The sequence below is a fragment of the Labeo rohita genome, chromosome 24 (assembly GCF_022985175.1).
Source record: "Labeo rohita strain BAU-BD-2019 chromosome 24, IGBB_LRoh.1.0, whole genome shotgun sequence".
NCBI lineage: Eukaryota > Metazoa > Chordata > Actinopteri > Cypriniformes > Cyprinidae > Labeo > Labeo rohita.
Genome location: NC_066892.1, coordinates 17,063,249 through 17,351,606, shown reverse-complemented (window position 1 = coordinate 17,351,606; position 288,358 = coordinate 17,063,249). Strand labels below are relative to the sequence as shown.

The 288,358-nt window shown below is 35.1% G+C and overlaps 3 protein-coding genes across 5 annotated transcripts; all 3 read left to right on the top strand.

Moving 5' to 3' along the window:
- Positions 1-110,500: 110,500 nt before the first annotated feature.
- On the top strand, positions 110,501-260,043 carry neto1l (neuropilin (NRP) and tolloid (TLL)-like 1, like). Of its 2 annotated transcripts, none has more exons than XR_007825640.1 (12): positions 110,501-111,413; positions 112,076-112,129; positions 112,216-112,350; positions 115,318-115,566; positions 210,530-210,571; positions 210,670-210,797; positions 221,593-221,821; positions 240,056-240,169; positions 243,295-243,871; positions 249,568-249,642; positions 252,101-253,428; positions 259,298-260,043. XR_007825640.1 is itself a non-coding variant. In XM_051098228.1 (12 exons), exons 1-10 carry the CDS (start codon positions 111,386-111,388, stop codon positions 249,626-249,628), a joined length of 1,617 nt encoding a protein of 538 aa, XP_050954185.1. In that variant the 5' UTR covers positions 110,501-111,385; the 3' UTR covers positions 249,629-249,642; positions 253,396-253,428; positions 259,298-260,043. The 2 variants fall into 2 exon arrangements, 1 of the variants encoding a protein (XP_050954185.1); XM_051098228.1 differs by having other exon boundaries at positions 253,396-253,428.
- A 3,160-nt stretch (positions 260,044-263,203) lies between these two features.
- Positions 263,204-266,703, top strand: timm21 (translocase of inner mitochondrial membrane 21). Its single transcript, XM_051098237.1, has 6 exons — positions 263,204-263,649; positions 264,087-264,149; positions 265,771-265,868; positions 265,965-266,038; positions 266,113-266,218; positions 266,292-266,703. The coding sequence occupies exons 1-6, from the start codon at positions 263,361-263,363 to the stop codon at positions 266,382-266,384; spliced, it is 723 nt and encodes a 240-aa protein (XP_050954194.1). The 5' UTR covers positions 263,204-263,360; the 3' UTR covers positions 266,385-266,703.
- A 1,633-nt stretch (positions 266,704-268,336) lies between these two features.
- Positions 268,337-282,739, top strand: si:dkey-118j18.2 (uncharacterized). Of its 2 annotated transcripts, none has more exons than XM_051098240.1 (5): positions 268,337-268,673; positions 269,069-269,142; positions 269,276-269,435; positions 274,242-274,371; positions 280,551-282,739. In XM_051098240.1, the coding sequence occupies exons 2-5, from the start codon at positions 269,123-269,125 to the stop codon at positions 280,751-280,753; spliced, it is 513 nt and encodes a 170-aa protein (XP_050954197.1). In that variant the 5' UTR covers positions 268,337-268,673; positions 269,069-269,122; the 3' UTR covers positions 280,754-282,739. The 2 variants fall into 2 exon arrangements, with proteins under 2 accessions (XP_050954197.1, XP_050954198.1); XM_051098241.1 differs by having other exon boundaries at positions 269,034-269,142.
- The last annotated feature ends 5,619 nt before the right edge of the window (positions 282,740-288,358 follow it).

Genomic DNA, 288,358 nt, shown 5'->3' with positions numbered 1-288,358 from the left:
CAACAATTTACAGAACAATTGTTTTATGTTTCTTTTTCCTGTTTTTTTTGGGTGCAGCGGTTTGCGCCTACGGCGAGCGCTCATTGATCTGAGCGAGCGCGGGGACACACAGCAGATCCTGGATTCAGCTACTCTGTGGAGATTGCGGCCTTGTTATGTGTGAGCTGGTGTTGCCGTAGATCTTGTTTTCCCTCGGCTGCCAATGAGGAGTTTAATGGAAGTGTTGGTGAGCACGTCAGATTTATTGATGCTGTGGTCAGCTGGAAACGCTCCCGTTGTGTCTTTATTCACCTCAGACCCCCGTTAGCAGTCGTTCATTATTCACCGGCGTTCGCTGATGGCTAGCTTTGTGGTTTGGTGGCCTACTATGAACGCAGTATTCCCTCTGCTCACATTGGGCTGTTTACTAGTGGTATGAGTGAGCTTTATGGCTCACAGCTGATTTGTGTGCATTAGCTGAGCCGGTGCGTTCCGGAAAATGTCCCGGCACTACTGTTTTATGGGTCCGAGTTTTTGAGAGACGTCAGCGTCGCATAGTGAATAAACAAATCGTGTTTGTGTAATGCTTCTTGTTTTAGTACAGCTGATGCGGAGAGATTTGATGGTTGTATAAGCAGTATTTATGGTGGAAGCGTATGTGAACGGTCTGCTCGGTCTGTCCGCTCTGTTTATTCCGAGTGTGATGGTCATTATGTGCGCTGAACAAATTGAGGGGAGAATGGCTTTAGTGAGGGCCATTTATTTGCCTGGTTCTTATAGTACAGTATGTAGAAGCCTTAACAGATCTGTGACCAAACAACAAGCGATGGCTGTTGTCATGACGATGGTCCTTGATACCACATCGTGTGGTTAGATCATTTACGATGGAGGATTCTCTTCAACAATGCTGGAAGAAGCAGAGAAGAATCCATAGAAACTAGAGTTAATACTCAGCAGAGTAGTAGCAGTATTTATGAGAATATATTATGTTTTTAATATTAATTATAAGTGGTGTTAGTAAGTAGTATTAATTAGAAATATTAATTAATTGGTAGTATTAATTAGTAGTATTATTTGGAATAATAATGATGATATTATTATTATTATTATTATTATTATTATTATTATTATTATTATTTATTTTTAAATAATTAATCATGTTAATAATTTTTAATTTTTAATTATTATTAACAATAATAAACATTTTATTTATTAAAATGAAAAATAAAATAAACAATTGAAAAAATAAAATACAATTATAATAATTATAAATTATGATGATTCTTATTATTTTAATAATTAATATGTAAAATTAATTGTTATTAAATTATCATTATTCACCACAATAAAGAATATGTTATTGTTTCTTAGAATAAGAATACATAATGAAAATAAATAAGATTATAATAATTATTTATTTTAAACATGCAATAATTGACAGGTTTCAACAACAATTTATGAAAAAAAAAATCAAATTATTAATAATATTAATAATAATGAATCATTTATTATTATAAATGATTCATTGATCTAATTGATCTATTATTATTATTATTATTATTATTATTATTATTTAAAAATTAATAATTTCAATTAATATTAATGAAATATTATGAAAATATATGAATATTAATAAAATAAAAAAATGTATGAAATTATTATTACCAATAATAAAAGTGTTATTTATTAAAATGAAAAATAAATCAAATAAAAACATAAAAAATATAATTTTAATAAATTATGATGATTCTTATTATTTTAATAATTAATATTTTTATCAATAATTATCATTATTAACAACAATAAAGAATATGTTATTGTTTCTTAGAATAAGAATAAATAATGAAAATAAATAAGATTATAATAATTATGGATTATTTTAAACACGCAATAATTAACAGGTTTCAACAACATTTTATGAAAAAATTAAAATGATTAATAATATTAATAATAATAATGAATCATTTATTGTTGTTGTTGTTGTTGTTGTTGTTGTTATTATTTAATAATTAATCATTTTAATTCATAATTTATGAAATTATTATTAACAATAATAAAAAGTTATTTATTAAAATGAAACAATTAAAAAATGAATATTGAATGAATATATAAAAAATTGTAAATTATGATGATTCTTATTATTATTTAAAAAATTATATTTAAAATGATGAAATGTTATTAAATTATCATTATTAACAACAATAAAGAATATGTTATTGTTTGTTAGAATAAGAATAAATAAAGAATAAAAATAAATAAGATTATAATAAATATGTATTATTTTAAACACAATAATTGACAGTTTTCAGCAACAATTTATGAAAAAAAATTAAAATGATTAATAATAATAATAATAATAATAATAATAATAATAATAATGAATCATTTATTATTATTATTATTATTATTATTATTATTATTATTATTATTATTATTAATTATTAGTTCATACATTTCATATTTTTTTTAACAATAATAAAGAATCTGTTATTATTTATTAAAATGAGAATAATGTGAAAATAAAATTAGCGTGATTATAAATGGCAATAGATTGATGATGATTAAATTATTATTAACAATAATAAAGAATCTGTTATTATCTTTTAAAATAGGAATAAATAATGAGAGTACATAAAATTATAATTGTGAATTTTTTTAAACATGCAATTGACAGTTTTTAGTTTATTATTATTATTATTATTATTATTTAATTAGCCATTTAAATGAATAATTATTCTTTATAATTATTATTATTATTAACAATAATAAAGTATCTTATTTATTAAAATGAGAATAAAAATTAATGTAAAATAATTAGAATGAATTAACAATTATAGATGATGATTAATAATTTACTAATCATTTTACATAATAATTATTATTCAATTATTGTTATTTATTATTATTATTATTATTAACAATAATAAAGAACCTTATCATTTAATAATTTTAATTAATATTAATTAGTGAATTATTATCATTAACAGTAATAAAGAATTTGTTATTTTTTTAGAATAAGAATGAAAAATGAGAATGAATAAATATAATAATTATGAATTATTTTAGGCATGCAATAATTGGCAGTTTTCAATAATAATAATAAGAAGAAGAATATTTATTAGTAGCAGTAGTAGTAGTAGTAGTAGTATTCATATATTATTATTATTATTATCATTATTATTAAGATAACCTAGAAACTCTAGTTAGTACCAAAAAGATTCAGCAACAAAAATGAAATGACGTTCCAAATTCAAACCTGAATTTGGAGTAGTAGAGTTGCAAGCACATGCACTAACCAATGTGCTGTGGCACCATTTAATTATTTACATTAATGTCTTACATTTTAATATAGCATAATAGTAATAATAATAATAATAATAATTTTATTCTTGTTATTTGGGATAAAGGTTATTACTTATTTACAGTCATTTATAATATGTTTTGTCTGTATGTATTGATAATTAATAAGAATATATAAATAGTGATTAATAATTATCTGAAATTACAGCTACTACATCTCTTACTATCACTGATAAGAAATTGATCTTTTATATGTTATTAGTAGTAGTAGTAGTAGTAGTAATCATAATAGTAATAGTATATTTATTTTCTGATAAATTTTACAATATTCCAAAAAAAAAAAAAAAAATAGAAAGGCGTGTGTTTTGAGCATGCTGTCAACAAACCTAATTTATCATTCTTAGCTCATGCAGAGCAGCGCTCATCTCTCGCTAATGGTTTTCCTACCATTACAGATTGTAATAATCGTGAACATTCGTTTTGATTTATGTTATTTTTTCCCCATGAAAAGCATGAAAATGCAGCATTGGCTGATACGCCTCGATTAGGTTGGGAGATGCAGGAAGTTGTCCATTTACTGAGACCATTCTACTGTTCTCTCCAACAGTAGATGTAATTGGGTCTCTGGTAAGGGAGTGTGGTCCTAGATAAATATAAAAGATCAATTTTAGCGCATGCAGAATATAGGAATGTTTTGGTACTTGTGGGCTGTTATTTTTTATAATGCTCAGTGGTGTTGGAGCAGCCCGTGCATAATGAGGAGACACCTCGGCTATGATGGTGATTGATTCTATCACACTCGGAGACCCTCGGCCCTGTCTCCACGCTGGATGATCAGTGAGCTTTTATATTAGCATGATGAATGACTTGCAGTTATGCACCTTGAGAGGTAATGTTCTTTTAACCTCGCTCAAGAGTTGTGCTGAACAGATAACAGCCACCATATACCATGATTTAACGACTGTCACTACCAATGTGGGTAACATTTTAATAAGGAAAGAAGGTCACAACAAAATCCAGTCTGTCTATTGGCTGTGTGAAATCTTCATCTTCATATATATATATTTGTATTTTTTACCACTGTTTATTTAATATTAATACATACAAATAAATACATAGTATTCAAACATATACTAATCCAGATTATAATCCATAAATATTAATTATTCTTTAATAATTATTATTTTTATTTAAATAAAAAAATCATTTTAATTAATTATCATTTTTATCTTTTTATATGTTTTGTCATTACTTTTTATGTATTTATTAAATATGTTAATAATAAGTATTGTTATTGTTGTTGCTGTTGTATACTTTTTATTTTAAAAAATACATATGTAGTATATTTTTATATTACTGTACTTTGTTTATTTTTTGCCATATTTTGCCACTATTTCTTTAATATTAAATAAATAAATACATAGTATTTAAACACATAGTAATCCAGTTTATTATCCAATAATCCAGAAATTGTAATTATTCTTTAATAATTATTTTTAGTTAAATAAAAAAAAATTATAATTTTTTATATTTGATTTTTATTTTTTATTTTTTGTATTTTTTAATATATTTTTGTAATTACTTTCTATGTATTTATTAAATATAATAATACTTGTTGTTGTGTAAAAATATTTTAGACATATTTTGCCACTATTAATTTAATATAAAATAAATAAACACATATTATTTAAACACACAGTAATCCATACTAATCCAGTTTGTATTTATTTTATATATATATTTTTTTTATAAATTATACTTTAATCTTTTGTACATATTTTTGTTATTACTTACTATGTATTTATTAAAAATAATAACTAGTAATTATTATTATTGTTGTTGTTGTATGATACTTTTAATATATATATATATATATATATATATATATATATATACACACACACACACACACACACAATTCTGACATTATAACATTTCTGACATTATAATATGTGTGTGTGTGTGTGTGTGTGTGTGTGTAAAAAACACTAGTCAGTAATAATCCAGAAATAATTATTTTTTATAATTTTTATATTATTATATTTTTATATAGTATATTTAATAATAATATATAATACTAGTATTCTTTATATTATTATTATTATTATTATTATTATTATTATTATTATTATTATTATTATTATTATTATCATTATTATTATTATTATTGTTGTTGTTGTTTAATGCTATTTATTATTTTTTTAAATATATGCGTTTCAAAAACACTAGTAATATAGACAATGTCAGTAATCCGGAAATAATATTTTTAAAATATTTTTTCTATTATTATATTTATATATAATATAATAAATATTCTCTGTATATTATTGTTATTATTATTGTTGTTGTTATTGCTGTTGTCATTATTGTTGTTTGATACTATTTTTTTTTTTTTTTTAATACATCTTTACAAAATAGTAATATAGACAATAATGTCAGTTGCTTTGGACTTCAGAAAGCTGTGGAGTGCAAACTGTTTGTAAAGTCTATATTTGCTTTACATTGGAATGATTTTTGGTGCCATTTATAACAAAAACTAAGACCTCCCAAGCTAAAAGCCATTTACTGGAACAAACACAAAGAGATTTAGCTGAACAATTTAGGAAATGTAATTTGGTAGGCTTACATTATGCTACTAAAATGCAGTCAGGGGTTCAACTCGTACTTTATGTCAAGAAGGGTCCGGAGCCAGAGCCACCTTTCATTGGCAATCTCAGGCCATTTTTGGCTTTTGGTGACTTCTACGTAATAAAAACTTTAATCATGTAATGTTATGTATTTGATCCCACCTTTACAGGGTATTAGGTGACACTGAACCATAGGCACCTAGAATATAGAAACAATGACCCAGCATATCTGTAGCCTGCGGGAGACGAATCCTCCATGGCCTTGACTGTGAGTCTCCAGGACACGTCATCAGTTTTGTAAGCCACCTTGTGTGGCTAAATACAAACCATATCTCATTAGCCAATGTTACCTGAGACATGCAGGACAACATTCATCAATGCCACGATGCTTTCTGCTTTACTCTGCATTTTGGAAGTTCCTGTAAACCATCTCACCTCTCACCAGTGTCATGAACAATCGAACTCTACATGGAAGTCGTAGATTTTTTTTGTCATTCTTTCAAAGGGATAGTTTACCCAAAAAAATAAAATTCTGTCATTATTTACTCACCCTAAGTTGTGTATGAGTTTCTTTCTTCTGTTGAGCACAAAAGAAGATATTTTGAAGAATGCTAGTAACCAAACAGTTGACGGTAGCCATTGACTTCAATAATATGGAAAATAACACTATGGAAGTCAACGGCTACCGTCAGCTGTTTGGTTATCCACATTCTTCAAAATATCTTCTTTTAAGTTTAACAGAAGAAACTCCTACAGGTTTCTTTCAAGCAAAAGGTATGGAAGCCTGTTTTCACCACTGAGTAAAAAATTTAAAACGTTTATTGCGACTTTTTAATCTCACAATTCATTTTTTTGTTCTCAGAATTGCATGATATAAACACGCAATTCTGACTTTTTTCTCAGAATTGTGAGATATAAACTCACAACTAAGAAATAAAGTCAGAATTACAAGATAAGATCACAATTCTGACTTTTTTCTCGCAACTCTGACTTTTCTTATAATTGCGTGATATAAACTCGCAATTGTGAGTTATAAAGTCAGAATTGTGAGATAAAAACTAACAATTGAGAGAAATAAAGTCAGAATTACCAGATAAAAACTTGCAATTTGTTTTTTTTTTTTCTCGCAACTCTGACTTTTCCCCAAATTGTCACATAAACCTGCAATTGACAGAAATAAAGTCAGAATTACAAGATATAAACTCACAATGCTGACTTTTTTCTTACAGTTGAGAGAAGTAAAGTCCGAATTACAATTCTGACTTTTTTCTCACAATTCTGACATTATGGCTCGCAATTGCGTGATATAAACTCACAATTGTGAGTTATAAAGTCAGAAATGCAATATAAAAACATGCAATTTCTGTATTTTCTCAGAAATGCTTAATATAAAGTCACAATTGCAAGTTATAAAGTCAGAATTGCGAGATAAAAACTAACAATTGAGAGAAATAAAGTCAGAATTACAAGATAAAAACTCGCAACTCTGACATTTCTCAAAATTGCGAGATATAAACTCACAATTCTGACTTTTTTCTTGCAAATGTGAGTTTATATTTTGCAATTCTGAGAAAAGTCAGAATTACAGGATAAAAACTTGTAATTGTGAGTTATAAAGTCCAATTTTGAGGGGAAATTTGACTTTACATCTCACAATTCTGAGTTTATTCTCTGAATTGTGTGACATGAACTCACATTTGTGAGTTATAAAGTCAGAATTGCAAGATAAAAAGTAACAGCTGAGAGAAATAAAGTCAGAATTACAAGATAAAAACTCACAATTCTGACTTTTTTCTTGCAAATGTAAGTTTATATCTTAAAAATTTGCAATTGTGACTTTTTTCTCGCAACTCTGACTTTTCCCAGAATTGCGTGACATAAACCCACAGTTGAGAGAAGTAAAGTCAGAATTACAAGATAAAAACTAGCAATTCTGACTTTTTTTCTCACAATTCTGACTTTAACTCACAATAAAGTCAGAGCAAAGTTATAAAGTCAGAACTGTGAGATAAAAACTAACAACTGAGAGAAATAAAGTCAGAATTACAAGATAAAAACGCACAATTCTCACAAAATCCACAATTGCAAGTTATAAAGGTCAGAATTGAGAGCAGAATTGCAAATGTGAGTTTATATCTTGCATTTCTAAGAGAAGTCAGAATTACAAGATAAAAACTCGTAATTGTGAGTTATAAAGTCCAATTTTGATGGGAAATTTGAGTTTACATCTTGCAATTCTGACTTTTTTCTCTGAACTGCATAATATAAATTTGCATTTGTGAGTTATAAAGTCAGAATTACGAGATAAAAACAAGGAGTTCTGTATTTTTTCTCGCAATTCTGACTTTTCTCAAAATTCCGTGATATTCTGACTTTTCTTAGAATTTCATGATATAAACTCCCAGTTGTGAGTTATAAAGTCAGAACTGCGAGATAAAAACTAACAATTGAGAGAAATAAAGTCAGAATTAAAAGATAAAAACTTGCAATTCTGCCTTTTTTTGCAACTCTGATATTTCTCAAAATTGCATGATATAAACATACAATTGCGAGTTATAAAGTCAGAATTGTGAGATACAAACTCATAATGCTGACTTTTTTCTTGCAAATGTGAGTTTATATCTCCCAATTCTAAGAAAAGTCTGACTGAGAGTCAACTGAGAGAAATAAAGTCTGAATTATAAGATAAGAACTCGTAATTGTGAGTTATAAAGTCCAATTTTGAAGGGAAATTTGAGTTTATATTTCGCAATTCTGACTTTTTTCTCTGAATTGCGAGATATGAACTCGCAATTGCGAGTTATAAAGTCAGAATTGCGAGACAAAAACTTGCAATTGAGAGAAATAAAGTCAGAATTACAAGATGATAACTCACAATTCTGACTTTTTCCGTCACAACTCTGACTTTTCTCAGAATTGTGTGATAAACTCACAATTGTGAGTTATAAAGTCAGAATTGTTCTCGCAATTCTGACTTTTTTTTTTTTTGTAGTAATTCAGACTTTTTTTTTCTCAAAATTGTTAGATATAAACTTTTGTGAGTTAGTTCAATTTTGAGGGGAAAAAGACATGTTCTCAGAATTGCAAGTTTATATCTCACAGTTCTGACTTAATAACTCGCAACTGCACAATAAAAACGATACTAAAACTAACAAAAATATTAATGAAACTAATAAAAACGAAACTAAATTTAATTGCAAATTTAAAAATGCAAAACTATAATAACCTTGGTGTAAATTATGACAGAATTTTCACATTTGGGGTAACACTTTGATAGACTACCAGTTAAGGTATTTCCGCCACTAAAATCACTCTCATTTGTCATTCATTTTTAATGAGCTTGGTGATTTGAGGTGACATGAATGAATGTAGCAGTAAAATGAGATATAAATCTATTTTTGTTGAATTGTTGTTCATTTGGGCGCTTATTTAATTAGTATCACTTGTTTGGGTGCTTGTAATGAGAATACACAGGTGCCCTATACGCACATCCTAGAGAACGTTACAGCTCTCCTCAGAGACGCAGCTACAAACAACAGCCTTCTAACAAAACTCCTGAGGATAACAGGCCAGATGTTTCTTTAAGCCACGGATAACACAGAGTGTGTAAAACAAACAATATCTTACCATACAGTCATATTTACATATTTAGGTCCTGAATACAACAACCTGCAACTAGATGATGTTTTGTCTCCAGAATTAATTAAGGGTTATAGCAAATCATTAAATTTCCTTGACAGCACCGCAAACTGTGAAGGTGTGAAATCTTCACATTGAAGGCATGGATAAAAGACAAAAATGTGTTGTGTGCATGATAAAGAGAGAGAGAACATGAGTATGACTAAAATATTCAAGACAGCCTTCCAGCCAATGCAAATGAGTTCAAAACAGTTTCATGGCCAGGCCTTTAGAAGCACATGAAAGATGCTGGAGGAAAAGAGTGAGGAACAAATTACAGTCATAGTGATCCTGGTTCAAAACACTATTTAAATGTACTAAACATAATGTTCTGACTTGAGTAAGGGAGGGTCTTCATTTCAAAATAAATCACCCTTCTCCATTTGAAAACATTAAAATGTTGGTTTTTAGGTAGTGCACATGATGCACAAAACATTTTTTGTGAATTGTTGGCCTTCTGGAAAGTATGTTCATTTACTGTATATGTACTCCATACTTGGTAGGGGCTCCTTTTGCTTTAATTACTGCCTCAATTTGGTGTGGCATGGAGGTGATCAGTCTGTGGCACTGCTGATGTGGTATGGAAGCCCAGGTTTGTTTGACAGTGGCCTTCAGCTCATCTGCATTTTTGGTCTCTTGTATCTCATTTTCCTCTTGACAATATCCCATACATTCTCTATGGAGTTCAGGTCTGGTGAGTTTGCTGGCCAGTCAAGCACATCAACACCATGGTCATTTAACCAACTTTTGGTGCTTTTGGCAGTGTGGGCAGGTGCCAAATCCTGTTGGAAAATTAAATCAGCATCTTTAAAAAGCAGGTCAGCAGAAGGAAGCATGAAGTGCTCTAAAATTGCTTGGTAAACGGGTGCAGTGACTTTGGTTTTCAAAAACACAGTGGACAAACACCAGCAGATGACATTGCACCCCAAATCATCACTCATTATGGAAACTTAACACTGGACTTGGGCTATGAGCTTCTCCACCCTTCCTCAGCAGTGGCTTAACAAGAAGAATACGACAGCTGTAGCCAAATTCCTTGACACGTCTGTGTGTGGTGGCTGTTGATGCCTTGACCCCAGCCTCAGTCCATTTTTTGTGAAGTTCACCCAAATTCTTGAATCGATTTTGCTTGACAAGCCTCTCAAGGCTGCGGGTTCTCTCAGTTGGTTGTGCATCTTTTTCCTTCCACATAACTTTCTGTTAACATGCTTGGATACAGCACTCTGTGGACAGCCAGCTTCTTTGGCAATGAATGTTTGTGACTTACCCTCTTTGTGAAGGGTGTCCATGATTGTCTTCTGGACAACTGTCAGATCATAAATCTTCCCCATGATTGTGTAGCCTAGTGAACCAAACTGAGAGACCATTTTGAAGGCTCAGGAAACCTTTGCAGGTGTTTTGAGTTGATTAGCTGATTGGCATGTCACCATATTCTAATTTGTTGAGATGTGAATTGGTGGGTTTTTGTTCAATGTGAGCCAAAATCATCACAATTAAAAGAACCAAAGACTTAAACTACATCAGTCTGTGTGCATTAAATTTAATACATGAGTTTCACAATTTTAGTTGAATTACTGAAATAAATTAACTTTTCCACGACATTCTAATTTATTGAGATGCACCTGTATATACACTGCCCTCCAAAAGTTTGGAAACGCCCTAGAAAAGTGGGGTTTTGGACAATATTGGCATGAATCCTTTTTAATTTGTGACAATTTTGCACTGATAAGGGACAACACAAACTACGAGAACATATTTTGTTATATAAACAGTTTATACATTGAAAAAACTTAAATTTTCGATTCATCTAAATATCTACCATTAGCAGCTATTACAGCTCTGCATAATCTGTGCCTAAATTCATTGTATTGTAAACTTAATTGGCAATCAGTTGTTGAAGCTATTAAGGTGTGCTGACCCAAAAATATTTTAAAAACCTGGGCCAAGTTTAAACCAGTAACCAGGCATCACAGCTGGCAAAGGGGCATGTTCTGTTTTTTCTTTTTCAGTGTACAGTTTGTTAATTTTGTGCAACGCATACGGTTGAAGTAAACATCATTCAGCTGAACTGTACACGTCTTGTTTCATTCATACAACAAACGCATGCACACTGCTGTGGGCTATGACTAATTTTATGGGCAATGCAGATAAAAAAAATCATTTAAATACAGAAATGTATCATAATTTATAAAAACAAAGCTTTGTATTATGAAAAGGTTACTTTCTAAGAAAAACAACAGTGAGGAATCGATTCTTGGAATCGAATCCCATCGATTCCAGAACCAGGAATTGGAATCAGACTCAATTCCAAAAATTTTGGCCCTACTTATGTATTTGGACAACATAGCTATGCCAGTTCCTTATTATGTGAAACTCGACAGGGACTTGTACTCATACATGCTAATTCTACTTTAATTGATTAGGAGGGGAAAGATACACAGTTTGGTTGTATTTTCAGGCTCCCTCCATAAACAACCACTAACAACCAAAATGTCACTACCAAATGTTTCTTTCTGAAGTGTTTTGTGCCAACCACATTGAGGGTAGAACCAAAGTGGGCTCATAGATGTGTCAGGGAGATGGGCGTCATCAGCGCTCTGTGACAAGAGCACTGTAGCGAAACAATCAGCAGTCGTGTCACCACAGCTCACACTGTGGAACCTGCTTCTCAAATGCTCCCAATGTGCTGTCAGCTCCCTCACCAACAATACTTCAATACAGTCTCCGCAAGCTGTTCTCAAATACACACGGGCAATGCTAGACCTCGTCATCGCTCTGGACTACTGACAGAAATACTTCGTATTTCACAAAGTCACAGCACAATAGGCAAATTTTAACCACAGCTTATACATCACTATTGTGTTTTGTTTGGCTTACATGAATAACATTTTCTGATTAATGTCTGTATTCTGCTTCATTCTGAATACTTCACATGCTCCCCAGCTATTGGAATATTATGTCCCATTAAACCATTCAAAAATCTTACCAACCCTCTTACTTATCAGTGTTTACCAGTGTTTTGAAGATGTGTTTAATTCTAAAATCTCAGTGAACCTCAATGAAAGTCATTGTGATTTATTTAATTTGAACAATGGGAGACAATTCTCTTGTCAGCCTCTGCTTTTATGTTACCATGGTTTGACAACATTCGTATGTCTCCAGGGCTGCGTAGCGTGCAGACGGCACATCTGTCTGGTTTGGTTTTGACAAGGATCGTCTCCCCGTCAGATTAGCGTGGTATCTTTTCATGACATCAAAGCTATGGACTTGTTTTTTACACTGCCTTTCATTCTTATGACAGGGAAATGTAACTTTAAAAGGAAAATAACAATGCAGGTTGATTCTTCTGCCTTGCATTATGTTAGTAGTGCGTATATTTGTATTGGACGAGTCGATGCAGTTCTGCGCCACACGCAGAGGTAGTGAGTGCTCCAGCTCATTAGGGAATTGGGATCATACAGCTGCTACTTCGGAAAGTGTTTGCAAAAAGGCCCCAAAGGAGCCCATTCAGCTTATTCCTGTATAATTACCTCAGATAGCTAACGGAAATCGATGGCGTGTCTGTCGCGTCAGCTTGATATGCTTTGCTTTGTAATGAAAGTTCACATACCTGTCCAAGGCCGAGCAGGAGGGTTGCTGGTCGGACCTTTTGACAGGCCAAGTCAAAGCTTTTGCCAGTAACCAGTAATGAAGGGAAAGGCCCAGCTAGACAAAGACGCTTTCCTGCTTAATTAGCCAAAATGTGACATGTGGTTTGTCGCACTCTTACTTCGGAGTTTTATTTAGCCATAAAGCATGCTGGGCTTTTATGAGAGAAGGGGATTTTAGTGGCGTCAGACGGAGTAGATGTTAGTGGCTGTAGGGCAAATTAGCTGTTAAACTCTTACGAAACTCAAACCAGGATACAAGATTTAATGGAGGGAGCAGATGAGTTAAGTGTATGGAGGCAGTTGTAAAGCATTTTATGTGAATCGTTTTGTTTGTTTAAAACGTACTTCGTTCTTAAGCTGAATATATTCTTTGGTCAATTTAAGATGATATTTTCTCTTAATAATGTTTTATTGTGTGCTTTAAACTTGTGTTAACAGATTTTAAATGTAAGTGTTGGGTTCGATCCTACTCTTGTACAAATGTATAAGATTATACAAAAGGTTTAAGATTTTATACTTTTTATTATGTACATGAAAGGTCCAGAGTGAGCATATTTAGACAGGTTGTGAACCCTGATTTGTTTTCAGACAGTTATATAAGTTTAAAAAAAATTCAGTACAAATGTAACTGCCACTCATCAACTGCAGCTGTCACAGCTGATAACATTTCTGTTTTAACAGTTCATTAGCATTTACTTCAAAATAAAGGCTGTTGCTTGAATGGTGGAAGAAAGACGTTTTGTTTTTTGCTTTGCTTTGTTTTGTTTTGTTTTATTTTGTGAATGCTGTTACCTATCAATGCCAGTTTACACAAATGTATGGTGGCTGAGAGAGTTCAACGCACTGCAACTTAAGAAAACACATGCAAACAGAAAAAGCACCAGCAAATGTGCTGCAAATACTTACAACACAACCAAATACAGAAACGTGCTACAAATACGCAAAAAGTGACCAAATACAGAAAAGTGTTGCCAGTAGCACATACCACAATGGAACCCTCACAAAAATTAACCATTGTATTACTACAAATAAAACGGTATTTGCAGCGAATTTCTGTATTTGATTGTGTCGTGAGTATTTGCAGCATGTTTCTGAATTTGGTTGTGAGTATTTGCAGAGAGTTTCTGTATTTGGTTGTGTTGAGTATTTAAAGGAAGTTTCTATATTTGGTTGTGTTTTGAGTATTTGCATCAGGTTTCTGTATTTGGTTGTGAGTATTTGCAGAGTGTTTCTGTATTTGGTTGTGTTGTGAATATTTTAAGCATGTTTCTGAATTTGGTTGTGAGTATTTGCAGAGAGTTTCTGTATTTGGTTGTGTTGAGTATTTGAAGGAAGTTTCTATATTTGGTTGTGTTTTGAGTATTTGCATCAGGTTTCTGTATTTGGTTGTGAGTATTTGCAGTGAATTTCTGTATTTGGTTGTGTTGTGAATATTTTAAGCATGTTTCTGTATTTGGTTGTGAGTATTTGCAGAGTGTTTCTGTATTTGGTTGTGTTGTCAGTATTTGTGTTTTTGGTTTTGCAGCATGTTTCTATATTTGTGTTGTGAGTTCGTTTTCATTTGTTTCTTTGGTCTTTAAGCCATTACCAATTACCATAAACATCTCTGGGCCTGGTTGGATTCCATTTCCTGCTTGTCGTTTCTGTATTCGGTTGTGTTGTGAGTTTTTGCAGCATGTTTCTGTGTTTGGTTGTGTTGTGATTTATTTGCAGCTTGTTTCTGTATTTGGTTGGGTTGTGAGCATTTGTAGCTTGTTTCTGTTTTTGCAGCGTGCTTCTGTATTTGGTTGTTGTAAGTATTTGTAACGTGTTTCTGTGTTTCGTTGTGTTGTGACTATTTGCAGCTAGTTTCTGTATTTGGTTGTGTTGTGAGTTTTTGTAGTTTGTTTCTGTATTTGGTTGTGCTGAGTATTTGCAGTGCATTTCTGTATTTGGAAGTGTTAGGAGTATTTGTAGTTTGTTTCTGTATTTGGTTGTGACTCACAGTATTTACAGTGCATTTCTCCATCATAATACCTGTTACCTTTTGTTTCTGCTGTGTTGTCATGTTATATGCCTGAGTCACTTGTCATTTTAGTTGACATTGTGATGCTTGTATTGTATACAGAAACTGACTTTATGATATTTACCATTTACTGTCCTTGGGTCATTTGTTTCTTTGGTCTTTAAGCTGAATTGCTTCAGCAGATGGCTGTGAATTAACATGAACATCTCTGGGGCTGTTTGGATTCCATTTTCTGTTTGTTTGGAGTCTGTTGTGCACAGCATTTCTGTATTTGGTTGTGCTGTGAGTATTTGCAGTGTGTTACTGTTTTTGTGGCATGTTTTTGTATTTGGCTGTGTTGTGAGTATTTGTAGCTTGTTTCTGTATTTAGTTGTTGTATTTGCAGTGTGTTTCTGTTTTTGTATTTGCTTGTGAGTATTTGTATCTCATTTCTGTATTTGGTTGTGTGGTGAGTATGTATGTGGTTTTGTTGAATATTTGCTAATTGTTTCTGTACTTGGTTGTGTTGTGAGTATTTGCAGCGTGTTTCTGTATTTGGCTATGTTGTGAGTATGTATTTGGTTGTGTGGTGAGTATGTATGTGGTTGTGTTCTGAGTATTTGCTGCTCATTTCTGTAATTGGTTGTGTTGTGACTATTTGTAGCTTGTTTCTGTATTTGGCTATGTTGTGAGTATTTGCAGCGTGTTTCTGTATTTGGCTATGTTGTGAGTATGTATTTGGTTGTGTTGGGAGTATTTGCTGCTCATTTCTGTACTTTGTTGTGTTGTAAGTATTTGTAGCTCATTTCTGTATTTGGTTGTGTTGTGAGTATTCACTGCTTGTTTTTGTATCTGGTTGTGTTGTGAGTTTTTGCAGCGCTTTATTGTATTTGGTCGTGTTGTGGGTATTTGCACCACGTGTGTTGTCAAACAGATGACATTTTCTTAATTTGCTTGTGTTTTTTTTCTATTTGCATGCTTTTTTTTTTTCATTTGCAGTGCGTTTGTACTCTCTCAGCCACCGCACAAAAGGCATCCTGACATGCTAACGATGCTAACTGGCTGATGGCAACACTCCCAAAAACACAAGCATTGGTAAAACATCTGCTGTTTGCTTTTTATGTTGTTTGCAAGTAATTTTAATTTGATGGACTGTAAAAGAGAAAAAATGATTTTTGCCCCTGGAATGACACATCTGTCTTAGCTGGATCATGTTAACCAGCTAAACCTTGACCTTTTGGTTGGAACAACTACCAATTTTCCAGTCACTACCAATGCCAATGTTTAAGTCAGTTACAAAAAAAAAAAAAAAAATTCATACATTGGTCTAATTTAAATCCTAAAAAGAATAATGATTACCTCTTGACTAACTGCTAGCTGGTCAGACTAGTCCTTAAAGGGCACAGCAGATAATAAATTCACTTTTTACATGGTGTTTGAAGTCTTAGGTCTTAGAAGTGTACCCTACAATGATAAAAATCCACTGACCCCTGTTTTAATCCCCTTAAGAAAACAAAACAGTCTTAGTTATCAAACATTTTTTTTTTTTTTTTTTTTTGTGAGCAGAATAATGTTAAACTGTTCAGGCCCCGTCCACAACCACTGTCGGACTTTTTTTTTTTTTTAACATATTTCCATACTCAGCCAGTTGTTTGCTATCCGCCATTTTCTCCACGTTCGAACAGCTGTAGCAACAACGTCTTGTAAGTAGTGCAGGTGTTTTGTAGTTGGATGTCACCGAATGCACAAAAAAATGAAACGGAGGGGCGGGTGAGCAGCAGCTCATTAACATTTAAAGAGACATGCACTGAAACAGGTGGCTGTAAACAGAGCTGTTTCTGACAAGGTAAAAAGGTGTTGTTTTACATTACCATTAAGGAATTTTAACCAAAGTATGTTGCGGACATTTCATGAAGACCCTAAAGAACCATACCTAGTTGTGGAAAATGGGCATCCGATGTCTCTTAAGACACAAGCGGTGTCTCATTTTAGAGTCTGAGTCCTTTGGAGGTCGCATTTGTTGGCTGCATACGTCATTGAGGCGGAAAAAACGATGTTGTTAATTTACCAGAGATCAAGAATTAAACGCTGAACTCTTTCTGAGGAGTAAACTGACTAAGGCCACTTTGCTGCCAAATCAAAACTGACAGCTCCTAATGAAGACAGAGAGCATTATTCATAGTTTCAATTTCACAGTCAGCAACATTCAGTGACCAGGGCAGAGCAGCATGTAAGTGGCAGCTCACACCGCTATTAGAATAGGTAAGGTCAAATCTTTCAATGTGTAATTAATTTCACCAGCTGTTACTCCACGGGAGAATCATAAAAGTACATGGGCCTGTGGACTGTGGTTTTAAGGAAAAGCAGTTTTAGTAAGGAATTATTGTTTGCTGTGTGTTAGAACACATTTGTTAAGATTGCATAAATATATAATAGCTTGTATACGCAAATGCAAACTCTCAAAGTCTCTGCTATTGTTTTGTCTCTGGTTTTGTTCTTCATTTAAGGGGGCTTTAGTAATTATATCCTGTGAACTCAATGCAGTTATAATCGTTCAGCTGAACAATCTGTCTTATTTTGCTGTCTTATAATGCATGTTTTTTCCTGAATTCAAGAAGAAATATCTGACCTGCACCTCAGAGGTAAAGCAGTATTCTATCTATCTATCAGTCTTTCATGTTGTTTGATAAAATCAGAGCTGTTGCACACACGGTTTGTCCTCATTTAGAGGTCTGTAAATGGTTTCCTCCTTCCCATAGTCAGTTCTGATTGCTCCCAACCCATTTGAAAATCTCTCTATGTCTGCAATCAAGTCCCATTTATCATGTACATTTCCAGTGCTTTTACTTGCTCCATCATAATACCTGTTACCATTCATTTCAGCCATGTTGTCATGTTTTATGCCTGAGTCACTGGCCATTTTAGCTGACATTGTGATGCTTGTATTGTCTCTGCCATGCTGATGAGGGCCTTATGGCATTTGCTTGCATATGATATGCCAGTGGCTTTATGATAATGAACATTTGCTGTCCTTGGGTCATTTGTTTCTTTGGTCTTTAAGCTGAATTGCTTCAGCAGATGGCTGTGAATTACCATAAACATCTCTGGGCCTGTTTGAATTCCATTTCCTGCTTGTTTGGAGTCTGTGTTGTGCTGAGAACACTCGCCTATATGAATTTTCACTGCTGTTTTATTGCACGCATCATAAACCATCTCAATGTTATGTTTAAGCCAAGGTGAAAGTATTGTTTGAGTAGAAATTAAGTAGTTGTCGTTTTTTTGCCATTTTCAGCCATTTTTTGCAAAAATTGCACTGAGATTCAGGACTGGCATTTTAGTTAAGTTGTACAGACCTACCTATAAAATATATATTTATGATGACTTTATGATAGATATATATCATATCATAATATGATAGATATATATTAATCTTGCACTTTATAGATTTAGGATTGTCCTTTTTGTTCCACTAAATTTCCAGTCTCTTAGGTCATCCTCTACTTTCATCTGTGGAGTGGATTTGCTTTGGGTCTGTCAGTCTACAGCTCCAACCTGGTAGGAGGATCCCGGGTCTCTGCCTCCAACCTCCGAGACCCGGGCTCCACCGTGGCCCATCAGTTCACCAGCTCTGCCAGGCTCTCTCATCCCTCCAGCTCCACGTGGTCGGTCGCCAACCTGCCCTCGACTTGGTACTAAATGCCTCGTTCCTCTGTCTCTCTGACTGTGTCGGGCTTCTCCCTCCCTCCAGCTCTACCTTGGTCCTCTGTTGCTCCGGCTAAACTGTGGTCTTCTGGATCCCCGCCTGCACCTCGTTTGCCTGAGCCAGGGGTGGCGAACATCTGCCCTGGAGAGCCGCAGCCCCTGCATAGTTTTGCTTCAACCCTAATCAAACGCACCTGAACAAGCTAATCAAGGTCTGAAGGGTTACTAGAAAGCAACAGGCAGGTGCGTTTTAATTAGGGTTGGAGCTGAACTCTGCAGGGCTGCGGCTTTCGAGAACCGGAGTTCGCCTTGCCCTCCTGATCCTCTGCATTGCCCTGGCTGTATGGCTGTCCATCTCCACCCTGGGCTCCCTTATCACCGGATCTGCCTCCGTCAGTCGGCCCCCTGGAGTTGTCAGTTCTTCGTCCACCATGGCTTCTCCCTCTATCAGCTTCACCGCAGGCCGTTCCCTTGGCTGGGCTCTAGAGCATCTCCTCTCTCCTCCTGCTCTGGACTCCCCCCTGGTTCCTCCCTTTGTCTGCTCCTCCCTGGCTCCTTCCTTCATCAGCTCTGCCCTAGCTCCTCCCTCCATCTGCTCCTCCCTAGTAGTCTCCTCCACATGCACCTCAACTGGATGTTGTTTGTTGTCCTCCTCCCCGCCGTCCAACCACCTGCTAAACTTCCTCCTGCAGCTCTCCACTAGGAATGCCATCACCTTCACCATCACTTTGCCATCTCATCGTCCTCTCTTAATGTCGCGAGGTTGCGCCTTACGGGAGAGGGTGTTCTGTCGCAGTTTCTGTTAGTTTGGGCTTTTATTTTGCACCTTTTCCTTTGTTTGTTGTCATGGTTATTGGTTTGATTTCGTCATTGTGTTCAGGTGTGTCTTGTTAGTTATCCTAGTTTGGTCTGTGTATTTAGTTCCTGTCTGTTCTGTTTGAGTTTTGTTGGGTATCGTCAATTTTGCATGTGTCACCAGCCTTCTCGTGTGGACTTACCTTTCTGTGGATTTATTAAAAACTGTTTATCTTCGTCTTTTTGTGTATTCATCGACAAAGTTACGTGACAGAATATTTGGGGGGAACCGCTCCCCCAAAGAGCATTTAGATGAATTTACTGGTCTCGCACATCGCACGACTGCTTGAGCATGTTCTTGCACACTGGACTAAACACCACTACACGTGCGCAGGTGTATGGGGAGGGCCCTTGAGGGAGTTTCATGATGAAGTAGGTAGAGTGGGCTCTGGTTTCATGCGGTTCATCCATGACTGTTGGGCCAGTGGACAACGATACCAGCCCCACTCCAGAAGTGGTGGTGTCTGCCTCTGAACTGTCTGTCTGTCCTGTCATAACCATGGAGGTTGTGCCTGATTTTTCCATCTGCCCTGGATAACCTGTCTGTCATGTCCATGGAGGTCTGCAATTAACTGTTTTTCTGCCCTGAATTGTCTGTCACCCCGTCACGACCATAGAGGTCATTCCTCCGTCCGCTGCACTCCTGGTGTTGGGAGTTGCTATTTGGTGTGTGTGGGCAGCATACACCATGCCTGAAACCCCCGACTGTCATGAACCCCCACACGGCCTGCCTCATCTTCACCATGGCCCATCAGTCCACCAGCTCTGCCAGGCTCCCTCGTCCCTCTGCCTCCATCTTGGTCGGTTGTTGACCTGTTCTTGCATTGGGACTACACTCCTCTGGCTTTGCCTCGTCCCTCTGTCCCTTTGGCTCTGTTGGACTCCTTCCTCCCTCCAGTTCAACCTTGGTCCTCTGTTTCTCCGGCTTCACCATGGCCTTCCAGATCCCTGTCTGCGCCTCAGTCACCTGAGCCTCCTGCTCCACCTTGGCCCTCCGAATCCCCTGCATCGCCCTGGCTCTACGGCTCTCAATCTCCACCCTGTACTCCCTTACCATTGGCTCCGCCTCCGTCAGTCAGCCCCCTGGAGTCGTCAGCCTTTCCTCCACCATGGCTCCTCCCTCCACTGGCACCATCGTGGGCCATCTTCCTGGCTGGGCTCTGGAGCATCTTCCGTCTCCTCCTGCTCTGGGCTGTTCCTGAATGAATCAGCTATTTGAATGAATCGGTTGATTCTCAATGACTCACTCATTAACAGTCACTGCTGCCACCTACTGGCGGTATTAATTTCACATTTCGACTGTTTTGCTACTCAAGCTGTGTATGAACATTTTATATATATATTAATTTGCTTCTTTTCCATTTCAATAAACACTCATTTTACTTGTACTTTTACTTTCAATACATAAGTATGTTTAAGATTTAAAAAATACTTTTTGTACTTAAGTACAATAAATATCACATACTTTAAGACTTTTACTTAAGTAATATTCTAAACGGTGACTTCAGCTTCTACCAAAGTAATTTTCTGGTAAGATATCTGTACTTTTAGTATGTCTTTCAGGTACTTTATACACCACTTATTACATAAGTATTATGTTTTTTTTCTATTGTATTTAAACACAATATTGTATAAAATTTATATGATTTAAGTTAAATAGTAAAAAATACTGATATCTCAGAAATTTCAACAGAAGATTATTCATTTGATATTTCTGTGCCACCTTAAAACATTGGTTCCATTTTGTCAAATTGTTTTGATTGTCTCATTTAAAGATTTGTTTCAGACTTTTAACTTTCATGTTGGTCCACTTTTAGAATGCAGACCACATGTTAGTACCCACAAGATGAATGATTCTGGTTGTTTACACAATTGGTCAAAACAGCAGACAGGTAAACAAACATATCTGTTGTGCAGTCAAGAAGAAAGATGTGTTCGCTCATTGTGAGTTGAGTGTTCAAAGGCATATCCATCAGATCCTGAATCACAAGGATGTTACCACTCGCAGCCATCTGTAAGTAATGCAGCAGTGCATTTGATCTATGATAATGACTTCATGCTTGATTATGTTTTCTTATCAAGGATTCAACACAACCTTAGAGGTCAAAACTTTCGAGTCGGCTGAATCTAACACACCTCAAAGACAGAATTTCCCTGGCTAAACACAAATATTCTCTGAGAAGTACAGCTGTAGTTCAGCAGAGCGGTGTGTGGTGCAAATATTATTTGTTTACAGAGTTTATAGGATATTAATATTTTACTACAGCTATGGACGGGAATACACAAGTATGACTTTATTGATGTCTTGTTTTATGTTTGCCATAATGCAGCCACCCTGTGCAGTGCCTTTGCAAGTGAGAAAGTTCAAATTGATGTTCTTACTAACTTTAAATATGTTTCTAAATGTATTTATTATTAACTGGGCAAATAAACACAGGGTGCAAGGGTGAGGTGAGTAATGCAATATTTGAACCATTAGACTCAATTTCTCTTAAAGCAGGTCTGAGGGGAGAACAGTTATGTTGTGATTAATTTATTGCATGAGCAAAATAAGTGAGTGTGAAATAACAGGAGGATTACCAGATAGATTTATGTAGTAACAGTCTTAAATAAGAAACTAGAAGGAAAGGCAACTTTTCTTGTGCATGGAGAAGCTACCTTTCTGTTTTTACTTTAGAACTGGGAGGTAAACATATGGTGTCATCAAACCATCTCGTGAGGTTTATGTTTCTTGGTTTGGTAGAAGGATAACATCATATTGTTTATTGCCTTTTCGTGAACTGATGGTGAAGTGTAGCTAATAAAATCAGTGAATCCTGCAGTGTTTTCATGTGTGAGGGAATTACTGTTGAACAGTATCATTTCCACAAGCTCAGAATCCCACAGCAGAAAATTGCTTCAGTCAGGTGGCATATAGCCTACTGTAGCATCCAAAATGACTGTTTCTGCTAGATAGACAAACACAGTAACCTTGACTGGAGAGTGTATGTTAGCAGCACATTCATCCTCAGGTTATGAGCTCAAACGACCACCTACTAGCTGCCGCTGAAGTTAAAAGCACTATGGAAGTCATTTCCAAAATCGTCTTCCTTTGATCAAGTCTTAAAGTAACGCTCTAAGTAACAACTTCTTTTGAAAATAGGCTCATTTTCCAACTCCCCTAGAATTAAACAGGGTCTGGCGGTAGCACTTTTAGCATAGCTTAGCATAGGTCATTGAATCCGATTAGACCGTTAGTATCTCGCTCAAAAATGACCAAAGAGTTTCAATATTTTTCCTGTTTAAAACTTGACTCTTCTGTAGTTACATTGTGTACAAAGACGGATGAAAATATGAAAAGTTGCATTTTTCTAGGTCAATATGGCTAGGAACTATACTCTCATTTCGGTGTAATAATCAAGGAACTTTGCTGCCATACCATGGGTGCAGCAGGCACAATGATATTAGGGACTTTAAGCAACAGCTTCTAATGGAACGGCTACGATGACCGGAAGTAGGATGTAACCCTGCCGTAGCCGAGAACATAAAAATCATTAAGCAACTAGGTGGTGATGCCAACAGCAGACATATCTTTGTACAAATGAAGACATCGTTAAAATTGGCTTAAGTTTAAAACATATCAACACAGATTAAATGAAAGACTAATGGTAGAATCGTATACTGATGGAATTACAGTGGTACGTACTATAAAATGTAACATTTATCTACCTAATCTGTGACATTGTAAAGACTACAGCAAACCAGCTGTTCTCCCGTAGTAGACGGCTACAGTAGAACGTCAAGAAGTGGCAGTTAAAGTCATTAACGCGCAATATGACGTCGGAATACCGTTGCCGTTCCATCCATGGCTGCTGCTTAAAGTCCCTATTACGCCGCCGTCAACTGCTGCAACTCTGCATCTACACAAACTTAGTGCTGGTCACTTTCAGGCGCTACGTAATATAATTGAGCCTGCTGCAGCTATGGTACGGCAGAAAAGTTCCTTGATTATTGCGCCGGAATGAGAGTATAGTTCCTAGCCATATCAGCCTAGAAAATCGCAACTTTTCATTTTCCATCAGTCTTAGTACATGATGTAACTACAGAAGAGTCAAGTTTTAAATAGGAAAAATATAGTCATTATATATGGTCATTTTTGAGCAAGATGCTATCGGTCTAATCAGATTTAATAGCCCCTTTCACACAGCAATCCCAGTAATTTGCCGCAAAATTGCCAGTATGACTTTACCGGTAAATACAGAAATATGCTGTGTTCAATGAGAAAGAAGGCTGGGTCTCGAGTGCAACACTTGAAACAGCTGCGAGACGAGACACAAGGGTCAAAAGATGTCCATCAAGCACATATTTACATAGAAAAACTAATTTAAACAAGCAGCAAAGCTCCATAAGAACGTTATGATTGGCCAATTTGGACCAAAGCAGTGTTTATTCGTCAGCGCGTTTTACATGCTCATACCGGTAATCTTAATTCCGCATTCACACACAGCAGTATTCCGGCAATTTACTGGTAATGTTACAACTACCCTTACTGGTACATTGCTGGAACGAATTGATCTTGTAACTGTAATTTACCGGTAACTGACCAGTAAAGACTGTATGTGTGAAAGGGGCTAATGATCTATGCTAAGCTATGCTAAAAGTCCTACCGCCAGATCCGGAGATCGGCTGAATGGATTCGAAAATGGTAAAACTTAACTCTTTAACTCTAGGGAGTTGGACAATGAGCCTATTTAAAAAAAAGTGGAGTGTACCTTTAAAGGAAGTTTGTGTACATGTAGACATGTGGACATATTTTGAGTGTGATATAAGCTGAATATTCATATGTACAAAATGTCAATCAGTCAAAAACGGACATGGGTGACATTTTGCTGTCAAACCAAGGGCAAACTATGATGGTTATGTCTATATGAAAAGCCATTGAGAATTTAGGATGTAATAAATCATCCATATAGTGAAAGGCTTGCCCTTTTATTGCACTGCTGTAGAAACACAGGACTTGCTCTGAATGCACTGTATGTAAACGGTGTGATTCTCCTTGTGACCACTTAGATCAATTACCATAATCAGTCAACATCCTTCATATGGCCTTAAAGGGATAGTTCATCCAAAAATGAAAATTCTGTCATTAATTACTCACCCTCATGTCGTTCCAAACCCGTAAGACCTTCATTCATCTTCGGAGCACAATTAAGATATTTTTGATGAAATCCAAAAGCTGTTGGATGGTTTTCTGACCCATAGACAACAACACGACTGACACATTCAAGGCCCAGGACTTTGTTAAAATAGTCTGTGTGACATCAGTGGTACAACCGTAATGTTACAAAGCTACGAGAATACTTTTTGTGAACAAAGACAATAAAACCAACGACTTTATTCAACAATTTCTTCTCTTCCATGTCAGTCTTCGACGCGCGTTCGCAAAAGTATCACGATGCATTTGTGTGGCGCTGCTGATGCAGGAACCAGTGGTCTGACTTAGAACCTGGATGCACTGCACCTTTACAAGCAGAGGAATGCACACACATGCATCATGGTACTCTCGTGAACTCCAGCCAACCACTTGATGAGTAAATTCAGTATTATGACATGGCGTGATCAACTTGCCAAACTTTCGGTAATGAGCCTTTTAGTTCGGCTGAGTTTCTTAATCACTGTAATCTCTCGGGAATCTCATTGTGCCAGTCATTAAATGACTCAGCGTTTCTCTCCCTGACAGATCATTAGCCACTTCATTTGTTTGTCCCTGTCAGAGGCCTGACACAGCATCCAGCCACACAAGACTTCATTGAAACCACTTTGTTTGGAACATATATACCAACTCTGTTCACTGTAGTTTGATTTTTTTATTACCACATTAAATAAAACACCATTGATTCGGCCAACCTGTCCAGATGTCATGTGCTCAAAATGATTGTTTGTTTACATTTGGAAGTTTTATTAGTTTCTTCGGCCAGTGTGTTTTATAGAGAGCAGCTTTTATAGACACAAATTTTGACTCTCTTTTTTTTTTTTTTTTTTTTTTTGGAGGCCTCTTCATCACACGCTCTAAGCTGCCACACAGACTTCTGCAATTCATTTTAATATTCAATCCATTAAAGTTCTTTTATTAGGCCACCTAAAAATAGAAACAAACAAAGATGGTCCAGTGAAGCGTTAGACCTCTCGGATAATTTGGCCTATTCTGAGCGCAGTGTGAATTAAATGAGGTGTCTGAGCTTTTCATTCTGTTTGCCACATTGATTCAATTAAGACGTGGAGGGATAATGAAGAAGTCACTTCAGGGTTGGCTGGTTCTGCCCTTTCGTTTTTTAATATGGAAGTTTTATATTTTGACTCATGTCTCTTTTCATAAGCAGTGGGGCGGCACAGGAAGGATTCAGTATATTAGACATTTGTTTTGGTTTTATGGTGGAGCTGATGTTTGTGATGATTCAGCAACACAATTTCATCTCTTTTGTTTTCCATATATGATTTCCACTCTGATGCACACTAAGGCAGAATGTTACTGTAAATTTGTTTGTGTGTTGTTTTGTGTTGATGGTTACTCAGACACAAGGGTCAAACAAAGGTAGTCATTTTCGTTTACAGGCAGAAGAGCATCTGAACGTTCTGATGTTCATTATCCTTCTCATTTTATGGTTCTGTGACTTGGCTAAATAGACTTAACGATGGGGCTTCTGCTATTCGGAAATGAAAGGTTGAGGGAGCTAATTAGCTCCCATTTACGACAGCTGATGCAGATGTTCAGCTTTCCTCATGTAAGGCTTTTGTGACTGTTCTTCATGGGGTCAGTAGAAAACACTACTTCAAATATACATCAGTAAATTGGCTAATTTTCTTAATCAAGGACTTAAGAGAAAAATTAGAGTAGTTTTACAAAAATGTCAATGTCATGTAGTGTATAAATACGGTAGCATTTAATGTTTTTTTTTTTTTTTAATCTTGGTTTAGGGTGATTCATGAATATTGTTCATTGATTCATGTTAATGTATGCTTTAACATTAGCAATACTATGTGAAACTAGGTTTTACTATGTAAAAGTAAGCTGCAAAATTTACTTTTTTAGTTTGTAATACCTCATACATTAATTCATGTTAATACAGTTAACCTTATTGTAAAGTTTTACCATACATACTATATATTTGAATGTTTGTGTCACGCTACGGTGGGAATAAACGCACAAAGATAAAGATTCATGCGAAATAGTCTTTAATAAATCCACACAAGGTAAATCCTTAACAGAAGGCAGGTAGGAAACACACAGGGACGTAGTAGACCAGACAAATGAGAACTGAACAGGCTAGAAATGAAGTAGGGTTGCTAATGAGGGACAGACAAGTGATGATGATAAACTGATAATTGACAAATGAACAAATGAGAACAGGAACAGAACCAAATAAGGGCAAAAAGGAATTAAACACAACAAACAGTTCATGGGTTTGACAGTTCACCTCCCTCCCTGAAGGCACGACCTCGCGCTGCAGGAAGAACAAAAGGGAGGGACGGAGTGGAACTTATGAGGGGGACAAATGGAGAGGAGAAGGGATGGTGATGGGGACAGCAAACGACTGGCATGAAGGCAGGCATACAACCCAGGTGGAGGTTCAGGAGGAAGACAGACTCCGAAGAAGAGGACATCGAACAGGGTCCAGGGAGGAGACAGGAGGAACCAGGGCGGATCAGATGGAGGGAGCAGCCAGGGAGAAGACAGGAGCGACTTGGAGCAGGAGAAGCCAGGCGGGACCCAGGCCGCAGCCATGATGGCGACGCACGGTGGAGCCGACAGAGGGAGGAGCCTTGGTAGAGGATGGGCTGATGACTCCAGGGGGCCGACCGACAGGTAGTGGTGGAGCCCGAGGCAGAGACGGAGAGCCAACAAGCCAGGGTGATGCAGAGGATCCAGAGGGCCAGGGTGAAGCCTCTGAGGTGGAGATCCCGAGGTCTGCGCCGGAGCTGGAGCATCTGAAAACCAAGGTGGAGCTGAAGGGAGGGAGGAGCCCAATGGAGCCGGTAAGACAGAGCAACGAGGCACAGCCGGAGGAGCGGAGTCCTGTGGCAATGGTGGGTTGGCGGCCAACCAAGGCAAAGCCAGAGGGATGAGGGAGCCTGGTGGAGCTGGTGGACCAATGGGCAACTGTGGACACAAGGGAGCTAGGAGCTGAGGTGGAGCCACTTGGTCGAAGGGCCAAGGCGGAGTCCAGGACTCAGAGACTGGAGGCAGAGACCAGGGACCCTCCAGCCACGATGCCGATGGAGACTGGCAAAACTGTGGCGATCCCACTGCACAGATGGTGGGCCAAGGGTGAGCTGAGAGGCTGCCAGGAGGCAGCGGTGGCAGAGCTGAAGTGGTAAGGATGATAGGAGGAGGCAGGAGAGGGTGGGTAATCCAGGAAGGTAGACAGCTCAGGGCAGACAGAGAGTTCGAATGAAGGCGGGAGAAGAACAGGCATGTCTGCATATATATCCATATTAGTAAAGTCCTCAGAGTTCTGCAACAGCTCACCCTCAGCAGCGGAGCAGTGGGTGGGGTTTTCCTCAGCACCCTCATGCTCCACTGTAACATCCACCGCTGCATGCGATGTAGCCAGCTCTCGCACCTGGTTGGGCATGATTGGCTCTGGCTCTGGGGCGATCCTCGGCTCTGTAGCTACTTTCTGTGATGCCTCATGGGTCTTTTATGGAAGGCCAGTAAGGTCAGACACGTGCAAATTTTAACACGTAAACAACACGTCAAGGACATGTTGTTTGCGTGTTGTTTATACATAGAATACGTGTTGTTTACATGTTGTTTGTGCGTCAGATACACATTGATTTTTCATGCATAAACAATGCGTAAACAACACATGCAAACAATGTGTCCTCAACGAGCTGTTTATGTGTTAACCCTCAAGCATCCTTCGAGACAAATTTGGTTCAAGTTTTTTTATTTATTTATTTATTTTTAATAGTTTCCTTATTCTTAATGGAGTTCAAGACATTTCCTACGGAAATGAACATGTCGCATGAACTCGATTCAATAGTTAAGTGGTTAAACAAACAAACAAACAAACAAAAAAAAAAAAACTCTTTCATTTGTCCAATAGGAAATGAATGGGAAATACTAAAATTCAGAGCATTTTTTTTTTTTTTCATTTGTCCAATAAAAATCAATAAATCCAACACAATGCAGATCATATATATACATAAATGAAGGGGTGAGCCTATACAACGTTCTCGATGTGGCAAACACTCACACACACAAACCCATTTTCAAAGCGTTGAGTGAGACTATAACACAGCAGGTTTTTTATTTTGAATTTTGTCAAATTAAAAAAGTCACTAGCACATACAAAACCAAAGAACTGAATGAGCCGATGACTGAGCTGACTCACACACACAAAAATAAGCACACACATACACACTTCAAAGTCAGATCAATATCCTATTGCAAGATTTGTTAATGATTCCAAAAAAAGAATGTCTGGAACATACTACTTTTTTTACGTTTATTTTTTAGTATAATTTATGTTTACCTGTTTAGCACCATTTGGTTCCATTTTACTTTTTTAAGTTATTGAAATTTGATGTTTTTTTGTTAGAAACAGTGGTCTGTAGATTTCAGCCTATATGCAGCCTTAGAGTACTATAGCCATATAGTGGCTATTGATATGTTTGATATTTTTTTTTTTTACCATTATATGTCACCAAAGTCACTAAAACTTTAGGTTTTGGCTGTTCAAACTTACTAGAATGATTTTATTTTATTTATTTTATTTTATTTATTTATTTTTTTACTGAAGTATAAGAAATATTAAATATAACATAAAAATATGGTACTTTAAGAGGTAAATAAATCAATAAAAAAAAACCCCACCAAAAATCAAAAAATTAATAAATTGATTGTTTTTATTTTATCGAAGACAGTGATATGACATTTATTTTTTTTAAAACCTAGGATCACACCTGAGATGATGATTATGTTGATTATGATTTCACTTTTTTAACTTTAGTTAGTGTGTAATGTTGCTGTTAGAACATAAACATCATCTGCAAAGTTACAACGCTCTAAGTTCAATGCAAAGTAAGATATTTTCTTTTAATGAAATCGCTGTTTAAAGACTACAAATAAGGCTGATAGGGACTACAATGAGCTTCTTCGCAGGTTTGTGACATCACTAACCCCGAAGTTTACAAAAACCCTGCCTCTGGGAACATGCAACTACCCATAATGGTATGGGTGCGTGACATTTCCGGACAACATGCACTAGGCTGTGCACTAACCAATCTGAGTTCAGTTGTGTATTTCTGGGGGAGGGGCTTCATAGAACCAGGAACAGAACATTTTGACGAGAACAGCGTTGTAGAATAAAGGTAAAATATCTATAACTTTTTTTTTTTGTAACAAAGCATTGAAGGCATGTCACACTTCACCCCTTCGAAAAAAGCTGATCAACCACCCCTTTAAAATTTGGATGTTTTTGACCGTCATGGCTTTCCATACTATTTCTGCAACCTTGTGGCTGGATGACAATCATATGACAATGTCATGCAATATGATATTCAATCTCACATTAGTTTAAACATTGAATAGTGTTGTTTGCGTGTAGATTACACATCAATTATGCATTTATTTTTCATGCGTAAACAACACGTATTCTACCTACATGTAAACAACATCCTCTACGTGTTGTTTACTTGTTCAAATGTGCACAATTTTGACCTTATGGCTTTCCATACTATTTCTGTGATGTCGCGGCTGAATGACAATATGATAATGGATGATCTCAGGTAGGCCTACTGATTATGTGCCTTATTCAATGTTAAAAGTGTCTAATGTGAGTTTGAATTTCATATTTCATGACATTTATAGCCATACTGAAAGCAACAACAGATAGTTTACCTCAGACCTTGAAAATAAATTAAAGCAAACGTAAGTTAAAACTGCATGTGCAGTGTGAACCAGCAACTGTTTTCCATGACGGAGATGGTATTAGTCATTCAGTATGTAGTTTTAATAATGTTAAAAAGGTTTAATATTTATGAATTGGATTATAAACTTGTCCATTTTATTGATTCTGTCGTGTTGCGTCTGGTGTGGACAGCCAAATTGCTTGTTGATGGAATCTTATCTCATCGTGTCTGGACATGGTGTATTGCTTACTAAGGCTGCATTTATTAATCAAAAATACTGTAAAATTGTGAAATATAATTACAGTTTTAAAAAACTATTTTCTATTTTGATATATTTTAAAATGTAATTTATTCCTGTGATGACAAAGCTGAATTTTCAGCAGCATTCTACAGAAGAATCCTTGTAATATAAAGATTTAATGCTTAAAAAAACATTATTATTTTTATTATTAATGCTTAATTTTTTTTTTTTTTTTTTTGTGGAGTTTGGAGTAGACATCTTCTGTAACATTATAAAAGTCTTTACTGATCATTTTAATTAGTCTTGCTGAATAAAAGTATACATTTATTTTTAAAAAATCTTCCCCAAACTTTAAAAAAGGACCCCAAACTTTTAAACTGTATGTACAGTGTAAACTTTATTATCCTACATACATGAATATACTTTATTTTATTTTATTTTGTTGGTTTAGCATAAATATAAAAAATATGATATAGCAAAATATATTCTAGCAAAAACATATTGATCATAAATATTTTATTAGATGTTTAATGCATCATTGACCTTCTCTTTTCCTTTCACTGACAGGAAATGATGGCTCAACAGAACTAGGAAAATCCATGAGCCAGTCCTCAGTCAGCCTAGCACCGAGGCGCATACACACCAACAATCAGCCTGTGGCGTTGAAAACATCCATCCATTCACGGGCGGTTCATCAGCACGTGTTCCAGAATGGCAGAGGAAGTGGCATGTCCGGGCAGCTTTTGTAATGTGAATCTGAGTCTGGCTGCGAGTTTCTGAGAGCACTGACACAGGCGGATACGAAGCTTTTGAGGTCAGATATATTCTATTAACCTGGCCGTACCACCTAACGACAGCTCTTATTTACCTGTCAGATCCTTTTTGTGTGGAGGAAACAAACGTATTGTCATGTTCAGTGCTGCTGACAGGGCCGCTATGCATTATTCATCTGCTCATGGTAATAAAGCCCTGTTCCTCTCGCTCTTACCCTCCCTTTCCTTATTTCGGCTTCTAATCAGACTCAGAAATAAGACCTGTTGAATAGAAATGAACTCTAATGCCTCTTTCTGCATGGCTGTTAAGGGATATAAATTACAACCACTCTGTCAATCCGGTCGCCAACTCACCAACCAACACTCATTTAAATCCCTCCAGACAAAAATTTCTTTCCTGGACATACTGAATGTTATTTAAAGGATTAGTTCACCCAAAAGTAAAAATTATGACAGCATTTACCCCCCTTATGAAAGCTTTATGACACGGAATAAAAAAAAAAAAAAAGGTAATTGTGACATACTTGACAATTCTGACTTTTTTCTTGCAGTTCAGAGATGTAAACTTAGAATCGTGATATAAGTTTCCAAGAAAGGTCCTGATTGTGAGAAATAAACTTACAATTCTAAGAACAAAAGTTGCAGTTTTGTGGTGGAAACAAGTTTTTACCACACAATTCTTTAAAGTTTCATGTGAAAGTTTGGGAACCCATTGCAGAATCTGTGAAAATGTGAATGATTTTAACAAAATAAGAGAGATCATACAAAATGCATGTTATTTTTTATTTAGTATTGTCCTGAGTAAGATATTTTACATAAAAGATGTTTACAAATAGTCCACAAGCCAAAAAAATGGCTGAAATTATTAAAATAACCCCTGCAAATGTTTGGGAAATTCTTAATACTGTGTGTGGTTACCTGGATGATCTACGACTGTTTTTTTGTTTTTGTTTGTTTTGTTTTGTGATGGTTTTTCATGAGTTCCTTTTAGTTCTGAGCAGTTAAACTGAGCACTGTTCTTCAGAAAAATCCTCTAGGTCCTGCAGATTCTTCAGTTTTCCAGCATCTTTTGCATATATGAACCCTTTCCAGCAGTGACTGCATGATTTTGAGATCCGTCTTTTCACACTGAGGACAACTGAGGGACTCAAACACAACTATTAAACAAGATTTAAACGTTCACTGATGCTCCAGAAGGGAAGACGATGCATTAAGAGCCGGGGGGTGAAAACTTTTGGAATTTGAAGATCAAGGTAATTGTACTTAATTTGTCCTTAGAGAAATATGTACATATCTTCTGTTGCATCCGAAGGGCAGTGCTAAATGGAAAAAAAATGTTATTTTAACAAAATAAGAAAAATTCTTTATCTTCATCCTGTTTGAAAGTTTTCACCCCCTCGGCTCTTTATGCATCTCTTTATGCATTGAGACTCACGAACATCCATCACAAAACAAAAAAGCAGTCGTAGATCATCCAGGTAACGACACACAGAATTAAATACCAAGGGTTCCTAAACTTTTGCAGGGGGTTATTTTAATAATTTCAGCTATTTTTTGTCTTGTGGACTATATGTAAACATTTTTATGTAAAATATTTTGCGTTATTTGTATGATCTTTCTTATTTTGTTAAAATTATTGACATTTTCACAGATTCTGCAAGGGGTTCCCAAACATTCGCATAAAACTATTACAATTTTGAGAAAAAAAGTCTTATTGCGAGCTTATAACTCACAATTTTCTTCTTAGAATTGTGACTTTTAATCTCACAATTCTTACTTTTTTCTCAGAATTGTGAGATATAAACTCAGAATCATGATATAAATTTCCAATTCTGAAAAGTCCAAATTGTGAAAAATAACCTCACAATTCTAAGAATAAAAGTTGCAGTTCCATAGCAGAAACAGCTGTTTTCTCTTCAGAATTGTTAGTTTATATCTCAATTCTGACATTTTTCCTCAATTCTTTGCCTCGCAATTCTGAGACAAAAGTCTTATTACAAGCTTATAACTTAAAATTTGCATCTTAGAATTCACAATTCTGACCTTTTTTTCTCAGAACTGTGAAATATATTAGAAACATTAAATTCTGAGAAGAAAAGTCCAAATTGTGAGAAATACACTAAAAGAAAAGTTGCAGTTCTGCTCAGAATTTTGAGTTTATATTTCACAGTTCTTACTTTTTCCCTCAGAATTCTGAGTTTATAATACAAATCTTTATATCTCACAATTCTGAGGGGGAAAACAAAAGTCTTTTTGTGAGCTTATAATTCGCAATTTTCACAATTCTGACCTTTTTTTGTCAGAACTGCAAGAGATAACTCAAAATCATGACATAAACTTTCAGTTCTGAGAAGAAAAAGTCAGAACTGTGAGAAATAAACTAATGATTCTAAGAAGAAAAGTTGCAGTTTTGTAGCAGAAACAAGCTTTTCTTCTCAAAATTGAGTTTATATCTCACAATTTTGACTCTTTTCTTAGAATTTTGTACGTTTTCTGTATTTTATTCCACACAGTTCTTTATATCTCACAATTCTGAGAAAAAAGGTCTTATTGCGAGCTTATAACTCACTTCATAGAATTTTGACTTCAAAATTCAAGTCAAAATTCTATGAAGTGAGTTATAAGCTCGCAATAAGACCTTTTTTCTCAGAATTGTGAGTTATAAACTCAGAATTGCAAGATACAAACTCCCATTTCTGGGAAGAAAAGTGTAATCTCAAGATTATAAACGATTAAAGGTAAAAAGTCTGAATTGTAAGATAAAATATTGCAATTACCTTTTTCATTTTGTTATTCCATTGCTTTCCACAAGCTTCCCTACATCCTCATGTTGTTCCAAATCTGTCTGGCTTTCATTCTTCTGCTGAAAACAAAAAAAGATATTTTGAAGAATGTTTGTAGCCAAACAGTTTTGGTTACCATTGACTACTATATGTAAAAGAAAACACTGAGACATCTTACATTTTACAACATGAGGATAAGTAAATGATGACAGAATCATTTTGGCTGAACTATTCCAAAAAGCATAGAGATTGTCCCAACTTCCTGCTTCAGAATAGTGGGAAAAACTACCCATTAAGTCATTTTCTTGCGACTTTATCAGAATCAAAGTGGATCTCTCACACAAGTGGCTCTTGCCCTTTAAAGACCTCCTCCTTCCCTCTCTGAGTCTGGCAGAGCTGGTCAATATTTCTGTGAAGAAAGGTCTCTCAAGATGGGCAAAATCAATAACCTCTTTCACACCACATTCATCCTCTTGTTTGCATTTGCCTCATCAGCAATAGCGAAACTGATCATCGCCCCCCACCTGTATCTGCTCGTAAGCTCTTAACTCGTAGTTGTTAAGATGTTGGTTTGTGAGCTGTGCCTTTTTGGGTGCTAAGTAGGCCATTATTAATTGTATTGCTGTTTTATTGTTCTGTCCATATCATATACTGCTACTTTAAAGTGACCTCAAATGCAACCGTAGATAAATTAATCTAAACCCTCACTATCGCTGTTGAAACCAGTGTTGTTCCCCAAACCTTCTGGTCTTCAGATTACATAGTCAGTTTGAACTGTTGAATACTCCCCTCAGGGAGCATTTATTCATTCCCTGCCAATGTGTTCAATCACTGTGCCTGCTGTCATCTGTTCTATTCAATTATCTTCTTCTCCAATGCCATGTGTTTACATGACAATGTCTTTATACCTGCTGCTTTTGCTGAGATCTTTGACCAGCGCAAACATTCAGAGGCCATGAAGCTGTCCTCACTAATGCAAATAAATTAATTAATTATTAATAAATTAGAAAAAGAGCACATGGGAACATATGAGCACACCAGAGATTCAAGGTTGGTAGATGTTAATAGATGCCGTAACTAGTGTGCACCATTCTGCTGACAAAAGGCATTTTTTATGCACTGAAGTAAAATCATCATGACTTTTATTTATTTATGCAAGCAAGATGTAAAACAACAAATATTTCATTATATTATAGTGGATATTTTACCGGTTCGGAGGGTCCAAAAAAAAGTCAGTATCTGGTGTGACCACCATTTTCCTCACGCAGTGCAACACATCTTCTTCGCATAGAGTTGATCAGGTTGTTGATTGTGGCCTGTGGAATGTTAGTCCACTCCTCTTCTTTACCTTTGTGAAGTTGCTGGATATTGGCAGGAACTGGAACATTCTGTCGTATACGCCGATCCAGAGCATCCTGGCCATGCAAGAACTGGGATGTTTTCAGCTTTCAGGAATTGTGTACAGATCCTTGCAACATGGGGCCGTGCATTATCAAGCTGCAACACGAGGTGATGGTCGTGGATAAATGGCACAACAATGGGCCTCAGGATCTCGTCACGGTACCGCTGTGCATTCAAAATCCCATCAATAAAATGCACCTGTGTTCGTTGTCCATAACATATGCCTGCCCATACCATAACCTCACCGCCACCATGGGCCACTCAATCCACAACGTTGACATCAGCAAACCGCTCACCCACACACTGCCATACATGCTGTCTGCCATCTGCCCTGTACAGTGAAAACCATGATTCATCAGTGAAGAGAACACCTCTCCAAAGTGCCAGACGCCATCGAACGTGAGCATTTGCCCACTCAAGTCAGTTATGATGACGCATTGCAGTCAGGTCGAGACCCCGATGAGGACGACGAGCATGCAGATGAGTTTCCGTGAGACAGTTTCTGACAGTTTGTGCAGAAATTCTTTGGTTATGCAAACCAATTGTTGCAGCAGCTGTCCGGGTGGCTGGTCTCAGACTATCTTGGAGGTGAAAATGCTGGATGTCGAGGTCCTGGGCTGGTGTCGAGGTCCAGTGGTCTGTGGTTGTGAGGCTGGTTGGGTGTACTGCCAAATTCTCTGAAATGCCTTTGGAGACGGCTTATGGTAGAGAAATGAACATTCAATTCACAGGCATCAGCTCTGGTGGACATTCCTGCAGTCAGCATGCCAATTGCACGCTCCCTCACATTGTGCTGTGTGATAAAACTGCACATTTTACAGTGGCCTTTTATTTACAACAAATATTTCCTTATATTATAAGGAATCATTTATCAGTGCCTATTCATTCATTCATTTAACAAGATATAAAACCTTTTTTTCATTATAATGGATATTTTACCACTGCCTGTTCATTCATTTATTCAAGATATATCTTGTATATATATTTATCTCACTCACTCAAGATATACAACAAATAATTCCTTAAAGGGAACCATTTATCACTGCCTATTCATTCATTCATCATTTATTCAACACGATATGAAACAACTGTTTCATTATATTATAATAGATATTTTACCACTGCCCGTTCATTCATTCAACAAGAGATTAAACTTTTTTCATTATATTATAGTGTATAATTTACATTAAACAAGATATAAAACAATTTTGTCTTTATATTATAATGGATATTTTACCACTGCCTGCTCATTCATTCATTCAACAAGATTTACAACAAATATTTCCTTATATTACAGGGAATTATTTATCACTCCCTATTCATTCATTCAACAAGATATAAAACTTTTTTTTATTATATTATACTGGATATTCATTCCTTCATTCATTCAATCAATCATTTATCACTGCCTATTCATTCATTTATTTATTCAACAATATATAAAACATTTTTTTATTAGATTATAATATATATATATTTGACCACTGCCTATCCATTCATTAATCTGACAAGATATAAAACATTTTTTCATTATATTATAGTGGATATTTTACCACTATCTATTCATTCATTCATTCACTCAATGAAAAGATATACAACAAATAATTCCTTATATTATAGGGATTCATTTATCACTGCTTATTCATTCATTCATTCATTCATTCAACAAGATATACAACAAATAATTCCTTATATTGTAAGGAATCATTTATCACTGCCTATTCATTCATTCATTAATTCAGTCATTCATTTAACAAGATATAAAACAAGTATTTCATTTTATTATAGTGGATATTTTACCACTGCCTATGCATTCATTCATTCATGCAAACAAGATATAAATAACAAATATCAAGAATTTGTCAACTGTACTGATGCTCACATTGTGGTAAACTATATAAAAATTTAGAATGGAAAAATCTTCCAAAAACATAACTTCTTTTCACATATAGAGTATTTCTCTCTGTAAATTATCTTTTCTTTTAAGATAAATGAAAAGAAATGCTGACAATCACTGTACGAAATTAAATAGCTTATAAAATATAACACAGCCCGACGAGAAAACGCATAAAAGGCTCAGGAACATTTGAGATTCTCAAATCAAAACATTTATAAAAGCTGCTACAGTAAAATAAGGCAGAGTAGGGATCACTATAGAAAATTGCCTGAAGCATGCCACTAGCAGAAATGCACTTTGTGCTCAGAATTTTATACAGGTAAACACTTACGATCCTACCTGCAAACTGATAGATCTTAAAGGTGAACTTTGTCATTTTTATGCAACTAGTGTTATCAAGCGGAAGTAAGTAATGACTGCTTTCAAACATATTTCTCTGTCTTCCTTTGGTGAAAACAGATATGCCAAAAAACTGGAGTCTGGAACTCAGTTGATCTTCCTGTTTATCCCAAAGGTGTTCAGTGGGATTCAGTTCTGGACTTTGTGCAGGTCAGTCAAGCTCTTTCTCACCAGACTCAGTAAATCATTACTTTATGGACCTTTCTTTGTTTTTTGGCCATGCAGTGTAGTTGTCTCTGCATATTAAACTGGGATAAGAGAAAGTACTTTAATATTGGAGAAAAATACCATTAACTGCTCTGATTTTTGTTTTGTGGCCAGCATAGGTTATAAAACATAAAAAAAACAAAATAAAAAAAAAATAAAAATAATAAAAATAATCAATAACCAAGGTTATTTAAAAATAGCAGTGGACAGATTCAGCCGCAGTTTGTTTGGTAAACAGGCGGTAAAAACTGTGAGTCTGTGTTTCCATTTTCACATTGTTAATAAGGCAGGCTCACCCCCTGAGGTTCCTCCTGATGGTGAGATCCCTTATTATAATTGCTTTGTTGTAGCTGTGAAATCTGCTCAGAAATCGTATCACCTCTTTCGAATCATTTTAATGCGGCATTCCACCATATCAAACCATGTGTAACACTTTCTTTTCTTTTTTCACCACACTTTTTTTTTTTTCCTGAATATTTTTCCCTCCTGCATGCAAAACGTAATACTGTATTGAAGAAATTCACATGCAGCAAAGGGCAGCTCTTCAAAGGAACATGAAAAAGCGATGTTAAAGCTGAATTTGTCTTCCATGCTACGTGGCTCCTCTGAAGATTGCCCCAGCCCTTCACATGGCAGTTTAATGGAAAGTGTCACCCTGGGTAACCGCCTCCTCAAGACTGCAAAATAAACCAGTGCATGCACCGAAGCATGACTGGAAGTGTCATCGTTTGATAGCGGTGAAGAAAAATTGCATTCATGATGAAATCACAAAACTATCTGATAGTAGAAATAAACATGCTTGAAATGTTGGGTTTTGTTTGGTAGAAACAAGTCGCATCTGAGTCTGATTTAGGGTGATGTATTACAGAACTCTTATCTAGTTTTCTTGGTTGCTTTGCTGTTATTGTTTTTAGAGTTTACAGACCAATTTTTCACAGTAATATCCTTAGATCTCTTTAAATTGAAGTCTCAGTTCTTGTATGACTGTGAAATGCATAGATTTTGATTGATGAGTCTATGTATTGTGCATTCAGTTATTCAGTTCACTTAGTAATAGTCAATAATTCAGTTATTTAATACAAAATCCTCAAGAATCCTAAAGCATATTTAACACAGTCACATCAGTTTTTATGGCAAAACTCAAACAAAAATTGCTCTAGAAAATAACATATTCGTGAAAAAATACAGCTGAGGTCATACGTTTACACACACCTTGCAGAATCTGCAAAAATTGTAATTATTTTACCAAAATAAGAGGGATCATACAAAATGCATGCTATTTTTTATTTAGTACTGACCTGAATAAGATATTTCACACAAAGGATGTTTACATATAGTCCACAAGAGAAAATAAACAGTTGAATTTATAAAAATGACCCTGTTTAAAAGTTTACATACACTTGATTCTTAATACTGTGTTGTCACCTGAATGATCCACAGCTCTTTTTGTTTGTTTTTTTTTTTTTTTTTCCTTTTTTGTTTAGTGATAGCTGTTCATGAGTCCCTTGTTTGTCCTGAACAGTTAAAACTCACTACTGTAAAAAAGAACGTGGGTACAACTTCCGGTGAGGCGGCGGACGTAGTATGCCAATAATATTTTGTGTGCTAATTAGCAAAGAGGCTAAGTGTTTTTAGACCATTGTTTACTTTGTAAAGATGCACAGCTTTATGAGAGATGTCATTACGTTCTTATGGACAACATATGCTTTTCGAATCTGTGTTATTAGCAAGTTTGGATCGCTAAATCTTGAATGACTGTCAACTAGTGAAATGACGTTTGAACCGAGACTTAAGAGCTTGTGTTAAAGGGCATGCCAGAGCAAGCCTCGATTCGAGGCTTGTTAACGTAGAAATCACTTTCGTAGAAGCCTCACTTTCTGTCCAGTCATGTGCAATAAACATTAAAACAGAAATAATAAAGATGTAAACGGCATCTCTCATTTAAACTCGTTCGATCCCGCTCTCTCTTCCAGCTCGTCGGTTCTCCGCATTGGATTGTGGGATATAGTACTTCAGTGAGTGTACATCGGTTGTACACTCGAAATCAGAATGCATTGTGGGTAAAAAGTAGTGAACGAATGTAGGGAATGAAGTCGTTCACTCAGAATTCGGATATCACTACAAAATGTCTGACACCCAATATAGTGCACTATATAGTGGATAGAGAGCGGTTTCGGACACAGCTGTTTACACTTTGCACGGAGATCGCGTCCGGCGCTTGCGTATACTACGTCAGAGCGCGTACACGTCACGCGCCAAATGCAGTAGGACATTGCGGTGAATCAGAGGTAAAAAATTATATAAATACTGTTCAGTTTCTCGCACAAACCGATCGTTTTGTGTCTTAGGACATCAGTGTATCGTCACGAGTCGCAGGGTTTAATTTGGTTTTGTTTGTGTTTGTGGTTTTTTTTTTTTAACTCTCAAAGATTTGGTAGCCATTGACTGCTGTCGGTCTTTATCAGGTGACGTCACACTCACGAGAATCGAATTGCATTTTGGGTATCGCCGCCATTTGTAAGGTATCAAAGCAGAGATGTTCTGTAGTTGCAGAATTGTCCTTTTGATTTGCTTCAAAATGGTACGTTTTTGTTGTATTAAAGTCAGCAATGGTAAATTACACGATAGAAAAGGTTAAAAACTGACCACGAGGAAAGATATTTTAGGTCTCCCACTTGAAAGAAACATTAGACAACATGCAGCGGAAATAACAAAGAAGCGTCGGATTGCCTGCATAGCAGCGGTGACACACAAAATCATCATATTTGCCCTCGACATTTTAATAAAGGTAAGTAAGCGATTTTTTAGTATGTGCTTATTTTCTATTTTCTTTAGTACCTAATGTTATATCCACATGTTGTTTTGGGATATCAGTGCTATTCAGTGGTGTAGTGCAGGTTTACGGCATAATGACAAGTGTGGATAAATGCAAATTTTCCCTAAAAGCATTCAGTAAAGACAGTGATGCGGTCAGGAACGTGGCGCCGGATTCCTTTGAAATATGTTTGATGGTTGAGCCGGCGCCGTCCCACCACAGATGCTGCCTGTTCATACGCGAGAGCATGTCAGCTTAGTGGTATAACAATTATTACTGATAACTAATTTGAATCAGTACATTATAAAGAAAACAATACCTTAAGAATGAGGGACCTTAGCAGGGCACCACTAAACAGACAGCCAGGGAGCAGAAACGCGTCATGTACCATGCAATGTCACGCAATCGTTTTATGCATGGGTGTAGAGATTTTCTAACTAAATACTTAACTAAAATACTAAAATTTTTAATAATGTTATTTTTTATGTATTTCTGTATTTCATATAGGTTGGACTAAACTGTTTTATACAGCTGTTACAGGCACAAAATTATCCCTTATTAGTTTGTGGAGTCCTTTGGACACAGTATAGTAATGATTGACTGCTTTGAAATTTTCAGAGAGAAACCATTCAGTATAAAAGTGTGTGCCAGAATGTGTTCTACCTACAGACTATTAATTATTTGACAGATCATCTAGCATTTATAAGAATCCATGTAGAAATGGTCATCAGAAATGTTTGGCAGAAGCATCAAGTCATCATCACATTATTATTAATATTATTAATTGTATTATTTATTTTCATTTTATTATTATTCAGCTTTTTTTGTAGTACCTGCGCTGTGTCGACTTAGCAGTATGTTGATGTTCATCATGCTTGTCACATCTTCTGTTATGCATTTTTAAGCTGATTTTTAACACAGTGTTGCATTTATAATAAAGTATGTATAATGACATTTTCATAAATGTGTTTTTGATTGACTTGTTATCAGCCAAAAGAAGTACGGAAAATGTTGAACAAACAGGGTAAAGTTTAATGGTATTATTTTATAAGGGAATGTGCAAATCAATGGTAGACAAAAACAGAACACATAAGTGTATTTGTAAGTAAATAATATACATTTTTATACCGTAAACAAGAGCATGTCATATTTCCAACGAGGTTGAACACCGGCAGCACTCAACTTTTTGCGGTCAGGTAACGTTAATATGGATCAGTGTTCATTGTTAATGACAAATTATATACATTACGGTTCCTAAAACTTCTGCTGAGATTATCTCGGTCCCACATCTACTTGGTTTGCTTCTGTTTCTCCAGTATGATGATTTAAACGGTCTTTACTTTACGACTCTGTATACTTTCAGTTCACTGCTCAATGCAACGATACCTTCAAAATGGTGCCTCGGTGACGTCACACATAATAAACGCATGTGACTATCCCTTTAATTTGAGACCCGAAATACATATAAGCCATTTTCACATAAGATGTAAAAAAGGCTTTAGAGTGCAAACTCTCTGAATCTGGTGATCATCCAGCCAGCAATGCAAACCTCAATGCAAGATCATGCGCTATGATGCACATTCTGCACTCTGAAATGCCATTTCACACATAGGTCGTGACACCATCCTGTTTCGGAGTATTCAATCTCCACTCTCTGGTTGTTTTGGAGAGCCGCACATAATGTAAGTCGCTCTTAGACAACACATTCATCACATTCGTTTCTCCCCTGAGGATGCCGTACAAGATTGATACCTCATCTCCTATGGTAAAAGGTTAGGGGAAGGGTCTGTGCTCAGTTATGTAAAATTCAGGCCCGTTCTTACATCAGCCTGTTTCCTGAGCTGTCAATCATATTGGTGACTCAGCTGAAAGGAACGCCAGCATCTGCTGCAGAGCTTATCTGTGCTGCTCAACTGCCTGAGCGCTGTCAGGTTGGCTGGCCACAGAGACATGTGGCCACTCACTCGCTCACTCTTTCAGGCTTTTGCTTTGTATTTTTCCTTTCGCTTTTCCCCTCAGTCTCTCTCTTAACTTGCATAGGCGAGTCTAGACCTTTTTAGGGTGGTTTCAGACCTAGTCTTTCATCTCAGCCCCCCTAAAAATCTTTGATTAACTCAGCAGTTAGCCGCTTAAAATCTGTGATTGTGTTTTCTCTTCATGTTTACTGAGAACAGATCGAAACAGACTGTAGCTATATACAGTTACTGCGTCAGAAGGTCAAGTGAAAGTCCATTATGTATTTCTTTTTTTTTTTTTTCTGTTTTTCAGAGATCAAAGGATTGTCAGTTTGTTCATTCCTTTTGTATTTTATTTTGTAATTATTATTTTTCTTTCATTTCGGAGATCAAATTATTCAGTTTCTTGTCAGTTTCATTATGCATTTTATTTGAAACACTTTACAATAAGGTGTCATTTGTTAACATTAATGTAGTAACTAACATGAATGAACAATGAACAATACATTTATTACACTATTTATATTTTATTTAGTCTTTGTTAATGTTGGTTAATAACAAATACAGTCGTTCAATGTTCATGTCAGTTCACAGTGCATTAACTAATGTTAACAAACACAACTTATGATTTTAATAATGCATTATGAACATTAAGTGTGATTAAAAAATGCTGTAGAAGTATAATTCATGTTAACTGTTAACTAATGAAACCCTATTTTAAAGTGTTACATTTATTTATTTATTTATTTAGTTAGTTTATTTTAGATATCAAATGATTAGTTGTTTGTTTCTTTGTCCATCCCATTATGTATTTTATTTTGTAATAATTATTTTTGTTTCTTCTTTTTTTCATTTCAGAAATTAAATGATTGGCAGTTTTTTTGTTTGTCCATTTGATTATTTATTTATTTATTTATTTATTTATTTGTTGTTTGTTTGTTATTTTTATTTTTTAATTTCAGAGATCAAATAACTGACAGATTTTTGTTTGTCAATTCATTTACATATTTCATTTTATAATTATTATTTTGCTTTACTTTTATTTATTTATGTATTTATTTAATCTTTCATTTCAGAGGTGAAATGACTGGCAGTTTGTTTTTCTATTTCTTTATGCTTTTTATTATACAATTATTTTTATTTAATTTTTCTTATCTTTTTTCCTCAGTGCATTTTGTTTTATTTTATTTCATTATTTATTTATTTTTTTTTTCATTATGTATTTCATTATTTTAGTTTTTCATTTCAGAGATTAAATGATTGGCAGTTTTTTTTTTTTTGTTGTTGTTGTTGTTATTGTTTGTTTGTCCATTTGATTATTTATTTATTTATTTGTTGTTTGTTTGTTTTCATTTTTTAATTTCAGAGATCAAAGAACTGACAGATTTTTGTTTGTCAATTCATTTACGTATTTGATTTTATAATAATTATTTAGCTTTACTTTTATTTATTTATTTATTTATTTATTTAATCTTTCATTTCAGAGATGAAATGACTGGCAGTTTGTTTTTCTATTTCTTTGTTTTTTATTATACAATTATTTTTATTTAATTTTTCTTATCTTTTTTCCTCAGTGCATTTTGTTTTATTTTATTTCATTATTTTTTTTTTTCATTATGTATTTCATTATTTTAGTTTTTCATTTCAGAGATTAAATGATTGGCAGTTTTTTTTTTTTTTTTTTTTTTTTTTTTTTTTGTTATTGTTTGTTTGTCCATTTGATTATTTATTTATTTATTTATTTGTTGTTTGTTTGTTTTCATTTTTTAATTTCAGAGATCAAAGAACTGACAGATTTTTGTTTGTCAATTCATTTACATATTTGATTTTATAATAATTATTTAGCTTTACTTTTATTTATTTATTTATTTATTTAATCTTTCATTTCAGAGATGAAATGGCTGGCAGTTTGTTTTTCTATTTCTTTGTTTTTTATTATACAATTATTTTTATTTAATTTTTCTTATCTTTTTTCCTCAGTGCATTTTGTTTTATTTTATTTCATGATTTTTTTCATTATGTATTTCATTATTTTAGTTTTTCATTTCAGAGATTAAATGATTGGCAAGTCATTCATTCATTTTTTTCATTCATTTATTCATTTTTCTTCAAGTTTAGAGATCAAATGATTGACGGTTTGTCCATTCCTTTATGTATTTAATTTTATACTAATTATTTTTATTTTATATATTTTTTTATTTTCATCTTTCATTTAAGAGGTAAAATGATTGGCTGTTTGTCCATTCCTTTATGTATTTTATTACATAATTATTTTTATTTAAATTTTATCCTTTTTTTCTCTTTCATTTCAGATATTAAACGATTTGCAGTTTTTTATCCATCCCATTATGTATTTTCTTTTTTTCTTTTCATAATTTTTTCATTATAAATTTAATTATTTTTCTTTTGTTCCTCTTTCTTTTCAGATATTAAATGATTGTTTTTTCTTTGTCCATTTGATTATTTATTATTTTGTATGTATTTTAATTTAATCGATCAAAGTGTTGACATTTTTTTGTTTGTCCATTCATTTATGCATTTCATTTTATATCAATTTATAATAATACTCCATAATGTCCATTCCTTTTTGTAGTTTATTATATAATTATTTTTATTTAATATTTAAATCTTTTTTCCCCTCTTTCATTTCAGATATTAAATAATTAGCATTTTGTTTCTTTCTTTCTTCTTTTTAAAAAAAATCCCTTTCATTTCATAGTTTAAATGATTGGCCATTTGTTTGCTCGTCCATTCAGTTTATTATTTATTTATTTATTCATTCATTTATTTTTTAATTTTTCTTTCATTTCAGAGATCAAAAGATTGACAGGTTTTTATTTGTCCATTCCTTCATATATGTTATGCCATGACTGGTAGATTGCTTGTCCATGTGATTATTTATTCATGAATTTTTAACATATCAGTGTCAGTTATCAGCAATCTAATACATAATTTAACCTACATGTTTGCGAATCGCAAATCGTTGATGCAAAATTGTACGGTTAAAATATCTAGTTTAAACAGACTCCTCTTGCAAACAATAAAAGTGTAGTTGAAGTTATGATGATTTCTAAACCTTTAAACCATGCTACTAAATCCTGTCAACCACAAAATGTGAAAGAATCAGTTTGTAATTTTAATATTAAACCATAAGAATTTATTTCATGCTGCAAGAGCAGGTGCTCATTAGCAGAACTGACTCATCACATCCCTAAAATCAGTTGATATACTTTTCAAAAAATGACCACAAATAATAGCCAGCAATACAGTACAGCAAATATATAACTTGGGAAGGTGCTTTATGTTTATAATAAAAGCATTACGAGGGTAAATTCCTGCATTTAGATCAAAGTTTGAGCTTTTTGTTTAACACAGTGCTTCATCTGAAAAATATTTTCATTTTGCCTCATGAAATAAATAAATCTAATAGAATTTCTCATTAAAAAAATGTAAGAATTTTATTTAAATTTGTAACAAATTTTTCAATTTAAATTATATTTTATTATATTATATTATTATGTAGAAGTAACTTGAAAATTAGCTCAATTCCATTAAAAACTGCGGTGCTCCCATGTGTCTTGTCTAGTCTAATTTGCAGAGGACCACAGCGCTTTCATCCTTTTGTTAGGAGCGGTGAGGAGGAGTGTCACAAGGAGGATAAGAAATGATCTGTCCGCCTAACCCGTGGCCGCATGACCAAATGAGCTTTTGAAATATTTAACTGCTGCAAACCTTAAAGGTCCCTCTGCTTTGAAAGAATAATGTGCAATACTGTGGTTTTCCACAAATGGGTCAGCGCAGACTCACATAGTCTATTTAGAGAACGTCCTTGGTGTGCAAACGTAAAATCACAATGTGATTGAAAAAAATTTTTAGATGCTAGAGAGTAAAAACATGCTGATGTCGACAGATACGACCGCGCTCCAATCAATCTCTGTCACGCACCAGCTGTTGTCACTGAGCGCTGGCAATTTCCTATGTAAAGGGGTTCGGGAGATGGATTTGTTTTGGGAAAACAACAGAAATCAATTGCTACATTTTGTTCAGAATTACTAAAATGCTCAAATGAATTTGTGACGTGACAACTTCAGGTCTTACGTCTGCTACTCTTGGGATGTATTTGTAGTCAGTGGATGAACGTTCAGATCAGTATAAAGCCAATGATTTGTTGTTCTAGTGATAATGATTGCAAATGTTCTAACAGACCCTGAAATCATTTATAATTTTAATAAACAAACAAAAAATGCTGCTGAATGTCATTTTAGTTTACATTTTGTTTTGTGATTCCACTGAAATGGCGGAAAAGCAATAGATTGAGAGATCGTCTGTGTGCATGAGAGCAGATTGCGCTGTCACTTTCCACCCCGATGACTGCGACATTCAAAATAACAAATTCCAGTGGCACTCATTATGAAACACACAACCGAAATGAAAACACCTGCCCGGAAATTGGAGATACATGCCTGCTGTGAGCTGTTTCGGAAAGTGAAGAGAATCGACTTTGGTGAAAAGTGGCAAGTTGAGTTAGAAACTCAGTTTTGTGACTCACAGCGGTGTGCTGGTAGACAAACAAAATGATTTGTAGGCAGGCGGATGCACACTACTAGTCAACAGTTTCTGAACTGTAAGATTTTTAATGTTTTTCTGCCAAGCCTGCATTTATTTGAGCCGAAGTACAGCAAAAACAGTAAAATTGTAAAAATATTTTTACAATTTAAAAGAACTGTTTTCTATTTGAATATATTTTACATTTTAATTTATATGCTGAATTTTCTATCTATCTATCTATCTGTCTGTCTGTCTGTCTATCTATCTGTCTGTTTCTATAGATAGATAGATAGATAGATAACTATAGATAGATAGATAGACAGAGAGAGAGACAGACAGACAGATAGATAGATAGATAGATAGATAGATATAGATATACATGTACACATGCACACGCACTTTCACACTGAGAAAATGAGTATATATATACGGTTTTGACAAAATTAGCGATATATATATATATATATATATATATATATATATATATAGATAGATAGATAGATAGATAGATGATAGAGACAGACATAGATATATAGATATACATGTACACATATGCACACACACTTTCACACTTTGAGAAAATGAGTATATATATATATGGTTTTGAATCTTATTATTGACAAAATTATATATAGATAGATAGATAGATAGATAGATAGATGTAGATATAGATAGATAGATAGATAGATAGATAGATAGATAGATAGATAGATAGATAGATGATAGAGGCATATAGACATAGATAGATATAGCTATACCTGTAAACAGGCACACACAACGCACTTTCACACTTTGAGAAAATGAGTGATATATATATATATATATTGAACCATATATATGTATATATAGACAAAATGCGTAAGATATAGATATAGATAGATAGATAGATAGATAGACGATAGAGACATATAGACTTAGATAGATATAGATATACCTGTACACATGCACACGCAACGCACTTTCACACTTTGAGAAAATGAGTGATATATATATATATTGAACCATATATATGTATATATAGACCAAATGCGTAAGATATAGATATAGATAGATAGATAGATAGATAGATAGATGATCGAGACATATAGACATAGATACGCACTTTCACACTTTGAGAAAATGAGTGATATATATATATATATATATATATATATATATATATATATATATAGATAGATAGATAGATAGATAGATAGATATAGATATAGATACAGATAGATAAATAGATATGTGTATTTTTCCTTTTTTTTTTTTTTTTTGGTATATACACCAAAGTGTATATACCAAAAAGAGTCAGCGGTTCTGTGAATTTAGTTTGAACATTTGGACTTGTGTTTAAGGTTTTAAGAAAATAAGTGATGGTTTCAAAAAATGTGTTTTAGCACTTCAGAAAAAAACTGTAGTGTGTCCTTGCTGATTTAAAGTATTCATTTATTTAAAAAAAGAACCTAAACTTTTAAATGATAGTTTACAGAAACCATTTAATGAAATGCAAAAACTATTCACAAAATCTCATTGTCTTTTTGTCTATTAAATGTATTAAAATGCAACTGAATTTTGTCATGAAATACTGCATTTTGTGTTACGCAATTAATTTAGTCCATGAAATTAGTCATTAGGTTACACTAGCCTCCACATACTGTACATCATACGTGCTCTGCATGTGTTTAGGGCCCTTGTGTTTTTTGGCAGTCTCAAGTTTGACTTTGTAGGCCCCTGACAGTGAGCGCTGGGCCATCAGGTTCAAAATTCAACCTGAACTGAGCCTCTATGTATAGTGTACTTTTCTTATATAAAACTTCCCCTGGTGGATTGTTTGGGATAGAAAAGTTTGTTGTCTTTTCAGTTTTGAAAGTGGATTAATTTTTCCCGAGTGTCACACAGATAACCTCGCAGCACCTCGCTTTGTGGGGACTGAGACAAGGAGAGAGAGGTAGATGTGTGATAAGGAGTTTCTGTCATCTATATTCCCCCTGCTCAGCCACCCTTATGACTTATTACAAAAGATACTGACACCCTTCCTGACGTGTTGTATCTATCACGAACCTCCACTCTCACGGCCCGCTATAATTTGGATGCCGGTGATGGCTATATTTAGTCCATTCAATGTCAGTTAAGGACAGCAGCATATCTACAGTGTAAGCATAATGGAAAAGTGGCTGGTGTGCACTGAAGTCCCTTTTGCTTGTCTTACTGTTTAGAAATATACTATTATTTGTGACGCCTGTCTGCTTAGAGAAAGAATGTTTTATTAGATTGCATATGCTTTGCATTTATTTGTAACAAATATCTGTGATTTGGGTGAGACCTCTTGAGCATAAGAATGTATATGATTTCGTTTGGCAATGATTTAGTACTTGAAGGTGTACTTTTTTCGATTGAAAAAGGGGAGATTAATTTACGGATCTTCGAATGAAATTCATATTTTTCTCTTTTAATGCACAGAGCATTTATGACTACAATAACTGAGCTGTTGTGGAGGAATGAAGATGACAAATAGCCAATTTTACATGGCAGAACTCAATTGCATTCTGCTGAAAATGACTCTGAAAGAGCCATTTCACCGGCTCTTAATCTAAGTGATGCATTTGATGGTCGTAAATGAGAAAAAGACGGGAGACACGAGGATGGCGCAAGTTAATGTGTGTTCTTTTGTTGTGATTTCTGTCATTTGACAGCTTAGATATGTGGTTAGAATAGGCAGATTTCAAACATCACATCAAACTGGGAACAAATGGGATTGTAGTTTAGAGAGGTAGTCTGCAAAAAAAAAAAAATTAAATTCTGTGATTTACTCTCCCTCTTGTTCCAAACCTATGATGATGTTTTAGTGCCACGTTAATTTATTTATTTATTTTTAAATCTAAGATTATGAGATTAAAATCATAATATTTACAGGTTAATATCGAAATGCTATGAGAATAAAGTCAAAATGCTATGAGAATAAAGTTGAAATATTTTGAGAATAAAGTCGAAATATTTCTAGAATATAGTCGAAATATTTCGAGAATAAAGTCGAAATATTTTGAGAATAAAGTCAAAATTACAAGAATAGTCGAAATGTTTCTAGAATGAAGTTGAAATGTTTCAAGAATAAAGTTGAAATATTTGAAGAATAAAGTCAAAATTACAAGAATAGTCAAAATATTATGAGAATTAAGTCGAAATGTTCCTAGAATAAAGTTGAAATATTTTGAGAATAAAGTCGAAATTATGAGTATAAAGTCAAATTTTTTCTAGAATAAAGTCAAAATGTTTCTAGAATAAAGTTGAAATATTACGAGAATAAAGTAGATATTATGAAAATATTACGATAATAAATTTGAAATTACAAGAATAAAGTCTATATATAATATAATAAATAATAAATTAATAAAATGTTTCTAAAACAAAGTTAAAATAATTTGAGAATAAAGTCAAAATTACAAGAATAGTCAAAATTTTACAAGAATAAAGTCGAAATTATTCTAGAATAAAGTTAAAATATTTGGAGTATAAAGTCAAAATTATGAGAATAGTCTAAATATTACAAGAATAAAGTTGAAATTACAAAAATAAAGTTGAAATTATTCTAGAATAAAGTTTCAATATTTTGAGAATAAAGTTAAAATTACGAGAATAGTCTAAATATTATGAAAATAAAGTCGAAATTACGAGAGTAAAGTCGAAATTATTCTAGAATAAAGTTGAAATATTTGGAGAATAAAGTCAAAATTACGAGAATAAAATCGAAATTATTCTAGAATAAAGTTGAAATATTTGGAGAATAAAGTCAAAATTACGAGAATAGATGAAATATTACGAGAATACAGTCGAAATTATGAGAATAGTCTAAATATTCAGAGAATAAAGTCAAAATTGTAAAAATAAATTCGAAATGATTCTAGAATAAAGTTGAAATGTTTCAAGAATAAAGACAAAATATTTTGAGAATAAAGTCAAAATTACGAGAATTAATTTATTTCATGCCTTCTGACGTTCCTTCACATTTATATCCTGCTATAAACTTAATAAATAAAACTTCAAATTAAAACACATTTATAATTTGTGTTTCATGATAACATTGACAGAATTTGAAAGCTGAGCTGTGTTATATTAAAAGCAACAAAGCACAAAATTATTGCGATTACTGGGTGGCTGGCGAGCTACAAATAATTGATGGAAGACGTTAAATATTATGTCCAATCATTTACTGTATTATACCATGGCAAAAAACAGCCTGTAAATAGTCACTTAACATTATATACCTCAGAAAAGATAACAATGTACATTTTACTGTTGTTTTTAATTAAGTACATGTGAGCAATAAAAGACTGGATGCCACTGACATTTTTGTTGAGTAGGTGGTGGAATTTTTACAAAGAAAACAGTATAATTTAATGAATTGATTCACATGAATACAGCAATCTGTCACGCCACATTAAAGAGCTTGAAAAACACATTTTTGTAAGACACATAGTTTGTATTTTGTTATAAAACTGGTTTTCGAAAGCTGAGACTTTGTTTTATATTAAAAGTACCAAAAGCACAAAGCTCATTGCTATCGGGGGGCTGGCGCACTACAAATAACGAATGCAAAGGATGCTGTACCTGTGAGTATGGCACATGGTATGATTTCTGCTAATAATCCCACATATATTTGTAATATTATTAAGAGTTAAATAATATGGTGCCCCCCAAAGGAATGTTGATAGGGTGTGTGAGCTAATGTTAAGATAAATAGTTTTTCCTGTTCAGTCTGTTAATAAAATATTATATGCTTGATATTTAGCTGTTTCCGTGAGTCCTTAAAATTGCGGCTGCAACAATATTCAAATAAATTCCAGTGCCCTGGCAACTTCTCCTGATGCTCTCAATCCAGGCCATTTGCATGCACCAAATAGACTATACTCTCAAAATATTATAACTTTAAATTCTCCAATTTAAATTCTTAAAACATTTCTATTTTATTCTCGAAACATTTCAACTTTATTCTTGTAATTTTGACTTTATTCTCAAAATATTCTGACTTTATTCTCATAATATTCCAACTTTATTCTTGTAATACTTTGACTTAAAAGATCTTCCTTACTGTCCTACTCAAGAAAAAAGTCACCTACTGATCTCATGACGAAAACGACAAGACAAGACGCAAAATACTTTCTAATAAGTACGTATCACTGCCGTTTTCAACAAAAATTAAGACTAGAGGTGGTAAAACAGCGAGCACTTGTAATTGCTTTCATACACAGTTGTGATTATAGCTCCAAATTATTCACTTTCCACACATAACAAGTTTGCTCGTTAGCTCAGCTGGCATGGAATTGGACTTAGGATGTGGAATCCTTGGGTACGAATCCTGTGAAAAACATGACTCACAATAAAAGATTTGAGAGATTGAAAAACAAGCTAAAATGGCATGATTGCGATTGTGTTATTACATAACATTTGCTTTTGTTCATACTATTTTTAAGGCTTAGGTGTAGTGCAGATGATACACTATTTTGAAACGTCACAGAGCATTAGAGTTATAGAGACACTCAACGGACATTTCAAGTCAGAACTGCAGTGACACTTCGGTGGAAAAACACTGCACACTCTTTTAGCACCACTGGACATTTCACATCAAATATCTCCCAACACGAATTTCACATCTTGTGAAACACTTCCCACAGGTACGTTTTTGTTGCGAGATCAGGTTGGTAAATAAACTGCTAATTTTAATTTTTGGGAGAACTATTCCTTTAAGGCACATCTTAACATATTGGCTATAGTTATGCAACTGTCCCAGCTTGCAGCTGGACACAAAAGCGCAAGCACTTTAGAGAAAAAATGGTTATGCAAGTAACATAACAGCTTTAGTTGTTAGAGATTTTACCCTTTTATTGGAGCATTACATTAGTTATACAATTCATGGGAGCAGGCAGTCTGTTTTGGCCTTTGCTTCTCAGCAGGTGGTTGGATACAGCGCAGGAGATGCAGAGAACTTAAAGAGTTCTGTCTGTCTTGTCAGCTCTTTCTCCTTATGCTGGCTGCTTTCTGCTGTGTTTCCTTGCTCTTATAAGGTCGAGTTATTTGTAGCAACCTTATTTTTTGTTCGGGCCAGTGTTAAAAATTGCATACTTTCTTTTGCTGCCTTTCACCAAATTTATTATCAACAAAATGTTAAAGGAAAGAGTATTGCATAAAATATATGTATAAATAAATGAATATGTTTCTGTGAGATGTATCAGCAAAATCACACCCGCAGCCGTGCAATATGGCTGCATATATCTCACGGCTATGAGTGTGATATTGCATTTATACAACAGTTCGACAACATGTGTGTGTAAATACATAAACAACAACAAAATGTCTTTAAAAACCCTCTTTTGTGCAGAACTACTTCCGTACTCCACATATTCAAATCTCAGTTTGACAGTTTAACAGTTTAACATCACTTTATAACTAGTAACGAAGAAACATTGAGTTGCACTGTTGAAAGCTTATTGTATTACTGTATTAAATGCTCACTGTATTATGTGAGAGAGATGGACTGAGCAAGTGTGATTAGCTGCATCTGATACAGCATTCATTCTTCAAAGTAAAATATTCATAATAAAACGTTAGTTTGAATGTCCACTGAGGAAAGCGATATCTTTGTCGTACTAGTTTTTGTTTGTTAAGAGTGATTTCTGATGACAGCGCTGCTTAGTGCATTTGTTGGCTTTGTCTTACAACGTGTTGTTGAAAGTAAAAATGACTTGTTTAAAACAGCATTTCAGTCTCTTTCAATATAAAAGTCTTTACTACTTACTCACTCATAAAAACAGTCTCTAGTCGCCATCTAATGGCGGAACAATATACTAAAAGAACCTCAGCCAAAACTATTTGCTCTGGAACAAATAATAGATTGTTAAGATCAAAGACTGCCCATTAGATTTACCCAAAATTAATTATATCTCATGTTTAACCACTATAGAGACAAAAGAACCAGCGGAAAATTCCAGGAGATCTGGCCGAGGTAAGGCTGCTCTCGGCGGGTTCACGAGTGTTGAACGGCGGGTGCCGCTCCAGGGGATGCCCTGGAGTTCACATCTCCAAAAAACGTCAAAGCAAATTTTCAAATAGATGTTATTTTTATTGACAAACTGCATATTTGAAGTCCAAAAAAGTACATTATTGCCTATAAAACCTCTTGAAGCTACATTCCGTTACGTAAAAACAGTATTATTTATAAAATTATAGACTGCCCTCGAAGGGTTTGTGAGCGCTGACGCCCTGGAGCTCACATCTCCGAAAACGTTAAAGCAAATTCTCAAATAGACATTATTGACAAACCGCATATTTGAAGTCCAAACAAGTACATTCTTGTGTAAAAACTCTTAAAACTACATTCTGTGACACAAAAACAATATTATTTATAAAAGTATAGTGGATTTTGGCCAGCTGCAAATTCCAAAAGATCTGGCCAAGGTAAGGCTGCTCTCGGAGGGTTCATGAGTGCTGAGTGGCTGCCGATGTCCTGGAGCTCACATCTCTGAAATCATCGAAGCACATTTTTAAATGGACGTTATCTTTATTAACATACCGCATATTTGAAGTCCAAACAAGTACATTCTTGCCAAAACAACTCTTAAAATAGAACTCCAGAACAACAATTTACAAATAATTTTCTTTAAAGGGCTCTAAACAATCCCTGCCAAGGAAGAAGGGTCTTATCTAGCGAAACGATCGGTTCTTCTTTCTCGGCTGGGATCGTTTAGAGCCCTGTGAAGCTGCATTTAAACTACATTTTGGAAGTTCAAAATCAGGGCACCAATGAAGACCATTACATGAAGAAATGCTTTCCTTAAAAAACATAATTTCTTCACAACTGAAGACAGAAAGACATGAACATCTTGGATGATATGGGGGTGAGTACATTTTTTGTAAATTGTTTTGAAAGTGGAGTTCACCTTTAAAACAACATTCTGTTACAAAAAAAACATATTATTAATAAAATTATCATGAATTTTGGTCAGCAGCAAATTCTGAAAGATCTGGCCAAGGCGAGGCTGCTCTCGGAGGGTTTGTGAGTGCTGAACGGCCGCTGGCGCCCTGGAACTCACATCTTTAAAAACACTGAAGCAAATTTTAAAATAGAGGTTATTTTTATTAACAAACTTCATATTTTATATCAAAACAAATACGTTCTTGCCTAAAAACTCTTAAAACTACATTCCGTGACACAAAAACAGTATTATTTGTGAAATTATAGTGGATTATGGCCAGCGGCAAATTATAAAAGATCTGGTCGAGGTAAGACAGCTCTTGGAGGGTTTGTGAGCGCTGACGCCCTGACGCCCTGGAGCTCGACATCTCTGACAATGTCGAAGAAAATTCTCAAATAGACGTTATTGACAAACTGCATATTTGAAGTCCAAACAAGTACGTTCTTGCCTAAAAACTCTTAAAACTACATTCCGTGACACAAAAACAGTATTATTTGTGAAATTATAGTGGATTTGGGCCAGCTGCAAATTCCAGAAGACCTGGCCGAGGTAAGACAGCTCTTGGAGGGTTTGTGAGCGCTGACACCCTGACGTCCTGGAGCTCGACATCTCCGAAAACGTCAAAGCAAATTCTCAAATAGGATTTGGGCCAGCTGCAAATTCCAAAAGATCTGGCCGTGGTAAGGCTGCTCTCGGATGGTTTGTGAGCACTGAATGGCCACTGATGCCCTGGAGCTCACATCCGAAAACATCAAAGCAAATTTGCAAATAGACGTTATTTTTATTAACAAACTGCATATTTGAAGTCCAGACAAGTACATCCTTGCCTAAAAACCTCTTAAAGTTACATTCCATGACACAAAAACTGTATTATTTATAAAATTATAGTGGAGTTAGGCCAGCTGCAAATTCCAAAAGACCTGGCCGAGGTAAGACAGCTCTTGGAGGGTTTGTGAGCGCTGACTCACTGACGCCCTAACACCCTGGGGCTCGACATCTCCAAAAACGTCAAAGCAAATTCTCAAATAGAGATTACTGGCAAACTGCATATTTGAAGTCCAAACAAGTACATTCTTGCCTAAAAACTCTTAAAGTTACATTCTGTGACACAAAAACAGTATTATTTATAAAATTATAGTGGATTTGGGCCAGCTGCAAATTCCAAAAGATCTGGCTGAGGTAAGGCTGCTCTCGGATGGTTCGTGAGCACTGAATGGCCACTGATGCCCTGGAGCTCACATCCGAAAACATCAAAGCAAATTTCCAATTAGACATTATTTTTATTAACAAACTGCATATGTGAAGTCCAAACAAGTACGTCTTTGCCTAAAAACCACATTCCGTGACACAAAAACAGTATTATTTATAAAATTATAGTGGATTTGGGTGTCCATGAAACTCCCTGTGAGAAATACCGCAAGCGGAGTGATACGAACAAATTATATTATATACAATATATTAAACAATGAAAGAGGTCTTAATGGAGTGGAAGTGTAAAACTACATATTACCTTTCCTTACAAGGCAGTAAATCATTGTAAATGGACACCATAAGTATATTCATAGAAGAATGTATTTAATGTAGCATGTATAATGTCCAATTCACTGTGGCCTCATCTTTCTGTGTGATCGCCCTTGGACCATTATACCTGTGCTTCAGAAACGTTTCCGCCACATTTGCACGGTTGAGTTCAGTAATGTAATAGTAAATTGTGCCTTGTGTTATCTATTGTCCATTACATTATTTGACACTACGAAATATCAAACTAACAAACATAATGCTTGTCAAGGGCTGTTTTCAGTTTTAAAAAAGATGACCTTTACTGTAACCACAAGTCTTTATGTTGTTGAATATCTTGTTGCTTAGAGACAAACTCAACTGACATAGGTTGAGGTTTGTCTTTATACATTAAGCTATTCTGTGTAAAACTTAACAAGCATCAGCACAAAGATAATGCGTCAGTGTCTTGTGAAATAAATTGGTGGAAATATAAAAAGCAGATAATTAGCTTGAAAAGAAAGAATCGTGAGATCACTTATGATTAAAGTATGATATAATTTGATTGTTGTTGTGTCTGTAGTACATTGTCTAGAAAAAAAAAGTAGCACCATTCTTTGAAAAAATCTCAGCAGATGGCTTTCTGGCTGAAGGTCACCCGTAATGAAAGGAAGAAAAATGCACTTTTTATTGTGCTACTGACATCAAGCCGTAAAATGTAAAACAGTCCTTCTCTTGTAACCACCTCATTCATTTACTGACCACATCTCTCTCTGTATTTCAGATGACCATTAAAATGTGCTTATGGAAGGTTAATGGTGCCATCCATAGGAAGGCGGCATCATAAAGTAACATTCGGTCCTATAAAGGTTCATCAAGCTTTCAGCTTCTGCTGAAGCACAGAGCATAACCCTAGATGGCCCTTATTCTTATTGATTATTAATCAGTGTCTCAAAGACAGCCTGGTCTGGCACCCCAGTGTGTGTGATTGGTGAGGATCCAGACGTCTTGACATTTGAAATGCCAGTGGATGAGTTGGAAAGAACATCGAGGCAAAGGAGATGCGTAAAGGCTTTCCTTTCTTTCTGTTCCCTCAAAGGAAACTCCATAACAGCATTTTATTCTGCATTTGCTCATTTTTTTTCTCCCTCATTTTGCCTGTTATTTTCCATTTCCACCTGAAAATGGCAGAGTAGTGGATAAACAAACACAAAAGAAGGAACAGCTTATTACTTTGAGATCCGGAGAAACAAACAACAGTGAAATAATCATAATAAAACGGCGCTCTAGGAGCTGACCCTGTTTTGTGTGCCTGAATGAATCTTTTCGCAGTATGCGAGTGAGTCATGCAATAAAAGCAAAAATCAAAGGAATAAAAATAAATTGACTGACGGACTACCAGACTGACTTTGTTTTTTACATTACAGAGGCATTGAGGAAGAGTGGAGGGAGAATGACGTTTGCTGAAATTATATTGCATTTTGTGTAAGCAAAAATTTGTTGAGTTGAAGATTAGGATGGTTGGATGGTTGTCTGTATTTAAAAGTGTGCTTCACATCAGATCAAGCAGTTCTTGAAAGATTCAATCAAAACAAGTAATTTTTGTTTTAAATAAATTAAAAGTAAATGTGTTTTGGCAAAATTATTTTAAATCATTTAAAGATTTAGTAGGGTGGGTGTGTTTAGTATAAATGGTTTTGTTTTGTGTTTTGTGCCAGATTATTTAAAATCAGTTAAAGATTTACTAGGGCTGGTGCATTTAATATTAACTGTTGTTTTGTTTTGTCCAAATTATTTTAAATCAGTTGATTTACTAGGGATTGTGCATTTGGTATAAATTGTTTTGTTTTGGCCAAATTATTTAAAATCAGTAAAAGATTTACCAGGAATGGTGCGTTTAATATACATTGTTTTGTTTTATTTCGTTTTGTCCAAATTATTTTAAATCAGTTGATTTACTACAGTTGATGCATTTAATATAAATTTTGTTTTGTTTGGTCCAAACTATTTTTAAATCAGTTAAAGTTTACTAGGGATGGTGCATTTAATATACATTTTTTCGTTTTGTTTTGTTTTGTTGTTTTTTGTCCAAAATATTTTAAATCAATTAAAGAGTTGGTGTATTTAATATAAATTAATTCATATATATATATATATATATATATATATATATATATAAATTGTTTTGTTTTGGCCAAATGATTCAAATCAGTTAAATATGTACCAGGGATTATGCATTTAATATACATTGTTTTGTTTTGTTTTGTTATTGTTTTGTTATTTTGTTGTCCAAATTATTTTAAATCATTTTTTTTTTTTTTTTTTTTTTTTTTTTTTTTTTGTTGTTTACTATAGTTTACTATATTTATTTACTAGAGTTGATGCATTTAATATAAATTTTGCTTTGTTTTGTTTGGTTCAAACTATTTTTAAATCAGTTAAAGATTTTCTAGGGTTAGTGCATTTAGTATAAAAAGTTTAGTTTAGTTTAGTTTAGTTTAGTTTAGTTTAGTTTTTGTTTGTTGTGTTTTGTTTTAGCCAAATTATTCAAAATCAGCTAAAGGTTTACTAGGGACAGTGCATTTAATTTAAATTGTCTTGTTTTGGCCAAATTATTTTAAAACTGTTAAACATTTACTAGGGTTGGTGCATTAATATAAATTGTTTTGTTTTGTTGTGGGACAGATTATTTAAAATCAGTTACTATGGTTTACCAGGGTTGGTGCATTTAACATAAAAGTTGATCTGTAGATTAATTTCTTCCTTTTTGCCTTTTTGTCATTTGTAATTTGTGTTTATTTTAATTAGGTCATTTTATTGTACATAATAGAAGTGCATTGTATTAAAGTTTTTGTCATTCATCATTACAACAGTACTGATAAATGTCATAAGTTAAATACATTTAAACATTAAAGATGTATGTTAATTACCAAAAAAAAAAAAAAAAAAAAAAATGACTACATTAGTATTCATGACATTGCTTTGCCGATTTAAATCACTTCATAAGTAACCCGCTGCCACACGTTTCACATAATTTCATGTAATAATTAAAACATACACATCTGAATCTTGAAATATCACTCCTTAGTGCATTTCCATGGAAACACAGCTCCAGCGTAGACCACGAAACATTCAGACTGGATTTGTGACAAGCTTCTCAGAGCGATGCTTTTTTTCAATTAGTGAGGATGTCTGGATTGCTTACCATTATAAGTACTTAAGAAACATAGAGTGCTTTGTGTTGATTAGTGAAAATGAGAAAAAGTACACTGGGAATGAATACTTTTATGGGGTTGGTATTATTTTCTTCAAAGCACAATTAAAGTGGATTGGAGCTTTGAATAGAGCAGCATAATGCAGCCTAATACAGCATATTCACAAAGCACAGTCTAGGTTTCTAAAAAAAACACTTTTCCTCTTCAAATGCTTTAATTTAGTAAAACGCAAAAGGGCTTAAAAAACATGCACAGTGATGTTTCAAATAAATAAATCATATCTGAATATGAGATCAGTGCTACAGCTCCATGAGCAGTATTCTTTTATTATTTGTTCAATTAGGAGTGCGCTTGTACATCGACTTGACTGCACTTAACCGAATGCAAGGGCAGCTTGAAGGATCAGAGTCCGCCTCCAGAGGAAAAAACAGCCCTGAGGTAGTGATTATGGTCACATGTTACTCTTTTTTCATAGGCTGGTGGTGTGAAACAGCATTCACTGCATGTGGTTTCAAATGTTTGCTTGCTTTAACTAGAAATGAACCAATTAAATCTGCACATGAGGAGTTAAAACTAAACCAATTAAAAGAGGAGGGAGATTATAAGCAATGTCAGAGGTTAAACCTTCATGTAATCGGCTTTTTCTTAGTAGAGCCTGCTATTTCCTTCTTTATTGTATTCAGTTGCTTTGTCAAAACATTTGACCTTTCGCAAAGACCCGTCCCACTTTGTCACTGTTGCTAAATCCGACAAGCCATGCCGCTCTCATGCTACACATCATGTTTTCATGCAGTGAAAAACACATCGCGGAGGAAAGAGGAAACTGACAACACACCGACAAGACAGAGCAAGTTACTTTTAGTATAAAACAAAGTCTCAGCTTTCAAATTTTGTCATTTTTTAAAGGAATCCAAACAATAAATACTGTTTTGTGGCTGTCATGACAGATCGCTGTAGTGCCTCAGTTCAAGCTGCACATTAACCGATTGTCTCTTTTTTTTTTCATTACTAGTTATAGCACAAAATAAACATGAATGAACATCTTGTTTCAACCATGGAAAGACGTCAGTACACGCCGTTTTTTAAGTCCTCCGATGTTAATCTACTCTCCTGTCTGGTTTGTTTGTCAGACAAAATGGTAGATTCAGTGTTGTGATTGGTCAGATCACCCGTCAATCAAACCCCGGCAAAGGGTCAATTAGATTTGTTGTTCACACCAGATTTGAATTTCTAATTTGAGCAAATTGCTTGTGTTTTGGCACATGTGCTAAAGAGTAAATGCAATTGTCTACAGTTTGCATAATAAGTAAATCAATACTAATTTTCAGTGAAACTAAAATAGGTTAGACAAATTCTAAACACATTCATAATGGTCTATTAATTTATCAAAACCTGTCCGACAAATGCATTTCACTTTAGATTGACATATTGCTGAAAAAATTTGTGCTGTATCTGTACAAATGTGTAGATTATTTTTCTGTGTATTATAGTCCAAGTAAACTTTTACCTGTACTGTTGAAATCTATATCCATAACAGTATGATACACAATAGCATTACAATTATATTTAAATTTATATACAAAAATTGCCAGCGTTGACTATCATAGTGAACAAACCCTTTTCATTTTGGTGGCACTAGCCAATATTGAAACAATAACTAGGTTTTGAAGCATAAATGAAATGTTTTGTGTGAGTTGTGATGTCTTATAAAAATTGCAATTTAGAGGATTTTAAAAAATGGGCCAAAGCAGTTCAGAAAAACTGTACTTATGGATGTGCCCAAATAGAGGGTTTGCACTTATGCTATGTTCAAGTCGTCCTGGGATGTTCGTACTTGTTCACTACGACTTCAGGTGCATTCAAGTCACTTTGATCGGTACAAGATGCCAATTTACATACAATCTACATACCATTAAATGATTTTTTAAAATCTACAAAATGACAAAGAATGTGTATTGTATTTTTGCTTTTTTTCTGTTCTTATTCAGTTTATGAAGGTGATGTAAACTGAATCATTATATATTCTATGGTAATTATACAATAATATTTTGTATATCTAACATAGAATTTTATTGTACATCACAAAAATAATCATTTTATTAATTTCAACAAATATACCATCAATACAGACACTTCATATCTATAAAGTCATCGGCTGCGTCCGTTGCAGCCAACACTATTTCTCACTGACAGGCCCCCAACTCGTAAACTTTGGGCTTAAAGAAGATTTCGAGTTTCCCACTCGTAATAACAGCTTTGTGGTGGCATTCATGTGCGTTCAACTTGTAAATACGATCTATCCGACATGACTTGAACCCGGATGCGTGGCCATGTTGGCAATACTCAGATGTAAACAACAGCATTGAAAATAATCATTTTTTATTAATAAACCATGGGGAAAATATGGAAGCTGTTAAATCATATAGAGAAGGACTTAGCACAATATTTTGATAAAAGTTAATAGGTGGTAAAGATACATAAACGGACAGTATTAATTAAGATATTAGACTAAAACCATGTCTACACTATTTCACCTACCTGATGGAAAATGATGAGAACAAACACAAATGTTGTCAAGATTGTTGCCTTGGAAATCCTGGTTTAGTTTGGCCAACAACAAACACTTTTGTTCCTCAGTTTTTTGCCCTCTTCTCCTTGATTTGTTATAACTTTTGGAAGTCTATTTCCCGTTTTGACCGATTAGTACAGGCCAAAACATGATAATAATTGACCATTTTCAGCAGCAATGATCAACAAAATTCACGAGTTTTGTTCGGTTCAGTGGCATTGTTTATTTTCAGTGCCACCAATATGGCCGACTGATGATGCGTCATGAAAACATTAGTGAATCCGTATTCGGAAAGGCACGGAAAAAGAATAACACATTCTATGGAGCCATTAAACGCACTTGGTTAGCCATTAAAGTACCTAACATTTCACTCACCACATAAACAGAGTAAGCAGAGATGACTGATAGAACAACAGTGAATGATTTGCAGGTCCTGAGCACCACTGACAAACATCTTGTAAACAGTCTTGTAAAATGTGTAATAAGTAGGGAACAACAGGGCTAAAGTAGGGTTACAGCCCATCCCGCTTTACGTTGTACCCCACAGCATTTTCGGTCCTTGTCCCGCACGTTGTGTATTGAGAAAATGAACAGAATTTTTTTACTTGTCATATTAACATGTTCTTTTGCCTTTTTAAGATAGCTTTTTAATTATTGTTTTTGTGGCATAGTTTCTGTGCAAAGGATCTGCAAACTCATTAAGTGATATAGCACCTCCGCAAAAGGTCAAGCACACACAGAAAAACACATATTCTCCATTCATTTTAACCAATTAAAAAAATCAATGCAGCTTTGAGACACAACTTTCATCTTATTTTAATAGTTTATTTGAGGTGAATATTTTAATAACAAATGTCCAGAGCGCATTATTGTAATGCAAGGGCGCATCCAAATGGAGCACAAATCTCTTTTCTCGCAGGTGGATTCTCTTCACTCTCACAAAAAATGGACATGCTTTCTCTCGCATAAATCAGTATTTACACAGCATAACAGTAGTAAATGTATCTGTCTCTTGTCTCCATAAATGTTAAATACAAACATATATTTTTTCTGCAACCATGTCTTTTGGGAGCAGTGAAAAGCAAATTTTTTTCTTAAGGTGTTCTTTTAGCCCTGTTGTACCCTACTGCTGTTCCAAAGTATAAACAGCATATGTGTGATCACGAATCTCGAAAGTGAAAGTAAAAAGCGAACGTGTTCACTCACGATTTCACCCGCAATTTTGTACAGGTATAATTGCAATAGAAAGCAATGAAATATATTTTTTCCTCCCATCTTGTGTTTATTTCCTTTAATGGTTCCATAGTACATTTCATTTCCTTTCCAAACACGGTTTTCAGATCTGAGCAAATACAGTATGTAAATCAAACTGTATTTGTGCAAACAGTGTGTCAATATTGTTTGGCCTAGTTTACACGGCAGTTTAATTTAGTATAAGTTGGCACTTACATAACGGTGTATCTGAAAGTACAGATGTGAAAAGTCAAGGACTAAGCCTGAAGAAATGCCTGTCAGCAAAACACTGAAAAGAGACTGCCACTACACATTCACTCCCATCCCCCCTCCACCACACGTTTTGAGCCAGTATTTACTTTATAACATTATGTTGTCCTGAGCCATTCATTATTGGATATGCTTTTACTTTAGTACATTATTTATTTTAATATAAATTTATCTACCACAACAGAAACAGAATTAGAAATAGGCATTCTTTCTTTCTTTCTTCCTTTGTTTAACAGAGAAAAATCAAGATCTGAATCATCCACTGTGACAAATATTGTGGAGAACAACAATCTCAGTGTGCAACACACCTGTAACCTTTGCTCATTCTTAAATCAGCATGTGTTCTCCCATCAGCTGAATATCAGGCTCAGACCTCTTGCTCTGTGAGCAGGTGTGGTAGATTGTTTTCCTGAGGCATGCATCCTTTATCCTTGCATCATAATTGCAGAGCACAGGATCATTTTCACCTGGTTGGAAGTCTTTGGTTGGACATTTTGGGTGAGACAGTGTTACTGTCAGAAGGACAGTAAAGAACATCAGGTCAGTCAAAGATGCTTACAAAGCATGTCAAAAAGTCCCAGGGGTGTTTGGGAGGTAGGAAGGGATCTCCATCTAGGACAGTCACTCGATACCTCAGGGGATTTGCAAAGACTAACTGACTGAATATCTGTGGGCAGTACATTTTATACTGCATTTTTTTCAAGGAATGAATCTCAAATGATTGAAACAGTTTCTAGATAGATAGATACAGTCATGGCCAAAAATATCGGCACCCTTGCAATTCTGTCAGAAAATGCTACACTTCTTTCAGAAAATTGTTCCAATTGCAGATGTTTTGGTATTCACATGCTTATTATTTTTGTTTGCATTGCAACAAAAAACAGAGAAGAAAAGTCAAACTTGATCAAATTTCTCACAGAACTCAAAAATAGACTGGACAAAATTATTGGCACCGTGTCAAAATTGTAAGAAATAATTGCTTTTCAAGCATGAGATGCTCCTGTAATTTGTATTTAGACACACCTGTGGCAAGTAACATGTGTGGGCAATATAGTAATCACACTTGAAGAAAAGTTGACTCAACCTTTGTGTTGTGTGTCACACTGAGCAAGGAGAAAAGAAAGAAGTGTAAAAAGTTGTCTGTGAAGTTGAGAGAAAAAAATGTGGAAAAACATGGACAATTTTAAGGCTACAAATTTATCTCCAGAGATCTTAATGTTCCTGAACTGTGCGCAATATTATCAAGAGGTTTACAGCCCATGGCACTGTAGCTAACCTCCGTGGATGGAAGAGCAAAATTAATTAAAAATTACAACAAAGCCACTATCCGTGGCTATCTGAATGAAAAAGGACGCTATGGTAGGAGACCCAGGAGGACACCACTGCTGACACAAAGGCATAAAAAAGCAAGCAAGTTTGCCAAAACTTATGTGACAAAACCACATTCTTTCTGGGAGAAAGTACTGTGGACAGATGAAACAAAAGTAGAGCTTTTTGATAAAGGACATCGTGGCACTGTTTACAGAAAAAGAAATGAGGCCTTCAAAGAAAAGAACACAGTCCCTACAGTCAAACATGGTGGAGGTTCAAAGATGTTTTAGGTTTACTTTGCTGCTTCTGGCACTGGATGCCTTGACTGTGTGAACGGTATCATGATGATTAGTGACCAGTGAATGTTTTGGGTTCTGTGTGGAATTGTATCAGATTTGACTTTTGTTTTCTGTGTTTTTTGTGTGTTTTTCCAATGCAAACAAAAAATAAATAAATAAACATGTGAGTGCCACAACATTTGCAATTGCAACAATTTTTTGAGAGAAGGGTTGCATTTTCTGACAGAATTGCAAGGGTGCTGATATTTTTGGCCATAACTGTAGATCGATAGATAGATAGATAGATAGATAGATGGATGGATGGATGGATGGATGGATAGATAGATATTTATGTTATATATTTTTGGCCATAGATAGATAGATAGATAGATAGATAGCATGAGTATTTCTGGCCTTCTGGTGTCTTTCAAGGGAGTACATTACTAGAGGCTGCATTTAAAAATGCACTTAAAAAAGGAATCAATCTTGTCTGAACTTCATCCCAGAATTTCGGATTTCATATCGTGCTTTATTGGCAATTATGTTCGCCAGAAGGCATAATAACTCAAGGGCATCAATTTGTTTGATCCAGGGATTTCAGGAAGGGTATTACTAGTAAATATAGGACCTCCACCTCATTGATTGCCTTTCAACTACTCTGTTGCTCGGTCCGTGTACAGCCAAATGCTGCCTAATTCAGGTTCGAGCCAAAGACCATTCATCAAGATGAGGTGCTTTCTGAGTGATTATACCTGTTATTTGTCCAATTAATGGAAATGTTAATGGATGACGCATAGATGGAGAAGCCCATATATCAGTGAATACAGTAAGAACACTCTGTTTGTCCTAATAAAGGTGCTAATCAATCAAATTGATTTTATTTAAGGCTACACCATGAGGGCATTATTGTCCATTTTCTTTCTAATATAATGACATGGAATAATGGCTAAATGTATTACCATCACAGTCAAGTCTGTTTAAGAACACTCTTAAAAATAAAGGTTCCAAAAGGGTGTTTTTGCAGTGATGCCATAGAAGAGACATTTTTGGTTCCTTAAAGAACCTTTCGGTGAACAGTTCCTAAGATAACTATTTTGAAGAACATTTGAACTTTTTCAACTTCAAAGAACCTTTTCTGCATTTGAAAGTTTCCATGGATGTTCAAGGTTCTTCACAGAACCACTGATGCCAATAAAGAACCATTATTTTTTTACAGTGAAGTAATGAAAAATTAAGTTTAAAGACTTCTGGCAAACATATTTAGAAGCCCAAACTCCTGATTTTGAAGGGATAGTTCCACCGAAAATAAAAATTCTGTCATTAAATATTTACCCTCATGTCATTCAAAACCCGTAAGTCCTTCGTTCGTCTTTAGAACACAAATTAAGATTTTTTTGATGAAATCTGAGAGCTATTTGACCCTGCATAGACAGCAAGACAACCACCATGTTCAAGGCCCAGAAAGGTAGTAAGGACATTGTTAAAATAATCTTGTTACTGTAGTTTAATGATATACTGCTGCAGTTTATGTACAAACATTTGCTATTTTTAGCTACTAGGAAGAAATTTCTTGACATCTTTACAAGCAGTGCATCTCATTTGTGATCTGAATTTTAAAAAGCCCCTGCTTACCCCAAGTACATAGACCTGGTGACCTCCACCAATAAAATCGCTGTTAGCATGAATAAGGCTTTAGATATATAAAAATAACAGCCTTCTCAAATTTTAAGTATTCAAACAGACATTCTGGGTCAGATGATCTGTTTCATTTCTGTAATATTTGTAGAAGAACATCTCTTCTGGGTCTGTCTAAAAGGTTAATGTAGTTTGGACATTATATTGTATTTTGTTCTTCAAAGAATATTATTCCTCCTTTAAAGTCCCCTTGCAGTCACTAATTTTATTCATTAAACCTCATATTTGATAATCAAAATGTAAACATTTTTGCCTGTGAAAATAATTGTGAATTATGAATGCATCTGCATGCCAAATAACCCTCTTGGACTATATGTTTTGTCTCTACAACCTTGGACATGTTGGACACGTTGGCAATTGCTACACTATCAAACAGCTAATGTTACACAACCCTCCTTCTAAAAAATAAACATTAAGTAGCTAATCATATGAGAAGCGCCACACTGAAAGTTGACAGAATCGATTAGATGTAGGGATGGGCGATATCTTATCGTTGGCGTTATACCGGTAATTTTTTTCCCCACAACAAGAATTAGTCTTCCCGCCATTATAACAAATCTAGTTGATGACATATTTCTGTATGTGACTGTACAGAATGACGTGCTGAAGGCAGACGTGAAACTAGTATATTGATAAATGAGGAGCTCCGATCTGGAACTGGTTTGGTCAAAACTGTGCAGTGCTACAAAAATCTGAGCCTTGAATAACGTTAAATGTACTAGTAGTTTTTCATGTGTATGAGCCTGTTTACAAACCTGTTGTCCAACAAAGATATCATTAATTGACATATTCTCCAAATTAACTACATAACATAATCAAGTGTTTGAAATAACCCTTTGTGATCAGCTGTGGTTTCACATCACATTACGATTAGCATTACATTATAAATATACTTTATTGTCTTCAAGTTTCCTCAGTTATTATTTCTCTATCTGCGTTTTATTTAGCTAACGTTACAGCGACAACTGAGTTAGAGATTTCTGGAGCATAGTCAGTACTATTACTTTTGCTGACATATGTGAAGTTTCTGCGCAAGGGCGCCCTCCATCTTCCGAATCAGAATCAGAAAGAGCTTTTTGCCAAGTGTGTTTACACCAGGGGTGTCAAACTCATTTCCTGGAGTGCCGCAGCCCTGCAGAGTTTTGTTCCAACCTTGCTCCAACACACATACTATGCAGTTTTCAATTAAGCCTGAAGGACTTGATTAGTTGGATTAGGTGTGTTTAATTAGGGTTGCATCTAAACTCTGCAGGGCTGCGGCCCTCCAGGACCGGAGTTTGACACCCCTGGTTTACACACAAGGAATTTGTCTTGGTGTTAGGAGCCTTCCGTACAAAAAGTACAAAAATAATTCACATTCCATTACATTAAGTGTGTGCTCAATAATGCTCACAACATCCTATTTTGGGAAAAATAGGAAAGATAAAACTTTTCTTTAAAGAAACAGGATTCCCTGAATTATTGTCATTGATATAATTATCACAATAACCCAGCAAACACGGAACATTACCCTAACGTTCCCATATGCTTCCCATTTGGTTATTTGTTTTGGGAACCAAATGAGAACGTTCTAGGAACGTTCCCTGTAGGTTCTCTTTTTCGTAACCTATAAAGAACGTTCCCTGCAGGTAATTTTTTGGTTTAATTTTATAACCTAAAAAGAACCTTCCCAGAGCGTTCCCTGCAGGTTATTTTTAGGTTCTCGAGATTCAAGTTTACTTCTTTTTATATAGCACATTTACAAACAGCATGCACGGCTGACCAAAGTGCTGAACAAATGAAGACACAGAACACAAATACCAACCCACAGATACAAACCATAAACTCACAAAGAATTAAAAGCCAAAGAAAATAAATAAGTTTTAAGAGATGATTTAAAAGCGTTTAAAGACTGTGCCAATCTAATATAGGCTGGAACGCTATTCCACAGCCTAGGGCCAGCAACCGCAAAAGCTCTATCCCTTCTATGCTTTAGGCTTGATCTGGGGACAGAGAGAAGTCTTTGATCACCAGACCTTAAATTTCGTGTAGGATTGTATGGATAAAGTTGATCAGACAGATAGCTCGGTGCCAGATTGCTTATAGACTTGAAAACATAGAGAAGAATTTTAAACTCAATTTTAAAATGTACAGGTAACCAATGCAACGATTTCAGAATTGGAGTGACGTGATCAAATTTACGTTGTCCTTTAAGAATATTTGTAACAATTGAAGTTGAGCAATGGAAGATTTAGAAATGCCAAGATAAAGAGAGTTGCAGTAATCCAAGCAAGATGTAATAAGCTAATTAAAAAGATTTAATTTTGGAAAGAAGGCATAACTGAAAAAAGCAGGAACTAATTACCGCATTTATCTGTTTATCAAATTTTAGACTCTGATCCCAGAAAACACCTAGATTCTTAATGCAGGAAGAAGTAAAAGGAGCAAGAAAGTCCCAATCAATACTTCTGCTCCCTGGATTCTCACTAGGGCCAAAGACTATAACCTCGGTTTTTGATTCATTCAGAAATAAGACATTTTGAGAGACCCACATTTTAACTTCATCAAGGCAAGCAAAAAGAGATTCCAGAGCAGCATATTTATTTCTTTTCAGAGGTAGATAAATTTGGGTATCATCTGCATAGCAGTGAAATGATACACCATGCTTTCTGAAAATAGAGCCCAAAGGAAGTAAATACAAAGAAAAAAGAATGGGTGCGAGAATAGAACCCTGCGGCACTCCACAGGAGAGTTTAGCAGGCAATGAGGAGAAATTACTGACAGAGAAACATGTATTTGTTAAATATGATTTGAACCAACTAAGAACAGTTCCCTGGATGCCCACCAGATATTCTAATCGAGATAAAAGAGTTTTATGATTAACTGTATCAAAAGCCGAGGTTCTAACAAAAATTAGGATAACAGAGTCACCAGAATTGGCAACAAAGTATCATTAAGGACCTAATAAGCAGACTCTGTGCTGTGCAGAGGCTTAAACCCAGACTGGAACGTTTCAAAAATATGGTTAGCACTAAGGAAAGACTGTAGCTAATTAAGCACAGTTTTCTCTTTAAAATGCGTGGAGGGAGAACATCATGAGAACAAAAAGAAGGTTTCAAATGGTCGATAATTTCTTTGACAGACTGGAGAGAAACTGGATTAAAAGCACTCCATATGGCTGAAGAGCAACAAAATTCAGGTGAAACATTAGAGAATGGTTGCAGCTGAGATCTCAGAGTGGTATTTGGTGCTTTAATAAAAATAAAATCTGGGTTATTATGGTACTTCTAATTTTAACAAATAAGAAAAATCCAACATATTAAAGGATAATTCAATCTTATTTAAAGCTCCTTATGATTAAATGTGCTCTCAATATCTGTAATGATTAAACAAGAGTAAAACAAGACATGGTTTGAAGTAGTGATTATTGAGGTCCACATCCATCCGTCTTCCATGCCGCTTACTACAGGACACAGGTGCTGACGTACAGCAGCGGTATCGGAGTGAAGAGGTTAGGAGAATGTTCTGGAAACCTTCAGAGAACTTTCAGGGAACCTTCTAGGAACATAAATAGAACGTTCCCTATTGGTTAGCCAGGAAAGTTTTCTTAACGTAAATAGAACATTCTATTTAGGTTAGGGCAGCGTTTCCCAACGTCAGTCCTCGCCACCCCCTTAACCCTCTCTTAACATGTATGGCAAAGGTTTTATTCGACCATGAAGTGCCCTGCGAAGTGGACATCACCAGATATTCCGCAATGATTCCAGTTCGAAACGACTGTATATGTTCCATTCAAAGGGCATTAAAGAGTGTGAGACGTGAATTTAATTTGTATTTATTTACAGAGGTATATGATGTCACATTTCACACTTCTCTAGTAAGTCTCGTCTGTTTGTGAAGATGCTGCAGGCAGCGGCGCAGCGCAAATCCAAGAAGGAACGTTCTGAAGTAAAGTAAACTTCAATAGAGTTCCCCTGCTCAGGGAGTAGGGAGCTATGAACATTGTGTAGGGATCATGGCAATTGGAACACAGTCCATGGACGTAGCTCTCTTCTAACGAGCTGGTTATCTGAATCAGGTGTGTTAAAGGGGTCCTATTATGCTTTTACAAAGTCTTGATTTTGTTTTGTGTTTTAATAAAGGCCTGCCTTCCGAAAAATGAAATGTGTTGTGACTGGTTAGCTGTTCCACTGCGTTGCGATTGGCGAACAGCTTAGATAGTGTTTCAGTACTGCCACACCCCTTGTCAAAGAAACAAGTTCTGTGTACAACTGTTAGCGCAAGCTAGATTAAAGTGATTCTTATGTTTTAAATATGAATATTTTTCTTACAAAAACGCACCAATATGCTACAGGAGGCCTTTATCAACCCCCCAAAGCCATGTGAGGTACTTTTTATTATGGATGGATGCATATTATTGGACTTGTTTTGGACTGATGAGGAGAAACACTCGTCTATGCCGTTCTAAAGCTTGGGAGTGCCAGGATACATTTTAATATAACTCTGATTGCATTTGTCTGAAAGAAGGAAGTCATATACACCTAGGATGCATGGAGGGTGAGTAAATAATACGCTACAGTAGTGCTGGGTCCTATCGTCAGCCTGCGAGATCGTGAATACATGATATTATTTAATTGTTACATACTTAGTTCCATTGCCTGAAACCAGCTTGAGCATAAGGCTAAAAGCAGCCTAACATTATCAAAGAACATCATCACTGATTAGCCTAGCCTATTCTAGTGCATGTTTATGCATTTTAAAAAACACTCGCGTTATAAGTGAAGCTATCCACACTGTATGATGAATAAATCTCTTACCACACACTGCACACGTCTGCGGCACATTACCGCTCCGACGTGGCAACTGGAGTAGATCGCGGCTTCAGCATGTGTTTCGACCCCTTGTACTGCACACGTTTGCGGCGCATTACTGCTCTGAAGTGGCCACTGTAGTCAATGCTTGTGTTTATACCCACCACGCTGCGGCTCGTTGAAGCGGCTCTCCGCGCTGCATCGTTAGGCTAATCCCCCACCTCGTCCCTACAACCCCCCACCCGCCCCCCAATAATTTGAATTTCCGTAGGTGGGATTTCATTTAATGATATTCTAATGGATCATTGTATGCGGAAAACAAACATTGTAGTCCAAAGGTGTGGACTTTGGACTTTTTTTAACTTTTATCTTTTTTTTATGTCCAAAGATACACACCACACACTGACTAAAGAACTGGAGTTGGGAAACGCTGGGTTGGGAACCTAGAGGGAACGTTCTATGTATGTTAAAAAAACTTTCCTGGTTAACCAGTAGGGAATGTTCTTGGGAGCGTTCTGGGAACCAAAAACTAACATTCCCAGAATGTTCTGGGAACCAAAAATTGTTAGCTGGGAAATACCAGAAATTGTCGTGATCAATTTTTCAGACCATATCGCCCATCCCTAGAGATGTTTTTGATGGTAGTAAACAGTTCTTTTGTATGCTGCAGTTTTAAGAGAAAATGCTGAGTAATGTTGTTGACTGATTAATTTACAAGTGGTTCATCTTTAAGCATATTAAAAAGACCAGACAGACATGTAAACAATCTTAAAAACTTGATTTTCACCACAGGGGGCTATGTGATGCTGTGTTTGCTTTAGCATCAGCGTAATTGACATGGAGTCTTATAAGTAACAGATTTAGAACCTGATGTCTTAAAATTCTGCCCTCATAGAGAGCTTACTAGGAACTGAATCAGAGCGATTATATGTGATGCATTTTTATCCCTTTGGCACACACCCTTGTAAACCACTGCTCATTTCCTTTAAAGGTCAGATTGCCTGAGGTATACAAACAGCAGACGGGTTAAGAGGACCTTCTTATTGAGAACTCCGTTTGAGAGCTGCTGAGGTAAGTTTGTCCCTCATTAGATACCAGGTATAAAGGCTATGTATTTAGCTAAGAGCATTTAGGCTCCTGCATAAAGGCCAGTCTGGCAGTGAGTATACTATAGAGCCTCAGGGTTTTGCTGTGTACTATCATAATGAGCAGTTTCAACCCTGGCTCAGATGACTCATCTCAGCAATACTCCATCTGAGTCACGGCCCACGGTTCTGTTCAGCTTTTATTCTGAAGAAACTTCAGTAATAACCCGTTGCCATTTAGACGCACATTTGAAATTAACAATTGGTTCGCTCGAGTGTGAATTTGAATGTGTGAAATTGAACAATTCTTAGAATAATACTAAATGAATACATTTCTATTAGTCCAACAAAACATAATTACATAAGCGATTTTCATTAATTATGGCTATTTATCCTTTGAAATATTAATTAAAGAGAAAAGAAACCATCTATCTATGTTAACAAGGCTTGATATCAGCGCTAGAGGGACAGCTGCAATCTATTTGTCAACTTGGAATGAATACTGATGTTGTCTAATTATCAGTCAAACCAGTGCCCACATACAGTCCGTCTCGCTGAAATCCCTGTGTGGTGTCTGTGTGAAGAAGAGCTTTGCTAACTCTAGGGTGTGATTGCTGTGGGATACATATCGCCTATGCATAAAACATATCTGCTGTCATTTCCAATGAGACTTAAATATAGAGGTCTGGAGATCAACTTGGCATAGTAGGTTTGAATTTAAAATAAAGTGATATAATATTAAAAAATGAAATAAAATAAAGTGAAGCATATTTCATAAGTTAATTGTATTCTGAAGCACAGTATATAAAACTTAAATGAGATATTTAAATCAAAATAGAGAGAGTGTTAATCTGGCACCTGGTGCTAATTTCCATAATTGGGACCCTGGACCACAAAACCAGTCATAAGGGTCAATTTTATGAGTCAGTCATAAGGGTTAATTTTTGTTAGGATAGGACAATATTTATCCGAGATACAACTTTAAAGTTGTCCAAATGAAGTTCTTAGAAATGCATATTACTAATCAAAAAACATTTTATATTTGCGGTAGGATATTTAAAAAATATGTTCATGGAACAGGATCTTTACTTAATATCCTAATGATTTTTGGCATAAAAGAAAAATCGATAATTGTGACCCCATACAGTGTACTGTGGGATATTGCTACAACTATACCCGTGCTACTTTTGACTGGTTTTGTGGTCCAGGGTCACAGGGACAAACCCTCCAATTTTCACTGAGATTGCAAGATGGGGGGCCGCTCTAAGGTGACTGAAACCCGGTGACAGGAGGTTGTCCAGATGAAGGCCAAAGGGATGACCCTTTCAGATACTGCGAGAGAAGTTTTCATTCCAAATCTGTGATTTCTCGAATATTGCAAGTTTACAATGATGCTAATTCATTCTAGTCCCCAAAAATGCTGGTCATTCAAACAAAACAAATGCACAAGAAGACAGGATAATGCAGAGACCTTCAGTGGGGAATCGGTTCAACACTGCAGCTGGAATTGCTAGCCAGTTCAAGGCTGAACAGGGGAAAGGTCTGTCTCGGCATGTTTGAGAGAAGTCGGACTGAAAGCACACTTTGCAGTGACCAAATCTCTCATCAGCAGAATGTCCACAGAAAGAGGTCGTATTACGCGTGTGTAGGTTACATACATGCATCTCAGAGTAGGTCCATTCACAGTAAATCCTGCTACACAAACTGTTATCATTTACACATTTGGAGCATCTCTAACTTCATCTTTGCATATTGCTGTGATTTTGGGTTTATTATAACGTTCATCTGGGAATGCAACAATATACATTTCATCACATTTGATACTTTATTTGAACTAATTATTATTGCCTCATTGCTATTATATATGAATTTTAAGTCATTTTAAAGGTTATTGTTCACTTCAGTCTATTTTTATTACTACAAAAAATTATATTTCTCTGATAGCTCGATTAATTGTCAGAATAATCGACAGATTATTAGATTACCAAAATAATCATTAGTAACAGCCCTATATTAAGTACTAATAAATAATATGTTACTACTGTTTTACTTGTGTTGATGCACTAATCAGCCATATTGGATTCTGAAGTCAGGGTTGTTGTGGTTCCCGAGTCAGCTATCTGATCTGAGGGGGTGTTCCAGTTAAAATTTCCTACTGGGAAATTGAAATTGCCAACTTCAGAGAACAACTGAAATACACCTTTAAATAACTGGAATTTACACTTTGCAGGGAGTTTGATTGACAGGCAGTCTGACCAATCATAACCAATCATAGATTAACTTTTATGGACTTGAACTTAAAGTATGGTGTGTATAGACATCTTTCCACGGTTGAAACAAGACACCATCTGATGTTTATTTTGTGCTATAACTAGTAAAAGGAAATTGATTGATCAGTTCATATGATGCTTGAACCGAGGCACTACAACAATCTGTCACGACATAAAACAGTATTTATTGTTTGAATTTCTTATAAAATTACAACATTTAAAAGCTGAGGTTGTCAGTGTCCTCTTTGCTCCGCAATGTATTTTTCACTGCGTGAAAACATGATGTGTGATGTAAGAGCGACATGGCTTATCGGACACGGTAATGGAGGGGGCGGGTCTTTGTGAAGGGTCAGTTGCTAAACAATTGCTAAACGTTGTCAAAACCATCCACATTCACACAGATCCACGAAACACAATATGCATATGCGTGTCGTCACATTTTTACAAATTCTCATTTTTGGAGTTTACACACAGACATGGTATATTTTTCAACAACTTGCACTTTGAAACATCTTTTTTAAAGGGTTACTCCACCCCAAAATGAAAATTTTGTCATTAGTCACTTACCCCCATGTCGTTCCAAACCCGTGAAAGCTTAGTTTGTCTTCGAAACACAATTTAAGATATTTTGGATGAAAACTGGGAGGATTTTGACTGTCCCACTGACTGCCAGGTAAATACCACTGTCAAGACCCAAAAAAGTAAGAAAGGCATCGTCAGAATAGTCCATCTGCCATCAGTGGTTTAATCTGAATTTTATGAAGCAACGAGAATACTTTTTGCATGCAAAGAAAATAAAAATAACAACTTTATTCAATTCGTCTCATCTGCATCACCGTAGCACCATTTTGGATAGTATCTCCTGTACGCAAACAGCGCACACTGCTCTCTGTCAGCTGCGTCACGCAGATACATTTTCTCCATTTATTTACACTTTGATTCGAATGAAAACAGCGTATCCGCATGACACAGCTGACAGATAACAGCGTACACAGTTTGCGTACAAGGGTTACTATCCAAAATGGACCTATGGTGACACAGAGGAGACGAATTGTTGAATAAAGTCGTTATTTTTGTTTTCTTTGCATATACAAAATGTATTCTCATAGCTTTGTAAAATTATGGTTGAACTACTGATGGCAGATGATCTGTTTTGACGACTTTTCTGGGTCTTGACAGTGGTATTTACCTGGCAGTCAATGGGACAGTTTCAAACCTCACGGTTTTCATCCAAAATATCTTAAATTGTGTTCCAAAGACGAACGAAGCTTTTATGGGTTTGGAACGACATGGGGGTAAGTGATTAATGACAAAATTTTCATTTTGGGGTGGAGTAACCCTTTAAAAGTTAGCATTTTCAGGCCCCCAAAATGCCATTGTTGTGTAAATGGATGGTCAAAATACATAAAATATACATAAAATAATTCTGTTTTTAGTTGAAATATAAATTCCCCCCCTTAGACAAATGAACTTAAACTAATGAGAACAGAACTAATAATAATAATAACCAATAAAAACATGATATGAGAAACATTTGGGACCAGGAAGTCACCTGACATTAAACTGGAAACACATGACTAAAACCAACGTAATAGACATGACTGGATAGGCCTGCACTGAAATTGAAATATGAACAAAAATCTAGACAGATGAAGCATTATCTTATGCATTATCATTTTTGAAAAATCTTTCCATTTACATCTAACATCTTTTACAATATATTATATATGTGAGTACTGGCACCATTTGTCTTCCATTTTAAGCACTGACTGCATTTAAATGAATTATACAGCAAAAGTATGTTTGTGACAAATGTCTTTTTGTTCTTGTCATGAGTTTCAGAGACAGTTCAGCCGTCTGAGTTTATGCTGGGGTGTGCTGTTCTGCTGTGAATTTCAAGAAGGCTAAGATGAGTTCAGGAGTCTCCCCCGATGTCTCTGGCCTCCAATTTCCTTCAGTCTGGTTGTCTGACATGAGGCAGAATCCTTGCTCGGAGAAAGACTGATAACATGGAAAGGCATCTCACAGTTTAAAGCAGCAAATGAAAATGCCATTGCCGCAGCAGATATCTGCCACTCTTCAATGCACACGAGCGATTTACTTCTGCCAAAAACTCTGTCTCCTGTGCATAATCATGCAATTGGAATACTGCACTATATTTATATTTTTACTACGTCATGAGCATCACCAAGCAGAAAATAATTACTTTTTTCAAATAGGTGTTTTTGGTTTTCGAACACTCCCCCGCCTGCTATTGGTCAGTTAAACAGATGGTCCCACCCTCAAACTCACACCATAGTATCTTTGACATAATGTATTTGAATATTAAAACAGAGGCAAACACAGACTTCCTAGGTGTATGTTCACTTAACGCTACTTTCTAGTAATTCTGCTCAAACACCTTGTCATTATTTGTGTGAAATCTTAGATACACACTTGCTGGTTGATAGACTTCGAGAGCACCATTTCAGGGACACTGGTCGCATGCTGTGCTTCTAGACTGTTTGGTCTGTTACATTGTGCTCTTTAATATGCATAGACTTGCTAATTAAGCTCATCTAATTCTAATGATGTGGCCATGAGAGCACTCTGTCAGCTCAGAGGAAAGGTGCACTGTGCAAACCCTCCACTCTACAGCTGTGGCACTAACCAAAGGTCTGGCATAAACTAATTAATCCAGTTTTATTGTAATATCTTTGCTTCATCGAGCATCAAGTATTGATTTATAATCAACAGGAACAATCTGTGTTTATTTCTGTTTAATTATAGCCTAAGCACTTTAAATCATTCATTTCCAATTTATATTCATATCATATATTTTTCAAATATGCTAATGTTGTATTTTAAAAAGTAAATTACTCTGTATTCTTAATGTTGTTGTTGGTCTTAATGCTTTTTTTTTTTTTTTTTTTTTTTTTTTCAAAAATCATTCCAGAATTTCCTTAAAAAATGCTGATTCAGGAAGGAAACAACAAGCTTACTGAAGTTACTGAATCCTTCACTCAACTGATTCTTTCAAAAACTATGATTTATCTATGAACAAAGCAACTGTCTTCAAGTGTGAGTCACAGAATCAAATGATTAATTCCAAAATGTTTCTTCATTCAGTAATGACGCAATTGGAATCATTTACTCAATTGAATTGTTTAAAAACTCATTCACTAATTAATTCAGTAACACCACAAAATCCTTTTAAACGATGGTTGAGTGAAAGATTTGCTGACTTGTTAGTAAAGACACTTGTTTAATTTCTGAATGAATCAGCATTTTTGAAAGAATCAGTTGAGTGAAAGATTCACTGACTTGTTCGTAAGGACACTTATGTCCTTTCTGAATGAATCAGCGTTTTTGAAAGAATCAGTTGAGTGAAGGATTCAGTAACTTCCTCATAAAGACACTTGTTTAATTTCTGAATGAATCAGCGTTTTTGAAAGAATCAGTTGAGTGAAGGATTCAGTGACTTCCTCATAAAGACACTTGTTTCATTTCTGAATGAATCAGCGTTTTTAAAAGAATCAGTTGAGTGAAAGATTCAGTGACTACTTATAAAGACACTTGTTTTATTTCTGAATGAATCAGCGTTTTTTTTGAAAGAATCAGTTGAGTGAAGGATTCAGCAACTTCCTCATAAAGACACTTGTTTAATTTCTGAATGAATCAGCGTTTTTGAAAGAATCATTTGAGTGAAGGATTCAGCAACTTCCTCATAAAGACACTTGTTTTATTTCTGAATGAATCAGCGTTTTTGAAAGAATCAGTTGAGTGAAGGATTCAGCAACTTCCTCATAAAGACACTTGTTTTATTTCTGAATGAATCAGCGTTTTTGAAAGAATCAGTTGAGTGAAGGATTCAGTAACGTCCTCATAAAGACACTTGTTTAATTTCTGAATAAATCAGTTGTCTTTGAAAGAATCAGTAGAGAGAATGATTTAGTGACTTCCTCATAAATACACTTGTTTCCTTCCTAAATTTCTGAATCAGCAAATTTGAAAAAAAAAAACAAACAAAAAAATTGGTTGAGTGAGAGATTCAGTGATTTCCTCATAAAGACACTTGTTTTATTTCTGAATGAATCTGTGTTTTTGAAAGAATCAGTTGAGTGAAAGATTTGATGAGTTGCTCATAAAAACACTTGTTTCATTTCTGAATGAAGCAGTGTTTTTAAAAGAATTAGTCAAGTGAAAGATTCGGTGACTTGCTCATAAAGCCACTTGTTTTATTTCTGAATGAATCAGCATGTTTGAAAGAATCAGTTGAGTGAAGGATTTAGCGACTTCTTCATGAAGACACTTGTTTAATTTCTGGATGAATCAATGTTTTTGAAAGAATTGGGTGAGTGTAAGATATAGTGATTTGCTTATTATGACACTTGTTTAATTTCTGGATGAATCAGTGATTTTGAAAGAATTGGTTGAGTGAAAAATACAGTGACTTGCTTATGATGGCTTGACCTACACTGCCAGTGTCATTTGCTTCACTTCACCGCTATTCACATATACTCTCCCGTGAAGTGTCCATTGGTTGCACTTTTTTTTTTTTTTTTTTTTTTTTTTTTTTTTTTCAGAATTTGAAAATTTGTTTAATTTCAAAATGAATAAGCTGTTTTGAATGAATGATTCCAATTCAGTCTATTGCCTAGACTGACACAATCTTTCCAAAGCCTGCAAACACAGTCAAGTGGAGTAAGTGCTGTTTGACTGTTATATCAACAGAACTCTGCTAATTGGAGGACTGAAACTGACTGTTGGATGTGTGATTGGAAAATTCTATGCACCTGCCAGCATTCAAAAGCCTGCGAGACCACAGCTAATTGAATGGGGCACTGAAATTTAACCCCAAACCTTTAAGGAGCTGCCCGCAAAATACCATTACGATCCTGCCGCCCTTAAATAAAGCACAGCTATTGCATGCTAATGCAGTTATAAGCTTTCTGTAAAATCAAATTGCAAATGGGATGTTTACTAGAGTACTGGTAAAATGCTGAAGAAGGTACATGTGTACATTTTATGGAATTATGTAGAGGAGGTATAACAGGTGCTATATTTCTCTAAATCTGTTCTGATAAAGAAACAAATTCATCTATGTCTTAGATGGCCTAAGGGTGAGAACATTTTAAGCAAATTTTCATTTTTGGGTGAACTATTCCTGTAAAGCTGGCTGATGTTAATGCCCCTCATTACACTTTAGGTCATGAAGCTTTTAACCTGAAACCAGCATAGACAAGACCAAACATGTTCAAGTTCAGAACTGTGAGAGCGAAAGCAGAAACATCCCAGCATCTATAGACCTACTGTAATAGGATGAGTCATTAATTAAGCAGAATCATAAGCCACAAAATTCTTAGTGGCTGCTGCTTTTCTGAGTAACCGCAGAGAGAGAGAGAGAGAGAGAGAGAGAGATGTCTGGCGCAGTAATTGGAGTTCCAGTTCATAGGAGCCGAGGATATATTTTTTTAAAAGTGCAAATGCTAACTCTAATGAAGCTCTTTACAAAGCCCTTTTGATAAAGTGCTGATGATAAGAAGAACTTGGCTGAATAGCGCATTGTACGTTTGAAAATATCTCTGGGTGACATTGCCTGGTTTCTGCCCCAATTTTGTTCCCTCAAGAACTATTCCACCTTGCCCTTGCAGGTAAAACAGATGCAGAAGGGGTTGGTCATCCATCCTGCAGCAGGCAGGCTCCCATCGAGCTGTTCTCCTCTCCAGGTGAACGCTATAATGGAGCTGATAGTGCCTCAGACACAGTCAAGGACTCTGCTGGCCTTGCACTTATCTCAAGTTGCTATTCAGGAGAAGTGCTTGTGTGCACTGATAAGTGCAGAACAAAGGCAAGCGTTGGCCAGGTCAAAAGTGTTCAGGGTATGCAAAAAGTATTAAATAAAAGTGTTGAGGAACGTTGTTTTTAAAGAATCTTTTTTATAATATTTTTACAACAATTTTATGAAAAGTGAGTTTTATGTTACTTTTTACTATCAGCTGATTGAGACTTTCCATCAGTTACACACACACACACATATATATTTATACAAAAGTTCTTTCTGTCCTCGAATCTGATTGGCTGATAAGAGTGTGTGATATTAAAGTCCAACAGAACTCCAACAGCCGTTTTACCATTTGTAATTGTATTACTCCGCTTGTGGTACTACTTACAGCGAGTGTCATGGCGGATGCCCAAATCTTGTATAATTTTGTAAATATTACTGTTTTTGTGTCACGGAATGTAGTTTTGAGAGGTTTTCAGGTGAGAATGTACTTGTTTATAGTTCAAATACGCAGTTTGTTAATAAAGATAACGTCTTTTGGAAAATGTGCGTCTACATTTTTGGACATGTGAGCTCCAGGCCATCAGCCTATGGCCTATTACCTATGGCACTTGGCCTGCAGCCTCATGCCTATAGCCGTATCACAGCCGTGCCGATATACAGCCATATCTCAAGTCTCATGTAATATTTCTCATATATAAGCAATATCACACTCGTAGATGTTAGATATGGTTGTATATCGGCATGGCTGTGTTTAGGTCATAGGCACAGGCCGCAGCGTGCCAATATACAGCCATATCTCACGTCTATGAGTGTGATATTGCGTTTATACAACGGTTCGATGGCACGAGTGTGTAATTACATAGACAAAATAACAAGTGTCTTTAAAAGCCCTTTTTTGTGCAGAACTACTTTCTTCCAACACTGGTTAAAATCTGAAGTTGACAGTTGAACAGCTGAGCCCAAGCCTCCGTTACTAAATTGCAAACGTCACTTTAGAACTAGTAACGAAGGAAGGTTGAGTTGCTTCATTGAAAGCTTATTGAATTACTGTATTAAAAGCTCACTGTATTATGTAGAGTATAATGAGAGAGAGATGGACTGGGCGAGTGTGATTATCTGCATCTGATTCAGCATTCATTCTTCAGATTGGTCTGTATTCACAATAAATTTTAGTTTGAATATCTGCTGAGGAAAGCGTTATCTTTGTCGAAATGTTAATATACTTTCATCTGTTAAGGGTGAATTTGCTGCTTAATGCATTTGTTTGCTGCGTCAAGCTGTTGCTGAAACTAAAAATAACTAGCGTTTATAGCATAGCACTTATAGCGTTTACTTTTCCAAGTAAAAGTCTTTACTGCTCACTCATAAAAACAGTCTCTTGTTGCCGTCTAATGATGTATCGTGTGAGGAAGGGACGAACAAAGACGAAGGTCAAAGATAAAGTCTTTATTATAATCCACAGGTAATTCCAAAACAGGTAACTCCACAGCAGGAGGGTAAAACCACGCATACATTGGCGAGACCGGATAAAAAACACTGAACTCAATGCAACTTATAAAGACAGGTGATAACGATGACCATAATTAAGGCACAGGTGATACAAGGATAACTAATGATGATGAAACCAGGACAGGAAAGAGGAACAACCAAATAAGGGCACAAGAGTGTCACGCTCAGACGAAGCACACAAACAACGACGCAAATAAACGAAAGGTATTTAATAAATCCAACGGGGAACACAGGAGACACAGGAACACAGGGTAGTAACATCAACGTCCGACAAGGCAAGAGGGGAAAACACACACTATATATACACAGACTGATACAACCACAGGTGCAGACAATAAGGGAAATACCAAAACACACAAAGCTGTAGGGGGAATTGACAGGAGAAACCAACTAAACAGTCCAGGGGTGTGACATTACCTCCCCCTTCCGGAAGGCGCGTCCTCGCGCTGACAAACAGGAAAACAAAATGTACAGTCCTAGGAGGGGGCTTCGGCGGAGGACGGACTCCCGGGAGGAGGGCAATAGATGGAGTCCAGGGTGGTGACGGAATAGTCCAAGGAGGTGATGATGGAGGGAGGAGCCAAGAAGGAGACAGGAGAGGGCTGGAGCAGGAGGAGCCAGGTGAGACCCAGACCGCAGCCATGATGGAACCCCACGGTGGAGCCGATGGAGGGAGGAGCCATGGTGGAGGAAGGGCTGACGACACCATGGGGCCGACCGACGGAGGCGGAGCAGGTGGTGGAAGAGCCCGAGGCGGAGACGGAGAGCCGATGATCCTGGGCGACACCGAGGATCCGGAGGGCCCAGGCGGAGCCCAAGGCTCTGGCGACCGAGGCGGAGGCGGAGATCCGGAGGTCCGCGGCGGAGCCGGAGCGACAGAGGACCAAGGCTGTGCCCGCGGGAGGGAGGAGGTCCACAGAGCCGGAGGGACGGAGCGACGAGGCGCAGCCGGAGGAGTGGAGTCCAGAGGTGAAGGTGGGGCGACGACTGACCAGGGCGGAGCCGGAGGGACGATGGAGCCCGGTGGAGCTGGTGGACCGACGGGCGACGGTGGAGACGAGGGAGCTGAGAGACGGGGTGGAGCCGCAGGGTCGGAGGGCCGAGGTGGAGTCCAGGACTCAGAGGCTGGAGGCGAAGATGAGGGATCCTCCAGCCATGACACTGATGGAGACTGGCAGACCTGCGGCGAACCCCCCGCACAGATGGTGGGCTGAGGGTGAGCAGATGGGCTGCCAGGAGACAGCGGTGGTGGGACAGAGGCAGCAGAAACAATAGACAGAGGGAGGGTGGGTGGGAAATCCAGGCAGTCAGGTAATTTAGATGGTGGAAGGAGAATGGGCATATCTTCATATACATCTTCAGAGAAATTATTCAAATTTAGTTCCAGAAAATTTAGTCCCAGATCCAGGCGTTGCTCACCCTCAGCGGTGGTGCAGTGGGCGGTGCTGTCCTCAGCACCCTCACGCCCATCAGGAACGTCCACCGTTGCAGGCTCTGTGGCCGGCTCTCGCACCTGGTCAGAAGCAAATTCCTCCAGCTCCGTGGCGATTGCTCGCTCTGTCGCTCCGATGGGCGATGGCTCTTGGGTCGCGCTGGTAGCGCGGGGTCCGTCTGCGGTGGGCTCGGGCTCGGGCTCGTGCTCCGCGTGTCGGGGTGGTGATAGGCTGGGTTCCGGGTCGTGCTGCGAGACGTCTGCGAGGTGTGGCTGGATGGGGTCGTAATCTTCCTCCGCTTCGTCCAGACAGAGTTCTGAACCCCAAGTACTTAATAAGATGTTAATATATTGCGTTAGGGTCCAGCATGGTTCACCTTTGGGCATGACGAAGCGGAGGTCATCATCCAGTCCACACCAAAATCCTTCCATAAGGCAGACGTCATCGCAGCTAGCAAGATGGCAAATGCTAATAAACTCCTCCACGTAGTCCTCAAGATCCCGGCCATCCTGGAAGATAAAGATGGTTTTCCCTCCCAGAATGGCATCTCCCCTCCTTGGGGAAACGTTGATGGAAGCGAGTTTCATAGTAACTGGTGAAAACACGACGGAAACAAAAAGACTGAAAAAACACGACAAACAAAACGGGGAGGAAAACGCAAAAAAAAACTGTATCGGTCGGACGTTCTGTCACGCTTAGACGAAGCACACGAACAATGACGTAAATAAACGAAAGGTATTTAATAAATCCAACGGGGAACACAGGAGACACTGGAACACAGGGTAGTAACATCAACGTCCGACAAGGCAAGAGGGGAAAACACTTGCTATATATACACAGACTGATACAACCACAGGTGCAGACAATAAGGGAAATACCAAAACACACAAAGCTGTAGGGGGAATTGACAGGAGAAACCAACTAAACAGTCCAGGGGTGTGACAAAGAGGGAGAAACCAACATAAACAGTCCACAGGGGTGTGACATTACTCCCCCCTCCCCTCCTCAAATAAATGCAGCCTTGGTGAGCATAAGAGACTTCTTACAAAATTAAATAAATAAATAAATACAGAAAAAAAAAAGGAGGGGAGGGGGGTAACAGGTTCCTATTTTAATATATTATATATATATATATATATATATATATATATATGTATGTATAATGTGATGGCACTGTATATAGGATCCTTCAGAAATAGACAGTTTATGTATAAATTACATTTTAAAATATATTAATATTAATAATAGTTTTTGTTATAATATTACTATAATTCTGATAAAATAATGCAGCCTTGGTGAGCATAAGAGACTTTATTAAAATTAAATCTTAATTAAATCATAATTTAAAAAAAAATTAATTCACATTTCTTAATTCAAAATGTGTGTGTGTGTGTGTATAACCATTTCCTATTTTAATATATTAAAAAAGTAAAAATCTATGTCAATATATATATATATATATATATATATATATAAAATTACATATATAAATATATGTAGCAGAGACTTTAAAAATGTAATCGTACTTATTTTGAACTTAATTACAAATATATTTATATTATATTTATATTCTTTTTACATGTGTGTGTGTGTGTGTGTGTGTGTAAAACAAATATGACAAATATTTTAAAAAGAAAATTATGATTTTAATGTGCAATAATATTTCACATTATTACTGTATTTTTGATCAAATAAATGCAGCCTTGGTGAGCGTAAGAGACTTCTTCCAAAAATATTAAAAAAAAATCGTATTTATTCCAAACTTTTGTTTGGTAGTGTAAATAATAGAAAATAATATATAAATTATAAAAAGGTCGGGTGGTAGTGTATTTAAAATAAAATAAAATAAAATAAAATAAAATAAAATAAAATAAAATAAAATAAATGTTTATCAGCTAAAAAAAAATACAATTAAATTATATTAAAAATAGAAGTAATGAATGTTTTTATCTGAAATATTAACTCTGACATTATAGTGCATATTTAAATTATATTTATATCAAATGTAAAAATTTGAAAATTAATCAAATTTCATAATGTGTTGTAACATGCTGCACCCAAAGTGAGGTTTAATAGCCTAATGTTTTTTTTCACTAGCTATCTAGTGGTTTGTCAGGTCATTTGTTTGATACTTTCATATTCTGTGAATGCTTTGAATGAGAGTTGAATGTCGTTCAATCAGTGCCAACTTGAATAAGCGCTGCCATTTTGTACTATTTTGAGGTATCAATCTATATAGTGCAGCTAAGAGAAAAAAAAAACAGAAGCCTGCTTCATATCTGTACTGATGGATGCCTCTAAACCAGAGACAAATGAAAGGATGACTTGTGTTTTAATGTGCAAAGATATATGGGAGCTCAGGGAGAGCGAGAGACGGAGACAAAGCAGCAGTCTTCTTGAAGGCAATGTCACCATGGTTAATGCACATTAGTACGCCAACCGACAAAGCCTCTGACATTCATTGATAAGGCACAGATGCCTGAGGGAAACTGATGGAATGTGAATGTGTCTAAAATTGAACCGAGGGTTATGGCGTGTATCTTGGCAGAAAAACTTTTTTCTCATCTTGAGTGAAGGACACAGTCAGCCCACCCATAGTAACGCCTCCTACTAAAATCAAAGAAAAAAAAAGCATTGGCTAAATTACTGTGGCAGGACGAAAGGCAGAAGTGTCATGCCCCAAATGGCACATATTTGAGCCAGAATTTTAAATGCAGTTTCCAAATTTTACCTATCATTTTTTTGCACGATAAAAAAGTCTTACAAACACTGAAGCAGAAATTACTCATTCTAATGACTAAATTTATTCAGTCCAATCATACCTTCAGCAGATTATTCTTAAACAGAAAATTCTGTCATCATTTACTGTCATTTAAAACTCATCTTGTGTTTTTAAGCCTTCTCAGATGGTTTTAGATTTGCAGTACATTTGCTTTTCAAGATATACATATATCAGTTACATTAAATAATTATAGTACTGTAAGTAATTATTTTAGAAATGAACCTAGTGTTGCAACCTAGTGTTGCAAGCTGATATAAATCTATATGTATATTAGGATTCCTTCAAAAATAAATAAAAATAAATAAATAAACAAATACAATACAATGATGTCATGTTCATCGGGGTGTCTTTACATAACTCTACAAGTATATTAGGATTCCCTAAAATAAAGCAAAATAAAATAAAATAAAATAAAATAATAATAAAATTACATCATATTATTTGGTGTCTTTTTGAAAAGACATAACTCTACATGTATGTTAGTATTCCTTCAAAAAATAAATAAATAAATAAATAAATAAATGATTTGACATCATGTTCCCTGGTATCTTTTTGAAAAGACATAACTCTATATGAATATTAGGATTCCCTCAAAAAAAAAAAAAAATTAAATTAAATAAAATAAAATAAATAAATAAAAAATAAAATTAAAAAAAAATTATGTCATATTCTTTGGTAACTTTTTGAAAAGACATAACTCTGCATGTATATTAGGATTCCCTCAAAAAAACAACAACAACAACAAAAAAATTAAAAAATTAAATTAAATTAAATTAAATTTATTATAAAAAATAATATGTCATGTTCTTTGGTGTCTTTTTGAAAAGACATAACTCTACATATATATTAGGATTCCCTCAACAACAACAAAAATAAATTAATAAATAAATAAAATAAAATATTGTCATATTCTTTGGTGACTTTTTGAAAAGACAACTCTACATGTATATTAGTATTCCCTTGAAAAAATAAATAAATAAATAAATAAATAAATAAATGATATGATGTCATGTTCAGCTATTTCATCGTAAATTATGTTTTTCACAGGATTCGTACCCAAGGATTCAGCATTCAGTTCCATGCCGGATGAGCTACCGAGCAAGCTTGTTACGTCCGGAAAGCGAAACATATGGAGCTGTAATCATAACTGTGTATGAAAATGATTACAGTGTTCACTGTTTTACCGCCTCTAGTGTTCATTTCTGTTGGAAACTGCAGTGAAATGTACTTATTGTTACGTATTTTGCGGCTCACGAAAACGTTGATCATGAAATCAGGTTGAATGAATCCTAATGACTCAGATTTTGAAGTGACCATCGCATGTACCCTTCACTAATGGGCTTGTGGAAGGGCCCTTCATGAAGAAATTTCAGATTTCAGTTGTTTCATTTGGAACTCCATTGTATGATAGCTTCCCTCCGAAGTGCCCTTCAAGGCCACATAAACGCCGTTAGGAATTCACTCGTAATTTTTCTACCCAGACAGCACATAGTGGACCTTGCTATAAGCCACCACTATGGTGCCCTCAAGCAAGACACTTAATCCAAGCTGCTCCAGGGAAGTCGCTCCTATAATAAGTTCAAGGCAACAATGTGTAAGTTATAGAAACAATTATGTTTAGAATGACTCTTCCACATGGTGCAAACCAGGGTTAAGTATCTTCAGCGAGGACAGAGGGGTGATAGAGCAGGACTATAGTCTCAGTAAATCTTTCTCCTCACCTACCTCGAAGTCACCCATCCATCCTTTTGTTTAGTCCAGTCAGTTGCCAACATCTCACTTAGTCCGACACTCTGCCGCCCATTACAACACCCTTTCAGTTTCCTATAATTTATCAGAGGATACTAACAAAGTGCTTAAGCGCATAAGTAATACATCAGTGTATAAAGCTTGAGAGAAAACACATTCAATCAGCAACCGATAAGCGGAAAAGCGCATGCAATTGCTATCGGTCTAAGCCACTGATCTGATAAAGTCAAGAGACTGGTGTAAAGAAAAGTCCCATTTTGCATGATGAAAATGCAGGAGAGATGGCGGAGATATACGGGACTGTCTGTTGTGTTGACTGGCATCAGGTGGTTTGTTGACAACTGGGTAATGATCCTCTCAGCCAGGGATTTACCATGGATGCCAGTACACTGCATATAGCACCAGCTGAACTCACTGGGGAATAGAAAGGCATGATTAGCATGCTGTCTTCAGAGTGCTTGGTTTGTAATTAGAATCTTTATCTGTAAACAAACAACCTGTTTATGTCTTTCCCTCCTTGAACCCCATGCTTTCTGTGCTAGAGGAAAAACAAGCTAATATGTCATGTTGAATCCTTGGCGTCATAGTTCACCTTCGGGATATTGATATAAAGAGGGAATCCTACAGTATTCAGATTTATGTGTGAATTGCATGAACACTTATTCCATTAATAACCAAACCAATTTTAAAGCAAAACATAACTATTTTTTGAGATTGCGATGAATTATGTGAACATTTTGTGAAGATTTTTAGTAAAAAGTCAGCATGAACACCCATAAACATACGTTACATTGACTTTCACATATATGTGAGGTCGTGTATTTCTCTGCAGTCCATAATTCAAGTTTGGTGAGCTCTGCCCTGCAAATTTGTATCATGTGAATTCATGTGACCAATAGAAGATTGGCATGGCATCTTAGCTGAATTTAAGCAAAGCAATATTTAAATAAAGTAGATTACATAGTTTTACATTTTGGATGTAGAATATACACATAGAGTTTTTAAAAAGATACAGAAGAACATGATATCATTTTATTGATTGGTTGACTGACTGATTGATTAGTTTACTTTTTTTGAGGGAATCTTAATATACATGTACAGAGTTATGTCTTTTCAAAAAGACAAAGAAGAACATGATGTCATGTTATTTATTTATTTATTTATAGGAAATCTTAATATACATTTAGAGATATGTCTTTTCAAAAAGACAAAAATGAACATGATGTCATTTTACTTATTTATTTTTATATTTATTTTTAGGTAATCCTAATGTACATGTAGAGTTATGTCTTTTCAAAAAGACACGAATAACATTATTGTAATTGTATGTATTTATTTATTTATGAGGGAATCCTAATATACATGTAAAGTTATGTATTTTCAAAAAGACAAAGAAGAACATGGTGTCATTTGTTTTATTTTATTTAATTTTTTTGAGGGAATCCTAATATACATGTAGAGTTATGTCTTTTTAAATAGTCACCAAAGAACATTATTTTATTTTATTTTATTTTATTTATTTTTTGAGGGAATCCTAATATACATGTAGAGTTATGTCTGTTCAAAAGACACAGACGAACATGACATCATTCTATTTATTTATTTATTTACATATTTATTTATTTACTTTTGAAAGAATCCTAATATTCATATAGAGTTATGTCTTTTCAAAAAGATACCAGAGAACATGACATCATATCATTTATTTATTTATTTATTTATTTATTTATTTATTTTTTCAAGGGAATACTAATATACATGTAGAGTTGTCTTTTCAAAAAGTCACCAAAGAATATGACAATATTTTATTTTATTTATTTATTAATTTATTTTTGTTGTTGTTGAGGGAATCCTAATATATCATTTATTTATTTATTTATTTTTTTTTTTTTTTTCAAGGGAATACTAATTATGTCTTTTCAATATTTTATTTTATTTATTTATTAATTTATTTTTGTTGTTGTTGAGGGAATCCTAATATATATGTAGAGTTATGTCTTTTCAAAAAAACACCAAAGAACATGACATATTATTTTTTATAATAAATTTAATTTAATTTAATTTAATTTAATTTAATTTATTTTTTTATTGTTGTTTTTGAGGGAATCCTAATATACATGCAGAGTTACGTCTTTTCAAAAAGTTACCAAAGAATATGACATTTTTTTTTTTTATTTATTTATTTATTTATTTATTTATTTATTTATTATTATTATTATTTTTTTTTTTTTTTTTTTTTTTGAGGGAAACCTAATATTCATATAGAGTTATGTCTTTTCAAAAAGATACCAGGGAACATGATGTCAACGAGTCACCGCAGTTCTGACTTGAAATGTCCTTTGAGTGGCTCTATAACTCTAATGCTCCGTGACGTTCTAAAATAACGTACCATCTGCACTACACCTAAACCTAGCCAATAGTATGAACAAAAGCGAATGTGACGTAAAAACGCAATCGCAAGCATGCCGTTTTATCTTGTTTTTTTCAGTCTTTCTTTTTTCAGCTATTGGCTAGGTTTAGGTGTAGTGCACATGGTACGTTATTTTAAAACGTCACGGAGCATTAGAGTTATAGAGCCACTCAAAGGACATTTCAAGTCAGAACTGCGGTGACTCGTACAAAACCAGCATCACATTAAATGTACCAAATGTACGTTCATTAGTTCTGAAATACAAACACTCTTTTAGCACCACTGAGTGGACATTTCTGTTGGAAAGTGCACTAATATGTACTTCGCGTCTCGTGAAAACGTTCTCACAGGTATGTTTTCATCATTAGACCAGTTTGGAACCATAAAACTAGATTGTTTGAGAGTTCGAGTCAAAGGGATAGTTCACCCAAAAATGAAAATTTGATAACACTTTAGTATAAGGACCAATTCCTATTAACTAATTGCTTTTTAGCATGCTAATTATTAGGCATTTTTATTTACTGAGGCAAAATTAATAGTTAATGGTTTGTTTATAGCGGGAATTGGACCTTAAAGGAGAAATTCACTTCCAGAACAAAAATGTACAGATAATGTACTCACCCCCTTGTCATCCAAGATGTTCATGTCTTTCTTTCTTCAATCGTAAAGAAATTATGTTTTTTGAGGGAAACATTTCAGGATTTTTCTCCGTATAGTAGACTTCAATGGTGCCCGAGAGTTTGAACATCCAAAATGTAGTTTAAATGCATCTTCAAAGGGCTCTAAATGATCCCAGCCAAGGAAGAAGGGTCTTATCTAGCAAAACAATCTGTTATTTTAAAAAAAAAATTACAATTTATGTGGCTAGCTCTGAATGTGGTCTGTGTATTCTAGTTCAAGAGAGTTAGGGTAAGTCGAAAAACTCATCTCATTTTCTCCTTCAACTTCAAAATCATCCTACATTGCTGCAGAAGTACCGACCCAGTGTTTACAAAGTGAAAGTGCAAAAAAACTCAAACGGCCTTTACAAAAAAAGGTAAAACAGCGATGTAGGACGACTTTGAAGTTGGAGGAGAAAATGAGATGGGAGTTTTTTGACCTACCCTAACTGTCTTGAACCGGAACACACAAAGTTCACCCAGAGCTAGACAAAATGAGCATTTGAGGTTTAAAAGTATATAAATTGTAAATATTTTTAGAAAATAATTGATCGATTTACTAGATAAGACCCTTCTTCCTCAGCTGGGATCGTTTAGAGGCCTTTAAATCTGCATTAAACTGCATTTTGGAAGTTCAAACTCATGGGCACCACCAAGTCCACTATATGGAGAGAAATCCTGAAATATTTTCCTCAATTTCTTTACGAAAGAAAGACATGAACATCTTGGATGACAAGGGGGTGAGTAAATTATGTGTAAATTTTTGTTCTGGAAGTGAACTTCTCCTTTAAAATAAAGTGTAACTGAATATTCTGTCAATAATTACTCAAGTTGTTCCAAATCTGTAAGACCTTCATTCATCTTCAGAACACAAATGAAGATATTTTTGATGAAATCTGAGAGCTTTCTGACCCTGCATAGACAGCAGCACAACTGACACGTTCAAGACCTAGAAAGGTAGTAAGGAGATCGAATAGTCCATGTGACATCAGTGAATCAACCTTATTGTATAGTATGCACTCTAGTGGGAAAATTAAGCTATGCATAGAGTTAAATTGTTCTTTCCAGTAGTAAAATTGTGTATTTCTTATGTTTTATATAGCATTTCCTTCTTCCCCGTTCCTTCTTACACAAACTCATACGCACACACTGAGTTTAGCTGGAGGACAGTATAGTGCATGAACCTCCGCCATCTGCTCTGTCAGGTCCTCTGCCAGGGAAGCTTCTTTTAATTTCACTAACCACCTTGACAATCTTTTTCACCACTATAATCAATCATTTGTGACTTTCAACATCTAGGTGCTACAGTTTAAGGTTCTGCAACCTTACTTCACACCTGTGAAAGTGCTTTTGACCTATCAGTGTTTTCCTTAAATGCTTTTATAAGGGAAATCATAGCTTTCTAAGCTTGCTGTTAAAGAGATAGTTCACCCAAAAATGAATGAAAATTCTGTCATGAATTACTCACCCTCATGTAGTTTCAAACCTGTAAAACCTTTGTTTATCTTCAGAACACAAATTAAGATATTTCTGATGAAATGTGAGTCAGAGAAATCTTTTGTGAAAGTGTGTCAAAGACCGACATGGAAGAGAAGAAATTTTTGAATAAAGTTGTTATTTTTGTTTTCTTTGTGCACAAATCTTGTAGATTCATAAAATTAAGGTTGAACCACTGATGTCACATGGACTATTTTAACGATGTTCTTATTACCTTTCTGGGCCTTGAACGTGGTGCTGTCTATGCATGGTCAAAAAGCGCTCAGATTTCATCAAAAATATCTTAATTTGTGTTCTGAAGTTGATTGAAGGTCTTACAGGTTTGCAACAACATGAAGGTGAGTAATTAATGACAGAATTTTCTTTTTTGGGTGAACACTGTAACAAACAGAGCCATGTCAAAACGGTTAGCATTTTTCCATGTCATGCTTCCATTTTAAGGTATTAGGCTTTTTTGGTGAAACACTAGTAGAATGAATTTCTATAAGTCAAACAATTTGCATGTAAACTGTCATATTGTGACAATTTACATACGGACAGATTTATGAATGATTTACACAGAATTTCAGTCTGCTTGTCTTTCATGTATAATGCCCATTATGTTGAATTGTCTCTCAGATATTACCCTGCACGTCAATATTTTCAAAATACATTTAAATCTGAAAGGCTCACAACTAGAATTATTTGAAAACCTGCTTCCTGGCAGTTACTAATGTATATGCTGATGTTTCATTCACAGAAAGACCTTATTTTGAGAGGTGAAAGTGTGTTGAGAGAGAAAAAGCAATATGTTAGCAGTATGTGAATCAGGAAGATCGGCGAAGCCCATTTTGGGATAAATTATTGAGCTGCCACATATTGCCATATTTGCACTGTGCTCATTACAAATGCATGTATCCATATGTCAGGCAGTTCTAATGTAAGTTTTATTAACAGAGCTAGAAAGAGAAAGAGTTCAGTCAATCATTTGTTTTAATTAGCAAAGTACAGTTATTACTTAGATACTGAGCGCTTAGTATTTTAATTGTGCATATATATATATATATATATATATATATATATATAATTTTACATTTATGCACTAGCCAAATGCTTTTATCCAAAACTAACTTCAGCGTCAAACCTCATGAATACTTTATGTCAAGGACTTCCACTTGCAGCTTTAAAGTCTTTAGTTGTCATTAAATTTGTGTCTTGAGCATGTGCTTCAGAATGAATCATGTAAGTTAAACCTTATCCAGTTAAGTGCCATCTGCAGTAGCTTGAGGAAAGCTATAGGAGAGGACGGTCAGGTGCGGAGAGGTTCGGCGCTGGAGGTAGTGGAGTATATTTTCCTCTGAATGTACCTTATAAGCAAGATGGATGGGGCAATGGGGAACACGTGCAATGGCTGTTCAATCTTTTTTCTCTCCTCTTCAAAAAGAGCCAGAAGCTCCAGCTTCCTGTGGTTAAGAGGCGAAGTGGCTCTCCCTTTCCCCTGTGGAGGTGATGGGGCCCGAGGAGCGACACTCGGCAGTCGGCTCTGCCTCCCCCACCATCATGCTAATGAGGTCAAGTGATGAATTGCAGAGCCAAACTACAGGGGCAAAATGTATGAGGACCAGATTGAGAAGAGCACACAAAAAGCCAGCGGCCAGGACAAGCTGGTCTCTTTTGACCCAAAAACCAAGGGTAATTCATTTAAATTGGCATATGGCGCAACAACCTCTTAAATGTTGTAATTAAACTACAGGTGAACCACACTTTAAATGCAATTGGGGTTTTGTGATTGAAATTGTCACTAAAGTTATTGTCATGGATCAGTTTTACCTGGCCATTGTTTTACCATTTTGTATTATTGGTAGCTTATGTTTTGTACTGCTCTACTCAGCAGGGTCAGAAATTAACGAGGGCTTGTGGTAAAAATGCCACCAAAATGATCAAAAATGCCCCATAAATTCAAGACAAAGGGGCAAAAAATGCCCCTGCACAATTAAACAATGTATTACGGCTGTCACGATTAAAATGAAACGTGAAAATGAATGAAAAGTGTCGATATGCGGAATCACACGTGCTGTTTTGTGCAGCGTTGAGCGTCGGATTGGTCATCGCTGAAAACTCGCCAATCAGTGGCACTTACATTAATCAGTGTTGAAAACGCGGATCTGTTAAGTGCGCACGCTCGTGCAGTGCAGATATAAAGTAAGTAAAATATTAATTTCGTAGTTTCAGTTATTATGACGGGAGTTTTGGCATAACTTGCGCTAGACTAGACTAACGTCACAGACCGACATGTTTGTCTGTGAAGCAGGAATGTAACCACCCAAAATGCAGACACAAAACAAAAACGTTTAGCCTATGTTGTTTTTTACATCGTTATTAATAATAATTATAATCCACGATAATAATGTTTGTCATAATATGCAGCCCTATGAGCTCCTGTTTTATAGATAACCTGCAATTTTAAACTGTTTATACTGACATCAGTTTACAATATTAAAGTAATTGGGTATATTTAAGTATTTGACAAAAGACAACATAATACAGTGATTACAAAAATTGCACTCACAAATATAAAAATGCCCTTGAAGTCAATTCCAGGGGGCAAATATTCCATTTACAAATGGAAAAGTTTATTTCTGACCCTGCTACACAGTAGAAAATATTTCACTGGTTCAGCCTTACAATCAACTGTAGCGAAGCTGAAAGTTATAATTACATTATTTTAAAAAGAATGAAAATTACAAGACTTCTTTGCTTAATATTGTCACTCAGCAGACATAGCTGGCTAGGAAAAAGGCAATTTCATATTGTGCAGATCCAAACAAATCTTAATTTTAGAAATAGTTTTGCAAACCAAAAATGGATGATGCGTTCATTAGCAATACCACTTGACGAGTACAGCTGTGCTTTTTGCATTCATTTAGTGTCAATATGGTGTAAAAATGTGGGAAAGCATTGAATAATAAGCGTCCTGTCAAAGTTAGCCCTCTTTTCACTACAATCTGTACCCATTTAGAGTGGAAATTAGAACATCTAAATATGTTGAAAACTGTCATAATCAAAATGTACACACAAACTTGTGTTTCCATGTTGCCAGGGCTGGATTATGGACTAGGCTATGCAACCAGTGACCCAGGGAATCTTTTTTTTACATCACCCGGTGGACTTTTACTGACAAATAAACAGTAGTGTTCATTACTCATTTAACCTACTTATACTACACTCTTAAAAATAAAGGTGCTTCACGATGCCACAGAAGAACCTTTTTGGTCTAAATGGTTCCACAAAGAACATCTGAAGAACCTTTCTGTTTTACAAAAGGTTCTTTGTGGCAAAAGAAGGTTCTTCAGATTATAAAAAGGTAAGAAAGATAAGGTTCTTTAAAGAACCTTTGACTGAATGGTTCTTCTATGGCATTGCTGTGAAGAATCTTTTGAAGCACCTTTATCTTTAAGAGTGTACTGGCATTGTAACATTACAAAGATAGTTTAAAATGATTGAGCTTACCTTTTTAGATTTGCAGAGGCTACTATTTCTAATGTTTTCTTGTGCATGTTATTTAGGGACGGAGGTTTGAGCCTTTGAAGATATGTACCCACGGGCCTCAGTTGTCTGCACCATCTTCTGTAATATGACAGATATCAAAATGGCTAACATCAAGGATATAGATAGAAAATAGGATAAAAACTGTCAGGAAGACATAGTCTTGATTAGATAAGAAAAGGAAAGAATATATGAGGTGAAGCAAGACACCCAGAGGCAATTAAATATGATTCCATTGTGATGTTTATAATCAAAATCGTGTTTTTATTTAGCAAGCTGAAGCTGAGTCATGTTGCATTTTCCTCTATAGACTGTCAGAAAACTCTCAAAATGATTAACACTGACTGACACAGAGAAAATGTGGTTTTCCATAGTTTTAAAAATTTGAGATGTAAAGGGGAAAATCCTGAGGGCATTTCTGAAATATCAACAAAAATGATGCTGGTATCACTGAATATTCCTTTAGTGCCAGTGGGAGTGTACTTACTGACAAGCTTGCACTAAAATTGCCTCTGCACGCCTTAGAATCAAAATGAGTCCAGGTTTGTGAGCTGACCATTACTGTCAGCTAATGAAGAAGGAAATCTCTGCAAATATTTGCTCATGGTCAGGCCGCCATATTCTCTTAAAAGAGATGCATTGTTGAATGACAACCTTTTAGCCTACGGCGTTAAACCTTTATTAAAAGGTTTTCATGGAATAATTTCAATGTATTTTTTTTTAATCACTAATGATTTTTCCTTTTTCTTTTTGGACAGAGGGCCTGAAAAGATCAATGTTGTCTGCAGGCTTGTTCCGTTTTTCATGTGGAACTGGGTTACTTTTATACTTCTGCTGCAGGTTGTTTTTTTAGTCTGCAGGTTGTAGCACAACCAAAGCCTACCTCCCACTCCTGGGACCAAAACCCACGTGGAACCCCCTGCGAGGAGGTTTTGACCCCCAGAATGCAATTTTGGAGCATTTGTGATCCCCGGAACATGACTGGACTAGTTTACCAGTTGGACTGGTTTAGTTCTGCAGACATGGCAACCCTGATGTATATAGACCTACTGCTTTCCTGTTTTGTGGCCTATAAGTCGATATTCAGCATTTTTAAACATTATTTTAACACCAACTACAGAGAAATTTGGACCTAACCATGAAATATTGATTTGAATACAAATTACCTTAAAGGGGTCATCGGATGCAAAATTAACTTTTTCATGTTGTTTGAACATTAATGTGTGTTGGCAGTGTATGTACAAATCTACCCTATAATGATAAAAATCTATGCAGTGTTTTTTAATTAATCTGTAAAAATTATATCCCCTTTTTCAAATTGATTTCACACCGACAGAGGCCGCTCCCACGGCAGTTGATTGACATGAGCGTCTTACCTCAGATCAGTTGTCACAGTCCGACCTCCATTGTTTCGATGCCGGAGCAGGGATTTAAGTTAGACAAGAATATCTCTGATTGAGCGACTGAGGTGTTGTGTTGTGCTGGATGTAATAATGAACATAGTGGTCGTCATTTACTTCCGACATCTGAGCTGCTGAAGATGCAGTGGATTACGTTTGTTTGTGAAGGGAATGTGCCTGGTTTTTCCCTCTTGTGCCCATATATGGTCTTCCTGTTTCTGCCATCATTATGTCATTATTGGTTAACCTTGTATCACCTGTGTTTTAATTAAGTTCATTGTAATCACCTGTCTTTCTAAGTTGGTTTCAGTTCAGTGTTTGTCGTCAGGTTTTGTCAATGTGTACGTGAGTGTTTCTCCCCTCCTGTTGTGGATCTACCTCTTTTGGAATTACCTGTGGATTATAATAAAGACTTTATCTTCGCCCCTTCCTCACACGTTACGTGACAAAGTGAGTATAAGGGTTTTTATAATGAATCTTTGAGACTGCCCTAACTAATAACGTGCTAGTTAACGAGTTTAGCAGCTAAACGCGGCTAAAGTAAACAGGCTCGTCACTCCACAGAGAGAAGAGAGGGGCGGGGCGATCAGAGCTCATTTGCATTTAAAGGAACAATGGGTCATTCCTCAGAATGGGATGAATTTTGCAGAGCTTATTTTGACAAGGTAAAAAGGGTGTTGTTTTACACAACCATTGAGAATTTTTAACCAAAATATATTATAGACTTTTCATTAAGACCCTACAGAATCATATTAACTTGTGGAAAATGGGCATCTGATGACCCCTTTAAAGCTTCCACTTATACAAATAGTCCATTTCATGTTGACCTTATTTGCAATGTGAAAGTTATCCATTTTCATTTCGCAATTACCAGGGTTTTTGCGCTTAAGGCATTTAAGCATATAAGGAAAAAGACATTACATATTATTAAGCAAGACTCTACCTATCTAAATCAATGATTTAAAAAAAACATTTGGCAAATCCAGGTCATTTACCATAGAACATAGACAGTGTTTTTGAGACCTATTTAACTGTTATAGCGCCAACTGTGGTCCAGTCTCCTTAAAACTTTGCATGCTTGTTTAATGTCTCATGTGCTCACCAGGTTTTGTGAAGTTTTGAGTTTTCCTTTAGGCTTTATAGGATTTTGGTCAAATTTGGACATGCCCCTTTTCTAAATGACTCTGTTGTAACCTTTTTTTGTATTATTGACCTAAAGGGTCCAGAGAATTGTACTGCAGTTTTGTTTTTCCAGACTGAGCAAAAAACCTATGACTAGTTCGCCAAAGTAGGTTTTTGACATCTTCTCAATCATTTAATAAATGATTTGATTGACAGCAGTGGTTCTAGAGGCAATGTTGTCCAGAATGAGGAGTTCTATTGTATGATACGAATATTGTGTGTATTTGCGGAAAACCGTGCAACGTACAATTGTTTACACACTTAAAAATTGTGATATCACCCCCCCATGGCTGATTTCTTTCAAATTTCTCTCAGACCTTTGGGGCTGTGAGTCAAACAAGCTAACTTCGCCTGCTAATGGTGACCATGTTTTTTTGAGATACGCAAATGTCGTTATAAACACTTGTGGCATTTTGGACCAAGACCGTGCACACCGATTTTCATGTTGAAAGGACAAACGCATTTATATGCGCAGTTGTAACTATTTATATGTTTTTTCCCCTCTAATAGCGCCACCAAATGGCCAAGCTCCACAAGTTTTTTTCTTCAGATTGAGCTTGTACATAAGTGTTCATAGTTTGGCAGAGATATCTCATTTTGTTCAGGAGTTAAAGGCATTTTACTAAAAATGGCCCTGCCCTTTTCAAGCGTTTTGGTGCGCATTTACGACGGTGAGTCAAAAGTTCAACTTTTTTTGGATAATTATTGATATTCATTCTCCAGAAAATCTTTCTGCACTGGTTTGGTTCCGATCAGGCAAAAAACCAAGGACAAGTTTGCAAAAGTAGTTTATTTTACATCCTCTCAATCATTTAACAAATGATTTAATTGAAAGCAGTGGTTCTAGAAGCAAAGTTGTCCAGAATGAGGAGTTCTGTTGTATGATACGAATATTGTGCGTATATGCGGAAAACCATTCAATGTACAACTGTTTACGCTTCTGAAAAATGCAATGTCGCCCCCCCAGGGGCCGATTTCTTTCAAATTTCTCTCAGACCTTTGGGGCAGTGAGTCGAACAGGTCCACCGAGTTTTGTTCTGATCGGCCTCTGTTAACCTTGTCTAATAGGTGCTCAAATTTTGTCTGCTAATGGTGGCTGTTTATTGGGATATGCAAATATCCTTATAAACACTTGAGGCACTTTGGACCAAGACCGCGCACACTGATTTTCAAGTTGAAAGGACAAATGGTTGCCTTTTTTATATTTTATTTTCCCCCTCTAATAGTGCCACCAAGTGGCCAAGCTCTGCAATTTTTTTTTTCCTGTGAGCTCAGATTCAGCTCTTATATATGTGTTGTGAGTTTGGCGAAGATATCTCATTCCGTTCAGGAGTTATTGACATTTTACTAAAAGTGCCCCTGCTTTGTGACGGTGTTTTGTGACGGTGAGTCGAAATTTCAACTTTTTTTTATAATAATTCTCTAGAGAATCTTTCTGCACTGGTTTCGTTCCGATCGGGCGAAAAACCTAGGACTAGTTCGCAAAAGTAGTTTTTTCAAAAAAATGCAAAAATTTTGCAGGTTTATGATTGAATCTCATGGCGTTTGTCCGCCATGAACCAAGGATTCCAACGACACAAGACACTTGAGCCTGCGACTGACAGTTTAGGAGTTATGAGCAATTTTCGTAATTTTGTTTGTAGTGCCCCTGTCAGGCCGATTGGGGTGAGCCTTGGTCATGTTATAGGCAGTGTGAGTACTACCATACCTTCAAGTTTCAAGTCTCTACGACTTACGATTTGGTCTGCACAATCAGTTTTACGTGGAGATCGCTGATCCGTGACCATTCTAACAATTTCAATAGGGTTTCTGCACTATGATCTGATCTGACACTCTGAAATGCCTTGTTTTCTGCCATTTATATCTCCACTTCCAAATCAGTTTTGTTTTCATCTCTAAACATCTTGGTGTTCTGCTTCTAAGGTTTGTTTACCTTTACTTTTAGGCTGATCGAAGGTCTACGAAGATAAGTGGGTAAGAAAAGACACCTGTTGGCTCATGAAACTAGTTGTTATGTTGTGGTCCTGATATGTTTTACAGAAGGCACTCTTTATTCAGTAACTCCTTTAGCTTATAAATGCTATTCCTCTAGTGGGAAAGTGTGGTAAGGCAGCTTGAGGCACAAGTATTATAGTGAATAATGTGTCACAGTGATAAGTTAAGTGTTACATGGAAGACTGACAGCCTCTCAGCACTCACCTTCCTTTAACCTCAATTCTGTCTTAAAATGCAACCTGAAACTGGCAGGCATCAGCAGAGGTAAGGCAGGTTTTGGTTCATAAGGTTTTTGAGCTAGTGCTTTACAGTATATCTCAAAAACAAAGCTTTTGGGTCTTTAAGACATATGCCATTTTGTTGAATTTAATATAAGTAAATCTAATCTTATTTACAAGAATATAGCCTACATTTATCTATCATTACACCTCACAACTCACAATTATATCTTAAAAAAATATGTTCAGCAAAAAAAAAAAAAGCAAAATGTAAGAGTAAGCAATGATCACAAAAAAAAAATAATAATTGTATAAACCTTTAGAAAGTACAGTTGCAAAAATGGGCCAATTTTTGATGATTCATCCTTGCACTCCCTCATTTTGTCCAATCAGATATTAATTTGCCAGCTGTAGTAAGTCATGTTAGCCATGGCTGTTTTTTTAAATTAAGCTTGTTTTTAGCAGGAAATACATGAACATAGTATAGAAAAAAGTAGTCAAATGAGTGTTTTCTCTCAATATACACTACCAGTCAAAAGTTTTTGAACAGTAAAATGTTTAATGTTTGTACAGAATTCTCTTCTGCTCACCACTATTTGATCCAAAATACAGAAAAAGCAGTAATATTGTGAAATGTTTTTACTGTAATAACTGCTTTCTATTTGAATATATTTTAAAATGTAATTTATTCCTGTGATCAAAGTTAAATTTTCAGCATCATTACTTCAGGCTTCAGTGTCACATGATCCTTTAGAAATCATATTAATATGCTAATATTATTTTAAAGAAAGATTATTATTATTATTATCAGTATTTAGAACTGTTGAGTCTTGGAGTCAGTATTTATTTTTATTTATTTATTTTTTTTTATTTAAAAAAATATAAAAATTAATACTTTTATTTAGCAAGAATGCTTTAAATTGATTAAAAGTGATAATAAAGACATAATGTTACAAAAGATTTCTATGTCAGATAAATGATGTTCTTCTAAACTTTCTATTCATGAAAGAAACCTGAAGGAATTCTACTCAGCTGTTTTCAGCATAATAGTAATATTTTTAGTAGTAGATTTGAGCAGCAAATAAGAATATTAGAATGATTTTTGAAGGATCATGTGATTGGAGTTATGATGCTAAAAATTCAGCTTTGAGATCACAGGTATAAATTACATTTAGAAATATATTTAAATAGAAAACTGTTATTTTAAATAGTAAAAATAGTTCAGAATTGTACTGTGTTTGCTGTACTTTGAATCAAATAAAGAAGAGACTTCTTTTTCAAAAAAAGAAAGAAAGAAAAAAAAAAATCATTAAAGATCTTACTGTTCCAAAACTTTTGACTGGTAGTGTATGCATCAGAAAAGGTTAATTGCATTCAGTGGGAAGCTATACTCATACAATCTTTGTTTCTCATTTGCTTGTGAATGTAGTGTTTATTAATATGTGTATACATGACCGGTATCCCATCTCCCCTGAGCTTTTTAATTAGAAACTCAGAGCAGCAGAACCACAACCTTGCTTATCTCAAAACAAATGATAGAGATTCAAACCTTTCATTAATAAGTTGCTTTTTAGGGAAAGAAGAATGAATTGCTTTCATCGGATGCACATTTTCTCATATATTCTTTGCGCATGAGCTAAAGCAACTGAACTCTGCAGTTGTGGTGTTGCATACAGTAAGCAAGATAAGCCCTTATTTGCATAATTGCCATTTTGTCATTAGCCATCCCTAAAATAACCAATCGGTGAGCTGAATTTTGAATAATTTGGATGTTACAAATATTAAACTGGTTTGCAAAGTCTTGCAGCATCTTTTGAAATATAACAAAAAGATTTATAATAGGATTAGCGTGTATACATTTACATTCAAATCCCTCTGACAGTGCCTTGTTGAAGTGAAACTGTGGACAAAAAGCTTTGCTGGTTGCTGCACGGTGGTGAATGCTAATTCGTGAAATACACAGTTTAAAAGGTTTTTTAAGCTTTGATGAGTAAATCCGTTGATTGGTGTTTTTATGGATGGTAACGATAATATAGTGCTGCATAAACCACTGTGAGTTTATCTTTTTATAAATAAGGTCCAGTGCAAGATATTCACCTTCTCGCAGAGTTTTTCCTGAAGAAATTCCAATTTCGAGAAACACTATCACCACTCGACAAAAACAATCTGGCCTCTCCTGTGCTTTCCTATCAGGTACTATTGGCTGATAGTGATGAAAAGGATCTGTTTGTTTTTTTTTTTCCTTTTGCTATCTGTCTAAAGAAATAAATCAAGTCCTGAGGCCAGTTTTAAATTTTATACTGCTATTGCCGTGAGACGGAGCTGATTGAGTGTTCATAACTGCTGGAATTTTCCAACAAAACTAACCTGCAGGAACTCTATTGTTACTAGACTGATCGCATACCTCAATATGTCTGTGATTGCAATTTATGGTATTGTATTTGCTTAATATTTGTCATTAAAACATGAGATATAAACAAACTGAGTCTCAAAGGAATAGTTCGTTCAAAAATGAAAATGTACTCACCCTCAGGCCATCCAAGTTGTAAATGAGCTTGTTTCTTAATCGGAACAGATTTGGAGAAATTTATCATACATCACTTGCTCACCAATGGCTCCTCTGCAGTGAATGGTACTTGAATGGTAAGTGCTTGAAGTACTCAAATTTGACTTTTTGAAATTTAAGGCCTGGAAACCCCTTTGAAAATAGCAATATTCTTGAAGAGGTGCTTGAAAAGTGCTTGAATTACTGAAAGACAACTTATCTATGAAAAAGTGTTTAATTTTGACAATAAGCACATATCTTTTCATGCAAAATTGATGCAATTCAAAAACTTTTTCGCTTATTTCAGTTAATATCAGAAGAAAATTGAGCTAAGCAAGTAGTAGTACTGACTTTGTCATGTAAACATGGCTGAAGATGCAAAAAGAGGAACAGATGAAGCAAAAAAAAAAAGGGCATAGTGATGGGTGAAACTGACCTTTTTGAAACTCTGAATCAGTTAAACCATTGCGTCGCAAAATTATTCACTATTTCGAATTGCTTCAATCAGATCATGCATCACGAATCATTTGATTGAGATTAGGGCTTTGTGTATCGCAAATCATTTCATTTCAGATCAGAACAGAACTGTGAATCATTTAGAGAATTGAATAATTCAAATCAAGTGATTCGCAATACATGATTTCAAATCTCGATCTAAACTGAGCTTTTTGAAACTTCGAATCAGTTAAACCATTGTATCGCAAAATGATTCACTTTTTTGAAGTGCTCCAATCAGATCACGTTTCACCAATCATTTGATTTAGACTGGAACGGATTCGTGAATCATTTAGCGAATTGAATAATTCAAATCAAGTGATTCGCAATACAATTCGCATTTGAAGTCTCGATCTAAACAGAGCTTTTTGAAGCTCAGAATTAGTTAAACCATTGCGTCGCAAAATTATTCACTATTTCAAAGTGCTCCAATCAGATCATGTATTGCAAATCATTTGATTTAGATTGGGACTTGGTGTATCGTGAATCATTTAATTTAGATTGGAACGAGTTTGTGAATCATTTAGCGAATTGAATAATTCAAATGAAGTGATTCACAATGCACGATTTGAAGTCACGTTCTAAATGGAGCTTTTTGAAACTCCAAATCAGTTAAACCATTGCATCGCAAAATGATTCACTTTTTTGAAGTGCTCCAATCAGATCACGTTTCGCAAATCATTTGATTTAGATTGTGATTTCATGTAGCGCAAATCATTTAATTTAGATCCGAACAGAATTGTGAATCATTTAGCAAATTGAGTAATTCAAATCAAGTGATTCACAATACACCATTTGTCAATTAGATTAGTTAAACTAGTTCAAATTAGTTAAATTAGTTAAACCATTGCGTCACAAAATGATTCACTATTTCGAGTGCTCCAATCAGATCACATTTCGCAAATCATTTGCTTTAGATTGGGATTTTGTGTATCGCAAATAATTTAATTTAGTTAGGTGAATAATCTGTTGGGGTTGGTGAATAATTTAGCAAATTAAATAATTCAAATACACGGTTTGAAGTCTTGATCTAAACAGAGCTTTTTGAAACTCAGAATCAGTTAAACCATTGTGTCGCAAAATGATTAATCATTTTAAAGTGCTCCAATCAGATCATGTATCGCAAATCAATTGATTTAGATTGGGACTTGGTGTACACTGTAAAAAATAAAAAACAATTTGTTAAGTCAGTTTAAAATAATTTGTTACCCTGCTGCCTTAAAATTTTAAGTTCAGTCAACTAAAACAAGTTTAGTCAACTTGAAATGTTAAGTTGTATTAAGTAACAACTTAGATATTTGTGTTTGCTAAACTTAACAGATGGGTAAGTAACCCAGCTGCCTCAAAATTTTAAGGTGATTCAACTCAAATATCTAAGTTGTCACTTAGTATAATTTAACATTTCAAGTTGAATAACCTTTTTTGAGTTGACTGAACTTAAAATTTTAAGGCAGCCAGGTTACAAATTATTCTAAGTTGACTCAACAAATTGCTTTTTTTACAGTGTATCGCAAATCATTTAATTTAGATTGGAACGGGTTTGTGAATCATTTAGCGAATTAAATCATTAAAATCGAGTGTTTCACAATACACGATTTGAAGTGTCGATCTAAATGGAGCTTTTTGAAACTGAATCAGTTAAACCATTGCGTCGCAAAATGATTCAATATTTCAAAGTGTAGATTGGGATTTTATGTATGGCAAATAATTTCATTTAGACTGGAATGGGTTGGTGAATAATTTAGTGAATTGAATAATTCAAATATACGGTTTGAAGTCTCGATCTAAACAGAGCTTTTTGAAACTGAATCAGTTAAACCATTGCATTGCAAAATGATTCACTATTTCAAAGTGCTCCAATCAGATCATGTATCGTGAATCATTTGATTTAGATTGGGATTTTGTGTACCGTGAATGATTTAATTTAGATCAGAATGGGTTAGTGAATCATAAAGCTAATTGAATAATTCAAATCAAGTGATTTGCAATACACGATTTGAAGACTCGATCTAAATCAATTTCAGAATGGGACTTCAGAGCGTGGATCATGAATCATTTGATTTAGATTGAAACTTTGGAGCAAGTTCGCCAGTTGTTCGCTTTGAATCGGAACTTCTGTATGGGTTCGCAAATCATTTGTACTGGATCAGGATTTCAGAGCGATTTCACAAATCTTTTTTTCAGATTTTTTTTTCTTAAACAGTAGAAAACATCAAACTATTGATGCAGTACAGTTATAAAAACCAAAAAGAAAATGAAAGTATACACAAATACAAATCCCTCAAGCAAATTAAGTGTTTTTACTATAGTAAAGGTGTAGTATACTTCTTTTATGTAGTATACTATTATTTTTTTTTTTTTTTTTTTTAGAGTGAGATTTCTGATTGGATCCTTGAAAATCAAAAAAGTAATACTTGAAAAGTCATTGAATTTCATTTTACAGTATCTGTACGAACCCTGAGTTTGGACTGTCATTCTGATGGCACCCATTCACTGCACAGGTAAGCAAGTGATGCTAAATTTCTTCAGATATGTTCCAATAAAGACTCAAACTCATTTACATCTTGGATAGCCTGAAGGTGGGTACATTTTCAGCAAATTTTTGTTTTTGGGTAAGCTGTTCCTTTAATTTCTCTTCAGGAAAATCCCACATTCAGTCGCGAGCCTTTTTCCGAGCTTCAGCATAACATTGCGTGTATCACTCTGAAGATTAATACATTCAGTGTCAGAGTTTGCTTCTCAGAGTTGCTTTTTAATGGAGTGGCTCATCATTAGCTCTGTAAAAGCAGCCGCTACTGAGTAGGGGGACTGTTAGGGCAGGGCAGACTGCTTTTTTACTGTCAACATGAATACGCTTTTAGTCGTTAGACAGGCTGTTTGGGTTGCAGATAGACTTTATAACCATCACATGTGCCTAAATCCAAATCTTGACCATTTTAATAAGAATTTCTGAGTTCTTAAACTGTTTTTGATCACTGAAAAGGGACGATTTCTTGTAATAACTCGATTTGTGACTCTGTGTGTGTATAAAAGCCTTTGATTTTGATTTTGTGCTAAGCTTTCATGTTCTATAAGGATCAGCTGTCTGCAGTGTACTTCACATTAGCATGCTTAAGGGAGACTGATGTTCTGACAGTACATGGTTGATGAGATTATCGCATCAGGGAAAGGAATATTAATGCATAGGCGTATGTACAGTATAAAGATATTTTGCATGCTTGGAACTTTGAAGATGCATTCAATTTAGTGATGAGGAAACTCTGATGCCTATCACTCTGATGGTATGAAATAGAGAGAGTTTGCCAAAATATTGTGATGACTATGCAGCTATTTTAGGCAACAGAAAGGATCTGGCATTAATTGCATATGCTTTCTTTATAATTGGAAGCAGCACGAATAATATGATTAAGACAGATGCCCATCATCTATTAATAAATATGCTTTTCTTTCATGCAAAACGTGTACAGTGTAATGAGTTGGGTTTTCTTTCACACATACACATATACATACATACACACATGCACAAACTTTTGGACATTACTTTATAAGCAAAAAGTAGGAACTGTCTGTAATTTACAGAGAATTACATATGTTTGGGTTATATTTAAGATTTACGTTGTCAGTCATGTACATTGTATATTTTACAGTTACGCATAGTTAAATTACTCCAAAACACTCCAATCACCTATTCCATAATGCTTGTAACGTCACCATTTTTTTTTTTTTTTTTTTTTTTTTGGTAGTTAAAATAAATTTTTATTGTACACTACCAGTCAAAAGTATTTGAACAGTAAGATTTTTAATGTTTTTTTAAAAGAATTCTGCTTACCCAGCCTGCATTTATTTGATCCAAAACACAGCAAAAAATATATATATATATATATATATATATATATATATATTACAGTTTTTGCTGTGTTAAATAGAAAGCAGTTATTTAAAATAATAGTATGTATATATATATATATATATATATATATATATATATATATATACTATTATTTAAAATAACTGCTTTCTATTTGAATATATTTTAAAATGTAATTTATTCATGTGATCAAAACCAAATTTTCAGAATCATTACTCCAGTCTTCTTTATTATTATTATTATCATCAATTTTCAAAACAGCTGAGTACATTTTTTCAGAATTCTTTGATGAAAGATCCAAAGATCAGCATTTTCTGAAATAAAAAACTTTTGTAACAATATAGAAATTAATACTTTTATTTAGCAAGGATGCTTTAAATTGATTAAATATGATGATAAAGACATTTATAATGTTACAAAGGATTTCTATTTGAGATAAATGTTATTCTTCTGAACTTTCTATTCATCAAAGAAACCTGAAAAAATTCTACGCTGCTTTCAACATAATAATAATAAATGTTGTTTGACAGCAAATCAGAATATTACAATGATTTCTGAAGAATCGTGTGACTGAAGTAACAACGCTAAAAATTCAGCTTTAAAATCAATAAATTACATTTTAAAAATATTTAAATAGAAAAGATTTATTTTAAATAGTAAAAATATTTCAGAAATGTACTGTTTTCGCTGTACTTTCGATCAAATAAATTCAGGCTTGGTGAGCAGAAGAGATTTAAGAACGTAAAAAATCATACTGTTCAAAAAATGTTTGACTGGTAGAGTACTTAAATACAATAAAATATATAAATAATAATAAATCAAAGTAAAACTAAATAAAACAAATTCAAAGAATACACCTTTTTACTATTTTCAAAATAGTATTATTATTATTTCAAGCAAGTTATTCTTTATATTTATGCTCAAACTGAACAAATTAATTAATTAATGAATTAATGTTTTCTCTGAAACCGACTAAGTATGTTGTATAGTGATTTTGCTTTTTTAAGTTTGTTTATGCATGTATGTATTTTAAGAATGTATATATGCCTATTTTACTAGTTTAAAAAGACTAAATATGTTCATTTTGGGGGGAAAAAAATGAACAATTGAGTTCCCCATCAGTAAAAATACTCAAAGAGGATGTGGTAATTTTTAAAACATTTTTTGTGTTGACTATTTCAACATGTTTGGTGTCATTATGTGTGCATAAATGTACAAACTGTATAAAAAAATTTGCAGGAATAACATGGTTGAGTTAAAAGTAAGTGGTTTTCAACACATCCTTTTTTTAAGAGTGATAGGCTATAAGTGGTTGCTATATTACTCTTTTCAAAGATCATTTAAGAATAACAATTCATTACTTCACACACACAATATACTCTACGAACCAACTCAATGCACCCATTTATAAGAGCAGCATATTTTATTGCGGAGAAAATAGCGTGAGTGATTCCTCCATATTCAGATCGCGTCAAGTTTATTGATGAATGAAGTTAACATTTTAAAAGCCAGATAAACAGGGTGATTTTTCCTGAAAGACACGAACCCCGTCTAAACCCTCGAATGAATTTATAGTGTCTGCATGCTTCGCTACTTCACTCCAATTGTCCGCAGGCTGCAGATGCTCTTCGCCAATCCAGCACTGCAGGTGCAGTTAATGCTGGAGATGCTGATAGTAGTTCTGGCTAGATATCCATCTCTTTGCTTGTTTCCTTTCCTCACACAGAGCTTTTTTCTGCTTACCCCTTGGTTTTGCTCTAGTGCTGCCGCGTGAGGTGTCGGATTCATTGGATCCCGCAGTCTGACCGGCTTTGCGGTGCGCCTTCAACAGCATCAACATTATTATCTTTAGTGGATATATGACGAACAGTTGCGTTTGCTGCCGCATCATGTTGACATAACTCTACTGAAGAACTGATATTAATGAATGGCCGGAGAGGAGCGATGATATGAATTAACTCTTTGATGTGGAGGGAAGCTGGAAAGGGGTTTTGCACTGCATATACTGGCGAGGAACGCACGGGGATGAGGCTGTAAACACGTTTCTTGTCGCTGTGAGTTTTCTTGCTGAAGTTGGCTTTGCTCAGCAATGGCAAAATGAATCGGAATGGATATTCTGAGAAGTGTTCCTTAGAGATGGATGGAAGATTTTCCAACCTTTCCCCTTTATGAATCTTTTCGCGGTGACTCTGGAAAGGTGGAGCGATCAGGAAAAGCTAATGACGGACCTATTAATCTATCAAAAGCACCAGAGGGCTTTGGAAACGTTTGGATGGAAATGTTTGCACCTTTTTCTGGTTTTATACGGAACTACTAATGCATAGTTGTGGATCTCTGTTGGAATCTCTATTGTAATTGATTCATATAGTGAAATGAATTCAGGGCTGTTGACATATTCGCTGTGATTTTTTTCCCCCCCGCAAATATCCATCTTTTCTTCTGAAAGTATTCCGATCTAAATGGAATTAGTTGAGAAAGCCCTTTGTGAAAGGAATAGACATGGTACATGGGAACAGGTTCCTTCACGGTGAGTCCAGCTGCCAGTTAACTTCACTCTCTTCTCTATGTTTGATTTTACGCATGAGGTCTATTTGCATCCGCTTTCTTTCTGTAGGAACTTTGTGTGTGATTGGAAACTGATTGAAATCATTTCATTTAATTTGATATGCAACTGCATATGCTTCATGATGTTCTGTTTTCTGCTGGAAAATCCAGTTTAAGATGATATCTGGTTTCTAGCTGGTCTAAGATAATCATTAGCTGGAGCAACGTTGGTTATTAGCTGGTCCAAGGTGGTGATTTGGTGCTCCACAAGCTGGTGAACCATCTTGGAGCAGCAACAAACCATCTACCAGCTTGTTAGGCTGGTTTTCTGCAAGCTGGATATTGGCTAGTTCAAGTTGGTAGAACATCTTGGAACAGCAACAAACCAGCTGCTAGATGGGTATATAAAGTAAATTTAATCTGGTTTGTAGCTAGTTTAGATACCATATTCCAAAACAGCTACCAGATTAAGATGAATTTATAAAATCATCCGTTTCCCAAACTTACCGTGCATGCAATGTAAATGAATCAGAAATGCAGTTGCAACATGATTATATGTAGGAATGGCGTCTTTCAGTCCAGCTGTATGTTCATAATGAGTCCACGTGATTCTATGCTGTTTTGATGTTAAATCTTTTGTCGCAGTTGTTGCAGGTCTTCTCATGCTTGGGTTGTCTGGGGCAACAAAAAAGGAAGCAGGTAATGATGTTTTGTCACCGAATACCCACCCACTCTCCATCTCTATGTTTCCTGGCAATCTCTGACATTTGACTGCTCTCTCTCAGTGAAAAACAATTCAGGAGTGCAGCCGGCAGGGCAGTGTGGAACCTGGGTGAAAGAACCAGAGGGAGGCCTCTTCACCTCACCCAATTACCCAAACAAATATCCCCCAGAGCGAGAATGCATCTACATCATTGAAGGTAAAAAAAAGAAGCTTGTACGAATAGTAAATGCAGCACACAAACAAATCTGTCATGTGACATTTGGATGGTGGGGGTTGTTTTGAATTGTTCAGCGGCGCAGTGGCACTGAGTGAAAGATGCAGGAGCAATCAGTTGATTGTTAATCCTATGCAGCGCCATTATGATGCTAATAAACACTAGTGTTTCATTTGCATTCATAACAGAAGGATCTATAGATCAACAATCCCTGAATATCCAAACGTCAGTTTGATTAACGCAATTAGATTTCTGCGAAAATGGAAAAAATGGGATTGTCTTAATGTCTTTCAATCGCATCTGTTGGACTGCTAGCATGCTGTGCTGCTGCTAGCTAATAATTCAATTGAACTAAGACGCTAGTAGTAATTTTCTTGCAATCAGATGGTTTATATGTGATAATCTATTTACTGTCATAATAAGGATTACAAACAGTGCTGGGTAGATTACTTCAAATTAACATAAATCATTTTAAAATAACAATCAAGATATTTTGTTGCATTTTGTGCAAGATAAAAGCCTTCCAAATATATAGTAATACATGGTTAAATAACTCACCGAGTAATCATTCAAATTAAAATAATGCTTGATTCAATTTGTTGATGCAGTGCTGAAATGTTGAGAAAACACTTGTGGGAATATGTATTCAATTTGTCAATAATGAAGGAACTGTAGTCTGATTACGAGTATTTTAAACTGTAATATAATCTAATTACAAGAACCTAATTGACCTATCAGTAAGCCCACCCCCTTAGTTACTGTTGCTTACTTGGAAAAACAAACGAGTTGCCAACTGTTCAGCAATGACAGCTCTCAATGTGAAAGCCCTGTCCCAAGATGTTTTTGATAAATTTGGGACACAGAATGACCACCTCTCATTGGGGAGCATTCAAGTGGGACTTAAATATGCCATTGAGTTATATATACAATTTTTTAAATAAATATGGTGTTTAACAAGAGTAATTTGAAAGTGAGGGTTTACAGATCGCAGTGCAAGTACTGCAGTGTAAGATTAAATTGATTTACATTTAAACAGTTTAATATGGAGAAGCTCTGAAATGTAGACCTTTATTTATGTGTTTTTGACCTGCACTGTACAAGAAGTGAGAACAGTTCGCTATTTAGGTTTATACATCAGCACAACTGTGTTTTTTATTTAGTTCGTTTTTTTGCATTTTTCTGGATAGGACAGTGGAGATATGACAGGAAGCAAGTGGGAGAGAGAGACGGGGTTAGGAAAGGTCCACGAGGCCGGATTCAAACTTGGGACACCCAAAGCGCAACTGCGCCTTATGTCGGTGCACTGCCCACAAGGCTTTCGCCACCAACAGCACGGACTCACTTTAACGTTAGCTAGTTTTAGCCAGAGATACCTTGCTGAAGCACAAGATGACATTTATGTTGAAAACTGCTGAGAACTATAACTTAATAAGTGTATGACAACCAGAAAATGAACGTTGTAATACTAAAATAAATTCTAAATTCCATTAAATCAGTATTACAAGTACCCCAGGCACATCGTTTTACCATTTTTAGCATAAGCACCATCAAACCGATGAGAGCATCTTGCATTGTTTCTCTATGTCCAAGGTCCCTGTGCAACTGATACTCAACTGCCATTGGCTCATCTTCATTTGAGGGGAGGGACTTATCGATAGATCAGTTGTAAACCTAATGTAATCCAGATTACATGTAATCAGTCACTACCCAGCACTGAGTACAAATATTATGAAATCGTATGAACAAATCCCACTGTTAAACCCATGTGGTCTTCAAACTTTGTAGCTAATCCCTTTTAATTGTTACAGAATACATATTTTTTTTTATTCTTCATTACAAAATTTTAGTCAGTGTGTAATAATCATGTGTATGATGCAATACATATCTGAAAACTTATTTCTGTGCTAATAATGGCAGATATACCCAACCCAAACTTGTGGCGAAACATAACTATTTTACAAAGTGGAGTTTTCATATGAATTTCCTGATAATTTACTTACCACCATGTCATACAAGATGTTCATGTCTTTCTTTATTCAGGCGAAAAGAATAGGATTTTTCTCCATATAGTGGATTGCAATGGGGATCAGCGAGTTTAAGGTCCAAATTGCAGCTTCAGTGCAGGTTCAAAGGCTCTACACGATCCCAGCCGAGAAATAAGGGTCTTATTTAGCGAAAAAATTGGTCATTTTCTAAAAATTTGTTTGTGTACTTTGGTTCAGAAAGGTAGGGTTGGGCAAAAAACTCCATCCCATTTTCTCCTCCAACTTCAAAATTGTCTGACATTGTTATTTTACCATTTTTTGTAAAGGGCGTTTGACTTTCTTTGCACGTTTGCTTTGTAAACACTGGGTCGGTACTTCCGTCTATGTCATGCGTGACCTTTTCAACATGACTACTTAATGCATGAGGTAGAGCTAGTTCAAGACGAGAATTTGTGGTTAAAAAGTATACAATTATTTTTTTTTTTTAGAAACTGACCAATCGTTTTGCTAGATAAGATCTTTATTCTTTGGCTGGGGTCGTGTAGACTGCTTTGAAGCTGCACTAAAACTGCAATTTGGACCTTCAACCAGTCAGTCCCCACTATATAAAGAAAAATCCTGAAATGTTTACCTCAAAAACCTTAATTCATTTTAAACTGAAGAAAGAAAGACATGAACATCTTGGATGACATGCGGGTGAGTAAGTTATAAGGAAATTTGTATGCTTGAAGTGAACTTATCCTTTAAGAAGACAAAAAAATTAATCACATTCATCCCTAAACCTAATCAGATCAGAGCAGATTGTACAAAAAGTATAAATAAGATGGTACAAATTCAGACAATTGGTCTCCAGTTCACCTACCAAACAGTAGTTATGAATTGCCACGAGAGTGTGTTGGACATATGACATCATCCATCATAAATTACAGATGTCAGTCTTGATTTTTTTTTTTCTTCTTTGCAGCTCCCCCGAGACAATGCATTGATCTTTTCTTTGATGAAAAGTATTCAATAGAGCCTTCATGGGAATGTAAATTTGACCATATTGAAGTCCGGGACGGGCCCTTTGGCTTTTCTCCAATAATTGGACGCTACTGCGGCCAGCAGAACCCTCCATATATCAGATCGAGCGGCCGTTACCTATGGATAAAATTTGTTGCGGATGGTGAATTGGAAGCGATGGGATTTTCTGCAAGCTACAATTTCACAGCAGGTACATACAGTTTTATGCTCCTTTATGCAGTGTCAGTAACGTTTACGATCGTGACAGATTGATTCATTATTAAGCCAGGGAGTTTTTGGCTTTTCCTGATGGTCTTTTCAGAGTTCTGGATCCGGGTTTCACTCAAGTAACCTCAGTGTATTGTTATCCTGTGCATGTCGACTTGAATTTCTGATGCAATCAGTAACTACTCTTCACAATCCATGATGCTGATTCATATAGCGAATATAGTAGGTCCATATTGGTTCTGACAATCTGCAGTTGAGCTTATTAGTCATATTCTCTCGCAGTAATAAAGAGGCTGTGTGTTGTAATTCATTGAAAACCTTTTAAATTTTTTACCTTAATCAATTCTTAGTACCACAGTGAATGCTGACAATCCTTTCCAGGACCTGATTTAGATGTTAAAGATTGCCAATATGATGCTAAGTGGTAACAACAACATCATTCCTCATATAATTGATTTCAATTATCCGTAAAGGGAATATGTAGCACATCGCACAATGGATGTTTTTATCAGACGTCTCCTTGTGTGTGCTTTCTGATCATCCGCCTTGATTTGAAATTGAATCTGAGTTCAGATATGTTTGCGTAATGGTGTGCAAATTGAGCAGTGATAGATATTGTGTGAAGCAATATTTGAATAAAGCTGCAAGTAAACTTGTAAATGCAGACAAATTTCACAGGGCGCTTGAGCTTTAAGGGCCTCGCAGATGAATTGCACAGCTGTGGCACTGGGTGCAAGAAAAAGTAGCACACAATTGAAGGCAGCACTGATTTAGAGTCGTACAGTATCTGAGAAATGAGTTATGAGCCGAGGCTTTTTTTTTCCCATCCTATTGTGAGTCAGGAGGAAATTCTTTCGCCAAGTTTGGAGAAACTGTTCAGCGTGAATGAATTCAGATTCTCACTTCGCAACTTGCCAGGGAAGAAACACAGCTTCCTCTAGTCTCGATAAGGAATATCACTGGCATATAATTTACATAATTAAGGAGATAAAAGTCCCTGAATTCACTTCCCTTGATGTTCCCCCAAAAAAGTGGAGAGCGCATCTGCTGTGCCGTAGCCAATGGTAACACATGCTAATGCGGAAGGTACAACAGATGAATGAAAAGCAGGGGATGAGGAAGGCTCAAAATTGCATGTATTCATCTTCCTTGGTCTTTTTTTACATTTCATCTCTACGGAAAGGAACATTACTGTGTTTAACTGAAAATTTATGCTGCTTATTATCACAAAACGGCCACTCAATCAAAAATGTTCCTGTCTGCAGTGTGAGAGAGGAGGAATTTAGTCTACGTTCGTCATGCTGGGGCTCTGGGCGGCATAAGTTATGAAGTTTCCTACGTAAGACCTCATTAACACTGTACTTGCTTGCTTCATATCAAACAAATAGATTAGTGGATGTGCAACTGAATTACAGAGCACAGAGCCGTGTGATTGATGTCATAAAATAGGCTCAGGGATCACACAGTCATTAAAGGGCTAGTTCACCCAAAAATGAAAATTCTGTCATTAATTTTCCCCCTCATGCCATTCCGAACCCCAAAGACGTTCATCTTCAGTACACAAATTGAGATATTTTTGATGAAGTCCGAGAGCTTTCTGACCCTGCATCACAAATAGAGAAGAAATTGCTGACTAAAGTTGTTATTTTTGTTTTTGTTTGCACACAAAAGGTATTCTCATAGCTTCATTAAAAATTAAGGTTGAACCACTGATGTCACATGGACTATTTTAATGATGTTCTTACTACCTTTCTGGGACTTAAACATGTCAGTTGCATTGCTGTCTATGCAGGGTCAGAAAGCTCTGTAATTTCATCAAAAATATCTTAATTTGTGTTCTGAAGATGAACGATGGTCATGCAGGTTTGGAACAACATGACGGTGAGTACTTACTGACAGAATTGTCATTTTTGCATGAACTATCTCTTTAAAAACTTGGAAATATCAGTTTAAAAGTGATTTACGCTTACTTTTCTTTTTATGTGCACTTGTGCTCCTAACTTAAAAAATTTAGGAGCACTGTCAAAATTTTAGGAGCACCTTCTAATTAGGGCTGACAAACGATTAATCGTGATTAATCGCATACAAAATAAAAGTTTGAGTTTGCCTAATATATGTGTGTGTAATTATTATGTATATATAAATACATGCACATTTATGTACATATTTAAGAACTATTTACAAGTATATGTATTTATTATAATTTTTCTAGAACTTATATTATATATAAATAAAAGCATTTTGTGCATAAATAACATATTTCTCTTAAATGTATACATTAACTTGTGTGTATTTATATATACATAATAATTACACACAGTACACACACATATATTAGGCAAACTTAAACTTATATTTTTTTTATGTGATTAATCGTGATCGTTTGCCAGCCCTACTTCTAATCAATAATCAAAAAATCGGCTCAAAAATTAGCCTTCCCATTACGAGGTGATATTTGACTCCTTAAAGTGATTTGTAATGGCATTTTTCTTTATTAAAGCTTTATTAAAAGTCATCTTTTGTCAGATTTTTTAAAAATTATATTTTTTTATAATTTCTAATTAAAACAACAGAATAAGAACAAGTAGAATAAGAATAAGTTACCAATCAAATGAAATCAGTGTTGGCACAATTAATTTGTACTACAGAGGTTGCACAAAAGAACACGAAAGTGGCTTGTAGGTGTATTTTCATGTTTAGGTGGCATGTGTGCAAACAAATTCATAAGTTCATGTTGAGATTAATGTTTTAAGTATAAAATTTTGAATCTAGAAATATTAAATTATTTAAATAACTAAAAATATACTTTAAAAACAAAACTAAATTTGCCAGTAGGTGGTGGAAAGTCACTGATTTAATTACTGAATCATTCATTCATTTGATTCTTTCGAACGGCTGATTCATTCAGGAATTTAGCAAGTGACTGTCCTTATGAATGGAAAATTGAATCATTGACTCACTAGATTCGTTTAAAAACGTATGTTCATTGATAAAACACCACTGTTTGAATGGAGATGCGCAGCAGCTCAGTTGTGACTTGTTTCAGACTACTTTTGATGACAAAATTGAGCAAAATCAGGCAGTAGTGTTATAGTTAGACAATGTAAGTCACTTAATATTAACTTATTGTTTATTTAAATCAATATCACATTTACAAACTCCCTTAAAAATCATTCAAAGCTGTCACTCATCTTAGTAATTGCTATCTCACAAAGTTCCATTATAATCAATGAAGCTCTCTACACCGCACAATGATTCTCTTATTTACACTCTTTCTACACTTTGTTTATGAAAGGATTCGTGAGATATGTCTGTGATACATTACTCAACGTAGCAAAAACACAGAAACCTTTGAATGATCGGTTCAGTCGTACATAGTGCTCCTAAATTTTTTTTTTCATAGTTGCACGCAGTAGTTTTCAGTCGCAAAAACTACTGAAATGGTCGCACATAGAACCCTTGTACGGATGAAACAGAAAAAACTAATTACTCTTAAAGTGTTTTTATTTTTCAGTGTGGAAGCTTTAGAGCGAACAGTGAAGTCAAGTCCTGAGTTAATGACTCTTATGAGCTGTTTTTAATGACTCAAAAACACACAGCTTAACCTGTGAAATCCAGTTCTAAAGCAAATGATTTTCTTTCAGCTCTGTGTAGTTTTATTAGAAATGTACATTGTAGCTATTATGTCCAATTCTCAAGCAGTTGAGTTTTATATGAGCCAGTTAGTGGATCAAAAAACATACAGCGTAACTATTGTAGTCTATTTCTCTAGGCAATGAATCTTATGAGCAGATGCCATATAGTGGATCAAAAACATACAGCGTGACTACCGGAGTCCAGTTCTCTAGGGAATGAATCTTATGAGCAGATGTTATATAGTGGATCAAAAACAGACAGTGTTATTGGGGTAGTCTGATTCTTGAGTAAAGGACTCTTATGAGCTGATTCTTTTTTTATTGAATCAAAACTTAAAGCTTGACCAGTGAATTGTGACTCATTTACTGAACAGCCGAACAGCTTGAAGGTGGCCACTAGGGATGCACCATATTGGATTTTTGCAGATATGTCAATATTTTTTTGATTCATTTTGGCTGATAACCGATGTGATACCAGTATATTTCCTTTTGTTTGGAAACAACACCAAATCTCTCCTGTGCGGAAATTATAAGCAAATTATTTGGATTTTTGTTAGCTTTTAACAAGAACTTATTTGTTAGAATTAAATAAACAATAATGAAGTTCTTTTATAATGACAGTACACTGAAGCTTTGAAAATAATTATAAATAAACTATATATCAATTGCAGCATTTTTTTTTTTTTTTTTATTTTTTAATTTGTGTAAGCTTTATCTTCTGACCTTTAAATCAAAACGTACTCATTATTTTCTGACATCAATTACTGCTTTATGTAATCAGAAACAGTCTAAATGCTATTTGTGTATATTACTTTAATTTTATTAGAAGTAGGCCAATGGCGCCCCCTACGGAATTAAAACTTCTTACCAAAAGGACATTTGGATCCAGGGGAGGCGGCTGCTGCTGCCACTGCACATGCTATTACTGTTTACTCTATCATGCACCAAACGCATCATGCACCGATCCAAAACAGTGAATCTAATCATCGTTCAGGCAAAAATTAGCTTTAAGAATGAGCCACACAACTGATGTGATCTAATCGCTAGCACAGCCTGAGTTCATGTGAGTTTTTCCTCTTATCGGCAAGACATATCTGCATATTTTTTCATATTGGGCCGATGCTGATATTTACATTTAAATCCATTATCGGCCAATTCTGATATCGGTCTGATAATATTGTGCATACTGGACTCTAGAGAGTAATGCAATGATGACTTATTTTTGTAAGTCAACCTGAAAGTTAGTTCCATTGGCCTTAGATTATTGCATAAGCTCTGTGGCTACCAAAAATGTATGATTCTTAAACATTTTGTTCATCATGATAATCTTCAGAAATGAATATAAATTCTAAAGCCTAAATACAACTGCCAAAAGTAAAAGGCCAAAGCCTCTGTCAACTCTTTCAGTCTTTATTTAAAAAAAAAAAAGTATATATTTTCCCTGAAAGTATGAGTTAGAATAGTTTGCAAGATTGTAATTATAAATGCAGCAAGGCTGTAAAAATAGACTCTTAGGTAGGTTTTCGTGTTTGGTGTGATGACGTTTAATATCCCTGACAACCTCTACAGCCTCATTTAGCCACTTGTTAACAACCTTTTTCCAGAGATATGAAAGTGTAAAATAGTAATGAGAGGTGTGTTACTAATGTATTTTATGTTGTAGAATAAAACGTGAAAATATCTTGAGGTTGTGTTAAAGGAGTAATTCCAGAACAAAAATTTACAGATAATGTACTTACCCCCTTGTCATTAAAGATGTTTATGTCTTTCTTTCTTCAGTCGTTAAGAAATTGTTTTTTTTTTTGTTTTGTTTTTTTTTTTTGAGGAAAACATTTCAGGAATACTCTCCATATAATGGACTTCTATGGTGCCCCGAGTTTGAACTTTCAAAATGCAGGAAGAAGGGTCTTATGTAGCAAAATGATTGGTAAAAAAAAAACGACAATTAATATGCTTTTTAACCACAAAAGCTTGTCTTGTCTAGCTCTACGTGAACTCTGTGTATTCCGGGTCATGTCAGTTAGGGTATGTCGCAAAACTCCCATTTAATTTTCTCCTCCAACTTCAAAATCAGCACTGTTTTACCCTAAAGGTTGTTTAACCTTTATTCCATGTTCACTTTGTAAACACTGAGTTGGTATTTGTTCAGTGACGTAGGATGATTTTGAAGTTGGAGGAGAAAATGCAATGGGATTTTTTCGACATACTGTTATTGTCATGAACCAGAATACACAGAGTTCATGCAGAGCTAGACAAGACAAGTGTTTGACGTTAAAAATTATATACATTGTAAAAAAAATTTTCGAAAATACTGATTGTTTCACTAGATAAGACCCTTCTTCTTTGGATGGGATCATTTAGAGCCCCGTAAAGCTGCTTTTAAACAGCATTTTGGAAGTTCAAACTCGGGGCACCATAGAAGTCTATTATACGGAGAGAAATCCTGAAATGTAGTTTCTTTACAACTGAAGAAAGAAAGACATGAACATTTTAGATGACAAGGAGTACATTATCTGTAATTTTTTTGTTCTGGAAGTGAACTACTCCTTTAACCATAGACTTTATTTAACCAAAAACCCATTCAAACAAACCATTGACTTTTGAACTATGGAATTAGTGCCAAAATGCCAACTTATTTTCAGGTTTACACATGCAAATACATGTAATACTGGCAGCGCTCTATATGCCAGCAGATTTTTTTTTTTCTCCTTTTGTGGTCTGTAAAAGCCACATTGAGTAATTTATGACTGAATTTTTATTTTTGGGTGAACTACCCCATTAAGACTTCTGAAAAGAATCATTAGTGTTACCAGGCTTTTTTTAAAAGAATCTGAAACCTAAATTGCTCACAATTCCATCCCTCTTTAAATATAATAAAATTGAAAGCATTTAATTGGAATTTGTCTTTGTGATTCTCTAAAATAAGAAAAATTAAATGTTCAGAAGTAGATCTTGCACCTAGGCCACATGCATCCTAACATAGGTAGGATATTTGTGGTTTTAGTGCTTAATGCTTGAGTTTCCCAATTTGGTTCTAAAGTAATTAAAGGTGTTATTCACTCAGGGTTAGTTTCATCTGAAATTGCAGATGCATGGCATAATCCATTGCCGAAGCCAAATTTCTGGATGGCTCAGTGATAGAAAAGTAGAATGATGTGCACACTGTGTGTAATTACTTCCTGATATCGTGTGAAAATAAAAATGGCTGTGCAGTCGCTCTCAGCATTCAGATGCAATTATCATGCAGACGTTGTATGAGTTCATTCCAATAGTCAGATCTTGCTGTCTGTAGACAGACTTCCTCCCACTACCCTACTATATCTAACTGGATTAAGCAGTAAAAGCAGGACACTCAACAATTTAAGCTTCACCGTGAACAGAGACTTTGTGACTATTGTTTGTCCCTTTCCTCCCTGTCCATCTGTCCTTCTCTCCTTCTCACTATCTAGAAAACTCACACGCTCGTTCTCCCGAGTCTCACTTTCTTGTCTCCTGGGCTTGACTGACCTTATTACCCCACCTCCTTTTTTCGAAGAGATAAAGCTGTGTTACCAGACAAGATCTGGCTGGGTTAAATAACAGGGAGAACTGCTCTCCTCATGTGTCTTTCCCCAGGCCACTGGCTGTTTGAAGCCTTTGTCCCAGCTGTAAACAGACGCAGCAGTAATAAGAAAAACAAGATGGACTAAAAAGCATTTCAGGGACCGCTTTCTTGATCCAGTGGCCATTTAATAACCTTGTTTGGGGAAGCCTCATGTGGCCTTTTCCTCTTTTCATTTTCAATGGGTTTGTCGAAAGCAGGGAAAGGAAGGAGGAAGTTGAATGCAGGAGCTGAGAGCGGTCCCTAAGATCCAAATGTTGAAACGCAGTCAGGGCCAATTAAGAAATATGGTTCTGTGCCTTCTGATGTTTCTTTAGCTGTCACGTACTGTAATTAATTGACCATCCAGGTAAAATTATGGATATTAAAGAGACAGCTCACCTAAAAATAAAATGTTTTTTAGAATGAATCACTCTCATGTTATTTAAACTTTTATGACTTGATATGTTTTGAGAATCACAAAATGTAGATTTTGTTTTGGTTTTGTACATACTGTAAAAAGTCATACCAGTGTTGTTATCATTGACTAAGCTATTTTTAACCAAAATAAGGCTGAAACAGCTAAAAAGTAAAATATATTCTAACGAACTTAAATGAAAAGTTTTTTTGGCAACTAACTGAAAATAAGTTCAGAAGTTAAATCACTAAAATTGAAATAAAAATCAATTCAAGCTAATATAAAGATACATAAAAATATTAAAAATGACACACTAAAGCTAAAATAAAATCTGAAAATATAAAAAATAGATTTTTGGGTGGGTTTTCAAATACCAGTCTATGGAAGCCATGGAACAAGAGAATAAATAAAGGTCAATTTGCATATATATTTTAAAATTCTTACATTATTCTCACAATTCTGATAAGACAAATGAACTCGTCATTCTTTTTCTCCTTCAGCTCAGAATCATGAGTTTATATCCCACATTTCCAGCTTTTTTTCCTCAGAATTAAGTAAACTTGCTATTGTTGAGTTAAATGGAGTTATAAAGTCCAAACTAGAAGATATAAACTTACAAGAAAAAAGTCAGAATTGTTAGATGAAATAGGTAAATAGTATGTTAAATGTTATAGGTTTAAATAGTATTTCATGCTGTAACTGTAGGGCTAATACAATATGTCCCCTATGAACTGCATATATGAAATTTATGTAGAACTAAATTTATGCTTTAAAAGTAGAGTAATCAGCAGGTCAGTTTACATGTCTGCGTTATAGCTTCAAATGGCATCTTTGATAACAGTATTCTATAAAAAAGATTTGCTTTCTGATTCTGACATCCAAAGGCACAACAATTTTTTCCATTTCCCACCACTTGTTAACAGTGTTTTTCTGCCTATGTACTGCAGTGTCTACTCCAGATTTGTCTATAGGTTTGTAATGATGTGAAGGTGAGCAAATAATGACAGAATGATTGTTTTGGGGTGAACGATCCCTTTAAACAGGCCATTTTTATAGAGATTTTTTAAGGGTTAAGGAGGAGCAGTTTGGTCTAATATCGCAACAAAGCTTATGGTTTGGAATGGAGTGGCTGCGAAAAGCTGTTTTAGATTAGGGCTTTGTTCAAAATGATTGTTAACACCCTTTTTCCAAGAGATTGGTGGAGATTTGGCCTTCTGTATGTCCACCATTATCAGTGCATAAAACCCTGGATTTGACACAAATTATGATTGCAGATCCTGGTCATCATTATCGTCTCTGCTCTAATAAGACCCGACTGCCCTGCGGCTGGTGTGACTTGATTTTTAACTGCACTGAGGCGTTACATGAGCCCAGAAGTCATAAACAGCTAATTTTAACTTCCAAAAGAGCAACCGTTGACAGATAAAGGGCCAAATACAAGACCATTAATTAACAGGTCTCACTACCATCATGGCACACGCTAGTTGTTTGTGAAAGGAAAATAACAACTGTGCAGTACTGATAAAATATGACATACATTTGTTCCACCATCTACAAAGTGTGATCATTGTCAATTATTAGCTATATATGAAATGAAATGTGTTTTAAATGAGCAATATCACAAGTAGCAGTGCAATATGGTTGTATATATTGCCACGGCTGTGATTCGGTATTTAGAGGTAATTTCGCCGGATTCATGAACACTGAATGGCCGCTGATGCCCTGGAGCTCACATCTCTAAAAACTTTGAAGCAAATTTCCAAATAGATGCTATTTTTATTAGCAAATCACATATATAGTCTAAACAAGTACATTCTCACCTAAAAACTACATTCTGTGGCACAAAAAAGTACTATTTATAAAATTATAGTGAATTTGGGTGTCAGCCATAACACTCGCTGTGAAAAATACAGCAAGCAGAGGGATACAAACGGTGAAATGGTCTGAGTTCTGATATCACTATAATATTGCACTCCTCTCAGCCAATCAGATTCGAGGACCAGAAAGAACTGTTGTATAAATGAGCAATATCACGTAAGTAGTTGTGAGATACGGCTGTATATTGGCACGGCTGTGACTCGGTAATTCGAAGTAAGGTTGCTCTCAGCGGATTTATGGGCGCTAAACGTCTGCTGATGCCCTAAAGCATCTCTGAAAACATTGAAGCAAATTTTCAATTAGACATTATCTTTTTTAGCAAATTGCATATTTGAAGTCTAAACAATTATGTGCGTTCTCACCTAAAAATGCTTAAAAAAAACATTCCATGACACAAAAAATAATATCGTTTATAAAATTAGTGGATTTGGCCATGACTCTCGCTGTGAAAAATACCACAAGTGGAGTTATACAAACGGTGTAATGATTGGAATTCCGATATTACTAGAATATTGCACTCCTCTCAGCCGATCAGATTCGAAGACCAGAAAGAACAGTTGTATAATGCTATATATATAAATGTGCTACATTATACATTTAATGGTACATATATAGGCTATTTAACAATGTATAGTTGTGGGGATTTTGAACAAGGTATAGTGATGGGGTCTGCGACTCTACAGGTTGTTACGCCACTAGGTGGCAACAAGTGTTTTCATAAGTGAATCAGTTAATCAGTCAAAGTTGTTCAACCTAATGATTCATTCAAGAATGAAACAAACATCTGTGTTTATTAGTGAGTCACTGAATTATTTACTCACCCAGTTTGTTCAAACACTGATTCCTGATGAATAAGTTGAATTACTCACTCATCTGATTCATGCAAAAACACAGATTCATTCAGAAAATATTCAGTACTCTTGTGTGTTGCTCTTAGAGGCAACAATGGATTTGCCTTTGTTAGGAATTGTTTTTGTTGACTGACTAAAATTAGACACAGCCCAGTTGAGGCTGCATTGTGCTTGACCAAAATTCTTTGTAAAGACGTAATTAGTGTTGCCAAGACCGCTGTTGTGCCACGGAATTGGGCTACTTTAATACTTTTGCAGCGGGTTGTTTTTCATGTCCCCAATAATGTGTAATTTTTACCCGGTGAGTCCCACCAAAAAATGTGTAAGTTTACCCCCCAGAACGCGATTTTTACTGGGCGACCCCCCTAGAAACGCGATTGGGCTACTTTTGGGCTAGTTTCGAGTAGCAATTGGGTGGGTTTTGTTGTGAAACCCTGGCAACCCTGCACATAATGTTACATAAAATCCAGACTAAATTAAGCCTGATCTGAGCTACTTCAGCCTGTAGGATCATACAGTAGGGCTAAAACGATTAGTTGACAAATATTTTGTTGAGTAGTCGTTTGATCTCATATGACTCAGTGTAAGAGGCTGCAATAATGCAGTTTGACCAGTGAGGCGCTGTAGCGCATGACTGTAATTTAGCCCTCCTGCAATTCAAGAGAAGACACACTCACTTCAGAGCAAATGCAGCCAAACCTGAGTGGCTCAAAAATACAACCAAAACTTACAATGGTGAGAAAGCAATGTGGATGTTTGCACGAGCTCTGCAGTTTGGTACTGCAGTGAAGTCCAGTGATGTCATGCTTATTTATATAGTACTTTATACAATAAAGTGGATTTATGCCGTAAATCAAGCAGATTCACAGCATCAAACATGAAAAATCAGTCAGTCAGTGTTGCTTTCAGTTAGAATTACAACTTTTATAAAGCAGCTCTGCAGTGTGGAGCTAGCTAATGATAAAATCTCTTTATTAGTGGGGAAAAAATTATTTCATTAAAGTGATAATTTAGTTTGCAGAGATCAAAGCTTGATGTAGCTCAGGACTGTTTTGATTATCCTAATACCTCTCTGAGGTATTTTAAGAGAGATTATGTTGTGAATAAAATAATTAATCCAAAAATAAAGTATCTTATCACATACCTTATTTTGTTTCTTATCCATATGACTTACAAAAGGTGATGTTAGGCAGAATAATGTGTCATTTTATTACTTTTTTATGTAGATAATTAAATGATGAATAAGAGAGTTTTCTGTCTGTCATCTCATCGAGTTCCAAATAGATCTGTTTGTATAAATAAATTGTATAATTGTAAATACATAATATGATTTTCAAAAGCTGAAATTGTTAGAATATGTATAATAGTGTTTTCATGATACCAAAATTTTGACTTCGATATGATACCTGACTAAAATATCATGATACCACTACTGAACCGATACTGTGAAAAAACATAGAACAACAGGAAAAGTACTTGAACAATAGATGATCCAAATGGAGATCATAGTTATTTTATCTATTAAAACTTTCATCCCCACTTTAAAAAAAATAAATAAAAATAATAATAATCACATGCCAGTGCCACTACACAGGATTATGGTGAACAACTACTGAGCCTACAGGTATGTAGAAATCTTTGCTATCTTTGCTAAGCCAAATCTTATTTCATGATAAAGTAATTTTTTTTGGTTTTTAACGATCTTATTATGAAAACATCCATTCGTCCTTTTGCCTTTTTAAAAATAGCTTTTATTCATTCTTTTTGCGGCATAGTTTCTGCGCAAAGGATTTGCGGACCACATCAATTGGTTTCTATGGCGTTATTTTAATGACAAATATCTAGAGCAAATTATTGTAATGCGAGGCATATAAAATTCTGTCACTTGCTTGTGCATGCTCAGAAAGACAGATTAGCGCATATGACAACGGATGTAATCAATATAGCATAACAGTAAAAAATGTATCAGTCTCACACATGTCCTGCGTTGTCCCGCAAAATCACATCTACACTGTAAAAAACAATTTGTTGACTCAACTTAAAAAAAATTGTAACCTGGCTGCCTTAAAATTTTAAGTTCAGTCAACTCAAAAAAAGTTTTTTTCAACTTGAAATGTTAAATTATACTAAGTGACAACTTAGATATTTGAGTTGAATCAACTTAAAATTTTAAGGCAGCTGGGTTACTTACCCATCTATTAAGTTTAGCAAACACAAATATCTAAGTTGTTACTTAGTACAACTTAACATTTCAAGTTGAATAAACTTATTTTAGTTGATTGAACTTAACATTTTAAGGCAGCAGGGTAACAAGTTATTTTAAGCTGACTCAACAAATTGTGTTTTTTATTTTTTACAGTGTATGTCCCGCAACAGCCCTATTGCCAGGTGGTCACCCTATGTTGTATACGCAGCCAATGAGCTTGCTGCTTTACATATTATTGGCTATTTAGCATTCACTAGAACATTTTGGCAGCGCGCTTTGAGAGATCCTCTGAAACCCTTCACCTCCCCAGCTCCACCTGTCTAGATCTGCTACAGGTTATTATATTCAGCTGCAGCATCATAGCAGATCTATCCTGCCAAGACCAAATACACTAACATTATCATATCCATTACCATGCTAAAATCTTCAGAGAGTTGTCATGATGGAAATGCATGATAGAGATGCACACCTAAATGCGGCTTCTGTGTCACGTTTACAGAGTAGATTTGGCATAAAATCAGTTACTCAGTATTAACTTCTTGTTTATTAAACTGTTGAGTAAAAGCAATATTGAAGTCATGCTGTTGGTCTGAAACTGAAACAGTTTGTTGACATTACACTGAACCAAAGAAAATGATATTTTTCATGTTATGACCTTTTCTTGTACAAGCGTCTTTCTCTCCGCATTTGAATCTCTCATATGCTTGTATTTACTATGCTGTGCATGTTGTATACTTACTCAAATATTATTAGCATTCACAGCACTCATAACTGCATGCTTCTTGGTCATAACAAATAATATTCAACTCTATTTGCCTGTGTAGAGGATGTAGCAAAACCAGAAATAAGTAATCCCAAGTGCAATAATTCCGATAAGGCTGTGGTGTACTGGAGATATTTAATCTTCTAATTTGTGGACTCGAGATCGTATTGAATTTAAATCATTCTAACGACATCCGAGATTAGAAAAAGGAGCTGGATATATGGCCCCTCTGCGCACAAGAACCCAGCTATATTATTGAGGCGTGATGGATTCAAACCGAAAAATTGAAAATTGAACTTGGGGAATGAACTTTCGGGACATTCAGGTGGCCACATTTCACCACCGCCTACCTGATTTTCTCAGGTCCGATAAAGTCTAGGGATGGAGGAGTCCTCTGTGCAATCGCCATTTCAAGCTCTGGAAGGTTGAACAGATTTACTGAAGTCCTTGACGTGGCAAAATTTCATCTCGAGGCATGGTAATCAGTCATTATTATTTCAAGATGGTTCACGTCCTCCCCTTTATTAATGTTGAGGGTAGGGAATGGTAATTAGCGCTGAAACTAAACAAATGAAGGCAGAGTAAACATTTGTGCATCATTGGTAGTAGCATTTTTTGCTTCAGTTGAGTCAGTTGGACAATGCAAATTAACAGTAATGTTCTACAATTGCAGAACATTCAAAGACGTCAGATACTTTTCCTGCAATGCCTGGAATGTGTGAATCTAACACTTTAACATGGCAGCATTTATTAGCCATTATGATGTCTTGGAAGCTTGGGGTGGAAAATTGCATGCTTTGTGTTTCGCTTCAGATGTTACAACGAGGAAAAATCAGAGAGAGGCGCACGTAATGCTGCTCCGTTCAGAAAATGGATTCTGCTCTGGGTGGTTGAATATAAGGAATAAAAAAAACGTGGGTTTCCACTGTGAAAGAACCTAAAGTCAGCACAGCATAAATTTCATTTGAGGAGTGCAAACACAGTGAGGAATCTGAATGAGAAAAAGCTTGTAGATTAATTCATGTATCTTTGAAAACATCACTCTGAACATATCCTCCATTTCAAAGAATGTTGGTGAACAATAAAAAGCACTTTGGCTGGGCTTTGATGATCTTGGCCTGCTCATGTGTGCATGTGAAAATCTATAAATGTATTCTAAAAGATTTTAAAATACAGTGCATAGATACTGACTTCATAGATAGAGACTTGAATGCAGCGCTTCTAACCAGTAAAAAAAGAATATTATTTCAGTCTCTCTACTTAAAAAAAAAAAAAAAAAAAAAAAATGAAAAGAAAAAAAAATTAAATGTGTTACTTGCCATTTCTTTATAATTATTTGTGAAATTAACTAGCAAGTACTATTTAAAAAAAATTCTGCACCATTTTTTTTTTTTCAGTGTATGATGAGCATGTTTTTACATGTTGAATTAAAATTACTTTTGATGTTTTTTTGGGGGGCATAAAAAAACAGTGTGATACAACTGTTCTGATATAACAAATTATAATAAAATAAAATAAAATAAATGTTACGAGTGACAAGAAAATCTAAAAAGTAGTTTGCCGTTATATTTTATTATTATTAAAAAAATAATAATAATAAAATAAAAAAAAAAAAAAAAATGAATACAAACACTTGAATACATATACTGTATATATACAGATATAGATATAGATATATATATGATAAGACTCACTTGACTGTTTGTTAATTTAACCCTTTTTTATGAAAAGGTTAGTGTGGGTTGCAAATCTCATGTGGTGAGACTCCCAAAAATAATATTTAGAAATTAATAATACAATAAATATTTTAAATATTTTGTATAAAAAAAGTATACTTACTTTACTACAACTGTTCTGATGTAACAAATTAAAATAAAATAAAATAAAATAAAAAAAAATAAAATGAATGATTAAGATGTATAGATTTGCATATATTTATTCTAAATTAAAATTATTTTGATATTTTTGGGGGGCATAAAGTAAAAAAAAATGTCAGGGTGATACAACTGTTCTGATATAACTGATAATTTATTTAAATAAAATAAAATAAAATAAAATAAGTAGTTTGGAATTGTATTTTATTTATTTCTTAGCAACTAAAAATATTAATAAAATGCTTCAACACACGCACACACACACACATAAAAGGGGCACAACGTAAAAAAAAAATTCAGGGTGATACAACTGTTCTGATATAACAAATAGAATAAAATAAAAAATAAATGAATATTTCGGATTTAATAATACAATAAATATTTAAAAATATATATTAAAAACTTTTAGTATGAGGTATAGAATTGCATATATTTAAGGTATAAAGAAAATATGTTATTATTTATTTATTTCTGAATAGGTAGGCCACTTGGCATTTTGGAGGCCTTAAATGTGACATTTCAAGAGTGAGTTTCTAAAAACATATTACATTTTTTTTTCCTTTTTTTTTTGTTATTGTGTGCACTTTTATATGTGACCGACATGCATGTTTATGGATTTTTTTCTTATTTATCTCGGGTGTTTCTCAAAAACCTCATTCTGCCTTGTCATGAAAAAACCAGATATGCCACAGAGTCGAGTGTGTAGATGCCTGGAGCCGATCTAATTTGCTAAAGTAATGCTATCAGACTGAGCCGTTTGGCACAAGCGCATACGGACAAGGTGGAAAAGAACGCCAGGGCTCCAGCTCATGTTGTTTATCTCCTCCAGACTTATTTGGCTGTTTGCATCGTTTCGGTAACGGGGAGCCAGGTGCAGTCTAGACTGGTTAATGGAGCATTGAATTGGTTTTAAAGAGCAGTACTTTTTTGTAATTTGGAAAGCGGTTGTCTTTGTAAATTGCATTATGAATAACATCCATTTTGTCAGGTTTTATGTTTATTGTGGATTTTTAGCATAACATAATATAGGCTGATGCAGAAATAATGTGGTTGTTCTCTGTAGTGGAGCTCAATGGACTGTTACATTACACACTGGCGGCGGTACAGAGGTCATTCCAGAAGCACAGAATGTGCACAGGCTTATCGAACCTTGCCTTTCACTCAAGGGAGATCTACTGTGTTTATCGCAGCCACCAACCAAAACTTGAAGAATTCAATAGTACAACGTTATTTAGCCGCCAACATTTTTATCTCCCTTTCCTGACCTGTTTTTTCTTCTCTCTCTCTCTACTAAAGCCAATTACCCCTCAAAATCAATATGTGGACTAACTGTGCTTGCAGTCAGATGGTGCGAGAGTGAGTGACAGGAAGAGCGAACGAGCAAGAGAGAGAGATCTCACCACTTTGTATTGGCTTCTAAAAACCCCATGAATTTGCTTGACAAGTGCAATTTTCTTTCCAATGTTGACATATTCTACAAAAAGTTAGAATGGGGTATTTTAAAAGGCTTGTCCCTTAAAAATAATAATAGTACTGCCAAAATTAGTGCATTATTAGTGCATCAGTTAACGTAAGGCTGGAGTTAGGGTTGGCCACCCCACTCACAACTGCTGCTTCTGTCTCTTTTTTTCTTGACAAGAGGTGCATTTTTTAGTCGCAGAACGTCTTTACAACTACATTAAATGGGAGACTTTTCTTTAACTTCACTTCAGGGCCAGGTGCTAGTCAAAAGAGCGTGGGAAAGCTACAGGTGATGTGGAGCTTCAGTAGAACTAGAGTGACTACGTTCAGATGAGATGTTGTCGGGGTATATGTTTGTAAAAACAAATTGACCTGTCCTGTCAGCCCTTATACCGTGCTCGTAGCACGCTCGCTTCAATTGCACACACAAATGTGGTGGCACGCTGTAGCCTGTTTTATTTCATATTAAAGCATGAATGAAACTACGAACGTGTTTCAGATCCACGTCACGTTTAGAAGCGGTAGCTCTTAAAGTAATAGCAGCCAAGTAATAAGCTAATGTGATGTCTGTTAATCACTGAACAAAAGAAAAAAGGGGAAATCAATAACTCTTAATAATAACGAAAAATAATATCTTGATATTTTCTGGGATTTTATCCCAGTGGTGGTCAGTTCACACTGATGGATATTAATCTTTTACAGTAAGTTTAAGTAGATTTTTACCTTTTATGGGCATCTTAACATTTAAAAAGACATTTTTTCTAAAAGTGTGCATTATCTTTTGAGTCGTATTCTTACATTTGGGCTGTTATCGATCAAATGAAATCAGTATCAACAAAATTAGTTTTTGCAATGCAAAGGAAACACAAAAGCTGCATCTAAAGTGGCATTATTTACACACTGTTTAATGCAGGTCATGAATGCATTTAACCTGTAGTTACAAATGCAAATGTAATGTTTTGACATTAACATAAAACATTGAATACTGATGTTTGAAATGATTTAAATCATAAAAAGATACTTTAAAGGAGAAGTCCACTTCCAATACAAAGATTTACATATAATGTACTCACCCCCTTGTCATCCAAGATGTTCACGTCTTTCTTTCTTCAGTGTTTGATAACTTTATTAAATTTCTGTATATTTTCTACTTGCTGAAAGGTACAGGTAAATAATAGGTATATATGAAGATTGTTTTAAGTTAACTTAAAGGTTAAATATTATGGGAAAAAAGAAAAATTCCCTAGAGACGTCAGTAATATTGGTATCAGTGATAAAACATGTTTTAACAAATATTAAAAATATACTGTCTTTAAGTTGTTTCTACATTAATTTGAAGATTGAATAATAAATTATTGCAGTAAAAAGTATATTTAAAAACTTTAATGTTAGGTGGGATTAATTTGTTATTTTTTAATCGATCAGCATAATAATAATAATAATAATAATAATAATAATAATAAAGTGTCTTTAAATGTCAAATGTCTTTAAATTTAATCTTGAGACTCCCCAAAACATGGTGATTTATAAATTAATTAATGAAATGTTTTAAATACTTTGAATTTTTTTAAATATATTTTAAACTGTTTAAAAATTATACTAATAATAATGATAAGGAGGTGTTCACTCATATGTATTTAAGGTGTAAGGAAAATGTGTTATTACATTTTGCTTGACATTTTAGAGGCATTAAACATGACATTTCAAGAGTGAATTTCTTCTTTCTTAGATGTATAATTTTTTTTTCCTTATTGTGAGCACGGTTATATGTCACATTACTCACATACATGTCTGGAAATATTTTTTAAACAAAAAGAGGTGTTAACAGCATTTGTCTGGGCAAATATTTTATCAGAAAAGAGAGCTTAAAATGCATATATACACTGCCCTCCAAAAGTTTGGAAACACCCTAGAAAAGTGGAGTTTTGGACAATATTGGTATGAATCCTTTTTAATTTTTGATAACTGTGCACTGATAAGGGACTACACAAACTACGAAAACATATTTTATTACATAAACACTTTATACATAAAAAAAAAAAAATAATAATTTTCGATTCATCAAAATATCCACCATTAGCAGCTATTACAGCTCTGCATAATCTGGGCCTAAATTCATTGTATTCTAAACTTAATTGGCAATCAATTGTTGAAGCTCTTAAGGTGTGCTGACCCAAAAATCTTTTAAAAACCTGGGCCAAGTTTAAACCAGTAACCAGGCATCACAGCTGGCAAAGGGTCTTGTCTGACTTTGACATGTATATATTGCCTTTATTATGTAATCAAAATGAAAATTATTATTGCTGGTCTTCAATGATAATGTCAAGTTACTTTAATGTATTTGCACCAAAAAATGATAAGGATTTACGCTAATATTGTCCAAAACCACACTTTGCCAGGGGTGTTTCCAAACTTTTGGAGGGCAGTGTAATTTTATTAACTTATAGGAGTACAGTAGCATATACTATTAATAATAACGTAACGTAATATTATACAGTGTATATATATAATTTTACACAGTATATGTATAGAATTTTTAAGAATAATCAAAAAAATTCATACAAAACATTTCATGAACACTAAATTCATTTAATGTAACAAACTTAATCTGTCATTTAATTAATTAAAATTTGAAGCAAGGTTGAAGTTTTCCATGTGAGAATATTTGTACCCTCGATTAATTATTGTTTTTTAGAAAATGACAGAATTTAAATTGTTCTCTGTACTGTTCCTTTTAGGTACCAGTTAAATAATTTTGGCAACTTTGGGTTTGGCAAACCCTTGACTACCTTTTCTTTCCTCTTTTAGGCCACATGTCCACAAAAGCATTTTTCCCTGAGGCTAATGTATTTTTTCGATTGTTCTCAATGAAAGCGCAGCGTTTTTTAAAACATGTGACAAGGTGTTTTTTCTCAGTGCTAAGAGCTGAATGTTCAAGTTTGGGGAAAACGCAGCACTCGTCACTGTCACTTTTAGTCAGCCGTCCAATCACAGTGGAAGATGGGCGGGTCAAATTCCACTCCGACCAACCGTCACACTCTGTTTGTACAACATCAACAGATGACAACAAGAAGCCAACCTGATCTCATAACGAAAACGTACCTGTAGGAACTTTTTCACAAGACGCGAAATACATAGCGCCATGTACGTGAAATGTGTGAAATGTTCCCTGAATGGCGCTACAAGAGTGTTCGTTTTTCCCCCGTAACAGATGAACATGTGTATATATATTATGTTTTATGTGACGTTGGTTTTGTACGTGTCATCGCAGTTCTGACTTAAAATATCCATTGAGTGGCGCTACAACTCTAATGCTGTGTGACGTTTTAAAAAAACGTACCATCTGCAAAACACCTAAACCTAGCCGATAGTATGAACAAAAGCGAATGTGATGTAAAAACACAATTGCAAGTGTGCCGTTTTAGCTTGTTTTTTTACCTCTCATCTTTCAGCTCTTTCATCATTAGTCATGTTTTTCACAGGATTCGTACCCACGGATTCCACATCCTAAGTCCAATGCTGTCCCGTCTGAGCTACTGAGCAAGCTTGTTATGTTTGGAAAGTGAAACGTATGGAGCTGTAATCATAACTTTGTACGAAAACAATTAAAAGTGCTCGCTGTTTTACCGTTTCTACTGTTCATTTCTGTTGGAGACTGCAGTGAAAAGCACTTATTGGTACGTATTTCGTGTCTTGCGAAAAAGTTCTTACAGCTACGTTTTCGTCATAAGATCAGGTAGCAAGAAGCACAGCAACAGAAGAAAATCATTTAAAGGTCGGAGCAAGTACTTTATATTGTGTCAACATTTTACGTTCATAAATAATATCAGCCAAATAATAGCAGCCAAAGCATCTCAACTGAAAAAAAACTAAACAAACAAAAAAAGCACTGCACCTCAGAAGTGCTCTCAAACGTCCACAGCTTGGACACACACAACCTTTTCTCCACAGGCTTTTTCTCCCTTTCTTTTTTATAATGTTGTACTTTCAGGCCCAGCAGCTGGAAAGCCCATGCTCAATTTAACCACATACAACATTCATCTCTTTACCCGTCCATTCATAATGACTTGCCTACAGTGTGCTTTATTATTATTCCCTTGCTAATCCTTACACCCATTTAGCCGTAAAGAGGAACTTATACTGCGGGGCTGTGAGTACAGGAGGTTAATGGGATATCCCTGAACATGCTGCAGAAACGCACTAACATGTCACATAAAGGCGAAAGATTTAGGTGAGATTTACTGTGTTGCCCCTGGCCCTGTACGTAGTTCGATGAAAATCTCTATAATTGCTATGTATAAATTTTGTTCTGCCATCATGGCTTTTGCAGTGGCGTGGTGAAAGCAGAATGAAAGACCTTTGATATGGATACTGAGAAGATGAATGCTTGATGTTAGCGGGCAGATCGACAAACTTGATTTTAAAATGGCCAGTCATGGGTTCACTGTTATGCCAAAATTTTACTGTAAAAAGTACAGTAACATTTTAGGTTTTACAGATTTAACTTAAATTTACATTTAAAAAACATATTTAATTAACTGATATAATGTTAATTTTCCAACCAATTGGCTGAAATCTGTTTAGTACCTTCTTAATACACTGGTAACCACCAAAAGCAGGTGCTTATGAGAAAGTCACATGATGAACCAAAGTTCATCTCAAGCAGCTTTTTCACAAGCTAAAAAAATACTAATATATTAAATAATGCAAATGTCATTTACACATGATACTGAAATGATGCAGTAAATGTTTATTTAACAACACATACTAGAACTACAAGGTATTTCAACAAAAAAATCTGTGAATGTTTTACCGTAAAATTACATGAAATGTCCATTACAATTTTTCACTGTATATAGTAAGGGAACTGTAGCATTTTTACAGTCTTTTATTGTTAAAATCACAATCATTTTTTACAGTGTTCATTTATTTTGTAAATAAATCATTTATTGATTAGGGGGCATTTGTGATTTAGTATATTATAGTAAATTAGTCAGTAATTGTATGTAATTAATTCAAGTAAAATTACAATTTGTAAAACACTACCATCTAAAAGTCTGGAATCAGTAAGATTTTTTTTTATTTTATTTTATTTTTTAAGAAATTACTCAGAAATGCAATAAATTAATCTAAAGTGAACCATTTATAACATCATGAAACATTTTTTTTATTAAATAATATATATATATATATATATATATATATATTTTTTTTTTTTATTATTTATTTTTTTTTTTTTTAAATTTCCAAAAAATTAAATTAAATTAAAAAACAAACCTTTTTTCTTTTTTTTTAACACTGATAATAATAAGAAATGTTTCTTGAGCACATTTTTAGAGAATTATGCAACTCTAAAAATTTTGCTTTGCCATCACAGGAATACATTACTTTTAAAATAGAAAACATATTTTAAATAGGGATGCACCGTTGTATTAGCCAATAATTGGTATCAGCCGATAAAAGCAATTATCTGCACAAAACAAAATTCAACAAAGACATCAGTAAACTATTGGAGAAAGTTGATTAATACACATTTGAGTGTTTCTGAGAACGTAAAGTTGATGAATAATGAAAAAAATTGAATTGGCTCTAAACCAGGGGTGTCAAACTCCAGCACTGGAGGGCCGCAGCCCTGCAGAGTTTAGATGCAACCCTATTAAATACACCTGATCGAACTAATCAAGTCCTTCAGGCTTAATTGAAAATTGCATAGTATGTGTGTTGGAGCAAGGTTGGAACAAAACTCTGCAGGGCTGCGGAGTTTGACACCCCTTCTCTAAACACTCATGTTCAGAATTATTCAACCCCCAAAAGTCAAAATGTGCAGAATGTTTTGTTCTTTATAACCTCCAGTAAACACTGCTTGGAAGCACTTAGAAGCTTTTGTCAGTGCTCTACTGAAATGTGGGCCAATTCTTTGCCTGAAAAAGCTGTGAGATCACTGATAATCTTTGGTTTTCTCATTTCCACTGCTTTAATCAAATTCAACCAAATATTTTCAATAAGAATTAAATCTGGAGACTGAACAGGCCACTCGAGAACATTCTATGACTGATCCCTGAACCAAGCGTAAGTAGATTTGGATGTTTACTTTGGGATGATTGTCCTGCAGAAAAGTCCATTAATCAGCTTCAGTCTTTGCACCAAAGGCATCACAATTATTGCTTTAATGGCCTAATACTTTAAAATATTCATGATGCCCTTCATACACTCATGATTTTAACTTGCTGCAATGGTTTGATGATGAAGATGCTGTTCTTCTGCTTATGAGCTCTGCCGTTTTTGCACCGGACATACCGCTGATCCATAGGTCCAAAAAGTCCGGTTTGGTCACATTTTCGGTTTTTTATGTTCTTCTTGGTCAAGAGTGATATTCGGCAAGATGCCTCAACATGAAAGCCATGCTTGTCTTGTGCTCTTCTTATACACCGCATTGAAATGTTTCTCCTCCTTTCATCGGGTCATCTTGAAACTCTTTGGCTGTACGTTGCAGGTTTTTTCAGTTGCTCTGATCAAACATTTTATGATGTTGTGCTTTTTTGTTCAATGTCCTCAAAGGTTTTCTGGTACAACACATATTAAACTAGGGAATAAGGCTACCAGATGTGTCTGTAGGAACTTTTCTTGGAAATGTAGTCTTAGACTTTCTAATATAATAAAACTATTTCTTCTCTATAGCTTTTGTGAGAGCTCTGTTGCCTTCACTATATTTGCTACTAACCTTTAGCACATGCATGGGCTAAATGTATGTGTAACAGCCCAAGCTAATTCTGTTTTTAATAGCGTTTCCAAAGGCTTAATTGTGTTTTAAGACAGTTTTGTTTCCTTACCGTAAATATAAGTGACTTAAAACAGCAATGCTGAATAGGGGTTGAATAATTATGACATCGCAGTGTTATTTAAAAAATCCTATAACTCAAAAACATTACTAACATTATCACTTTTATTATGGCAGTAATAGGAGATGCAATTTTTATAAAATCCTAGATCTTCAGAAAAACTTGTATTTGTGAAGTACTGCGGTCTCAGGGGGTTGAATACTTTTGAATGCAACTGTATATAATCGCTCAATCAACATTTCGACCGAAAGAAAGACGTCAAATAAAACAGCTTGTGAACAAAACGTCACTTAACATTGCATTTTCCTCAGGAAAGTTACCCAGTGTTCACAGTTCATTAGTTAGCTATAAAAAACACAAGAGGGAGCTTAATTACTGTTAATTACTGTTTGAATTAATCTGAGAATTTATGCGCAAAACATTTCAGTGTGATTACTTTATCAGAAAACAAATAGCATTGAATACAATAGTGTTGTTCATTTTAACCTGCAATGTAAATGAGTGGGCATTGGTTGGGAGAATTGTTTTTCCTTAGGAAAGCCAAACTATCGGCATTGACATCTATAATATGACTAATCAGAATAAATTTCATATTGGTGCATCTCTAATTTTAAATTGTGATAATAATATTTAACTATTTCTGTTGATTCTGTTCATTTTGATCAAATAAATGCAGCCTTGGTGAGCATAAGAGACAAAAACAAAAAAATGTCTAAGTCTGAATGCTTTTTTTTTGGTATTTTTGCATTTTTCTTGAAAGGACAGTGGAGATATGACAGGAAGTAAGTGGGACAGAGAGGGGGGACAGGGTCGGGAAAGGTCCACGAGGTGGGACTTGAACTCGGGACTTCTGAAGCGCAACTGCGCCACAAGGCTATCGGTGCCGACAAGTCTGAGTGCATTTTTAATTATTTTTTTTTTATCTGTTATTAGATAGGACAAAAATTAGTGTCATTGATCAACATACTAAACACTAACTATTTATCCAGTTATAGGAGAGCATTGGATGTCTCCATGGGTTTCCATGAAGCTTTAAGTTCACAATATTTTTTTTTTTTGTTTTGTTTTGTTTTGTTTTGTTTTGTTAGAGGCAGTTAAGCTTTTCATAGCACAGTGTCACAGGGTTAAATCTGCCATTCGCGTTTGTATCAAAGCTTTCTCTCTCCAGCCGTCATGAGGCCAAATTCCCCATGAATGTCTGGACTCGTCCGCATCTCATTGATAGTCAAGATGGCACTCGGCCCGGTGAGGTCAGGGCCCCGCTAAATATTATCCCATGCGACCTGCTCTCCCCTCCAGCTATGAGGAACAGTGAGCTTTTAGCATTTTATTGGGCTCTAAGGCTTCCAGCTAAAGGTTGACATCTTTTGACACCCTAAAAGTATCTGCACCGCAAGGTGCGCCAACACGTATCGAGTCCACTGCAGCGCTTTTTGCCACTGCTTACTTTATTAATTGATCTCACGGCACCTTTTGTTCCTGGAGGGGTTTCAGAGTGTGACATTTCCGCCATTTGCGTGGGAGTTTGTGTGTTTGATTAAGGCTGGCAGCATTTGTTTATGCAAGCACAAATTGTTAGTTATGCATCCATTTCCCGATTTCTCCTTGGCCGCTGACCGTTAAACGTGCAAGTCCAGAAAGTCAATTATACCAAGCTTTCCCAGTGGGAATATTAACTTCCTAGAGCGGAACGTCGTGGCTACAGATCATGTGAGCTCATCGTCTCTGGCACACAAACACTAAACAAGCCACTGAACAATATGGCTCCACTGACTTTTTATTTTCTGTTTGCCAGGCTCAATTAATCACACCAGTCGCACGGAAATCCTCCTCTCCTCTTTTATTATGTCCCGTCTCTGCAAACGCAGAGCTGTTCGGAGAGAAAAATGGGGAAAGAGGGGGAAAAAAGAAAAAGTAGCATGGCTCTGTAGAGGAGAGAAGTGTCTGATAACAGTTCCGTGCTAGTGTGCTTCCCTAAGGCCCTGTTCCCTCTGAATATTCATGGGGCTTGGCAAGAAATCCTGCACCATTTGTAAAAAGGACAACTATCAGTTTTCAACTCTGACCGTAAAATGGACCAGTGTGCCTTTGCAGATTCATCTGAAAAATACTCTGTGAACCAGAACAAGAAAATTGGTCTGTGACGCTTCCTTATTTAATAGTTGTCAGAGTTCCACAGTGCATTCTAAGAGCAAACACATTTTGCATGTATTCTTAAAGATTATTTCGATTTTTTTTTTTTGTAATTATCATTAATATTTCGATTTACCTTTTAAGAATTTATACATGGTTTTTATATACCCTATAATTTTTGTTTTTTAAACAGTTTTTTGAAAGAAATCTCACCAATTCTCACCAAGGCTGCACTTATTTGATTAAAATACAGTGAAAAGTGTGAAATACTAGCACATTTAATAACTGTTTTCTATTTTAATCTTTTAAAATGTAATTGCAGCCATTACTCAGGCCTTCAGTGTCACATGATCCTTCAGATTGATTGATTTCCCGAATCATTTGATGTTCATATGTTCAAAAATGTTCAAAAGAACAGCATTAATTTGAAATAGAAGTCTTTTGTAACATTCTAGATGTATTTACAGTTCTTAATCTATTGTATTGTATCTTTGCTGAATAAAAATATTGATTTCTTTAAAAAAAAAACTTACTAACTTCAAAAAATTGAGGCAAAATTCTAATTTTTTAAAAATCAAATGTAAATTCATGTCCCAGTCACATTTTGTTGGTTAAATAAACATTACTTACACTATCAGAAAAAAAGAAAAAGAAGAAAAAAACAGTCTATTATATATTTAAAAAAAAAACAAAACAAAGTACGAATCTCTTTAGGTTAGTGTTTTTAAGCATTTTACATTTATTCCAAAATAATATCTCAAGGCAGTATCAGTTTAAACAATATATTTTTAATTTGTGAACTTATGTTCAGCTATTCTTTTTAATAGTTAACTTTTAACTTTTTTTTTGTTTTAATTTTCAGATCATCAGTCATCAAAGCTTGGAAAATATTGGTCACAGACACAGAGATTTACTTTAAATTTCACCAAGCTGGTTACTCACTAAAATACACTAAAATTACTCCCTTAGATCATGTTTTTATGCCATTTTAAGATTTATTTTGATCTAACAAAGTGGTTATATCTAAGTATGTGAGTTGTTTACTTTTTTTTAAATTAGTCTTCCCATTAATGCCATTATATTGTTTATCCAAACTGATTCGCAAACGTGGGAGACAGGATTTATTGCATGAACCAATCACACTCAAACATAATCAGTCATATCCAATCATATCACAATGGAGGCGTTGCCTCCTCTCATTGGACTTTACCACATTCATTCTCAATTACCCCTCATCAAACTCATGGCATGCTGTAAGGCATGGGTGCTCAACCCTGGTCCTGGAGATCGACCCAACCCTGACTAAACACACCTGAACCAGCTAATTAGGATCTCAAGGAGCACTTATAATTACAGACAGGTATGTTTGATTAGGGTTGGAACTAAACTCTGCAGAAAAGTCAATCTTCAAGAACAGGGTTGGGCACCCCTGCTTTAAGGGGTCTGTTAAAACTCAATGGGCTCAGGGGAGGCGAGAGAAACATGAACTCTTGCTGTAACTTTAACGCTGTTAGTGTTACTTTAGAAAAACAATGATTTATACACTTTTTAATGTTGTATTTTGTAATATTGCCATTGTTTTATTTTTGTACAATACTTTTTTTTTCCTTCCTATATTTTATTCCTATATCCTATATTTTTATACTGTATACAAGCCATTTGTAGATTGTTCTACAATCTCTTCCTGGACTTTCCGATTGTTTATCCAGTGACAGACAGTGAGCATTGTTCAGGAATCCTGTTACAAAATACAAATCATTATTTTTGCATATTTGGTTATTGAGGCTTGTGTTGCTGAAATCACACAGTTACATTTCAGAAACATGTATGGCACTGTCCTTGCCTTTTTGCCTTAAATTAAAATTCCATGCAGTTGAATGTCTAATTTTGAGTTGGGAGAATGTCCAGGAAAAGCATTCTGTTCATTCAGTGGCAATGCTTTAATACAAGACAAGGTGTTTGGAGAATGTAGGTAATCATATTTGATTCTCATATTATTATAATTAGACACAGTTCATAATAAGAATGCCAGAAATCCTTTAGCAAAACTGGAGGCTATTAAAGTCTGTTACCATTTCATGAGTGAAATGTGACATATTTCTGAGTGAAACTCAGAAAGACAAGCCAGTTGTTTATTCTATCAGGAATTGATTGGATCCTGAAAAGTGGCTATGAAATGTCAGATTGGAGCCAGACTGAACATGAGGCTGCTAAAACAATGTCAAAGCTATTTGGCTAATAGCCCGCACAAGTGACATCAGCCAATAAAAGAAAGTTGTTTCAGAGTAAAAGCATGTCATTGCTTTTGATTAAAGACTACAAAACCAAACAATATTCTTCTTTGGATGCACTGATGAATCATTCACAAGACTGAGAACATGCATTAAAGTTGTCATTAATTACTCACTCTCATATTGTTCCAAACCCGTAAGACCTTTGTTATCTTCAGAACACAAATTAATATGTTTTTAATGAAATCTGCGAGCTTTCTGACCCTGCATAGACAGAAATGCAACTATCACGTTCAAGGCCCAGAAAGTTAGTAAGGACATTGTTAAAATAGTCCATGTGACATCAGTGGTTCAACTTTAATTTTATAAATCTACGAGAATACTTTTTATGCGCAAAGCAAACAAAAATAACAACTTTATTCCAAATTGTTACATGGACCAATTTTGTGATGTCCTAACTACCTTTCTTGGCCTTGAATGTGCACTGTAAAAAACAATTTGCTGAGTCAACATAAAATAATTTGTTACCCGGCTGCCTTAAAATTTTAAGTTCAGTCAACTCAAAAAAAGTTTATTCAACTTAAAATGTTAAGTTGTACTAAGTGACAACTTAGATATTTGAGTTGATTCAACCTAAAATTTTAAGGCAGCTGGGTTACTTAACAAGCTTTTAAGCTTAACAAACACAAATATCTAAGTTGTCAATTAGTACAGCGTAACATTTCAAGTTGACTGAACTTAAAATTTTAAGGCAGCAGGGTAACAAATTATTTTAAGCTGACTCAACAAATTGTTTTTTTTTTTTTGTTTTGTTTTGTTTTTTTACAGTGCACAATTTAATTAACCTAGCTGCCTAAAAATTTTAAGTTGTCACTTAGTACAACTTAACATTTTCAATATACTTTTTTTGAGTTGACTGAACTTAAAAATTTAAGGCAGCAGGGTAACAAATTATTTTAAGCTGACTCAACAAATTGTTTTTTCTTTTTTACATTGTGATAGTTGGGTTGCTGTGTATGTGGAAATCTCAGAAATATCTTAATTTGTGTTCTGAAGATGAACGAACGGGTTTGGAGCAACATGAGTGTGAGTGTCATGATCTGGTCGGTGAGCTGCGGACCGCTCACCACCAGATGTCGCTCTTGCGTTTTGTCACGCACGGACTGCCACACTACACCCCGGACTACACTCCCCATCAGCCATTGCACTTCCTCCTGTCCAATCAGAGACTGTATAAATACCCCGGTCTTCCTGTCACTCCTCGCCGAGTATTGTATTGTTACTATCATTCATACTAAGCGTTTCCCCTTGCCATTCTGTGTTTTGTTTTCTTGTTGTTTGAACTCTCGCCTGTCTTTACGGATTACTCTCTGCCTAGCCCTTCTCTGATTTCGTTCGCCGCTGTATTGACCCTTGCCTGGATTTAGGATTACTCTTGTCTCGTCGTCCATACACCTGCCTGCCGTTGTCTGACCCTGCCTGCCTGACCATGTCTATGTCTAATCCCGTTAATAAAAGTATGCAAATGGATCCGCTCGCCTCACGTCTCTCACTCAACGTTACAGAATACTCGGCCACAAAAGGATCCAGCAGCTTTTCACCCAGACATTCATCAGGTATGGACACTAACAGGATTTTATTCGGACTTAAACAAGGACCACGTACACTTGAACAGCACATAATTGAATTTCTAGCCATTGCAAATCATTCTGACCTCCCGGATTGCATTCTCATTGAAATATTTTGTGATGGTTTAAATGAACTGTTAAAAGCGAGACTGAGACGCGAGGGTCCGCGTTCGTCTCTGGCCGTGTTTTTGGACTTTGCTCTTTTGTGTGAGGGCTCGTCGTTTACTGTGGGGGTCGCGGACGGAGAACGCGACGATGTGGTAATGGCGGCCGCTCACCCCGCTCGCGAGATGGCGGCCGCGCCGGAGCGCGACGCTACGGACACGTTTGCCGCTTGGATCGCTCGTGAAATGGCGGCCGTGTCGGAGCGCGCTCGAGCGATGGCGGCGACGGCGGAACCCGTTCACAAAATGGCGGCGAAAACAGAGCTCCGTCACGTCACAGCTGCCATGCCAGAGCCAAGTCACGCTGCAGCTGTGTTTCCTGAATCTAGTCAAGTTTCTAAGCCAAGTCAGGCTGGAGCTGCGTTTCCTGCACCAAGTCAAGTCAGCGCTGCTCTTTCTAAGGCAAGTGAAATTAAAACTGTGTTTCCTGTGTCAAGTCAAGTCAGAGCTGTTGATACTATGTCAAGTCAAGTTACAGTTGTCGCTTCTGTCTCAAGTCAAATTACAGCCATCAATCCTGAGCCAGAGCCACTGCACAAGATGGCTGCCACGCCAGAGCCACTGCACAAGATGGCTGCCACGCCAGAGCCACTGCACAAGATGGCTGCCACGCCAGAGCCACTGCACAAGATGGCTGCCACGCCAGAGCCACTGCACAAGATGGCTGCCACGCCAGAGCCACTGCACAAGATGGCTGCCACGCCAGAGCCACTGCACAAGGTGGCTGCCACGCCAGAGCCACTGCACAAGATGGCTGCCACGCCAGAGCCACTGCACAAGATGGCTGCCACGCCAGAGCCACTGCACAAGATGGCTGCCACGCCAGAGCCACTGCACAAGATGGCTGCCACGCCAGAGCCACTGCACAAGATGGGCGCTACGTCAAAGCCTGCTAACGCCTCGTCAGCCAAGCCACAGCCTGTTCACGTCATGTCTTTTGCACCCGAGTCTGCACCCATCATGGCCGCACTTCCTGAAGCGGTTTCTGAGTCAAGTCACATAACAGCGGCTGTTCCTGAGTCAAGCAAAGTTGCAGCCGTGGTTCTTGAGTCCGGTCACGTCTCTCCTGACATCCCAAGACCACGGCTTATGATGGCCCACGTGCTGGACTCACCCCTAAGGGCCGTATGGGCAGCTAAAGTGGCGCTCCTTCACGTCGCGGCTGCTACCCCAGGGTCAAGTCAAGCTTCCAAGTCCGGTCAAGCAACTGAGTCAGGTCAAAGCACAGCTGCCGTTCTCCTTGAGTCAAGCCAAGATACAGCTGTGCCCCACGAGTCAAGCCATGTTGTTCCTGAGTCAAGCCACGTTACAGCAGATCCCCACAAGCCAAGTGACGTCATCGCTGCTGCTCTTCCCTTAGTGGCAGTGGCCATGTGGTGTGTGTGGGCGGCCCACTGTGCTCCTGAGGACACGCCTGTTCCCAGGTCAGCACCAGAGCTCTCGTCTGATCACAAGCCTGCACCAGAGCTCTCGTCTGATCACAAGCCTGCACCAGAGCTCTCGTCTGATCACAAGCCTGCACCAGAGCTCTCGTCTGATCACAAGCCTGCACCAGAGCTCTCGTCTGATCACAAGCCTGCACCAGAGCTCTCGTCTGATCACAAGCCTGCACCAGAGCTCTCGTCTGATCACAAGCCTGCACCAGAGCTTTCACCTGATCACAAGCCTGCACCAGAGCTCTCACCTGATCACAAGCCTGCTGCAGAGCTCCCATTTGATCACAGGCTTTCTTCAGAGGTTCCGTATGGTCTCAAGTCTGCTTCAGAGGCCTTCCCCGTCGGAGAAGCTGCGCCAATGCCTCCAGAGGTGTCGGCGCCGGCCGTAGAACCTCTTACGGAGGGGGCGTTAACCACCAAACTCTCTGCTTCTCCCTTTTTCCTGTCTGCATCCTCTGTCACTGTTCTCCCCAGGTCCCAGTCAATGACGCAGCCTCCTGTTCCGCCCGGAGGGCTGCTCCGCCTCCTGTTCCGCCCGGAGGGCTGCTCCGCCTCCTGTTCCGCCCCGGAGGGCTGCTCCGCCTCCTGTTCCGCCCCGGAGGGCTGCTCCGCCTCCTGTTCCGCCCGGAGGGCTGCTCCGCCTCCTGCTCCGCCCCGGAGGGCTGCTCCGCCTCGGAGGGCTGCTCCGCCTCCTGTTCCGCCCGGAGGGCTGCTGCGGCTTCTCCCTCTATTCTGTCTGCCTCCTCTGTCCCTGCTCTCCCCAGGTCCCAGAGCGTGATGCAGATTCCTGTTGCGCCCGCAGGGCTGCTGCGCCTCCTACTCCGCCTCCGGCTCCACCCTGGAGGGCTCTAGTGCCACCTGTTCGGCCTCCGGCTCCGCCCTGGAGGGCTCTAGCGTCGCCTGCCCTGCCTCTGGCTCCACCCTGGAGGGCTCTTGCACTGCCTGCTCAGCCTCCGGCTCCGCCCTGGTGGGCTCTAGCGCCGCCTGTTCCGCCTCAGGCTCCGCCCTGGAGGGCTCCACCGGCTCCGCCCTGGAGGGCTCTAGCGTCGTCTGCTCTGCCTTCGGCTCCGCCCTGGAGGGCTCTAGCACCATCTGCTCCGCCCTGGAGGGCTCCACCGGCTCAGTCCTGGAGGGCTCTTGCATTGCCTGCTCCGCCTCCGGCTCCGCCCTGGAGGGCTCCCGCTCTGCCGGTCCTGCCTCAATCACCGGGTCCTCCGCAGGGGCCTGGCCCTCCAACCCTCACCCTGTCTCGCTCCCTCCCCACCACTCCCATGGACTGTTGTCCTGTTGGAGCGTCTGGAAGCCGCTCTTTGGGGGGGCTATGTCATGATCTGGTCGGTGAGCTGCGGACCGCTCACCACCAGATGTCGCTCTTGCGTTTTGTCACGCACGGACTGCCACACTACACCCCGGACTACACTCCCCATCAGCCATTGCACTTCCTCCTGTCCAATCAGAGACTGTATAAATACCCCGGTCTTCCTGTCACTCCTCGCCGAGTATTGTATTGTTACTATCATTCATACTAAGCGTTTCCCCTTGCCATTCTGTGTTTTGTTTTCTTGTTGTTTGAACTCTCGCCTGTCTTTACGGATTACTCTCTGCCTAGCCCTTCTCTGATTTCGTTCGCCGCTGTATTGACCCTTGCCTGGATTTAGGATTACTCTTGTCTCGTCGTCCATACACCTGCCTGCCGTTGTCTGACCCTGCCTGCCTGACCATGTCTATGTCTAATCCCGTTAATAAAAGTATGCAAATGGATCCGCTCGCCTCACGTCTCTCACTCAACGTTACAGTGAGTAATTAATGACTGAATTTTCGTTTTGGATTGAACTACCTCCTTAAGAAGGTAAATAGGTTTAGCTTCATGCTGACTTCAATCACAGCCATGTTTTTTGGAAAACAGACACTTAAATACCAAACTATGCTAGGCTTTAATTTGATGTAGGTTTCACACTGATGGTAGCTTGTATGCTTTATAAAACAGGCCAACGCATTGGGGGCTTTCTTTGGATTCTTGCATTTCAAGGCCTACTTCAAAATTCAGTCAACGTCAATCTGGTTGTTGACTTGCTCTAGGGAGCAGGATTGAATTGTTCACATGAACAGTTTGACTGGGGGCGCAGCCAGAAACACTGAACAAGCTCCTACCCTGTCATCTGAGAAAGAGTGAGAGGACTGTGCAGTGGATTTAAGTTCAGGCTTGGTAAACCCGCAGCTAGCCCTTAGATACACAGCCTCCAGCGTACCGCTGAACTGAGGAATAGACCTGCTGTTCCAACCGAACCTCCCAGCATGCATCAAACGACTGTCGATTCAATATGTATTATTATGAGGCGCACTGTAGGAGTTTGGGTGAGCATGAGGGCTCTGTATGTTATTGAATTTTTTTTGTAGCATTAGGAGAAGCTGATTTGATCTACAATGCAGGACGACTAATATAATGCTAATGAAGTCTTTAAATGAGGTTTCAGTTTTGCGCAGGTAGAAGATCGTTTTGTGTCAGCATAGATTTTCCAGCTGACATCATTATGTTGTATAAGCGATGTCGTTTGGTCTCTCGGTTGATTTTGATTGCTTTGTACATCAATCTTTCTTGAATCCACGCCCCTTTGATTGATTATACTCACTGGAGGAGAGAGTGTGATTGGATCAAGCTCTTCAACCCACACTGTGTAATTCTATAGCGTGACCTCATTAGTATTCCTAGGCATTCGTATGTAAATTGCGGCTTTAGCACACATACACTAAAGTCAGCATATGGATGTGCTTTAAAACATATCGTTATACTACTCATTTTAGTGTTATTTCTATATTGTATACCTCATTTTATAGGTATTTATATAATGTATTACCTCATGATTAATCACCCTCAAGCCATCCTAGGTATATATGACTTTCTTATTTCAGACGAATATGATCAGAGTTATATTAAAAAATGTCTTGGCTCTTCTAAGCTTTATAATTGCAGTGAATGGGTGTTGAGATTTATCAGTCCAAGTAAGTGCATCAATCAATGATAAAAAGTGCTCCACACAGCTCCGGAGGTTAATAAAGGCCTTCTTAAGCAAATTGATGCATTTGTGTAAGAAAATATCCATATTTAAAACTTTAAAAAACGTAATCTCTAGTTTCTGCTAACTGTCGTATGCATATTCACAAGAAAGTGGTGGGTTGTAGGCGAAATGCGGTGACAAATGTGGAAGTGATGAACGCGGAAGCCCAGAGTAGCGAGCAAGACAAAACACCAGTCACAAATTAGAAGTAAAAAACAATGATTTGTAAAAACAAATGTTGGAGAATTTCGATATAAGCCAAGAGGAGACTGGTTTTCCTTTGCTGTAAACAAAACAGTTCTCACAAGAACTTATGCTACATCATTCGCTGAAACACCACTCTCTTTTGAACGTGGGTATGACAGTTAGAACTAGAGATTACGGTTTATAAAGTTTTAAATATGGATAATTTTCTTACACAAATGCATTGATTCACTTCAGAAGGCCTTTCTTAAAGGAGAAGTCCACTTCCAGAACAAAAATTTACAGATAATTTACTCACCCCCTTGTCATCCAAGAAGTTTGTCATTCTTTCTTCAGTCGTAAAGAAATTATGTTTTTTGAGGAAAACATTTCAGGATTTCTCTCCATATGGTGGACTTTTATGGTGCCCATGAGTTTAAACTTCCTAAATGTAGTTTAAATGCAGCTTCAAAAGACTCTAAACGATCCCAGCCAAGGAAAAAGTGTCTTATCTAGCGAAACAATTGGTTATTTTCTAAAAAAAAATTACAATTTATATACTTTTTAACCTCAAATGCTCGTCTTGTCTAGCTCTGCTTGTACTCTGTGTATTCCGGTTCAAGACAGTTAGAGATGGTCGAAAAACTCCTATCTCATTTTCTTCTCTAACTTCAAAATCGTCCTACATAACTGTTTTTGATTTTTTTTAACTTTCTTTGTGAAAGGTGTCTGATTTTTGCACGTCCACTTTGTAAACACTCAGTTGGTACGTCCACAGCAATGTAGGACAATTTTGAAGTTGGAGGAAATGAGATGGGAGTTTTTTCAACCTACCCTAACTTGAACCAGAATACAGAGTTCACGCAGAGCTAGACAAGAGCATTTGAGGTAAAAAATTATATAAACTGTCAATTTGTTTAGAATATAACCAATTGTTTCGGTAAATAGGCCCTGAAGGCTGGGATCGTTTAGAGACCTTTGAAGCTGCATTTTGGAAGTTTAAACTCGTGGGGACCATAGAAATGTTTTTGAAATGTTTTCCTTAAAAAACATAATTTCTTTACGACTGAAGAAAGAAAGACATGAACATCTTGGATGACAAAGGGGTGAGTAAATTATCTGTAAATTTTTTATCTGAAAGTGAACTTCTCCTTTAACCCCTCGGAGCAATGTGGAGTCTACTTTATGATGGATGGATGCATTTTATTGGACTTCAACAGCAATTCACTGCCATTACAAAGCTTGATACAGCCAGGATATTTTTTTTATATAATTCCAATTGTGTTCGTCTGAAAGGAAAGAAAAAAGTCATATACCACTACGATGGTTTGAGGGTAAGTAAATCATAAAGTAATTTTTGGTTTTTGGGTGGGATATTTCTTTAATATGGAGTTTATATGGAGCTTCAACTCTTCTAGGAAGGTTTTCCACAAGATTTTGGAGTGTTTCTGTGAGAATTTTAGCTTGTTCATTCAGTAGAGCATTTTGAGGTTAGGGGCACTGATGCTGAATAAGAAGGCCTGGCTCAAAAGTTTCCATTCCAGTTCATCCCAGGTATTCGCTGGGGTTGAGGTCCGGGCCAGTCAAGTACTTCCACACTTCCACAAACTCATCCAACCATGTTTTTATGGACCTTGCTTTGTGCACTAGGATAGTCATGCTGGAATTAAAAAAAGGGCATTTCCCAAACTGTTCCAATAAAGTTTGAAGCATAGCATTGTCCAAAATGTCTTGGCATGCTGAAGCATTAAGATTTTACTTCACTGGAATAAAGGGGCCTAGACCAGTGGTTCTCAACTCCAGTCCTCGGGGCCCACTGCTCGGCACATTTTGTATGTCTCCCTCATTTAACGCACCTGATTCAGATCATCAGCTTGTTAGGAGAAAGATCCATAACCTGAACTGAGTGTGTCAGATTCAGAAACATACAAAATGTGCCCAGTGGGCCCCGAGGACTGGAGTTGAGAACCACTGGTCTAGACTAATACCTGAAAAACAGCTCCGTACCTCCTCCACCAAATAATACAGTTGGCAACATGCAGTCGGGCAAGTACCATTCTCATGGAATTCACCAAAACCAGACTTCCACATCAGGCTGCCAAACAGTTTTGATTCGTCACTCCACATAACAGGTTTCCACCGCTCCAGAGTCCAATAATTAAGCGGTGAATCCCAAAACTTGCTTTGTGGTTTTGATTTACTACACAGAATGGCTCATGCAAGTCATTTTTTTCGGGAATCAGACTAAGCTGATTGTGCTGTATGATTTTGATTCACTAAAAAAAACTGAATTATAAAGATGAGACTTTTAGTCTCTACCCAGGCTCACTGGAAATACGTTCTTATATATACATATCTGCAAAACTGAAAAAACATGCCTATGTATGAATCAATGCAGATTACATTTTAATTTAGTAGGCTTTCAGCTTGCTTTTTGTTCTGTTATATTTCTGCTGGAATTAAAAAGAGCTGAGCTTCACGCATTTATTGTGTAAAATGACCCCACCTGCTTGGAGGCTAATTGTATTAGGAATATAAACTGTTTTATATGGCTATCATTTATGATGTGGCTGGAAATAGAACCACTAGGTGTCCATTAGTAGTAATTATGATACATTTGCAATCTCTGTATATAAGCAAACACTGCGCTTGACTTATTTACTAAAATAGGATGATTTATGCAAGGCTTTAAAAAAATGCATGATTGAAGATAGCTTGTTACTGATGGCTTTGTTCTTTTCTTAAGCATCTTTGTTATCTCAAGGAGTTAAATGTGATAAACAACAGCTCAGGTGGAAGACTGCATGCCTAACAGATATGCAGAATTCATCTGAATGTCTCCCACGGCTGTGCTGATCAAATTAAAGATTGTAAACCATAAGGAACAGGAATGCCCTTGACAGCCTCACTGCAGCAGGGTTCATTCTGGAAACATAACGGCATACGACTGCAGAACCCATCTGAATCTGTGCATTATTGCCACTGTTCAATATGGATGATGACCTGTATGACCAAGTTCATTGTGGAGTATACAGGGAACGTTCTGACAACTTTCATTAACTTTTTTTTTTTCAAAGGTATTTAAAGGTTACGTCAGAACATTCTTAAAATAATGTTTATAGGATGTTCTAATAACATTACTAATGGTTCAAATATTCTCGTAACATTAAGAGAAAACATTCTTATAACATTCTCGAAATGTTCTTTTGATGTTATTTGTACACAATTGAGGTTCTCGTACTGGTAAAAGAAAACATTCTTAGAACATTTGTTTGATGTTATTTGTACACGACTGAGGTTCTCGTAATGTTGAGACAAAGGCTATAGAATACCCAAGACCTGTCACTCGTATAGTTTTAAATGGGGAAAAATGCAACGCTCATTATGGCCGCGAAGCCCCGCTTTCTTCATGAAAAAGCCAATCGTCGGACTGGCTGATCTAGCCTGAAAAATATGCTTTTTTAACGCTATCGGAGAATAAGGATAATTAATAATTTATGAGGCAGTTCTTGTCAGTTTTCATTAGTGATTTTCAAATATGAAATTTTATTATAAGCTTTGTGAAAAGTTTTGGAGAATTTGATGTTTCCCCATTCAAAGAGATAGGAGCTGCACTTGCCTGCCTGAGAGGCGTTTCAAAGATGGCCGCCGAGTGAATGGTCCCTAAAGGGACTTTGATTGAAAGAGAACATTCTTAGAACAACATTCTCGGAACATTCTTTTAAAGTTATTTGTATTTGATTGAGGTTCTCGTAATTGTAAGAGAAAATGTTCTTAGAACAGTTTCTGAACTTTTTTTTGATGTTATTCGTACTCGATTGAGGTTCCTGTAATGTTAACAGAAAATGGTCTTACACTCTTCAAAATAAAGGTGCTTTAAAAGGTTCTTCAAAGCGATACCATAGAAGCCATAGAAGCCATTTTTGGTTTCACAAAGAACCATTCAGTCAAAAAGTTCTTTAAAGAACAATCTCTTTCTTACCTTTTTATAATCTGAAGAACATTTTTTCACCATATAGAACATTTGTGAAACAGAAAGGTTCTTCAGATGTTAATGGTTCATGGAACCATTTCAACAAAAAAGGTTCTTCTATGGCATTGTGAAGCACCTTTATTTTTAAGAGTGTAGAACAACATTCTCAAAAGGTATTTTTTTTAAATGTTATTTGTACACAATTTTGTAATGTTGAGGGAAAACAGTCTTAGAACAACATTCTTGGAAAGTTCTTTGAATGTTATTTGTACACTCTTGAGTTTCATGTAATGTGGAGAGAAAACATTCTTAGAACAACATTCTCGAAACATTCTTTTTATGTTATTTGTACTCAATTGAGGTTCCTGTAATGTTAAGAGAAATCAGTCTTAGAACAACATTGTTGGAAAGTTCTTTGAATGTTATTTGTACACTATTGAGTTTCTTGTAATGTTGAGAGAAAACGGTCTTAGAACAACATTCTCTAAACATTCTTTTGATGTTATTTGTACATGATTGAGGTTCTCGTAATGGTAAGAGAAAACATTCTTAGAACAGTCTCTGAACATTTTTTTATGTTTATTTGTATTCGATTGAGCTTCCTGTAATGTTAAGAGAAAACAGTCTTAGAACAACATTCTCTGAACATTCTTTTGATGTTATTTGTACACGACTGAGGTTCTTGTAATGTTAAAAGAAAATGGTCCTAGAACAACATTCTCTGAATGTTTTTTTTTTTTCTTAGAATAACATTCTCAGAACATCTCTGTGATGTAATTTGTACTTGATTGTTGTCATGTTAAAAGAAAACTTTCTTACAGCATATGTATTTAAAAAAAAAACATTCTCATAATGTTGACAGAAAACATTTTTAGAAATATAAGGTTCTCATAACATAATGATAATGGTAGTTTGGGATGTTCCTGTAACGTTCACATAACATTAAAAAACTGGACGTTTCGAACATTTACAAAACAAGAAGTAATAACATTGACATAACATGAAATTTGGACGTTTCAAACATAGAGAGAACATTAAAATTGCTAAAAGTGCTACCGCCAGACCCAGAGATTGGCTGAATGCATTCGAAAACGGTAAAACTGTTTAACTCTAGGGGAGTTGAACAATGAGCCTATTTTCAAAAAAAGTGGAGTGCTCCTTTAAGAAGAAATCCAGGTAAATCCAAAGAATTTGCATGCAGTTATACATAACTCATAAATCAAAAAATGAGGTTTGACCTAAAGATTGAACCCAACTAATGACACTGTGCAGAATCATTACCTATTTTCAATCTTTGAGGACAAGGGTCTATTGATTCTCTTGGTTCATGCCTGGCTGAGTTTCTAAGCTGTAATTATTAGCCATTCTTTAGCTTTCTTTATGATTTCATTACAAGCATGAGAAACCCTTTTTGATCTCGTTCACGATATCATTTAATCCTGGCAAATTTTGCTGATTACTTCTTCCTTACTAACGCGTGCCTTTCAGACAAAAAGCCAATATTAGAAAATTAAAAATGATTTAAAAGGGATGTTGTTATCGCACCTTCCCAGAGACGTTTTAATGTAACTCAATTGATGCATCGCAGTTTCCATTAACTTTTGCTCCTGAGGTTGATTATAAATACTCTTTTTAATTTAGATAGAACAGAAGTCTGAATGGGTTGTGCTTTATATGTTGCTGGGTCACTCTCAGGTCATGTGACTTATTAATGAATTCATTCACTCATTCGGTCTTATCCAAGTCAGGTTTCTCCAGTTCAGTTATGGCAGCGTTGTTCTTTCCTCTTTCCTCTGTTTGCCAGTGGCAGTTGCAGAGTCACATAAAGAGGCGGAGGTCATGTTGTATGACTAGTATGACTTGACGCAGTCCCTCTGATCTGAACAGCGCTGGCTTAATTTAGTGTGCAAACAATACCGTGTTTTCCTTTGAGGTAGTATGAGTGGGGGAGTGGAGGCTCACACTAATGGAGCATATCAAAGTCACCCTGAATACTCAAACGGTCTGGGCTAGTTAATGTGCACATCAAAGGCCAGTCAGTTTGCTGTCAGCTGGTCTGGGCGCACATCACAGATATTCGTGGGATAGCCAGAATTGATGTAATTGGACTTCAGCTAGAGTTGGTGAGTATTGTGCTTGAAAGGTTAATGATGTATGCAGAAGGTGTCCGCACTGTCGCTTTTATATGAATGACTAAGAAAGAAGCATACATCAAGCATAGGGTAATGCAGTGGTCAGAAGTAGGCCAATATGAGATAATGTTAATAATAATAATATTTATTATTTATAACACACATTTAATATTGCAAATCAAGATAATATGAATAAATTTATTTTTAAAAAATTATGTCTCACAATTATTATTATTATTCAGTGCTGTGAAACGATTAATCGCATCCAAAAATAACAGTTTTTGTTTAAATAATATGTGTATGTATTGTGTATATTTATTATGTATATAAAAATACACACACATGCATGTACATACACTGACCAAAATTATAAATGCAACACTTTTGATTTTGCCCCTATTTTTCATGATCTGTACTCAAAGATCTAGGACTTTTTCTATGTACACAAAAGGCCTATTTCTCTCAAATATTGTTCACAAATCTGTCTAAATCTGTGTTAGTGAGCGCTTCTCCTTTGCCGAGATAATCCATCCACCTCACAGGTGTGGCATATCAAGATGCTCATTAGACAGCATGATTATTTTTTTAATAAAGATTCTGAAGAGAAAACGATTAGAAACCTAAACAGAATAACAGAATTTACTAGTGGTTCTGACACTAAAAAAAAAGTGCATTTGAAAAAAGGGAGTCAGTGTCTCAATCAATAAACACTTGTTTCACTTTGGGAATCTCCTGAATGAATGATTCAATGATTTTTTGGAAAGTGCAGTTGTCGGCACCTCTTGGCGGAAGAGGACAGTGTTACAGTACATACAATAGTAAAAATAGAAGTCCACTTCCAGAACAACCATTTACAGATAATGTACTCACCCCCTTGTCATCCAAGATGTTCATGTCTTTCTTTCTTGAGGAAAACATTTCAGGATTTTTCTCCATATAATGGACTGCTATGGTGCCCCGAGTTTGAACGTCCAAAATGCAGTTTATATGCGGCTTCAAACGATCCCAAATGCAACCCTTCTTCCTCGGCTGGGATCGTTTACAACCACGTTTGGGATCGTTTGAAGCCGCATTTAAACTGCATTTTGGAAGTTAAAACTCAGGGCACCATAGCAGTACATTATATGGAGAAAAATCCTGAAATGTTTTCCTCAAAAAACATAATTTCTGTATGACTGAAGAAAGAAAGACATGAACATCTTGGATGACAAGGGGGTGAGTACATTGTCTGTAAATTGTTGTTCTAGAAGTGGACTTCTCCTTTAAGATACTTTCGTTTTGATCGCTATTGTAGACAATACATGTTTATACCCAAACTATAAACTTTTATCCCAGTTCTTCTGTTATTTAAATGTCTGTAACACTGAAAAAAATAATCATTATGTGGTTGAAAAGACTGTTTGTGTTGCTCTTTCTGGATTAACAGCAGCATGAATGCAGATTTTAATGTCTTTTAACACCTGTTTTACATCATAAGCATCAGTGGAGCGTGAGCAGCACGAATCGTTGTCATTCAGGAATAAGATCCTGTGGGTGTTTGAAACTTTTAACGATTAATTGTGTAAACTGCAAAATGTTTTGCAAGGTTATCGTCATGTTCTCGTGAGACCAGTCTTTACAAATAAAAATATAAATAAAATTATAAAATGTATTATTATTATTATTATTATTATTATTATTATTACTACTACTACTACTACTACTACTACTGCTTTACAAATAAAATTATAAATTAAATTTTACATTGAATTTATATTATTATTATTATTATTATTATTATTATTATTATTATTATGCAAATAGAAGTATAAATGAAATTATACATTCAATTTGTATAACTACTACTACTACTACTACTACTACTATCTTACAATTAAAATTATAGATGCAATTATAAAGTTTTGTTGTTGTTGTTGTTTTACAAATAAATTATAAATAATGTTATAAATTTATTGTGACATAATTTGCAGTTATAAATGATTATTGTTATTACTACTACTACTACTACTACTATTTATATAGAATTATATTTGTAAGCTAATAATAATGATACCTTCCAACAAAATTATACATTGAATGATTTTTATTTTACAAAAAAATTTGTAATTGAAAGTATAAATTAAATTGTTATTATTTTTATCATCATCATTATGATCTTACAGCTGAAATTATAAATGAAGTATTGTTGTTGTTGTAAAATTATTATTTGAATATAATTTTTTTATATTTATAATATTGATATCTTACAAAATTACACTTTAAAATTTATAATTATTGTTATTATTATTATTATTATATAATTACAGTATGACAACCTGGGCCATTTAATATATTTGTCAGAAAAAATCTGTGAAGATGAATCTCCATATATATCTCAATATAACAAAATCTCCACAGACTTCCACTGAAGCACATGTCTCTTCCAAGCAATCAAGCTTTACACACACACACACACACACAGACCTGTATGTTTGAGTGTATGTTTGTTCTTTCGACACTAACAGACTGAGGTGTTTTACAAAGGTAGAATGCAGTGCTTCACATGTTTCAAGAAATAATGTGTGCACTACAGTGTGACTAACATTTAATACTTAATAGGACGAAAAACAAGTTTCTGTTTATTGCTTAAAGATGAATATTTGTTCAGGGTTCCGTGAAATCACAACATTTATGTAATTAAACGAGGAAAGCTTTTCATTTTCCTTCTAGAAATCTATTTTGTGACCAAATTAAAACAAAGCGTATAATTAGCAGTTGTTTTATCACTGTGCTTATGTATTTAGTGACCTAATTTCACTCTTCTAATGAATATATTATAAAATATCTCATTCTTTTTACTGCAAACCCCTGTGGTGGCAAATAATTTGCAAATTACCATCATAATGCTTGATTTTGCTTGTACTTAACTAAATAAACTCACACATACACACCAAAGTCAAAATTGATTTTGGTGAGAATGTAAAATAATATAGCTAATTTACCTACATTTACATTATATTGTTGTGTACATTGTTGCACACTGCCAGCATATATATCTATGTTCTTTCTCTCTTCCTGTCACTCTCTTTATTAGAGGTACAGGTATTGATCTCAGCAGCAGCTATCTGTCGTTTCTCCGTAGATGTCCTGTTTTTCCACTCATCCTGTCTCTCTACACGGCTTTCCGTGTTGTAGCAGAATCTGTCCATGTCTTTGTTTATCACCTCTCTGTCTCTCTACTTCTCATTTCATTCCCTTCTTTCTGTCTTCATGACATGTCTCACTTCACCCTCGGCTTCTCGGTCTCACTCTCCTTAGCAATTATCACACAGGCAGCCAGTCAGGCGGACCCAGAATGTGAGAGCGGTACCTGGGTCGCACTGGTTAACGCCGAGGTGATACATGAACAAATGTAGCGGAATCGATAACTGCAAAAGGGGCAAAATTGGTGGGAACCGCCGTGCTGGTATTGAGGGAATGTTAAGTGGTGTTTGAAATGAGCTGAGGGATAATTTAAACAGGACACCTTGTTAAAGCCTGAAGTGAAGCTGCCGGGATGGTTTTACTTAATCTTATCAGCGGCTTCAATGGAGGGTAGATAAAACAGAATCCAAAACAGCTGATGGGATTTTAACTAGATGTTTATAGATGTGGACCGATTAAAACCTACTACTTTGGCTACCTGATCTCATGATGAAAATGTACCTGTGGGAACTTTTTTGCAAGATTTTTCAACAGAAATGAGACGGTAAAACATTGAGCGCTTGTAATCGTTTTCGTATATAGTAATGATTATAGCGCCATATGTTTGTTTTTCTGAACATAACAAGCTTGACGGCACCGAATTGGACTTGAGAGAGATGAGAGATGAGAGATCGAAAAATAAGCTAAAATGGCATGCTTGCACTTGTGTTTTGCTTTTGTTCATACTGGCGGGTAGGTTTAGGTATAGTGCAGATGGTACGTTATTTTAAAGGGGTCATCGGATGCCCATTTTCCACAAGTTGATATAATTCTTTAGGGTCTTAATGAAAAATCTATAATATACTTTGGTTAAAAATTCTGAATGGTTGTATAAAACAACACCCTTTTTGCCTTGTTAAAATGAGCTCTGCAAAAATCATCCCATTCTGAGGCATTGTTCCTTTAAATGCAAATGAGTTCTGCTCGCCCCACCCCTCTCTTCTTTCTGTGGAGTGACGAGCCTGTTTACTTTAGCCGCATTTAGTCGCTAACTAGCTAACTAGCACAGTATTAGGAAAGGCAATCGCAAAGATTCATAAAAAAACAAAAATACTCACTTGTGCTGTAAGTGAAACTGGATCACGAATGATTCACGCGAACATAGACGGATTTATGTAGATCGGGAGCCACATTCCTTTCACAAACGCCTCCTTAACGGACATTTCAAGTCAGAACTGTGGTGTACAAAACCAACTTCACACAAAACGTAACAACATTCATCGCTTCCGAAGGAAAAAATTGAACACTCTTCACATCGTATATGTCATAAATGTATTTTGCGCCTTGCGAAAAAGTTTCCACAGGTACATTTTCGTCATGAGATCAGGTTGTACTTTGAATATAATATTCTGGTGGATATTTTTATGGAAATATTTGGATTGTCTACACTAGAGATTGTTGAGAATGGCCGTCACTGTTTTAAAGAGTGGTGTGGATATTTGCTTTCTGATGCCTGACAAACTTGAAATGGGCGAAGTAAAGCATTTTTCTCTATTTCAGTGGAATAAGATAGTTTTTTGACGTTTAATTAATTTTTTACTGACCTGTTGTAATAAACCTGCGATCTAATGTCTTTTCTAGCATCTGTGTTCTGTCTTCTCGAATGTGCTCTAAAAAATTCTGGGTTAAAAACAACCCTATTTGAGTCATTTTGGCAACTCAAGTTGACCTCAACTTTTGTTTAAAATTTTGATACTACTGGGTTGTGGATGGGGGCTTTTTTCCATTTTTCTTTTGACGGTGGAGATGAGACAGGAAGAGAGTGGGAGAGAGAGAGGAGGGGTGGGATCGGGTCCACAAGGCAGGATTCGAACTCGGGACACTCGAGGTGCAATTGCACCATATGTCAGTGCTCTGCTCACAAGGCTATTGGCACCGACAAAATTATGTTTTTTGAGGAAAACATTTCAGGATTTCTCTCTATGTAATGGACTTCCATGGTGCCCCCAAATTTGAACTTCCAAAATGCAGTTTCAAAGGGCTCTAAACAATCCCAGCCAAGGAGTTGTGGATGGGGGCTTTTTTCCATTTTTCTTTTGACAGGACAGTGGAGATGAGACAGGGGAGGGGTGGGATCAGGAAAGGTCCACAAGGCAGGATTTGAACTCGGGACACCCGAGGCACAACTGCACCATATGTTGGTGCTCTGTCCACAAGGCTATTGGCACCAACGAAATTATGTTTTTTCAAGGAAAACATTTCAGGATTTCTCTCTATGTAATGGACTTCCAAAATGCAGTTTAAATGCAGCTTTAAAGGGCTCTAAACAATCCCAGCCGAGGAATAAGGGTCTTATCTAGCAAAATGATCTGTTATTTTCTAAAAAAAAATGTAAAATGTATTTACTTTTTAACCTTAAACGCTCGTCTTATCTAGCTCCGGTCATGGCAGTTAGTGTACGTCTAAAAACTCCTATCTCATTTTCTCCTCTAACTTCAAAATCATCCTACATTGTTGTTTTACCATTTTTTGTAAAGGGTATTTGATCTTATTTGCGTGTTCACTTTGCAAACTCTGGGTTGGTACTTCTGTAGTGATGTAGAATGATTTCGAAGTTGGATGAGATGGGAGAGATGGGAGTTTTTAGATGTACCCTAACTGTCATGACCAGAGCTAGATAAGACGAAAGTTTTAGGTTAAAAAGTATATAAATTGTAAATAACCGATCGTTTCACTAGATAAGATGCTGGGATTGTTTAGAGCCCTTTGAAGCTGCATTTAAACTGCACTTTGGAAGTTTAAATTTGGGAGCACCATAGAAGCCCATTACATGGAGAGAAACCCTGAAATGTTTTTTCCCAAAAAAACATAATTTCTTTACGACTGAAGAAAGAAAGACATTAACATCTTGGATGACAAGGGGGTGAGTACCTGTAAATTTTAGTTCTGGAAGTGAACTAATCCTTAAAATAAACCCCAAATGGGGTTGAAATGAAACTCACTTCATTACATACAGAATGACTACAGTAACAGTAACAACATAGGCTACAGTCATGCTGAAGAGTTGAAAATCTATTAAGAACTCTTAGAAATAGACAAAAATATAGGCAAAGGTAAAATCAATGAGAAGAAGTGCAGACATGAATGCAAATCAACAGCTAGATGGTATTGCTTTTTAAAAGTTACATTGAACATTTTTGAATAAACATGGAATAACTCATGTTTAAGATCAAATTTGACTAGATATTTAAGTTCCTTTCTTCCCTTGATGGAAATACGCACAGTATGTCCAAAGCACCAGGCTTTGAGTGCTGCTATGAAACTCACAGACTGAAATCATGTAATAAACACTGCAATGAACTGCAAGATTTTATCCACTCTATTTAAGACATTTTTTTTTAATCACTTCTCTCAAACATTATTCCAGCTTCTTCAGTTTTAACTCACTGGTCACAGATCAAGAGATTTGGGTGTGAAAGAAAACACTCAGACAAAATACTTCAGGTATAAAAGAACATGCTCTTTGCTACAGCCTATTTTAAAGTTATTTCTCCTCTCCACTTCAGTTAGTTTTCTTATATTTTTCAATCACTGATGCAGTACAAACACAATAAGTGTTACCGGCTCTCGGTGAGTCAGTGGAAGTTGTGTGACATGTTCTTTTGTGGTTTACTGATTATGAGCGATTATCAACCCAAATTCTTTGCCTATCCCGGCTTTTTAACAGTCTCAACCCAGAATTTTTTTAGAGTGTTACTTTTTATTCACTATTGTCATTCTTTAATGGATTAGTTCACTCCAGAATTAAAATTTCCTGACTCACCCCCATGTCATCCTAGATGTTCATGTCTTTCTTTCTTCAGTCGAAAGCAAATTAAGTTATTTTTTGAGGAAACCATTCCAGGATTTTTCTCCATATAGTGGACTTCAATGGAGATCAGTGGGTTGAAGGTCCAAATTGCAGTTTTAGTGCAGCTTCAAAGTGTTCTACACGATCCCAGCCAACGAAGGAGGGTCTTATCTAGCAAAATGCTCTTTCATTTCCCCCCCCCAAAAAAAAAAAAAAAAAAAAATCCATATACTTTTTAACCACAAATGCCACAAATCTGGACTGCACGCATTATGTAATCACATTGAAAATGTCATGCATGATGTAGGCGGAAGTACCAACCCAGTGTTTACAAAGTGAACGTGCAAAGAAATGAAATGTTTGTTCAGCGATTTTTCACGATTTTTCACCCTACCCTACCCTACCTTTTTGAATCGAACTACACAGACGAAGAAATAACTAACCATGCGTGGCCTTTCATGGTAAACATGCATCTCAGAGCTCATCCAAGATCAACGTTTGTGGTTAAAAAGTATTTTTTATATTTTTTTTTTTGGAAAATGACCAATCGTTTTGCTACATAAGACCTTTATTCCTTGGCTGAGATCGTGTAGATCCCCTTGAAGCTGCATTGAAACTGCAGTTTGGACCACCCGTTGATCCCCATTGAAGTCCACTATTTGGAGAAAAATCCTGGAATGTTTTCCTCAAAAACCTTAATTTCTTTTCGACTGATAAAAAGTAAGACATGAACAACTTGGAAGTTATGGGGTTGAGTAAATTATTGGGAAATCTTAATTCAGGAGTGAAGTTCATGTAGTGAATGTAGTGAGCGTTCAAACATCATTACTAATTTGCTAGTTGCTATTTTTCAGCTTAAAGCAGCCATTCTTCCTGAAAGCCTGAAATGAAGTTTTAATTTAATGACCTCATCCCTGCATCTGTCACTGTTGATTCTAGGATTTTGTAGATCAGTGAATAAATCCAAAATCCAGCAAATGAGCTAATGACTAAAATTTCTAGAAGTGTTTGACTAGTGCTAATGCTTTTGCTATTCAAATATGTTTCCAAACATTTCATAACGTAGCGAAAAAGTAAAGTAATATTGAGCGTTTTTATCACAGCAGTGATATATGTAATGAATACCTTAGTATATCTGGTGCCTCCAGTAGCGAATGTATGCAATACTGTATGTGGAATTATTCCGCTTGTTTAGCATTGGAAATAGAGCAGCACTCTCAAACATAAACACTGGGCTCCGAGAGGCGGATCTGGCTGTCAGGATACAGTGACAGGTATTTACAGGATGTGTACTAATAACATCATCATGTCTGTCTGCTGCAGAATAGGGTGTAGCAGTACTTAACTTCAAAAGCTGGGGGACTTTCCTAGGAATTGTTCCAACAGACTGTTTTTCAAACCCAGGAAAGCTGACAGGCTCGGAGAGAATATCCAACGCCGCCTGGCTCTGTGTGTGTGTGTGTGTGTGTGTGTTTGTGTGCGCATGGTTGGCGTAAATTTCATACACACACCTGCTCTGTGCGAGGCCTCTGAGGTTATTAACAAAAATCAGCAGCTCTCAGAAAATGTGCCAGTAATGTATTGAAAGCACACAAATGTTTAGCATTAAATAGTGGATTTCATCCAAAATCTTGTCATTTTCAGGTCTTTCCAAATGTGTATAACACAAAAGCAGTTGAATTCTGAAGAATTATGCTTGGCGCTTATTTCCAAACAATTAAAAAGGATGCAAAAGTGCTACATATGACTCATGCGCTATATATATTCAAAGTCTTCTGAAGCCACATGATAACTTTGAGTGACAAACAGACTTTCTTATGGTCATGAGAGACATATCAATATCTGATTTGTGAATGAATCTTTTGAGTCAGATCTTTTTAATGAATCAGCTGGTTTATAACCAGTAACGATTAACCAGTTGAAATTTGTTAAAGGAGAAGTCCACTTCCAAAACAAAGATTCTCATACAATGTAAAATTTTTTGAGGAAGACATTTCAGCATTTTTCTCCATATAGTGGACTTCTATGGTGCCCCGATTTTTGAACTTCCAAAATGCAGTTTAAATGCGGCTTCAAATGATCCCAAATGCGGTTGTAAACGATCCCAGCCGAGAAAGAAGCATCTTATCTAGCATAACGATCAGTTATTTTAATAAAAATGATACAATTTATATACATTTTAATGTCAAACGCTCATCTTGTCTTGCTCTGCCTGAACTGTTTTTGTTCCGGTTCATGACAGTTAGGGTATGTCGAAAAACTCTCATCTCATGTTCTCCCTCCACTTCAAAATCGTCCTATATCACTGTTTTACCCTTTTTGTTAAGGGTGTTTGATCTTCTTTGTATGTTCACTTTGCAAAGACTGGGTCGGTACTTCTGAAGCAATGTAGGATGATTTTGAAATGATTTTTGAAGTTAAGGAAGAAAATATGATTGGAGTTTTTCGACATACCCTAACTGTCATGAACCGAAAAGGCAGAGTGAGACAAGACGAGCGTTTGAAATTAAAAAGTAATCGTTTCGCTAGATAAGACCCTTCTTTCTTGGCTGGGATCTTTTACAAACGCATTTGGGATCGTTCGAAGCCGCATTTAAACTGCATTTTGGAAGTTCAAACTCGGGGCACCATAGCAGTCCATTATATGGAGAAAAATCCTGAAATGTTTTCCTCAAAAAACATAATTTCTTTACGACTGAAGAAAGAAAGACAAAGGGGTGAGTACAATATGTGTGAATCTTTGTTTTGGAAGTGGACTTTTCCTTTAACTGGTAGAGGTTTTTAGTCGTTGAAGCGCAATCAGAAGCAAAAGATAACTAATTTTGCTAAATGCGACAGCTGTCAGGCACGTTTACGTTTATGCTTTGAATAGTTATTTTTGCCACTTTATAGGCCTTGAACGGTTAAATACACACACTTGTATATGTCTAAATGCCCGTCTTTGCAAGTATCCTTGTAAACACAGTAATTTAGGACTAAGGAAAAGCAAACAGCTGAAAAAGAAAACACACATGGAACAGTATATTGGATCCGGCCAGCTCTTAAAGTGACAGCAGTCTGACATTCCTGCTGTCTGTCATTCATGTTTTCAAACAACAAAAGAGAGAAAATCTGACACTGCCCTTGACTAAATTCTCTAAAAACTTTTGTAATTTTAAGAAATATATATTTAATTAACACAGTTAAAGGGGTCATCGGATGCAAAGTACACTTTTTCATGTTATTTGAACATTAATGTGTGTTGGCAGTGTATGTACAAATCTACCCTATAATGATAAAAATCTATGCAGTGGTTTTTAATTAATCTGTAAAAATAACATCCCCTCTTTTAAATCGAGCCATTTTCAGATGCCTGTCGGTGTGTTTTTTTATGAATCTCTGCAATCACCTTTCCTAATAATGTGCTAGTTAGCAAGTTTCACGGCTAAACGTGCTAAATGCCGCTAAAGTAAACAATCTCTTGGAGCAGCTCCACAGAGAGAAGAGAGGGACGGGGTAAGCAGAGCTCATTTGCATTTAAAGGAACAATCCCTCAGAATGGGATGATTTTTGCAGAGCTCATTTTGACAAGGTAAAAAGGGTGTTGTTTTACACTACGATTGTGAATTTTTAACCAAAGTATATTATAGACTTTTCATTAAGACCCTAAAGAATCATATCAACTTGTGGAAAATGGGCATCTGATGACCCCTTTAGGTATATGCAGTATTCTTATATGTTTGATTACTTTATACAATGTATGTAGCATTTATTTATTTATTTTTTTATTTTTATCCTACTGTTTGTATTTAGTTTCTTATTCTTATTTAATCGCTGACTTTTTACTTGTTTTTAGTGAGCTTGAGGTTTTTGTATTTTTTATTTAGGCTAGTATTTTTTGTAATATTGACGCCGGTGACAAATTATAAAATTTCTATAATAAAGACCTTATTTAAAGCAAAAATAACGATATAGCTACTGGTATCGTATAGTTACTCATATCATATAAAATTACTCATATCATGGTATAATTTTTTGGTCACATCTGGTCACCAATTCTGAGCCGATATTTACCGTTTTCATTATTGACATTGGCAAATATGTTTTTCTGTCTAATAAATTATAACAAATTACAGAATCTCAAAGTTGCTATCTAAACTATAAATCTACAAAGCCTGTAAAAGAACATGGTGATGATAAAAATGAAATGAGATCAGATGGATGTAAAAATTGTATTTCAATACTTTCTCAAAAGTGTTCTTTTTTCCTCTGAGAAAGTTTAGATTTGCTCACAAAACTTTTTTAGGAAAATAAAATGAGGTGGGAGGTAAAAACTATGCTTCAGGGCAAGCGAACACAGCATTTCTTCGGGAGAATGCAAAAAACATATTTTCACGAGGAAGCACAAACGTGTTGCAAGAGAATACTAAGTTTCATGGGGGAACACAATTTATTTATGAGAGAACTCAAAAGTTTTAAACACAAAAGCACTGAAACAGAATCTCAAATTTAATTATTTGTCCATTACTGTGTTCCTAGGGGCTTTGATAAGTCTGTTTGACTTTTAGTAAAATACTGTAACTATAAATGCTACTACTTTACTATATTAATACAATTGTTTGATTTTATGGGCCACCCTGCTTGTTTAGATATTTGCACAAGCAGTGTTCCTCAAAAAAGTCCATAAAACTACATTTTTGACATTTTATTATGCTTCTGTGTAATTTTGGATGCTTGAATCTCATTGCTACCTATGGGAATAAGTCAGTGCAATTTAAAATAAATATTTCTTCGGTTACACTGACAACATGAAGACATGATGCTGTGTAAATTATGACAGAATTTAATTTGTTTTTCTTTTTGTGTTGTCACTGTGTCTCGGCCCAGTTTGAATGGCGTAAGTTTACTGTTTGCTTGCTTTAGTAACATGAATTTATGATGCTGTTTGTCATTTATAACACTGGCAGGTAAACCTGCCAAGTAACACCAGCTGTGTGTTGGTTACAGGGCTCTTTATGGGTTTTTGGCAGAATTGAAAGGACTGAATTACTTGGGGTCTAGGTGGTATAACAGAACCAGCACACAACTATAACTTGAACATTTGGACCGTTTCCATAAGAGATACAGCAATCTTGTTCGCACTTTAAATGTCACACAGCTTTCAGATTATCCTCACTGTGCATATCAGATTTAGCTGAATCAGATTCGCTCAGAATATATAAAATAGGTAGATTTTTCTGTCATGGTGTGCTTGTGGTTTGTGTTGTGATGGAAATGCAGTGTGTGTATGACTCAATGATGTGTCATCCATTCACTGAAGCACGGCTCTTCGGTTTTCAGCGCTTAAGCACTGTAAAATGATTGGACAATGCATGAGTGCATTAGACATAAGCCAGTGTTTGGAAACTCATTAATGTGACCCTTTAGTCATTCAGAGAGAGTCATACACTCCTACATGCGAACTCTTACTATTCACTCTTCATTCAGCACATACAGTGCTGAACACTACAAAATACAGAAAAAACACTAGCAGATACCCTGTCCATCTTCTGTTATATCCCACACAACCACCATCTCCAAACACACACAGACACACACACACACACACACACACACACACACAACAGTCCAAAAAAATCCATATAATTCTTTTTTTTTATACTGTTTTCAGGATTCTTTGATGGAAAGTTTGGAAGAATATAATTTAGCTGAAATAGTTGTTACGTTAACTGCCTTTACTGTCACTTGTTGATCTTGTTGATTAAAAGTATTACTTCTCTTTTTAAAAAAGCCTTACTAACCTCAAAACTCTGAATGGTATATGGGCTATTCTACAGAATTGGTCCAAAGTCAGAGTTGGAAATGTCTTGAAAACGTGTCTTTTTCCAAAAAAAAGTGTATGTATGAAAATATAATAATATTCAAGGTACACACTTCTAGTAATTGTGTGGTTAATTTTCAGATTTTATTTTCAGAAAGTCTTGGAATATTTGTCCTCTCCCCAGATTTGTTACTGTCAAAGCACAGTAATAATAATTTAATTAAAAGAGTTATATTGACCTATTAAGATTTTGCTTACATCCAGATTTTCGGTAAAATATTGATATTTTATTAAACATTTTTCAGAGGTAAATCCATCCATAACAATTAAAATTTGAACAATATTTTAACTGTAAATCCAATTTTTCTTTGTAAAAGGCAAAAAGTTCATCATACTGATTTCAAAGTGAAGGATTCATTAGTTTGAATATACACTGAACCAAAAACTATCATAACATCTTCGTTGATAATACACTATACTTTATTTTTGACAAAACATCCCATGTTTCAGTAGTGACAGCACATTTTCAGTAGTGACAGTAATGCTTTGGTAGCGACCACATCACATTTGGAACACAATTTTAACTCGCATACTAAAACACTACTAAAATATAGTAAAATACAAAGAATGCACTAAAATTCAGTTTATTTCCCCCAAATATGAGGATTACGTGTTCCATTTTATCACTGCTGAAATGATGATAACATGTTTTAGTAATGACTGTTTCAGTAGTGACAATTTTATAGGATAACACCCCAAAAAAAACAAAGATGTCACTACCAAAACTCCACCAAATGTTTTGGTAGTGACCATTTTAGATACTTTTGAACCTAGCTCAAAGATGCTAATCAGCACGTGGTTAGCTAGCACAGTTCTGAACAGTGGTACACATATGAAATAACTCCCAAAAAAGTGTGCTTCATTGCAGAAAAAGGTGTTCGGTGATGTTCTTTAAAGTTACACACAGATTTTTCACATCTACTCCTACACCTTGTAGCTATGAGAGAGGGACACAGGAATATTTCCTGATCATAAATTTATGAGTTTAGTTTAAATCAGTCTCAGTCAATTGACTAAAACATACACTTTTTCAGCAGTGACGTTTTTTTACGTAACGTTTCATAATTCACAAAGAAAATATATTCACTTAACCCTTAAACGCATAACTCGGGTCTTTAGCGACCCAGGATGTAATTTACTACCCTCTCCCTCCTTTATTTTTTTAAAGTTTGACAAACTTTCTTAGTATTCCTCAATCTATTCGGTATGAACAATAAAACAAGAAAAAAAAACTGTAAAATGTAAAAGAATGTCTGTTTTCCGATTAATTTTTTGGAAGAAGTTTATAGGGTCGCTAGAGACCCGAGGCGTGTAATAGTGTAAGTATATTTTTTGTGCTCAAAAAATATGTAAATATCTGATGACTAAATACATACAGTTCACCTTTAGTCCTCAAGATGGTTTGATAGACAATAATGAAGTGACGTTTCACTCGTAATTATCGCAGACATAAAACAAAAGAATATCGTCAAAAAAATTTTGAATAGGTTTGAATGGCTTTACTGCAGAGCAATTACTGTATGAAATAAAATGTAAATGTCACTGTCATGTGATGGTGGATGTGGTAATTAAGCTGCCAGCGATCAAAATAATGATTTTGAAGTCATTGAAAATGATTTTGCGAATATGGTTGAGATCGTGAATATGAGCCACGATGATGGCAATAGTAAAATCTTCTGCTCAAATTTAACCCTTCTAAGTTTCGAAAGGTAACAAAATATGTTTTATTTTAATCTTAAAATATCAAGATAGTTTTTTGCTATTGCTGCAGTTAGAGATCTATCCGAGCTGGATATATAGGTTCGGGTCGCTAAAGACCCGAATATGTAATAATGATTGGCGAAACATGGATTCAATGGAATCCATGGAATCAAAAAGATACTTTTAAAAACAACAATGGAAAAAATACAAAGATATTTCAATATCATTTTTAATAAGTTGAAATTTAGGGGTTAGGGTTTGGGACAGCCACCTCCTAATAACATATATATATATGTATATATATATATATATATATATATATATTTCAATAGATAATAAGAGGATACATGTCTAAGATTTGAATACCTAAAGGAGAAGTCCACTTCCAGAACAACAATTTACAAATAATTTACTCACCTCCTTGTCATCCAAGATGTCTTTCTGTCTTCAGTCGTAAAGAAATTGTGGTTTTTGAGGAAAGCATTTCAGGAGTTTTCTCCGTATAATGGACTTCAATTGTGCCCCCGATTTTGAACTTTCAAAATGTAGTTTAAATGCAGCTCTGATCTGTCATTTTTTTTTAAAAAAAATAAATAAATAAAAATTTGTATACTTTTTAAGCACAAAAGGTCATGTAGCACAGGCTCTCGGATACGCATCCATGGGTCGATCTTGAACGATTTGTTCATTTTTGAACGAGTCGTCTCGGGGAATGATTCCTTCAGTCACGCATGCGCAACATCCTTAGGTTCTGTACTGGAATTAGTTCACCTGTCTTCAGGTTTTTCTAATCGTTTGTTCATCTTATAGGGCTGTCATGTGACGCTGATTTAGCTAAAATTAACGAAATGACTCGAAAAAAGATTAGTTCATTTTGCTGAATAAGACTCAAAGGTCTGAGTCGGTAAAATGATCCGAACTTGCCACCACTACTACGAATCATGTCTAAGTTCATTGTCTGTGTACTCCGGCTGAAAAAGGTAGAGTATGGCGAAAAACTCCATCTTATTTTCTCCTACAACTTTAGAATCATCAGACACGTTGTACCTTTTTGTTTGTAACCAGCGTTTGATTTACTTGCACTTTCTTAGTCTTTGCACGTTCGTAAAGTGTTTGCTTTGTAAACACTGGGTCTGTAGTTCTGCCTACGTTCCGCATGACCTTTTGACATGATTCAACAGTACGTTGTGAACGCGCATGCCAGAACCCGTGCTACACAAGCTTTTGTGCTTAAAAAGTATACAAATTTTTATTTTCCGAAAAAATGACAGATCGTTTCGCTAGATAAGACCCTTCTTTCTCAGCTGGGATCATTTAGAGCCCTCTGAAGCTGCATTTAAACTACGTTTTGGAAGTTCCAAATCGGGGGCACAATTAAAGTCCATTATATGAAGAAATATCCTGAAATGCTTTCCTCAAAAACCATAATTTCTTTACGACTGAAGACAGAAAGACATGAACATCTTGGATGACAAGGGGATGAGTAAATTATTTGTGAATTGTTGTTCTGGAAGTGGAGTTCTCCTTTAAATGCTTTTTAAATGTGTTTTTTGGTTGTGGGACAGCAGTTTGCACCAATTCTGTAGAATGGCCTGTATACAGTAGCCACTTCAGCTTTATGCGCTTTTTCAACACTGCAAGTTACTCATTACAACACCAAAGTAACCAAAGACTACCTTGGCTGTATTTCAGTTATGAGCAGTTCTTATCTTGGCAGGCAACAGTTTCAAAGCAAGTTCTCCAACACTTCAGACAACCAACCCACACCACCATCCCATGACCACATACACACATACCGCCCTCCCAGACGCACTCGAGTGGCACCTCGGTATGAGGGACGGGGCAACATATGCTCCCCTGCTGATAAACAAGGTGCTCCCTAGTTGGCTGCAATCTGAGGCAGATTGGACTCCAGTTAAAAGAGCATGCTGGCATATAAATGAACCAGAGGGGGAGGCCATGGTCTGTGGCATCCTCCCTACTGGCACTCGGTAATGAGGCAGCGGTAGTGACAGGACAAACCCTGCAGAGTTGCTATACCACATACATGGGTGCCCATCGCGAACCCCGTATGGTCATGTCCTGTGCCGCTCACTCCACAGCGGAGGTCAACTCAAAGTCATTATGCACTGGATTTAACTGGTTAAAGACGTCCATAGTTCAACCAAAAATGAAATTTTGATGAAAATTTACCCTCAGGCCATCCAAGATGTAGATATGTTTGTTTCTTCATCAGAACAGATTTGGAGAGATTACGCATTACATCACTTGCTCACCAGTGGGTCCTCTGCAGTGAATGGGTGCCCTCAGAACACTGAAAAGGACCAGTTTAACATTTGAAATATGTACTTTGTGACCTTTTTTGTCATATAAGTTACAAGGTCATATTGATTCCCCTAAGCTATTAGCTTAAAGTGTCAAGTTTTCTCTAATTGAGGAAGCAGTTTATGTTGTAATACATGCATTAATTGTAATGCAACATTTGTTCAGAATGCGTTTATAGTAAATGTTAACGAAGGAAACCCCTTTTAGATAACATAATGTACAGCATTGTAAATTGCACAAAGTTTCTTTATTACAAAATGGGGTTTGATGTTTTAATCAGTGTTAAGAAAATGTAGCTGCACTGCAAAGTGCAAAGTTAATTGCAAAGGAACTTCCCTGATCGCTTTAATCTCTCCAGCCTACATCCATTGTGATCTGGAATTAGGCAAACACCAGAGACAAGAACTCAAGGATTTGTGTTGTAGCTATAGAAAGCAGCCCAAGAAATAGGCGCAATCACATTCCGTAGCTGGAAGGTCTTCTTTAAATGGACTTAATGTAGCATGTGGATCAATACACGCATGCTAAGAGGTGTGTAGCATTGTTCTACAGTATATAAACACTGCTGTATATGGGTATTGTTCAATTAAGAATATTGATATTCCACAGATGATTTTAAAGAGAAAATATGATTATGGATTTAATATTTAAATTTTATGTTATTTCTTTATGTTTCTCTAATTGTGCTAGAATTACACTATTTTAACATATTAATTTCATAAATATATCAAAACATGATTAAAATTGTTAAAATATGCATTGAACCTATGAACATAAATAAGCATATTTTAGATTCACTTGGTATATCTAAAATTTAACAGGGTTTTTGCGGGTCCTTAAAATGTCTTAAAAAGTTCTAAATGTAGTTGTATCAAATTTAAGGGCATAAAAATTCTTAATTATGATTTCAAGAGGTCTTAAATTTCAAATATTTCTGCTGTTCCAAAAGCGCCACCTGCTGGCAGAGATTGAATTTGCCTTTCCAATAAACCTGTCTGCCTGTCTGCGAAAATTAACCCATGTTTTTATGATGCAGACATGCAGAATTGTAAATGTGAACTGGTGGATCGACAGGGAGATAACGCATTATAGAAATCTAAACAGTTAAGACGGTAAAATATATTTATGTTAATTAATTAATATAATGATTGATAATAATTGTTTTAATTAATATAATAATAAATACTTTTGACTTATCCCTTCTCTTAAAAAAAAAGCTGAAATGTACATCATTTGATTAAACTATTTTTTTGTGAAAACCTGAACTTTAAATCATGATTTTACAGTAATTTTACAGGTTAATATATTACCGTAGACATTGCCCTACCCCACTATGATATTCATTTTATTTGTGGAGGTCTTAAAAAAGGTTTTAAAAAGTCTTACGTTTAAGGTTAAAAAAAACTTGCAGATACCCTGTAAGCATATTTTAGATATTTCAGATTCACTTTTTAACTTTAATTCGCAATTGTGAATTTATATCATGCCAAAGTCACGCAAAACTCAGAATTGTGAGTATCTTCCAATTCTGAGAAAAAGAGTAAGAATTGGCGATATATAAACTCGTAGTTGTGAGTAAAAAAAAGTCAGAATAGCAATATCCCACAATTCTGAATTTATAAATATATAAAAACAAATGATGAAAATTGTTCAAATATGCATCAAACTTTTCCCTAAGAACATAAATAAGCATATTTTAGATGCACTTAGTATTCATGTGTACAATTTTATTGATATTTGATTTCTACTTATTTGATGATAATGATGATGATGATGATGATGATGAAAGCATCCATATATGGAAGGCCATTTCCACCACTGAATAAAAAATTAAATAAGGTAATTGCAACTGTTTATCTCGTTATCCTGAGAGATACTGAGAAGAAAAAAACAGTAAAAATTGGGAGATGTAAATATTATGAGTAAATTCCAATTTTATATATTGCAATTCTGACTTCTTAAAAGAAAATTGCAAGTTATGAATAGAGAATTGAGATATAAACTCACAATTCTAAAAAATATTTGTCTTTTTTTCTCCTCGGAAGTGGACTTTATATCTCAACTTTCAATTCAGACATTTTTTTTTTTTCAACTGAGTTTATATCTTGCAGTTCTGACTTTTTTCTCACAATTTTACCTTTTTTTCTCAGAATTGAAAGTTAGAAAGTCAGAATTGCAAGAAAAAAGTCAGAATTGCATGTTTATGTCTCGCAGTTCTGCGAGATATAAACTTGCAGTTTAACTTTTCACAGCTGAGTTTATATCTTACAATTCTGACTTATCTCGCAATTGCAAGTTTATATCTCACAATTCTGAGAAAAAAAGTCAGAATTACGAGAAAAAAAGTCAGAACTGCGAGTTAATATCCCGTAATTCTGACTTTAGAACTTGCAATTGTGAGTTTATATCACGCAATAATGATAAAAAAAGTCAGAATTGCGAGTTTCTGTCATCCATTTCTGAGAAAAAAGTGATAATTGCATGTAAAAAGTCTGAATTGGAAGATATTAACTCGCAGTTGCAATATTTTATTTTATTTTATTTTTAAATTTAGTTTTTAAGTTGGTGTTTAACTGAAATGAATTTAATTGGAAATGGGCCAAAAAAGGTTCCATTACTATCACACAGTTTTGAAGATTCTAAATAAATAACCCCTCATAGATACATTTTTGCTTTTGTAATTCAAATTTAGTTTAGGAGAATAAACCATGTTTTTTTTTTTTTTCATTAGGGCGAAATTTGTTTCATTTAATTTTGACTCATGAAGGCCAATATAAATGATTTTGTGTTTTTGTCAACGTTTTATGATACATACATATATATATATATATATATATATATGATATGTATATGATTAATATGTAAAGGTGTTGTTAGAGGTGTCAGATCACCCTTTAATCTGCCTTCTTAGTCAAATATTTGTCTCTGTATTCCCATAGCGTACACTGTAAAATCATTAACCTATTTTTTGATAGGACGTGACCTATTTTTTTCTTTTCTTTTGTTAAAAATCATGCAACTTCATTATCAAAAATACTACAATTTGTGGATTTTTTGTAAGTCGCATTTAAAATTCACTTGACTCGCATGTGAGGGTGAGTGATAAGGGAAAGGAAGAGAGGGAGAGGAGAACAGAAGAGGGGAGGAAGTGATGTGATTGCAACACACTGCTCCCCAAGGTCGCCTATAATGGATGACTGCCCACTCAAGCCTCTTACTCTGCATTCAATCAGACCACCAATCAATTATGAGCATAGAGCACAAATGCCTGCCTGGCCTTTATCACAATACAGTCAGAGCTGCAGCACGTCTGCTCCAGGGAAGAGAATCAGCAGACGGCTTGAGTTACTGTTGTCTTTGACTCTCTGATGCTTCCTGATTTGGGCTTTTTTAACGAGAGCATCTGCTTCAGGAACAGTTTGAACTTTGGATGGTAGCTGTGTGGCTTTATAGAGAGCTGCTTGATTGCTTTTACATGTGCCAAATGTTTCGGCAAGCCAGACTACATTTTCATTTCTTTTATACCTCTTTACTGTCTGTCTGAAAAAAGGAGAGCAGCTGTGAGTCGGTTAATTTAAAGGTTCGCTTCCAATTTTCCATGTGACTTTAATCTGGAAACATCAACTGGAACTGGAACATGACTTTATGTAGGACTAAAAACCCAGACGGGGACTTTCTTATTTTCACAAGCCACTGGTCTTGACATATGGCGACTGTGCTTCTCCTGTGGGACTCAGGTTCAAGTCCCAGTCTGACTTCTCTTCTTTCCCCAACGATTGCATTCTGCTCTCAACTATACAAGCTAATAAAAAGCTAAATTCAGAGCTTTAAAAGATTTTTGTACCGTTCCAAGTGATTCAGCACCTCTTGCCGGGTTCAGATTATAGGGTTCTTTTCTTGTCTAATAAAAGCTTGTGCTTGACTTTCAGGCTCTGTAGGGTTTAAATGGAAGTCTTTTATAGTACTAAAAGATGGAATTATCTCCTAAGGGGGTGTTGGATTTATGTTATTTGAAGTGTGTTTGTGATTCAGGGATTTTAAATGACTTTAGACTGGGTTGTGCAACACAACTAGTGTGCAAAACAACACAAAGTACAATTAGATTATAAACTCATGTAGAATCACGTTTTCATTTGGTCAAGTGGTTGCATTTCAAGAGAGTGGGAACTAATGTTTTAATGTTTGTGCTTTAGTGGTGGGGATTTTACTGTGACTCTTTCTGCAGGTTACATCACTACATTGGTAGGTGGTGATTGTCTTTATAAGTGAGTGATTGAATAATTTAGTTAACTGATTTGTTAAAACATTGATTCATTCAAGAACAACACCAGTGACTCTTTAGGAAACTATGAATCGTTCACGCAGCCATTCTTAAAACATTACTTTATTCAGGAGCAAAACAGTGACTTTTAATGAGTGAGTCAGTGAATAATTCACCCGGCTAATAAATCAGAAACATTGATTCATTTAGAAATTAATCTTAGGGAATCTTATAAGTGACTCAGTGAAACATTTACACAACCATTCATTTAAAAACACTGATTCATTCCGGAAAAAAAAAAAACTGTAACTCTCAATGAGTGAGTCAGTGAATCATTCACCCAGCTAATAATTCAGAAACATTGATTCATTTAGAAATTAATCTTATTGGATCTTATAAGTGACTCAGTGAATCAATAACGCTACCATTCATTTAAAAACACTGATTCATTCCGGAAAAAAAAAACTGTAACTCTCAATGAGTGAGTCAGTGAATCATTCACCCAGCTAATAATTCAGAAACATTGATTCATTTAGAAATTAATCTTAGTGAATCTTATAAGTGACTCAGTGAAACATTTACACAACCATTCATTTAAAAACACTGATTCATTCCAGAAAAAAAACTGTAACGCTCAATGAGTGAGTCAGTGAATCATTCACCCAGCTAATAATTCAGAAACATTGATTAATTTGGAAATTAATCTTAGTGAATCTTATAAATGACTCAGTGAAACATTTACACAACCATTCATTTAAAAACACTGATTCATTCCGGAAAAAAAAAAAAAACTGTAACTCTCAAGGAGTGAGTCAGTGAATCATTCACCCAGCTAATAATTCAGAAACATTGATTCATTTAGAAATTAATCTTAGTGAATCTTATAAGTGACTCAGTGAAACATTCACGCTACCATTCATTTAAAAACAGTAACTCTCAATTATTAAGTGCATCATCCACACAACTAATTAATTCAGAAACACTGATTTATTTTAAAAAATGAACCCAGTGAATCTTGTGAGTCACTGAAATATTCATGCCACCGTTCATTCAAAAACATGAATTCGTTTAGGAACAAAACCAGTGACTCTTCAGTTAACCATTCACATAACTGTTCGTTCAAAAACATTGATTAACTCAGGAAAAAACAGTAACTCTCAACGAGTGAGTCAGTGAGTCATTCACGCAACCATTTGTTCAAAACATTGATTAATTCAGGAATAAAATCAGTGACTCTTTTTGAGTGAGTCAGTGAATCATTCACTAAACGGTTTGTTCAAAATCATTGATTCATTCAGGAAGAAACAGTAACTTTCAATGAGTGAGTCAGTGAATCATTCACGCAACCATTCATTCAAAAACATTCATTAATTTAGGAACAAAACCAGTGACTCTTTATAAGTGAGTTAGTGAGCGATTCACGTAACTGTTTGTTCAAAAACATTGATTAATTCAGGAATAAAACCAGCGACTCTTTTTGAGTGAATCAGTGAATCATTCACACAACAGTTTGTTCAAAACATTGATTAATTCAGGAATTAAACCAGTGACTCTTTTTGAGTGAATCAGTAAATCATTCAAACAAATGTTTGTTCAAAATCATTGATTCATTCAGGAAAAATAGTAACTTTTAGTGAGTGATTCAGTCAATCATTCACAGACCTAATTAACTAATTACCATTTATTCATTTAGATACTAACCGAGTGGATCTTATGAGTAAGTCAGTGAAACATTCGCACAATCAATCGTTCAAAAATAATGATTCACTGAGGAACAAAACCAGTGATTCTTTATGAGGGAGTCAGTAAAACATTCATGCAACAGTTCGACAATTGCAAATTAATTATTGATTCATTCAGGATCAAAACGGCGACTCTTAACGAGTGAGTGGGTGAGTTAATGAGTGAGTGAGTAAGTGAATCGTTCACGTTACTGTTTATTAAAAAAGATTGATTCATTTTGGAAGACAGTAACTCTCAATGAATGAGTCAATGAATTATTCACACAACTAATTAATTCAGAGGCACTGATTAATTTAGAAACTTATGTTGTTACTTATGCTGATAGGTGGTGACAGGTAATTGTCTTTATGAGTGAGTCATTGATAATTTAATCAACTGATTTGTTCAAAAAATGATTCATTCAGGAACAAAACTAGTGACTCTTTATGAGTGAGTCAGTGAATCATTCACACAACTGTTCATTCAAAAACATTGATTCCTTCAGGAAAAAACAGTAACTCTTATTCAGCAAGTCAGTGACTTTTTTTTCACACAACTAATTGAGCCAGTGAAACATTCACACATCAATTTGTTCAAAAACATTGATTCATTCCAAAATGAAACAATTGACTGTTAATGAGTGAGTCAGTGAATCATTCACTCAACTGTCCATCCAAAAATGTTGATTCATTCAGGAAAAAAACAGTAACTCTCAACTCACAACTAATTAATTCAGAAACATTTATTCATTTAGAAACTAACCCAGTGAATCGTACGAGTGAGTCAGTGAAACATTCACACAGCCATTTGTTTGAAAACAATGATTCATTCAGAATCTAAACCATTGAAGTATTATGTATTATGATTGAGTCAGTAAATCATTGATTCATCAACATTCATTCAGGAACGAAAGCCATGACTTTTTATTAGAGAGCCAGTGAATCAGTCACTTAACTGATTTGTTAAAGATTTTGATTCATTCAGGAACAAAACCAAAGACTCTTTTTGATTCAGTCAATGAATCAGTCACTCCAGAATGAGACACCATCTACTGTGTATTTGAAATAAATATCAGATGATACTGTTTAATTCTGCAGTTAAAATATCTGGCATCAAAACATCTACATTAACTTTTAATTAGCTTAATTATACGAGATTAGTGAATGATTTATATAATATTTGAATCATTTATGTTGCTGATTCACTATAATTAAAATGACATATGAGAAAAAGGACTGATTATTCGACACACTCTAATGGCGATTCGTAACTATTTTACATTTTTGCAAATCTGTGGTGAATTTGTATGAATGGAACTTCATGCTTATTTATGTTTATTAGTGTACAATTTCTTGATAACTTATTTATAACTTATTTATAACTAAATTATTTACATTTTCTAATGAGATCGGTTTGATTGAATTCATTTTACTCTGTGGTAAAGCTTGTGTGATAAAATGTACTGAAAACTACACTTTTTATCACTTTACACCATGTTCCTGGAAGAGCATAAAATGAGCACACACGTTGCATGACACTAACAGCTATTACATCCTGAGGAAATCTATTGAAATTTGTTCCTGTTTCTGATGTGTCAGGCTCTCAAAATGAGCTATTGTTCTGCCTTCTTTAATGATAAGACGCCTCTGAGAATTGTGGCGTGAGTGAGACTGATATCTTGTTGATTTCTCCACCTCACTCTCCTTGGCTTTGTTTGCACTGCACGTAAATCCAATTTGTTTTTCAAAACTTTATTACCGACTGTCATTTTGGAAGTGATGAAATCAGATTTGTTTGTTCAAGCAGCCTTGTCGATATCCGGCATACAGTATCTACAGCGGTTGCCATAGTGATGTGTGAAGCGTCAGCACATCAGTCTGTCGTCATCTCCCCACAGCGCTGAACTCATGAGGCACATCGCAACGCGAGCGTCAGAGGATTACTGTATTTACACTCTCATACTTATGCTGTGGCTAAAAATGCTCGCTCATTCGCTCGTTACGTGCGTAGTAAATGCCACAGATGAGCGTATACAATTGAATTCAGCCACTGCTGTCGACATTATTGCTGTATAAATTATTAAATTCAGTCACTGCTGTTCCATATATAGCAATGATGTTTACAGCAGTGGCTGAATTCAATCATTTATGCCTGGAAATCTGTGGTTACCAAGAACAATAGTGCCAATCTAAAGCACTCAGATGGAAAAGCGTTACACAAAATCTGATTTAATTTATATTTCAAAACATATATGGATGTGATTTGAAATGGGTTTGTGTAAAGTGGTTTCATGCATGGTGTTTTTTTTTTTTTTTTTCCAGACTATATTTAGTCTTTATCTATTTTTTCTCATATTCTACTAAATCATTTCTCATACAGGAAAATGAGAAAAGTTTTTTTTTTTTTTTTTCTCTCTATCCATATAGTTAATATAAATTCAAATTATAATTATTTAATTAATATATATATATATACTGCTCAAAAAAATAAAGGAAACACTAAAATAACATAATGAAATATTCTTATTATATTATATAATAATGAAATATTCTTATTAAATACTTTGTTCTTTACATAGTTGAATGTGCTGACAACAAAATCACACAAAAATTATCAATGAAAATCAAATTTATTAACCCATGGAGGTCTGGATTTGGAGTCACACTCAAAACTGAAGTGGAAAAACACACTACAACTTTGATGTAATGTCCTTAAAACAAGTCAAAATGAGGCTCAGTAGTGTGTGTGGCCTCCATGTGCCTGTATGACCTCCCTACAACGCCTGGGCATGCTCCTGATGAGGTGGCGGATGGTCTCCTGAGGGATCTCCTCCCAGACCTGGACTAAAGCATCCGCCAACTCCTGGACAGTCTGTGGTGCAACGTGGCGTTTGTGGATGGAGCGAGACAAGACGTCCCAGATGTGCTCAATTGGATTCAGGTCTGGGGAACGGGCGGGCCAGTCCATAGCATCAATGCCTTCGTCTTGCAGGAACTGCTGACACACTCCAGCCACGTGAGGTCTAGCATTGTCTTGCATTAGGAGGAACCCAGGGCCAACCGCACCGGCATATGGTCTCACAAGGGGTCTGAGGATCTCATCTCGCTATCTAATGGCAGTCAGGCTACCTCTGGCGAGCACATGGAGGGCTGTGTGGCCCTCCAAAGAAATGCCACCCCACACCATTACTGACCCACTGCCAAACCGGTCATACTGGAGGATGTTGCAGGCAGCAGAACGTTCTCCACGGCGTCTCCAGACTCTGTCACGTGCTCAGTGTGAACCTGCTTTCATCTGTGAAGAGCACAGGGCGCCAGTGGCGAATTTGCCAATCTTGGTGTTCTCTGGCAAATGCCAGACGTCCTGCACGGTGTTGGGCTGTAAGCACAACCCCCACCTGTGGACGTCGGGCCCTCATACCACCCTCATGGAGTCTGTTTCTGACCGTTTGAGCGGACACATGCACATTTGTGGCCTGCTGGAGGTCATTTTGCAGGGCTCTGGCAGTGCTCCTCCTGTTCCTCCTTGCACAAAGCCGGAGGTAGCGGTCCTGCTGCTGGGTTGTTGCCCTCCTACGGCCTCCTCCACATCTTCTGATGTACTGGCCTGTCTCCTGGTAGCGCCTTCATGCTCTGGACACTACGCTGACAGACACAGCAAACCTTCTTGCCACAGCTCGCATTGATGTGCCATTTCTGAATGAGCTGCACTACCTGAGCCACTTGTGTGGGTTGTAGACTCCGTCTCATGGTACCACTAGAGTGAAAGCACCGCCAGCATTCAAAAGTGACCAAAACATCAGCCAGAAAGCATAGGAAATGAGAAGTGGTCTGTGGTCACCACCTGCAGAACCACTCCTTTATTGGGGGTGTCTTGCTAATTGCCTATAATTTCCACCCGTTGTCTATTCCATTTGCACAACAGCATGTGAAATTGATTGTCAATCAGTGTTGCTTCCTAAGTGGGCAGTTTGATTTCACAGAAGTGTGATTGACTTGGAGTTACATTGTGTTGTTTAAGTGTTCCCTTTTTTTTTTTTTTGAGCAGTGTATATATATATAGCTATTTTACCTGTATGTATATATTTAATGTATATATTTAAGAGAAATATGTTATTTATGTACATTTTTTTTTATTTATATATAACATAAACTATATATTTCTTAAATATATACAATATAATATAATGTGTTTGCATTTATATATACATAATAATTATGCACAGTACACACACATAGGCAAACTCAAACTTTTATTTTGTATGTGATTAATCGTGATTAATCATTTGACAGCCCTAATTTAGATAGTATAATAGTAGATAATACTAAAATAACACTTCTGTAACCAAGATAATGAATTTAATTAAGAACCAATGTTTGATTTGTAAACTAATTTAAACATGTTAAAATATATATTTAGACACAGATTTAAGACTCATTAAAATGACAAAAAAAATGTTTTTGTTAATTAAAATAAAGCTTAGATAAAATATAAATAATAGATGAAATGTTGCTTTGGCAAGTAACTAAAATAAAATAAGTTGAATTTAAAGTAAAAAGAAACTTTCAGGTAGAAACAGTAACTCTCAATGAGTGAGTCAGTGAATCACTCACACAACTAATTAATTAAAAAACATTGATTCATTCAGGAGCAGAACAGTGACTCTTAATGAGTGAGTGAGTAAGTGAATCATTCACGCAACCATTCATTCAAAAACACTGATTCAATTAGGAACAAAACCAGTGACTCTTTATGAGTGAGTCAGTGAATCATTCACACAACCATTCGCTCAAAAACATTAATTCATTCAGGAGCAAAACAGTGACTCTTAATGAGTGAGTGAGTGAATCATTCACACAGCTGTTCATTCAAAAACACTGATTAAAAAACAAACCCAGTGAATCTTATGAGTGAGTGAGTGAATCATTCACGCAACTGTTCGTTCAAAAATATTGATTCATTCAGGAGCAAAACAGTGACTCTTAATGAGTGAGTGAGTTAGTAAGTGAGTGAGTGAATCATTCACACAGCTGTTCGTTCAAAAACATTGATTCAAAAACAAACTAACCCAGTGAATCTTCTAAGTGAGTCATGAGAAACATTCATGCAACCATTCATTCAGAAACATTGATTCATTCAGGAACTAAACCAGTGACCCTTTATAAAGGGTGAGTGAGTGAATTATTCACATAACCATTCACTCAAAAACATTGATTCATTCAGGAGCAAAACGGTGACTCTTAATGAGTGAGTGAGTGAATCATCCACGCAACTGTTCGTTCAAAAGCATTGATTCATTCAGGAGCAAAACAGTGACTCTTAATGAGTGAGTGAGTGAATCATTCACGCAACTGTTCGTCCAAAAACATTAATTCATTCAGGAGCAAAACAGTGACTCTTAATGAGTGAGTGAGTGAATCATTCACACAGCTGTTCATTCAAAAACACTGATTAAAAAACAAACCCAGTGAATCTTATGAGTGAGTGAGTGAATCATTCACGCAACTGTTCGTTCAAAAATATTGATTCATTCAGGAGCAAAACAGTGACTCTTAATGAGTGAGTGAGTTAGTAAGTGAGTGAGTGAATCATTCACACAGCTGTTCGTTCAAAAACATTGATTCAAAAACAAACTAACCCAGTGAATCTTCTAAGTGAGTCATGAGAAACATTCATGCAACCATTCATTCAGAAACATTGATTCATTCAGGAACTAAACCAGTGACCCTTTATAAAGGGTGAGTGAGTGAATTATTCACATAACCATTCACTCAAAAACATTGATTCATTCAGGAGCAAAACGGTGACTCTTAATGAGTGAGTGAGTGAATCATCCACGCAACTGTTCGTTCAAAAGCATTGATTCATTCAGGAGCAAAACAGTGACTCTTAATGAGTGAGTGAGTGAATCATTCACGCAACTGTTCGTCCAAAAACATTAATTCATTCAGGAGCAAAACAGTGACTCTTAATGAGTGAGTGAGTGAATCATTCACACAGCTGTTCATTCAAAAACACTGATTAAAAAACAAACCCAGTGAATCTTATGAGTGAGTGAGTGAATCATTCACGCAACTGTTCGTTCAAAAATATTGATTCATTCAGGAGCAAAACAGTGACTCTTAATGAGTGAGTGAGTTAGTAAGTGAGTGAGTGAATCATTCACACAGCTGTTCGTTCAAAAACATTGATTCAAAAACAAACTAACCCAGTGAATCTTCTAAGTGAGTCATGAGAAACATTCATGCAACCATTCATTCAGAAACATTGATTCATTCAGGAACTAAACCAGTGACCCTTTATAAAGGGTGAGTGAGTGAATTATTCACATAACCATTCACTCAAAAACATTGATTCATTCAGGAGCAAAACGGTGACTCTTAATGAGTGAGTGAGTGAATCATCCACGCAACTGTTCGTTCAAAAGCATTGATTCATTCAGGAGCAAAACAGTGACTCTTAATGAGTGAGTGAGTGAATCATTCACGCAACTGTTCGTCCAAAAACATTAATTCATTCAGGAGCAAAACAGTGACTCTTAATGAGTGAGTGAGTGAATCATTCACACAGCTGTTCATTCAAAAACACTGATTAAAAAACAAACCCAGTGAATCTTATGAGTGAGTGAGTGAATCATTCACGCAACTGTTCGTTCAAAAATATTGATTCATTCAGGAGCAAAACAGTGACTCTTAATGAGTGAGTGAGTTAGTAAGTGAGTGAGTGAATCATTCACACAGCTGTTCGTTCAAAAACATTGATTCAAAAACAAACTAACCCAGTGAATCTTCTAAGTGAGTCATGAGAAACATTCATGCAACCATTCATTCAGAAACATTGATTCATTCAGGAACTAAACCAGTGACCCTTTATAAAGGGTGAGTGAGTGAATTATTCACATAACCATTCACTCAAAAACATTGATTCATTCAGGAGCAAAACGGTGACTCTTAATGAGTGAGTGAGTGAATCATCCACGCAACTGTTCGTTCAAAAGCATTGATTCATTCAGGAGCAAAACAGTGACTCTTAATGAGTGAGTGAGTGAATCATTCACGCAACTGTTCGTCCAAAAACATTGATTCATTCAGGAGTAAAACAGTGACTCTTAATGAGTGAGTGAGTGAATCATTCACGCAACTGTTCGTTCAAAAACATTGATTCATTCAGGAGCAAAACAGTGACTCTTAATGAGTGAGTGAGTGAGTGAGTGAATCAAAATAACTGAAGTGAATAAAAATAACTGAAAATAACTAAGCGCACACACACACTCAAAAAAAAAAAAAAAACCTAAAACCTTATTTTAAAATAAAATAAAAACATGAAAATGGAAATAAAACAGCTAATTAAAATGAATTAGTAGTATAATAGTAAATAAATAATACAAAAATAATAACACTTCTCTGACCAAATTAATTTAATCGATAACCAACATTTGATTTGTAAAGATTTAAAACTGTTTGTAGAGGTAAATAGTCATTTGCTCCAGTGGGTGATTTTGATATCAAGTAAATCTGTATTTACTCTGAATGGGCTGATTAAGCTAAATGTACAGATCCGATGATCATACTTAAAACCTAATGGTATAATTTTGCCAAACCATCCATCCTCAAGCTGTTTCACCATCAGACATCTTTGAGTCCAAACACCTTGAAACTGAAACGGCGTCCCTAAATAAAACAGACGAAATGAATAAAACAGTACACAGGGCAGTGTTTTTCATAGTTTATCCAAATTGCGATTGACTCATCCTCTGTGCACTGCCTGGGCTGTGCTGAGCCATGAATCCTGCTCAGTTGAATCTGAGTTTATTGATAAATCTGTCTGCGGTCCACAGTTGGATGGGGGAATGTGTGAAAGCCGCTCTTTTGATCTAAATCAAACTTTGAGAAGCGAAGACCTGCACCAGGCCTGTGCATTGAACTTTTTGATCAACACTGTCTCGAAAAACTGTGAGAACAGAGCTCCCCTTCTCTCTCTAAATAGTGAATTATCTTTTTCATCACGTTCCTGTTCAGAAAGTTACTGCCCAGAGATCATACCCTCTCGTCTCAAAGATATATCGAGTTTTTAGCAGAGCCATGTTAAGTTGAGAATCACGCGAGACTGTGTGATTAAAGAATTAGGGTTTTTCAAACATTTAAAATCATTTACTTGTGTCTTTCCAGACAGTAATGACTTTTCCTTCCTTAGAAAAAAATGAAGAATGTAGATGGTGGTTTTATTTTCCATGCATTTTCAATGGGCCGAAACTCATTTAAAGGAATAGTTCATCCAAAAATTAAAATATGCTGAATGTTTACTCACCCTCAGGCCATCCAAGATGAGTTTGTTTGTTCACTGGAACAGATTTGGACAAATTTAGCATTACATGGCTTGCTCAGCAATGAATCCTCTGCAGTGAAGGGGTGCCATCAGAACGAGAGTTTAAAAACATCAATGTAATTCACAAGTAATGTTTCGTAATCTAGTATTTAGTAATTTAGTAATTTAGTAACTAAAATAAAATAAGTTGAAGTTAAAGTAAGACAGTTACTGAAATAAGAATACAGCTTGATAGAAATATTAAATGAAACAACAAAATTAAAAAATAAAACTACTAAAATTAAAATGAAAACATGAAAATCGAAATAAAACAGCTAATAGTGTAATAGTTTATAAATAATACTAAAATAATAGTTTATTTTTATTTCGGTTTTAGTTTTAGTAATTTCATACTTAAACTCTTACACATTTTATTTCAGTCAGTTGCTAATTTGCTGAAATTTTCAGGGAATTTTCATTTTTAAGTGAACTATTTCTTTAAAGCATCACAAAAGACTAAAAAATAATAATAATGGTGCTTTGGCAAGTAACTAAAATAAGTTAAAATAAGAAAATTACTAAAACTAAACTAAAATAAAACTAAATCGAAATATTAAATAAAACAACTAAAAGTAACAACTACAAAAAACTAAAAAAAAAAAAAAAAAAAAAAAAAACTAAAACTTTTTCAAAAATGTAAATGAAAACATGAATCCAGAAATAAAAAAATAATTGAAATGAATTAACAGTGTAATAAAAGTATAATATAATATATAAATAATACTAGTGCAAATAGAAATATAAATATTAAAAAACAAAATAACTGAAAATGCAAATAAATAAATACATACATATGTAAATAAATAAAACATCTTTTAAAATTAAAATTAAAACATGAAAATAGAAATAAAACAGCTAATTCAAATTAATTAATAATGTAATAGTATATGTAGTGTATAATATTATGGGTAACACTTTACAATAAGTTTCATTAGTTAACATTACTTAACTACATTAGTTAACATGAACTAAGAATGAACAAGATTTCTACACTGTTTACTAATCTTAGTTAATGTGAATTTCAGCACTTACTAATGCATTATAAAAATCACAAGTTGTGTTTGTTAACATTAGTTAATGCACTGTGAACTAACATGAACTAACAATGAACAACTATTTTTATTAACTAACATTAACAAAGATGAATAAATAGTGTAATAAATGTTTTGTTCATAGTTTGTTCATGTTAGTTAATACATTAACTAATGTTAACAAATGACACCTTATTGTAAAGTGTTACCATATTATGTATTATAATTAATAATGTAACAGTATATAGTGTATTTTTTATTTTGGTTTTAGTTTTATTTTAGTTTACTTTCATTTCATTTTAAGTCAACTATTCTTTCAAAAGCATCACAAAATAGTAAAATAAATATTTTGATTTGGCAAGTAACTAAAATAAAATAAGCAGAAGTTGAAGTAAGAAAATTGCTAAAAATAAAAATAAACTAAAATAACCTAAAAAAACCCCCAAAAAACTAAACTTCTAAAATTAAAATTAAAACATTAAAATGGAAATAAAACAGCTAATTCAAATGAATTAATAGTGTAATAATATGAAAATAATACTAAAATAACTAGTGTATTTTTATTTCAGTCAGTTGCCAATTTGCTGAAATTTTCAGGGATTTTTTTTTTTTTTTAAAATAAAATAAAATAGTAATAATAATAATAATAATAATAATCATAATAATAATGGCTTTGGGAAGTAACTACAATAAAATTAAAAAAAAAAACCTGAAACTTCTTCTAAAATTAAAATGAAAACATGAAAATGGAAATAAAGCAGCTAATTCAAATGAATTAATAGTGTAATAATATATAAATAATACTAAAATAACTAGCGTATTTTTATTTTGGTTTTAGTTTTAGTCATTTTCATACTTTTAACTTCAAATCTTACTAAATTTATTTCAGGCAGTTGCCAATTTGCTGAAATTGTCAGGGATTTTTTTAAAATGATTTTTAAGTGTTTAAACTATTACTTTGAAGAAAAAAAAAAAATAATAATAATAATAATAATAATGGCTTTGGCAAGTAACTACAATAAAATAAGTAGAAGTTAAAGTAAGACTAAAAAAACTAAAACCTTCTAAAATTAAAATGAAAACGGAAATAAAGCAGCTAATTTAAATGAATTAATAGTTTTACAGTATATAAATAATACTAAAATAACACTTCTGTGACCAAGACAATGAATTTAATCAAGAACTAACATTTGATTTGTAAACATTAAGTCAGTTTGGTATTGTGAACTAAAGCAAATGATTTATTTAAACAATGTGACTTACTGAAATTATTATTTGATTATTTTTCAAATTGGTTTAGGAACTCTCATGAATGCACCAAAGAGTTTATTTTGTTTGTTTGTCACACAAAGCTATCATATTGCTTCAGAAGACTTGGAATACAGCACCAATAATGGTCCAGTTACTTTTATGGTGTTTTTGCATCCTTTATTGAACTGGAACAATTTGGTCCATATTCATTGCAATTGCAGAGAAAGGCAAAATTCTTCTTCTTGCTCCAAAATGTCTTCTTTCATGTTACAACGTAGAAAGTCAGTCATGTGTTTGGAATGAAATGAGGCCCAAAAACCCATTTTATTTTCATGCGCGTGTTTGTGTTTGGATGTAGGACAGTTTTGCAATGACAATTTATGAGGCGGGTCATGAGGGGTTGTATTAAAGCGCTGTGATATTCCATTATTTAATGATGAGCAGCATGACACCACCTGGTCACGGTCCATTACACCATTTATTGAGCTTCATCAAATTGTTTGAAAAGAAAAACATAAGCTGACATTGTATTCAGAGATGGGTGAGTGTAGCGTGTAATTGTGTTTTGAAGCGACGGATTGAAAACATAAGCCTGCTTCTATAAATAGGTTTTATAGTGAAGCACTTTATTTATTTTGACAGTAGGTTTAGTGAAGCATAATTGGCCTGTTTGTGTTTTAACTGACAGTAGCTAAAATGACGCCTTTGAACGAGTCTTATACTTTGCTTTCGACATTGTCAACCGTTGACGTCAAGAGTGTGTCTCAATGTCGTTTATCTCATTCTGAGATGGTGATATTTTGTGTTTAATTGAGGCAGACCTATTTTTACAGGTTAATGCTTCTAACGAAATAAGCATCTGTGTGTCTGGCACACCGCGCACAAATTAACGACAGCAGTTCATTCATTTGTTGCATGATTTGATCTTATCAGGAAATGTTTGCTGCACATTTACCCACAGCATTCTGCGAACTCAATTCTGACGCATTGACTCGCTAAATTGGGCAAGATTAAATGTTTTGATTAGAGTTGGAGAGTGGACAGGGAGGAAAGAGGAACGATGCACTTAATTGTCTGTTATAAGCAGATTTTGGCCGCTCTAGAAAGACAACGGAAAGCTCACTGCTTTGGTTCGACTAATTCGCTGGAGCTGATTTCAGTAATGCCTCTTTATGGCATTTAAATAAAGGAAGTTTGACTGGGAAAGAGCTCTGTTCACTGTTTTCCCAGTGATTCATAAATATCTTTGAATAGCATAATCTCTCCCTGCTGATTTCAGCAGTGCTGCTTGCCATCATTGTAAATAATCATTAATCAGTACATTTTTTGTCCTGTTTAACAGTAAATAAATGTAAACATTCTTAAAACAAGATAAATGCACTTGCAAAGTAAAACTGCATAATTTGAAAACTGTAAAAAAAAATAAAATAAATGTATATACAGTCATGGTCAAAAATATTGGCACCCTTGCAATTCTGTCAGAAAATGCAGTTGCAAATGTTTTGGTACTCACATGTTTTTTTTTTTTTTTTTTTTTTTTTTGGAACAGGACAAAAAAAAAAGTTAAATCTGACACAGTTCCACACAGAACTCAAAAAATGCACTGGACAAAATTATTGGCACCCTTAACTTGGTAGCACCCCCTTTGGAAAAAATAATTGAAATCAATCGCCTCTAACCATGAATGAGATTCTTACACCTCTCTACTGGAATTTTGGACCACTCTTCTTTTGCAAACTGCTCCAGGTCATTCAGATGCCCTCTCCCGGCTGCTGTTTTGAGATCTCTCCACAGGTGTTCTATGGGATTCAGATCTGGACTCATTGCTGGCCATTTCAGAACTCTCCAGCGCTTTGTTTGTAATCATTTCTGAGTGCTTTTTTGAAGTGTGTTTCGGGTCATTGTTCTCCTGGAAGACCCGTGACCTCTGGTGGAGACTTTTTGACACTGGCCACTACGTTGCGCCTCAAAATTCTTTGTTAATCATCAGATTTCATGATACCATTCACACAGTCAACCATGTCCACCATGTTTGACTGTAGAGACTGTGTTCTTTTTTTAGAAGGCCCCTGTTATTCTTTAATCAGTGCCATGATGTCCTTTACTGAAAAGCTCTACTTTTGTCTCATCTGTCCACAGTACGTTCTCCCAGAAGGGTTGTGGTTTTGTCACATGAGTTTTGGCAAACTCCAGTCTTGCTTTTTTATGCCTTTGTGTCAGCAGCGGTGTCTTCCTGGGTCTTCTACCATAGGGTCACTTTTCATTCAGATGACGATGGATGGTGCAAGCTGACACTACTGTACCCTGTGTCTGTAGATCAGCTTGAATTAATTTGGAAGTTAATCTGGGTGCTTTATCCACCATTTGAACAATCCTTCGTTGTAATTTTTCATTAATTTTTCTCTTTTCTCCACATCCGGGGAGGTTAGCTACAGTGCCATGGGCTGTAAACCTCTTGATGATATTGCGCACAGTGGACACAGGAACATTAAGATCTCTGGAGATGGATTTGTAGTCAGATTGTCCATGTTTTTCCACATTTTTTTCTCTCAAATCCACAGACAACTCTTTACACTTCTTTTTTTCTCCATGCTCAGTGTGACACACAACACAATGGCTGAGTCAATTTTTGTCCATTTTAACTGGCTGCAAGTGTGATTACGATATTGCCCACACCTGTTACGTGCCACAGGTGTGTCTAAATACAAATTACAGGAGCATCACATGCTTGAAAAGCAATTATTTCTTACAAGGTGCCAATGATTTTGTCCAGTCCATTTTTGAGTTCTGTGTGAAATTTTATCAAGTTTGATTTTTCTTCTCAGTTTTTTTGTTGTTGCAGTACATTTTAACATTATTATCGAAACATTCAGACTTTATTCTCATAATTTCAACTTTATTCTTGTAATTTCAACTTTATTCTAGAAATGTTTCAGCTTTATTCTCAAAATATTACAACTTCAATCTTGTTATCTTAGATTTTAACATTTTTTATTGTGGCACTAAAACCTCGTCAGAGTATATAAATAAGTTAGTTTTAACCTTCAATATTATAGTAATATGTATATTTCTTTTTGACCGTTTTGATGATTTCTGAAAACATTTGGCTTCGTGCATCTATGCGTGGATCCGTGGAGCGATGCAAACGCTCGGCAGCACAGCGGAGTTAAGTAAGTCAGGCGGTGTCCTCTCTGAAGACAAACACATACTCTGAGAGAAAGGCTTCTGTTTACCAGAGCCAAACGCGGCAGTCTTCCAGAGCAGCTTAAAACCTCTCGCACAAACACTCAATTAATCAAGTCCGTTTTAAATTCCACACATCAATCCGCAATAGAGAGTCTGACATTAGTTGCGCTGCAAAGGGATTCTAGTACTTTAATATCAACAAACTCTCACTGGAACACATCAGCAGCTCCTGTGAAGATGAATCTTTATACTCCATTTCAACTTCTCAAAAGATTTTGGGATTATTTTTAATATTAGAGGTGTTAAGCCTGTCTAAAGTGTGCTCATTTGCTTGTCGTTGAAGTCGGATGAGCTCTGTATCAATAGAATGCAAATGTCCGCATGCATAACATACATCAGCGGCCTGTTGCCATATTTGAAGTGAGCAAATCGGCGAATATGAAAGCTCTCTATGGAGTACAGTCTCGAAATGCAATCTGATGCTCTAATTACCTCTTTTCAAAACCGCATTTGAGATTCAGCTCTGTCCCAGGCCTCCACTATTACTACAATGAAAGAGCTCTACTGTATAGTACTGATTTATTGCATGAATAGCTCAATGTGAGCAGTGTTTATTGCAGCTATTGGAAAGCATTTATTTAAACAAAACGTCAGCGTGTGTGAACAACTGCCTCGTCAGAGTTTCTTTCCGAGCGGTGAAAGGTGGACGTATCGATTGGGTGTAAGACACAAAATGTGTCCTCAGCTACACTCCAGGAAATAGGAATGCCAAACTGTGGCCCCTCCAGCACTTTCCTGCTAAATTAACAGCTTGATCAATGACAGGGAGGACACCTATTCTCTTCTGATGAGGAGTCACTCTGTCAAAAGCAATAAAGCTGAGATGTTGAATAAAATGAGCCAAAAGCGCTACTACTTCTGCTGCATGCGGTTTTAATGCGGCGAAAGACACTTGTGGATCTTGTAAATGTAGCAGTGTGGGTTTGATGTAATTGAGTGTGTAAATGAGTGAGTGTGTTCTTGCTTATTTGAAAGCAAGATGTCTTTCTTTCTTAAAGAAATTAAGGTTTGTAAGGAAAACATTCCAGGGTCATTCCGTGTCAGCTCAAAGAGATGTCCCCGGCTCAATTTTTTGATTTTGCTAATATTTAGTCTGAAGAGAGATAGACATGTATAGTGAAAGCTAAAATATTAAATCTCATGGATGAATATTTACTGAGTAATCCACTATGGAGGTCCAGCAGGAGGTCAAAACGGCAGTTTTCACCTTAGATTCAGAGTGAAGTTACAGGGGGGGTAAATATGACTTCAGAGAGATGGCAGCATCATTATCTTATTTTTACTCATAGATTAATAGTTCTGTTAGTAAAATCAGCTAACTTTAGCAATCTTTGCTGCATTATGTGCCAATGGTGACCATTCAAAAATGGGGAAACAGCACTTTTCAAATTTTTCTCCAAAATTTGCATGCCTGTAACTCAAAAAATATTAAAGATATCGTAATGCCCTTTTAGATATTGGGTCTTAACAAACTTTTCTTTTGGCATCTTTATTTTTAATGCCCTATGAGATTCAGTTCCAGAGATATTTGAATTTCAATAAGAACAATAAGAATTGTATCATGTTTCCCTCTATCAAACAATTGCATAGAACATAGATGTCTGAATGCTAAAAGTGCACTGTACTTGTCACACTCTACAATCCTAATCCTGTGGTGACTGTTATTTTTTGCATATTTGCATTGTAAACAGTAATGACTAGATAAACACAAAACTACATTTGGTTTTTGACTACTAAAAATGGGTAGGGTACTAAATTTGGAGCTATACTGAAATCTCGATGTCTCTGGGATTAAACCATAGAGGGCTTTAAAAATGAAGATTTCAAAAGAAAAGTTGCTTAAGAAACAGAATCTAAGATAACTTTAATACTACTTGAGTTACAGGCACACAAATTTTGGAAAAGTAATATTTATGAAACTCAAAAAGGAATGTTCTATGCAATTGTTTTTATAGAGGGAAACAAGATACAATTATAATTTCAACATTATTTCTTCTTTGGACATTGTTCTTTAAATAAAATAAGTATCAGCTGTACACAAAGTGACCAACATTTGGTTTCTGACCACTGAAAATGGGTAATATCCAACTATCTGGACATGGAGTCTCATTGAGATCCCCATATCTCTGGGACTGAATGATGTAGGGCCTTGAAAATTAAGATTCATGAAGAACTAGAATCTAAAATCATATTGTGATATCTTTAATACTTCTTGAGATATAGGCATGCAAACTTTGGAAAAAGAATATTTATGGCACTCAGACTGGTGTGTTCAATGCAGTTGTCTTGACAGAAAGAAACAAAACGCATCTCTAGTTTCAACATTATTTGTTCTTCAGACATTTCTATTTAAAAGAGTCAGTGGTTTTTGACCACTGAAAATGTGTACATTTTAATGATTTACTCCTGGAGCCATATTGAAATTCCATTAACTCTGGAACTGAACCATACAGGGGCTTAAAAATGAAGATGCCAAAAAGGCCCAATATCTAAAAGGGCATTAAAATATTTTTAAAACTTCCTGAGTTACAGGCATCCAAACTTTGGGGAAAAACTTGAAAAGTGCTGTTTCCCCATTTTTGAATGGTCACCATTGGCACATAATGCAGCAAAGATTGCTAAAGTTAGCTGATTTTACTAACAGAACTATTAATCTATGAGTAAAAATAAGATAATCATGCTGCCATCTTTCTGAAGTCATATTTACCTCCCGTAACTCTGAATCTAAGGTGAAAATTGACATTTTGACCTCCCTCTACAAAATAGTGGATTACTCACTAAATTTTCATCTATGACATTTAATATTTTGGCTTTCATCATTATACATGTCTATCTTTCTTTAGAAAAAATATTAGCAAAACCAAAAACTTGGGATGGGGAAGTGTGAAGTGTGAGGAAATGTGGTTGATTTGACACAGAATGGATTTTTCTCTATATAGTGGGCTTCAATGGGAGCCAACAGGTTGAAGGTCCAAACTGTAGGTTCAATGCAGGTTCAAAGGGCTCTACACAATCCCAGCCAAGGAATAATGGTCTTATCTAGTGAAAAATACTAATTTAATATACTTTTAAACCACAAATGCTTGCCTTGTGATTATTCATTTAAATTTAAATGTACATAAATTAAATTGTGTGTAAAGTCAGATCAAACAGTGAATCCAAAAAGAGATTCTAAAACTAGAAACTGTAAATGGAAGGTCAAGCCGAGCACATTGCATTGTGGAATATGTTATTCTCTGCTATAGATATTTTGGCAAATGTCATAGGTCATCAGGGTGTTCTGTGCTGAAAAATTCAATACTGTGCACAGTATACATTCTATACGCTACAGGAAGAGAAAAAATAATATGCCAGTATGCTGTTCCGAAAGCCTCTCTATGTGAAAGAAAGAGAGTCTCATGTGTTTATGTGTGGATGCTTGCATTTATGTGGCAGGTTTCAGTATGTGCCATCAGGCAGCACTGATAAGACAGTGGAGCATGAAGCTGGCAGAACAGAGAGGATGTGGTTCCACCTCCAGCTGGGGATTGGCTGATTAATTGGATTCATTCATTAGTTTGATCTACCAATTTAGCACTTTGGAAGATATTAATCAGTTGCTTATTTAAATGTCACCTGGAAGGGAAATGAGGCCGGTGGGAAATGGAGTCTTTTCAGTAGCTATTCCACAATTGGATCATCTGGATTGGCTTATTGAGGCATTCAGGAACACAGAGAGCTCTCAGAACCGCCATTATGAACACCCTGAAATTAAAAGCAATTTATACACTCTTGTACGTATTCTTTTGGGTACGAGATTGTGTTTGAACGTCTGCCAATTATCCCATGTGTCAGTTTGCTTTAAAGACAGCAGGATGCTGCGCTAATGCTTTCAGGAATTCTTTATCTGTGGAAATTGAAGTCAGACACGCAGTAATGGTGTGTTCAGATCTTGTCAGAATCATCATATATTTATGTTGAGTTGAATTGAATGTAGATGAACGCTACCATCAAATCATAATTACAAGTGGGGCTCAGTGAGAAAATGTCAAACACAATAGATGCAGCATATGTATTGACTGAAATTATTTATATAATATATATGATTTCTAATATATAAAAATGAAAATAAAAAAACAAAGATATGATAAATGATTTTATTTATAGTATTTTTCATTAACAGTAAAACTACAAAAAAAAATACTAAATATGATAGTACTGTACAAAATATGGAAGCCTGTATCCGCCACTGAATAAAAAATAAAAAAGGGTAATTTCGACTTTTTATCTCATGATTCTGACTTGTTTTCTAGTAATTGCAAGTTTACATCTACAATTCTGACTTTTTTCTCAGAATTGTGGGATATAAACTTGGGATATAAAAAAAATTTGAGATTTAAACTCGCAGTTCTGACTTTTTTCGAACTTGCAATTGTGACTTTTTTTCTCGCAGTTGTGAGTTTAGATTTCGCAGTTCTGCCTTTTTTTCTCAGAATTGTGGGATATAAACTCGCAATTATGAAAAAAAAATTCAAGATTTAAAATCACAGTTCAAGTTTTTTTGCAGTTGTGAGTTTAAATCTCGCAATTCTGACTTTTTTACTTAGAACTGTAGGATATAAACTCGCAATTATGAAAAAAAACAAAAACAAATTTTGAGATTTAAAATCACAGTTTGACTTTTTTCGCAGTTACGAGTTTACATCTCACAATTCTGACTTTTTTCTCAGAATTGTGGGATATAAACTCGCAATTATAAGAAAAAACAAAAAAAAAATTGAGATTTAAAATCACAGTTCTGACATTTTTCACAGTTGCGAGTTTAAATCTCACAATTCTGACTTTTTTCTCAGAATTGTGGGATATAAACTCGAAATTACGAGAACAAAAAAAGATTTGAGATTTAAACTCGCAGTTGCACATTTCCATCTCGCAATTCTGATTTTTTTTATTTATAGTATTTTTCATTAACAATAAAACTACAATAAAAATACTAAGTATTCGACTTTTTATTTCACGATTCTGACTTGTTTTCTAGTAATTGCGAGTTTACATCTACAATTCTGACTTTTTTCTCAGAACTGTGGGATATAAACTTTCAAAGAAATTTAATCTCACAGTTCTGACTTTTTCGAACTTTTGTGACTTTTGTGAAGCAGTTGTGACTTTTTCTCGCAGTTGCGAGTTTAGATTTCGCAATTCTGCCTTTTTTCACAGAACCGTGGGATATAAACTCGCAATTGTAAGAAAAAACAAAAAAAATTGAGATTTAAAATCACAGATATATAAAAATATACAAATTTCGAGATTTAAAATCACAGTTCGACTTTTTTCGCAGTTGCAAGTTTACATCTCGCAATTCTGATTTTTTTCTCAGAATTGTGGGATATAAACTCGCAATTATAAGAAAAAACAAAAATTTTTAAGATTTTAAAATCACAGTTCTGACTTTTTTCACAGTTGTGAGTTTAAATCTCGCAATTCTGGCTTTTTTTCTAAGAACTGTGGGATATAACCTTGCAATTACGAAAAAAATACAAATTTCGAGATTTAAAATCACAGTTCGACTTTTTTCGCAGTTGCGAGTTTACATCTCTCAATTCAGACTTTTTTCTCAGAATTGTGGAATTGAGAATATAGAAAATTGAGATTTAAACTCGCAGTTCTGACATTTTTCTCGCAATTACGCATTTCCATCTGGCAATTCTGACCTCTTTTTTTTTCAGAACTGTGGGATATAAACTCGCAATTATGAGAAAAAACTCAAAATTTCGAGATTTAAAATCACAGTTCTGACTTTTTTCACAGTTGCGAGTTTACATCTCGCAATTCTGTTTTTTTTCTTAGAATTGTGGGATATAAACTCAGAATTGCAAGTTTTTATCTCACAGTTCTGACTTTTTTCTCAGAATTGTGAGTTTTGAATTTTTATCTCACGATTCTGACTTGTTTTCTAGTAATTGCGAGTTTACATCTCGCAATTCTGACTTTTTTACTGAGAATTCTGGGATATAAACTCGCAATTACGAGAAAAAAGCTAAATTTCGAGACCTAAACTCACAGTTTTGACTTTTTTCTTGCAATTGCGAGTTTACATCTGGCAATTCTGACTTTTTTATCAGAATTGTGGAATATATTGCAAGGAAAAACTCAAAATTTTGAGATTTAAACTCAAAAAACTGAGTTTTTTCTCTCACAATTGTGAGTCTGACTATTGTGGATCATAAAGTCAGAATTGCGAATGTATATCATGCAATTCTGAGTTTTTCTCACAGTTGCTAGTGTATATCTCAAGTCAAAAAAGGGATTCTAAACAAATATGATAGATAATATATATGATTCAATTTACAGCACCTTCATAAATTAAATAAAAGCATAAAAAAGCAAAAACACACCTGTTGCCTATTTTTAATTCATCATTTTGAATAACCAGAGTTTAAAAAATCTTGCTGAATTTTTTGTACATCATCATCTTACTCTGACCATTGTGTCTTGAACGCACTTGATTACATCGCATAAATACAGAATTCCCAGAAAGACTTGAACGTACCATAAGCATTTGACATGTCTTTGACGTTATACCAATTGAGCGTTACATTTATGTATGTGTATTCTTATGAGACTTGCTTCCTCACACAGTTCACGGCTCCCCTGGCAGGCACAATTTCCGAGACTGAAGAAATATAAATCTCCTCTAGGTTGTTATGGGTAAATACTGTAAGCTTCAAAAGATTATAGTCTAAGCCTGGGTTTACAAACCAAGGCTGCGCACAAGCACTGGGGGAATCTGGAAGTATTCTGTGCATGCATACACATATATACACACACACGCAAACACTTCCATTGATGACAGACGAGGCAAGAAATGCTATATAATACTGCTTCCTCTTAGCCAGATTATGCCTTCTTAGGATACTGAGGACGTTGTTTACAGAGGTCATGGTTTCAGTGTGGGAGGATTTACAGCTTCCATATTGTCCTCTCACAGTACATTATAACTGTGAAAAAATATCTGCAGGATTTATGTTGGGTGTGCAAATTCCCTAGTAAATCATGACAAAAGCATGTGTGTGTGTGTTAATGTGGGTTTGGAATTGCGCTTGCATTTATGTTGTATAAAGTGAATTCAGATTGTTGTTTTACATTTACTTTTTTGATAAACAGCCCCTATTATTCCATTATCTGATGCATTTTGGATCACGAATCCTTCTGGGAGCACTTGAATACTTTGAAAATTAGCTCATTTTAGCTCTAATGTTGGTTAGTTATGGTTATTTAAAAAAATATTTTTATAGCAGAGGTCACCAATTAGCAGTCCACACAGTGCAAAATCATTAATCATAAATTAATGCAATTATAGACAGTGAGTTTTATCATCTGAAGCAGCATATACTTTAAAAAATATGTTTCATAATGTTTTTTTTTTTTTCAGAATTCTAATAACAGCAAAACTCAAAATATCAAGATTTAAACTCCCAAGTTTTTGAACTTGCTTTTTCTTGCAATTGTCAGTTTACATCTTGCAATTTTGACTTTTTTCTCAGATTTATGGGATATAAACTCGTAATTACAAAACAAAATCAAAATTTCAAGATTTAAACATTACTGACTTTTTTTCTCGCAATTGCGAGTTTACGTCTTGCAGTTCTGACTTTTTTTCTCAGATTTGTGGGATATAAACACAATTTGAGAAAAAAACTCAATTTTGAGATTTGAACTTGCAGTTCTGATGTTTTTTTCGCAATTGTTAGTTTACGTCTTGCAATTCTGACTTTTTTTCTCAGATTTGTGGGATATAAACTTGCAATTACAAGAAAAAAATCATCTCACATTTAAACTCACAGTTCTGACTTTTTTTACTCGCAGTTCTGACTTTTTTTCATTTATGTTACATAAAGTGAATTCAGATTGTTGTTTTTCATTTACATTTTTGATAAACAGTTCCTATCGTTCCATTATCTGATGCATTTTGGATCACAGATCCTTCTGGGAGCACTTGAGTACTTAGAAAATGATCTCATTTTAGCTCTAATGCTGGTTAGTTATGTTTATTTCAAAAAATATTTCTATAGCAACTCACCAATTAGCAGTCCACAGTCTAGAATAATTGATCATAAATGAATGCATTTATAAACATAGTGAGGTTTATCATCTGAAGCAGCATGTACTTGTTTCATAATGTTTTTATACAGAATCCTAACAGCAGGAAATGGTAAATCTTTTCAATGTTTCTGACAAAGGAGGCAGTTCCTCCTCAAAATATTGGATAAGACAAAAATTCATAGTGAAAAAATAAAATGCCGTTATTACAAAATATAACATTACAAAGTGTATAAATCACTTGTTATTTAAAGAAGCATTGTACAACAGCAACACCAGCAGTTAAAGTGTTACAGTGGGAGTCTGTGTATCTCTCGCCTCCCCTGAGCCCACTGAGTTTTAACAGACCCCCTAAAGCCTGTGGTGGGTTTGTTGATGGGGTAAATAAAAATGAATGGGTTAAAGTCATGTGAGAGGAGGCAATACCTCCTTTGTGATATGACTGGTTATGTTCAGCTGTGATAGGTTCATGCGATAAGTTCTGCCTTTTGTGTTTGTGCACAGATGTTGAAGTGGAAACACCATATTGCAACATAAAAGAATACAATGCTTTGCAAAAGTATTCACACCCCTTCATTTTTTTCACGTTTTATGTTGCTGCCTTATGTCAAACTGCTTTAAATTACTTTTTTTCCACATCAGTCTTCACTCCATACACCGTAATGACAAAGCAAAAACAGAATTGTCCCAAAAAACTAAAATCAGTACATTGCATAAGTATTCATACCCTTAACTCAGTACTTCACCTAAGCACCTTCACAGCCTCAAGTCTTTTTGGGTATAATGCAACAAGCTTTGCACATCAGCATTTGGCAGTTATCTGCCTTTCTTCTCCTCACCTCTTCACCTCTCAAGCTCTGTCAGGTTGGATGGGGGTAGACGGACATTTTCAGGTTTCTCCAGAAATATATGATTGGGTTCAGACCCAGGCTCTGGCTCTCAGAGCTCACAGAGTTGTCTATAAACCAATCTTGCTGTGTACTTTGGCTCATTGTCCTGTTGAAAGGTGAACCTTCTGCCGAGTCTGAGCTTCTGAATGCTTGGAATTAAGGTTCATCAGAAAACTGAATCTTGCAGATAAGGGTATGAATACTTATGCAATGAAATCATTTAAGTGTTTTATTTTTTTTTTTTTTTTTGTTGCTTTGCCATTGTGGTGTATGGACTGTAGATTGATGTGGAAATAAAGTAATTTAAAGCAGTTTAACCTAAGGCAGCAACAAAACAAAATATGAATAAAATGAAGGGGTGTGAATACTTTCGCAAAGCACTGTATATCCTATATCCTTTTTACATATTCATTGTCATTTCATATCTCCTATCTCCCTTTTAGATATAAGTGTCTTTCCTCTGCTCTTCATGCTGATAGATGCCTAAGATAACCTTTAGAACGATCCTGTATTACACGCGAGTGTGACTGACGACTGATCCCATGGGTTCAGCTGGACCTTGTGGGTTAAGTGATGCCACATCTAAATCATAAATCAGTCCAGCAACCAGCTCTCTTGACCTGAAGGTCATTGTTTCATTAACTTCCTGCCACTCTGAATTTTCCATCCATATCTACCCACAAATACAGTAGTCGTTGCTTCGGCGATGCTTCATCTTTTCACACACATACTGTACACACACACATACCTTGGCTTTATTGCTTATGCCTTATTGATTCTTGAAGTGGTAATATTCTAACTGATCTGCAGCATTCATAAATCTTGGCTGTGTTTAGGAGCAGCTACATTCTCTCTCATGTTGATTGACAGCCCGTTGCCCCCGGTTTACTCTCAAATAGGCGTCAGATCTCTGGCAAAGGGGAATTGAACGGACAGAAGCCTGTTCGCAACTCTGTGGCGGCCCATCCGCAGGGGAGAACAGCTTTCTTTCGGTTCACGCTGCTTACGCTGTGGGTGGGTAAACAGTGTCGGTGCTTCTCTTTTCAGGAGATTATCAGATAAAGAATGGGGAGGATGACACACAAGCACAATCAGATAACATCCCTCCACTCAAGCAGCCGTTCGTTTCCTCCCTCGCTAAGAGAAAGGATCCACATCTTCCGTGGAAACCCAAATAGAGGGTGGCAGCTACCTTTGATTAAACTGAGAGCAGGAGAGTAACAGTTGGTTTCTAAAAGACAACAAGGATGCGGTTCATTTCCAGAGTGTTGTTTTAGCTGATCGCTATATTGCTACAGATAAAATGTCTTTCAGAGGATTTGTCTTGGATAGAGCTAAAGACGCTGACTTCATTCACAATGTCAACGTATAAAACTGACTACTGGTGCAACCAGTGGTGTTATTATTGTAACGCGATAGCGCATCTATGTAATGCACAAGCAAGAATCTCTCTACTCACAGACAGAATTCTTTTCTCTCGCACAAAAATGGACTCAAATTGCTTCTGCTCTTGTTCACATATTGCATGTGCATGCTCAAACTTTGTCTATGCATCAGTAAAGACCAGAAAGGCTAAACTTTGAATTCAGGTGAAGAGAAATCCCACAAAATTTATTCAGCCAATTCTCTAGTTATTTATTTTATCGGCGTGTCTATTTACACTAAGTGCAAATAGCCCGCCTCGTTGGTAGGGTTGGGTATCGAAAATCGTTTCTGATTCCAGAATCGAATACTTAAGGTCAGGAATCGGATACTTCTTGTGAAATTAAAATTTAGATTCCGCCTATCGATTCCTATGTGCGGTTCTTTTTTTTTTCATCTGTGAGGACCCAACCTAGCGATCTGCCAGGACCTTGCTCGCTAATCTAAGCGCATAGCGCTCCAAAGTATGGCTACATAGCTCTTAAGTGAATCTTGTTTTTACGTCACCTGTTGATTTTTGTTCATGGTATTCAGCTGCAACTAAATGTTTAGCAAAAAAAGAAACAGAATAAATATGCTTGATATCATCTTTTATTCATATTGGAATCAAAACTGGGAATCAAAAAGAATCTGAATCAATAAGAGAAATCGGAATCAGAATTGATAAAACTCTAACGATACACAACCCTACTCGTTGGCAGAGGCTATTTACACAACTCTGCACACGAACGTGTGGTTGTGCTAGTCAGCATTTCAAAAGACACCAACTAAACAATGGCTCCAGTGGCGTAGATGGTAAAACATGTAGTGGTGACTTTTTGACCTCAATGACAGAAGTTCGAATACATCTTTTGCCGAACTCTTTCTTCTCCCTTTTCACATCACATATGAGATCAGGCATTTATTATCAATAAAGTTAAGGAATTTTATTATTATACTTCATTTGTTTTGATTTCTGCATGAGTCTCTCTCACACACTCACTCAGGTTGCACAAGCCTTATCTGGCAAGACATCAATACATTATCAGTCGCCGTGTGACGTCAAAACAGACCGGTTCAGAATTGGCAGGTCAGCGGTCTGGGCCGATCATGTGGAAAATTGGCTACATTTGTTCTTTTCATTGTTGATTTGGTATAGATATTTAAATGTAAATTTAGCCATCAGTTTTTGAAATTACAGTATTTCCCCTTGCAATTAGATAGAACTTAAAAGTCCAAAATAGCTTCCCCTGCAAATTTAGCCACCGAATGAGCTAATTTTCAATAAAAGGGACTTAGATTTTGCTTTTATGAACAAGTGCCCTGTCTTCTTTTCAGTTATTGCAAAACTGCCTGCAGCCATACTAACAATGACTATTGCTGTGTCCCAATTCAGGGGCTGCATCCTTAAAACAACACAGACTTTTAAGTCAGCAAAGGTCGAACAGAGTGACGTTAAATGAGGTCTAGCCTATGGAGGATTGCTGTTGTCGCCTAGCAACTGTGACAGTTGCCAATGACAAGCGGCAGTCACGTTTTGTACTGCAATTTTTCAAAGTGATATTCAAGTGTCTGAAAACAAAACAGATTCACAAACTGTCTAAATATGTTCACCTTGCTCCACTTATGTATATCAAAGAGTATAAACTATCCAATTGCATTTTAGTAAGATATAAGTATTTACATCACATTTTAGTAAGATATAAGTATTTGAATCATCAATGACACGCAGTGAATCTTAGGATAATCTTGCTCGTGACGGATTTGAGAAACAAAGGACGCATTTGAAAGAGCCTTTTAAATAGGACAGCTTTTGTTGCGTCGCTGTCTTGGAATACACCCTTCGAAGGAAGCAGCCCCAGAATTGGGACACAGCCAGTATCACGAAGTGTCTTTATTGGTATCTTTGTAAAGAACCTTTAATATCTATGGAACCACTAGGAAAAACATGGTTCCTTAAAATCTGTTCACTGAAAGTTTCTTTAAGGAACCAAAATGGTTATTCTATAGCATCCCTGCAAAAACTCCTTTTGCAACCTTTATTTTTAAGAGCATGGCACCTTTTCATTGTACAAAGGTTCTTCGGATCATATTTTCTTAGTGTGAAATATGGGCACAGAGTGAGAATATAGATGGCAGAACCCAGACCCTGTATCCACACCATTCCCTTTTTTGATCAACCATTTTATCTTATTTCTGCCAATGAATCTTTTTTGATATGTCGAATCTCTCGTGTGTTCTCACTCTTTCTTCCACTACCCTAGTTCTGTAATGTAATCTTTCTTATTCCTTCTTTTTCATCCTACATTACTTGAGAGCATCTGCTGGTTCAAGGTCTGATCTGAATTCTCAGTGCAGATGTTGAGCAGCATGTGAAATGTTAAACTAAGACGGGTTGCGCAAAACCTTTACAATAAATTTGCATGCTAACTGGCCATACATTGACCTCTTGACCCCAGTCTAATAAGCAGCATGGACACACAAAGATTAGCCAATTAAAGGTACAGTATGATCATATAATTGCGATTGTTTTGCGTGCTAAATGTCTTGCTCCATATCCTACAGTCTCATACTGCCAGGAACCATGTGTCTGTGTTCCAAAATAGTAGTGAATATGTCATAATAGTGATGGGTGTCCTCTGCGATCACACACACAGTGACCCACATAAGTGCTCACAGGAGGGTGAAATGACAGCGAAATAAATCAGCCGTTTACACCAGATCAATCCACAAATCAATCAGTCTCTCCTGTAAAGGTAACTGAGGTACAATCCAGTCCTCTCTGAACAGGTTCAGACTCATGATTGTATGTATGTATGTGTGTCTTTTCTATGATAAATCATCTTCAACGAGATTTGGTTTAGTAAATGCCACCGTCTCTGTCCATGTGTGAATATCAGAGTGAACGGGGCGGATCACGGAGTGAAATATCACCCATACTAAATATAAGCCGATCTAATCATAGAGGGGTGAGAGTAATTAAACTGGCCACCTATTAGTTCTTTGTAGCACAATGCTGCTCCTGATAGAATATGTTCATTTATGTTAAGATGAAGAGTAGGGCTGTATTGAAGCATGAGGTGTAGAAAGTGTGCTGGCAGACAGCAAACCCAAAGGCCATTCACCGAACGGGGTTATTGCACCAAAAATAGTGAATCAGTTTTGTGAAGAACTGATTGTCAGAAGGAATTGCTCATTCACAGGGCTCTACAGTGCGACCTTTTTAGTCGCATTTGCGACTGATTATTACTGCGTGCGACTTTGAAAAAATATTTAGGAGCACTATGCGCGAGTCACCCGATCAGCATGTTTGTGTTTGTGCTGTGGGGAGCTTCAAAGGTTTCTACGTGTTTTTACAATGTTGAGTAATTTATGACAGACATATCTCACAAATCCTTTCATAAACAAAGTGTAGAGAGAGTGTAAATAAGAGATTCATTGTGCATTTATTATAATGGCACTTTGTGATGTCACAATGAATGAACTTGCGTTTTCGAACGAATCAGTGAGTCAATGATTCAATTTCCCATTCATAAAGACAGTCGTGCTTTATTCCTGAATGAATCAGCCATTCGAACGAATCAAATGAATGATATGATTCATTATTTAAATTAGTGACTTGCTGCCACCTACTGGCAGTTTTAGTTTCATTTTTTAAGTATCTTTTCAGTTATTTAAATATTTCTGTATTCAAAATGTAATATTTAAACCATTAATCTCAACATGAATTTATGAATTTAGAACTTCTTATTCTACTTGTTCTTGATCTGTTGTTTTGATTAGAACTTTTAAAAAGCTTGAAAAACATAATTTGTAAAATAAAAGATGACATACTTTTAATAAATTAGAAAAATGCCATTATAAAGGTAAAAACAAAATTACCCTGTAAATCACTTTAGGAGACAACTATTACCTCATAATGGGAAGGCTAATTTTTGATCAGATTTTTTGATTGTTGATTAGAAGGTGCTCCTGAAATTTTGACTGTGCTCCTAAAAAGAAAAGTAAGCGTAGAGCCCTGGTGTAGTAGTTTTGAATCAGTTATAAACTGTGGTTTTAATTAATTGCATTAGCAGAGAGAATTTTCTTTCATATGCAAGCAAAAATGGACAAACTGAATAAGAGTCTAATTGAAAGTTTATTGAATCAGAATTGTACTGCACTCAGGCGTAGCATATTTGGTTTTGTTTTCATACATAATGTCAGTGAAATAATCAGTACTTATTATTTTTGGAGTCTATAAATGTTTTCCTTTTTCTACAACGCTCATGGAACCAGTTTATTATAATGGTAAAACACTCTTAAATGGCACTTAAAACCAAAATGAGTTATTGGTCGCAATACATGTCAACCAGACATTCTCTTCCTGTAAAAGTGTATGATTTCTGATCAGAATAAGCTGCAGTGAGGACCATATTTTTTAAAATTTGGCTAGATGAGACTGTATTGTTGGGTACAATAATATCTTGCACATTAGGCATTCTGCTCTTAGCCGCTATTGTTGGATTGAGTGTGGTATTTGCAATAAATGTGGACCTCTGGAGACTGTGGGCATTTGAAAATTAAGGAATTCTGAGAGCAATTGGGTGCTGAGGAGATTTCACTGAAAGTACTGTTACATAATGTTTCTCAGCAGGTTTATGTCTAAAATGTTGTTTTAAGTTAATTAAGGACAAGAGTTATGATCAATACAATTTAGAATATTGTAGTTATTTCTGCTGAAGTAGAGGTTTTTGTTCAGAGTGGAGCAGTAATGTTGATTGTTGAAAGCCAACCTGAAAGTTAACATCGCCCTGGTTCCCGTGAATAGGATTTTTCCATTGGCTTTTGGATTATTGCAGAAAAGAAGATCTGTTTAAAGAGAGAGTTCACCCAAAAATTCTGTCATTAATTCCTCACCCTCATGTCGTTCCAAACCCTTAAGACCTTCGTTCATCTTCGGAACATAAATTAAGGCATTTTTGATGAAAACCGAGAGCTTTGTGACCCTGCATAGACAGCAACACAACTACCACATTCAAGGCCCAGAAAGGTAGTAAAGGTATTGTTAAAATAGACTGTAATTTTATGAAGCTATGAGAATACTTTTTGTGCGCAAAGAAAACAAAAATAGCGACTTTATTCAACCATTGCTGTCTATGCAGGGTCAGAAAGCTCTCGAATGTCATCAAAAGTATCTTAATTTGTGTTCTGAAGATGAACGAAGGTCTTATCGGTTTCAAGCGACATGAGAGTAAGTGATTAATAACAGAATTTTAATTTTTAGGTGAGCTAACACTTTAAAGTTCTTACACATTTTGTTCATTATATAAATATTCACAGATAAACATTTTTAGGAATTTTTATGAACTTTGAAGCCCAAAGTTTGCTTAAAGTAAAAAGCTAAACATTGACTAAAAAAAAACTACACAACGATCGCAGAACTTCACCAGTCGCAAAAGATCACCACCGTTAAGCTTTCAACAACTCTTCAGAACTTTACTTAAAAAGAAAAAAGAGTTGAACTTTTTTTGTATTTTTTTGTTGTTGTTGTTGTTTTTGTCGTTGTTGTATTTTTTGTAAAAAAAAAAAAAAAAAAGGATGTGAATTTAAACACAACGAGGCTTTAAAAATATAATATAATAGTATAATAGATGGATTTACATGTTTTGGCATTAAAAGATAAGTCCAATTTCCAGAACAAAAATTGACAGATAATCTCCTCACTCCCTTGTCATCCAAGATGTGCATGTTTTTTTTTTTCTTTAGTCGTAAAGAAATTATATTTTTTGTGGAAAACATTTCAGTGTTTTTCTCCATATAATGGACTGATATGGTGCCCCGAGATTGAACTTCCAAAATGCAGTTTAAATGCGGATTCAAATGATCCCAAATGCGGTTGTAAATGATCCCAGTCGAGGAAGAAGGGTCTTATCTTCATTTAAGCTGCATTTTGGAAGTTCAAAATCGGGGCACCATACTAGTCCATTATATGCAGAAAAATCCTAAAATATGTCCCTCAAAAAACATAATTTATTTATGGCTGAAGAAAGAAAGATATGAACATCTTGGATAACAAGGGGTGAGTACATCATCTGTCAAATTTTGTTCTGGAAGTGGACTTCTCCTTTAATGTCCTCAATAACCTCTGTAGTCCCATTTATTCACCTCTTAACAACCACCTTTTTCCAGAAACATAAAAGCTTAATAACAAAAAAAAAAAAAAAAAAAAAAAAAACATGAGCAGGCTATTACTGACGTATTTATGTTATAGAGTAAAATGTGAAAATATCTTGAGCCGCAGACCTTTTTTCAGGCATTTAACCAAAAACTCTTTTACAAAACCATTTATTTTGGGACAATGGAATTGGAAGTGCTAAAATGCTTACTTGTTTCTGTTTTAAAACTCATTTCCACAGCACTCTTTTACTAAGATTCACACTCCAGCCCAGTAGGTGACGATAATGAATCTAATATTAGTTTGTGAACTAAAAAAATAGAAAAAGAAGCCTGGACTTGGTGCCTCACACAATAATACTGATTTCTCACTAAAAACAACATCAAAAGTGCAAAAAGTTGGTCAGAAACATACAACGCAACTTCTAGATGCATCTTTATTTTTTTTTTACTCAACCATTGTGGAATCATGGAGTAGAACGAATAAGATTGTGGGATATCAAAGGCAGTGAGGGATACACCTTTGCTCCCTTCAAACATTGATCAGATGAAGGCATCTCAGGAGACAGGAAGTGAAGCTGGATTTGGACATGTCTTAATGCCTTCCTACCTTGGAATGCGTCTTATGAAGGCAGCATTTTTCAACTTCGTTGAAAGTATTTCATGGATACTGAATACTGATGAATAATGAGAAGTTTTGTGGTATTATAAATGAAAGTTTGAGATGAGCATGCTCATTAGCTTTGGTGGAACCAATGATTGATGGAGTACAAACAAACACTTTCCTGTTTTCTTCTAAATCTCTCTGTCATCTCTTCTCGACGACTCCGCAGTTTTCTCAATAGGTGGGCTCAAAGCCCATTCATTACAGACAGCTTGGCAAACACATCTACATTTTTCACAGAGCTGTGAAATAAGAAATACTGGAAGCTATTGCTAAATGAGCAGTTTAATGACTATTTATTAAATGCTTCCTTCCTGTTCATTCCATTTTAAAAAGAATGCACTTCAAACTATTCATCATCATTTGTGAAACATCAACTGCGAGATTTCAAACATTTATTGAGGCTATTAAAACAACAAGCTCGCATATCTTCTAGAGCAGTCTCAATGTATGTGTCGATTGTGTGTTGAATGGTTTAGTTGATCTAACACAGCATAATATAAAAGCTTGTTTTTATATCCTATTTAATTTCTGTTTTCCAGATCCTGACTTTAAAGACATAGGAGTCCCCAAACCTCTTCCCTGTGGGTATTATTCCTTCATCTATAAGCGTCTTCCATATGAATACATCTAATGGCTTTCCATTTTTGTAATTTGTCTTCTTATGTCGTCCCCACTACAGTTTGTGAATTTGAGATGGGAGGACCTGAAGGCATCGTTGAATCGCAGCAGATCACCAAAGACGGCAAAGCCTTGCAGACCGAGGCAGTGGACTGCAAGTGGTACATCCGCGCCCCTCCTCGCTCCAAGGTCAGTCCTGTCTCAACTTCCCCCGCTCTAATAACATCCAAGTTGTTTTGCTGTTGTCGTTCTGTTACCCAGCCTGCCACGTTTCTGACATACGACAGCTTGTATCTGCCTCAAGCTGTGCAGTAACCGCCTAACACGCTTCAGCGTTTGGCTTCCTGTTTTGCAGCCGTTTGCATTATGCGGCCATTGAGAAAACATCTCGGGGCGGTTTTGTATGCGGTTAGGTGGAATTCTGTTGAGGATAAAAATGTAGCAGCTTTTGGGTGTTTTCTTTCTTTCGTTCGTTCGTTCTTTTAATGTCAGCATCAAAAACTCTAAACACTTCAGCTGTAACTGATGGATTTGCTCAGAGTTATTAAGTTACCTGTGGAACAGATCAGTAGCCATATGACTAAACACAATAAATTGCCTCCATTTCCTGTTTATCTTCAGATAACGATAGTGTTGACTGGAGAGCAAAAATCTGTATTATGCCGTGGAGCGGTGATAATATTTGTGCTTAATGTGATTTATTGCTTCAGAAATTGATTTTTGTTCTATCTGATGTCCTTCCAGAGGCACAAATCAAAAGCATGTGCCCTTGTCCTTTTCACAGCGATTAGTTTCACACAGCTATTCAAGCATTTTTATCATCTACCAGCACTGCTCAAAGAGACTGAACATTTCAGCGCTGTGACTCATGATTGCGTTTGTGTGAATTTGTACACAGTGCTTATTATGAAGACTTTAACTTTTTCTCCTCTGGTTACTTCACAGAGTGTTGGCTTATACAGCAGACTGTGAGCAGAGATGGTATATATTATATATATTGGAAGAAGTGCTGTCAAATTTAGCATGATTAATTTGTTCAGTTTAACAACGTTAAATGGCCACCCCACTCCCGACTGTTGCTTGTCTCTTTTTTTCTTGACAAGAAGTGCGTTTATTTAGTCGCAGAATGTCTTTATGACCACATCAAATGGGAGGCTTTCAGATGCGCACTTCAACTTCACTTCAGCGCCTAGCGCTAGTCAAACGAGTGTGGGAAAGGTACATGTGACGAGTTGAGGAGCTTCAGTAAAACATAGTGAACTGCTATCAGATGAGATGTTGTCAGGCCATATGTCAGTAAAAACAAATTTACCTGTCCTGTCAGCCATTATACTGTGCTTGTAGTGCACGCTCTTGAATTGCATGCACAAATGAAGTGGCGAGCACTGAAGCCTGTATCATTTTATTTTAAAGCGCAAATGAAACTATGAGCATGCGTGTCAGATCTGCGTCACGTTTAGCAGCGGCAGCTCTTAAAGTAATAGCAGCCAAATTAAGCTAATAACCTAGCTGCTGTTATATCTATTAATCAAAACAAAAGAAAAAAGAGGAAATCAAAAACTTTTGTAGCTTTAAGGATTCAGAGAAGTCCATTTTCAAAACAAAAATTCACATATAATGTACTCACCCCCTTGTCATCATCAAGATGTTCATGTCTTTCTTTCTTCAGTCGTAAAGAAATTATGTTTTTTGAGGAAAACATTTTAGGATTTTTCTCCATATAATGGACTGATATGGTGCCCCGATTTTGAACTTCCAAAATGCAGTTTAAATGCGGCTTTAAACGATCCCAAATGTGGTTGTAAACGATCCCAGCCGATAAAGAAGGGTCTTATCTAGCGATCGGTTATTTTCATAAAAAAATACAATTTATATACTTTTTAATGTCAAACGCTCGTCTTGTCTTACTCTGCCTGGACTGTTTTTTTTCCGGTTCATGACAGTTAGGGTATGTTGAAAAACTCGTTTTTTCTCCCTCAACTTCAAAATCGTCCTATATCACTGTTTTACCTTTTTTGTTAATGGTGTTTGATCTTCTTTGCATGTTCACTTTGCAAAGACCGGGTCGGTACTTCTGCAGCAATGTAGGATGATTTTGAAATGATTTTTGAAGTTGAGGGAGAAAATATGATTTTTCGACATACCCTAACTGTCTTGAATCAGAATACACAGAGTTCAGGGAGAGCAAGACAAGATGAGCATTTGAGATTAAAAAGTACTTAAATTAAAAACTGATCGTTTCGCTAGATAATACCCTTCTTCCTCGGCTGCATTTGGGATCATTTGAAGCCGCATTTAAACCACATTTTGGAAGTTCAAAATCAGGGCACCATATCAGCCCATTATATGGAGAAAAATGTTGTTTTCCTTTAAAAAAAAACAAAACAAAAAAAACCTTTCTTTACGACTGAAGAAAGAAAGACATGAACATCTTGGATGACAAGGGGATGAGTACATTATATGTGAATCTTTGTTTTGGAAGTGGACTTCTCCTTTATTTTAGTATTTAGTGTTTGATAACGTTATTCAATTTCTGAATATTTTCTACTTGCTGAAGGCCACAGGTAAATAATGGGTTAATAATTGATTTAAGTTCACTTTAATTAGAAGTTGTTATTTTTTAAAGTCTAATAAATGTTTAATAAATTTATAGCTCTCAAATATACTGTAATGTTGAATGGCTATAGTCAATGGATAAATATTAGGAATAAAAGAACAATTTACTGACATCAGTAATATTGGTATCAGTGATACTCACCTTCAGTAATGAAAAATAAATATTTAACAAATATTAAAAATATACTGTCTTTATGTTTTTTTTACGCTAATTTGAAGATTGAATGTGAAATTATTGCAGTATTAAAGGGGTCATATGATGTTGATAAAAAGAACATTATTTTGTGTATTCAGGTGTAATGCAATGTGTACGGTTTGAGGTTCAAAAAAACATTATTTTCCACATACTGTACATTATTGTTGCTCCTCTCTGCTCCGCCTTTCTGAAACGTGTAAATTTTTTACGAAGCTCATCGTTCTGAAAATGTGATGTGCTCTTATTAGCCAGTTATTCAGTGCGTTGTGATTGGCTGAATACCTCAGGCGTGTGACAGAAATGTTACGCCCCTTACCATGTTATGATGCCATGTCCCGGCATGACCAGACAAACACATAAAACAAAAATAAAACATTATAAAAGAGACATTTGTTGCATCCAGTGAGGACAGTCTTTTTACACATTATGTTGCATCGCACCATGCCGCGTAAACATAACACCATGTCTGCATTTGTGATCATAGAAACGACAAACCACAAGCACTACTCTAGACTGTTCAAAACTTGCGTTTGAATAGCCAGTAGCAAATTCTTTAAATATGAAACGTACTTACAGGCTGTGAGTCAGAAGCGCCAAACTGTCCTTGCAATTGCCCCACTTTATAGTGTGCACAGCCAGCATTCTAGGCTACTCTCTCAGGTTCAGGAAACAGTCCTCCATAAAACACTTGAATATTTTCATTGTACTGTTCTAGAACAGTGTTCTAAATATTACTTAACCTCTTATTTCCAGTTGTGTACTCATTTGGAAGGCCAAACAAAGTACTTTCGATTTCGCAACGAAACACAACGTCTCCACAACATGGCGGGTACAACAATACTACAGCGAGTAAATTTTATATCTATCTTATATATGCACAGACAGCTTGTAACACTCCAAAAACATAAAATCGCATCATATGACCCCTTTAAAGTATATTTACAAAACTAGCTACTGTTAGGTGGGATTAATCGCGATTGATTTCAGAAAAATGTGTGATTAATTAATTATTTTTATTAATCAATTGACAGTACTATTCAGAAGTAATCGTAACACTCAAGATGGGAGATTCAAAACCATTCAAACATTTGGGGTCAGTAAGATTTTTTTTTTTTTTTTAAGGATTTTTTTATGCAAGGATGCAACAAATCAAAAGTTGCAGTAAATGCATTTATTATGTTTCAAAAGATTTTTGTTTCATGTAAATGCTCTTGTAAATTTCTATTCATCAAAATACTCTGGAGGAAAAAAAAATCATGTTTTCCACAAAAATATTAAGCAGCACAACACTGGTTTTCAAGAAATATTTCTTATTATCAAATCAGCATATTAGAATGATTTCTGAAGGATCGTGTGACACTCAAAACTGAAGTAATATCTGCTGAAAATTCAGCTTTGCATTACAGGAATAAATTACATTAAAATACATTGCAAATAAAAAAGATTGTTTTAAATTTTAATAATATTTTACAATATAAATGTTTTTACAGTCATTTTTGATCAAATAAATGTGACCTTTATGTTATCATAATATTATTTTGGATACGAATAATCATGATTAATCGCTGCCCAGCACTGTTTTTAATATATTAAATGATATATTAATAAATAGTATTAAACCTGAACTAACCTTTGTGACCTCCTTGTCATGCAAAGGTCAAATTATCTTAAAGGGCAATAAGAGATTTGACTTTGATACATCGTATTGGTGATCTCTATTTTTCAAATGTTTATGATATATTAGCCAAACTACTTATTGTATACCTATGAGTGAACCAACTGACCTTAAAAGGACTTTTATCCTGCTATTCTTATCATAATGTGCATATGTGGTCTCCAAATAAGTGTTATATTCTCTGTTTCATTGAAATGATTGTCTGTAGCAGCTCTGAATCAGTGTCATGTTTATCTGGCCCTGAAATCTCACAGGAATGATTGTTTGAAGCGCACAGATGGCGGGGAAAGCGTCGAGCCTGTCTCTAGACAACAGCTACTGTTGCTCAAATGGCTTTCCTCGCCACATCTCTCACAGGCCTTCATATATCTCATCCAATTAGGTCCACAAGCGTATAACCTCCCAGACATGTACATCTCATCTTGCTGTTTCTTATTTGATTTACTGTCTGATAGGCAAAGAAAAGGGGGCGGGGTTTATTACATCATCGTGTTTGCAGCAATTCATCCAAATGAGGATTTCTGACTCTGAGCTGCAACCGCTCCTGATTTTTCTGTCTGCTCTGGTGGGAACATCAGTGGATGCAGGCTACAAATAAGTCAGCGCAGAGGGGGATGTGAACAGCACCTCAAACACATCCACATGCCCTGAAGAGACAGCAGTCCCCAACTGGCCAGAGGTTGACGTCTCGATGTCAGGCAGCCCTGACTAATTTATTCCAGAGGAGCGGTAGAAGGGAAAAAGCCTGAGTTATTGAGATACAATAACTCTGCTGGGTAATTAGAGAGTGTTTGAAGAGTCAAGCTGGATTCTGAAGTCTGAGGGGGCTTGTTTCAAATCGAGAGGTGATGGAGGTTTCTATTCATGGTCATTTTCAATGATTCACATAATGTTTAAGGTCAGGCTAAGTAATCGGGATCCTCTTGTTTGGCTTTCAATGAGACAAGATATAATTATCACATTTTGTACAATGCATTTTTACATTTTCTGAAGAAATGTGAGTGGCGATTTCACAGGCAACACTTATCCTTAATTAAATTAAATTAAATTAATGTGTATACCTTTGTATTATTTATTATATATTTTACAGTAAATGTTTTCCAAAGAATGGTTAGAAATCAAGATTAATTGACTGATTTTTTTTTTTGTTTTGTTTTGTTTTGTTTTGTTTTGTTTTATTGTTATTGTACCTATAGTATTTATCAATAAGAAAAATATTGATATATAATACATTTAAAGGCAACATTTACAATACTCTGTTGAAACTGGTCAGACAACTTTCCCAGTATATATTTGAAAATAATAGTAATGATGATAATGATGATCAAGATTAAATGACTGTATTTTTTGACTATATAGAAAAATATTGATTATAAAATATATTTAGAATTTAATTTAATTTAATTTAATTTAATTTAATTTAATTTAGTATATAAAAATGTGTATACATTTCTATTATATTATTTGTTATATATTTTACAGTAAATGTTTTCTAAAGAATGGTCAAAAATCAAGATTAATTGGCTATATTTTTTGACAATTATTATTTTGCAATAATAAGAAAAAATATTGATATTAAATAGATTTAAAGGCAACACTCACACTACTATGTTAAAACTGATTACACAACTTTAATAATAATAATAATAATAACAAAAATATTTATACACAACATACATATGACTTTACTGTCACTTTTGATCTATTTAATGCATCCTTTAAATTAATTAAATTATTAAATTAAATTGGGTATATATAAAATTTGTATAACTGTTTATTATATAATTTATTTAATTACTATAGTTAAAAATGAATTACTATAAAATGAATTACTATATTTTTGACTATAAAACATCTATAGTATTTAGCAGTAAGAAAAAATATTTTAATCTATTTTAATATAAAATAGATTTAAAAACGACACAATACTGTCGAAACTGGTCAGACAACTTTCCCAGTATGTATAATAATAATAATAATAATAATAATAGTAATAATAATAACAATAACAATATACTTAATTAAAATGTACATTTTAATTTAATTTAATTTAAGTATATATATATATATATATATATATATATAATGTGTGTAACTTTTTATTATATTATTTATTATTTAATATATATTTTACAGTAAATGTTTTCTGAAGAATGTGAAATTATTACAAAAATCAAGATTATTATTTGACTGTATAACATCTAGAATTTAGCAGTAAGAAAAAATATTGATATAAAATATATTTAAAGGCAACATTCACAATGCTATGTTAAAACTGGTCAGACAACCTTCTCAGTATATAATTAAAAAAAAGTTAAAAAAATAAATAAAATAAAATAAAAATAAAATAATAATAATAATAATAATAATAATTATTATTATTATTATTATTATTATTATTATTATTATTATTATATAATTGACTTTATTTTAGTAAGGAAAAAATTATCCTATATAATAAATGTAAAATTTTATACAGCTTTTCAAATGTGTTTGTTTATTTTTTCGAAACTGTGTGTCATTACACTATAGACTACAAAACTACAAATAGACCTATTATTCAGTTAATAGCACAGATGTTATTTGATGGGTTATGTGTCAAATTTTTTAGGTGGAAATTATAAAAAAAAAAAAAATTAAGAGGAATAGCAAGAACCACTAATTAGAGTGCAATGATAAGACTGTGTAATCTAAGGCCAGGCCAAATCTTTTGATTAAATATTTGATTTTGTCACATTATATATTCCTCGACCTTAGGCCTTATAAGGCAGCATTAGCCATTGGCTACTCAGCTGTCAGTGGATGTACTTTTAGGATCAGTTTCTGAATTTTGCTTTTAGCTGCCCTAAGGTAGTTAGATTATTAGCCGAGTCCATCTTAATAACCAGTCAGGTTCCTTAATGCTTTATATATTCAATTCTGTCTAATTACCGTCTTGCACGTTCCTCATATTCCGCCTAGTAAATTGTGCCTAACAAGTTCAAACAAGCTGGCACATACTGTAGCGAGTCTTTCATCTTCATGTGATTCTCAGAGGGAATTGGAAAGCCTCATACTGTATGTTTCATTTGTTTAGAAATGAGTGAGTGGGGTTTTATGTACAGTGTGGGTATATGTGACTCCCCCATGCTGTTTTGCTGATGATGAGAGATTGTACACACCACAGCAGTCCAAAAAGACTACGGTGTCACTGGTTCATTACTTATATTGTAGGTGTGAGCATATTGTGGGGCGGCAAGGACAAACCGACCAATGTTGCTGGAATGACACACCGACCGCTTCCCCATAAAAGTGGAAATGTGCTGGACGAAATGCTATTACAGTGAGAAGATTTACTGAGCTGTAGAGTAACACATGAGCCTTTGCTCACTGGTTGAACTGGGGTGGTTCATTTACTTGTCATAATGAAACGCCAAGTGCTCATTAAATGTAAAATCACCTCACTTTAGACTGCAACCTCCAGCTGCTAGGAGAAGAACATTCTGTGCTAATATTTGGAATATTTGTTTCTGTCAGATCTGTCAAGTAGTGTTACTTGGTTTATCATGCAAGGTCATTCTAGCAGTGTATTTAAATTTTGTCATTTACTCACCCTTTTCTCATACCAAAACTGTTTGAGTGACTTTCTGTGGAACACAAAGTGAAATTTTAAAGAATGATCTCCAATGAATGGAGATTATAGCTTTAAAGCTGTAAGAAAGCAAAGTCATTCTAAAAGTATCATACAGTTGCTTGTTTGCATCTTCTCAACACATACAGTATGATAGCGAATAAGTCTGACTGATTTGTGAATGATTTATTCAAACTGGTTTTGTGAACTCAATCTATAGGTTCATTGAAAAGATGTTTAAAAAAGATTCAATCACAGCTTCCATTTCATGCTGACTTTAGATATCATTAGAATATGACGCAGAAGTCATACAGAAAACACTGTTTTTGTCATTTTGACAGCTTCAGTCCTCATTACGTTTCTTTATATTAAAAAAGTGGCTAGGGTATTCTTCTAAACTTCATCTTTTGTGTTCACCAAAGACCAAATCAGTGAGTCAATAACGGAATCTGATTGATTTGTGAATGATTCATTCAGACTGGTTTTGTGAACTTGGTTGGTTCATTGAAAAGAGCTGAATAAAAAAAAAAACATTTATTTGTTTACAGCTTCCAGTTCATGCTGACTATAAATATTACAATATGATGCAGAAATCATACAGAAAACACTGTTTTTTGTCATTTTGACAGCTTCAGTCCTCATTACGTTTCTTTATATTAAAAAAGTGGCTAGGGTATTCTTCTAAAAATTCATCTTTTGTGCTCACTAAAGACTGAACCAGTGAGTCGATAACAGAATCCAATTGATTTGTGATTGATTCATTCAGACTGGTTCTGAGAACTCCGTCAGTTCGTTGAAAAGGTAAAAAAACAAATGATTTGTTCAGAGCTTCAATTTCATGCTGACTGTAAATATTGGAATATGATGCCGAAATCATATAGAAGACACTGTATTTGTCATTTTGACAGCTTTAGTCCTCATTCTCTTTCCTTATATTAAAAATGTGGCCAGGATATTCTTCTAAAAATTCATCTTTTATGTTCACTGAAGACTGAATTCAGGGAGTCGATAACAGAATCTGATTGATTTGTGAATGATTCATTCAGACTGGTTTTGTGAACTTGGTTGGTTCATTGAAAAGAGCTGAATAAAAAAAAATGATTTGTTTACAGCTTCCAGTTCATGCTGACTATAAATATTACAATATGATGCAGAAATCATGTAGAAAACACTGTATTTGTCATTTTGACAGCTTTAGTCCTCATTCTCTTTCCTTATATTAAAAATGTGGCCAGGATATTCTTCTAAAAATTCATCTTTTATGTTCACTGAAGACTGAATTCAGGGAGTCGATAACAGAATCTGATTGATTTGTGAATGATTCATTCAGACTGGTTTTGTGAACTTGGTTGGTTCATTGAAAAGAGCTAAATAAAAAAATAAAAAATTGTTTACAGCTTCCATTTCATGCTGTCCTTAAATATCATTAGAATATGATGCAGTAATCATATAGAAAACACTGTTTTTGTCATTTTGACGGCTTCAGTTCTTCATTGTTCGTGTTCACTGAAAAACAAATATAATAGAATCCATTAGATTTGTAACTGATTCATTCAGACTGGTTTTGTGAACTCAATCTGCTGATTCATTGGAAAGATCTTAAAAAAATATTTATTCACAGCTTCAATTTCATGCTGGCTTGAAATATTATTGGAATATGATGCAGAAATCATACAGAAAACACTGTTTTTGTCATTTTGACAACTTCAATCCTCATTGCCTTTCCTTATATTAAATAGTGGCCAGGGTATTCTTCCAAAATTCATCTTTCGATGTTCAGAGAGTGAATCAGATAAAAGAATCTGATTTGTTAATGATTTATTCAGACTGGTTCAAACTGATTCGCTTAAAATCTTCAAATAAGCTATTCACAACTTAAAAGATTCTTGATGCTTCTGTCATAAATTTTGATCTGTTCCTCACGTAAAGTTATTATATACCTTAAAGTCACAAAGTAGCAACAAATCAGTTCTTCCATAATGTGACGCATATCCAAGTGAAACATCTTATTAAAAAAGAAAATGTAGGACAGGGGCTACAGGGTTTTGAGGACATAATGATTGGAGAAGTTTGTCATTTGACCAGAAGTAAATATGTATGGATTAATAGTTTACAATGCATTTAGAAAATAGTTAGGGTATATTTCCATTTCATGCAGACTTCAGTTTGTATTGGAATATGGTGCACAAATTATATAGAAGACTTTTATGATACTTTTATTGTGAGTTTTATTGTATTCGACTAAGCTAAAATCTTAAATCACTTTCCTTATATTTAAAAAGTAGCCAGGATATTTTTCAAAAATTCACCTTTCGTCATACAGGTTTGGAAAGACATGAGGGTGAATAAATGATGACAGATTTTTCTAATATTTCAAATGGTGAAAATGGGAGTCCGGATGAGGAGAGGTGTGAAGTAAGCTTGATTAGGGTTAGATTGAGTGAGAAGAGAACAGATGGTTCGTTCTAACACCTCTCTGGTTTTTAGAGAGCCCAAAGGAGCTGGTGTGAGTGGATGTAGTTTATTAGCGTGCTCTGAGAGCTCATCACAGCAACTTTTTGAAACCTCTCAATTCTGTGTACGAGCTGAATTTCAAAAACAACCCTCTGTGTTCTTGTCATTGATCTCTCTGTGCAATTATCATCAATCTGAGGCTTTTCTGACTACAGAGATCTGTTGTTAAAGCAAACACAGTTTACCAGGTAATCTAGATGTCACTGATATGACATCTGGGATGAGGGCATTGAAACCGCTGAAGGAAAAAAAAACTATTTCGACAGAAATGTCCATTTCCTTTGTGGAAATCCAGTTCTCTGGGTGTTAGAAGTAATAGATTTTCAATGGGTGTAACAGTCTGTGTTTCGCTCTTTTCTTCTCTCTCTCTTAGATCTACTTGCGTTTCCTAGACTACGAGATGCAGAACTCCAACGAGTGTAAGCGTAATTTCGTGGCGGTGTATGACGGCAGCAGTTCGGTGGAAGACCTGAGGAATAAATTCTGCAGCACGGTGGCCAATGACGTCATGCTGGTGTCCGCGCTGGGCGTGGTCCGCATGTGGGCCGACGAGGGCAGTCGAAAAAGCCGCTTCCGGATACTCTTCACTACCTTCCAAGAGCGTAAGTCATAGACACAAAAGCAGACACACTCACTGTAATTGACCCATCGCAGAGAGTTTGATTGACAGGCAATCTGACCAATCATAATTTTTTTTTTTTTTGGTGACAAACTCACCAGACAAGAGTGTAGATTAACTTTAGTAGACTTGAACTGGAAATATGGTGTGTACTGACATTAATTCCGAGGTTGAAACAAGATATCTTCTGATGATCATTCACGCTTATTTTGTGCTATAACTAGTAAAAAGGAAGAGGTGATCGGTTCACATGCCGCTTGAACTGAGGCTGATACGCCTGGTAGAATCTGCAAAATGTTAATTATTTTACCAAAATAGGAGAGATCATACAAAATGCATGTTATTTTTTATTAAGTACTGACCTGAATAAGCTATTTCACATAAAAGATGTTTACATATAGTCCACAAGAGAAAATAATAGTTGAATTTATAAAAATGACCCTGTTCAAAAGTTTACATATACTTGATTCTTAATACTGTGTTGTTATCTAAATGATCCACAGCTGTTTGTTTAGTGATAGTTATTCATAAGTTATCCTGAACATTTCAGAAAAATCCTTCAGGTGCTACAAACTTTTCAACAATGACTGTATGATTTTGAGATCCATCTTTTCACACTTAGAACAACTGAGAGACTCATATGCAACTATTACCGAAGGTTCAAAGATTCACTGATGCTCCAGAAGGAAAAATGATGCATTAAGAACCAGGGGTGAAAACTTTTGAACCGAATGAAGATGTGTACATTTCTCTTATTTTGCCCAAATATCTTTTTTTTCCATTTAGTTCTGCCCTTCAGAAGCTACAGAAGATACTTACATGTTTTGCAGAAGACAAAATAAGTTAAATTTACCCTGATCTTCAGATTCAAAAGTTTTCACCCCCAGCTCTTAATGTGTCATGTTTCCTTCTGAAGCATCAGTGAGCGTTTGAACCTTCTGTAACAGTTGCATATAAGTCTCTCAGTTGTCCTCAGTGTGAAAAGATAGATCTCAAAATCATACAGTCATTGTTGGAAAGGGTTCAAATACACAAAAATGCTGAAAAACCAAAGAATTTGTGGGACCTAATGGACTTTTCTGAAGGACAGCAGGCAGTTTAATTGTTCAGGACAAAGAAGGGACTCATGAACAACTATCACTAAACAAAAAAACACAATTGTGGATCATTCAGGTAACAACACAGTATTAAAGGGATAGTTTCACCCAAAAATGAAATTTTTATGTTTATCTGCTTACCCCCAGGGCATCCAAGATGTAGGTGACTTCTTCAGTAGAGCACAAACGAAGATTTTTAACTCAAACTGTTGCAGTCTGTCAGTCATATAATGGTAGTCATGGCTTTGAGAGTCAAAAACACATACACAATCAAACCCAAATTAAACCTTGCGGCTCATGACGATACATTGAGGTGTAAAGACACGAAACAATTGGTCTGTGCAACTGAACAGTATTTATATAATTTCCGCCGCAGTGTCACAACAGCCGGCGCGCGACGCGTCAGTGTGCTCTGGCATAGGCAATTAGGCTCAAAAGTTAGAAGTTGGGAGAAAAGTCAATACTCCCGGATAAGTTTGTGCAAACAAACGTAATCTTTTAGTTTTTAATCTCTCTTCCGCGCATGCGTTTACCATGCTAGAGCATGTTGACGCGTCACACTTGGCCTGTTGTGAACGCGCTCAGGACAGTTGGACATTGCGGTGGATCAGAGGTAAAAAATGATATAAATACTGTTCAGTTTCCTTCACAGACCGATTGTTTTGTGTAACACCTCAATGTATCATCACAAGCTGCAAGGTTTAATTTGGTTTTGTCTGTGCATATTTTTTGACTCTCAAAACCGTGGATGCCATTTTAACTGCCATTATATGACTGACAAACTGCAACGGTTTGAGTTAAAAATCTTCGTTTGTGACCTACTGACGAAACAAAATCACATACATCTTGGATGCCCTGGGGGTAAGCGGATAAACATTAAATTTTCATTTTTGGGTGAACTATCCCTTTCAGAATCAAGTGTATGTAAATTTTTGAATGGGGACATTTATAAATTCAACTATTATTTTATCTTGTGGACTATATGTAAACATCTTTTATGTGAATTATCTTATTCAGGTCAGTACTGAATAAAAATAACCAGCATTTTGTATGATCCCTCTTATTTTGGTCAAATAATTAACATTTTGCAGATTCTGCAAGGTGTATGTAAACTCTATATATCTTTCACTTTTAGTTTTGGGTTGAAATAAGACCTACGCTGTAGAAATTTCTTGACAATTTTCATGAAGCCCACCTCACCTCACAGCAAGGTTGGGTTTACACCCTTGTGTACATGTTTGTATGAAATTTGACAAGCACTGACATCTTACACTTCAGCACTCATACCCTGTTTTATGAACACTCGCGTATAAAACACTCTCTCTCACTCTCATTTTCACCAGCACATTTATACCTGACAGAATGCTAAACCGAGCAGGACTGAAAATGAAAACAGCTCATCCATGTGTCCATTAAAGGTACACGGGCCATCTATTTAGCTGATCACATCCTGCCAGTGATTTGAGCCACAAACACGCTATAAATCTTGCATAACCCTGCTGAATATAAACTGGTTTGTACTGGTTTATGCAGGTTAGGAGGTGGTGGACCCACACAACCATTAACAGAATAGTTCACCCGAAAATGAACATTTTGTCATCATTTACTCCCCCTCATGTTGTTCCAAATTTGTATGACTTTCTTTCTTTTGTAGAAGATATTGTGAAGAAAGTTGATAACCAAACCATTCTGGTTAGATATTTCTTCTAATAAATCATCTTTTGTGTTCCTCAGAAGAAATAAAATCATACAGGTTTGGAATGACATGAGGGGGAGTAAATGATGGCAGTTTTCATTTTTGGGTGAACTATCCCATTCATCTTTTTTCTTTTGAAGTTTTAGTTTTTATCATATTTAGTGAAGCTATTTAGCGAATTGTGTTTTAGTTGACTAAAAGCCTGGGAATTTTAATCTAGTTTAAGTGAGTTCAAACATTTTAGCTGTGTTGCATAATGGTTAAACAGATAATTGCAATTATTTTTCTTAAAACTAGGGCTGTAGCTATCGATTATTTGAGTAATCGAGTATTCTACCGATTATTCCATCAATTAATCAAGTAGTCGGATAAGAAGTCATTTTTCTTTATTAAAGAGAAATACTAAATATACAACAGAAAATAAGATAGGTTTCTTAAAATAAACAACTAATTTGTTTCCTTTGTAGAACATTTTTTATTTTATTTAATTTTTATTGCTAAAATTGTGTAATTAAAATTAATAACCATGAAAACTAAACCCATTTAATGCATTTTATTTTGCCAAATTACATTCAAAATGCAAATATATCAATAATATATATATATATATATATATATATATATATGTATATATATATATATATGAAAATGTAAATGAATAAAAATTCAAAAATGAATTTCACACTACTTTAGAAAAAGGTAAGCATCACAACCTAAAACAAAGGCATAAATCAAGAAATTGAGGCATTTAGATGTAGGCCTATTTACTCACTATTTAATTCAGCTCAGAGGGACGTGAATGCATTTAACTTGCAGATACAAATGCATAAATAATATTTTGTTATTTTAAACAAAACATTGAATACTGATAGTTACATGTATTTTTAAAATGAAGATACTTTAAATGTGAAATCAATACCGCCAATAGGTGACAGCAAGTAACTGTTAAGTAAAGGAATCATTGCGATTGAACTGAATCATTTAACGGATGATTCATTCAAGAACGAAACACCGTCATGTTGCTCAAAGACGCAAAACAGTGCTGTGGCTGTGTTTGGAATGGATATTTGTTGGCGAAATAAAGCAAATAATTTGCCTCCATGATTTTTTGTATTTAAGTTACTCGAGTTACTCAAGGAATCGTTTCAGCCCTGCTTAAAACAACAACAAAAAAGACTTTAAACGAATGTATTGAGGCACAGATGTTATGTAAATCGTGTTTATTTAGCAACCTCAATTGCCAACGGTATACTTAAAGGAGAAGTCCACTTCCAAAACAAAGAATCACATATAATGTACTCACCCCCTTGCCATCCAAGATGTTCATGTCTTACTTTCTTCAGTCGTAAAGAAATTATGTTTTTTTGAGGAAAACATTTCAGGATTTTGATTTTGAACTTCTAAAATGCAGTTTAAATGCGGCTTCAAACAATCCCAAATGCGGTTGTAAACGATCCCAGCTGAGGAAGAAGTGTCTTATCTAGCGAAACGATCGGTTATTTTCATAAAAAAAAAACAGTTTAAATACTTTTTCATCTCAAACGCTCATCTTGTCTCGCTCTGCTTGAACTCTGTGTATTCAAGACAGTTTGGGGTATGTCAAAAAACTACGACCCAGTCTTTGCAAAGTGAACATGCAAAGAAGATCAAACACCCTTAACAAAAAGGGTAAAACAGCGATATAGGACAATTTCGAAGTTGAGGGAGAACATGAGATGGGAGTTTTTCAACATACCCTAACTGTCATGAACTGGAAAAAAACAGTCCAGGCAGAGTAAGACAAGAGCGTTTGACATTAAAAAGTATATAAATTGTATTATTTTTATGAAAATAACCGATCGTTTCGATAAATAAGACCCTTCTTTCTCGGCTGGGATCATTTACAACCACATTTGGGATCGTTTGAAGCCGCATTTAAACTGGATTTTGGAAGTTCAAACTTGGGGCACCATATCAGTCCATTATATGGAGAAAAATGCTGAAATGTTTTCCTCAAAAAAACAATTTCTTTACAACTGAAGAAAGAAAGACATGAACTTCTTGAATGACAAGGGGGTGAGTACATTATATGTAAATCTTTATTTAGGAAGTGGACTTTTCCTTTAAGATCCATTACAGTTCGTCACTGAGATGTTTGATGGCAGATTTAGTAGCAGCAAACAGCACAAACGACAGTGTGAAGGAACACAGACTGGCTATATTGCACTTTAATTTGCTTAGAATATCATATAATATGGAGATTTTCAGATCATCAGTGTTTTTTTTAAGAGAGAGTGTGTGCAAATGGTTGTCAAGTTGTGAAGATAAAGTAAAACACGTGGCAGAAAGTGTGTTGTTTTAAATCGTTATTTCACCCAAAATTGAAATGTTGTCATCATTTACTCCCCCTCATGTTGTTCCAAACTTGTATGACTTTCTTTCCTCTGTAGAAAACAAAAGAAGATATTATGAATAAAGTTATTAACTGAACCATTTTGGTTAGATATTTCTTCTAATAAATTATCTTCTTTCGTGTTTGACGGAAGAAATAAAATCATACAGGTTTAGAAAGACATGAGGGGGAGTAAATAATGGGTGAACTATCCCATTCATCTTTTTTTTTTTTTTTTTTTTGTCAAATTTTGACAAATACAAAAAACTGCATACAAATATTTCATACTTAGTTTGCAAGGACCGTTTGTTGTCTCGTCTTTGTCGTCATAAAAAAAGGTCACCAGTGTTGGGGGTAACACATTTCAAGTAATGCAAGTTACGTAATCAGATTACTTATTGAGAATAAAAGTCCTTGTGCACAGTCAGAAATTCTCGTCCAAAATTTTCAAACATTAAAAAAAAATAAATACAACCTCACGTTGTGTCAATCATGTTTACACACTGCCTCCGAAACTTTCATCCATCAAAAAGAAAATTGGATCGGGTTCAATTTTCTGCCTTTTCGCATCCTTAGCAAGCATTTTGAGAAGTGTTTTGACACTTTGACGAATTTTGACAAATACGAAAAAACGCAAACAAATATTTTGGACTCAGTTTGCATAGACTTTTGGTTGTTTCTTGTCATGGAAAAAAAAAAAAGGTCATCAGTGTTGGGGGTAACGCATTACAAGTAATGCAAGTTATGTAATCAGATTACTTTTTTAAGTATTTTTTTCAAGTACTTTTTTCAGTGTTTTGACACCTTGACGAATTTTGACAAATACGAAAAAATGCATACAAATATTTCAGACTCAGTTTGCATAGACCTTTTGTTGTCTCGTCTCTCGTCAAGTTATGTAATCAGATTACTTTTTTCAAGTAGCTAGTAAAGTAATTCAATACTTTTAAATTTACAAGAAAATATCCAAGTTACTTTTCAAATAAGTAACGGCAGTTACTTTGTTTCCCCATTTATTCACTGACTTCTCTCCTGCCCCGTGTTGAGAGAAATCGAGAATAAAGGTCCTTGCGCACAGACCGAAATTCTCGTCCAAAATTATTTACATATTTAAATACGACCTTACATTGTGTCAATCATGTTTACATGCTGCCTCTGAACTTTTCATCCGTCAGAAAAAAATTTGGATCGGGTTCAATTTCCTGCATTTTCGCATCTGAAGCAAGCATTTCGAAAAGTGTTTTCACACCTTGACGAATTTTGAAGGATATAAAAAACCGCATACAAATATTTCAGACTCAGTTTGCATAGACCTTTTGTTGTCTCGTCTCTCATCAAGTTATGTAATCAGATTACTTTTTTCAAGTAGCTAGTAAAGTAATCCAATACTTTTAAATTTACAAGAAAATATCCAAGTTACTTTTCAAATAATTAACGGCAGTTACTTTGTTTCCCCATTTATTCACTGACTTCTCTCCTGCCCCGTGTTGAGAGAAATCGAGAATAAAGGTCCTTGCGCCCAGACCGAAATTCTCGTCCAAATTTTTGACACATTAAAAAATAAATACGACCTCACGTTGTGTCAATTGTCTTTACACACTGGCTCCAAAACTTTCGTCAGTTAAAAAAAAATCAGATCAGGTTAAATTTTCTGCTTTTTCACATCCTTAGCAAGCATTTTGAGAAGTGTTTTGACACTGACGAATTTTGACAAATACGAAAAATGCAAACAAATATTTCTGACTCAGTTTGCATTGACCTTTTGTTGTCTTGTCTTCATCTCGTCATGGAAAAAAAAGGTCATCAGTGTTGGGGGTAACGCATTACAAGTAATGCAAGTTATGTAATCAGATTACTTTTTTCAAGTAGCTAGTAAAGTAATCCAATACTTTTACATTTGCAAGAAAATATCCGAGTTACTTTTTCATATAAGTAACGCTAGTTACTTAGTTTCCCCATTTATTCACTGACATCTCTCCTGTCCCGTGTTGAGAGAAATCGATAAAAAGGTCCTTGCACACAGTCCAAAATTCTCGTCCAAAATTATTTACATATTTAAATACAACCTTACATTGTGTCAATCATGTTTACATGCTGCCTCTGAAACTTTCATCCGTCAGAAAAAAATTTGGATCGGGTTCAATTTCCTGCATTTTCGCATCTGAAGCAAGCATTTCGAAAAGTGTTTTCACACCTTGACGAATTTTGAAGGATATAAAAAACCTCATACAAATATTTCAGACTCAGTTTGCATAGACCTTTTGTTGTCTCGTCTTCATCTTGTCATGGAAAAAAAAGGTCATCAGTGTTGGGGGTAACGCATTACAAGTAATGCAAGTTATGTAATCAGATTACTTTTTTCAAGTAGCTAGTAAAGTAATCCAATACTTTTAAATTTACAAGAAAATATCCAAGTTACTTTTTCAAATAAGTAACGGCAGTTACTTTGTTTCCCCATTTATTCACTGACTTCTCTCCTGCCCCGTGTTGAGAGAAATCGAGAATAAAGGTCCTTGCGCACAGACCGAAATTCTCGTCCAAATTTTTGACACATTAAAAAATAAATACGACCTCACGTTGTGTCAATTGTCTTTACACACTGCCTCCAAAACTTTTGTCAGTTAAAAAAAAATTCAGATCAGGTTAAATTTTCTGCTTTTTCACATCCTTAGCAAGCATTTTGAGAAGTGTTTTGACACTGACGAATTTTGACAAATCCAAAAAACAGTTTGCATTGACCTTTTGTTGTCTTGTCTTCATCTCGTCATGGACAAAAAAGGTCATCAGTGTTGGGGTAACACATTACAAGTAATGCAATTTATGTAATCAGATTACTTTTTTCAAGTAGCTAGTAAAGTAATCCAATACTTATACATTTGCAAGAAAATATCTGAGTTCTCTCCTGTCTCTGACATCTCTCCTGTCCCGTGTTGAGAGAAATCGAGAATAAAGGTTCTTGCGCACAGTCCAAAATTCTCATCCAAAATTATTTACACATTAAAACATAAATAAATACGACCTCACATTGTGTCAATCATGTTTACATGCTGCCTCTGAAACTTTCATCCGTCAGAAAAAAATTTGGATCGATTTCAATTTCCTGTGTTTTCGAATCTGTAGCAAGCATTTTGATAAGTGTTTCAACACCTTGAAAAATTTTGACGAATACAAAAAAAGCATACAAATATTTCAGACTCAGTTTGCATAGACCTATTGTTGTTTCTTGTCATGGAAAAAAAAGGTCATCAGTGTTGGGGGTAACGCATTACAAGTAATGCAAGTTACATAATCAGATTACTTTTTTCAAGTAACTAGTAAAGTAACACAATAGTTTTAAATTTACAAGAAAATATAGTTACTTTTTCAAATAAGTAACGCCATTTATTCACATTCACTGACATCTCTCCTGTCCTGTGTTGAAAGAAATCGAGAATAAAGGTTCTTGCGTCTGAAATTCTCATCCAAATTTTTCACACATTAAAAAATAAATACAACCTCACGTTAGGTCAATCGTATTTACACACTGCCTCCGAAACTTTCGTCACTCAGAAAAAATTCAGATCAGGTTCAATTTTCTGCTTTTTCGCATCCGTAGCAAGCATGTTTTAACACCTTGACGAATTTTGACGAATACTAAAAACGCATACAAACCTTGAGTCTTCCAGAGACACTTTCTTCAGTCTGAGGCTTTTTTTGTTGCGAAAGGGCCTTTACAGTTGCCAGAAATATAATTTTTGCGTTGTTTGTTATTAAAAAACAAATAAACAACCCCAGCTTAGGTGAAAAAAGTAATGCAAAAGTAACGTAACACATTACTTTCCATAAAAAGTAACCAAGTAACACAATTAGTTACTTTTTTTATTGAGTGAGGCAATATTGTAATGCATTTTTTTCAAAAGTAACTTTCCCCAACACTGATCATCATAGTTTTTGTTAATGAAATGAACACTATTTCTCGAAATTAGACATAATTGTTTAATTAGTACAGGAACATTAGGCTGTAGCATTGTAAAATCGGCTGCAAACCTTCCCCTGTTGAATATAAAGCTCACTTCCCCTATTTCCTCTGCTAAATAGCCTTTATAAAAACATACGGGCTGCAGGCGAGACCACAGATGCGCAGAATTACAGGATTATTCATTGAAGGGATGAGCTGTTTCTGCAGGGACGGAGCATTTTCTAGGAAGCATGGGGGCTGTGATGGTGCCCCGCCACCCGGGCGTCTTTGATTCGGCGGACCTGCGCAGTCGGGGTCGCATCTCTCCGGGTGGCAGCGTTGCCAGAGTCAGACACTATAAAGCCTAATGGGGGTGGAGAGAAAGTAAAAAGAAGGAACTTGAAGGATGGGTGCTCTAAAAGAGGATGAAGTATTGTGAGAAAGGAGGGACAGGAGAGGAACAATAAAGATTGAGTGTCTGGCTATGAGAGGAAGTGCTGAGAGAGAGAGAAAGTGTATATGGGTGATAAAATGGAGGTTTAATGTTTGGCTTGTAGCACACTCATCATTAGTGCGCACGGCCAGCATCAAACGCCTTTCTTTGTAATGGTCCCACCGCCATTTCTGTGACACCCAGTCGCCATTCGTCTTGTCCCTGTGGCCCCTAAAAACGACCCCAGTCTAATCACACCACGCTGATGCTGATGGGTAAAAGATTAAAAGGAAATGATGCCACCATCCTCATTGTGCACACTGCACAGCAAAAGCAGAAGTCGTATATATAGTTAATGTGTGCACTTAAGATATTAATTCGCTGCTTATTAATAGTAAGGTAGTAGTTAAGTTTAGGTATGGACTAGGACTAAGTGATATAAATTTGGTCATGCAGAATAAGGTATTAAAATGTGCTTTATAAGTACTAATAAACAGCCAATGTGCTAGTAATATGCATGATAATAAGCAACTAGTTAATAAGGAAAAATGGTCATTAAACTCAAGTGTTACTGAATTTTCAAAACAGGGTTTCGGGACCTCAGGGGGATGACAAAGTTAGTGTGTGCATATAATAATGTTTTTTATTCTTTCTTTCCTTCTTTTATCATATTTGGTAAATGTGAATGTTATTAATATTAATTTTATTCCATGAACAGGATTTGATTTTAACAGTAAGAACTTTTTTTTTTTATTATTTTATTATATATTTTATTTTATTTATTTTTAACATGCTTTATTTTAATAAAATATAAACATTTTCAAATATATGCATTTTTAAATCATTTTAATGTGCCTAACATATGCACTGATTAATGTTTTTTTTTTTTTTTTTACATTTTACATGTGTTCTGGTTAACCGTTTGAAAATGTTATATTTTATTAAAATATTTGCATAAAATATAACTTTTTAACATTTAAATGTATTAAAATATTTAAATTTCTTAAATTTTGGAAATATATAAATAAATAAATAAATAAATGTTTTATTTATTTATTGTTATCTTATTTTTTTGCCAGTTACATTTATTTTACTGACAACATTTGTTTTTAACAGTTTGAACATTTTATATTATTTTATTGAAATATTTAAATAAATTACAATTATCTATCTGTATTTATAAATTATTAAATTATATAATTATTTAAAATTAAAGAAATTAAAATATTTTAATACATTCAAATATATTTGAATATATAAAAATATTTTATTTTCTTTAATTTTGGAAATAGATAATTTAATATAGATAGATAGATAAATAGATAGATAGATAGATAGATAGAGAGAGAGAGAGATAGAAAGACTGACTGATTGATTGATTTAATAAAATATAACAAATATACTTACATTTATTAAATATTTTTTTTAATTTCCTTAGTATGGAAACAATATTTATTTTATTTTATTTTATTTTATTTTATTTTATTTTATTTTATTTTATTTTATTTTATTTTATTTTATTTTATTTTATTTTATTTTATTTTATTTTATTTTATTTTTTGGTTATCATAATATATTTTTGCCAGTTACAATTATTTTACTGACAACATTTGTTTTAACAGTTTTACCATTTTATATTTTATTGAAATATTCAAATAAAATGTAACAAATATATTTGAATATATTAAACTATTTTATTTTCTTTAATTTTGGAAATAAATAATTTAATAAAGATAAAGATAGATAGAGATAGATAGATAGATAGATAGATAGATAGATAGATAGATAGACTGATTGATTTAATAAAATATAACAAATATACTTACAATTATTAAATATTTTTTTTAATTTCCTTAGTATTTTCCTTAGTATGGAAACAGTATTTTTTTATTTTATTTTATTTTATTTTATTTTATTTTATTTTATTTTATTTTATTTTATTTTATTTTATTTTATTTTATTTTATTTTATTTTATTTTATTTTATTTTATTTTATTTTATTTTTATTTGGTTATAATATATTTTTGCCAGTTACATATATTTTACTGACAACCTTTGTTTTTAACAGTTTGAACATTTTATGTTTAATTAAAATATTTAAACAAAATATATTTGTTTAACAGATTTTTTTTTCACATTGACCAAATCTGATTGTTTTATTCTATTGAATATACACTACCGTTCAAAAGTCTGGGGTCAGTAAGACTTGTAATAGTCTTTAAAGTAGTCTCTTATGCTCATCAAGGCTGCATTTATTTGACAAAAATTATTAACAAAAAAAACAGTAATATTGCAAAATGTTTTTACAATATAAAATAATGTTTTTTTTTATTTTAACATACTTTAAAATAGAATTTATTCCTGTGATGAAAAGCTGAATTTTTATCAGCTGTTACTCCAGTCTTAAGTGTCACATGATCCTTCAGAAATCATTCTAATATGCGGATTTATTATTAGAATGATCAGTGTTGGATAATATCAACAGTTGTGCTGCCAAATATTTTTTGGAACCTGTAATTTATTTTTTTAAGGATTCTTTCATGAATAACAAGTTTAAAAAGTACAGTGTTTATTCAAAATATAAATATTTTATAACAATGTAAATTATTTATTATTAACTTTTAATAAACTTTTAATTATTAACTTAATACATCCTTGGTGAATAAAAGTATTTATTTCTTAAAAAAAAAAAACAATAAAACAATAAAAATGTACTGACCCCAAACTTTTGAACGGTAGTGTGTATATATATATATATATATATATATATATATATATATATATATATATATATATATATATATTAGATGTAAAATATATGGCTTTCTTTGTATTTTAGGAAGTCGGCTCCTTGCGAGACTCAAATTTGAGGGTTCTTGGTTTTGAAAAGTTTGAAAACCCCTGGCGTCAGGAATAGTAAATGAGCAATTTTGTGCCCAATTCCAGACTACAGCATAGCAGCACAGCTTCCACTTGCTCTGATTGATTGCAGGGCTTTAATGGACATTAGTGTGCGTTTAAAGAGAGCAGCGGATGTCCTGAAGCATGCGGGAGAAGAATAGTTGAGGGAATGAGTATGCGGTTTGGTACTGAGGCCCTCGAGGATGCAGAAAACACAAAATGCTCTTTCTGAGACAGAAAGAGGCAGCTGCGCGCCTGCGTTAGGCTCGTGAATGGCGATAGGTGGATTTGTGTAGGAGCCCAGTGTCCTTTGTGCAGCCCTATCCAGTGAATGAACACAGGATGTGCGGTTGCCCGGGTAACACCCCTGCATAACTTGTTCAGGCACTTACTTATGCACTGCCTCTCTCTTTCTCTCTCTCTCGCTCTCTCACTCGCTTTCTCCCTCTGGTTTGCTCGACTCAGCAGCTGAACGGGGGAAACCACCATCCTCTGAAAAGGGTCTTGCCCAATACTCTTAAATAAATTAAACTCAACGTGTTCACTCTACTACAGAAGCATATTATGCTTTAAGATGAATGATTCAATGGATTCAAATCAAAATTAAGTCATTCACACACTGCAAAAAAAAAAAAAAAAAAAAAAAAAAAAAAAAAAAAAGTCTTGTCTTTCATAACTAGTATATAAAAAAAACGTAATATTTATATTCACGCACAAATATTAAGAAATTCAAAAAGAAAACAAGATTGATTCTTACCCTGACTGATTTATTCTTATAAATGGTTTAATTGTCGATAATGTTTATTGTTATAAAGTAAGTTTATGCTTAAAACATAAACTTACTTTATTTTGAATATAAATATATATTAAAAGACTTGACTCTTCTTGTGTGTGTGTGTGTGTATATATATATATATATTTTTTTTTTTTCAGAAAACAACAGTTTCTTATCCCAGTCAGATTTTTTAAAAAATTATTAAATTATTAAAAAATTATTTAATTTTAGATTTTTTAAGCATAATTTTCAATATAAATATATATTAAAATATTTATTTTATTTTATTTTATTGAGAAAACAAAACATAATCTCTCAGAAAACAAGACTGTTTATTACCCCAGTCGGAGATATTTTTAAATGACTTAATTTGAGATATTTTTGTTTGTTTTATGCATAAACTTACTTACTTTTGAATATAAATATATATTTAAAGATTAATTTTATTTAATTTTATATTATTTTATTCAGAAAACAAAACTTAATGTCTCAGAAAACAAAATTGTTTCTGATCCCAGTCAGAGATCATTTTCTAATGACTTTTTTCTAATGATTTTTTTTTTTTGTTTTAAGCGTAAACATACTTATTTTAATGTAAATAAATATTAAAAGATTTTATTTTATTTTTATTTGTTTTATTCCGAAAACAAGATTGTTTCTGATCCCAGTCAGAGATAATTTTCAAATAATTATTTTACTTAATTTTAGATTTTTTGAATCTTTTTTGAAATTTTTTTGAAAATTTTGAATGTAAATATATTTAACGACTTTTAGTATTTTATTTTCATTTTATTTAATGGTATTATTATTATTATTATTTATTTATTTTTCAGAAAACAAAACTTAATAAATTTAGATTTTTTAAAGGATAAACTTACTTAATTTTGAATATGAATATGTATTAAACGACTTTTATTTTATTTTATTTTATTCAAAACAAAATTTAATGTCTCAGAAAACAAAATTGTTTCTTGCCCCAGTCAGAGAAATTTTTTTACAGTTACTTAATTTTGAATATAAATACATATTAAAAATATAACAAAATTAAGTATGTTTATTTATAAAGTATCACTGGGGTTAGAAATTCAGAAGAATTTTTCATTTTTCTTGTTTTAAGCACAAACTCACTTAATTTTTAACTTAACATTTTTACATAATTTTAATTCTTAGGTAAATGTATCTTGATTTAAGGATGCTAAAAACAAGTGCATCTTGTGTACAGTACTCAATTTTTATAACTTTGTTATAAGATTGTATAAGTTTGTCCAGATTCTTAGATATATTAATAATCAGGGCAAATTTTGGAGTATTTTAATCTAAAATCAGGACTTTTTCAAAATGTCTCCACATTGGTGTCCTGTTGTAAAATAGTTGAATGCACGCAGTGGTTAATGTGCAAATGACTATTTTTTATGGTTAAGGTTTTATTTGTTAACATTGGTTAACTAAATCAGTTAACATAACATCTACAGCATTTATAAATCTTAATAATATACATTTTAACTTTTACTGCTTTTTTTTTTTTTTTCAAAAGTTTTAACATTACCAACATAAATATAACTACCATTTAAAAATATTAATTAATGCTGTTAAAGTTTATTACTAAATAATAGTTAAGATTAGCTATTGCATTAACTAACATGACAAATGAGACCTTGTACAGCGTTGCCCCTTTCATTATAAGGTCTCATAAAATTAATATATAGGAGGATGAATCACCTTTAAATACACTCCAGTCTCATTTAGTGCCTTACTTAGGAGAAGTACAGGCCTGCAGCGCTACCTTGTGGTGGAAAGTGATACTGAATCAGAAGGTAAAGTCAAGAGTCCTGAGGAGGGCACTGCTGGAATGATGACTCATCCTAATTTACGTTGTTATTTCTCACCTGGGAACAGCTCAGGAATACAGTCATTAATAAATCCTCAAGGTACATCCAGTCAACCTTGAAGCTGTGTTATTTTAAGGGTTTCTTGTACGAACTGGGTGATCTATGTCCTCTGCAAACGGCAAAATAAGCATGTCAAGTGAGGAATGTGGCAAGTGGCCACACATTGGTAGGCGTGTAAGGTACTTATGAATGCGGGGTGATTGAGACCGAAGCTCCGCCCCTTCTGAAAGTCACCTTGGGTTTAATTGAGGCTGCTGATAGTGTAAATGTTACAAGATTCAAATCAAATTCTTTATATGAATTCGTTCTCATTTATCATTTCATGATTTGAGCTTACCCTGGTGAAAAAAAACTGCATATGCTGGTAGGTATGTTTTGATGCTGGAATGCTGGTTAGGTAGGTTTTGATGCTGGTTTAAGCTGGTCCTTTGCTGGTTTATGCTGGTCCTTAGCTGGTTTATGCTGGTCCTTTGCTGGTTCATGCTGGTCCTTGACCGAGAGGGTGCTCGTTGCAGAGCCAGATGGGAGGAGCTGGAGCTCCAGCTCCCCCTCGCTGGAGGTAATGGGTGGAGATAGACACCTAACCACACCCTAACCCTACCCCTTACCCTATCCTAACCCTAACTCCACCCATTAGTTCACACAGAGGTGGAGCTAGACCTCCAGAGAGGGGGAGTTGGAGGCCATTCGGCTCTGCAGTGAGCAGTACTTGCCTTGACCAGCAACATGACCAGCAAAAACCAGCAAAGGACCAGCTTAAACCAGCTAAGGACCAGCATAAACCAGCAAAGGACCAGCTTAAACCAGCATCAAAACATACCTACCAGCATATGCTGTTTTTTTCACCAGGGGAGACGTTCATTCATTTTTCATTCACCTCAAAATAGTTTGAACACCCTCCCTAATATATTTTTTACATATAACACAAATATTAGATTAATCTTGAGTGATATAGCACTTTTTGTAAATATTGAAGTACTGGCACTGTGTAATTTATATTCAAAACAAACCGTAATTTAATGACGTGATTGAGTATAGAATCATGGGAGTTGTAGTCTTCATCCCTCAGCTGATGCAATCCGATGGGACTCGGCAAGAAATCATGCTAATGGATGAGCTAATGTATTAAAGTTTTGTTAAGGTTAGTACGAACAAGGGTGGGGCTGAAAGCCGTGGAAGCAAAACGAGGCCGCTGGAGCGACTCCTAATGGGAGACAAGCGCAACACACGGCTTAAAAGCAGCGGAGCTTTTAGTATGCCACACCCGACCGCTTCCGGTCTTTCCGGTCATGCGTATGTAGGGTACAGCAGCGCTATTTTATCACACTGTGTATTTGAGTGTGTTTAGAAGTTGTATTATAATGCTACTCTGTCCACTCGTCCCCTGTATAATACAATGCATAACATATTAAAGCGTCTTTGTTGTTTCCACATGTATTCTATAAAAAAAAACTGGAAATGCAGGGTGTATGACGCCTTTGGCAGGCAACACAATGGACCTTTCTCACATTTCCGGGTTTCTCATAGCGGAAGTCGTCATGGTTGGGTAAAATCCGAGAGCAGTGAATGGGAGAGTACCACAAATATATGTTTTGCATTCCCATTTGCTCAAATAGCAAAAAAAAAAAAAAATACACGATAGTGTTTTCACCACTTTCAATCAAAGGAAAAAAATGAGCTAGACTGATATCGGCAGTCAGAAAAGAGAACAATGTCAAATTTACCTTCCCCTCCCATAGACGTGCCATTAGAAACACCCTCGCTTAGCGTTAAGTAGTTTTTTTGTAACTTGATGAAAAGGTGGTATAAGTGTAGTGTTATAAATGTACATACATATTTTTAAAAATCAAAATTTGATGATGATGACTGTTGAAATGCGTCATCACAGGCATGTGAAAAGGGTCCATTACAACGGATGGGCTACTAAATAGGTTATTTCTCTTGAGTTAAACATGCGTGGAAGCGTTTTAGATAATGTAACACTGTTTTAGTGGGTTTTTTAAAATTATTTTAATCAAAAATCGTACATATTGTACCTTCAATTACATATGATGTGAATTTATCTTAGAAGTTTTAATCTGTTAAAGGGATAGTTCACCTAAAAATGAAAATTTTGTCATCATTTACTCACCCTCATCCTTGATGCAAACCTGTATGAGTTTGTTTATAACCACCAAAAGTGGTGTCCACTTTTTTTATAGTATTTTTCCAAACTATGGAAGTTAATCGCTACCAGCAACTTTTTGGTTAAAGGAGAAGTTCACTTCCAGAACATAAATTTACAGATAATGTACTCACCCCCTTGTCATCCAAGATGTTTGTGTCTTTCTTTCTTCAGTTGTAAAGAAATTATGTTTTTTGAGGAAAACATTTTAGGATTTTTCTCCATATAATGGACTGCTTTGTTTCGCTAGATAAGACCCTTCTTCCTTGGCTGGTATCGTTCACAACCACATTTGGGATTGGTTGAAGCCGCATTTAAACTGCATTTTGGAAGTTCAAACTCGGGGCACCATATCAGTCCATCATATGGAGAAAAATCCTGGAATGTTTCCTGCTGTTTCCTCAAAAAACATAATTTCTTTACGACTGAAGAAAGAGAGACATGAATATCTTGGATGACAAGGGGGTGAGAATATTACCTGAAGAAATTTCTTCATGTGTGTTCAACAGAAGAAAGAAACTCATACTCATATCACATGAGCTTGAGTAGGGTCTAAATGATGACAGAATATTCATTTTTGGGAACTACCCCTTCAAGTATTTTAATTCGCTGTTCATGCCTATATAGACTTTTTCTTTGGGTTAAACCAGAATAATATTAATAGAAATATTACAAAATATCTGTGCAGCTTCTACAGACTTGTTTCCATGCATATTTGAAAAGCTGGATTAAAATTCATGCCTAGCAGAAGGCAACAGAATTTGATTTGGTTGGTTTGAGTAATGGGTTTCTAAATTTGAACTGTATTGATGCACAGTCAGATAGACATCCAGTGTGATCTGTAAGATTAATTGTGTTCAGAGGGTAAGATTATAGACAGCATCTTATTAACTGGAAGAAATGAAGTGTAATATGACATTAGCATTATCTATTATCTGTTTTTCCTCTCACCAGCTCCCTGTGAGGCAGATACTTTCTTTTGCCACAGTAACATGTGTATCAACAACACGCTGGTGTGCAACGGAATCCAGAACTGCGTCTACCCTTGGGACGAAAACCACTGCAAAGGTAAATTGTGCTTTTTTTTCAATATCATCTGAGTGCGCAGATATGTCGGCCTTCATTTTTTAAAAAATGAAAATCAATACTTGGGGAGAAGCATTGTCTTTATGTTTGTCCCCTTCAAGCTTGATAGCTAGTCAACACTATATATATATATATATATATATATATATATATATATATCACTGGCTTCACAAACCCACAGCAAAAAAAGACCTTGTTATAAAGCCCTTTAACCTCTAGCTGGGGTTCATTGATTGGCTTTGCATATGCCACCGTAATGCTGCAGGAAAAAATGAGCAGGCCACTAGAAATTCATTTGTATATCTAAATGATGGTGGTTTGAATAATAGCATCAGTTCTAAAGTGCGGTTCGGCTATATCTGTGCTTATATTTCACATAAGCTGTCCAAGCTGAATTAACTGAATGTCGAAAATATTGCCGGGAGCCTCCGTAGAGGATATGGGAGTGGTGTTTTAGCACAGATGGTTTTTAATAATAGGTGAGAGTAGTTGTTAAAAAAAAAAAAAAAAAAAAAAAAACCTACTTTATTCAGAAAATATTTTGCCTAAAACTTTAAACATCCTTAATAGATGTCCATCATTACTGGTTTTAATAAAATTAAAAAACTTAATTGATATAATACTGTAAATACTCAAGTTAATTGAATGATATTATTTTGGGGGGTCCATTTAATATTTAGGATGGAAAAAAGACTTTAAATTTTTTTTTGTTGTTGTCCTTGTATGTTAATGTCAGATATTAGTTAACTATGTAACTATGTGAATTTTATCGCTCTTTGCTTTTGCTTTCCAAAGATTGATTGACAGATTAATTACATATTTTTATTTAGTTTAAAATAGTAATTAAAAAAAAAAAAGTATATAAAAAAATAAAATGTTACTATTTTAACAATATTTTATAAAATAATAAATACAAAGAAGTCTCTTCGGCTCACCAAGCAGAAACAGTAAAATTTTGAAATATTGTTACTATTTAAAATTATTGTTTTATATTTGAATGTATTTTAAAATGTAATTTATTCCTGTGTTTTCAAAGCTGAATTTTTAGCATCGTTACTCCAGTCACATGATCCTTCAGAAATCATTCTAATATTCTAATTTGCTGCTCAAAAAATCTTTTATTATTGTTATTATTATTATTATTATTATTATTATTATTATTATTATGTTGAAAACAGCTAAGTAGAATTTTTCAGGTTTCTTTAATGAATAGAAAGTTCAGAAGAACAGCATTTATTTGAAATAGAAATATTTTGTAATATTATAAATTTCTTTATCATCACTTTGGATCAATTTAAAGCAAAAAATAAATAAATAAAAGTAAATAAAAAATGAAAAAAAGTTTTAAATATTGATAATAAAAATAAAAAATGTTTCTTGTACAGCAAATCAGCATATTAGAATGATTTCTGAAGGATCATGTGACTGAAGTAATGATGCTGAAAATTCAGCTTTGAAATCACAGGGATAAATTACATTTTAAAATATATTCAAATAGAAAACCGTTATTTTAAAAAGTAAAAATAGTGCGCGGTTGAATAAATGCAGGCTTGGTGAGACTTCAAAAAAACATTAAAAATCTTACTGTTCAAAAACTTTTGACATATATATATATATATAAAATATGCTGATAATATTTGCTTTGGTTTTAGTACAATGACATAATAAAAGCCAAATTATTTGATGTAAATAATACATTATATGTGTATAATATATAACTGTCAACTTTAAAACAATCCTTAATATTTTCCCGTATGAAATAAAAAGTAAAAAATATAAAACTACTCAAAATAATACATGAAATATTACAAAGTAATTATTATTTTTAAAAATGATACGAAAACAAAACTTTTGTAGAAAATGTATATACAACTGCCACCGACATTTGCCAAGGCTATTATCAGGGTCATTACTAAAAAAGATAAAAAATCCCAAAGACATCAAGGGATATAGACCAATCTACCTTCTTGATGTTGATCATATGATTCTTTCTAAACAACTTTTCTAATAAACTAATCAACAAAGTAATTCATACAGATCAGAACTGATTTATTCCAGGAAGGAGCATGATACATAAAAGTCTACTCAATATAATTTAAGCAATTAAGTACAATTGGATTGTAATTGTAATTGTAATTGGATTGCTGTAAAAGCGTTCAACCAAGTGGAATGGCACTATTTGTTTGCAATCCTTGAAATTTGATAAAGGTTAAAAGTTTATAAATTGGATCAGAATTTGATATAAAAACCCATCCCAGGTTTTAACTAACAAAACACTACTGGAGAACCCTTCCAGTTTCCTTGTACGGCAGAATAAATGTGATAAAAATGTAGATATTTCCTCAAATGTTCTATCTAGTACAAAATATTCCAATAATGCTTCCAAATCCTTTTTTAAACACTTGTGCTTAATTATTCTCTCCTTTTTATGAAAGGGTCACGGAATCAAAAAGGCACATCTTTGTGAACCTAAACATGAGAGGGGTTTGCCTCTCCCCGATTTTCATCTTTACTATTGAGCCACTCATTTAAAAGTTTTTTTCACTTTTTACAATTAAGGAATTTTTATGTACACGCAATGTTCCTTAGGTGAGGTTCTGCCCTCAATCATTGATGATTGTCTTGTACAGTTTAGGGGAAACAAAAACCTTTGTTATCTTTAATTAATAAAAGGTTACAAACATTTACTTCCTCCTCCACAAATCTAATCAGGAAGGGAGCAAGAGTTAGGAAGTGGTATCTCTGAGGAGAGCTGGTTTAATCTGCTGCTATTTGACAAAAAGAATATGTATATACAAAGATATTTGAATCATTTCTTTTACATTTAGTACAATAGCATCATATTTTGGAAACATATCATAAAGCCTTCGTTTGTTGTTTGTCTGCACCTCTGAATGCAAACGCTCCTCTCCGCTGAACCAAAGCCAGCGCAGATGTTATACGCTCACTGTGCTACATAAATGTCAAAGCTCTCCCATTAGAATGATTTACTACTTCTGTGTACTGTTTGTAATCTCTTTGATACAACAGTTTCAACAAAAGGTAACCCGCGATGACATTGCATGCCTGGAGTAATAATTTATTACGCTTCCTGTTGCGTTTTCCAGAAAAGCGGAAAGCCAACATCTTGGACAACCTCAACAACACCAACGGCACCATCATCGGCGTAACGTGCTGCATCGTGCTCATCCTCCTAGTCGTATCGGTGATCGTCCAAATTAAGCAGCCGCGGAAGAAGTACATCCTGAGGCGGGAGGACTTTGACCCCACCATGTTTCAGGAGGTGTTCCAGGAGCCGCCGCATTACGAACTCTGCACTCTCCGCAGCGCGGCGGCCACCTCAGCGGACCTGGCCGAGCTGGCCGAGGACTTTGAGAGCTACCACAAGCTCCGGCGTGCATCCTCACGCTGCGTCCACGAGCATCACTGTGGCTCCTCGCAGCTGTCCAGCAACAAGGGCAGCCGCACCAACCTGAGCCCCCGCGAGGCGACGGCCGCCATCCTGACGGACCTCCCGCCGCAGCCCATGCGGCCGCTTCCTCCCCAAACCAACCGCAGGAACATTCTGGTAATGAGACACACCTACTCACAAGATGCCGCGGATGCCTGTGACCTGGACGATGACCTGGAGGAAGTGCCCACCACCAGCCACAGGCTGTCCAGACACGAGAAAGCAGTGCAGCGGTCAGTATCCATTGATTTTTTTGATGAGAGAAATTCATTGCATATTTTGGTACGATTTACTCCCACCTTTAGTTTTTTATTCCTTTTTAGCTACTTTATTCAGTTTCTCATTGATTTATTTTTTTTTAGCTGTTTTTCTTTTTTTCCTGGTTTTGTTTGCTTTAATCTTCTCTGTTTTGTCACTAAGACAGCCGTCATTGTCAGAGTTAAGTTTGTAAAAGTCGTAGAAGCAGACGATGCTTTAAAGGGATACTTCACCCAAAAATGAAAATTCTGTCAATAATTACTCACCCACATGTCGTTCCAAACCCGTAAGACCTTCGCTCATCTTTGAAACACAAATTAAGATATTTTTGATGAAATCTGTGCTTTCTGACCCTGCATATACAGAAATGCAACTATCATGTTCAAGGCAAAGAAAGGTAGAAATAGTCCATGTGACATCAGTAGTTCAGCCATAATTTTACAAAGCTGTGAGAATAAATTTTGTGCACAAAGAAAACAAAAATAATAACTTTATTCAACGATTTCTTTTCTTCCTGGTCAGTCTTTGAAGCACGTTCATAAGATGTCACGTTACTTTAAAAAAGTAATTAGTTATAGTTACTAGTTACTCACATATAGTAACCGAGTTAGTAAATGAGTTACATCATTATGAAAGTAACTAATTAACAGGAAAAGTAATGGTAACACTTTAGAATAGGGAACGCTTATTCACTATTAATTACGACTTTCCCCTCAATAAAATTCCTAATTTGCTGCTTATTAATAGTTAGTAAGGTAATTGTTAAGTTTAGGTATTGGGTAGGATTAGGGATGTAGAATAAGGCATTGATATGTGCTTAGTTAGTACTAATAAATGGCTAATATTCTATTAATATGCATGCTAATAAGCAACTAGTTAAGAAACCGTAAAATAAAGTGTTACCAAGTAACTATTGTGTTACTTTTTAAAAAAAAAAAAAAAAAAAGTTTAAATATGTCAAATAAGTTGGATGTCCCCAGCATTAAATATGGTAAATTAATAAAGCGTTGTACACTAATTTACACTATTTTAATATTGCTGTGGGACAATATGAGAGGCCCCTTCCAGGGGCTAAATATCACGTTACTGGGGTCATTTCAACCCACGGACCTGAAAGGAGAAGTCCACTTCCAAAACAAAGATTGACATATAAAGTACTCACCCCCTTGTCATCCAAGATGTTCATGTCTTTCTTTCTTCAGTCGTAAAGAAAAATTATGTTTTTTGAGGAAACTTCAGCATTTTTCTCCATATAATGGACTGATATGGTGCCCTGATTTTGAACTTCCAAAATGCAGTTTAAATGGGGCTTCAAACGATCCCAAGTGCGGTTGTAAACGATCCCAGCTGAGGAAGAGGGGTTTTATCTAACAACAGACAAAACATAAGACTTAACAAAAAAGGTAAAACAGCGATATAGGTCGATTGAACGTGTCAGTTGCATTGCTGTCTATGCAGGGTCAGAAAGCTCCCAGATATCATCAAAAATATTTTAATTTGTGTTCAAAAGAGGAACGAAGGTTATACAGGTTTGGAAAAACATGAGGCTGTGTAATTAATGATAGAATTTCAATTTTTGGGTGAACTATCCCTTTAAGAATATGCCTACTGCATGTTTACTGCCTTCTATCAGCGAAGCTGACATCTTAAGATTAATATTCAGCTACAGACATGCTGCATGAAGATGGAAATGAGAAATAAACTTAGAGTTTTTTGTATTTTTCAGAGATTAATTTTCAAAGAGAATATTATATTTGAAATGATTAAAATGACATCTATTTTAGTAAGGTTATATAGTGTTCAAAAGTTTGGGGTCAGTAATAATTTTATTTATTAATTTTTTAAATGTATACTTTTTTATTCAGCAAGTATGTATTTAACTGATCAAAAATGACAGTAAAGACATTTAAAATGTTATTTATATTTCAAATAAATGCTGTTCTTTTCATTTTTATATTTGGCAAATAATCCTGAAATTAAATGCATCATAGTTTCCATAAAAATACTGAGCAGCACAATTGTCTTTTAATATTGATGATAATAAAAGAGCAGCAAAAATGATTTAGAATGATTTCTAAATGATCATGCGACACTAAAGACTGGAGTAATAATGCTAAAAACCCAGCTTTGCCATCATGGGAATAAATTACATTTTGAAATACACTGCCCTCCAATAATAAATTGGTAAATATTAGCAAAGGTGGCTGTGAAAATAAATTTGCATTGTTTATCTTTTTAGTCTTACATTTAAAAATTCACAAAATTCTAATCTTTCATTGAAGTAAAACATTTGAAAGTGGGGGGAAAATCACATTATGAAATAAATGTTTCTCTCCAATGCATGTTGGCCACAATTATTGGCACTTCTAGAAATTCTAATCATATGGTGTAAAACCAAAGAATATAGTTCTGATGTGCAAAACAAGATTGTTGAGCTTTGCAAACAAGTAAATAGTATTTCCACCTTCAATGCAATAATTAAGAAGTTCCAATCAACTAAAGACATTACAGATCTGTCTGGAAGAGGATGTGTGTCTATATTGTCCTGATTCATGGTGAGGAGAAGAGTTTGAGTGGCCAAAGACTCTCCAAGGATCACAGCTGGAGAATTGCAGAGATGAGTTGAGTCAAACAGCCCCAACATCACCACATATTACGTGGGAGGGTTTCAAGAAAAATCTTCCACGCTCATCCAAAAACAAACTTCAGCATATTCAGTTGTCAGACACGACTGGAACTCCAAAGACTGGCTTCTGTGGTCAGATGAAACTAAAAAACGAGCTTTTTAGCAGCAAAGCCACCAGATGGGTTTGGTGCAAACAGGGATGAAGAGTACCCCATGCCCACGCTTAAATATACAGGTGCATCTCAATAAATTAGAATGTTGTGGAAAAGTTAATTTATTTCAGTAATTCAACTCAAATTGTGAAACTCGTGTATTAAATAAATTCAATGCACACAGACTGAAGTAGTTTAAGTCTTTGGTTCTTTTAATTAAACAAAAACCCACCAATTCACTCTCAACAAATTAGAATATGGTGACATGCCAATCAGCTAATCAACTCAAAACACCTGCAAAGGTTTCCTGAGCCTTCAAAATGGTCTCTCAGTTTGGTTCACTAGGCTACACAATCATGGGGAAGACTGCTGATCTGACAGTTGTCCAGAAGACAATCATTGACACCCTTCACAAGGAGGGTAAGCCACAAACATTCATTGCCAAAGAAGCTGGCTGTTCACAGAGTGCTGTATCCAAGCATGTTAACAGAAAGTTGAGTTGAAGGACAAAGTTTGGAAGAAAAAGATGCACAACCAACCAAGAGAACCGCAGTCTTGAGGGGCTTGTCCAGGAAAATCAATTTAAGAATTTGGGTGAACTTCACAAGGAAAGGACTGAGGCTGGGGTCAAGGCATCAAGAGCCACCACACACAGACCTGTCAAGCAATTTGGTTACAGTTGTCGTATTCCTCTTGTTAAGCCACTCCTGAACCACAGACAACGTCAGAGGTGTCTTACCTGGGCTAAGGAGAAGAAGAAATGGACTGTTCCCCAGTGGTCCAAAGTTCTCTTTTCAGATGAGAGCAAGTTTTGTATTTCATTTGGAAACCAAGGTCTGGAGGAAGGGTGGAGAAGCGCATAGCCCAAGTTGCTTGAAGTCTTGAAGTTTCCACAGTCTGTGGTGATTTGGGGTGCAATGTCATCTGCTGGTGTTGGTCCACTGTGTTTTTTTTTGAAAACTAAAGTCACTCCACCCGAAAATTTAGAGCACTTCATGCTTCCTTCTGCTGACCAGCTTTTTAAAGATGCTGATTTCAGTTTCCAGCAGGATTTGGCCAAAAGCACCAAAAGTTGGTTAAATGACCATGGTGTTGGTGTGCTTGACTGGTTTAGCAAACTCACCAGACCTGAACCTCATAGGGAATCTATGGCGTATTGTCAAGAGGAAAATGAGAAACGAGAAACCAAAAAATGCAGATGAGCTGAAGGCCACTGTCAAAGAAACCTGGGCTTCCATACCACCTCAGCAGTGCCACAGACTGATCACCTCCATGCCACGCCAAATTGAGACAGTAATTAAAGCAAAAGGAGCCCCTACCAAGTATTGAGTACATATACAGTAAATGAACATACTTTCCAGTAGGCCAACAATTCACTAAAACTGTTTTTTTATTGGTCTTATGAAGTATTCTAGTTTGTTGAGATTTTTCTTTTTCTTCCACACTTTTTCCTTCCACTCAACTTTCTGTTAACATGCTTGGATGCAGCACTCTGTGAACAGCCAGCTTCTTTGGCAATGAATGTTTGTGGCTTACCCTCCTTGTGAAAGGTGTCAATGATTGTCTTCTGGACAACTGTCAGATCAGCAGTCTTCCCCATGATTGTGTAGCCTAGTGAACCAAACTGAGAGACCATTTTGAAGGCTCAGGAAACCTTTGCAGGTGTTGAATAGCTGATTGGCATGTCACCATATTCTAATTTGTTGAGATAGTGAATTGGTGGGTTTTTGTTAAATGTGAGCAAAAATCATCACAATTAAAAGAACCAAAGACTTAAACTACTTCAGTCTGTGTGCATTGAATTTATTTAACACACGATTTTCACAATTTGAGTTGAATTACTGAAATAAATGAACTTTTCCACAACATTCTAATGTTATCGGCCTATTTTTATGCTAAAGGTCCTGGACATCTTGTTCAGATACATGGCTTCATGGATTCTATCAAATAGCAACAGATAAACAATCTAAACCTGACTGCCTCTGTTAGAAGTCTTATAATGGGTCATGGTTGGATCTTCCATCAGGAAAATGATCCAAATCTAACATCAAAATCAATACAAAAATGTGTCACAAAGCAAAAAATGAAGCTTCTCCCATGGACGGCCCAGTACTCTGACCTGAACCCTACAGAAAATGAGTGGCGTGAACTGAAGAGAAGAAGCACCAACATGGAGCTTGTATTCTGAAGGATCTGAAGTGAGTCTGGATGAAGGAATGGTTTCTGATGGCATTATAGGAGAAAACTCAGAGCTGTTATCTTGGGAAAAGGATGTTGCAATAATTGGGTGCCAATATTTGTGGCCAACGTGAACTAGAGAAAAACATTTTTTTCATAATGAGATTTCCCCCCACTTTCCCCCACATTGTTTTACTTGAATGAAAGGTTAGAATTTAGTGATTTTCAATGAAAGATCAAAAGGATAAACAATGCAGATTTATTTTCACAGCCACCTTTCCTCATATTTACCAACGGTGCCAATATTAGTGGACGGCACTGTATATTAAAATAAAAAAACAGCTATTTTAAATTGTAGTAATATACCAAAATTCCAAAAAATATTACAAGTCTTACTGACCCCAAACTTTTGAACAGTTGTAAATATAATTTTATATTTAAAAAAATAAAATCAGCATGAACAGAGATAAATGGGTATGCTAAAAAGAATAGTGTTTCTATTCCTCCAGTTCTTAAAAAATGACTTATAGCTTTATGAAGTAATTTTCAGTGTAAAAAAAGAGAAACTGATTATGTACATGCACATTTTGAGCATGTTTTTATTGCTCTTCTGACAGGATGCAAAAGAACTAGACCCCAAACAAATGAAATGTGCATTATAATTCCATATGCAACAAATATCATGATATTAAACATACAAGCGATGATATTCCAGGTTCTGCCTCATTGGGTCTCTAAACAAACATGAATCTGAGTACAACACAACTAGGGTGTAACAGACAATCTGAAGGTAAGACTCTTTAAACATGTTTTTAAATGTTTGTCTAGTCACTGTGAGTCAGTGTCGATTTTTTTTTGGTTTGTTTTGTCCAAACCCTTCATTGTCATTGAGATGGTCATCATTAGAACATGTGACCATCTTGCTTATTGGTGAGGTCCTTTTATATGTTGCTTGCCATTTTAGCTTTCTTTCATTTGTTTTGAATGTTATCATGTTCTGTTCTGATGTGCATGGAATGAATCTGTTGATCTTTATTAAGGATATCAAAATAGACATTTCAGATGAAATCAAAGGCAAATTCATGCACTTTGAGTCATCATTCAGCCCTAATGAAAGGAAACTGTAGTTTGTGTGAACAAAAATAGAAGTCTTTTAAGAAAAATCTGTCTTTATTTATTCACCCTGACTGATTTTCTTCAGTAGAATGCAAAAGGTGAATTTTTGATGAATATTTTACTTTATCCAAAATAACAAGTATCACCATTAAATAATATTCATCAGTTTAGTATTATTTACTTACTGTTATAGTATTTATGAATATTTTGAATTAGCTCATACATTGTGTGTTTGTGTGTGTGTATATATAGATATTTATATTATGTTTATTATTATTAATATATTTAATTAATATGATTAACATATTCAAATATATTTAATAATATACAATTATTTCAGTACTTTTTTAGTGACTTTAGTACTTCAGTGTATTTATTTCAGGTAGTTGCCAAGGTCATATTTTAAGATTTTAATTAAGTTTTTATTAATTTGGTGTGTGTGTAATTATTTCATTTTTAGTAATATTTTTAGTAATCAAGTATTATTTATATGTATTTATTAATATTTATAATTCTATATCTTTAATATTAAAGTTTAAAGTCATTTTGTTATGTGCTTTTGTAATTTTTTATATTTCTATATATATATATTTCATTTTTAGTCATTTTAATAAGTTTTTCAGTAATTTTAGTACTTCAATGTATTTATTTCAGTTAGTTGTCACGGGAATATTTCCAGATTTTAATTAAGTGTTTTAGTAACTTGGTGTGTGTGTGTGTGTGTGTGTGTGTAATTGTATCTGTATTTATTAATATTTAGAATTATATACATTTATAATTACAAAGTTTAAAGTCATTTTATTTTTAAATTAAAAATATTTCTATATGTTTGTTTCAATTTTAGTAATTAGTTTTTAATAAGACCAAATCTGTTTGTTTGTTTGTTTGTTTGTTTGTTTATTTATTTATTTATTTATTTATTTATTTTTTGGTATTTGGTCTTTTTTTTCTCAGTAATTTTAGTAATTCAGCGTTTTGCCAAGGTAATATTTCTAGATTTGAATTCAGGTTTTAGTAATTTTGTGTGTATATATATATATATATATATATATATATATATATATAATTAAAGTTTTGTCATTTAATTAAAAAAAAAAAAAAATATATATATATATATATATATATTTAGTATTTGGTCTTTTTTCAGTAATTTTAGTACTTCAGCGTATTTATTAATTAATTAAATTGTTAAGGTAATATTTCTAAATTTTAATTAATTTTTTTATCATTTAAAAAAGTATTTCTGTATATTTACTTCATTTTTAGTAATTGGTCTTTTTTCAGTAATTTTGCCTAATATGCCTAATATTTCTAGATTTTAATTTTAATAAGGTTTTAGTAAGTTGGTGTGTGTGTGTGTGTGTAATTCAGTATATATTTATGTATTTAAAATGATATATCTATATAATTAAAGTTTAAAGTAATTGTGTTACATTTTTGTTGTTTTTTATAATAGTTTTATGTTTATTTAAATTTTTGTTCTTTTTTTAGTAATTTTAGTACTTTAGTGTATTTATTTGTTGCCAAGGTAATATTTCTAGTATTATTTATATACTGTTATAGTATTTATTAATATTTTGAATTGGCTCATACCTTGTCTATGTATATGTAGTAATTAGGTTATATTAATATGTTTAAAATATAGTATAAAATTACTTCTTTTTTTTTCAGCTTTATTTCAACCACACATTTAAGTTTACAGTTTCAACTACAATTTTAGTTAATAACAATAACAACAATCATCCACTTTCATAATATTGATCAAAAATTCACCTTTTTTTGTTACACAGTAGAAATAAAGTCAGAAATAACGTGAGGGTGAGTAAAAAAATAGAAAAAGCTTCCTTTTTGGTGAAATATCATTTTAAATATATCTTTGGTGGCTTTAAATTTAATAAAGAAACACAAATTTGTGTACATTTCCAAAACACTTTTTCAAGTTTACCTGTTTTACCTACTGTGATGTGTTTTATACTTATACATGTCTTAATAATCTACAAAGAGCAGCATTTCTTCATATTAATGATGAGTTTATGTTTGTGCTTTGCGAATGATTTTGTGTGTGTCACACTGTGTAATGTGCAATGCTGTGTTTTTCTCATCTCCCATCATGCATTGTCTCCGTCACGTAGACTTCTTGAAAATAGTGCAATCCTGGATCAGTACGAACGGGCTTCAATGAAATATGAAAATGTGGACCGGAGATATACACCAGCATGATAATAACATGGACCTTTTAAAGACAAATTTATCAAAACACCCTGCAGATGTAAAGGAGGACGTGGATTCGGTAACAAAGGAAGTGACTGTGATGAAACCGCTTTAACATGTAGCTCCTAATTTAGGCACGTTGCCTTTTTTTAAAAAAGTTACTTATTTAGGATTGCAGTTCATTAAGTGAATAGATGTGAATTAGTACTTTCAGGACTGTTGTAGTGCATGCGTTTTAATGTCATGTTTTGCCACCAAAATTGTCTTTTTATTTGTTTAAAATGCTTTTATTTAGGGGGTCAAATATTTGTGACTTTCAGCAAACACTTTCTATCCACATATTTGTCAGCGTCACCCCAATGTTAAGATTTGCACGCATCTTTCCCATTTTTAAAGTGACTGTGCATTCAAGTACAGCATCAAACCCAAGACTAATTTATTGTAGATAGATTTAATTACAAAAATATATATAAATAATACAAATGGAATGACACTAAGCCCTTCTCCTCCTCTAATTTACTTCTACTTACTAACTGCATGCTAATCATCGTAATTCAATAGATCATAACATTTATAATATACCATCTATTACATTAAATTTAACTATGGAATCTTTCCTAAGTTTTGAAATATTGTAAACTCTTTCAGTTGCTGTTGTTTAGGACAAATGATGGATAACAGTAAGTTAACATTTGCTACATTTTAGTAGCGCACACAGACTTTGTATGTTAACTGTGTTCAAACTTTTGTAGATGATTTGTTCAACAGCTGAATCACCAATACGAGCAAAGTTTATGATTTGTCAAAGAACAATAAACTTATTATAAATAACGATGGTAGTAATTTTAAATCTTGTTAAGTTTACTTTTCATGCTTTTGTGTGACTATTAACATGTCAGATGTAATATCACCATTATAAAACCCCAAATGAAAGACAATAAATCTCATTTTCTATCTTTCTCTTTCTCTCTCTCTCTCTCTCTCTCTCTCTCTCTCACACACACACACACACACACAAGTTTTTTCAAGCTATACATTTTTAAACTAAAGTCACCATACTAATTCAAACAAATTGTCAGTGTTTGTTTGTCTGTTCATTGTCTTGAGATTTTTGTTTAAGAATTTAAACACTATAACAAAGGAAAATAAATGCTTTTGAGGAATTAATGAATGCATTTACATTATGGGTGAATTTACACTTTCTTATTGTATGTAGACAACGTGTCATCTGAAGTGGAAGGCACAAAAGGTTTGTTCCAGATTTTTACTTTTATGAATTTTGATGTTACACTGCCCTCCAAAAGTTTGGAAACGCCCTAGAAAAGTGGGGTTTTGCACAATATTGGCATGAATCCTTTATATTTGTGATAATTTTGCACTGATGAGGGGCAACACAAACTACGAGAACATATTTTATTATATAAACAGTTTATACATAGAAAAACGTATATTTTCGATTCATCAAAATTTCCACCATTAGCAGCTCTTACAGCTCTGCATAATCTGGGCCAAAATTCATTGTATTCTAAAATTAATTGGCAATCAATTGTTGAAGCTGTTAAGGTGTGCTGACCCCAAAATCTTTTAAAAACCTGGGCCAAGTTTAAACCAGTAACCAGGCATCAAATCTGGCAAAGGGGCATGTCTGACTTTGACATGTATATATTGCCATTATTATGTAATTAAAATGAAAATTATTACTGCTGGTCTTCAATGATAATGTCAAGTTACTTTAATGTATTTGCACCAAAAAATGATAAGGATTTGTGCTGATATTGTCCAAAACCACACTTTGCCAGGGGCGTTTCCTAACTTTTGGAGGGCAGTGTACAGGTGCATCTCAATAAATTAGAGTGTCATGGAAAAGTTCATTTATTTCAGTAATTCACCTAAAATTGTGAAACTCATGTATTAAATAAATTCAGTGCACACAGACTGAAGTAGTTTAAGTCTTTGGTTCTTTTAATTGTGATGATTTTGGCTCACATTTAACAAAAACCCACCAATTCACTATCTCAACAAATTAGAATATGGTGAAATGCCAATCAGCTAATCAACTCAAAACACCTGCAAAGGTTTCCTGAGCCTTCAAAATGGTCTCTCAGTTTGGTTCACTAGGCTACACAATCATGGGGAAGACTGCTGATCTGACAGTTGTCCAGAAGACAATCATTGACACCCTTCACAAGGAGGGTAAGCCACAAACATTCATTGCCAAAGAAGCTGGCTGTTCACAGAGTGCTGTATCCAAGCATGTTAACAGAAAGTTGAGTGGAAGGAAAAAGTGTGGAAGAAAAAGATGCACAACCAACCGAGAGAACCACAGCCTTGAGAGGCTTGTCAAGCAAAATCGTTTCAAGAATTTGGGTGAACTTCACAAGGAATGGACTGAGGCTGGGGGCAAGTTGCCCAGTGGTCCGAAGTCCTCTTTTCAGATGAGAGCAAGTTTTTTTTATTTTGTTTGGAAACCAAGGTCCTAGAGTCTGGAGTAAGGGTGGAGAAGTTCATAGCCCAAGTTGCTTGAAGTCCAGTGTTAAGTTTCCACAGTGTGATGATTTGGGGTGCAATGTCATCTGCTGGTGTTGGTCCACTGTGTTTTTTGAAAACCAGAGTCACTGCACACGTTTACCAAGACATTTTAGAGCACTTCATGCTTCCTTCTGCTGACCAGCTTTTTTTTTAAAGATGCTGATTTCATTTTCCAGCAGGATTTGGCACCTGCCCACACTGCCAAAAGCACCAAAAGTTGGTTAAATGACCATGGTGTTGGTGTGCTTGACTGGCCAGTAAACTCACCAGACCTGAACCCCATAGAGAATCTATGGGGTACTGTCAAGAGGAAAATGAGAATCAAGAGACCAAAAAATGCAGATGAGCTGAAGGCCACTGTCAAAAAAACCTGGGCTTCCACACCACCTCAGCAGTGCCACAGACTGATCACCTCCATGCCACGCCAAATTAAGGCAGTAATTAAAGCAAAAGGGAATCCTACCAAGTATTGAGTACATATACAGTAAATGAACATACTTTCCAGAAGGCCAACAATTAAAGGTTTTATGAAGTATTCTAATTTGTTGAGATAGTGAATTGGTGGGTTTTTGTTAAATGTGAGCCGAAATCATCACAATTAAAAGAACCAAAGACTTAAACTACTTCAGTCTGTGTGCACTGAATTTATTTAATACACGAGTTTCACAGTTTGAGTTGAATTACTGAAATAAATTAACTTTTCCACAACATTCTAATTTCTTGAGATGCACCTGTATATATTTTAAAATGTTGGATTATTACTTTAAAATAATGTTTTGTGTTGTGTACACTTTAAATACAAGTTTTAATAAAAGGTAATTGTGACTTTTATATCCTAATTTAGAATCTTCTCACAGTTTTGTGAGAAAAGACAGTATTTCACAATATAAACGTGTAATTCTAAAGAAAAAAGACACAATTACCTTTTTTATTTTATGGTGTAAAAAAGTGTATGCCATTCAAAAGTTTGAGATCAGTAAGATTTTTAATGTTTTTTTTTTTGTTTTGTTTTTTTAAAAGTCTTTTCTGCTGATGATGTTTATTTGATTAAAACTACAGAAAAAAACAGTAATATTATATTATCAAAATGTAAAATAGTGTTTTTTTTTTTATTTGAATATACTTTAAAATAGAATTTATTCCTGTGATATTATTATTCCAGTCTTCAGTATCAAATTATCCTTCAGAAATCATTCTGAAATGCTGATTTATTGTCAATGTTTGAAACGATTGTGTTGCTTAATATATATATTTGAACCTGTGATAGTAAAGGTTGAAAAAAAACAGCATTTATTCAAAATAAAAATCTTTTGTAACAAAATACACTACCGTTTAAAATTTGGGGTGAGTATTTTTTTTTTCTTTCTTTCTTTGAAATAAATTAATACTTTTATTCAGCAAGGATGTGTTAAATTGATAAAAAGTGATAGTAAAGAATTATATTGTTAGAAAAGATTTATATTTTGATTAAATGCTGTTCTTTTTAACTATATACATTAAAGAATCCTGAAAAAAGAATCACAGGTTCCAAAAAAAATATTAGCAGCTGTTTCCAACATTGATAATAAATCAGCATATTAGAATGATTTCTGAAGGATTGTGTGACAATGAAGACTGGAGTAATGGCTGATGAAAATTTTGCTTTGCATCACAGAATTAAATTATATTTTAAATTATATTAAAATCGAAAACTGTTATTTTAAATTGCAATAATATTTCAAAGTATCAATTTTTTTAGCATTTTTGATTAAATAAATCTTACCGATCCCAAACTTTTGAACGGCTGATGTATACCACAATGTATATCACAATTCTAAATTTACTTTTAGATAAATCATAACAATTATAATATACCATATATGATCTAATTAAACTATGGGATCTTTCCTTTATACTTTTTTTTTTAAATAATATAAACCTTTTATATTATTTAAACTCTTTGCTATTCTTTAGGACAATTTGGACTCACTTTTTTTCTCAGAATTGCAAGTTTATATCTTGGAATTGTGATGTGTGTGTGGGTTTTTGTTTGTTTTGTTTTGTTTTTTGGCCACCACTTAGTTTATACCTCAATTCTGACTTTTTCCAGTTATTTTAACCCATGCCAGAAAAAAAAGCTTTCATGTATTTTACCCTGTTTCTGAAGCACTAAAATTGGAAATATAAGAAATTAAAACTTGTATTTGGCAAGGATGCACTGTATTGATCAAAAGTGACAGTACAACATTTATGTTACAAAAGACTTCAGTTTCAAACATATATATACATATATATATATATATATATTCACAACAAAATATTTCTTGAGCACAAAGTCAACAGAATGATTTCTTAAGGATCATGTGACACTAAAAAATTATGCTGAAAATGTTTTATATTACATTTTACATATACAGAATATTTTATAAATATATATATATATATATATATATATAATATTTCAATTTGCAATTGCTGTTTCACTGTATTTTTTATCAAATAAATGCAGCCTTGGAGAGCTTAAATTAATAGTTCACCCAAAAATGAAAATTCTGTCATTAATTACTCACCCTCTTGTCATTCCATAACCATCAGTCCTTTGTTCATCTTCGGAACACAAATAAGATATTTTTGATGAAATCCGAAAGCTTTCTGACCCTGCATAGACAGCAAGGGTCCCACTATGGTCAAAGCCCAGAAAGGTTGTAAAGACGTCGATAAAATAGTCCATGTGACATCAGTGGTTCAACCTTAATTTTATGAAGCTATGAAAAAAAAGATTTTATGCGCAAAGAAAACGAATAACAAAATTAAAAAACCAAAACAAATAACATATGTGTCATGGTACTCTCGATAATAGCGGTTGACTGTCCTGGGAGAGAGGAAATTGTTGAATAAAGTTATTTTTGTTTTCTTTGCACACAAAAAGTATTCATATAGGTTTAGAAAATTATGGTTGAACCACTGATGTCACATGGACTATTTTAACGATGCTACCTTTCTGGGTCTAAAATGTGTCAGTTGCGTTGCTGTCTATGCTCTCATCTTTCATCTAAAATATCTTAATATGTGTTCTGGTTATGGGTTTGGAACAACATGAGGGTGAGCAATTAATGAAAGAATTTTCATTTTTGGGTGAACTATCCTTTTAAAGCAGAACTCCACTTACAGAACAACAATTCACAAATAATTTACTCACCCCCTTGTCATCCAAGATGTTCATGTCTTTCTGTCTTCAGTCGTAAAGAAATTATGATTTTTGAGGAAAGCATTTCAGGATTTTTCTCTATATAATGGACTTCATTGGCGCCCCGATTTTGAACTTCCAAAATGTAGTTTAAATGCAGCTTCAAAGGGCTCTAAATGATCCCAGCCGAGGAAGAAGGATCTTATCTAGCGAAACGATCTGTCATTTTTTTTGGAAAATAAAAAATGTTACACTTTTTAAGCACAAAAGCTCGTGTAGCACAGACTCTGGCATGCGCGTTCATGACGCTATGTACTATTGAATCATGTCGAAAGGCCATGCGGAACTACAGACCCAGTGTTTACAAAGCGAACGCGCTAAGACTAAGAAAGTGCAAGTAAGTTTGTAAATGCTGTTTACAAACAAAAAGGTACAATGATGTCCTTCCCTCAAGCTGTAGGAGAAAATAAGATGGAGTTTTTCGCCATACTCAGTACACAGACGATGAACTTACAAGTGATTCGTAGTAGTGATGGGAAGTTCGGATCATTTTACCGACTCGGACGTTTGAGCCTCATTCAGCAAAATGAACTAAACTTTTTTCGAGTCATTTCGTTCATTTTAGCAAAATATAATTAAAATGTTACGTGTTACTTCCCTAACACATCTACTGATTACACAAACGTTGATCACACTACAAACAAGACAAAACTATAATGCTATAAGAAACAGAAAAGATTAATTCATTGTTTACCTGGGTCTTTAGTCTATGATTAGCTCACCTCACCTCTTATCCGACAAGTCTTCGGGTTTGAGTCGTTGTTTCATCACGTGACAGCCCCATAAGATGAACGAACAGCTCGAAAAACCCGAAGACTCGAAACAGGTGAACTAATTCCAGCACAGAAACGAATAGCATGTTGCGCATGCACGACTGAACGAATCACTAGAGACGACCCATTTTTCCCGAGTCGCATTGAAGATTCATTCAAAATGAAAGAATCGTTCAAGAATGACCCATTACTAATTCGTAGCATCGTGGACATGCATTCCAGAACCTGTGCTACACGAGCTTTTGTGCTTAAAAAGTATACAAATTTTTATTTTTCAAAAAAAATGACAGATCGTTTCGCTAGATAAGACCCTTCTTCCTCAGCTGGGATTGTTTAGAGCCCTTTGAAGCTGCATTTAAACTACATTTTGGAAGTTCAAAATCGGGGCACCAATGAAGTCCATTATATGGAGAAAAATCCTGAAATGCTTTCCTTAAAAACCATAATTTCTTTACGACTGAAGACAGAAAGACATGAACATCTTAGATGACAAGGGGGTGAGTAAATCATTTGTAAATTGTTGTTCTGGAAGTGGAGTTCTCCTTTAAGAGACTTTTCTGACATTTAATAGTCTGTTGATTTCTTTGCAGGCTGTTGCATCATACCCTACACCTCTCCTGACTGACATCTTGTGGAAACAGCCTCAAAGAACTCGAAGTCCTGCGACTTTGTGACAACTTGCTACTTTGTCCATTTTTAGAATTTGATGGGGAATATCTTGACACCGACTCTTCTAAAAGTAGCCGATACTGTGAAGCTTTTGGGGACTAAACCAGTTTTTCAGACCATGGACTGAAACTGAATATACAAACTGATGTACATTTTTCATTCAGTGGAATATGAGATATGTTTTTTTGTTTCCTCTGATTTGATGATTGTAATGCTCAGATTATTTTTCAATACAAACTGTTACGTCCTGAGTAGGTGCATAATGTTTTTACTTTGCGAGAAACGATAGTTCAAGACCTTTAAAACGTTCTCTAACCATACGGTGCGATACTTGAACCAACTGATAAACAGGTGTAGTTTGTAATCCTCCTATTACAGGGGTGATTTTACTGTGACTATTGCCTAGTTAGATGTCTCTGACTAGCATCTCAGATGTTTAAACAAGACTTACTCTCTTAATGTTCAACATTAAGGTTAATTACGGTCATGTCTATGCATACAGTAAAATATAAGTGTGCCGAGCAAGATTTTCAATGAATTGGTATCAAGTTGCACACCATGTCTTATTATTTCCCTTCTACTTACGATTTGACAAGCCTATTCATTTGACACAACGTATTTCCTTAATATATTTGATTTATGCTGGACAAATTGTTTTAAATAAAGTGATACAAACATATTCTGTTGGACTACTTTGAAAGTGATTTTATATATCAACACTAGAAAAGATTTTAGATGTTTTAAGGCATGTGCTAGCTTTTAAGATCACTATCTTGTGTATGTATGCATTGATTACAAGTACGAAAAATAATAGTACACTTGACACTTTCATAGATTACTGAATACAGATTTTAGTCAAATAAGTCAAGGATGTTTTTATCCATCTTATTCTTTAAAGGGGTCATCGGATGCAAACTTCACTTTTACATGTTGTTTGAACATTAATGTGTGTTGGCAGTGTATGTACAAATCTGCCCTATAATGATAAAAATCCATGCAGTGGTTTTTAATTAATCTGTAAAAATAATATCCCATTTTTCAAATCGAGCCATTTTCAGATGCCTGTTGGTGTGGCGTCATAGGATAAGGATAATACATTACATAATATGGTAAGATACCAATTTGCAATATCAAGCAGCAAAACAAGCTGTTTTGTACAGCTAAAAATAGCCGGACGCAGATGAGACCGGAAGCCACACCCATAAAATTTACAAATGGCTACACCCACTCTTATGGGAAAAATAAGGTGGATAGGCTCTGTAACATCCAAACAGTGTGCAAATATAAGGTAGTATGGTAAATATTAGACAGACTTTTGCTAATAAGTAATTATGAGTGTATTAGCACCAGCTGAGGTCCGATCTTCCTGAAACTTTCCATGCTTGTTTAGAATCACCTGTCGCATGTGCTCAGTGGGTTTCATGAAGTTTTGAGTTTTCGGCTTCATAGGCTTTTGAGTATATTTGGATTTGGAGTTACAGCTTCCCAAAGGGTAACTTTTAACATGTTTTTGGTAATTATTGACCTAAAGAGTCCAGAGAATTGCACTGCGTTGTTTTTTTACAGACTGAGCAAAAAACCTAGGACTAGTTCGCAAAAGTAGGTTTTTCATATCTTAATCCTTTTTAAAAAACGGTTTGATTGACAGCAGTGGTTCTAGAGGCAAAGTTGTTTTGAACGAGGAGGTTGATCATACGATACGAATACTGCGTGTATGTGCGCAAAACGGCGCAATGTACAATCGTTTACACCCTCAAAAAATATGATACCGCCCCCTAGTGGCCAATTTATTTCTAATTTCTCACAGACCTTTGGGGCTGTGAGTCAAACAGGCCCACAATGTTTTATTCTGATCGGCCTCCGTTAACCTTGTCTAATAGGTGCTCAAACTTCATCGGCCAATGGCGGCTGTTTTTTGATATACGCAAATGTCCCTACAGGCACTTTTGGCACTCTGGACCAAGACTGTGCACACCAATTTTCATGTTGATGGGCTAAATGTTTGCCTAGTTATAGCCATTTTTATCTTTTTCTTTCTTATAGCGCCAACAAGTAGCCAATCTTCACATTTTTTTCCCTGTGACCTCAGATTGAGCTTTTACATGAGTGTGCCAAGTAGGGCGAAGATATCTCATTCCGTTCTAGGCATTTTACTAAAAGTGGCCCTGCTCCCTTTGAATGTTTTGGCGTCCCTTTGCCATAGTGAGTCGAAAGTTCAACTTTTTTTTTGATAATCATTGATATTAACTCTCCAGAGAATCTTTCCGCACTGGTTTGTTTCCGATCCGGCGAAAAACTTAGAACTAGTTTGCGAAAGTAAGTTTTGCAAAAAATGCAAAATACCCGAAAATTTTGCCAGGCTCATATTTGAATCTTTGCATTTTGTCATGAACCAAGGATTCCAACGACATAAGACGCTTGAGCCTGCGACTGAAGGTTTAGGAGTAATGAGCGATTTCGTACTTTCGATCACTGTAGCGCCCCCGTCAGGCCAATTGGGGCAAGCCTCTGTCACATTGTAGGCGGTTTGAGGAGAGGGGTATATCTCCAAATGGGGGCGGGAACTCCAAAACGGGGTGGGCACTCCAAAATTGGGCGTGGCTTCCTCCCTTTGACAGACAGGCACTTTTTCCCCCCAATCCACTTTAACGCAAACTCCGCCCCACAGATGATTTTAAAGGTTTTATTGGTTGTGTCAATCACAGTGTTGATTTGCCACACTATGTTACACAAATGCTAACCCCTAAACCTACCCCACACCTTACCCTAACCTTAACCAGTGAAATTAACTGCACAGTGGGATTGGCGCTGAATAGCGTGGCAGATAAAGAGTTAAAAGATTATGCGATATGAGATCGTCGGGCCGTTCTGTAACTCCCCAACCAGACCTCACCAGAAAATTGGACCTTTTTAGTTACATCCAGCATCACTACTCCCTCCTACCCTGTGAATTTCAAGCCCCGGGACGCCCCCGTTGCTCAAAACAAAACGTAAAACCTTTACCCTGTGAGTTTTGGGGCTCTCACTGAGCATATTTATCTATATAGCATAGTTTATTTTATTTGAGATCAACTACAAGCAATGTTTAATTTATAAAGTTTAATTTTGAGATGTAAGTCAATAACAATAGGCTGAAGCCAGATCCAATGAGGAATGTCTTTGTGTGACGAGACCTCGCCCAGTTTTGGAGGTTCTGCCCACTTTTGGAGTTTCCACCCCATTTTGGAGATCTCTGGTCTGCAGTTATATATACTTGGCTTTGAGTACTACCACCCCTCAAAGTTTCAAGTCTCTACAACTTAGAGTTTGGTCTGCACAATCAGTTTTAGTGGAAATCATCCGTGACCATTCCAACAATTACTAGGGCTTCAGCACTATGTGCTTCAACCCCAAAAAATGCTATGTAGCCTATGTAATACAACACAAAAGAAACACCAATGAGTTTATACAACATTATATAACGCATTTCATTGACTTTTATTCACAACGTGAATGTTTAGAAATTCACCATAGGAGTTTGTTAAAAGTAGTCAAAGTTAGACAAATTTTATATTGTATTTCAGTATTTTTCACTGTTTTAGAAACGTTCAAAGGTTGTTATAAATAAAAATGTGTAGTTTGGTCCAGTTTTGTGTTTGTATTTAAGACAGAAAAACTACAAAAGGCCTTTGGTTACATTATTGTAATTTTATGTGTAACTTATTTTCTAGAATTTTAAAAAGCAACGTCTTAAAATACTGAAATATTGTTTTGTGTTTGTTAGGGTTACAGTTATACATTTTACTACCGTTAGATCGGTACTTTTATTTTGAAAAATGAAGGCAAAAGGCGTGAAGCCACAACTAATGCCATCCCGTTCAATATGACTACTTGTTAAACGATAAGACATGTGAAAGTCAGGATTAAAAGTATGTTATTTCAAGTTATGCATGGTATATCGTTTAGAGTAACTGTTTAGACTGATCATTTATACTAGAAGGAATCATGATGTATTCGTATACAGTATTCAGAATCGGAAGAACGACAAATTGTGTGCAGCACATGTTAAAACGTGTGCATGTCAGATTACCACAACAGATTTTAGCTTTACACACACAACGACCTGTTTTTCAAACAAACCGATGTCCTGCGGCCAAATGGACTTTTTATCCCTCTTGCTCGCTTTACACAGGAGTTCATTTCTGTAGTAAGAACAATGGGCAGAAGGACACTGACCAGGTGTCAGTTTCCAGAAGTTCACGTTCACCTCCAAGCCCGTCTGCAACACAGAAAGGTACGTGCAACAAAGAAAATTACCACAGTGAAAATAGTTCCCGCCAAAAAAACATAGTTAAGGTTAGGAATTGGTATTGCCAATCACTGTCACTAGAAAAAGAATGAAGCAAAATTATTGTCAAGATACACTTTAAAATAAGATTGCATTTGTTAACATTAGTTAATTACATTAGCTAACTTGAACTAACAATTAAAATATTTTTTAAACATTTATTAGTTAATTTCAACATTTATTTAAAACCAAAAGTTGTGTCTGGTAATAATATTTAATGGACCAGAGCTGACGTAAAGTAACATTAATAAATGCTGTGCAAATATATTGCACATTGTTAGTTAACTAATGGTACTTTATGTTTTTATAGTAGTTATAGCTATTGATTCATTATAGTTATTCAGTATATAAATGTCTGATTCTGTTTTGTCTTTCCTGAACAGTCAAACAAGCTGGAAAAGATTTCACCTATTTGATTGTGGTGCTCATTGGACTCGGTGTAACAGGTGACGTGACGTGTTTGATTTGGCACAAACCAGGGCTGGATTGTGGCTCAAGATGCTGCAGGGCCTCTGGGGCCCGGAGCTCATAGCATGCAGGAAGACCACCTGGGCTTTTAGGCACCAAAATGCATTTCTTTAAAATGATGATTTGGTTTATTTTAGTATGGTTTATATACTATTACTGTTTTAATTAGATTTTTTTATATATATATTTTATATATATATAATATATATTTTAATTTTGGTTTAAAAACTTTAGTTTGTGTTTTTTAATATTTCTATTTGTGACCCTGGACCACAAAACCAATCATAAGTATCACGGGTATATTTGTAGCAGTAGTTAACAATGCATTGTATGGGTCAAAATTATTGATTTTTCTTTTATGCCAAAAATCATTAGATATTAAAATCAAGATATTTTGTAATTTTTTTTTAACATAAATATATCAAAACTTAATTTTTAATTAGTAATATGCATTACTAACAACTTCATTTGGACAACTCTCAATATTATTATTATTATTATTATTATTTTTTTTTTTATTTATTTATTTATTTATTTTTTTGCAACCTCAGATTCCAGATTTTTAAATAGTTGTATCTTGGCCAAATACTGTCTTATCCTAACAAACTAAACATCAATGGAAAACTTATTTATTCAGCTTTCATTTTTTTTTTTTAAAAAATGACCCTTATGACTGGTTTTGTGGTCAAGGGTCACATTTAGCTTTCATTTATTTTTATTTCAGTTTTTGTGACTTTGGTACTTAAATGGTTGTTACCTAAAATAAGTTTTTTAAAATAATTTTTATATAAAATTTTGTATGTGTAGGTTTTTTTTAAAATATGATATTTATATTTAATTTTATTACAGCTTTATTTTAATTACCAAAGCAAATTTTAATGGTTTTAGCTTTAGTTAAAAGTGTGACTCACCCTCATGTCATTCCAAACCTGTAAAACCTTCGTTCATCAAGTAAAATATTTTTGATGAAATCCGAGAGCTTTCTGGCCGGACACGTTCAAGGCCCAGAAATGTAGTAAGGACATCGTTAAAATAGTCCATGTGACATCAGTGGTTAAACCGTAATTTTATGAAGCTACAAGAATTTTTTTTGAGTGCAAAGAAAACAAAAATAATCACTTTATTCAACAATTTCTTCTCTTTTGTGTCAGTCTCCACCGTGAGTTCATGACAGTAACATGCATGCATGTGGTTCATAAAATTAAGGTTGATCCACTGATGTCACATAAACTGTTTCAGCAATGTCCTTACTATCTTTCTGGGGCTTGAATGTGGTAGTTACTTTGCTGTCTATGCAGGGTCAGAAAGCTCTCTGATTGCATTAAAAATATCTTCATTTGTATTCTGATGATGAACGAAGGTCTTATGGGATTGGAACAACATAAGGATAAGTAATTAATGACACAATTTTCATTTTTGGGTGAACTATCCCTTTAACAGTAACGGTGTTAATCAAAAATGTGTACCCAGGGCCTTATGGGACCATGATCCGACTCTGGTTCAAACATCTATTTGATGTTGTTACAACCTTAGAGTTCATTTAAAGAATAATTCTATGTTTAAGAATGTAAAAAATGATCTTATCGTCATCTTTATCAGGTGGACTGCTGTATGTGGTCTTTCAAGAGCTGTTTTCCTCTTCAAGCCCAAGCAAAATTTATGGAAAAGCATTTGAGAGGTGCAGATCTCACCCAGAGGTCAGCATATGGTGATTCATTTATTTTCAACTATAAAGATATACAAACCAAATATGTCAAATGCCTGAATAAATCAGGTATTTGCTTTATGTAAAGGTAATTGGAGTTTTCGGAGAGCCCATTAAAGGTTATGGAGAAACCAGTCGGCGTGGAAGAAGACAACAAGTCAGGTAAAATTTAGATTTTCACTAAATACAAACACTTGTGTTACACCTCACGTATGCTAACAAGATTTTTCCTTCAGTCATGTCGAGTACATTAAGGATGGACTCAAGTACATGCGGCTGAAATTTTACATTGAGGGATCTGAGCCAGGATTACGAGGAACGGTTCATTCTGAATCAAAGGAGGTATGTGACAACATCTCAATAAAAATGACAAACGTTAACAAACATATGACAAACTGCTTCTTCTGTCTGACAGAATCCTGAGACTGGAAAATATGAATTCAGGTACATCTTTGTAGACATAGACACGTATCCCAGGAGGACAATCGTCATTGAAGACAACAGATAAATGAGTTTTAACAGCGTTATGCTGTATTGAGAATTTCAGCAGTTTCGGATCAGATTAATCAAGCTTGAATTTGTCACGTTTGAATTTTCTTGTATTGATCTTCCACGGATTAATCTACATAAACTTGTGATGATCTTCTAGATACTTGGACATGAGAGCGCTTGTACTAAAACATCTATTTTGTACAAGGATTTGCGTATTTTTATGATAAAAATGGTGCTTTGAAATAAAGATCAGCCATAGAATTGATATAGGAAAGCAGTTTTAATCAATCTACTGTAACTGATTTATAGGTTAATAAAGCGATTTGATACCTTTATTGCAATGGTCTGTTGTTCTTCCTTTGCCTTCTTCATTCCTTTTTTAATTTAGTGAAAAATGTTTTAAAACTATACTGTAATTCATTGGAGGAATAAATGGCAAAAAAGAAAATTAGCAATTGGACAAATAATGACAAATACAACTGAAGTCAAAAGTTTACATACATCTTGCAGAATCTGCAAAATGTTAATTATTTTACCAAAATAAGAGGGATAATACAAAATGCATGTTAATTTTTTATTTAGTACTGACCTGAATAATATATTTTACATTGGAGATGTTTACATACAGTCCACAAGAGAAAACAATAGTTTAATTTAGAAAAATTACCCTGTTCAAAAGTTTACATACACTTGATTCTTAATACTGTGTTGTTACCTGAATGATCCACATGTTTTTGTTTTTTTTTAGTGATAGTTGTTCATGAGTCCTAAACAGTTAAATTGCCTGCAGTTCTTCAGAAAAATCTTTCAGGTCTCACAAATTCTTTGGTTTTTCAGCATTTTTGTGTATTTGATCCCTTTCCAACAATGACTGTATGATTTTGAGATCCATCTTTCCACACTGAGGACAACTGAGGGACTCATATTAAGTTCCTTATGCGTTCACTATGCGTTTTAACAGCCAGAGGGTGAAAACTTTTGGAATTTGGGGTAAATTTAACTTATTTTGTCTTCTGGGGAACATGTACATATCTTCTGTAGCTTCTGAAGGGCAGTACTAAATGAAAAAAATATGCCAGTTAGCCAAAATAACAAAAATGTACACATCCTCAATACGTTCAAAAGTTTTCACCCCCTAGCTCTTAAGGCATCAGTGAACGTTTGAACCTTCTACGATAGTCCCATATGAGTCCCTCAGTTGTCTACAGTGTGAAAAGATGGATCTCAAAATCATACAGTCATTGTTGGAAAGTGTTCAAATACACAAAAATGCTTAAAAACCAAAGAATCTGTGTAACAGAAAGGACTTTTCTGAAGGACAGCAGGCAGTTTAACTGTTCAGGTCAAACAAGGGACACGCTATGACAAAAAAACACGCGTGTATCATTCAGGTAACAACACAGTAGGCCTATTAAGAATCAAGTATATGTAAACTTTTGAACATGGTCATTTTTAACTAACTATTCTCAACTATTATTTTCTCTTGTGGACTACATGTACACGTCTTTTATGTGAAATGCATTTTAAGCATGATCCCTCTTATTTTGGTAAAATAATTAACATTTTGCAGATTCTGTAAGGTATGTAAACTTTTGATTTCAACTGTATATGACTAAATTAACCCATTTTTGACATGCAATACCTCATGAAAGTGAAGTAACAAATACTGTACATAAACTTACCTTTATGAACGCTTCTTGTGCCCGGTAGGTGGCGGTTTATTTCTATTTTTGAACTGTTCATCTTCGAGTGTTTATTAAGATTATATATAATTAAAAATAACATTACATGTAAAATACATAACTACTCTGAGGTCGCTTGCAAGGTCCTTCGTAGCATATCTACGATTTTAAACTTACGTAAATGATAACAACAATAAGTTTACATTTACATCTAAATGATTAAATGACATCAACAAAATGTCAAAGACTTTTACTTTGACGTTCTCCTCCCATGACTCCACGGAAGTGCAGACGCCTTGCGAGACAACAGAAGAACTACAACAAAAACCCCTCCGTTTGCTCATGGAAAAAACACACAGCCCTCAAGATTTCTCGGAAGCCCTTTGAGGCTCTCAAGTATTAGCGTTTACTAACAGAGCGAGGAGCCACGCTCGGCCTAAAGGCAGTCAGTGAAGCCGAGCCGCTCGAAAAATTTCACCCAGGTGTCGGTGTTTGTATTTTGTGAGGGTAAACATATTTTGTAGCCCGTTAGCAAAGCGACTTCCTCTCGTGTCTATGAGGAGCAGATGCTTCGTTAGCTGCCTAAAGCTGGATTATAACGCTACTTAAAACGCGTTTACAAGGTGAGAAGCTTTTCGTTTAAAAAGTTGTTATTAATATTGTAGATCTAAAATTGGCCTTGAAAGCCATGTGAATGCGTTCAAAATGTTGGTGTGTTCCCGTGTTTGTTTATATAGGTGAACTTGTGCTTGTGAGTTTATTTTCAGGTTTCTGTTTAACGTTATATAACCGTAACCTAACCCCGTTTGCTACACAAATTTAAAATAAAGTCTGTTTTAAATGTTTCCACTATGACTATAAGAGTCTTTAAACATGAGATCAGTTGACAGTTTGAGTGATTATTCATATGTGGGTTGGGTGATTATTGTAATTATGAGTAAATCAAGATTGTCTAGATCTCAAATTGACATTTTCCTTTGCAGATCTTGCCAAAGTCTGTTATTGGTTCTTATTTCAGTTTGACAGCTTGGAAGCTGATTATGATAATTGATACCAACTGGTGAGAAGAAGCATGGAGCTGTACTGGTACATGTAAGTTTTGATGGTTTAAATATTGATTTTGTTTATTTCACTTTATATGGCATGTATTATGCAACGTGATGCAATCATATAAAGTCATTCTTGTGACTTTGAGACTTTGAACTTGTTCTTTATCTTGTTTTAGAGTCGTCATAATATTTATTATGATTAAGATCTTCTTCTACATCTGCTGGTATCGCTCAAGGCAAAGACAGCTGGCTGCGTACCTCAGCAATCCCCGAAACGCTCAGATCGTCATTGTTGGAGGACGAGCGTACCTGCACCAGATCTGTGAGAGGCAAAATGTGAGTGAAGTTAGGTCCAATCAGATGCTTTATTTTCAAGGTGTGGTCGGCTTGGCTGCGCGTCAGCCGCTGCTGATATAATCACTGTTTGGAAACATGACATAGTTCAGCTTCCTGTGCAGTACAGTGTGGGTCTCATGAGCTCTTTGTATATTCAGCCAAACAATAAGATAGACTGTAGTTTATTATAGTATCTTGTCTTGACTTCAAGTGGGATTTCACATAAGACTTAGTGACAGACTGATATAAGATGATAGACTAATCTTTTTCCTTTTAAGCACTCGTAGGAGGTAAAGGATGTTGTGATTAAGCATTAAAAATGTATTTAAATCCACTTTGTATAACCCTCATCACTGTTCGGTCAGTCTGGACACACATAGATTACACCTAAACAAATATTAGTTTGTCTTATTCTCTTCTAGTCTTTTTTAGTTTAAATAAAAGTAAATATTTGGGATGATAATTTAGGTTATAAAGCCCGAAAAGAAAATAAGAAAAGCTCTGTTTCTTTAATTTTAACATATTTCATATATATACACAATTTGTTTTTAAAGCAATTATTACTTTTTATTCAGCAAGGGCACATTAAATTAACCGAAAGTAAATATGTTTAAAATGTTACAAAAGATTGCTGTAAAAATAAATGTTCTTTTGAACTTTCTGTTCATTAAAGATTCCTGAAAGGTGTTTCCACAGTAATATTAAAGCAGCACAACAGTTTTTGACATTTTGTAATACTACCAGTCAAAAGTTTTTGAACAGTAAAATATTGAAATATTTGTACTATTTAAAGTAACTGTTTTCTATTTGAATATATTTTAAAATGTAATTTATTCCTGTGATTTTAAAGCTGAATTTTTAGCATCATTACTAATGTCATTACAGTGTGTAATGTTACAAGCTTTTTATTTCACATAAATGCTGATCTTTGGATCTTTCCATTCATCAAAGAATCCTGAAAAAATATACTCAGCTGTTTTAAATATTGATTATAATAGTAATAAAAATGTTTCTTGAATAGCAAATCAACATATTAGAATGATTTCTGAAGGATCATGTGACGGTGAAGACTGGAGTAATGATGCTGAAAATTTAGCTTTGGACACAGGAATAAATTTTAAAATGTATTCAGATAGAAAGCAGTTATTTTAAATAGTAAAAATATTTCAAAACATTACAGTTTTTGCTGTATTTTGGATCCAATAACTGTGGTGCAATCTGGGAAAACCCGTCAGATGTCATGCTGGGACATTTTCAGGGAATTTTAGGGAAAATTTTTTTTTTTGGTCAAAATTAGGGTTTCATTAAATGATTATTCTATAACATCTTGTCTATCATCTCTGAAAATTTCTTGGTAATATTCACTTGTTTAGTGCGGAAAAAAAGTGATTTATTACAGCAAGTAGAAATTACTGTCTTGTATGTTAAGAACGTGCTGCTGAGGTGGTTTCCTTCCAATCTGCTCAATCTTGATGATGTCAGTGCCCTAAACCAGTGGTTCTCAGCTCTATTCCTCAGGGCCCACTGCTCTGCACATTTTGTATGTCTCCCTCATTTACCACACCTGATTCAGATCATCAGCTCGTTAGGAGAAAGATCCGTGAACTGAGCTGAGTGCGTCAGATTTAGAAACATACAAAATGTGCAGAGCAGCGGGCCCTGAGGACTGGATTTCAGAACTGCCCTAAACAATGTTATAATGGGCTATTTCATATCCAGAGATGAAGGATCAGATAATGAAGTTACTAAAGAGGAGGAGTCCGATGACAGTCTTTTTTATGCTGTTCTGTTTGTTAAAAATTAGCTAATGCACTGTGAAATAAAATGAGTTAACAATGAACAACTGTATTTTTATTAACATTAAAGGAGAGCTCCACTTCCAGAACAACAGTTGACATAATTTACTCACCTTCTTGACATCCAAGATGTTCATGTCTTTCTGTCTTCAGTCGTGAAGAAATTATGGATTTTGAGGAAAGCATTTCAGGATTTTTCTCCATATTATGGGCTTCATTGGCCCCCCTGATTTTGAACTTCCAAAATGCAGTTTAATTGCCTCTTCAAAGGGCTCTAAATAACTCCAGCCGAAGAAGAAAGGTCTTATATAGCGAAACGATCTGTAATTTTTTTTCGGAAAATAATGTTTTTAATGCTTTTTAAGCACAAAAGCTTGGGTAGCACAGGCTCTGGGATGCGCGTTCACGACGCTACATTCTGTTGAGTCAGGTCAAAAGGTCACGAGGAACATAGGCTGAACTACAGACCCAGTGTTTACAAAGCGAACGCGCAAAGGCTAAAAAAGTGCAAGTAAGTTTGTAAACGCTGTTTACAAACAAAAAGGTACAACGATGTCCTCCTCTCAAGTTGTAGGAGAAAATAAGATGGAGTTTTTCGCCATACTCAGAAAACAGGCGATGAACTTGCACGTGATTCGTAGTAGTGATGGGAAGTTTGGATCATTTCACTCAGACCTTTGAGTCTTTTACCTGGGTCTTTATTCTATGATTAGCTCACCTCATCTCATATCTGACAAGTTTTCGGGGTTTGAGTCGTTCGTTTATCACGTGACAGCCCCATAAGATGAAGGAACGACTTGAAAATCTCGAAGACTCGAAACAGGTGAACTAATTCCAGTACAGAACCTAATAGGATGTTGCGCATGCGCGACTGAACAAATCACTCCCCCGAGACGACTCGTTCTTCCCGAGTCACATTGAAGATTCGTTCAAAATGAAAGAGTCGTTCAAGAACGACCCATTACTAATTCGTAGCATCATAGACGCGCATCCCAGAGCTTGTACTACATGAGCTTTTGTGCTTAAAAAGTATACAAATTTTTATTTTTTTTAAAAAAACGGCAGATCGTCTCGCTAGATAAGACCCTTCTTCCTCAGCTGGGATTGTTTAGAGCCCTTTGAAGCTGATTATAAACTGCATTTTGGAAGTTCAAAATCGGGGCACCATAGTAGTCCATTATATGGAGAAAAATCCTAAAATGCTTTCCTCAAAAAACATAATTTCTTTACGACTGAAGACCGAAAGACATGAACATCTTGGATGACAAGGGGGTGAGTAAATTATTTGTAAATTGTTGTTCTGAAAGGGGACTTCTCCTTTAACAAAGATGAATAAATAGTGTAATAAATGTATTGATCATTGTTAGTTCATAGTGAAATATTTTTGAGAGTGGCTTGAGTGATTTGGACCCTGTTGACGAATATATTTAACACTGTCTACTTGTGATCGGATCACCCAAAACAGATCTCAAATAGGGGAATCTTTAAAATATCTGAACACAGGAAATTTGCATCATAGGTTTCAGTTTAGTTGGTTCTCAAACTGAATGAATGTCTGCTTTCAGTGGAAATTTTGCAACTGGCGTTTTCAGCGCGAGTGCATGTACTGTCTGTGTCATTCACCTACAGGCAAGGTTTGGTGAACTTCCACTTTTACTGTTTCACAACAGCATTTTTGACCTTGGTGCTCTGCATATTTTTTGACTCACCATGTAAAACGTTTCAGTCTCTAAGCTCAAAGCTACAACAAGGAGCTGTTAAACCAAACCGAGGGCAAGAGTGTCAGTTCTCAGGCGCGTGTGATTCGCACAGGCCACTAAAATGTGCGAGCTTTTCTGTTTTAGAGAATCATTTCTCTTGTTGGTGTTTAGCGCTTGTCAAATCTAACCGGGCCCTGTGAAAAAGCCTAAAGAGCCAGACTTGATGGAACAAGAGCGGGGCCCAGAGCTGAGGGCCGTGGACAGTGCTGACAAAACCTTTTAGGAATGTTATTGTTTTCTTTGGCTAAAGCGTATTCACTCTTACAATCAAGTTATGCTATCTGTGACTCTTTTATAAATTTCTTTTAAAATGTTCTGTCTAAAGGGTTTTGAAGCTGTAATACCTTTTTAGAAATCAGAAAAAGCCCTTTGTTTCTAAAAGAAAGCATCTGGAAGCAATTTGTAGCACAAGTATTGAAGACTATATCGAGCCAAAGAGCTTTGCGATTCAAGTAGGGTTTCTATTTTAATATTTCACTGGATATTTTGGATAAAAATAGACTGCCATCTGTTTTTATTATACGTGTATTAGCCCACCATACTCATGCAAACTGATTTTTTTTGTAGGATATTTGCCTGTAGAAGTGTTTTAGATTGTGCAGGAATTTAACTGCAGTTTCTTCAGAAGTGGAGAGAACGATATATAGCGCTGTTTTTAGAAACCCTAGCTGCCTGTAGCTCCCCACACAGGAAATGCTCTAAATTTGACAACAAACAGTTTAGAGAGATGATAAACTTTTGGTCTGTTTGCACTTTCACATGCCAGTAGTCAGTTTGTCATACATACAGTAGTTTTATAATGCATATATAAGGGGAGTTACGGCATGCTGATTTATTACAGTGGTTATATGGTAACTTGTTTTAAGCTAAACAAACCGCTTTGTTGAGCATAATCAAGAGGGGAAATACCAGACCATTAAGATCCAACCTAGAAGATGACCTTCTCTTTAAGCAAAGCTACATATGACACAAAAAACAAGTGTCTCATATCCTTACTGAAACTGAGATAGTATTGTGTTTGCCAGCAAAACTGAGACTTCAAGGCCTTGTAAGTAAAATGTAGGCCCGGGCAAGTGATTGCATAATTCTGCCATTTAATACCAAGCATTGACCAATTCTGGTTTCACTGCCACGTGTATTTGAAGTTGTCTTTAACAGAAGAAGTCTACCTCAGAAGCTTGTTGTGTGTAATGTGTTTGATTCCCGTCTGATTGTGGGTGTTTAACTCCCACTGTTGCTCTGCTTCACAGACATCAATCTGGCCCAATTGGTACGGAGTTCAGGACGACGGCTCGGTGGGCGAACCCTCCGCCTCTCTTCCACCATCATCCTCGCTTTCTCATCTGGACATGCCTCCTCCATATGAGGCGGTGTCTGGAGGTAAGACTGACTCACTGTACAGCTACACCCCAGTCTGCACTGGGGCAGAAATAATTTATTTTAAGATTGAGAAAATTGATAAGCTTTTACTGGAACGTTTTAAAAGCTACTGGGAACATCTTTTTTTCTCTTGTGAATTTTTCTGAGACCATGCCACAGTCTTAAGGGCTGACATTACAGTTTAAAAATGTAACAAATGAGGAATTCAGACTGTATTGTAATTATCAAATGTATTTTATTAAATTTTAAGTTTTTTGTTTTTTAAAGAAGTCTCTTCTGCTCACCAAGCCTGCATTTTTGATTTGATGTACCACAAAAACAGTGAAATATTTTTACTATTTAAAATAACTGTTTTCTGTTTGAATATATTTTCAAATGTAATTTATTCCTGTGATTTCAATGCTGAATTTTTAGCATCATTCCTCCAGTCACATGATCATTCAGAAGTCATTCTATGCTGATTTGCTGCTAAAAAAGGCAATTATGTTGAAAACAGCGGAGTAGATTTTTTTTTTTAGGTTTCTTTGAATAGAAAATTCTGAAGAACAGCATTTCTCTGATATAGAAATCTTTTATAGCATTATAAATGTCTTTATCATCACTTTTGATCAATTCAAAGCTTCCTTGCTAAATGAAAGTACCAACTTCTGCTATTTCTTTAGTGTATAATGGTGTATAAAGTTACAAAAGCTAGATCTTTCTATTCAAAGAATCCTGAAAAAATGTACTCTACTTTTTTAAATATTAAAAATAATAATAACAATGTTTTTTGAACAGCAAATCAGCATATTAGAATGATTTGTGAAGGATCATGTGACACTGGAGTAATGATGCTGACAATTTAGCTTTGGTCACAGGAATAAATTACATTTTAGAATGTATTCAAATATAAAATAGTTAATTTAAATGGTAAAAATATTTCAAAATTTTACTGTGTTTGCATGTATCAAATAAATGCAGGCTTGGTGAGCAGAAGAGACTTAAAAAACATTCAAAATCTTACATTTTAAACACTTTTGACTGGTAGAGTATATATATGGAAACATGTAAAACCTATGTTACATTTTTCTCTATTTATGTGTTGTTTCTTATATAAATTATAATACGTATATACAGTACAGTACTGTGCAAAAGTCTTAGGCCATTAGTGTTTTCACCCAAAAAAAAAAAAAGTTATTCTTCTGAATTAAATCCAGTAGAACTGTGGGTATATCTACAAGACACCTGAAGAAACCTACCTACAAAGCTACAGTGCTGTTAAAAGTTTAGGCACTTGTTTAAAAATGCTGTAAAATGACGTTGCTTTCAAAAAATAATGTCATAAATAGATTTTATTAATCAATTAACTTCTACCACATGGATAATTCACCCAAAAATGAAAATTACCCCATTATTTACTCATCCTCAAGCCATCCTAGGTATTTTATGTCTTTTTTCTTAGACGAATACAGTCAGTTATATATAAAAAAAGCTTTATAATGGCAGTGAATGGGTGTTGAGATTTTCAAGTCCAAAAAAGTGCATGCACCCATCATAAAAAGTTCTCCACACAACTCTAAGGTGTTAATAAAGGCCTTCTGAAGCACAGTGATGAGTTTGTCTAAGAAAAATATCCATGTTTAAAACTTTATAAACTAATCTTGTACAGTATACATGAGAAAGTGGCATTCCAGCAGATGACGTAGGTATAGCTTAAAGGAGAAGTCCACTTCCAGAACAAACATTTTCAGATAATGTACTCACTCCCTTGTCATCCAAGATGTTCATGTCTTTCTTTCTTCAGTTGTAAAGAAATTGTTTTTTGAGGAAAACATTTCAGCATTTTTCTCCATATAGTGGACTTCTATGGTGCCCGAGTTTAAACTTCCAAAATGCAGTTTAAATGCGGCTTCAAACGATCCCAAATACGGTTGTAAACGATCCCAGGTAAAAATAATATAATTTATATACTTTTTAACGTCAAACGATCGTCTTGTCTCTTCCTGAACAATTTTGTGACAGTTAGGGTATGTCGAAAAACTCCCGTCTCATGTTCTCCCTCAACTTCAAAATTGTTCTATGTCACTGTTTTACCTTTTTTGTTAAGGGTGTTTGATCTTCTTTGCATGTTCACTTTGCAAAGACTGGGTCGGTACTTCTGCAGCGATGTAGGGTGATTTTAAAATGATTTTTGAAGATGAGAGAGAGAAAAACTCCCATCGTATTTTCGACGTACCCTAACTGTCTAGAGCCAGAATACACAGAGTTCAGGCAGAGCAAGGCAAGATGAGCGTTTGACATTAAAAAGTATTTAAATTATATTATTTTTATGAAAATAACCAATCGTTTTGTTAGATAAGACCCTTATTCCTCTGCCTTCATTAACCCCCTGGAGTCATGTGGCGTACAGTTTATGATGAATGGACTTTAAAATTTCAACAGCCATTAACTGCCATTATAAAGCTTGGAAGAGCCAGGACATTTTTAATATAACTATGCCTGTATTTGTCTGAAAGATTGATATTTAGTGTGACCTCCCATTGCATTTAAAACCGCTTTTGTCTTTGGTGCACTTGCACATTGTTTTTCAGGTAGCTTTTAGTTTTATTGCACATAGTTTTTCAGGTAGCTCAGTCTCCTTGTAAATACAAAAATCTCACTGGGTTATTAAGTTAATGGCAAAATTATTGTTTGGAATATAAACTGATATTTTCTACTGACACACTACAGCAAAAGATAGAAATAACTGACTTAAAACCTTTTGTTGGTGGTGAAAATACTAATGGCCTACTTTGGCACAGTACTGTATGTCTGTCTTTGATTCTTAGATGTATTCCTTACACACCAAACTGCAGATTTTTATTTGCTGGGTCTGAGGATAAGCCTTAATGAAACCATTCTGTGCTGTTATTTTGTCATGTGTTTTTTTTTTTTTTTTGGTCAATGGAGTGTTGCGAAAAAGTTAACCATAAACCTACCTTTGTAGGAATTTGTCTGCTAATCATTTTCTAGTTGGGCATTATTTGAGTTCGGAGGATGGATTTTGCTTTATTTTTAGCTTTCTGTGTACACGGCAAATCCTGATACATGTAGACTGTATCGCACTTAAAATCATCTCTGAAAGTGCTTTTCCAAGCGAACGCTCAGAGCGGAGCTGGAATGTAAATGATTACATGTTTATTGAACTATGAGCTTGTGTGTCACAGTCGTAGTTCATACCTAACACATCCATAATACAGTAATGCTAGATATGTTTACAAGAAAATTACCAAGAACATGTGCATATATGGTATGCTGAGGAGACTGTCAAATCTCAAGGGTTATATTAGCGGTAAATACTTCACATGTCTCCTAATACGAGAAACAGCATCTCAGTCGCATTACATCTCTAGGGAAAGTCTCGTGCTTTCGCCCACTCTGCTGCTCTGTAAATGGTTAACAGGGACAATTTTATGACAAGAGGGAACAACAGTTGGAGAGTGGGCCTGGGGACATCAGCCATCCCAAATTAGACCAATGCTTCTTAATTGGCAGGTTTCATAACTGACGTGCTGAGAAGGACGTTTATGTACACCAGCTGCTAGATATTGACATTAAAACATGGAAAAGGTTGAAATGATTTTGGCAATCAAAGCTGCGTGCGTCGGGTTTACTTCAGTTCAGTTTCTATGCCGAGACTGATTGTTCATTCAGCGGCAGAGAAGCAAATCTTCTGGTTCTTGTGTGGATTGGCAGCAAATGGCAGATTTTGGCTCACGGCTCAGTTCTCCTGTATCTTTCTTGTGCGTTTCCCCCCTTTTTCTTTTCCGTTTGTGCTCTCGTCATCTCCAACAATGTCTCTGAGTTTATGAACACCAGATTTCAGCAAGCGCATCTCAAAAGAATCCCAAGAACCAGACGTGAGGTTGAAGAGGCAACACATGCACATACTGTGTTTCCTTTGACCTAGAAGAGTGAAAGATGATATCTCGAGTGCAGGATGTGGTTTTTTGTCAACCTTCAATGCCACATCATTCAGCATTTTCAACGCGTCTTGATATTTGAGTGAAGTGCCGATTGGAAAACCCCCATTTTCCCCAAAAACTTTACGTGTCGTTTGTCACCTGTTCCGTGGAAATATTTTGGCAACATTTGCATTTGTTTGCCGTTTAAGACCAAATGAGGCATTTATGGCTTGCAGTTGCTTGCAACATGAAACAGGAAATTATGTAATTTTTTTAAGAATGGCCTTGCTATTTTGCAGGCATGCTAAATTGTTGAATCATTGGGAAGGTTTGGTTTTGCAGATGGTAACTAAAGGTTTGTAGCAAGCACTATTAGTGTTATGCTTTTCTATTTTTAATCATTTAGATGTATTTTTAGTAAGTGAATGAAAGGTGGAAGTCCGTTTCCGCCACTGATTAAAATTTTTGAAAAGGTAATTGTGACTTTTTATTTCGCAATTCTGACTCTTTTTCTCAGAATTGTTTATATCTCACAATTGTGGCTTATAAAGTCACAATTCTGAGATAACATCTGGCAATTCTGACTTTATAACATGCAGTTGCAAGTTAAGTCAGAATTGTGAGATATAAACTCGTAATTCTGAGAACATATCAGTCTTCCCTCTCAAAACTGGACTTTATAACTCACCAAAAAGTCAGAATCAGAACAGTCTTTATCAGAGTTTATATCTCACAATTCTGACTTTATTTCTCACAATTGTGAGTTTATATCATGCAATTCTGATAAATAAGTCAGAATTGTAAGTTCTTTTGTGAGTTCTCGCAAATTCAGATTTTTTTTCTGGCAGTTGAGAGATTACATTATGCAATTCTGAGAGGAAAAAGTCAGAATTGTGCATTTTTCTTGCAATTCTGATAAAAAAGTCAGAATTTTCTTGCAATTTACTTCTTTTCTCTCAATTGCAATTCTCGCGATTCTGAGAAAAAAGTCAAATTGTGAGTTTCTCACAATTCTAATTCAAATTGTGAGTTTATATCATGCAGTTCTGGGGGGGAAAAGTCCGAATTGTGAGTTTTTCTCGCAATTAAATTTATATCATGCAATTTTGGAAAAAAGTCAGAATTAATTTTTGCTTGCAATTTACTTAATTTCTCGCAATTCTCGCGATTCTGAGAAAAAAGTCAAATTGTGAGTTTCTGGCAATTCTAATTTAAATTGTGAGTTTATATCATGCAATTCTGGGGGGAAAAGTCAGAATTGTGAGATTATCACAATTAAATTTATATCATGCAATTTGTAGAAAAAAGTCAGAATTGTGAGTTTCTCGCAATTCTAATTCAAATTGTGAGTTTATATCATGCAGTTCTGGGGGAAAAGTCAGAATTGTGAGTTTTTCTCACAATTAAATTTATATCATGCAATTTTGGGACAAAAAAGTCTTGCGAAGTCTTGTGAGTTTCTCGCAGTTCTGACTTGATTTCTTGCAATTGTGTTAGCTGTGTCTTGCAATTCTGGGGAAGAAATCTAATTGTGAGTTTCTCGCAGTTCTGATTTGATGTCTCGCAGTTCTGGGGTAAAAAGTCAAATTGCAAGTTTCTTGCAATTCTAAATATTTCTGGTAATTATGAGTTTATATCATGCAATTCTGAGGGGAAAAGTCAGAATTGTGAGTATTTCTCGCAATTGAGTTTGTCATGCAATTTTGAAAAAAAAGTCAGAATTTAGTTTTTCTTGCATTTTACTTTATTTCCTCGCAATTGAGGGATTGTCACGCAATTCTGAAAAAAAAAGTCAGAATTGTGACTTTCTCGCAGTTTTGATTTGATTTCTCACAATTGTCAGCTGTCTTGCGATTCTGAGAAAAAAGTCAAATTGTGAGTTTCTCACAATTCTAGCTATTTCTCACGATTGTGAGTTTGTCATGTAATTCTGAGGGGGAAAAAGTTCGAATTCTGAGTTTTTCTCGCGACTGAGTTTATATCATTCAATTCTGAGAAAAAAAGTCAGAATTGTGAGATAAAAGGTCACAAGAACCTTTTTTATTTATTACTTAGTGGCGGAAACAGGTTTCCATAGTGTTCTCATCCCAGGATTTTTTACAGTGAATTTCTGGCAACACAGCTGACAGTTTTTGCCCGTAAATATAACAGGATATTATTTAACAGTGGGAAAACATTTTTAGTTTTCCAGTAGGGTTTCTTTGCCATTTCAAACCTTTTGCATGACCTTTGCACTCTCCTCTGTGTTTTATGCAGCAAATGACCTGAAGCCTCCACCGTACAGCGAGTACGCTCAAAACGATGACACCGACGCATCCCTGAGCATCGCCATCCCGGACAGCAACGATTCCAGTGGAATCAGCGATGCCCCGCCCCCTTACACACCCAGCGTCACATCTCCAACCAATCAGCAAGCAGATAGCAACAGTCAATCACAGCTGGAGGGAAGGTCAAGTTAGACTTCTCTCATTATAGAAACACAACAAGGGCTAAGCAACAGCTTTAGCCCCTCTAGGTCTTGTTTTTCCATCTGGACTTATTTTCTTCTCAAGCAAATTATACAAAGAAAAAAAGATTTCACATTGGCGGTGGATCTTGCTCATTCTCTTGACATGAGAGAATTTGGATAGTGCACAATATGCAGTATAAAGAATGAGACTGGCCTGATGCCATCTCCTGGCAGAGTCGAGCACTGCTCTGCCCACGCTGGTGTACCGGTGCTTTCAGTTCACCCATGCCTTATGCTCATTTCCTCCAGCAACACCACAGCGCATAGCCATACGACAGACACAGCCATTTCAAATATTTTAAACAGTCACATTCACCGACATTTCTTTGCAGTAGTGTTGAAGATTAATGCCGTGATCACGTGTGGCTGCTTGAGGAACTGTAAATAGGCTAGTGGGTTGATTGCCGTGCGGCAAGCACGTTTTGCGTTTCTTTCTTTTTTGTTTTTTCTCTAAAGTCCCAAAGGGAGAGGTTAAAGGGATAGTTCACATAAAAATGAAAGAAATAGTTCAGCCATAAAATGAAATTTTGCTAAAAATGTACTCATCCCCCAGGCCATCCGAGATGTAGATGAGTTTGTTTCTTTAGCGGAACAGATTTGGAGAAACTTAGCAGTACATCACTTTCTCACTAAGCGAATGGGTGCCGTCAGAATGAGAGTCTAAACAGCTGATTAAAACATTGCAATCATGTGCAAGTTATTCACACAACTCCAGTCTATCAATGTCTTGTGAAAAGCGAAAAGCTGCGTGTTTAAAATCCATCAAGAAGTTTTTAACTTTCCACCAACAAAAACACAAATCCGTCTAGTTGAGAAATATGCATCAAGCTCATGTGAAGACAGTGCTAAATAAATATTGTGATGTTTTCATCAGCTGTTTAAACTTAAGTTCTGACGGCACCCATTCACTGCAGTGGATCCGTTGATGTAACGCTACGTTTTTTCAAATCTGTTCTGATTGAGAAACAAACCTAACATCTAGGATGTCCTCAGGATGAATAAACTCTCAGCAGATGTTCATTTTTAGGTGATCTGTTCCTTTAACATTCTGTCATTATTTACTAACCCATTTCATGTCAAACCTGTGACTTTTTTTCTATATAAGTAAGCAGCGATGTTTGGTTACCAGCAGTGACTCTTTTGGATTGACATGAGGGGGAGTAAATGACAGAATTTCTATTTTCAGCTGAACCGTCGCTTTAAAGTATAGAGGTCTAGCCTCAGGTTTATTTATAACCTCAGTTTATATGTGATGACAATTAAAAAAAAAAAAAAAATCTTTTGCCCTGAAGCACTTTTAATGTGTTGTAATTGCCTTAATTCCGTCTGTTGGTAAGTGTCCAATAATCCCGAATCAACCAGAGCCGCTGTGGATAGTGTGTGGATCGTGTAAATGTGCGCAGTCCTACTCTGTGTTGTATCGCTTATCAGGTTAACTGTAATACACTGATGCATTTGAGATCACGGATGCCCTTATTAACAATTTCCGCTAACCGAAATAGACTTTTCTTTTGTGTGTGTATGTGTGCGTAAGTATGTGTGTGCGTTAAGGCATATGTTAAGTGTGTGATAAATTCAAAAAGGACTTCCTCGTGAAAATGTTTATGTGCTTTGCTGAGCGCATGAAGTCATCTCTGTGCAATTGTCGATATATCAGGTTCACATAATGGGATCAATTTTTGTATTAAAAAACAGTCCACATGAAAGGATGTGATTATAGTGTGCTTTTAGAATATGTGTGTGTAGTTCCGTTTCCTTTTCCTTCCTGATCGCCCCGGTCCTTCACTATATAATTTCATTTAATCATAATTTGATTTAAAATGCTAATCCTGCAACATGTATTATCTCATTTAAACTGAAGTACTGTATATGCTATTTTTGTATTTATGGAAAAACCCTTTGAATCTCTTTCAAAAATAAAGATCGGTGAAATGTGTCTTGTTTGAAAACTATATTTTTCTCCAACAAACTCAATGGACAAGCTTCATATTTGATGATCTGCACTGATATGTGGACGTTATCTCACAAAGTAAATTAGATATATATTTCATATGTCATCCTAAGCAACTGAAGTACATAGGCTCCATTCAAAATTGAATATATATATATATATATATAATGGAAATGGAAATGGGCTGTTCCTAGTCCCTGTCTTCCAGTACAAGGGTTTCCAATGATTTCTGTGGTCCTAAGAGAACATTCCGCCAGGTCAATTGCAGTGCTGGCGGCCCACTTACGGCCAGATCTTGTTCTGACCCCTGCTTCCCTGGTGAGTTGGTCTCGAGAGTCCCTATATATCAGGGACAGTCTGCACTTGGCGACTTTAAACTCCTCCACCACTGATGACAGGGGAAGCTGGAGCTGGCCTGATCTTATGTAAAGCCCCAAGGATGTAAAGCTTGGGGGTATTCCCAACCATCTTCTAAGGTGCTTGTTGAACTTCCTCTCCATCTCTTCAACAGTTGATAGGAGCACCTCATATACAGTGAGAAGCCACATTTATTTATTTAGGGTGCTAAGATTCTGGATTTTACTTTTTATTTGTTTTCCAGTTGTAATTTTTCTAGACTCTGTTTTCATGGTTAAATAATAGAAAAAAAAGTATAATAATAATTAAAAAGCATGTATAATGAATCATGAAACTTTTGACAGTTTACTTGCAATTTAATAAAAGTTCAACAAAAAAATACACTTTTAAGGCCCTATGAAATAGTTTGTTTGCCCCCCCAAATTCAGTTTTATTTTAACCAAAAGTTGTTTCATTCCTTTTAATCATTAAAACTTACACAATGTACCTGCATTTTAAATTTAAATTTAACAAAAAAGGGTCCTATTTTTTTTCCTTTTTCAAATTCAGTTTTATTTTGACCAAATTCTGTTCCATTCATTTGAATCATGAAACTTACACAATTTACCTGCAATTTAATAAAAGTTAAATTTAATAAAAAATACATTTTTAAAGCCCTATATAATGCATTTTATTTTTTCTCAAATTCCGTTTTATTTTTACCAAATTCTGTTCTATTAATGTTAATCATGAAACTTATGCAATTTACCTGCAATTTAATAAGTTTACAAAAAAAATACACTTTTAAGACCCTGTAAAATACATTTGTTTTCTCAAATTTAGTTTAGTTTTTACCAAATTGTTTCGTTAATTTCAATCACAAAACTTACACAATTTACCTGCAATTTAATTAAAGTTTAACTAAAAGTACATTTTTAAAGCCCTATAATGCATTTTATTTTTTCTCAAATTCAGTTTTATTTTTACCAAATTCTGTTCCATTAATTTTAATCATGAAACTTAAACCATTTACCTGCAATTTAATAAGCTTACCAAAAAAAAAAAAAAAAAAAAAAAAAAAAAATACACTTTTAAGACCCTATAAAATATTTGTTTTCTCAAATTTAGCTTTGTTTTTTACCAAATTGTTTTTCATTAATTTTAATCATGAAAATTACGCATTTTTGTAGTTTAAAAAAAGTCTGGATTCCATTTTTAATGATTTCAATGAATTTTAATAATCAAAAGCATCTCTCTAAATAATAGTTTTATAAAAACATGTTTATCATTTTCTTCTTTCTTTTTTTTTTTTTTTTAAATACTGTTGTGTATTTAGATTTTTTTCTGGTAAATAGATTTTGGTATATAATTTTTCTGGTAAATATTACTTAATAATGTTTTAATAATAACTGTATTAGTAGTAGTAGTATCATTATAATACAATATAATATAATTATGTCACTGTTTCTTTAAGTTAAACCGAACATTTAATTTTGACAGGTTGCTGCGAAGACCTTTAAGTTTGTAGCTATATGAATTGTTGATAGTTTTTCTCACAAGAAATGGTAAAATGCTCATGAAATGACTCTCAAAGCAGTTCTAGAAATAATGTTTATGTGTTCATGTACTCATATTTTGAGGTGGCAAAAAAAAAGTATAGTAAACGAAACCACGCATCTGGGCCATATATTCACACTGACATCATTCATATTTTAATAGTATTTTTTTTGCGGCTTAATATTCACAGGCACTAGTCCATATCGCGAATTAATTTAAGTGTACTGATCTACTTTTGATTTATTCATCCAAAATCTGTCAAATACCGTGACATTTCGCGTTATGAGGTAATTTATATTTTTAGGCCTGAATTCTTGTTTTCCATATCGCAGAAATCATAGTATTCACTGCATGCAGTTTCAGTACTGGAAAATGTCAATTATATACTGTACAGTACATATGGCATGCTCTGTTTTGTTTTTAATAATACAGGAAGTAAACATTAAAGTAAGTTTTGTTTATAACTCTTAATCCTTGACAGTCCAACCTAACAATAAAACCCAGAAGACAGAGGATGCGTTTGTTCTTCACAGTGGAAATTGTCTGGAAAATCTAAGATACATTATGGTGTTTTGTTTTCTGCACATTTTGGAACAGCAGTATGTCATCTGGGTATTTCTGTTCATACAGTAATTTTGCATGCTATGTACAAATCGCTTGCTTAAGGTTTTAAGTGGTCCACTACTTTTTGACACCACAAGGGGGCAGTAGTACATTATTTTTCAGCCCCACCTGTACTCTTTCACAGTATACGTGTTCCTTTAAGTTCTCTCCATCTTTATGGTATCTTGACTTTCAGGTTTTTATTTTTAACAGCCGGCTGTGTATTCCATATTTCCATATTCATAGCCCTGCATAGCCAGTGCCCTCTGTGCCTCGCTTCCTACTCTCCTGTGTGGGATGAGCGAATCTCAGTCAAATCAGTGAGGTGGGCGGCTCCTGGCATTCTCTACAACTTTAACTTTTGACTGTAGAATGCAGCTTTGCATAATGTTTGAAATTGCTTGTACTACAACACATCTTTCACCACGACACGTGCAAATCAAACACGTCAAGGGGATGCTGGAGATGCATATATAGATGTTAGCTGGAGGTTGGGCCTGCCCAAAGAATTACTCTGACCTTTATCGACCACTTTCAAATGCCACTTTTGGTCAACAAAGTCATCAATAACCCAACATTTTATACAATAGACGTCTATGATCAGAAAATTCAGTGTTATATTAACAATTTGATTATTATATTAATACTATTATATTAACAATATACAATAATATAGTGTTTATTATTATTATTATTTAAATTAATACTTTTGTTTAGCAATGATGTGTTAAATTGATAGAGAAAAAAGTTTTGTATTGTATTTTTTAAAAACAAAATAAATTCATACTTTATTCAGCAAAGATGTGCTAAAATGATAGTGAAAGTAGTGATTTTTTTTTTTTAAGAAGCTAATACTTTTATTCAGCAACGATCTGTTAAGTTGATAGTGGAAAACAGTGTTTTTTTAATTATTTTATTATTGTTATTTAATACTTTTGTTCAGCAATGATGTGTTAAATTGATAGAGAAAATAGTTTTGTATTGTATTTTTTTTTTTTTTTAAGAAATTCATACTTTCATTCAGCAAGGATGTGTTAAATTGATAGTGAAAGTAGTGATTTTAAAAAAAAAAGAAACTAATACTTATATTCAGCAAGCATGTGTTACATTTAAAGTGTAAGTGTTGTTTTTATTTATTTTTTATTTTAAAGAAATGTATACTTTAATGCAGCAAGTATATGTTAAATTGATAGAATTGATAGTGATAACAGTGGGGTTACTTTTATTGATCAAGGATGCATTAAATTGATAATGAAAATATTTTTTTTTTTTTTTTAATGATACTTTCATTCAACAAGGATGTTGTTATTTATTTATTTATTTATTTTAAGAAATTCATACTTTTATTCAGGAAGGATATGTTAAATTGATAGTGAAAATGTTGTTGTTGTTATTTATTTTCAAGAAATTCATCCTTTAATGCAGCAAGTATGTTAAATTGATAGTGAAAATAGTGGGGTTTCTTTTATAAATTCATACTTTTAGTCAGCAAGGATGCATTAAATTGATAGTGAAAATTGTTTTTGTTTTCTTTTTAAGAAATTCATACTTTTATTCAGCAATGATATGTTAAATTGATAGTGAAAATAGTGTCTTCATGTGACACTGAAAACTGGAGTAATGACTGCTGAAAATTTAGCTTTGCATCACAGAAATAAATTCTATTTTAAAGTATATTATTATTATTATTATTATTATTATTATTATTATTATTATTATTATTATTTAAAGTAGATTATTTTAAATTGTAAAATATTTCACTACTGTTTTCTGTATTTTCGATCAAATAATTGCAGCCTTAATGAGCATAACACACTTCTTTAAAAACATTTAAAATCTTACTGATCCCAAACTTTAAGTGGCACTGTGTGTGTGTGTGTGTGAGAGAGAGAGATTTATACTATATAGTATATTTAATTTAATGGTCACTGTGTTTTATATAGAAAATAGAAAATACACTGACCAAAATTTTGGTCAACACCTTTGTTTTTGCCCCCATTTTTCATGAGCTTAACTCAAAGGTCTAAGACTTTTTCTATGTACACAAAAGGCCTATTTCTTTCAAATATTGTTCACAAATCTGTGTTAGTGAGCACTTCTTTTTTGCCAAGATAATCCATCCACCTCACAGGTGTGGCATATCAAGATGCTGATTAGACAGCATGAATGTTGCACAGGTGTGCCTTAGGCTGGCCACAGTAAAAGGCCACTCTAAAATGTGCAGTTTTACTGTATTGGGGTGGTCCGTGGGGGTCCAAAAACCAGTCAGTATCTGGTGTGACCACCATTTGCCTTACACAGTGCAACACATCTCCTTCACATAGAATTGATCAGGTTGTTGATTGTGGCCTGTAGAACGTTGGTCCACTCCTCTTCAATGGCTGAGCAAAGTTGCTGGATATTGGCAGGAACTGGAACACGCTGTCGTATACGCCGATCCAGAGCATCCCAAACATGCTCAATGGGTGACATGTCCGGTGAGTATGCTGGCCATGCAAGAACTGGGATGTTTTCAGCTTCCAGGAATTGTGTACAGATCCTTGCAACATGGGGCTGTGCATTATCATGCTGCAACATGAGGTGATGGTTGTGGATGAATGGCACAACAATGGGCCTCAGGATCTCGTCATGGCATCTCTGTGCATTCAAAATGGCGTCAATAAAATGCACCTGTGTTCGTTGTCCATAACAAAACCAAGCCATGACCCCACCGCCACCATGGGCCACTCGATCCACAACGTTGACATCAGCAAACCGCTCACCCACACGACGCCATACACGCTGTCTGCCATCTGCCCTGTACAGTGAAAACCGGGATTCATCCGTGAAGAGAACACCTCTCCAAAGTGCCAGACGCCATCAAATGTGAGCATTTGCCACTCAAGTCGGTTATGACGACGATTGCATTCAGGTCGAGACCCCGATGAGGACGACTAGCATGCAGATGAGCTTCCCTCAGACGGTTTCTGACAGTTTGTGCAGAAATTCTTTGGTTATGCAAACCGATTGTTGAAGCAACTGTCCGGGTGGCTGGTCTCAGACGATCTTGGAGGTGAAGATGCTGGATGTGGAGGTCCTGGACTGGTGTAGTTACACGTGGTCTGCATT

Bases quoted from the DNA above. Each gene is read 5' to 3' on its own strand.
- neto1l (XM_051098228.1), top strand. From the start codon at position 111,386: ATGGTACATGGGAACAGGTTCCTTCACG. The intron at 112,130-112,215 runs GTAATGATGTTT...GCTCTCTCTCAG, and splicing joins GGCAACAAAAAAGGAAGCAG to TGAAAAACAATTCAGGAGTG. The intron at 243,872-249,567 runs GTCAGTATCCAT...ATGATATTCCAG, and splicing joins CACGAGAAAGCAGTGCAGCG to GTTCTGCCTCATTGGGTCTC.
- timm21 (XM_051098237.1), top strand. From the start codon at position 263,361: ATGATGTATTCGTATACAGTATTCAGAATCGGAAGAACGACAAATTGT. The intron at 266,039-266,112 runs GTAAAATTTAGA...TTTTTCCTTCAG, and splicing joins GGAAGAAGACAACAAGTCAG to TCATGTCGAGTACATTAAGG. The intron at 266,219-266,291 runs GTATGTGACAAC...TCTGTCTGACAG, and splicing joins TTCATTCTGAATCAAAGGAG to AATCCTGAGACTGGAAAATA.
- si:dkey-118j18.2 (XM_051098240.1), top strand. From the start codon at position 269,123: ATGGAGCTGTACTGGTACAT. The intron at 269,143-269,275 runs GTAAGTTTTGAT...ATCTTGTTTTAG, and splicing joins ATGGAGCTGTACTGGTACAT to AGTCGTCATAATATTTATTA. The intron at 269,436-274,241 runs GTGAGTGAAGTT...TCTGCTTCACAG, and splicing joins AGATCTGTGAGAGGCAAAAT to ACATCAATCTGGCCCAATTG.